A 277,256-nucleotide genomic window follows, 5' to 3' on the forward strand; every position below is an offset into this window, starting at 1 on the left:
ATGTTTCTATCATCTTCCATAGATTCAGAAGGTTTTGAGGGGGCTATGTTTGTATGCTTTCACTTTTTTTTTTTTTTTTTTTTTTTTTGTATTTCCAAATGTTAGGATATTTTTATCAATTGTCATGGTACATCTAGTGCCATGACCTGATCTTCCTCCTTTTTTTTATAATTTAAGCTGTTGATTTTTATTCTGTTAAGGAATTAGCTGGGCACTTTTAGCTCCTGATTTTAATACCTCTGATTTGCCGTCCAGTGACAACCTATCTTGAATGAAGTTTTTGAGTGTTATTTAGTCTCTCATCAAGAAGGAAGCATTGTTTGAAATTTTGTTGAATTTATGAATTTATGAATTGTTCTTCTTCAAACCTCCTTAGTTTGTTTCATTTTTTTTTTCTTAAATTTACACCTTAGTTAACCCTTTTACATAATCAGTTTTCTCTTAACTCTGAAGAAAAACCTGAGTTTTTTTCAACTCTCTTGAATATGTGAACTAATGCATTTGGTAAGAGGATTGGGTTTTACGTGGTGACACTTTGTACATTTAGTGTATTGAAAAGGAAGCCATATGAAAATTCTTCTTGTTGTGAACACAAAAAGGGATCTTTCTTCCAGACCCCTGGAAAGACAGAGGAAGAGAGCACTTATCTGAAGAAGAGAGGGAAAGAAAAGGAAAGGAAAATCCCTTTCACAGTTTTAAAAAGTTTTTAATCAATTTAGAAAAATATAGTGACCCTCAGGTACAGACTAACAGGTTCTGAATGCCACTAGAGAGTATGTTCTTTCCCTTACCTTTGTGGTCTTTTGACAGAACAGGGTAAGGCAGGAGCTGTGTGAGGGGATAAAGTTTTGCTTTGCTGTAGCAATACTCCAAGGGACACCTCTGCAGGCATCACCTGCTGAACTGAAATGAAAGAGGTGCCTGTCTTGGGAGGAGGAGGCAAAGAGGCAATTTCCTTTTTAAGACATAGCAGTCCATGGGGATCTATGTTGAATATCCTTTTTCAATGAGAAAAGGATGACTTGGAAGTTGCACCACCAAGATTATATGAGTGGTGATGGGGAGAGCTACCTGTTTTTCCTTTCTGGACTTCCTCTGTGCTGGTATTGGCCTGAATATGAGGGTCTTGAATCTAGGGGAATCATTTCTTTACAAGAAACAGCAGAAGATAGAGCAATATTATATGAGAAAGAACCAAACACTCTATGCTCATTCTTCTTTGATCCCTAGCATAGGTCTGAATCCTGTCCCAGTTCAGTGACATTTGTGCTTTGCTGGCCCACAAACTACCTCTGTGTCCTTTCCACAATCTTCTTCTTTTACGCTTCATTTGCTGTAAATGCTGATGCAACACAGCAGGCATCAGCATGGGCACTTCTGTGCCCAGCCTGGATTTAGGAGATGGTAATAAGGATATCCAAGTCCCTTGCATTCTTAATCAAGCAAATATTTAGTCAAAAGCCAAGCAAATCTTGGTGCTCTCTAGTCACACATGAGGACACACCTGTGCAGCCAAGTGCAGGCAGAGTCCTCAGCAGCATGCTGAGCTGGCTACTTGGTTTCCCAATCAAAATATCTCTCTCACCTGGCCTTATCAGAGAATCAGAATATCTGTTGTATTAACCTTGAGCTACTCACAATTTGAGGTCCTTCTGCTATAGGTTTTGGATTTCCTCTTCTAGCAGTTGTTGTTTTTATGGGCCCAGACATTCAGCTCAGGAAATTCTGTACAACCTTGCAATTCACTAATGTGCAGTGTGTTTTCTTACATTATAATTTCTAAAAGCAAATGCCACTGCTTTATTCCAAACAATAAATGTTTCAAAGGGTTTTGTACTAATGATTCATCTCATGGGCTCTTTTTTTGTGATACACAGTGTTGAACTCCTTTCACATTTAGAGACTAAGGTGATATTCTTAATACACTGTGTCTCAGAATATGTAAGAGAATTTAACTTTATTCAACCAGTTCAATAAAATTCAACCAATTAAATACTCTTGAAATGTTGAAACTTGTTCCTTGTTCATGGGGCAGTGTCTTGAAAGAAATCAATAATAATGCAGATATGCTGGACTTTAATCAAGTGAATTGATTTTTAACTTAAAAAATAGCAAGTAGTTCGACTTGTGTCTTCTGGAAACAGTGGAAAAACTAACAATAGTCCATGATCAATATCATACACATACACTAATTTTAGAACCTAAATGTGTTGAGTAAGGATTGTATCTGCTGCAAATATCTACATCTGTTGAAGGTGATAGGAAATGCCATCAGGTAGGAGCATCTACAGATATAATAAAGAGAGCAGACCTGTATGCAAACCTAAGAGTAATTGAAACCTTGACTATATGCAACTATTCATGTTTCCCTAATGAACTAAATTCTAAAAATTTCTATTAGCTGTAAGACATAGCTAAATCTTCATACATAAATACAATTATCAGCATCAACACCAATTTTCTAGTACAGAGAATAAGGAAAAGAAGAGCATGCCATTGTAAAACAGTTTTCCATTTTTCCTCATGACCTGTATCCTCAGGTAGTTATACTCCTTTTCCCTTTTAAAATAAACAATATTGAAAAGAATTAGCAAAAAAAGCAGGAGAGATGTGCACTAACAGTCTGGATTTTAAGGCAGAATCTGACTTTATGGCATGGAACATCCCTGTTAGGAGAGCACCAGCAGCAACTTGAACACAGCAGCTTTGCTCAGTCTGGGCTGAAGAGGCTGAAGCCTGTCTGATATCACCTGCTATTTTCAACCTTGATGAAGTTTGTCTATTTTCTACAGTCTAGGAGAAAAATAGTTTCATCAGTAGCAGCTGTAAACCCTCATGGTCCTAACTCAGGTAGTCTGGTTTTTGGTTTTTCTTTCTTTTTCCCTACTTCTAATGTAATTAAAGAGAAGACAAAGCAGATCTATTCCTCACAGGACTGCTGAATGAGAGCCCAGTGGGGTCACCTGCAGGGTATGCTGGCAAACAATACATGCTCATATTGTCCTGAACCAGCCTTGATTTTTTTTTTTCTCAGTTTTTTCATAGCTTTATGATTCTGAGAAATATTTGAATTAACATCACAGAAAGAATGAGGGAGTGAAGTCTCTTGCACCCAGGTTAAGACATGCTTGAATGAGGATACATTCAGTCAGTCAAAGGCTCCTCTGAAGACTCTTTTGAAGACACAGTCCACACAGACACTTCCTTGGAAACAGACAGGCTTTTCTCTGTTTTAAACAGAATGCTGTGCTAGATGGACCATGTGTCTCATCCACCATGGCAGTTTTTGTGCTCTTTTCTGCTCTGGGGATGCTTCAGTAACTATACTAGGAATCTGGAGCCAAATATGACAATGAATCCTAAAAAAAATGCTCTGCATAGATAAGTTACAGAATTTGCCTGTGGCCAGCAACACTGACCATGTTTCCTAACATAAGAAAAATGAACACTGGCAGTGTGTCAGGAAAAGAGGCTGATAGGGCTTGCAGAAGAAGCATCCTGAATAGAAGCAGCATGAGTGACATCTAAAGAGAATAAAAAAAAAAAAAAAAAAAAAAAACCAAACAAAAAACAAAAAAACAAGTAGAATGAGTCTGAGTAGAATTGAATTAATTATGGCAAAAGTTTAAATCTCTGTTCTTAAAAAGATGTTAAAACATCTGAATGCTTCATGCATTTCAGATCTTTCTAATCTATTTCCTTAGCTGGATTTTTATGTTTTAGATAACTTATGTTGCATCTGTTTGTAGAGGGGTGGTGAAGTCTTATATTCAAATCAAATTTTAAATTATTTTTGACTGGTAGCTGACTCCAAATACATATTATGCCTTCATGTGTGATAACCTTAGGCTAATATTCATAGCAACTAATAGTATTTAACCATTGAAAACAGCCTAGCCTGGTGCCATTTATGCAATCTGGTCTTTCCCACAATTTGGAAAATGGAATTTTTCTTCATGAAAATGAATCCAAAACATAGTTTTCACCTCTAAATCTCCCATGTTATACTTCAAGCCTGCCCCTTCACTTTTTAGATATAGCATGCCACAAGCAGAGGGAATCTCTGCCGTCACCCTTCCATTACTGTTCTTCATTAGGGATAAATATCCAGGTTCCAACACAGTAGCTTATATGCTGTTTAGTTTTGCCATTTTATTCAAGTGGGGTAAGCCAATGCTATTTGGAGTTACAGAAAAAGCCTCAGCTCCTGGATCCACTTCATTGTGCCTTAGCTGCCATTCAGGACTTGGAAAATATTCTCTTTCTCCTAGTCAGACAGCAAAGTTTCAAATTATGATTAATGTTTTTGGAAGTCAAAAGGATTCAATAAATATAATAGGCAGACAGTGTAGACCTCTTGGCATTTGAAGCAAGCTCATGTTTATGCATAATAAATATTAAATGATTTTTGTGTTTCAGACTGGTACTATATATATCCAAAGATTATAGACAGTTTGCTTCCTTTGCCTTTTTGTTCTGAACAATGTGACATCCCAGAATGTGTTACATACACGTTTTGGTCTCACTATGTACGCTTCACCTGATTGATGGTGCATGGAATGGTGAATTAATTTCCCCAAGCATCTTTTCACATGTGAGTGTCATGGGGGTAAAAAAATAATCTGCAAGACTTTATCTGTCAATGTGGCTTGACAGGACACAGTTCTGAAAAAGGGGATTTGCCCCTAACTGTCTTTGGTCCTACCACTGCCATGCACTAAGCAGCAGCTTCTTTGAAGAAAAAGACACTTGACAAAATTAGTATGTTCAAAATTTTATGTAGTAGCAGAGTACCACAGTAAACTGACCTCAATTACATTTATTGCTAATGAAACCCCTACAGAGCTACACAGTGGTAACAAATGTACAATATCTTGAATATGATTATAGGAGAAAACCCCCTTTTTTCACCTTACCATTTCCACGATCATTTGTTCTTCTACTTCAGTTATCTGAGATTCTCTCCTTGCATGTGATGAGGTGGCACCATGCCCAGAGATGTAGTAGCTCTTGTTTAGTCTTTTCCTTGCATGCCTTGGAATGAGTTCTCTGATGAAGCTTACTAATTTGCATTTTGATATTTTACCTTCCCCCATTCCCTTTCCCCTCTCTGTTCTTCTCCTACTTTTCTTCCCTACACCAAGAATTTCAAGATAGCTTTTCAGGGAGGATTGTTTTCCCTGCTTTCATCTCTACCTCCCTCAGCTGTGCTATTGTAGATGGCTTTGTTTTTCTTTAATGGATTTTCTTGTAGTGGTGAATAATTGTTTGGTTCACTGCTTCGTTTTTCATGCTTCATTTGCCTCATGTTCAAACTTTTGCACTCCCTTGAGCAATTTACTTTTGTTGCTCCTGCTTTGCTCTGCAGCCTGTGGCTAGGATGAGTGCTCAGCCAGGAGCTCAGGCTGAGGCTTCTCAAGGCAGCAGCTGTGCCTTGCTTTACTTCTGGTTTGCTGGTTTCTGTAGCATGAAAACATCATTTTCCTAGTGGTGTTTTGTACCGCTGGCTGGTGAGAAGGAACATGGAGCAGGTGGGTTGGCCTTTAGCAGCTCAGGGGATTGGCAGCTGGTGGCAGTAGAACAAGCAGAAATTTCTCGTCTTTGTGACAAAAGGCAGAGCATGAACTGAGAAAACAGGTAAGGACTATGTGCTGATTGGCTGTCTCTTTGGCTTGTCTTTGGATCCTACTTCTTTCAAGTGTTACTCAGTAATTGCAGATTCTGTCTAATATATATGAATTTAAGTAATATGTCACCATAGGCATTACCATACATGTGACTATTTCTACTTAAAAATGTGCTAGAACAGGAAAAAACCCTCTAAACTCATGCAGAAATAGGGATCCTGACTTTCTAGATGAATTGAAAGTTTGCGTCTAGTTGAAATGCTAGGACTGCATGCTCATTCTGGCCTTTTCAAAGTGACCTTGGTCCTGGGTGGAGTTTGTACCTCCAATTCCTTCCAGATCATTTTGCTGGGCACTTATTTACATGAAAACCAGGGCAGAGGAAAGGGTAAGAATTAGAACAAACCTATGCACTTTGTTCTAATTGAGAGGTAGGCTGGACCCCTGATGTCCACAGTTGCCTGGGCCTTGGAAGTGTTTTATTTCAGGTAAGGAGCATTAACCAAACATAGCATGTAGTGCCTTCTCTGAATTACAGTATTTTTCCATAAGGTCACTGTCTACTTGAAGAATTTGGTCAGGTACTACAAAAACAATTGCAGAATAATGACATTTCAACACCTACTTTTGCCCTTTTCTCCACAGTTTTTCTTGTAGCAGATGCCAGCTCCAGGGGGTATACATGGATGTCAAAATTTGAATTGCAGGCACACTGTGTATTTGCTTCTTTTCCAGGTGCCATAGTCTAAATAATGCAGTTTAATCACTCTGAAGGGAAACAAAATAAGAACAATAAGATTCCAGGCAAATTTAGGTTAAAAGATCCAGTTACCTGATTATAGTAATGTACATAATGTGCCTGTGCATCATTACAGCAAATGCGATCATATCACATTATATTATTGTATCTATTCACTGTAGAGCCCAGAGATCCATATTTTCATTTTGCAAGCAATACTTTTGTTTGACCATTTGCATGCAATGTATGTATGCAACTGAAAAATCCAGTATTATGGTGTTTGAAAAAAAATCCTCTCTAATAAAAAGGGATCTCTAATAAACCGAGCAGTTGATTTAGACTTCCTTGTGATAAATTCTACATTTCAAAGTGATGGTTTGGTTTGTTTTATTTCAGATAAAATATTAAAACAAATCCCTTTGCTAATGCTGCCCCAAGGAATATATCATTTTTTAAATCTTCCAGAAACAAATAAAGACAGCCTAGAGCTGGCCACAGCCTGGGTCCTACTGAACTCTTAGAGCCAGCGGAGAAGTGCAGATGGTGGAAAGATTGCTGGATATGAGTAAACTGCAGTCAACCTTGGGCTGCTAGTAGGTAGATGGAAAGAAGAAAAACTAAATAACTCTGGTATTTAAGGAATTATACTCCCCAATTTAATGTTCCCCACTAAGACTAACCATGTGCTGCTCACTCACTCCTTCCTTCCCAATCCCCACCGCCTGTAACGGAATGGAGAGGAGAAATGGAGGCACAAAATGTAAAGATCTTTAGTTAAGATAGGAACAATTTACTGGAAACAGCAATGAGATAAGAAAATGAACAGTAACAGCAAGAATGACAGAGGGTACAAGCCTCTGGAAAATGACATGAGGTGGTAGAGAATAACCTCCAGAATCTAGCCATGCTCTCTCCTGACTACTGCAAAACTTAACCCTGTCTTGGCCAGAACCAGGACATTATCTCTTCAACCCCCCCTTGTGAAATATATGGTTGACTAGATAGTAGTAACTTGGCCAGGTAGGATGAGCCTTAAAGCAACCTGGCCTAGTGGGTGTTATCCCTGCTTACTGCAGTGGGGTTGGAAGTAGATGATCTCTGAAGTCCCTTCCAACCCAAATCATTCTATGAGTCTTTGTTCACTGGATTTCCCATTCCCTTCCCCAGACGAGGTCCATATTAAGCTGAACAGCTCCAAGAGACTTCTTCTGACCCTGAAAGTAAGTGCACAGGTCATAATTATGTGGCTTCTTCCATCCTAAAAGTAAAACAGGAAAACCGCAGGGAATCTTTATCTGTATATAAATGTGGAGTATCCCATGGTGTGTGTCACCTTGTGAAGTATTTCAGCCCTGTACAGAGATCACAGCTCTCATGGGCCAAAGCCACATGTGGCAGGGAAAATGCAATTAAACAGTACAAGTTGTCATGGAAACAGCTTGAGCCTGGGCCCTGACTCTTTTTATTTCCTGGTACACACAAATCTATGCGTCACTGGCCAATTTAAGTGGGTGCTTCCAGTCAGGATCAAGGAAAGTCTGCAGCAGTCATCTCTGCCAGGGCATTGTACCTTTTAAGGGGCTTGGTGTGAGATGTAGCCTTCAGGAGAGTCCTCAGAGCTGGCAGTGAGACATTGGGTCTTCAGGAGGTTTTGCATGGAGCAGATGAACAAAGCCAAAGTTGATATAGGAGATGTTTAAGACAAAATGAAAAATAAAATAAACAAGCTAGGGTGAGATTAAAACAAACATCCAAATGAGGTTTATATAATTTTAAATAAGGACATAGGCACATGATTGACTTAGAATGGGATACCAGTTTACAGCCTGTTGCTTCAGCAGCCCACCTCAACAGCCACTACAGGTCCGCCAGTACACGCTCTCGCTGTAACTGAGCTATGTGTGTGTCTGAACTCTGAGCTGGCAGAAATGGGAACCCATGCATAACACCAACTGTCTTCAGGGCTGGCCTTCTTTGGGATGACCTTTATTTCCCCCAGGATATCATAATGCATAGAATCTAAGGCCATTGAAAGATTTCCTTTCAACTTTCCTCTCTTGGTTTTTTCAGTTTGGGTATGTGTTCTATGTTTTGCTGTTGAAAGTAGGAGATGAAAGGGAAGGGAAAGACAGAAGCAAGAAGGAAGTCACTCTTATGCTTCCCAGAGTAAAACAGCTGCAAATCTTCTTGACCTTCATGTGGACTGTACAAAAGAAAGACAAAATTGCTCCCTCAGCTCTGTGCCCTTTCAATATTGTCAAGGTGGTGGCCCAATTAATGCTGTGTGCTAGGCATGCAGAATGGCAGGGTTTTATTTAGACACAAACATCTTCATCTCTGCTGAATAAAAAGCAACTAATTCAGATTTCCTCAGACTGCACAACCAGTTCCTATTAACAGTAATTAGAATGAAGTATGTGCATTGAGGGAAAACAGATGTAAATGATGAAGAGATGCAAGCCTGGTCTCAATCCCTCCAAAGAGTTATCACCACCTTACAGCTTGAAGTGTCTGTCTGCAACATGTCTTCAGAAGGATTTGGAAATTGCCTTTGTGAGGTAAAAATTTTGCTATTGGTTCTATTTATGACAATGTTGTCTTACATGTCTGAAAGTGGAGGAAAATTATTTGTTACACAAAATATATATGATACCTGTGCAAATACAAATTTTAAGGAAGATATCAGTAAATTTCATTGGATTTTTCCCTGCTTCTCTTACCAAAAAGATTATATAAAAAACAGCAGTGTAAAAAAAAAAAACTTCCTTCCTTCCTGTAATCCTGTAACAGGATTAGCTTATTTCACAAGGGGTGAAAGTCTGTAAAAAGCAGAAGAAACTGAATTAAACAGTAAGTCTAGCGTTAACAAATTAAAAAAAAAAAAAAACCTCAGGTATTGTTTCATTTCAACAAATTATAATAAGGATAACCCCACCATCTAAGGTAAGGATGAGTGGATGGATAAATCACCCTCTGAACATGGTAATTCAGAATTCATGTTTAACTTTTAGTTGTTACCATTGCTTCAGACAAATCTCAGCTTAAGTTTTTAAAAGTTGGTACCAAATGACCCTCAGATGTTTGATTTTACCTTTGAAGTGCTTTTCACTTCAATTTTAGTTACCTTTCTGCATAGTCTTTGGAGAATGGAGCCTCCATCTGCTCTCTTACCCTGGAGGCCCCTAAGAAGGCAATCTGGCTGAAATATTAGTTGTGTTTTATCACAGGGATTCTTCTTGTCCTGCTGATGTAAATGATTGTGTCCATTAATATCAACAGGGTCAAGATTTCATCCTAATCCTCTACCATGCTGCACATTTTCAGGGTTAGCTTCTTGAAATCAAGAGGAGCTAGCTGGTTCAGAGCCCATTTCTTCCATGTCTCAAATCGAAGGGAACATAAACAGATGTGCTGGACAACTGCAGCAAAAGCAGTGGACAGTTTTGAAGCTCACTATCTTACCTTGGCTAATCATGTGAAATACTAGAGTGTCCTGTAATAAACTAACAATAAACCCTTTTATCAACATCTATTTTTATCCTAGTAAAGGAGGAGGTAACCTATAGACAAAATTTGCATTCACCTACCACCTGAATGAGAATACATATGACAAAATAAGACTGAGACCTGGTTTTGGAAAAAAAAAAAAAAAAAAAACCACAACAAAACACCGTTGAGCTTGTTCTTAGGTGTTGCTTTCTTCTCCCAAGTACTGTAATTGAACAATCTTTATTTTCACAAAACTGCTTCTCCACACAAGCTCTTAGTGCTTGAGAATCAATGGGAGATGTTGGAAGGTGAAATTTAGACTGACAGAGAAAAAAAGGGCTTTTGCAGCACATTCCATTATTTTTAAATAAATGACCTTAATGCATGCTTTAAGCAGGAGCTAGCCTTGAAGAATGGCAATGGTAAAAGCACTGCCAGCTGGACTGGAACATGGGCCCTTTGTTCCAAATATTATGTATTCATTCTGGATCTAAATGAATATAGGATTTTTTTCCCATGCTTTAATAATGAAATGAATGCCTGCCCTCCCCCAGGGAACCGACACTGACCAAGAGGCAAGCAGTTGTCAGACACTGCCTGCAGCAAAGCTTACAGCTGCTCCAGATCAAGCCGCACTGAAGAAAAGACTATTAGGTCTCTGGGGATGCAGATAATAGACAAAAATGATAATGTATGTGGACAAAAGTAGAGGACAGTAGTGCTTTCTGGGATTAAGAAGCAGCAAAAAATGGTTTTGTTATGCCCTGCAAAAAGATTGCTGACTCTCGTTTTAGGATGACCCCTGACCTAAGGGAAAATAATGGATGGCCCATCTGCTTGATACACAGGAATCCTCAGGCACCATTTTGTCCTATTATGTCAAAACTGGTGTTAGAATTATGAATGTGTTACCATTTGTCTTCCCTTTGTTACGTGAAACAAAGGTACCAGATACTTACCAAACCCCCCCCTGCAAGTACGGTTCCTCCTGCACAGGGATGAGATAGAAGCAGGTCTTCCCCATGCAGCCTTGCTCCTCACTCTGTTTTCATTACAGAGGAAGCCATCCATCTCAGCTTGGAGCAGGCGTTTCTCCAATGAACCACGGATGGCCTGGGAGCTGCTAATAGGATATGGAGGCTTTCATTACTGTGCTACTCATCTGAAGCTGGGCCAGCTGGGGAGAGACTGAAGGGCATTAGTGTTTATCAGCTGTGGGAAATAGATGAGGGAATCTATTCTGCTCTCTACTTCGTATCACCAACAACATTTCCAGCTCTCCCAGCATTTGAGCAAATATTTAATGAGAATCTGAGCTATTTTCCCCCGGTGGCAGCACTGTTCAGGCTGAGGTTGAACCATGCAGAACAAAGATGTTGTGCCTTAGTTCCTATGTTATAACACTCTTTTGCTATGTGCAATTCCATGGTCTTCAACCCTGGAGGATACACAAGATAGCAGAACCAAGATTTTAGAATTGGTGCTTATATTTGATATTTCTTTCACAAATTGGAGTAGGGTATCTACAATTCCCAGTAATTTTACCGATGCTCAAGCAGGGCGATTGGTTTATTTTCGAAGATGTGAAAAGAGGAGCATAGCAATAATGAAACCTTACTGCTTGGATCACAACATTCACACAAACAGGAAGCAGTTCTTGTGTCTGTGTGGGTTTCAGTGCATTTTTATTATTTCTTTCATCCACTGTAGAAAAGATCTTTCTCCTAGGCCTGATCCAGGACACCAGGAGGTGGCATTGCTCATAGAGAAGAGCACAGTGATCTTCACTTGCAGGCATCTAGTCACCATGAGCATTGCCTAAAGTGTCCCTGTGCTTGTGCTGTCTGCACAGTCTGTTCCTCATGGTGCTATTGCTGGGAGCATTTATTCTGATTATCTCTTGCATACAACCTTCATCCCATCCTTTTGCCTGCAGTAAGCTTGGGCAGATAGAAGTAAATTGGCTCCCAGCTGTAATACCAAGCCTTGTGTGTCTCCTCCTGGTTGCCCAAATGCCCCCTCCAGCATCATCCAGCACCTGTGAGGATGGAGGCAAAGATTTCTCTATAAGGAGAAAATTAACCTGTGTGGATCCAAAAGGCATGGCAGCAAGGTATAATCAAATCTGCCAAATCAAAGAGGATTATATTTCAATTCCATTTTTTTGTAATTGGGAGCAGACAAGTTGCAGGACACCTTTGTGTGATGTACACCAGTAAAATCAGCAGCACTCACATAATATCCCTCACTATTAAGGAACTGCATTGTCTACTGATAGGAAAGGGAAGATAGCACAGGAATCCAGCTTCTGGCCTGAATTCACCTGACATCCACGGCACTGCTTCATGCAATGCAGGGGAAATACCTTGTTTTGGTCTTTTATCAATGTGAAAACTGCGACTAGCCCAGTGACCTGGGAACTGTTTAGAGATGACCTGAGAGGGAGAATAAGAGAGACATGGGCAGAATAAACCCCAAACAATCATCTTAAGGGAACAGTGTACCATAATTCCAACTATACACCTGTGTAAGTATGCCAAGCTGTATCTGGGATACCAGAAAGCAACTCCAGAATTTCACTCACATAAATGTCCCTAGCTATGATGTTACTATATAATTACATTTATTTTATGTGGGGTGACAGCTAGAGGAATCTGACTCATTTGTCAGCTTCAAAACAAAGCTCAGTAATAACACTTTGCATTTCCATAAAGTTTTCATGTCTGGAACACAGAATGCACTTAATGATTCAGCAGCATCTTCATTTGGCAGATCCATTTTTCAGGTATGAGGAAATTTAAATGCATAGAAGTTAAATAACTTGTCTGAATTCACACAAGAGTTCTGACTCAGAGCCGAGAATATAATTTAGAATAACCAAGACCTCATCTTGGTTTTAACCACTAAGCAACAATCTGTTTTTAAATAGTTTTTTCTTTTGGATTAAAAGATAAAAAACTCAATGTAATTTGCAATACATAGCTAACTTGATTTCAATGTAAAATCCTCAATGCCATTCAATTTTTTCACTTCTTGGAATCAATAAAAAGCTAAATACATTCTCATAGTTTTAGTGATTTAGAGGAATATGAATCACTTGCATGAAAAAGGTGTAACATGCATGCTAGCATTTTAATACTACATTTCTCAGTAAATAACCAAATCCTATCCTCCAGATGTGTAAAACCAGTGACAAAAGCTGTGATGCCATTACAAAGCAGAGTTTTATTGTAACATCTGCCCTTAAACCATAGCACTTCTGCTCCCTTCTCTTATTGGGACACAAAAGAAGAACTTTTCTCTGAGACCCAGCTGGCCCTGGCTTGATACTGCAACACATGAGGATTCATAGTTCTTATTCCAAGGTCATCTCAGGCTGAGCTGCAGATGCTCCTCTTTTCAGGAATTTACTTCTCTATTTTCCTTCAGTGGAGTCCTGTGACAACAATTCACACAGGTTAATTGGTACAAAATGCAGTATTTGTGCTATTTTATGTCTGTTGCATTTCAGTAAGGATATTTCTCTTCCTTGTCATAATCTATAGGCTAAACTATGTTCAAATGCCTGTTTTTCATGTTTTGTTGTTTCATACACTCAGGACATTGCCACTCTCAGTTGTATCTTTCCCTTTAAATTTGTGTCTAGTCCTCCTCATAGCTTTAACCTTCACACTATCCTACCACAGACCTTTTCTGCATTTTCTAGGATCTTTTTCAGACTAAAGTCATCAGGGGATTATGATATTCACTATAAATCTGTGTTCATATGTTCTAAAAACTGTCACTAATTTTCTCAGGGCTTTGACATAACTGTATTAGTTGAACTAACTGTATTAACTGAAACTGAATTTCTCTGTTTTTATCCTATCTGATTATTTACTCTAATTTTCTACAGATTTCAAAATCCTTTGGAACTGTCTTTGTTAATTAACATAGTGACCAAGATTTGTTGGATTTCTCTTTCTGCATTCATTGATCCTCATTCTGCAGATGTTTAGCAATGAACTCACAGAACTGATTTACGCAGTGTCACAAATGAGCTCTGGATAAAAACTCATTATTGATTCTCATTCCAGTGCTTTGTAAGCTACAAGCAAACATATATTCCACCATTTCCAAAAGGGTGGAAATCTTTGAACTTCGAAGGTAGGTGCCTTAAATATCTGCTAGTATTCAGCCAGCTCTATCCAATAGCATACAAATGTAAAAGTATGAAAAAATAACAACATCTTTATGTGACTGCATGCATCTGTTCTTCAATGTGTTCAAGATGCAAGATTCACTCACTCAAAAATGAAACCTTTCTTCTATCTTTTCAAATCTTGGCACAATGTTCTTCCTGGGGATTATTGGCTGAGTGGGATAAGTGGCCTTTGCTTCAAGTATCAACTCTTCCCACTTCTCTATCAATTCACTGAACCTGTCCTGCACCTCTTGGGTTATTACTAAGTAGGAATGGTTCTTTTAAATGTTAATATAGACTGCTCATTTACAATGTACTAAATTTATGACATGAAGAATAGTCCAATTACTGTTTCTAATAACCTCACCATAAAAGTGATATTTCCCTAATAATTAATGAGAGAATAATTTCTATAATGAAAGATAAATTTTGGTGTTGTTCCATAAATTAATACATCTCCCTTTGTCTTTTAACATAAAGATTCTGCAAATAACCAATATGAGAAAACGAAACATCTTCACCTTTCAGTTGCCATTCACCGCAGATTTGTGATCTAGTGTAAAACTGGAACAATAGAGAAAGGAATTGACCTGAAGTATTCGGGTTCCTCTTTCCTCATGTGCTTCACACACACAATCACACAGAATCACTAGGCTGGAAGAGATCTCCAAGATCATCAAGTCCAACCCATGCCCCAACAACTCAACTAAACCATGGCACTGAGTGCCACATCCAACCTTTTTTTAAACACATCCAGGGATGGTGACTCCACCACCTCTCTGGGCAGACCATTCCAGTACTTTATCACTCTTTCTGTAAAAAAAAAAAATTCCTAATATTCAATCTATATTTCCCTTGGCACAGCTTAAGAATGTGTCCTCTTTTTCTGTCAGTTGCAGTCAGGAGAAAGAGACCAACCCCCACCTGACTTCAACCACCTTTTGCTTGCATCTGTTTTGTTTTGAAATTATTTCCATTATCCCAAAGAGCTCCCATAATGAAATTAATTTTGATTCATGCCTGCAAAAAATCAAATTCTAGTAAAGAAGTCTCATAGATAAGAAAACTGTTGTCTCTCAACATAAGCAGATTAAAGAATGTAAAGAAAATTTGTGTTTTAAACCCCATTTTTAAATCCAGTTCTTCTTGTATCTTTGGTACAAGGTACTGTGACCTAAGGGTTTGTACGTTCTCCTGTAGAGCTCTGTCCATAGCAGCCACTCTGAAAACCAGGGAACAGGGTGTTCACTTCTGTTAAAAGCAATTAGGCAGTTCTTTGGAGCAGTCTGTGGTAAATATTTTCTTTTCCCACCTGTCCCTGGTTGTAAGGCTACCAGTAATAACACACTGTGTTGAAAGCAGCCCGGCACAAGGGTATTTTAGCACAACATGCCAACACGTTCCTTATTGTAGCTGTTGAAAGATTGATAGTAATTTCTGTTTGGTTACATTTACAGTGACTGAGGAGTGACAAGCAGCATTTTAAGGGTTGTACTTTTATCTCAGCTTAAATGTGTCCACTGCTTTTAGTGTCTCAGCTGATGCCTGGCTCTGCGTGCAGTGCCATACACAACCCTGCTCAGTGCTCTGCTGGGGGCTGTGCAAGTTTATGCCATATTGATCTAGCAGCATATAACATGCCATACTGGCTGGTTATTTGACTATTTAGAAATGGCTATAACTGTGTGAAGATAGAGTTGTGACTATTATAGTCAGTTTAGTATTAATCAAAGTGGCAGCAAGCTGCTCGTGCTGGAATTTACTGATGACACTTAACATGGAAGAAAATGGAAAGAATAGGCCTAGAGCAGTTAGCAGGGTTCTAACATGTTTATATGTTTAATATAAGATAGAAATTTCTAGTCTGCTTCCTGAGACTTAACCTGTGGAATCAGTCAGAACTCCTTAGGTTTGATTTTCCTGTATTTAGGACAGAGGTAGAGTGGTTTCATCTAATAATTGTATTTATTTTTGTAGCTAGTGTGCATGCCTTTCCATCATGGTTTCACACAGGCTAAGGTGTATTTGTCTGAATATTCTGAATTCACATGGAGAATTACCTCATGCCTACAGCTAGGTTTTGCCAACCCAGCATTTGCCAACACAGCCATCTGAAATGCTTTCAACAATGATACATTGCAGACACAGGCAGATGCATCTGCTCTTTGGCTGCTGTGGATAAGGATGTTGGACAGGCATCATCAGGTGGGGAGCGGCACATTACCATGTGGTGTTTTCTGTCCTTAACAAAGAAAAGCTTTTTGTGGCAGACAATGCCAGGAAAGTCATGGGATGAAGCACATATTTTTGTCACAGAGGGAAGCAGCCTGGAGCAGGCTGCTTATCTGATCCATTTTTTTTCTGTGTTCATGTCCTACAGTTCATTTGATCAGAGGACATCGCACTACCTGGTGCTGTAGCTGTTTTTACAGTACCTCACAGGAGATTTCTGAGCTGAAAGCTTATTGCCTCATTTAATTTCAGAACCTGCTGTTTCCTTTGTGAATACACTGTCAAATCTTCCTCACATTTTTTTATATAGAGGCATGTTCTTCCAGGAATACATCTAGAGGCTGTATAAATCCATCCCTGCATGTCCCTCATTACACTGGATTTTAAGAGGCCTTAAAGGGTGTGTGTTAAATGATTCCCCAGATGTTTGAGAAATGCAGAATTCAGCCACTGTTTTTAATGTGAATTGTGAGGGCACATTGCTGAGCAATCCCCATCTGAAATCTCACATTTTCTCCATTCAGACTTCTAAAATAAGACAGTGCCTGCAGAGTGACCACCCAACTTTCAAATCCATCACTGCTTCTTAAGAGTCCATAAAATCTACAGCTGACTTCTGGTCTCCATTTTGGAGACCTAATTAAGCTGCTTTATTTATGTGAATTTATAATTTATAAGAAGCTTTATCTGCTGTACCAGGCACTACAGCAATAAAGTAAGATAATCCTGAGGCAAGATTCTAGCTCTATTGACACATGAACAAAAGGCTTGTTAGATAAATACAGGTAAGAGATTCAAATACACATAAGTGCAAGCCAAATGTCATCAGTGTAGAAAGACACTTAAGCTGAGCTAAGTTGAGCAGCAGCCTTTTGCAAGAACCTGTATAGCTGTACCTTAATTTTTCTTTCCCTTTCCTGGATAGAATAGAAAGGCATTTGTTATTGTTAAAGGTGTTTTTATTCATCACTACACTTTCCAATGGGTCAGACAGGAAGAGCAGATCCACTCGAAGAGATGTCTCCTAAAGATGTAGAGAGTAGTGATGCATCACATCATAAGAGAGCCCCTCGTTCTCGGGGTGTGAAGTTTAAGCCAAGAGGTTATATGGCATTGAATCCATGCCTTGAGATAGTCAACAGAGAGTCTTTATCAACCAATGAACCTCTTTTTGTTTTATTTTATTTTGTTTTCAGAAAAAAACCCTAGTTTTTATGCTGTGGTCTTTTCAAAGGTTTAGGGTTGGAGTGTTTTGGGTGGGAGGGGTTGTTTTGGGGTAGTTATAAATTAAGTTCTGTGGTACATTGCTTCAGATGAAATTCCTTGTTTTCCATGCTGGTAATGTTAGACTAACCAGATAATAAATGCTGAAGTCTTCAAGCCCCTTTCAAATATGAGGATTTGACCCAATATTCCTTCTGTCTTTTGTACACTACATTCTTCAAGTTGCTTGACCATTAGTGTGCTCAGGAAGATCCTCACCAGCTTCCACTTTATATTATCTGGGCTTCTTTAGCAGATTTCTTATCCTTCCTTGTCACAGATGTCCTTTATCCAGCATATCCTAAGGGAAGAAACATGTGCCTGCTTTATTCCAAATGTGGAAGAGAAATAGCTATCAAGCACTTCCCGTCTCTCTGAGTCAGTATTTATGATTCATTGAGGGCAAAAATAAGGTAGAAACTGAATGTGCTTGCCTGAAAGGAACACAGCCTACATTTGGGAAATCCAGTGATAATATTAGTTGTAAATGTCTATTATATAAGCTTTTTAACATTTTTTCAATCTTGGCAACAGTCTGACTGTCATAGTCTGAAGCACCCAACACTATGTTTCTGTGTTTTTTCTTTTCCCTTTTCCTCAGCTGCATCATTTGCTGTTTGGTGTTCAGTGTTGGTTTGGTATTCAGTGCTGCCACAACTTAGAGTTTGAGAAAAATTGCCACTAGCTCCATCAAAGCAGTTGGCCTGGAGTTCTCCAAAGCAATGGAGTCCCTTCCTGAAAGAATAGTTGTAAGCTTGATAACTGACTGGAGAGTCCCTCACCGCATTCTTCAGATATGTTGATGAGGTCCTACAACATCAGCAAAAACAATCTCTGCATTACCAAAATCTGTCATTAAGTTTTCAGAAAGAAAGTGGTATGGAGGGCTTTACTCAGAATTCTTACACAAGAAATACTGAAAGGGGACACTTCTGCTGGTTTTCCCTCTCATTATTTTTCCCATGCTCCAAAACATGTGTATCAGGCTGTAGTAAGTCCTCATCAAAAGTAAACTCTGTAGTTCTACAATTCCATTTGACTCCAAAAGAATAAACAGCATTATGGTATTTATTTTACTAAATACTTAACAGAGCATTTGAGCAAAATGCAGCAATGACAAATTGGTAAAGTACGCCTTAAGTGTCACATGACTGAAATAAAAGTGACACTTGGCCAATGCAGCCTTTTCACTCACCAAGAGATGTCAATCATGATGTCTTGCTCCCTGACAAACTGTCCATCTAGTGGAAATACTTAAGAAGATTTGGATCACTCTTTTCCCTGTGTTAACAGCATCAATAATGAGCTCTTTATCTAAGGGTCAGCAGGTCACTAGCCCGTCAGCTTGGATTACTCATTGTTTCACTCTGGGGTCCCACTTCCCTGACCAGGAGCACAGCATGCAGACTAGATTTGTCCTGGAATCTGTTCTGGATGGGAACAACTGAATATCTCTTAAACAAAACCCATGAGTGGGTTGATGTTTAGATCCATCAAAGGCAATTCCATCAGGCGTTGTGGCCAGGGCTGTGCATGTCTCTCTCACCTGCCCAGCAAGTACTCAATAAGATGGACCTTTTCACATGTTGCAATATCCTAGCCTGCTGTATCCAGTCCACCCTCTCAGCAGTCTGCTGGAAAGGTATAAATGTACTGCAGGGGTCTCATTTTCCATGTGTATTTTAAAAGAAATTATGAACCTTTCTTTGAATATTTTTAAAAAAAAAAAAAAAAAAAAAAGTAACAAACATCAAACAAGTAGTGAAGTGACCAGAATGAAAGAGAGCATATTAGAGCATTGACATGGCCCAGAGGATAACTCAGACTTTTGTACCAGAAGGACTTTAGTGATTCTATAAATAAGGGACTTGAAAGATTTCAGGGCAACTTGAGAAATTGAAGTATTGTACCAATTACAACCATAAATGCCCACAAATTGCACCTTGGGAGGTGAAGTTTAAGAGAAGAAAGAGGGCAATGTACTGCTGAAAGAGGTTGTACAGAGACTCTTCATTCTTGGATGTTTCAAAAACTGAGATAGACAAAGCTACAGATGATTTGACATGATCTTAACACTTTTAACAGGAGACTGGACTAGACTTCTCCAGAAGTCCTTCCCAGAAAATGCTTTTATGAGTCTGTGATATTCTGCTGCAGTGGTGTTCTCATGATTCAGCCACAGAGCCCTAGATTGTGACCTCTGGGATGCTTTGGTATATATTTAGAGCCACAAAGTGTCTTTTAAACATCTATTTTTTTGTAAAAAGGAATGTGGGTTTATGCTTTCCAGATGTCAGGGAGCAGCAAGGACAAGCTGCTCTGCAAGGGCAGGAGCAGAGGGTGGCAACAAGACAAGCAGGGTCTGTGACCTCCCCAACAAGAAGTCAGGAAGTTTAGCCAGGCAGGGTCAGGATCAGGTCCAGGGACAGTGATGAGGTTCAGCATTAGTCCAGTGACAGCCCTGCTAACCCACTATAGTTAGGTTGATCCAAGAGCCGGATGGGAAGTCTAGTCAGTCTGCCAGGATCAGGGCTGGGGTCAGGACAAAGGATGTATTTAGGCTGGACTCACAGAGCTGTAATGAAGAAGAGATGTGGCCAAACTAAAGAGCCCCAGCTCCCAAGGGAAAGCTTGGTGGGCAGAATATTCCTTCTAGCTTTCTTCATAATTTTTATTATGAGTGAGGGAGTTGACTTTGGAGTCAGTCAATTAGACTCCTTAACTTAGTCAGATTGCCTCCTGCAGGGAGGGGGGAATAGGCTCAGAACTCTGACTCCAGGGGAGGTTCTGCCCAGAGATCAGCAATCCAGAGCCAAAAGCTGGAGAGGAGAGCATCTCGGGCCTATAGGCGCCTAACCACATCTTGGTTGCGTAGTAAGAACAGTTCAGGTTAACAGGGTATGCTTTTCAGTGGGTGTTTTAGCAGATTTAATGTCTAAAATCCCTCAGACACATTCCACACTAGAAAAGTGGCATATCCACCCTATCTAGCCAGATTCTGTCATCTGTGACTGTTTCATCTTTCTGACAGATCAGCTGGCTTGATTATCTCCTCTTTTCACAATAAATGTAGCAGTTAAAAGCAGTTATCTCTGATATTGAAAGCGTTTTCTGAACTTACTTTCCCTCTTATTTTCAATCTCAAGCAGATTTTTGGGGTTGTGTCTAACTGAATTTCTTTTGTGCAGATGGGATGCCTTTCTCCTTGCTTTGAAACACACCACAGTTTATTTTTTGAAAGATATATTATCATTATTTAATACAGACTTGAATTGCTATACATGCTTAACAAAAATAACACCATGAAAAAAATTATCAGGTAGATTTAATAGGCTGCTTTAATGAAACAGCCTCCTCCCTCTTTTTTTTTTTTTTTTTTTTTTTTTTTTACAAGGAAAAGTGAGTACAGACAAGAAGAGGGAGTTGAAACTTAATGGTAGCTGTGGCACTGCTGTTACTGAAAGTGACTGATGAGATCTAGAAGAAAGGCTGTGCCTTGTACCATGTGGCATTGAACAATGCCTCAAAAGTGGAAGTAGGGAATGAAACCCTCACCCTAGCTGCATCCACAACAAAGAGGTATCCACAACAAGAAGGAAATACAGAAGCAGTGGTTATGTAAGGAACTGGTGCTGTTGGTTGTTTTAGAGCATTCACGCTTCCAATTAACACATGTTCAGTTGGCCAGTGATTGCTGGTTTTGTGTCTGTAGTCATGGATAATTGCACCATATGATGAACTAAAATATTCCCACAGAGTACAACTGTATTGATCCACAACCTAATTGAAGACATCATGAAAATACCTTTGAAGGGGCATCAAGGAGCAGCCTTGGTCTGAAGGAATTTTTATTTGGTTTGGCAGCTTTAGAAGTGTTTAAAAATCACTCACTGTGCTCATCTTGTTGTTGAAATTTGTTCGCCTAAGGAATGATACACTGAGCCTTCATGCATAGCTGGAGATTACTCACAAGAGCAGTCAGCAGGGTGTAGGGATATATAAGTCAAAGGATGATTGTTTTCTTGCAGAGTGGTTATTATTTTCCCAAAACCATATTCCTCCTAGTAGAGATATGGAACTCTCTGCCAGGGCCAGTAATTCAAGTAGACAAAAACCTCACTGGGACATGGGCTTGTAGGGACAGCTGATTTAGGAAAGATCACTGTTTGGTCAAGAAAACCTCATTTTGACTACACAAAGAATCAGACTATATGCAATACACTAGAATGAATAGACTATATTTCATCTTATAATTCTTGCTGCTTTATTTATTTAACCTTTATCCATTGCCCACCCACCACAAGCTCAATAGACTCAAACTGACATTCATCACTGTCCTCTCAGTGGAGCTTCAGCTTGAAAGATTAGTGTGCGACACCTTCTTCTGTGCTGCCAGGTGAGCAGGGATGATATAAGGCAGCAGAAACTTGTCAGATCCCATAGCTAAGTACAAGTCAGATTTCAAAGCCAGAAAAATCGACTCCTGAATAGCTGTCATGCTTCAAGGCTGAGAAATTCTTGTTCCAGTTTAAAGGAGTAGAAAATATCTTGGCTCTGTCTCAAACTGTTGTTTTGTAGTGTCACTTCTTACTATTATAAGACACAGAAGCATTTGCTTAAGAGAAACTGTTATTTAAGAATTAAAATACTGGCTTTCAAAAAAAAAAAAGTTATACAATGAATCCTCAAAATGTGTAGCTTATTTACCATTATAATATATTGACCTGTGAATATATTATACTTTTTTTAATGATTCAGAAATCACACTACCCCTGTTAAAGAATTAGGACCTTTATAATCTCCCTGCTCTAGGTTGGCACTGCTATTCCAAGTCTACAGAGAAGGAAATGTAAAGAAATCAGAGTAACAATTTTATTCACTGTCATTTAGCAGATCTGTGAGATAGACAGGAATAAGATACAGACCTCCCGAATCCCAAAACTGAGGTGTCAGTACTTCAGGATTATCCTTTTACTGTTATAAGCAGTAACAGCTGGCACTGAATTAACAGAAACTACACTGAGGACTGATGCCTTCCATCAGGCTATGGCAAGTTAGCAGGAATTTGGAATAACCAGTCAGTTGTGGGTTCTCAGAGCACTTCATCTATGAAGTGTTGCTCTTCCATTGAGCTTTAAAGTCAAAGGAAACAAGCTAAACTGGTGAGTATATTCATATCCTATATGTTAGGGTTTCTCTGCTGAGAGGTGGCAACTTTATATGTTCATGGCATATGTTCAGCCATCCCTCAGCGCCTTGAATATAAACCAGTGTTTTAATTTTGTTCCTTGAAACGTGTCATACAAATGGGTTCTCCCAGCACATTCCAAATGCTTGCATAGTAGCCTTTGTATGCAACATTCTCATACCCTGTGGTGATGTGCCAGTGTTAAATATCATAATACCAAGAGCAGCAAAGAAAAAAATGTTGGTTCTCAGGTAGACTTCACAAACCCCAGACATTCCAGTTTGAAGAGATTTTGTCTGATTTTAATGAGCCCACACTTCATACCATCCCACCTTTTCCCAGAAATTCTTGCTCACTCTGTCCCCCCCTGGAAGCCACTGATTGATGTATCCAGAGGGAACCAAGGGCAGCCCCAGCAGTTTCTGAGAGCTGGCAGGAGTTCATACACCTTTGTACTTCCAGCTGCATTACCGAGGTGCCACAAACCAGCAGTCTCACTGAGGACTATTAATAAAGGTGATGGAGAAAGTGCACTAGAAGTAACAGTGGAGGGAAAAACTGTATATCATTTGGAGTTGACAAATGAGTGTAATCCATGCTTGTTCTAAACAATAAAGCAGTAGGAGTACAAATGGATAAGAAAAACAAGGTTAGATCTTGCAAATCAAATGAAAATAATTGGTGAAAATCTCATCATGCAAATAAATAATGAAGTGAGTCCTCTGTGTAATGAGTACAGGCTAAATATGAAACATAATAATGATAGGACTCCAAATCCAGACTAATACTTTGCCTCATTTTTCAGTAAGAAATATGACACTGATGGGATGAATGCAGAGGGCAAATGACTAATAGGCAGGAATGCACAGAGATAGAGATGACCACATCTGGGTGTAAGAATGCTTAATATGCTCCTTTGAGAAACAAGGTGATTTACACACTGAAATGCAAAAGGAAAAAAAAGTGAATTTTTAATGGAGAATGGAGGAGCATCATCTGACTAGAAAACACCAAACACACTACCCATCTGTACAATAGGGAGAGGCAAATAATCCAGAATCAAGAATTTAATCTGAATTAGATGTAAGATTAGCACAGATATTGAAGTGATGAATATTTAAAAACAGGAAATTGAGTAGAAACCAGAACAACATATAATATGGGTTTAATAGTGGTAGTTTGATTAGATGATTATTTTACCTTTTGATACCAAAGATGACTAAATCTGTTTAAAATACAGGACAAAAATACATGAAAAAAACCACTAAATCAAAGACTAGATCTCATCTGCCTGATTTGTAGCTAGCTACCAATACCTAACACAAATATGAGTTCAGAATCAGCAAAAGAAAAGAAACAATAATTAGTCTGGAAAAAACTGCCACTAGTGGAAATCCTTAAACATTTGGGATTGATTTTTAACATCTTCATTAATGACCCTGATAAGAAGTTGGCATGTACTAATGAAGTTTGGTGATGACACAAAGCTCAACAGAGAGGGAGAATGTAATATTGTACAGGAAAAACTAAATGACCTTGAGAGTAGAGTATTAGAAATGGGATGAAATTTAATTGCATAATGTGCAAAGTCATACACTTAATGAGCTTATAACATGAACTTCTGCAAATTGGGAGTTTCATAGGAAAATGACAGAGAAGGAGGGAGACCCTGGGGCACTTGTTGATTACAGGAAGATTATGAGCCACCAGTATAGTGTGGTCATGAAAAAAGCAAGTGCCACAGCTGGAAAATTTCCTGGTATAGCATAATGTGCAGGACATTAATCAAAAACCGTGTGAAATATCACCTCTTTTCTTTATTTGAAAAGTTTCAAATGGGAAATGATGTCAAATCAGTTATTAGGATTTTCTTAGAGCTGGAGACAGGATTTTTTTTTCTCTGAGTGCAAAGAGAATTTGGCTACATAAATGTCCCTATCATGCCTATGGGTCTGGACTGATTCCCTGCACAGTGCTGTGCCCTGCTTGATGGATTTCTAGGCCCCAAACAGTACAAGTCCATGGTGCAACAGAGATGTGTCCTCCCTGAGATAGTTTTCTTGGCCTAAAAAAGTAAAATTAGCTGGAAAATTCATTGCTCTCTATAAAGAAACACTGGCATTTGTAGCTGTCCTGTCCCTTAGAAAAGCAATGTTAAGGAAAAAAAAGCAACAACAAACAGGGAGAAAATCAAATTAACATAGGGTGAGAAGAGAGCTTTGTAACCAACAGAAAAGAGAGATTTAACTGTGAACTTAAGAAGGAAAACAAATTTGCTTTAAAATTGAGTTCAAATTCCTTAGCATCCTCTATTAATATTCTTTTCCTAAATGGTCCCAGAAAAAGCCTTTAATCTTTGATTTATTCTGTAACATCAAATCACCAACTTATTGGTTTAAATCTACTACTTGTTAGGGAATGTACTAATTTTTGAGAAGTTGTCTCATTACCACATATTTAATTCAAGCTTTGTGTGACTGATTTTTTTAAAGAAAACTTGTCACAGAATTTTTGTCATAGAAAACAAGCTGAAATTACCGGACCTGTCTTGTAGTTTCTACATCCTTTACAGTGATCTGTAAAGGATTTTCCTTCTGTGCTCATCACTGGTGAGTCCACAGCTCAAGTGCTATTCCCAGTTCTGGGCCCTTCACCGCAAGAAAGACATTGAGACACAGGAGCAGCTCCAGAGAAGGGCAACAGAGCTGATGAAGGATCTGGAGCACAAGTCTCATGAAGAGCATCTGAGGGAGCTGGGATTGTTTACCCTGGACAAAAGGAGGCTCATGGGAAACCTCATCCCTCTCTACAAGTCCCTGAAAGGAGGCTGTAGCCAGGCGGGGTTCAGCCTCTTCTCCCAGGGATCCACTCCTGTCATCACAGGATAACAGGACATAGTCTCAAGCAGGGAGGTTCACATTGGACATCAGGAAAAATTTCTTCATAGAGAGTGACTAGACATTGGAATGGACTGCCCAGGGCAGTGGTGGAGTCACCGTCCCTGGAGATGTTTAAGGAAAGACTGGATGTGTCACTCAGTGCCATGATCTAGTTGATGTATTGGTGTTCGGTCACAGGTTGGATTCGATGATCTCAGAGGTCTTTTCCAACCTGATTGATTCTGTGAATCTCTGATCTGATTTTATGTGATGAACATTTGCCTATAGGAAGAAAAGTCAGCAAACATAACTGGGCAATCAGACATAGGGTGCTAATACCAAGTGCATGGAAATCTTTTGTCTGCAGAGAGTCTTTTTCACACTAAAGATGGTGCAAAAGAGACAAAATAATTTTTTGTGCTCACTACCACCAACTACTGATGCTTTCATCACTAGAACACCAATTATACTGACAAATGTTCTTCATGAGGTCTCCCTCGGGCTCGTTTTTTTTACCAGATCCCTCCCCTCAGTGGCTTAGAGTGGAGTGATTTCTTTGGAGATCTATAGTACCTTTCTTTCTTCTGATCTTGCTAGAGACAAGTTACTGTCTGGCAATGTACAAATCTGCTAGCAAAGTCCTCCCATCTTGAGTACCACTTTGGAAGACATTTAATTTCTTTTTTTCCTCTTAATGTTTTCCAGATCTCATAAGCTTATGTGATTAAGGGGATTTGTTTGGAATTCAAGGAGGGATTTTTTTTTTTAATATATTTTGAGTACTACATGCTTTTCCATTTTTTCCTCAGGTTTTACACTTGTCTATAGCTTTTCAGAGGTGCTGAAAAGCACATGGTTTTCAGCAAAATCTAAGACAAGTAGATACTTGCCACCTCTTCACATTTTACTGCAGTTCCCCAGGAAAAAAAAAAAAAACAAAAAAACATGTGAGAGGAGAGAGACTGCAACTGTGTCACACACAAATACCCATGCTGAGCCACTCCATCATATGGTTATTCACCCACCACCTGGTTATTCACCCATGCAGGGTATTTGACATGTCCTGAAGGCTGCTGGAGGTCTGTGGCACTTAACAATCAACAGCAGGACTTGGACAGTGTCTGCTCTGAAACGAGATGACCGGTACATGGAGAGAGCCAATTCAATTTAATGATGGTTTCTCGGCTTTTGTCCAGTGCAGGCACCACATCCTAGGAAGAGTGACAGACCAATAATTTAACCTTAGCATTAGTGTGGAGTAAACTGCTGCATGATTTCATGGGATTGATCGTAAGCCCTGTATCGAGGAGGGCCAGACACAGTTCCCTCTGGAAAACCACAGCCCACAGTTAAATCTTGACATTTTACTAAAGGAGAAGCATAGCTAACTGTGCCCAGCTAGTTAGGCAATAACTGGGCTTGAACACCTGATTAAAGAGTTTCTGGGATTTTATGCCTCTCCAGAGATGATCTGGCAGCCGTGATAGACTCCAACAATGCCTGACAGTGAGGGCTTCCTGCCAGAACCAGGTCTTTCCAGCACTTTTGCAAACAGTTACTGAAACCACGTTTCATGTACACATAGGAAAAAATAAGTTTTTGCAGCAGTGTGTGTGAGAGATGGAAGAGTGACAAGAGAATACATTTCCTCTCTCTTCTACATGTATACATGCACATACACAGACAGGCATGTCCCAGAGCCATTAAAATCTCGGCTGAAGGGAGGAGATTTTTCAGGCTGTGTGAAGTGACAGTCCTTGGCACTTCTCCAGCCTGCCCTCCTGCAGGTCCTTGCTGCATGAGAACAAACTGATTAATAGTTCTCCATACCCTGAAGCTAGGGGCTTAAGAGACTTAAGAGAAGAGGTTGTTCCTTTTGTCCTACAGCTGCAGAGAGGGTACCACATCGGAAAAGGAAATGAGGATTTTCTGATAGTCTCACCTTTCCCTTCCCAACTGCTTTTCTCATTCTTCCTTTGTCCCTCCCCCCTCTGTATTCAAGGTACTCGCCCATTAATGATTAAAAAAAAAAAAAAAAAAAAAAAAACCTAGCTGGTACACACAGAAGTGCAAAGCTGCTGCTGAACAGACTCCGTTTGCCTCAGGATCAGTTGCTGCATCTGCTTGTGAGGCTGCCAGTCAGGACTGCAGATGATTTAAGAGGCTTTCTTATTGGCAATTTAGTTAAACCTGCCGTGCACAGCTAGGTCTTGGGAGAAGGAAGATGAATGCACATTTTAATGACTGAATCAGCATATATTGGGAACCAGGATGACAGGAGCCTCACCTCCCTCGGGGCTCACCAGCTATGACAAGCAAAATACCTCCCTCCTGTTAAAAAGTACATGATTGCTGTATGCCCCACTGTTGGATATATATTCTAGGTGGATTGTGCCAGGGCTCCTCGATGACATTAAAACATACCCAGTGTTTGTAAGATGATATTGGTGCTGTTTACACCCTGATTACAGTGCTGAATCCCAGGAAGAATACAACTGTTCTGTGGAGTGGCTTCAGCAGATTGATACATCCTTTATGCTCCTGGTTGAAGTAATAATGTAAAACATCAAACTACTAATGGGTGTAACAGTTGTTTTATATACAGAGATTTACTCCTGTGCTGGCTAGTTAGCACACCTCCACCACAGTCAGCAAAATGGGGTTGATTTATATCTGCTGAGGATTGCAGCCATAATTCTTGTCTCTATTTTTGTACATGTATACAAATACACCACATTCTTCAGTTTTCAACAGACTTCAGCTATCCAGTGCAGCATTATGTCCTCCATCTGTTTATATCTCCAGCAAAAATTTATGCTTTTACTCAGTCACAAATGTGAGATTATTCTATATCCTCAGTGGCATTGAGATAATAGAATTTATATTGCACATATGCTTGTTTACACATGCAAGAACTTACAGTCATTATTACTGTTGCTGATTTATGTTATTGCCATCCAAAGCTGCATGCATTTATGTACACCATTCATTTAAAATCATTTCAGAAATAAATCATCACATAACAAACTAAGAAATCAGATGAGTATCCTGTTATTTGCCTCATCTCTAACTATTCCAATCCAACTACCAACCTTCAAATCATCTTTTATCACTTCACGTGTTCCATTCTCACACTTTGAGCTCAACTGTTAAAGCTACTTTGGCCAAATGCACAGGAGCAAGTTGCAATTATTATACAGAAAGGGAAATATACAACAGACTTTGGAACGCCTAGGAACCCTGAACACACTGGAGAATTGACATTAAACAGCTTACATATTTCAAGCTTTTAACAAATCATATATGAGATCAGTATGCTACAAATCAGACTGAAGTGTTGCTTATGTGCAAACTGATCCCAATGCAGCAAAGAAGCAGTTATCAGCCAGGTTTTTCCCAAGAGGACTTTTCTGAATCAATTCTTTAACAGTCATCCTAAACCTTGAGGAACTCATCTACTTTTTGGACTACTGACCTCCTTGTACACGTTTTTTTGCCCTACCAGCCTACCTTAGGCTGCCTTACCCCAGCATCAGGAAGAACATTATTTCTGATATTCATCTTAGACAGTATGGCAAAGTTTTGTTGTGCTATTCTTTAAAGGTCTTATAATTTAGGTAGTAGCTATGCAAAACCTGACAACTCACAAATTATTTCTCTCTGCAAAAGGGCACTTAGTTTTTTAGCAAGACACTGCCTTATTGTTTAGCCAGAGTAGCAGTAGCACTGACTTTTTAAGTAACTGAACTCAATAGAAGCAGGTCCCCAGGTGATTTAAATCACAGTTATCTCACTGAAGCCAGCACAAGCAGTGCTGCCAAGTTAAAACGACTGAAGACACGAGGCCAAATCTGCGCCTTACTTTAACAGCACATCTGGGCCTAAAGTCAACGTTTTCAACACCCAAATGTCAGAGAGATATCTGTAGTTTTTTCAATGCTGATTGATCTTTAGAACCAAGCTACTCAGCCTAGGTCTACACCATGAACCTTACAGTCCCAAAATAAGCCATCTGTTTCTAGAGCCACTGTCTCTAACCAGTTTAGACTGGTTCAGAGACAGAGAAGAGCTGAGGGGGAAAGTTCTGGATCAGAGTTCTGAGAGCTTGACTTCACCTGAATTCTGCTGCTGGCCTCCAGCTCTGTGTTGGATCTCATCACCAGCTCCTGTAATTCCCATGGAGCTGTGAACATTTAATCTTCACCCCTCTACATGCTCGAGGCCAAAGCTTTGCTCACGTCCCACTTACATGCTATTCTGAGTGTCAGAAATGGTGATTGCATGTGAACTCAGCAAAAGAGTGAATTCTCTACATCAAGACTAAAAATGGCAAAATTGGACCCTTCTCATTAAATAAATCATACGAACAATCAATTTACATACGTTTTGCGTTCTTGAGTATAAATTTTTAAATATTTTAAAGGTTCAGGAAACCTGGGAGGATTTAAAACATGAATCCCTCTGAACTGTGATCTAAGAGTTACTTTTCCCTTAAGAATAATGATTTACTGGGTCTAAGCAGTTTTAGCATTACTATTTTTTAGCCTACTGGGGCTTTAGTATGGTTACGTTCAAAGGAAATAAAACCAGATGGTAATTATAGATTAGAGAAAAAGAATGAACTCCCAATTAATTATTAAAATTGACTGTTAATTTTAGAAACTTGCAGCAAATTGTTTGCAAAAGAAAATTTAAAGCTACGAGAACATCCAATACTATATTATTTCTCAAATTCCCTGTTCAAAAGGGGTAAAAAACATTTTTAATATTGGAGAAATCACACAGAGAAAGTAAATGACACCAGGTATATCCTGAATTGCATCAAGGAAATCTATTCCCCTTCTTATATCAGAAAATCACAGAATGAATAAGGTTGGAAGAGACAACCTTAACAGTGGGGTTAATTGGTCCAAGCTTAAGGAATATACATGCACATACACTAAGGATATAAAATGCTGAAGTTCAATATGTGTCTGTGTTACAAAAATATATATCTCTGTTTCAGTCTTAAGGCAGAGTGAGACCAAATTTCCACTTATTTGGAATTTTTTTTAGGGTTAAAAAATTCATTCCTTATGGTGATGAATTAAAATGTTTCAATGCTTTTGGGTTTTGTATGAATGAGAGTAATATCAGAGATATAGAAATATTCAGACTAGCCCCTAGTTTCATGACACATCTTGGGAGTCAAAAATATTGCAAAAGAATGTGTATCTAGTCTAACTGAGTAAACACAAAATATTTTACTGTAAAGAAAGTAGAAACTATTTATCATGCCTAAAGTATGGAGCAATCAGCTACTCTGACCTTCCATGGCTTCCTTGATAGTTAAGGTACTTGGATCCTTTCAACTGGTGGTGAAAATATATATTTCCTTTTCAAGTTTGTTATCTCCCTGTTTTGTTTTGTTTTGTTTTGTTTTGTTTTTTAACAGAGTATCAGTAGGTGTGGCAGTAGGAAAGGTCAGTTTAGAGTAAATTTATTATCAAAGTCCTGTTTTACTTTTCTTTTACAAAAAATATCCTCCCCTTCAAAGTGACCTATTTCCTCCATGTGTGCAGTCAGTTCTGATGTCTTCAGTGGCAAACTGTGATAACCAGCACATTTTTCTCTCCTTATCGGTGTATATTCTACACTGTAAATGAGAAAGGCATCTTCAGTCTGTGCACACCAGCAAGGGAGTTCCTAATGTCCCAGACATACCTTTATGAAACTCAAACTTTTATATCTTCAACACTGTTTTTTTCTGAGATTGTAATGTCAGATGAAGTGTAATGATTGGGACAATGCAAAGAATGATATGACCTGGGGCATGGTCTCGGAGTACAGAGTAGATTTTGTACAAAGAAAGTGATAAAGAAGTGATAAAGTGGTGATGAGACACAAACCTAAGAATATTTGCACTGGGATCAATATAAGGCCCTGCTGTAATATATTTAGAGATCTGCTTCTATCATAGTATTGTGGTACATGTCAATCATCCAGGGCCTCAGCAGGCACTGGTCACTTAACAGCAACAGTAAGGGAGGAAAAAAATGCATCAATTAAACTGAATAAAAATATTAAATCCCCAAATATTAAGCATACATCCAATTTGGCAACTTATTTGACTGCCTAAGGCAGTTGGTTTATAGAGTCCTGTTCATTCCACTTAATATTATTAACAATTCCCAGGGAAGTACTGCGTAGTTACAGTAGCTAGTACATTAATCTTTATCATATGTGCAAGAGTGGAAGCTTGAAACAGGATTATGAAAACAGAGTGCTTATTCTTTTATCTCCAAACTGATCTCTATGCAGAAAATAATGATCTAATGAGACTACTTACTAAATGAGTATTAACTTCCCTGTGGCTAGAAATGCTTTTCCATCAAGTGCTGGGACAAATGCTCTTGTGAGACTTTTGAGCTCTTGGCCTTTGAACTTCTGCTTCTTCTCTTCCAGTCAATGTTGCTGGGTCATAGGATGCAAAACCCTCATATTCCAGTTTTACACATGCTGCGGGCTAAATTAATGGTTCTGCAGGAAATCATCCTAAAAACACAAGTCATCTTCCCCACAGATTGTTTTTGCCTTTGCTCATTAATATTGGTGTGTTTCCTCTAAAAAGCAAGTGAGTCTGGATGTATACTCTGGAAAAGAGCAAAACCACTGGATCTTCCCCTTTTAAGGGAAAGCAAAGCTGAAAGGAATCCAATTGTGTTCACATTCTCAAAGTCTACTTTGTATGTAAGAATATCAGAGAAGCCGGTACTGGGTCAGATCAAAGGTCCATCTAGCACAGTGTCTATCTCCAGCAGTGATCAGCACTGGATGGTTAAGGTGAAGAATAAGAGCAGGGCATATATATAATCATCCTTTCCCAAATATTACTCCAGCCTTCAGCAATTTGTGGAGCGGGGTCTTCTTGAACCAGAGGTTATGACTTCATGTTTAAAGGGTCTTAATAGATTTTTCTCCACAGATCTGTCCTACAATTTTCTGAAGTGTGAATTCCTGTGGAAATGAATTCCACAGATTCACTAAATATTTTGTGAAGAAGTATGTCCTTTTGTTTGAATCAAAGGTAGACCCTAGTTGGTTTCATTTTTCCTACTCCTAAAACTGGAAATGATACTGAGCTATTGTTCAGGTTCATCTTCTTCACACTGCTCTTTATTATCAAATACTATGAAGGATGAAAAAACCCCACACTGATATTTTATCTACACTTACTCCTCCCTTTTTTTTTTCCCGTGCTGAAGAATCCTACTCTATTTAGCCATTTCCTATGCAGAATTTGTTCTTTATCATTTACCACCTAGATCTTCACTACACAAGATCCTTCAGTAACTGACTCAGGAAACATGTCCAAAGCAAAGAGACCAAGAAAATCAGTTGACTTTAATCTGCCAATTCCCAGGAATTATGCTCCACAATGTACAGAGATAACAAAAGAAGAACGCACTTTGCTGGTACATTTAATTTGATTTACTGTATTGATAGGAGCAGATGAGTATGAATTTGGTCATTACATCACCCAAAGTCTTCCAAGTACAGTTTATTATAGGTCTTATGCGGCTTGTACAGAAAGTGATTTTCAGAACCTAATTAAATGACAGAAGTTTCCTTCCTGTTCTTTCCACACCACCAGCTAAAGCTTACACATCCCTCTAACAAAAGATAGTTTGTGAAGTAGTTAGATGGCCTAATCAAAGGGAATTATGGAAGGACATTTCAGAAATGTGTAAGTGTACTAGGAGACACTGTGAGAATTCAAGGAGGACAAATTCATCCTGAAAACTCAGTTACTATATTGCTGGGGAAATTCCTGAACCTGAAGTACTTGGAAGAGGGGCTAAGAGAGTTCAGGGGTGAAGCTTATCCTGTTTTTTACGTTCTTCACTAAACATTTGCCGTGGGTGCTGTTGATGACAGTCCCTGCAGTCTGATCCAGACAAACTTCTCTTCTAAACTCAGGCTGCCATGCTCATTAAGGCAGCCCATGGACAAGATCACCTTTCCATGGCTGCTGTAAATGCCGCAGAAGGCTGTGCTCTGCCCGACTTTTGCTGGGAAAGAGGCGATGCTAGAAAATAGGCGGTGAAGCCAATGCCGCTGGGTGGAAGCCCGCCGAGCTAAGCCCTCCCGGCCTCCAGCAGCCCCTTCCCACCCCTCCCGCGGCGGCGCGGAGCTCCCAGCCTGCATCCCGGGGGTGCCGGGAGCGCCAGGAGGCAGCCGGGCGGGCGGCAGGAGGGCTTAGGACCCAGGGGGACGGCAGTGGAAGGACCCAGGCTTTGGCGCACACGCCTCCTACCAAAAAAAAAAAAAAAAAAAAAAAAAAAAAAAAAAAAAAAAAAAAATCACAGCCCCGTGGAGCTGGCGCTCGCTCATTCAGTTTTCTAGAGAGATCTGAGCCGGAACCCGGGAGCCAGGAGATCTTTCTCGCCCACACAGCTCAGCAGGAAGGACATCTACAGGGGGAAAAAACCCACCCCACGCAGCCCCTCGCCGCCCCACGGCAGCTGCCGGCTCTGTGCAGGTATTTGGATTTGCCTTCTCTCGGGTTGCGCAGGGCGGCTCTCGGCTCTCCCGCGCCCCGCCGGGCCCGGGATGCGGCGTTTCAGCACCGCCGGGAGGACAGCTCCGGCCTCGGCCGCTCCCGCCCGGCCTCCTGCTCCCTTCCCGCTGCCCCTTCCTGCCTGCTCCCCCTTCCTGCCTGCCCTGCTCCCTGCCCGCTCCCTCCTGCCCCCTCCTGCCTGCCCTGCTCCCCCGCACCTGCTCTGCCTCTTCCCTGTCCTGGTGCCTGTCTCCTGCCAGCCCTATTCCCTCCGTCTCCTGCCTCCTTCCAGCCAAGCTCTCTGCCTGCTGCCTGCCCTGCTCCTTGCCTGCCCAGCCTGCTGCCTGTCCTGCTCCTCCTGTTCCCTGCCTCCTGCCAGCTCTGGCTGCTCACTCCTGCCTGCCCAGCTTCCTGACTGCCCTGCCTCCTGACTCCCAACATACTTCTCCTGTCTGCCAACCTATCTCTCCTGCATCTGTGTCCCTGCTACCTACCTGCTCTTTGCCCTGACTGCTTCTTTCTGCTTCTCACTGCCTTCCCTGTCTCTATGTTCCCTGCCTCCACTGCTTGCCTCATGCCTGCCCTGACTCCCTACTCTCTGCCTCCTCTGCCTCTTACTTGACCTGCTCCCTCCCTGTCTCCTTATCCTGTTCCCTGCCTCTCTTATTTTCCCTGCTGCCTCTACTTCCCTTACCTCCCCTCCCTCTTCTGCTTCACCTGTCTCCCTTGCCTCTCCTTGCCCTGCTTACTGCTTCCTGCCTCCTATATATCCTGCCTCATCTTCCTCCAATCGTCCTTGCCCCACTTCTCTGATTCTCTTCTCTTCTCTCTGCCGTCCTCCATTCTGCCTTCCCTGTCTGCTCTCCTCCCTGCCCTGCTCCCTTGACTCCTTTCCTCCCTGCCCCTGTTTCCCCACATTCCTCACTTTCCTGCCCTTTCTTCCCCTCCTGTCTTCTTTCTCCATCACCAGCCTCAATCCTTCCTGAAAGGGGGCATGGGACTGTAAAAATCAGCTCAGCAGCCAGCCCAGGTGCTGGGCAAGGAAGGAAAAGAGCACAAGTTGGAAGGGAAAGCTCCAGATCCAATTTGAGACCTGGGAGAGATGAGAGGTGTGCAGAGGAAAGGACTAAAACTGGGACCTAAGTTAATGAAGTAAAGGCTGCAGCCAAGAACTGACATACAGGAGCTTATCAAAGAGCAGCAGATACCTGTTTGCTCCTCAGCAAACTGATGCCTGTTTTGACCAGGTGCACTCATTCCAAAGGGAGATGTGTGATTAAAGAGAGGGGGGATGTGCCAGGTCAGTCGATTGTATTGCTTTCCTAGTGGTAAACAGTGATGGGTGCAGGGAAGAAGTGAGGTGAATCACATCTAGAGTGTGGGTCCTTTGCTGCAGGAAGTCAAGAATTAAGTTTTGGTCTCTGCAAGAAGTGAGGGTGCTCATACAGAAAATAAATGCAAAGCAAATAACAGCGGTAGAAACCCCATGCATGCTATTGGCCAGACTTTAATTTTGGTTTAATCCTGAGAGGGTGAGGAAGGTCAGAGGAGAAAGGGAGTTTCCCCTTTTCAAAATGCTGATTCCTCAATTTTAACAAGCTCTGTGAATAATTAAGTTAAGGAGCAGATGGCTACTCCTTGTCCATCACTAAATAGTGACAGGATTATATTTGGAAGAAAAAATTAAATTACAGAAAGTCTGCTTTCATGTGCTGTCTTAGTAATCAGATGATAACGTGGATTATCCCCAGTACTAAAAGTTAATACAATGCCAACATTTACATGAGATATTATGTAACAATATTATGCCATGCACTGCATAGCAAAGGTACGGGTTTAATTTTTCCTATAATAAGTCAGATTACCTTGTAGAGCTTTTCCTCCTTTGCAGTCTGTATCCCACCTTGAAGTTTACAGGGGCAGCTTGTGCTGTCATGTATCTGTGCTGATGATTATTTTAAGAATTCTGTTGACTCATCTACCTCTAAAAACTATTGAGTATTTTCTAAAAATTTGACTTTTGTAAGGCAAACACAAAACAATGAAAGATACTACAACCTTTTTTAAGAAAAACCTTCTTAATTTATTATATCATAATTTCTAACTTAAAATCTTTTGCAGAAATGGGATATTCTGAGCTGCAGTGAGTGTTACTGAGTCGTAGTGTAAGCAGTGCAACTGAATTCAGCAGTGGAGGAACTACAGAATCCACGCCACAGCACTGGGTCACAATTCCTTAAACTCTACATGCCTTGAACACAGACGTCATTTCACTGAAATATGTAACAGCAGCCTCCTCATTTTCCAAAAAAAGGCCCATGTCAGTTGAAATAGTAATGATCACCCTTACAAAATGATGGAGAATACTTCCTTCAAAAAGATGTAAACTCCTGCAGTTGTTCACTTAAGCATGCAATTCTTGAAGCAATTGTGCTATTGCTTGGCAAGTGAGTTTTATTTTCTCTCACAGCCTCATACTGTAGCATCTCTCTGGCATAGACACAAACAAGATGTGACAATTGGGTGCTACTAGTTAAACAAAACAAAACAAGAATAAAAAAGAAGCAACATTAGTCTCTTATAGAGTGGAAAAACTGAACAGAAGTTCACATGGTTTTCATCAGATGAGTTGTAATTCCTTTCGCTCTTGATCTAATGCTGCCCCATTGATTTAATTTGATAATTTCCAAACACTTTAGTGGAATTTTGGTTTGCTTAGTTTTATTTTCCCTCAGTAATATTTATAGAAATAAACTCCTTGAAGTCTGATACATTTCTCCACTGAGGAAACAAACCCACACAGTATTATAAAGTTATATTAAGCTTTATTTCTACAACTTTGAGAGAAGTTTCTATGTGCTTTGTGTTTGTGCTCAGGCTTCAGTAGAAATGAGAGAAAAAAACCAGGAGGACTACATTAATTCCTGGGGGAAGAAATCCTTTCCTCTTTCCTTTCTTCTTTCTTTTCTCTTTTCTCCTTTCTCCTTTCTCCTTTCTCCTTTCTCCTTTCCCCTTTCCCCTTTCCCCTTTCCCCTTTCCCTTCCCTTCCTTTCCCTTCCCTCCCAAAATGATATGCCACAGACACTTTTCTCTGGCATAACATTTAAAGAAGACAGAAGTCAACAGTAGTCACCATTCCATTTCATATTTTTTGAAAGAACATAATTTTCCAAAGCATGGAGTAAAAGAAGTGCAAAATTAGATAGACTTCATGTTATTGAACATGCAGTACTGAATATCTTGTTAATATGTTTTGTTCTTTCTTCTGTATATCTTTATGCAGATGTTGTAACACAACTCCTACAGCATTTAGGCATTTTTGAACATCAATGTTATGATTGTGTGCTGTCAGATTTCTACATATAGCTTCTTTATGAGGCTTGGGGGTCAGAATTCATGCTTTGCATGCTGCTAATTTCTGCTGCAAGATGTTTCTATATTATTGGAGGAACTGATCTCTGTCCCATAGCAGCCAGGGTGCTTTTACTTGGTGATGCTTGCACTATGGCTGACATGGAAGTTCCTCATAAACTGCTGCTTCTTTGGCATGCCACAGGTCAGGCAACATGCAAACCATAGGGGTTTGTAGATTATCTGTGATTGGTGAACATTTACAACTTAAAAACTATGATTTAAAGACAAATTTAACCAAACTCTTGAGGTTAAAGTTGTTTTGTTTAACTTTTTTATTTCTGTGTTGTATAAGTTCCCCTCCTTGGCATGTGGTCCAATTCCTTAATATTCAGGTAGTTAATAAGTTTTACACATTTTAGGTCAAAAGATAACAGGGCAGTTTTTAAATTTTACATTTGCTAGACAACCTTGTCTGTCTCTCCTCCTGACTGGCAGCTTGTAGGAATAGCAGAACAACTTCAGGTTGGTGCTGCAGACATGTCTGCCCTACATACTGTGCAGAGAGCAGTGAAGATCAGTTGAGTTTCTGCCGTGTTTTGTGCTGTGCAATGGCTAAATTGCCACCACTGGACATTTAGATCTAGCCTGAGGGCAACCTGTAACTAACTCAAACTAGCAAGAAGATTATAGAATGAATAGGAATGCATGATGTGTTGTTTTTACTGAACTGAAGGAAATGTTAGCTTTTGTACCTAAGCTGAGAGATTCTACCCTGGGAAAATGTGAGAAACCATCAAATTCCCCACACAGCTGTTACAGTCACAAACATTCACTATTTTCATAATGACAAGAAGCAACAAATCCCTAGTGAAGATTTACAGGAGTACCAGTACTTGGAGCAGAAATACTTACAATATTTAACTCATTTATGTTCACTGGGAGAATCTAGTCCCTTAGGAAAGACTACAGAGAAGTAGTGGTGAGGCCACAGTTGGAGTATTGGGTCCTCTTCTGGGCTCCTCAGTGCAAGGGAGACATGAATATATAAGAGAAAGTCTGACAAAGGGTCAAGGGGATGATGAGGAAAGATTCCCTGGATGTTAACATGTAGGCTTATGGCTCAGGAGAGATATGTTCTGTTCCCAGCTCTGGGAAATGTGTACTCTGGGATCTCAGGCAAATCACTCAGGGCTGTGCTTCTCCCCACAATCTGTGGAAGATGCCAGGGTCTCTCAGCCAAGGATGAAAGAGAGTTAGTTTTGCTCATTGCTCATTTGAAATTGGTTCATGGAACTTGGGTAGGTTCCCTTCTAGGTCTGACTACTCCACTTCTACTAAGGCACCACAAGGCCACAGAGGGCCATAGGAACCATTCCTATAGGTATAGGTACGGATTCATCCTCGCCTGACCTTATGGAGCAACCCCTGCTAAGCAGAACACAACCCTAAGAGATTTTCCAGAATTAACATCAAAATATTTTTCAAAAAGAAATTTAATGAGATGACACCCACACTCTGAGATAAAATCATTCTATATTACCATTTTCCCTCCTTCCCTGCCCACTCTCTTCCTCTCTGGCATGATTTCAGCAGCTAATATCCGTATAAATGCTAGGAGTTAGGAATTATATGATGAGCCAAACCTTAGCAGTGATGCCTCTTAATACCAGGTGAGAATGAAATGTTAGTACCTTCTCAGTTTGAAAATTGTGGTCATGAAATTTCATGTGGCAGATAGCTTTGGACTGGATGGAAAACATTTAGTAGATTAAGAGACAGCTAAAATCTTTCTGGAACTGAATTGGATGGGGAAGGGCCAAATGGACGTGAGGTGTTTAAAGAAGCAAGTGGTGTTGCAGGAACAAAATGATCCAGACAATTGCCATCATCATTGAAGGCAGGTTATGACCAATTTTCCAGGGCATGCAGTGCAAACAGGGATTGAATGCTGACCCAGAAGCTGTCTCTGAAGAGAGAGCAGTAAGGCATATTAAAATCTTTGAATGAAAAGTGCTTTGTATACTTTGGAAAAGTATTATTTTATTTTAGTTTGTATAGTAAATATTACTATCCCTTTATTATTAATATTTTCTTGAGGATTATGCAAAAAATATAAACTGCTTCTCTGAAAATTGTATCCCACTTGCAGTATGTTACCCATGCTGAACACTCACAGTCTCTCGCCATTCCGTTGCTGGGACTGAAAATGAATTAGCCAAAATTGTATGTGATACCACAATTTTGGTGAAAATTTCCCTCCTTGCTTTGATTTTAGTATGTTGTGTTTCAAAGCTATGTAATTTTTTTTTCATTTAAGGCTGAATTTTGTTCCTTTGGAGGGATGATTTATTATAAGTGGCTGTGAAAAGATGTTAGAAGAGCAAACAGTCCCTTGGGAACAAAGAGTCACAAGACAGAAAAACAGCTGTTGAGACTATAACCCACTCTAATGTGCCGATACACAGCAACAATATTCAAAATAGGAAAAGAAGGCCAGTATCTTCATTTGAAAGAAAAAACAACTCTGCACCAAACTGAACAAAGATGTAAACATCTAAAAAATTAGCAGATGGATCAGAGCTGTACACAACACTGGAAGAGAAGGAGAAATTGCCATGTGTGGGAGGAGGAGGTGAAAATGGAGATGAAGCTTCTGTTATATCTTGGGAATCAGAATAAATCAGAACCATTTGAGAAAGTGCAGCTACAGTTAAACTGGGTAGCTATGGAGCACTAAATTTATTGTCAAGGTTAGCAGTGGGAGAACCAAATCATTCACTGATGTATATCAGGCTCCTTGAAGGCAATGGTGCTAGTGTGGATTGCTAACTTCATGATTTCCCTAAAAGTCTGAGAGTGATACAATTGTTCATACATATTTTAGATTATTTTGCAATATATAACTTCACACCAATAAAGTATTTTAGTGCAGTCTGTTCCAGGTGATATAATCAGGATAATCTATAGATAACTGTAATCCATGGTTATAGCTCAGCTCACTATCAGAATACTCTGAAATGCATTTAAAAATGGATCTTCTGTTAGAATGACTATTTGCAAGTTGTTTTTTGGCAACAACATCTGACAAGAAAGGACTGGATCTCCTTCACCTTGGGATAATCCTGAGCATTTAAATTACTTAAAAACAGTAGGAAACTTTAATAAAAATAAGTAGAATAATTTTGACATTAAATAGTTGGCGAACCAATAAAAAAGTCCAGACTTTATTTCCTTGGTCAAATCTCATTTTCTTCTGGAGCAGACTGCATTTGACCTTTCAAGATTTTTTCTTATTGCCAATGAAGTATGTTGGTGGAGGTGGGAGACAGAAAAGTAGCAGAGGAAGGTACAGTTTTACTCACATAAACTCCTAGAAAATGGATGAACCACTGGGAACTGTGTGTGTGTCATTGTTGTCTCCTGCTAATCCTTGGATGCTTTAGAACAGATCCAGAGAAGGGCCACAAAAATGATCAGAGAGCTGGAGCACCTCTTTTGTGAAGACAGGTTGAGAGTTGGGGTGGTTCAGCCTGGAGAAGAGAAGGCTCCAGGGAGACCTTACAGCAGCTGTCCAGTACCTAAAGGGGGACTACAAGAAAGATGGCCACCAACTTTTTACTAGAGCCTGTAGTAAAAGGGCAAGGGCTAACATTTTTAAACTGAAAGATGATAGATTCAGATTGGATATAAACAAGAAAAAAAATTTTTATGATGAGGGTGGTGAATCTCTGAAATAAATTTCCCAAAGAAGTTGTAAATGCTCAGATATTGGAGGTGTTCAAGACCAGGTGGAAAGGGGCTTTGAAAAACTCGATACAGTGAAAGATGTGCCTGCCCACGACAGATGACCTTCAAAGATCCCCTCCAAATGAAAACATTTTGTGATTCCACAATTTTGTGATTCTAAGCCATAGGAATGCTAAAGGTGTTGTAATTCATACTAGGTCCTGAACTAGAGCTAATGCAGACCCCAGTAAGCTTCTTGCTTCCAGATCTTTGCTAAACACCCTTGGGACCAAAGGGCTTCCACACTCTACACTTGCTGTTAAAACTTGGGAGGGACCAGTCCTAGGACCACAGTCCCCTAATGACAGTGTCACCCTTAAATACCCCTAGGTCTCCTAACTAGCTCATGGAGGCAATTGTAACTAAACCCATGATTTATGCAAGAAAATGCTGATGTCACAATTAATTTGAGATTTCAGTCACAAAATATTAGCCTGGTCTCTCTATGGCCTACTGTAATTTTACATCAGTGGAATTCAGTTGATTGGAATTAGTCTGATTTGGTCTAAAAAAGGCAAGAGTAAAGAAAATAACTGTTGTTGTATTTTTATATAAGGAATCCACCTTTATTACAGCTCTAATTTATTTAAGAATGTAATGGCCTGCACTCATGGACTACCCCTCAAAACCTGGAGACTTGTTTTCTGGAATCATTTGCACTCTGTAGTGCCTTTTCAAAGCCCTCTTTTCTCCCAGCTCTGCCTTTCCTCGAGTTTTCCCAGGCTGATCAATCATCAGATACTCTGCTCTGCAGGTAGCTCTTTTCAACTCCAGCTCCACAGTGAATACAGAAAGAGGATGCTTAATAAACTTTCCTTTGTGTCACTCACAACAAAAAGTCCAATTCATATTGCTGTTAAATGAAAAGCTTATCTCCCACCACAAATGTCCTTTAAGCAAATACGCAGAAACACTCTGTATTTAAATTTTGCGATTTCATCCTGGGGCTGCAGCTGTGGCATCTAAAATGTAGTTTTTTTATCAAAAACATGCAAGGTCACAAAGCAGGGAACTGAGGCATCCCTTGAGCTCATTGACTTCCAGGTCCTGCGACATAACTTCGAGCAAATCCAGGACCGAGAAATGCTTTGGCTGCTTCTCTCCCTTTCTTTGATCTGAGAATGCTGAACTCAGGGGAGTAGCTGAATGAAATGGTTGTTTTTCTATAAATAATTCATAACTTTCCAAACAGCTTTCTTCAAATAGAAAAAGTATGTTTTTTACTGAGGGATTCCCTTTAAATTTTTAAAACCCATTTTTCTTTTTCAGAAATTAGAGAGATCAGTTAAGCTGGGGGTGGGGAGTGGTTTGCTTGTCTGTTTCTGTGATGGCTGAAAAGTTGTATGGATCTTGATCTTTCCTCACACACATATCACGTTGGAACAGACCTTGATCTTATCTCACACAAGTGTAGCTACGCAGACTTCGATGACAGTCTCTTGCTAATTATGTCACTGAAATGTAAGAGATTCACTGTACCATTTTGCTCGTACATAACAGCTTAAGCAGACTTTCTTCTAACACTTGTAAGAGCAAATTCTAGGTAAAGTACCAAAATCAAAATGAAATTCAGAACTAGGTATTCAGGAAAGCTACAATATGCTGAAAAAAGGAATTTTAAATAAAATACATCTCTTTTCAGCTAAAACACCAACCCTGCCAAACTGGATACATCAAGAACCTTATTTGTGGGAAGTTTCCCATGAAGACATATTGAGTCTTAACGGGAAATATTTCCAGTGAATTTCCAAAAAGTAGAAATTATCCCTGGTATTGATGCAGTTTTGGGTTTTTCAAAAATCAGTTTTACAGTCAGCTCAGAATCTTATTCAAAGAGAGCTACAAGCTGATAGTACAGGTGATAAAACCAAATCAAAGAGTTCTACTTAGTATGGTGAGGGTAAATCTGTCTACTTATGAAGCTGAAATGTTGGTCTCATTAATGGTGGAAAAAAAAGTACTATTATTTTTGCTGTTATCATCCTTGGCTTGAAGTTAGGGATACTGCAACTCCCACACTTCTGTAAGACAACTTTGAGAAGTGCATTCTAATAGCAAGTTGATACAGCTTAGTATTAATTGTCAATAAATCAAACTGCTTTTCTGAAAACCTGAAAACATACATTCAAGATGTTAGTGACTGCCTAATCTTAAATGCACCCATTCTGAAATTATGTGACTTGTATCCTCCTACACAAAGAAATTTTATGGCTAAATAAATTCAGAAATGCATTCCTACCAGCTTTATATACACATTTAATCTTTCTTTTATATTTTTTGTCTTTTAGTAAGTGGTGGAATAAACAACACTTTCCTTTGGATGGATTATAGTACATGTGAACTGCCTGTTACTCTGCAAGAATAAAAAAAGCCCTTTGCTTTTACTTGTTAAATATCAGCTTGATAGCAAAAAGCATCTGAATGGCTCACGCTCACAGCGGACCATCAGTTGAATGGGATCAGCACTTCTACTAAAATATCTGAAGTTAAGGATTTGGAAAAGAGGTTTTTGCAGAGATGACCCATTTACAAGCTGGACTTAGTCCAGAGACAATAGAGAAAGCCCGCCTGGAACTGAATGAAAACCCAGACATTTTGCACCAGGATATCCAGCAAGTCAGGGACATGATCATCACGAGGCCTGACATTGGGTTTTTACGTACAGATGATGCCTTCATCTTGAGATTTCTCCGAGCCAGAAAGTTTCACCAAACTGAGGCCTTCAGACTGCTGGCTCAGTACTTCCAATACCGCCAATTAAATCTGGATATGTTCAAAAACTTCAAGGCCGATGATCCAGGAATCAAACGGGCTCTGACAGATGGGTTTCCGGGAGTACTGGAAAATCGTGACCACTGTGGCAGGAAGATTCTTCTGCTTTTTGCAGCCAACTGGGATCAGAGTAGGTAAATGTAGATAGTGTCCTTATCTTTTTACACACATTCACACTCAACTTGTAATGGAATATTTGTGGCCATCTTTGAAGCAGAAAGGCCATTTTCAGCAAAATAATTTGCAATCATATCTCCATTGCACTATAACTTCCATCTCATTTATCACCTGTCAATCCTCATTCTTAGGACACAGGGCCATTGAGAGTTAAGGCTATATCAGTGTGTCATATAAGTAGCTCATGTCTGGGTTTTTTTAAAGAAACATTTCCAAATTTTAGCCAGATAATGTCTTTTTGCTATATGTACATTAATGTCTATCATACAATTACTTCAGCTGTATCATGGACCAGCCAAAGAGGTTGACAGAAAGCATCTCAAAACATATGGAGATTCTTGTAGCTCTCCTGGTGCAGAAGAAACTGACAGTATTTATTATCTTTTCAGACTTTCTGACAGATTGCTTGTTTGTTTGTTTGTTTGTCTGTTTGAACCACTTTGGGAATTGCAGCCTCTGCTCTATTTCCACAAACTGCACTGAGATTTCTACACAATCTAGTTGTTCTGTGTCGTTAGTCCGATGAATGGGAGATTCACACAAAGCATATTTTCTGTTCAGGCCATTTGTTTACAAAGTGGTATGAACAAAGATATCTCCTAGCCATTTTTGTAAAATAATGTCCTTAAATATTAATGTGATTAGCCAGCTTTCACTACCTATTTGAAGTGGTACAGAGAAAAGGGGCTAGTCCAGGAGTATCGTGTTCACATTGTCCTCATCTTTGTAAGTTATTCCATTCCATTTTCCCTGACTTCATGGTGAGATAGAGAAGTGTAATCAGCTGTAGGGTTACCACGTGTTCTGTTGAATCTTGATAAATACCATATGAAAGAACAAAATTCGGATTCAGGTTTTAAGTACCATCAGTTTGGATGATTTCCAGGTAGGATTTTGTCTTGTCATAGTCCAAAGTTTTTGATGACAAAGTCTTATCCTTAGGAGTCAATAGATTGGAGCTTTGATTTTACATCACAGAAATTATTAGAGAGCAATACCCATACACCTGCAATTTTTCATGTTATATGTTTTCTGGGAAAACTTTTCATCGCTATGTGAAAAGCAGAGTTTAGAAACATTTCTGATTTTCATTTGCATGTGAATAAATGTACAGAAAACAATACAGCAGTGTAACTTTGCATAATCAAACATGTTTGGTGAAATGGTGAACTGAGGGCAGTAATAAAAGTCCTATTAACTACAAACAGGCCAGCAGTTTAACTCCTGTCTCTCTGAACTGCAAGTTTGCCTTTCTTTCAACCACAAAACTCTTCTGTTAGCAATTGTCCTGAAAAGAAAGATGAATGCACAGGTATCTGGAATTAATAGAAAGCATCAGCTTTAGAGGACAGAAGCACAGTGGAACTGCTAGTTGCATTAAGGGATTTAGGTATTACATAGAGCCAGCTTTGGGTTTCTGATCCCTCAACAAAATGAATCTTTGTGATTAACCTTGTACATCAGGTCCTGCTCTTGGAGAGCTGAAAGTGCTGGTTTCTAAGGTTCCTGCAATGAAATTTTGACAGAATAATGACTCCTGTCAGATTTTGGCTCATATTTTCTGCAAGGCCTTTAATATGCATCTATGTGTGTGTGTGTGTATGCCTGTGTGTATGTCTGTATGTGCAAAAACCAAAGCAACCCTGCATATTTCTGAAAATATAATTTTAACTTTCAAAGAAGAAAAGCTGAAACAAATAGCATTGGATGTGCTTTCCTAAGAATCCCCAGTGACATTAAAAATCATGTGCAAATTTTACCTCAGTTCAGCTACTGAACCTCATATCTTCTATGGATTCAGATGACAAGTGTTTTTTCTGTGGGATTTTGTGGCACTCCGGATGTAACAGGGGTTTGGGACAGGATTTAGGCTGTAAGTAAATGGATGTTCTCATCCTTTTTTGCTGTTTAAAGACATTAAAAAGAGGAAAAGCTGTTAAGGAGAAGGAAATGGTGAACACAATGTCCTATTAAGTAGCATGGGAGCAGGTTATTAACCAGAAGAAACACAAATTTTACAGAGAAATTCAAAAGGCATTGTGCAGATCTTACATAAATGTATCTTGGGCAACCTTTCTGCAGACGTGTCTTCAGTAATGACAAGATGTTCAGAAGCTCACATTTCAGCTGAATGCTAATGGAATCGACCTTGATGCTGACATGCATGAGTAAGAACTCACCCTTCATCCTGCCCTTCCTAACTTTAATCTCATTTGCCACTGGTTGTGCCTTCTCTTTCCTTATGATCAAATTCTAATTTATGAGGGGTTGTTTATAAAGAAATAACAATTGTTAAAGGATCTGTTAAAATGAGAATAGCTATAGTCCATATATTGATTTTCAGTCCAGACATCCTTACCACTTATGCACCTGGGAGTATGGTTGCTGTTGGCACATGTCAAAGAGGCAGAAGAAACCTTGAAACTTTCTCTGCTTATAAATATATTTATTTTTAACAGGAAATATCATTATTTGTGTAATATCACTGCTTGGACAAATCAGATCCAAGATGTTTCTAAGGTATTTGCTGTATCAAAGTTAGAATTTCCATGTAAGCTTCTAGAAACACTTGTAATTTCAGCCACCAGAATGCAACTGATAAACCTGACATTTCTAGCAAACTAGGTTTTAATTTCCAGTCTCAATGTTTCCAGCTTCCGCTTCAAGCTGCTAGATCATGTTGGTCTAAATGTACCACAAAAACAGCTTCCCATGTTTGTACTTTTGTGTCCTGACCACGTCACATTTAACCTATTTTTGAGTTCACTGGGGAGGCGGCACTTTAGGGTAAGTCACTGTCAGGCAGCAAGAAGATACTGCATTAGTGACTCTGCAGCAGAGGTTCTTGTGTTCATCTTCAGCCATGGGGAAAGTAAAACAGCTAACATCCTTGTCCTCAAGGAAAAAAACAACTGTGTGTTGTCCACAAGGTAAAGAACACACCTCTGAGCAGCCAGCACAGCAAAGATAATGTTCTGCAAAGCAATCCACTAGCTTAGTGTATCATAATACATTTAAGATGTCCAAGCTTAAACAGTTTTAACTTCTTTACTCTCAGAACTGGGGAGATTTTCCAGGTTTAAAATACTCTTCATCATTTTTTTCTGGACTATTCCTGTCATTTTAGTATTGTTGTTAAGGTGCAGGTGGATGAAATGAATAAAAATTCTCACTAATAAATCATCGAGTGATAACCCTACCTCATCTGTTCAGTAGTTTCCTCCTTTTAGATACAAGATTGACACTCTGTTCTTAACTACTCTACCCCATTTTGAGCTCATGTTCAGCTCAAATTTGCTTTCAAGTCAGTTTCCTAAAATACAAATGCCACTGGTAAATGTGTCATACATTCTCATCTATAATGTGGGCACAGTCTCGCATGTGATTCACGCTCTTGTGCAGAGCTAAACATGTTCTGCTCCCCAGTTATCATTTCAAGGGTTTTGTGACATCTGCAAAGCTCATTGGCAAGGACTTTATTTTTGTTTCCACATAAAAAATATAATGGTGATTGTTTTGACCAAAACCTCTTTGATGACAGGGAAAAAAAACATAGGGGATGATAATTCTTATTGCCAAATCACTAGCTGAGATCTATCACGGTTCCAGAGTTAGAGCAATTTAGCATCTTCTGCATAGGTTTGTTTTCTTTCCATTGTTCAGGCAGATTTCTTAGAGATTATGTCATCACTTTTTCTCTAGGTCCTGCATAGTATATTTTGGATCTGTTAGTTAAAGTTAATCACATATTCAACACCTTCATTTTCACTTATTCAGTATTGAATAAATTAAAATGAGCAGATGAATAGAAAAGAAAGAGAACAGATAAGTTCCATGGCGAGGGAGAAAAAAAAAAACCTGTTAAGCTATATTATTGTACACTCGTACAGGGGAGGGACATTTTTCACTTAGATCAGAACTCAAGGTGTGAACCCACCTGCAACCCACAAAGACTTTATTTACACCACTGCTTGCAGAGCGCCTTATTTTGAATGCAAATTTGTGCAGCAATAAAGACACATAGGGATGTCAAACTGATCATGTAATGATTTTTTTTTTATTAAATAATTTACATGATAAAAAATTCCAGTTTGTAAAACGAACAAATGCATATACATAGTTTTGATGAGATTTTGCATAAAAAACAATGTTCCATGTGCTGGAATACATATACTCTTTCTCACACTTTTTCATTTCATCACTCTCACCAAATCTAAACCCTCACTCCTCTGATCCACCTGTAGTGAATCTGAAGCTTTTAAAGAAGTTAGGTAAGAGGGTCTTCTCAGCTGTTGGATTGAGGAAAGCCTTCAGTAACTTCCACAGCTGTTCCTATATATGCTACTGTCTTCTAATACAAGCTGCTTATACACCAAGGAGATGGAGCTTTGGGTGAACAAGTAATTCAGCAGGTGTTCATTAATCTTCCAAGCAAAAGTGATTCTTTCAAGGTTGTTCAGCTAATGTAAAATTTATTTTTGTGTAGAGAGCCAGAAGAAGGACTCCAATCACAATCCTCAGCAAATAGGGCTTGGAGTAGGGAGCAGAATATTTTTCATAGTTTTTTTTTCCAGTAAGATGGTAATTAATTTCTGTCTTCATGTCTGTGCCTTAGAAGCTGTCACATAGCTCCAAAAATTCTCTGAGTCAGACAAAGAAAACCTGCTGCTTTGTGTACAACATACAATCCCAACTCAACTGCTAGCCATAAACCATCTTTTATTACCCAGGGAATCTCAAATGCCAGATACTTACCATTCTGTAGGACAGTGTACTCAGGCTAAAGGGAAAGGAAATATTCTGACATAGAGGTAAACCAACAACTATAAATATTTTAAAGGATCATGATAAAACCCAAGTGTGTCCTTCCTGAGAATGCACAAAGTGGTGTAATTACAAGAATATTATCATCATCAGATCCTGTTGGTATAAAAGAATACATCTCAAGTGCTGATTGTTCTAATATATTTCAAGCATAGTTTCAGATGCTTAATAGAAAATGAGGGAATAAACATCTGTTGAGACTGATTTATACTGTGGCAATAACTCAGCCTCATGTCTGTTTATCATGAGAGATCACAGCTGAAGTGCAGCCAGCCCTAACACCATAATGAATTTTACACATCAAGTCTTTGGATTTGGTTAGGAGCTAGTGATTCTGTGCTGGGAGATGCTTACAGTAATGCAGACTGACATTGTGGTTCAAGCACTGTGTTGACCAATAAATAGCTTAGGAGCATGTTGCACCAAAAAAAAAAAAAAATTCCTCTTACATTACTGAGCTGGTCTGAAATGGTAACAGAATTCAGGATAGTAGGGGAAGGCAGCATAGCATAAGCATAATACTAATTTCAAAGAGTAACAGATGTGCAAATCAAATGTTGGACAAAGAAGAAAAAAAGAAGCTCTGTCTTGAAATGTTTTAATTTGCTTGCAGGCAGCAACTTAATTCAGTTAGTACGATTTATTACGGAAGCCATATTTGGGAAGGCAATTGTAGCCCATCTGAATGACAGCAGGATGACATACACAAATGAGAATCCTGTGTTGTGCTGTGAAGGGAATCCAAGAAGACAGAGAAAATGCCTGAAAAAAAGAGAAAGAAAAACAACAGCTGGGAAAGTTATGAAGCATATGTTGAAGAATGAGCAAAGCCTGATTGAAAAGAAAAAAAAAAAAAAACAACATGGAGAGGGACTGGCAATCAAACACATTTTGAGAGGGAAGAGGTGACTGGATGGTGTTGGGCTGAGGGTTGACTGAAGAGCTGTGAAGGACAGTGCCTGGGGCTGAGAAACACAGGAGTTTGCCTCCCAGGATAACAGAGGAAAATGTAGGGCAGACTGGAAAGTGGCTCTGTGTCACCTTGCTCCTCTGACAAAAAGAAACCAATCCAATTCCCATGCTTTATAAAGTGGAAAGAAGGACAGTTGATAAAGAAAAATATACAAACACATGTACACAGCAAACACATAGGCACACATACACATCCCCTGCTTTTCTTCCCAGACTCTCAAAAGATTCAGTTTTTGCATGAGAGTTTATGTCTGTGTGTCAGAAAAGAGAAACTGCATACAGTTGTGATAGCACTTGTCCCTAAAAGAATGACCCATAGTCCTACATGGGCTGTATATATCATCCTCACAGATGGGATCTGCAAAAGAGCTACATCCACAGAATAGTAGGAAGCCAAGCAATGTGACATCCCTTTTTAACTTTGGAAACCACTGGAAACCATGAATGAATGCTCTTATAAATAGCAGCTTTTCAAGGTAAAGCTTTGTAAGAAGAGACCAGAACCCTTTTTTTGTCACAGCACTCCTCAAATCAAGTTTTCTGAATATCTAATATTCCAATCAGTTTCTAACTTGCCAACCTAACTAAAAGCCAAGGCAAATTCAGACATTGCAGCAGGAACAGACTGAAAAGAGTCAGGAAAGGAAAAAAAGATTAATTCTCTGGCCAGCTATTTAATAAGCTACATGCAGTAGAAGCATCAGAAAAGAATGGAAATACTGAGCTGGAATCCTTAAATACATTTGAAATTTTAAAATTTTAATACTTCCTTGATATATTATTTCCCCAGGCCATGATTTATTTTAGACTCTTTCCTCTGAACTCTGAGCCCTGTATCAATTGCATTTTACATTGAAATATCTGTTTTTTTCACTCTGGCAAGTGCTGAGCATCCTCCAATTCCAGCACCCTCAGAACAACACAAGACATGTTTAGGTGATCCCACAGGAGTTACAGCAGCCAGGATGAGTTTGGTCAGGATGTGAATGTTGTGGTGGCTGCTCAATTCCATGGAATACCTGAACAGCACACTGGGGTAAATTCTACCCTGTCACCACAGTCACCCTGCTTCAGGGTATTTCTTTGCCACGATGAAGGTGGAAGATGAGGGAGACGTTGGTCCTGTGGTTGCACTGGTGAGAGTGCCACAACCATAGGAAGCTCTCAGTGATGTGGGAAATGAAGCAATACAAGCACCCAGCTGCCACATGCTCCTAAAAATTCAACCAACCAGATAGAATAGAGGGCAGGTGAAAGGATGGAGGAGTAAAGTCATTCCAATAAATCAGATAAAAATTGAATTGTTAAAGGTCTTCTTTATTTTGCCTCTTCTGTCATGGTTAAAACAATAAAAGAGTTGGAGCATCATAATTAATATATCATGGCTGGAGATTTGATTCCTAAAAATTAGTAAATGGAATAATTTCTCAAGAAAGAGGAAATTTTGGTCTTAAATTCTGATTGCACTCTCACCGTTTTTGTTTTTAATAAGTGCAGCAACCACAGAGGCAGCAAAAAGCAACTATCCCTTTTTCACAGACCATGATAATCTCAGCTCTGGAAACTTCCTGGAGGGTCCATTTGTTGCAGGGACAGAGGGCAAAGGAAGCTAGTTAGCCTCCTGCTGACACTATTTCCTATGTAACTGCTTATCCATGCTGAGCAAACTAAAGCTAGCAAAGATGCATTTTAAGGAGAAAGGTAATATGCAAATATGTTTTTCTTTTTAGAGAGATGGTATCTCTTTTTCACTATTGCACTGCAGAGGATGGCACTTGTCTGTGTATGCATTAATTCATGTGGTACCAGTTTTCTTTCACACGTGCAATATAAATCACAGCACGATGTAAAGTTATGATGCTAGAGGTTCAGTAACAACCTATTTGAAAAGGCCATATGAAGTATTTATGTAATATCCCATAATACATCTGTAGGGACCAAAATTGAGGATTTGATTGAAAGTGTAAGCAAGTGACTGCTGTATCAACATACATAAGACAAAATACTAGATTTTCAGTGTCAAATTAGTAGGGTCTCTATTTTAACCTTGCCAACCTGCTGTGTATCAAACCTCTTATTATTCCTGGCAGGAGAACTTTTGGTCTGATCCCATAGAACCACTCTCAAGTGTGCCTTAAAACACACATATTCTCACATACTGCACCAAGACCTGATGGTCTGAATTAATGAAGCAAGAAGACTTTTTTTTTAAACCTTTTTAAACCAATATGCTTTTCTTCATTGTGTTCCAGCTACAAGCTATCCCCACATCTTCCTCCTTCTTTCCTACAGACAGTCCTGTGCTCCTTTCTGCAAAGTTGCAATCTCAGCTCCTCTGGTTTTATAACATGTCAATAGAGGAACTGAATTCCATACATTCAGCCATGAGTGAAGTAACATAGGTGAAAAAAAAAGGGGTAACAACACAAGGCCACTGCTATGATGTGATCAGAAACGTTTGTTCCCCTTGCCAGGGCCAAATATTTCATTGTTTCCTTCCTCCTGACTGCCTTTCACAGCAAATCCAGGAGATGCCAGTCACGTATTTTAGATATGCACAGATCCATCTACAGAGTATGTGTGCTGCCTACACCACTTCAGAGTGCTAGGCTATGTGATAGCACACAGGATTGCTTTTGTATGCGTATTTCTAACCAGGAGAAACTACACCTAGGGGTGACAACCCTATCTAAGTCATCTTCATCCTCTCCTGTTATCTTGGAGCTGTGGTCCTCTAAGCTATTTCCACTTTGCAGGGCTTTTCCATAAGTCTGCATTGCCTTCCTTTTCCAGGGTTAACCCTACCTGTCTGTTGTATAGGTACAAAAGAAGAAATGTTATTTATAGTGAAAGAGACTGATGAAAAATCCTGCTTCCAAATCTACTGCAATATTCATTTGAAAACTAAGTAAAAAAAGGAGGAGGAATAAACTCCGACCTAGGGAGAGATGGTGGGAAACCTTTCAATTTCTTAGGTTCTCATTTACATGTAAGCCACTTCTAGCTGGCTCCTGCAAATTAAATTCACTTTTATTCTGATAAAGCCTTCAATTCTGTTTGAATAAAAGAGTTTTGCAAGTCTGGGGAAAATGGCAATTTATGTATGCTGTGCTGCCAATGAGTGCCTTTTCTTTCTCCAGAATCTTATTGTTATTCTCTGCTGAAATGTATACACAGGTACATGCACATTCACTTTCTTTCAGAGAACATTTTGTATTAATGATTTAAAAGTACTTCAGGATCATTTGAGATTTACTTCAGAAAGAGGCTTAGCAGATGTAGGCTCCATGTTAAAAGCCAAGAAGACTTGTGAGACACCAGACACACCTGCCATTATTGGTTTCATCCTGGCTGACAGGTTTGTCTCTACTGGGATTTTCTCACCTCTTGATTTCTTAAATCAGGTACCTTAAATGGATAACTAATATTGACTGGGCACAAAAGGATTTGAGGGTAAAGAATGGACTACAAATGAAATTATATGCGATAAAGTGATACCACTGGGGAAGCAAAGAGTCTGGGCTGTATTACAGGAATGCTGTCAGCAGGACAGCAAGAGTGACTCACCTTTACCCACCTCAACTGTCCTGCAACCTAAGTACAAGCACAAGAGACAAATCTGAGCTGAGTCAGAAAAATAGCTCAACAAGAAGTCAGAAAAATATGACAATGTCATACAAGTTGAAAATAATAAGAGGTGGGATTCAATTATTCCTATATATAACAGTTTATCTTAACAAAGTGTGGGAGTAAACAGTGGATATGCAGAATAAAAGCAAAATTATCCTCAATCCTAAACAGAATTAGATTTCCAAATATTAGAAAGCAGTTTGCAATGGCTAAGATACAGCTAAGTGTGGCATTCTGTGGGCTTGTCATCAGCAATGACACTACTGATATGCTTTGCTTCAGACATTTGCTTAAGTATCTTACGACTCAGTATACTTCTCATGCAGAAACGAAAGCACTACATTTACTTGGCCATTAAACACTGTTGCAAATTATTAACCAAAGCTAAGTCAGCCTAATGTAAGGGAATTGAGTGGTTAAGGGTTGTGCCAGATCAAGACGAAGAATCACAGAGTCTGAAATGTGGTTTTGTGGAGTGCAACTAACTGCAACGTAATTGGAATCATTTTGCAAAGACCAGATCACTTGTAGTTTTTCTTTGATACTGCATAAGACTTTTTTAGTAATCTTTTGGTGAAGTCAAAATATTGTCTAGAATGTAGAGAAGTATGCACTACAGTTACTTTTATGAAAATTAATTCTGCTGTTGTAACAAACTTGTCCTAAGGCTGTGCAGAGATCTATAAAATGGACTGACCCTACCTAATTTTCCCCTTTCAATATAGTCTAAACTGTGAGACAATAACATACCAATGTAGTATTAAGAAACATGGCAATGTTAACAAATCATCCCATGATACCATGAAAACACCTCTGATGGCATCTCCTGAAAAGCAGACTTTGCAACTTTTAAAAAGTTAAAAGTTTAAAGATTAAAAAAAGAATTAAAGATTTTCTGGTTTGTTTCTTTGGTTGGTTGGTTGTGGGTTTTTTTCTTTTGTTTTGTTTTCTTTTATGGAAAGGAAAAGATGAAAAAATTAGGTGATTCTTTGTGAAAACGCTAGTACAAGTGTGAACATGTAAATGCTTTCCACAAACAAGAGGAAGTAAAAATGAGGAGTGATTTATTTGTTCAAGATTTATGCATTTGCCCCTAATATCAAGTTTTTCTTCTGGAATCTTTCTCAAGGCAATGTAGCCATATTTGCTGTGGCAATTTCTGCTAATCCTTTTTCTGCCTCTTTCTGGCTGCCTTTTGACAAAACAGGGCCTCCCTGCTGTCTTGTATCTTTATTTCAGTGCTGGTGGTTGAAGTCCTGGTTGCTCCAGCTATCTTGTTCCAGAGCTGCTTTCTTCAAATACCAGCACAGAGTCTGGCAGGACATCACTGTGCATTGAGTCCAAAAGAACTGATTTTCTTCCTATTATGTTCTGTACTTAATTTTTACTTATGTTTCTTCATTAACAATTATTTATAATTGAATTAGCAGTACAGAATCATGACTTCAACTAATCACATTTCTTTAGTAATTCTCTGTATTGACTATATGAAAATTCTTACTAGAGGTGTGAAAAAAATATTTTGAATTAATTATTTTATCTTCATAATAAAAATAAATACAAACAGAAATAGAAGATTATTAATTATATTGTCATTTCACAGTTTCCAGTTGGTTAGAAACTTAAAATGCAACCCTTTCCCCCAGAAACAGCAAATCAAAAACAGCAGTTGCAAGAAAGAAGAAAGATACTAAATATCCACACATATAAATATATTCTATCATTTAGAGGTCAGAATAATTTAGGAGGTTGTTGATAACTTCTTTAATAAGAAATGAATGAAACTTTTGTTTCAGAATCCCTAGCATTGCAATTCATATGAAATTCTCTTTTCAGCTCAACTCACTTTAATAGTTTATGAACCACTTAGATTACTTTTGTCTGGAAATTCCTAAGAAAATTTGAAGTGTATTTGATATTATTAGCAATTTGATGTGATTTGAAATTATTAGTAATTTGATAACTAATTATATAATATTATTATTCAAGGCAAAGACTACACTGTGCCTGCAACCCTCATTTGTACCCTGCTGGGAATTGCTGGCATGTGCCATAAAACTGTACTGGCTTCAGGGGAATAAGGATATTGGGCTGGGCTTCTTTTCTCCATTACCATACACCCAATGCAAGGCTCCACAATTCTATTTCTGTTGCCTTTGGGATCTCAGCATAAGCAGTTACTGCCCACTATTGCTGTTAGCATGTTACACCAAGATCTCCCCTATCCCATTCAAGAAAAATTCTTCATGTCGCTAGAAATAGAATTAGAAATCTTAGTTAAAAGGCAGAGTTTTCAGAAACTTACATTTCAGCAATTTAAGGTTTCAAATCAAGATACTGAACTATAAGTAAAGTTTTGATTAATTTCTTCAGGTAGATTGACAGATCTTTTTCTCTTTTTTTTTTCTTTTTTTCTTTTTTTTTTTTTTTTAACAATGGAGAAATAATGTACTAAGCCTCTACATTCACATAAATTGAAGTACTCAAAAATTAGGAATAGTGGTCTTAGAGTTTTAAAATAAGTTTAATTTTCCCTTTTGTGATTATCTAGAATCATATTTCAAAAATTGATTCTAGCTTATTTTGTCCACTGATCCTGTGCAAAAGGCATTTTGAAAACAACTGCAACCCTGGCAATTTTTAATTTTCAATTTGCAGCCTGAATTTTAAGAATTTAGTTCCATAATTGTTTCATCTACTTTGAGAAGGCCAGTCTCAGCACGGTTTGAGCTGGGCCAGTATCATTAATTTGTTTAGGTTGCTGCTTTGGAAAAATTTCAGGGGAGTTATGCTAGGCTCACATCTTTTGCCTTTGTCCTTCAATTCTCTCAGAAAGCTGTAATTTGCAACTTGAAGGCCAACCAAACACCCCCAAAACCCCAACCCATTCCAAAGGACTATTTTTTCCAAAGGAACCTTGCACATCCCAGGAATACTCACATCCTCATTTTCACAGCATCAAGTGGTTGTAGCTATCTCCGTATCTCAACAATTTTTATTTCCTCAAACCCAACCATTTCTACTTAAGTGGTAGCAAAATCCACAAAAAAAGATTTTTAGCTTTCGTTAGGTTTTAGGTTTGCTCCATTGCTGCCATCCACACAATTCCCCTTCAAAAAGAGCAATTGCTGCCAGATCCCAACTCACCGGAGACGTTACAATGGTGGTCATTTGTGCTGCCTACAGAATTACACTCCTGAGGTTTCTACTGCAATGTTGTGTGGTTGAGACTGATGGTGTCATTCTATAATTTTCATTTTCTACCAGCTACTTATAAAATTCATTCAGTTGTCATATTTTGTTGATTGACATATTGGGGAGTCATGTGTCCCTGGAATCCAGATCTCCCACAGCAACTTCTGTCAGCTGTTGTCCACATAGAAGGTTGGATACCCAATGAAATCTGGGGCAAATGTGGAGAATGTAAGTAAAAAGACATACCTTTCTTTAAATTTCACTGGTGACATATCACCAACCTCTTCACTGCTGGTTTGATCACAACCTATTTTTATCTTGCTAAAGTTTCTGTAATGTCTGCAGTCTTCTACAGAAGTGGTTTATTTTCTCCTTCTGCAGAGAAAAAATAAATCTGCTTTTTAAGGGGGAATGGTTTTTGCTATTCATTCCTTCACTTTCTTCAATGAAGTTGTGTGAAATATGATCCACTCAAAAGTAGCTAGGGTGAAAATGCTCATTTTTCTTGAGCTTCCTGGCACTGTGTATGCTTTTCAGCATAACTGTGCAAAGTGGTTTCTTTGTGGCTGGCAACACCATGATTCTATACACTTTTATCAGTCTTTATTACATAAATCTACACAGTTTCATTTTTTTCCTGGTCCTTCTCTCCTGTTCACTCAAATCATGATAACAAGTTTTCAACATTGTTTCTGCAGAGACGTGCAGCAATTTTTTTTCTAGACTGCTGTCTTATGAATCTTTATTGCATCTGTTTGAGTTCCCCAGTGATTATTTCTACATCAATAATATCAAGTTCCCCCACCTTGTCAGCTATATCAAACTTGCTTATTGTTCCAGTGGGAAACGTCTATGATATATAATACTTGACACAATTTTTCATTTATTTATAAGAAATTATTAGAATATTTTCTTGTCTGTCTTTTATGTGCCCTGAAGGGCTCCAACTAAAACAAATTATAAACCTTATTGTGACTGACGTGAGTTTTGTACATATTTCTAATATCTGCTACTTTCACTGCCCAGATGTAAGTACAGGCATAAGCCAAGTATATGCTCTTTTCCTGATTTAACAGCCAGTTGAGGTGCTTACTAATATATATTTGCATTTCTACTTTCCGACATTTCTTCTCATGTCCCAATAACCTCTTACCCAATATCTCTCAAGAGATGCATTTTTGAGGCTTTCTGGGATGAGTAACCAGGTGCTCTTTGAATGTCCACAAACATTAATATGACTTTTGTCATTCTGAACACAGCACTCTCAAAATATGTGCATAGGTGAGCAATTATTTGATTTTAACTTTACTATTTGATCTAGTCATCATTGAAGTCTGCTGTAAGAGTGACTGTTTGCAAGCAAAGGGACAATTAGATAATTTTATTGGAATTCTTTAATGTAAAATGTGCAAATATGCCATTTGATTAGCTAATAAATGATCTTCCTGTGAACTTTTTATTAATTAAAAAAAAAAAAAATACAGCTGAAGTTGCGTTTTACAAATAAAAGGGGTCCTGATACTTTAGACAGAGAGTAGGATTTGCAAGTAGCAAAATTATGTTATCATAACACCCAGTAGTAATCTTTTGGCAGACAAGTGAGGTGAATGGTGATGTGACAAAAAATAAATGAAAAATCATATAGCATAGTGAGGAATAGCAAACATTGTGGAAAACTCTAGAATGACCTAGAAAAGCAGCATTATTGCGCAAAGAAGTCAAAGAAAATATTGGATTTTAATATGTGGCCACATCTGATATGGAGATCCTTTACCCTTTCTTAACTCTGTGCACTTTCATCTGGATTTTCAATTACTTTTAACCTTTTAAGAAAAGCATTGTGTTGTTATGGACACCATAATTAAGAAGTGTACTTACTGTGCAGTGGTGGTCAGAAAAGTTAACAGTTAGGCTGCATTAAGAATGAGATGGAGAACAAATAGGAAAAGATAATGAATTCTTTTATGCATGCTGATATTCCAAACTCACCTTGAATGTGAAATTCACTTTATACTGTATTATTTCAAAAAGAAGGGGATGTAAAAAATTACAACCATTTGACCAAAGAAAAGGCAATGAAAGGAATTAATTAGTGTTATAAACAAGTGAGGTGATTGCATCAGGAGAGAACAAAAAGTTCAGGGCTATTTCAGATGGGAAGGTGTTGAAGATGCAGAGGAGATATAACTAGATGGGACATAGTAGAATCACACAGAGAAAACATGATGCCAGGGAAACTGAATCTGTGGTGCCATTTGTACCTTCCAACAACAAAGCAAAGGAGCTGCATAATTGCTTTCAGCCATTAAGCAGTAGCTTCATAATGTTCAAAAGAAAAATCCCTTCCCTTTCTGTAATGAAAAATTAACTTGTGAAATGCAATGGTGCAAGAAATTGAGCAAATAGCTTAATGTGATGCAAGGATGCAAAAGGGAATAAGAAAAGGCTATGAAATCACACAGAGTAAAATAAACAACAGAGGCCATCAATCCTAATGATTCTGGCCATAGCCATTCATGTGCCAGCCATTTGTTTTGTTCATTATTACTACAGCTGTGCTTTGAGGAAACCATCACAACACTGGTGAGATCACCATAGGAGATTAAAAACTACCTCCCAAACAGGATCCTGATCTGTGTGTTACCACAGGTTATCTCCTAAATTCCTAGCAGTGGAGACCACTAACCTGAAACCACCCTGGCTCTGCTCATGCTGGAATGAACTCTTTGTCTCTCTTCCCCACTCTCCTTGCAGGGGACACTGCCTTTGGGAATAGCCAGGCAAATTACAGCAGTGGCTCTGTCAAACTGATTTATTGATTGCACTTAGGGGTTGTAGTATAGGGCATTTGATAATTTCCACAATATCATAACACGCTCCCTGTGATTGTCACTTATTCCTTCTCAACAGAGAAATTTACATAGTGTGCAAGCATGACATGGCCCTGGGTACTAAAAAGGTAAGAAAATCACGAATGTGTATCTCAGAAATACTTAATTCCTAAATGAATAAACCAAACCCACAGCCAGAGGAACATTTCTTTTGCACTTGAGATTGAATTCTGTCCTTTTCTGTCAGCAGCAGGCTGCTGAGCAGAGTTGTACATTGCTTATGGGATGCCAGCCAAGCCCTGTTGCATCCACAAGAACTCCTTAGGAGCAGTCAAAGAACTTGTGCTGTGATAGGTTGCAACCAGTTGCCTGCTTTGTTTGGGATCAAGTTTCTGGAGAGCTCTGTGAGGGATTTTTTTTTTAAGTCTTAGGAGTGTAAAAATTCTGTGCTTTATCTTGGAGTCATCTCCTGCTAAATGGTGTGACACTTCTGTGGGCTGAGGCAAAGGGAAGAACAGACACCAGCTTCCCTCAGATGGAAGCTGGTTCTATCATTTGTCTGAAGAGCCCCACCACCAGAAACCTTCCTCCCAAAAGCCAGGGTCTGTGAGGGTCCCTGTTTGTCAGCCAAATCACATGTAAGAAAGGGTCCTTGCTCAGTCACATTAACCTCAGGGACAAAGCACTCATTTGGTAAGGGTGCCTGCAACATGAATGAGTGCGTGTAGGAGGAGGTTCCTAGCGCAGACTTGAATGCAGAGTGTGCAATTCGTGGGCTATTGGTTGCTATGGAGTCCAACTGAAGTGGAAACTGAGAGCAAAAAAAAAAAAACTCATAATACTTTTATGTACAAGAACCTCTAGCAGAAACATAACAAGGGAAAAATTTTTATATCTTCAAGGAAGTCGCTGAGAGGCAATTTTTGCGTGATAATAAGAAAAAAAAAACAAACCTGCATTTTTTTTTTGCTCAGGCTTGTACATTTCCTCTTCACTGGCTGTGGCAGAGGCTTCCAGCTCATTCTAAGCAGGAATTCAAAGCCAGCCAGATATCTGTGTGTGAATGGCCTTCATTCAGTTATAAACTAAGCCATGCATTTCTAACATTAGAAATGTGAAATACAGTTCAGTTAGTCTGTGCTATTCTTTCCAACATCCAATGCATTGCTGGACTAAGCACTTCTGAAGAAAAAAACAGTACACCTATCTATCCAATCTGTTGTCATGGATGTAAAGTTACTTCTGAATTTTATTTATAGAATGACACAGATGCTGTGGGGAAAAACTTGCTATATTTTCATTACAAAATAGGGAAGATGCTTGTTTGAAGCTGACATACTGGAACAACCAAAGATAGCTACACTAGATGCGACAGAAGAATTAATTTGGAGCTCTGACATTAACTTAATGCAACCTGTGTGTTTTACTCAGTAGGAGTTTCCTGTGCATGTATTCTGTTTTGACAGAGAAATTAAAAAAAAAAAAAAAAAAAAAAAGGTAATTTAGCTTGGGCATGACAAAGAAGGGTTTAGTACCCCACAAAATAAGAAAATTGCCCTTATATTTTGTGTAACAATTTTTCCAGTTTGCATATCAGTGAATTATTCATATTTCTTGCAGCTAACAAGTTTATATGGCTTTGAATTATTCTGTGAAGAAAGTTGCCTACAGCAGGTCAAAATATTAATTGTGAACATTTGCTGCTAATGCAACCCATTTCCTTGAATTGCAGGCAAGGCTTGCTAATTCCTGCACATATATGTGCTATTCAGACCTCAGATAGAGGAGACAAGCCCTCTTCAGTGCATGTCTCAGCTGTGAGCTTCTCTGACATCATCTTCTCTAGTGCAGAATTAATCAAGTGAGCCACCATGTTCATTTGTGATTCTTCATTTTGAACACATTTTTCCTGATTATTCTTTAGCCAAGGGCTGCCCTGAATTGTGCATGGTTCATATGAGAGACCTTTCCTTACCAAAAGTGATTAACTGTGAAGATCAGGTCTTGCAGTACCTAGAGTGATTGGCATTTCCCTCTGATGCCAGAGAGGCAGGGTAGTTACCCAGGATCATTAATTTGAATCAAGACATGAATCCTCAAGGTCTGTGTGTTAATAATTTCTGGTACTGATTTCAGTAGGTGTAAGGTTTAATTTTCTAAAATAAATATGCACATTAAAAATACACAGATGTTTTCCAAGAATACAACAATGGAAGCTGGGGGCTCTCTTATCAATACTTTATGAGCAGAAATGAGAATTTAATCTGATGAAATAAATTATTTCGTATGACTTAGAAACACCTTTTCAAAGCCCACTGTTGACTGGATTCCAAGGGCTTTGTTTTACTCATATTTTTTGAGTAACATACCTCGGCTGTGTTTGAGAACAATTAAAAATGTGCCTTCCTGGGTTCTCCTGGTCCACCTGCATGGATCTGCTGTGTTGTTCATGTCTCCCTTTCTAAGCTTTTCATAGAATCATGGAATCATTTAGGCTGGAAAAGTCCTTTAAGATCATCAAGTCCAACTGTTGACCCAGCTCTGCCAAGTCCACCAAACCATGCCCCTTAGTGCCACGTCTACATGCCTCCTTTCAGTGAAAAAGCTCTTCCTAATTTCTAATGGAAACCTTTCCTGGAACAAATTAGGGTCTCTTGTACTGTCACATGTTACCTGAGAGAAGAGACTAATGCTCACCTTGACACCATTTCTCAGGTAGTTGTAGAGAGTGGTAAGATCTCCCATGAGCCTCCTTTTCTCCAGGCTAAACACCTTCAGCTCCCTCAGCCACTCCTCAGAAGACCTGTGGTCCAGACACTTCACCAGGGCCATTACCCTTCTATAGTCCTGCTCCACACCTCAGTGTCCTTCTTGTAGTGAGGGGCCCAAAACTAAACACAGGATTTGAGATGCAACCAGCTTCTTGAACTTGGTCTAGCTCAAATAATTTGGGGCAACGTAAAGATGTGCTTCTGGTCCTTCTTCCTGCTTCCGCTTCTGTGTTTTACTCTCACTGGGAATCCTCCTTGCAGGGCAGTGTCAGCTCTCCCCACTTAGAAGCCAAATACTCATTTTTGCTCTCTTGGTGACTTTTTGTGTATGGAGGGAACTAAGCAAGATGTGGTCTCTTACTTGATTTGTATCTATGCCACGTTTGCAGCTTGCCAAATGTAATGGAGCTTTGGCCACCTTTTTAGTATTAGAGGAGAGAGGCTCTTACTGCATATTAACTTAGGGGTATTAAGCTGAATTATCTGCAACTGCCAAGATAGCAGCACTGGTCCAAACTTTTTTAGTCTGCTGTCCTGTGGGACAGTCAGGATTTGTAGTGACAGTTTGTTTTTGCTTACTACCAGACAATCTTAATGGCTTCAGCTGCCAGTACTTCCGTACATTCATACTTTTAACTATCTGAATAATCCAATTAATTTCACTAGCATGCCTAAAACAGAGCCTGTGTTTAGTTTTTCAGAAGGAGTAATGTCAAAAGCCTTTACTGATACTGTCTTCTCCAAAATGTATCACTTTCTTTCAGTATGTCTTAGTTGACCCCTTATTTTCCAACGGTGCCTCAGCTTTGTTATCCATGGATCTCCTCAAAATGACTGGTGGCAGATACATGCAAATAGAGCATTTAATTTCCTTACAATGTCTTTATCCCCTTTAATTGTTCCCATTGCACCCTAGTACTCCACTGAGCCTTCTGGTTCTCTCACAGCCTGCTTACACCTCTTATAATTAAGTAATTTCTTCTTATTTATTTTCATGTTATGCCTTTGGCTAATCTCCCCACCAAATCCCTCAGCTAAACCATCTTCATTTTTTGTGTTACATTATTATTCCTCACTGCTAGCTTATGTTGGGCTAACTTCCCATTTTCCAAAGGGTATTTGAAGAGTCTCTTTTGTGGTACCTTTCCATTCAGCCAAGGCAGATAGGCACACTCTCTTCCTCCTCCTTTTTCTCTTTCTGGGGCTTGTGCAAATCTTTTGTAACTCATTAGTGGCTCCATGCTGAATCCTCACAGGACCTTACACATTTCCCTTTGTGTAACTGTAATTTATTTCACTTTTTTTTTTTGTGTGAGAGGGTTAAACTGGTGAGGAGGGGAGTTGGAGGAGGGGAAGGGAACATTAAGCAAAGGAACAAAAGTGATGGATTAATAAAAAGTGGTTCTGTGTTCATGCATAAAAAATTATTTGGATGCAAATCAGTCACACAGTTGAATGATTTGTCTCAAAGCCCCAAGACTAGGGAGCCGAGGGCTTAAAACTCAAGTGGCACTCTGTCTGATTTCTATCCAGGCTCTGCATTCACAGAACAGTGTGTCTGCAAACAACCCACCTGGAGGACTTATATGCTGCTTTCATGTCTCCCTCTACTCATCAGAAAAACATCTTTGTGTTCGCTCTAAGTTATTTCCTATACCATGTCTTGCAAAGACATAGAGAGAGGAGGGATGCAGGCAGGGACAGCCAGATTAATTGCAAACTGAGAAAATTGAGTGCCATATCTCCCAGGTAAATAATTTCTGCTGGAAGTACAGGAAAGTACAGGTGAGTAATTACTTGATAAATTGGCAATTTATGTAGACACTCAAACAAAGACTGGAATTCCTCAGCACAAAGTCCAAGGGGAAGAAATATTGCCATTGTCATTTAGAGTTTGAGTGGATTACAGAAGATGACTTGTATCCACTGTTTCCAGACAGTCCCACTGGAATTATTACACAGACTTTAAAATCATCTGTGCTATCAGGATCATGAATATTAGTTTGAATGTACTCTTAAGAAAATTTCTTCCCACAAATGAAGGATAAAATCTTCCTTTGTCACAATGTGCCCATGTTTTCACATCTTTGTTGATAAAAACCATCCAGTTCATTCTAGTTTTTGCAGCAGTGGGATTGGGGTCAAGATTATTCTATCTTCCCCAATGTAGCCAGACAATGATATAATTTTGAATTAATGCCAACAAGAGTGCAAAGAAGGCTGGCATGTATGTGAGGGCACTTTTGGAGGCACTGCACGTGCCTGGGAGCTTCCATGGGACAGTTCTTGTAGAAGGCTGACCACCCTGAAGGAGGATGCTGGGATATATTACATAGATATAGTCTAGGGATATGTCCTGCTTTAGGGCAAATTTGGGAAGAAACTTCCAAAGGTGTCTCTCTAGAAAGCTGATTCAAGTGGCCCCTCCCCCAACTTGTTCAGGAAAATATTTCCTCAGAGAAAAGTGGAAAAAAACCTGTTTATTTAACAAGCAAAGTATTAACACACAGAAAAAATGAATAATATTAAACAATAAAACCTCTTGCTGTTCTGAAGAGATGGCAAATTCAGAAAGTCCTTTCGTGGGCTCTAGCTCAGCTCACTCAGTCTCCATCAGTCCCTCCAGTGCTGGAAATGCCATGTCCCGGGCCCCCGTGGGCCACAGGTGAGAGCTCCCAGTGTTCTTCTGGGTTTCCAAACCAGAGTAGGCTTGAACAGTTCCAAGAAAAAGAAAAATCACAGTCCAGGGAACTTCTCTGCCTCAGCTAGACAAAAACTAACTAAAAAGCAAAGGAGAGCTCTCTCCCACTGTCCATCCGTGCTGCAGACAACACAGTCCAGGAGCAGGAATGTGGAGGAGTGAGTGCAGTTCAGAAAACAAACTGCGTGCTTCTTTCCCCCTCCCTTTGCTCTTGGAACCAGTCTTAAAGGTGCAGAACTTAATATCCAGCATAAAGAGAACAGATAATTGGGGATACAAGCATCATAAAGTCACACTAGGATAGGGTATATTTGTTTTTTTTCACCAAGTGGGGTCAGCTGGTGCTGCTGCTTGGAAGTCATCACCATTTCAGCTAAGCAGTAGGTAGTATATTACAATTTTTCACAATAAATTTAGAATTAAAGTACATACCAATTGCCAATCCAATCAGTATGCCTTCACCTGAATTTGCTAAGGAAATACTCCTTCTTTCAGCTGTTCAGCAGAGCTTCCCCATAGGATTTGAAAAGGTCAAGGTTGTCCTGTAACTGTAAATGACGGAGGGGTGACTTGGTATGCAGCAAGAACAATATTAGGCGTCTTTAAGCTATATAAGCTCAATTTATTGCCCCAATTATACTTCAGAGAAGCTTCTAATTTTTGCAGAAAGGCAGGGTGCAGAAGCTGCTTTTACAAGGGATCAGGTCTTCAGAGAAGGAACGTACATTTCCACTCAAAACCTATTGAAAGAAAAGAGAAAGAATCAGAGAACACTTCACCATTTACTTCTAATAGAAATTTAACATGTGTTGATTCCATTCAGGGGTAGAGGCTGATGGTAGAGAAATTTGTTTTGACTGCACATACATTTTTTTCTCTCAGGCAGAATTTGAAACAATGCTCTTCGAGGTTTGGGAAGATTTGTTTTAAATTGATGAAAACAGCAGAAAAGAACTAAATTAAAATCTCCATGGGAGAACATGGTATGAATCTTCCCTGTAAAGGACCTCAGGCCCAGGAAAACTTGAGAATTATGCTGAGGTAAAGCAGATTGCACTAGCAGTATATTACAATTTCATTTTACACAAGGTTAAGCTGTACTTTGTGAAGCTTTCCTTGCTTGTTGCTCTCTAATAGAATGTATTGTTTGTAAATCATCATAATGAGAAGGACAGATGAGGAGAGCACCTAATTCAGCTTACTTGAGTATAACTATGGACTAGTCATTAAAGTGTCCATGTCTTGCTTTTGTGAAATGGAAGTAGTGAGGAAATGGAAGTAGTGAGCGGCCCAGGCTTCCCAGAGCAGACTCTCACATTAAAGAAAACATTTCAGCACTTTCTTCTCTTTTACTTGTTATATGCTTCAGGCCCTCCAAGGTTTTTAATTCTTCTCCCAGAGTTGAGGGAAGCCTTGTGGCCAGCCTACTGTAGCTGATAATTAATAAAGAGCTCTCATTTTGAGCGTATGTAGCCATTTTTCATGTTGCATTTGGTTTGCAAAAATAAGGCAACTGTCAAACTATATTGTGTAAAGCCTTGGATCATTCCCTACACTCAAGCAGGAAGGCACAGAATGTAGTTGTATGATATCTTTTATATTAATATTGTACTGATTTATTTCCTGGTAAGGAAACAAAAATCTGGTAAGAAGAAGGGAGACAAACTGGTAAGGTATATCCAACTGAGCAAGGATTTAAATTGATAGCTTGAATTTGTTTCATTTCATCACAGACAAATAGTTTCCCAATGCAGCTTAGCTAAAATCCATTGTAAGGACTGCTAGCAAAATTGAGGAAATCCTTATCAGTGTTTATTTTATCCATCAGTGAGCAGGATTTATCACACCAAGGAGTTTTGGAGCAGAAGCTTTTTAAAGGCACCTCTGAAACAACTATTTTTTGGATAATTCTACCAGAATAAATCCCTGTCCCTCACTCATGCTCCACCCATAGCAAAACTGAATATCTTGAGGTTTGAAGACAACTGCAGCCATTGATTTTTTTTTCTGCTTTTGCTTTAGGAACTCCTTCATAGATATCCTTCGGGCTATTCTACTTTCTTTGGAAGTGCTCATTGAAGATCAGGAGCTTCAGATAAATGGCTTCATTCTAATTATAGACTGGAGCAACTTCTCCTTCAAGCAAGCCTCCAAGCTTACACCATCTATCCTCAAACTGGCCATTGAAGGGTTACAGGTAGGTGGAGGGTAACACATGTACCTGCAACTTTTATTGCTGCAGACAGTGATTTTGCTTCATCAGGCCCTGGGCAAAGTGAAGGGAGGAGAAAATAATCCAGAATGCTTTAATGTTCCACCCACTTGCTGCATAGATTGATTTTCAGACATCTCCTTTTGTCTGTCTTTCACTTTTATTTCAGCTGTAAATCAGTGTAGCCAGTACATGTGTTACTTACCACAGCATTAAGAAGGAGGTTTAAAGATTTGAGGTTTAATCCATGAGAGAATTCAGGGGGATTAGAATCCAGCAGTGTCTGCCTTCTGGAGTGTGCAGTCCACATGCAAGCACATGTGTATGCAGAGGGAGGGTAGCAGGAGATGAGAGCAGTTCCCTCAGCAGATGGAAGAGTGCTGCTGTGTTCACGGGGATGCGTCTGAGTAGGATGGAAATGAGGAAGAGGGAGGACAGCCTCCCTGTTGTGGCCTTATTCTGACTGCCTTCATTTGTCACACAGGATCCTGTTACTTTGTGGTTCAGACTGTTGAGGGGCTGCACGTCCACTTGGTGCTTGCAGATGAACAGGAGCAAGCTAAAACCATGTGCTGTTACAGGGTTAGGTAGGAGGTGAGGACAAAGCTGGAGTCTGATAGGCCAACCTGAGGATGGGGCAGCCTGAGGATGAGGATAAACTGTGGTGCTCAGAGAGGACTTCAGTCCCTTCCACTAAAGTCCAAGCACATCTCTGGTGTTAGACCTGAGAAGGAGTTTTTACATAACCTTACTATTTGAGGGCATTTGATAGAATCCAAGGGTATTTAAGCTGGAAGGAGAGCTGGTGTCTTCAATGAGCACTTTGTCTAACTCCCTGCTCAGAGCAGGGATGACTTATATCTTATACCAGCTTGCTTAAGGACCATACTTTCATGCTGCTACATATTTAAAAGAAGAGATAAGTAATTGCTTTTTTCTTGCTTAGTACTTACCAGATATCCTGTTGTCATAAAAACCTCAAGAAAAATTCTCTCTGGTGTGTTCATTTTTATTTTAACTTACATACCAGAAGGAACAATTTGTTCAACTAATTTTTTGACTAGCAAATTATCTACAAGTAGATCATGATTGTGTCTGCTTTGTTCTGTTATTCAAAAATGAGGTAGAAAAATCTGCCAGCAGTTTTAAGCCTGTGTTCCCCTTTGTGAGGAATTTTCATCTATTCTAACAAATTAGAAAGTCAAGCTGTGCAATTAGTCCTTAGGACAATACCTTATCTTCTCCTGCAGACACTATCATTTCATAGAGAGTGACATTCTGTGGTTAAAAAAAAAACTTCTAGTCAGAAGGAAGATAAAGCCAAATGACATTCATAAGTAAATCAAATTCTAGTAAATCATCTTTGTTCCTGTCCAAATTTAGCTTTTCCATCTATTCAGTACGAGGCCAGTCCAGCCTTCATCCCATCCGATTTCTGGCCATGGCACTGCCAGGTTGTCTGCCTCCAGTTTGTTTGCATTTGTCAGCAGAAAAACTGGAAGTACTGAAGCCTGGGAATACCAAAGTTGATCTTATAATTCTGTCATTAGCCTGACATCCTATGCTGTGCAATTGAAGGAGGCTGCCTTACCTGAGCATACATGTGCATTTTGTTTCCAATTTGAAGTTGAGTTATTGTTGTCTTCTCCAGGATTAGTAAAAATTACTCTCTCTGAAAGTACAAATTGGGATAACGTGTCCTAAACTTAGCTAACCACTGGCTTTGTGAGTAGTAGGAGTAGTAGGAGTTGTGAATGCTGCATTCCTTTTCACCAGTTTTAGAAGCAAGACATTAATGCTTATAAAGCACATATTTAGCATACAATGATGTTGGGGGCTGTTTAGATTGGGGGGTTTTTTTGGCTCTCACCATTGCTGTCAAAGTCCCTGCATTGAGACTTTTTTCTATTATTATTTTAAAAGAACTAGTGCCATCCTAATGTAAAATTTATGTGAAATATAGTTGAAATGCAGATGAGACCTACATACTTTAGAAAAAGAGTCACTGCATTGGTGGTCACTGAAAGTAAAAACGTCAGGTCCTGCTCCCATGAGATGATGATGTCCAAAAATAAAAGCAGATTGTTTCAGTTCCGTGTTTTTTTCTCATAGCTAAGGCACTCTGCAAGTGCAAATCCTCAGACAGGCAGATTACATGGCTATCTCAGTCCTCCTTTCTATGAAGAGATTTTGGGTTATATTAAGTCCTGTGTAAGTCTAATTAAGTGGATGGAAGGAAAATAATTCTCTCTTACAATTTCTTCTGGAGCTGAACCCATATGTTGCTATTTGTGCCAGGAACTTTCAGCCTCTCCCTATGTAATGGAATTTTAATGCCATAGTGGAAAAATTTTCCTATAGCTTTTTTAAACTGTCATTCAGTGTCTCAGACCATCACATTCTGACATATACAATTACTTTTAAAAAATAGTATTTAATAATTTATGCATTTGGGGTTTTTTCTTACATTCAAATTGTTTTCAGCTAATTAATCTTTTGGCAATTCAGTGGATTTTGCATTTGTCTTCAATTTATTTTTTCTCAAATCACTGCTACAATGCATTACCACTAAACTGCAGACAGCAAGCATTACACAGGTGCATATATTAATTCATCTTGAGTTGTAAAACAAGCACTAGTCAAATCAAGTGGACTTGGCTGCAGAAATAACCATATCGCTATCGTACAGGCTGCTCAGTTCCAAACACTGTAAAATCTGTAAATACTTAGAAAGATGAAGTAGGCATTACATCACCACATTGCTGAATGCACATTTTGCTCAATACTACTCCTTGTTATGTATGGATTTCTCTATAGATTGCATCACATAAGACAGTTCATTGTATCTCAGCTATGTTATTTAATGACCTAAAAATACCCTTATGCCTCCACTTCAAATAACAGTAGTTCAGATGTTAAATAAGTATTTGTACAGTATAGCAATTTTCATCATGTCACAGCAGTGTGGGGGCAAATGTCTTTGTCGTCCATAAGCCATCTCGGATTAACAAGCTCTGCTGTTTTAGCACAAGGCAATTGTCACTGTATGCTTTGAGCTCATGCTGTACTCCTTCCTAGACCTTACAGATGTCTTGAATTTTAACACATTAAACATAAGATTTTCATGTGGATGGAAAGGTGGAGAAAGAGATGTGTCAAAAATAAATCTATTTGGCCAATAACTTTGTGAGTTTTCACTTCTAATCTTCATTCTTTTAATGTGAACAGCTTTTCCCCTTCACAGCATGTTTTTTCTTCTGCTTTTTTTGTCTATCAAGTCACAGTTCTTTGCGTGTCATGCTGAGCTTACAATTATCTTATGATAGTAGACAAAATTTAATTGTGGCTAAAGTTAACCAGAGACTGATCTTTTGGCACTTTACATAACAGAGTAGAAGCATCAGAGTCCAACAGCAAAGATCAGAAACCCATGTAACAGTAGTGATGCAGGTGAAGCATGTAAGAAATGGTCACTTCTCAGTACACAGGATGTTTGCTACTGACCACTGCAGTCAAAGACTCTAATAATCCTGGAAACCAAGGCTGAGGTGTTACAGTGAACACAGCCTTCATGTCCAGTGAAGCCCAGACATTTTCTTAATTTAAGGCTGGTTGGTTTCTGCTCTGAGGATGTAGTTGATTGGTCCCCAGACAGGACTTTTGATTTTGTGGTATACCAATGATTATAAAAAAAACAGTCTCTGTTCCTGCCTTATCCAACACCAGAGCTATACTGCAGTTCGTGCATGCGCATGCACGTAGCAATTTAGGAATTCCCCCAGCCAGTACTCTGAATTGAAACACAATAACTTCTCAATAGCATCCAGAAATCTTCCAAAACCTTCAAAACAGCAGAAGGTTTGACCTTGCCTGCCATATCTTTGGTGAAAACCAAGACAAAAGGCCATGGTCTACCAAGACCAAGCTGAGTGCCTTATGACACAAATCACCAAATTGGGTTCAAAACTGACCTGAAGATCAGGTTTGCACTCCGGAGTACCTAGTACTGCCTTACCTAACAGATAACTTGCCTCAAGGTTGTCTCAAGGTAGCGAAACAAGAAATAGGGTGAATGGTTATTTCCTGGTTGTATTTTTTCTTTCTCTGATAGCTGTGTCACTCACAGCTGTACTCAAATGTGGTTACAGTGACTCCTAAGAAATAAACCATATTCCTACATTGTGACAATGATGAATAACTGCAGGAGTGATCTTTAGGGTTCAATATGGCTTTGATTCAAATTTCACAATCATTGCATTGAGCAGCAGCAACAAGATGGAACAACTGATATCTGCAAACAGGAATTAGACTCCAGAGTTTCATTTGCAATAACTTGACAGAAGATTTGACCAACAAAGGACATTAGGAGAACAATTAAATTTCTTTAAGTTATCTTCAGTTTATCATAATCCAGCAAAAATTTAAAGCTGGTATTTCTGTGAGAGGAGGAAAATGAACAGAAATCGATGCTTGACTTAAGAACACTTTGATGAGATACTAGTACATATAAAAATCTTCCAAAAAATCTTCAAATAAGGGAAAATTGTATAAGATTCTCTTAGAAAATTGTCAAAGGTACATTTGCTAATGCTACAGAATAGCACTAATGTTTAGATGAAATCAGAAAATCAAGCTAACAGGTTTGTTTAGATATTATTGGAGATTATTCCACTTCAAAATCTAGAATGAGATGCTAGATTATGAAAAACTCAGCCTGTTTAGAATTTTATGAGGCTTTTTGATCTTTAACATGAGCAATAGATTTTAAGTTTGTTTTTTTTTTTTTATTTCCTCCTACTGTAATTTTGTAGGATCAAGAAACCTAATGTCAGTTAAATTATAGAAGCAAATTACTTGTGTTTTGGCACTATCTTATACAATCAAATGTTTTTCATGTTGTGCTTGAGAAGGAAGACCTATAATATAAAAAAAAAAGCTCAAAAGTGAAGAGGGATGTAGATCTTGAAGAAAAAAATGCAGTCCAATATTATACCAAAGGTGTAATATTTTTATATGCTTTTTTTTTCTCATATCTTACTGAAAAAGATGAGTCTTTAGACCTGATAAAAGTTTTCAAGTCAAAACCATTTTTTTTCTGGAACTATGTTGTATTTTCAGAATAGCATTATTACAGTGGAATAGATTTCCAAAATTATCTGGAAGTATGTTTATTAACAATCTATTTCATTATGAGTGGTAAGAAGCATTTAATTTCTGCCTTGATTGCTAGTATTTCTTGCTTTTTGAAGTTTGAAATCAAGTGGAGGTAATGGAACAGTATTTCAGGGCAGCATGACCTGGCTTAATGGGCATAAATTAATATTTGTTATGGTCAAACTGGGCATCTGAACAGAATCCAGGCAGTCCTTCAACATTTGGAGACTTCACCAAGCCCTCTGACCTGAAAACTTGATGCCTCCTTCACCAGCCCAGACTGGGCTGGTGTCTCCAGACTGGAGAAAGGAACTGACTCTTCCTTCCTTGCTTAAATACATTTGTACTCTGAAACCCAAGGTAAATGTGATCTCTTTGTCTGAATAAGTACTTCCAGTGGAAATCTTTATGAGTCATGTGAAGGATGTAGGGTACACGATGCCTGGCATAGTGAGTATAAGACAAAATTCTTCTTTCGATAGAGTTTCTGAACAAAACATTGCTGCTGCTTGAACATTTAGAGTGAGTGAGAATTCTCATTGTAACAAGCTGAGGAACACTCAACCTTTCTGCAGAAATCTGCAGTGTAAGGTTAAGTCTGCTTGTGCTATAAATATCCTATGATGCTATTATGTCTCCATTGGTATTTATAACAGGTCATATTAATAGAAAGACAGAGCTCTGTCATTGCCTACTGAAGTCAGAACAGATAAAATCTCGGTGACAGGGGCTATGCAAAGAAAACCATTTACAGGCTCATGTATTCACTGGCTTGCACAAGGACAAGCCAAAAAAAAAAAAAAAAAAACTTAGCACCTCATATAAAAAACCCTAAGTGTAGATTTAACAGTTTATCTCTTGGAGACTGACTGCAGATTCAAAAGTTGCTCATTCAATTGTTTGGCTTCTCCTCAGTTTTTCATGTTGACAAAAGTGAGCAGAGAGCTGAGGCCAGTTGCTGGAACAGTGTAACTGGCTGTGGTTCTGTGCACATCTGCAGAGAAATGATGATCTGTGGCAGATGAGGTTCTGTCCCTCTTTCCCTTCCCCTGTTAGAAAGAAACCTACCTGAAGGCAGGTAGATTTTTTGCATATTTATGTCCAGAATTTAAAGACTAGTAAAAAATGAGGGAAATAATTAAATTTTGGATATTTGCAAAAGCCTTGTCATTATCTTCCCCAGGAGAGGGAAATTGAAGAAAGGGGGATATTCTAGGCTGGGTCCTTGAAGATGGATAACTGTACCTTTAGTAGTGTCCTACTAGAAGACAAGTGATTGCCTCAGAATATACAAGCAGGATGTTCCTGTGCTGTAATCACAGTGTGTTCATGTATCCAAAGGCATGTTGCAGCTTCCCAAGAAGAGTCCCTGTTAGTAACTCTAGAAAATCTGCTAGTAACTCAAGCTTATTTTCATAGGGGCAATATGAGCTATATAAACATGGGTTAACCTACAGAAGGAGACCTACAAATCTGGTCTGTGAAGGAAATAGAGACCTCCCCCGAGTAAGAATGACTGAGCTGTTCAAAACGAGACAGCTTCAAGTCCTAATGATCTTCAGCAACTGGAAAGTGCCTAAAGATCAGAATTTATCAGATGCTTTAAGATGCAATTGGATATTCTGTTTCCTAAACTTACGTAGCAAAAACCTTTCTTGGTTTTGAGTCCACTACTCATATGAGACATCAGACTGCATATATACACAAGTATTTGAATGAAATAACTTGCAATATGTACACATAAAAAGCATACAATATTTTTTCATTAAAGACTGCCTCAAAAGTTCCCAAATCTGTTTACCTTGTTACCTTGCCTTCATGTTAGAGACCTGTGTTGGAACACGAAGCCACAGCTAATGATGAGCATTTAGTGTCCATTGAAAGAAGGTCAGTTTGAATCATTCCAGAAATGTGCATGCTATCTGTCTCCAGCAGCTGTTGTGATATGTAGAGTGAGTACTCTCTGAGCTGCCAGTGAGGGAGCCTTTGAAATTAAAGGAGATGAGAAGACGGATTGACTCATTTTATATTAAAAACAGGTAGATAAACAGACTTTGCTCTCTCCAAGAGAAGGCCTATGTTCATTGTGTGTCTATCATCTCTAGGGAGTTGACTGGAACAAGGAAAAAGCAAAGGATAGCAGGCTGTAGACTCACATTTTTCACTTGAAAAATTGGAATTAACTGCTTAGTAGAATTGATCAGCCCTGCCATGTTTATCAGTTGGATGCTTTGAGGCTTTTGGCTGTAAGTAAAGGACAAGCTGCATATGTTAAATGGAAAGTCTTTTTTAATGCCAGTTATGACATTTTAATAAAGATCTCACCAAATTGCTGATAAGCATTATAAAGAAAGAAAATACTCTTTCAGTCCCAGCAAGGAAATGTGAAAGTTTATTGCAGTAAGTCTGCCTTGAAAGTAGCTGTTTCTTAGAGGTAGACAGTAAAGTAGCCTAGAACTAACACCAGTCATGCTCAGACCTTCCCACCAACATATGCATAGGTAGATGATGTTATATGTTGAATGTTTCTTTCTCTCATAAAATATGAACCTGGTCTAATGTACTTGATATAATTTACATTATCCCTGTCCTTCATAATTTCATAAAATTTTAGGAATGATGCATCTGTAATATGTTTAACTTTTTTTTACAATTCCAAAAGCTTTCTCCTTTTTAGCATGGGAAACGAGTGAATGCTTCCTGAAGACAGTATTTACTTACAGGTAATTTCTTGCTGTGACAAATATACACAATGATTATGCAAAAATATAAAAGAGATTGCATGTACAAGAGTAGATCATAAAGAGACAGGAACAGTGATAGTTCAGTGAGAGCTATGTGAAAACAGAGTTGAAATAGGTGCTATTTTGTTTGAGATTTGGGGTGGCAATGGAGGTACATGTGTATAGGGAGATGGAGGGAGTCAGAGCAGGAGGAGTCATCACTCTGATATGACTGTACACAGTGGCATAGATTATCCCCTGAACACATGTAGATAAGGACTTGGCTCTCTCTAGAAGACTCATGCTGGAGCCTTCACTAACAACTGCAGAACTGAAATTCATGTCTCCTGGGAAGACAGCTGTGGCAGTATAAGATCAGCTGTTCCTTTACACCTCTGGCGCACAGCCCTGTCTTTAGCACGTGCCTTCAAGGATGTGCTGCATCAGTGGAACTGGCTGTGGGTCCCTGGCTGCTGCTGTGGAAGACCCAGCAGCTCAGCTCGCACAAATGCAGGAGAGAGCTCTTGGCAGAACTCTGTGTTCATCCTGCTCCTCTAAGCAAGGTAATTTCTGGTGCAAGCTTCTAACAAAAAGCTGCTGTCAGAAATAGTTTAAAATTCTGCAGAAAGGCAATGATTTTTTGAAACATTTGCCTACTTGTTGCTTGACTTGATTATGTGCGGAAAACTAGGACTTTTCTGCACACACAACAATTTTGTTTAAAGCCTCATGTATTATTATCTTCTCCTCAACAAAGGAACTTATAAATTCCTCAAACCTTGTATGGTCATACATATTTTTATGGCCATACATATTTGTATGGCAAATATGTGTATGATCAACATGGTCAAAAGAGACTACAATGCTTTCAGTAAGTTTGAGATGAAGTCCCAGCTGATGCAAATGGAGCTTTTACCATTGTCTTGATGGAGGCTGTAATTCCATCCTTATTAAACCACAGCAGAAAGTGATTTTCCACTTCAAGAGAGATTTCTAGGCTTGCAAAAAATGTCCCTCAATGTCTGAGCACTTTTTGGAAATTCTGTACATCACTAAGAACATTTACCTAGTGATCTTGAAGAACTCCACTTTGTTCTCAAATATTTTTATGTCTCTTCTTAACATGTGGAACCTTACAATTAAACAAGCATTTCTGAATAGCAGGAGTTTCTTGATGCAAAAATGTCAACCTCAAACACCACAGTCTTCCAAGGAATGTTGAAAACACCAAGAGATATATTCAACCTATTTCCTTCTCCCCTCATCTCTGTCCCTTGTCCCCACTAAGCTTTGGTTTCAGCAAATGGACATTTTCTGAGAAAAAAAGCGTTTCAGTGGAAATTCATCCAGTAGTTCAACTTCCCTGTAATTCAGAACTTCCTATTATTAGTTCAGGATGTGTTTTTCATCCCTTTCTGGTAGACATATTAGACCATTAGACCATTTGAATGCACATTCTGATTTTCAGTCAGAGCACACTCCCACTGTTACAAACTCTTTGCAGTGGAATCACTTTAAAACAAGGCCAAAGGGTAATAAAAATAATTTCCATTTCAGAGGAGGCTTTCTGACCAACTCCAATCTACATGCAATAAAAATGCAGCAAAGAAACAACATAGCTAACACAAGTATAATTATAATGCAAATATTCTAAAAATAGCAGATACATTTAGAAGGTCATTAGATTGACAGTTTTGCAGAAAAAAGGCAGAAGTATGAATATATATGTGATGAGCAAAGTACTTGATGTCTGTGTAAGAATTACAGAGGAAAACAGAAATTTCAATGAACTGAAAATAGAATGCAAGCTTGCCCAGGCATATAGGGTAAGATAAATTTTATTCTTCTATTTTCCAAAAGAACTTAGAAACATCTTTGAATTAGTAAGTGTGCTCAGTAGCATATATGTTCAGTGTCTGGAAGAAATGGTTTCCTGTGGCTTGGTGGGAATGTTTATGTAAATGGACACCTGCAGTTGCTACAAAGGGTCCTAGTCCAACTTCTGTGTGAAGTTTCCTGAAGAGTCCCGCTAACAATCTTAACGTTGTTTGGTGCCCCTTAGAAATACAGAGAACCTGAATTGAATTCTGAGGAAACAACATGTCCTCAGTATAGCACAGACAGCATTAAACTCCTTGTGATGGTCCTTGCCTTTATCAATCTCATTGCTTAGTGCAAGGAAAGCTGCAAGGAGACAGTCGTGAAGAGATAAGGATTCCTGAATCTGCAGTGGAACTGAAATTAATTAATTAACAGATAAAGCTTCTGACTTAATTAATCACTGTAAATGGGCTTCCTGTTAACATTGGAGACAATATCTACCAATCATTCTTGCTAAAAAAAAAAATAAAATAAAATAAAAAAAATTAACTTTTGCATTCAAAACCAACCAGGCAAACTTCAGTTTCTGTTGCTGGCCACTGTCTTTGCTTTAACTGAGTCCATGATCACTGCAGCTTAAGGGACTGTAGTGATTTTCCACTGTGTGTGAAAGAGCTTCTGGGACAACTATTCACACAAAAATAAATAAATAAATAAATAAATAAGAGCTGTGCCTTATCAAAAGTGAGATCAACTTGGTTTCCCTGCAAGATTCTAGCTTGTGCTTATAGTGTATCACCCCACATATTGCTATTTGACCTGGATATGTGTGTTCAAAGGATTTTCTCATCATCTTACAATAGTTGTTGCTCATGGAAGAAGGACTGTGAATACTAGAGAAGTTCAACCACAGCCATCAAATCAGCTAGCCATTATCTACTTTTCCATTTTCCAACCTCCCGACTATTTCTCTACCTTTGACACTGCATTCTCCTCTAAATATTAAAAGAAAAATAAAGCTGTGAAGTAAACGAGGTGTGCAAGGTATGTATTCTGTGGTGCTGAGCTCTTATGGCTAACAGTGTTAGGTATTCAAACACACAAAATTTAATTAACTATTCAAGAAATTTCCCCCCTCCAATTTGTTATACATGCCTGAATGAATGTTAATGGGGTCACATAGCTCTTTGAACTGCTGCTGACAGAACAATAAAGAGTTCCTGTGGTTTTCAAGAAACAGCACAGTATAATTTTGCTTACTTTGCAAGGGCACTTCTTAATGATATCATTATACCCTCTAAACTCCTGGTCCACTCTCAGAAACTCACAACACTTCAAATGACAAGTTACCATCTCTTCTCCCTGGGAGAACTGAATCTCAATTATAATTTATAATGTGTTACTTACTCAGTGAATATTCCTTTCCTGTGCCTCTGAGAGGTGCCAGCTATGGTATTTTAATGAAGCACCCCTGTTTTATAGCCTCTCTACTCTGAAACTGGAACAACGGCATTTAAAGAGCTAGGGCTTTTACCCACTTTGTTGAGTAAGGAAGGCAAATACATTCCATTTGAACTGTCTTAAAAGACAATGAAAATAACTTAGATTTGTCTCTGTTCCAGAGATGTTACACCTGAACAGTGTTGCCTGAGAATGTATAAATAACTTTACCAGTAAATTCTGGCTGTCTGTGGTAAAATTATTTCAAATGTTTTAAGTATTTCATTTTGACTGCTTTCACTACTTTGAGCTCATTTATTTTGCAAAGATATTCTAGACAAATTAGCTCAAGAATGTTTGTTAAATTAACAAAATAAGTGAACATTGTTATTAGCTTGAGTAAATTTATCTGGTATCTACCTCTAAGGATTGCCCAGCTTTGTGTGTGCATACAGGAGGGAAAAAAAAGAAAAGAACAACCCTTTGTAGTAGTGCATTGCTTTTCTTTGAAGCCTGTGCAGAAAGTACAGGTGTAAGATGTCAGGTTTAGACAGAACGAAAGAAAAAGTCAGGAAATAAGCTTGCATGCTTATAGGAGATTTTGCAAATTAGTAATCTTTGATGATTTTTTTTAATTGGAAGTTTTACATAGTACAAATTCTGTAATAACATCAGAACATGATTTTCAGAAATTAGCTTTGAACAGCAGAGTGTTTCATTGGACACTCACATTGTTGAAAATAAATACATGAATTAAAGGCACTTCTGAGCAGCTTGTTGTCAGGCTGCAGTTTCCCCTCAGAGCAGTATCTCAGATCTGGGTCTACTCAAATTGCCCTGGACTGGTCAGTAAATATCCATGCCTCTGGCATAAACAGGGACAAGTAATCAAGGATTTCAGTGCAGTGAATGCTCAATTATGTCACCAGCAAAACAAACCTGATTGTGGTAACCACAGGCAAAAATCATTGTCTCCTTTGTTTTGTGTATCTGTATATTTGGGAGGTGGTGTCCAAGCCCAGAGAGCAGCTCCATGCCACCTCTCCCCAGAGACAGGAGGCTGTGTTTTCAAGGCAGGCCTCTTTGATCTGGGCTGGTTGGCACACTAAAAAAAGATGTGAAATAACTCTTGGCAGGAACATTTCACTAACAATGAAACATCTGTTGATTTCTGTGTAGATTACATCTTTTTGAGAAACATGCCACCTCAGTAGGCACAAATTTGGAAGATGTGACACCTTCTGATTCTTTGCCATTCAGCTGTTGTTGCATGTGAAGCAGATCTTGCATCCTTTAAAAGATTAAAAATGCTTTTTGAACATGCTAAATGCAGCAAACCATCAACTTGAAAATTATTTGCCATTTTCTTTTTATCTAACTTTTTGTACTTTCAGTCATGAGCTGGCTTTTCCCTTGTATTTCTCCAATCACTGAAGCACAGCAGAGCTTCACAAGCTGGAGTATTGTTACACTGCCATGATGGGACATTTTGTGAAGCAGAGCAGTTAATGCCATCTCTTCTTTTTTCGGTTGAGTTTTGGGTTTTTTTTTTTGGTTGGTTAGTTGGGTGGTTTTTTTTGTTCAGTGTGAGAATGATGTAAATTAGTTCCACAGCAACACATCAAACATAAGCTTCCTGTTGGGAAGTAGTTTATCAACTAACTGAAGATCTGATTCTGTTCAATATGGTTAAAATGAGCATACAAACAGCCACTATCTCTCCCTGATCTCCCCCAAAAGAGGGAAAAAACTAGTCCTGGAATGAAATAAAAATGTCTGAGCCAATGCTGTGCAAGCTAACAGGAAATCATTATTTATATACTGCCCACCCTCTCTAAACTACACATTTCATTTTGAAACAAATCTTTACTTGGAGAAATCAGTAATTATTTCTATTTATTTTCCATTTCAGCGATATGTAAAGCTGCAGTTTTGATATAGCTTGCCAAACGCCTCTGTTGATTTACATGAAAGGTTCACAGGAGGCAGAAATATTTGCCTGAAGGATAAAAATAAACATATTCAAGCAAACAAGATGCTAGGAAAAATGTAGTAAATTTTGAAATTCAGTGGAAAACTGACAGTGTTTCTCCCTGTGCTTATCTAAGCATAACCATAGCAGAGTTTGGTGGCTCAAAAGCATGGAGCATTCAGTCATCCCCTCTGCTCTATCACCTGCTCCTAAGAGGCACTGTCAACTCTTCTGCAGAGGACAGAGTGAAGGCCTCGTGCGTGGGGGCAGGAGCTGCTGAGCTGAAGGTCAATTTTTCCTTTTCTAATGCTGGAGTGAACACTGCTGATGGGAAGAGCAGGGAGAACCACAGAGCCTTTTTCTCCATTCTCCTGAGCAGCCTCACACACCCTCCTTGGTGTCCTGCTGTCGGGGAGACCAGTGACTGTGACCATGAGATGAAAGGTGGACTACAATACTGTTACTCCTGTGACCAAAAACCAGGAACAGCAAAAGACCCCTGAATTCCCCAGCTGTGCTCTGACAGAAAACCACACAGTCTTCCCCAGTGCTTTTCAACTTTGCAGGAGTTCTGCACAAACCACAGGAATCAAAGGGGACAGAGTTTCATCCAGACTCCTCCCTCTACTGCTGCCTTCTACCTGGCTTTCTTTGAGGAAAGCTCACAGCAGGTCCTCTCCTCCAGGTGGGCAAGAGACTGTCAGACAAGGCAGCAGCTTCGTAAGACACTGTCTCTCTCTGAAAACACCCAAAGACCCCACACTCCTCCTCTCTTTTATCTCCTTAGGCCCATTGATATATTTTTTTAACAGATATGGAAATGCAAACAAAAATTTTAAAACCCTTACTTTGCATTTGCAGTCTAGCTTTTGAGTCTTTGAGGTGCTTGCAGTTAATGTCTTCAAGACTTTGTTTGCTGCCATGAACACTGGAAAAAAATTCTCCCCATTGGAATAAAAGCCAAGATTCCATGCAATATCACAGGAACTTAATGCTCAGTCTTTAAGAGAATCTTTGAAAATCACGAAGTTCATTGGCAGTGCTGATTCTGTGTCTCCACATGTAGGTATGTATGTATGTTTTACATACATCCTGCCTCCCTTGCGAGGCACACCTGTGAGCTGGCTGCTGCTGCTGGCCTCACAGAAGGGACAGCTGTGTTGGATATGGTTGTGATGGCAATGGGGTGGTGGTTAGGTTGGACAGAGGAGGAGGAGAGATGGATGGCGAGGCACAGCCTCTCTCAGCCAAATAATACAAAGCATCCATTGCCCTAAGCAAGGTTTTGTGACCAGCTCCATCACTTCCCTCATCACCAAACTGACATCAGTGTCTTTTCTAATTGGAAATGCTGTTTATTTTCAGCTAAAGTAGCTCATTACAAAAGACATCCTCCTTTGGATGTAGTCAAAAGGACTCTCTTTGGTGTATAAAAAAGAGTAAGCATTGAGACCCTCAATGCTTACAATGAGGGGTGTTTTTTTCTCTCAGACTGAAAGGTTAATATTTAGGAAATCATTTTCTTCCTCTTTACATCAGAGGAACAGAAGAACATTACCTTGAGCATGAAGTGTTATGTTGCCATTTGTTCACACTGGCATTGAAGAACCAGACCAAAACAGCAAGCTTGATTGTACTGCCACTTGCACACCTTCTGAAATCCCATGAAATGGGGACAATGGAACAGGGAAGAGCCTCACATTATTGCTGATTTGCCTAGAAAAACAGCTCATCTTGTCCATTAAAAAATGGAAAAAGTTTGATTTGGAGACCATACACTCAGCAAATTGTTCTAGTGATATTAGAGCCCCTTTTCCTGTTGAAAGACCACTTCTGACCAGAAAAGAGTGATGTGTGCTATCAGCCACTACAGCATCTTATCTAGGAGTGCAGTAGATCCTCCACCACCTGAGCTATGCTAGTGAAGGCTTTCAGGCTTACTTGAAGTTGTGTGCTATCCTTAGCTGGATTTACTGGGCAGTTTGCAGCCACCACTTGCTGAAAAGTCAGTGACCTTTGCTGAACAATAGTCCAGACCAAGTTTCCATCTTGATTTATTCTAGCATTTAAAGCTCTACATGGCTGGAAAACAAAATCTCCTACTTGTTCCTTTCCACTCCATAGCTTTTCAAATGCACAATGTACTTCTACTGCTGTAAGCTCTGTTGTACCCTGGGCTTTTTGTTCAAGTTCTTAACACTGGCAGCAATGTGAGGCTAGGAGGAAAATTAACATGTTCAACTTACAAGGAAGCACACATGTTCCTGTACCAGAACAAGGAGTTTTTGAATAGGAAAAGGTCTAAATGAGGCACCTAGCAGGGTTTCGTTATCTGTGAGGTCCTTGTACCTCCTCACACAGCTATTTTATCACAAAAAACAAAAAAAAAAAAAAGGATTAGTAAGGTGTTGATCCATAACTGTATCTGCACAGGGTCTTAGTGTGCTATAAATGGAGGAGAATGAAATGTCTTTTTCAAAGGTGAAAACAGGTTTAATAAAGTGGTTAATTAAATAAGCTGCATTCTGATTGCAATGAGAGATCTCAATGGGAAGAAAAAAAATGGTTCAGTGAGAACTCTGCATCCTCCATGAGAAAGGGAGAATGGATAAGCAAGCATCACTGAGGTAGCATCCCTGGTGTAAGTGGAAAGGAAAAAAAAAGGCTTTAATTTGAAAAGCAACTGTATGCTATCAAGAGCTGGTAGTGAGTTTTTGTACTCTGCCTTGTATTCTACCCATCATGACTTTAAAGCCTCCTGCAAAACAAGAGAGATTTTTGCTGACACAGCAGTCTGTCAGCAGGCAGCTGGGCTTTGGGGCACTCAGTCAATGGCATGGCAATTATTTACAAAGAAGAACAAATAACCTCTAATTCTTTGGTTCTTAGTTCCCTTTCACCTCCCCCAAACACAGGACTAAAGAGAGGAAAATAAACCTAAAAATGGTCTCTGTTGTTAGAGGCAAGGGGTGGGGGGAAGGAAAAAATTACATGTGCATTTTCTCCAGTTTTATTTTCCAAATCCTATAAAAAAGGAAGTTCCAGATCTAATTGTAGAGTAAAAGTAAGGAAATACAGGGTCTAAATGCATCTGGTTTTCCTAAAATAGATATTACTTTTTGTCCTTTGCATAATTTTAAAGTATATTTCTGGGAACAGCAACCTGCATTTAGGCTCTCCCTGTGAGAGGCAGGAGTTGGGTCATTCCCTCTGGGGGAACGATAAAGGAGGAGCTGCTGTGGTGGAGGAAGGTGAGCTCAAAGTCCCCTGGAAGTTCATTGTAGTGGGTGTGGATGTTGGCAGATGGTTCAAGCAGAGATGAGGGATCCAAAGATGGAGAGCTAAGAAGCCATCACTGCCAGGAGACCAGCATTTGGGGTTCCTGACCATAGAGTGGTGAGGGATGGCAGTGGAGTGTCTGAGATGGAAGAGTAGGGAAGCTGAGGGTTTTAGGCAGAAGGAGGTTTGGAGCAGAAGGTTGGAAGAGCTGAGGAGACTCAGAGTTAGGTGGTGCTCTAGATAGTTTTTTGGGTCAAAGATGATGGGTCCAAGAAGTTTTGTGAAACTCTGATTCAAGATGGATATGTGGAATTAGAAAAAAACAGGAACTGGAACTTGGAGTGATAAGAGCTGTGGGCTGTGGTTCAGTGGAAGGGGTAAGGGGTCCTCAAGGTTGTTAGGCCAAAAGGGACAGACAGAGCTTAACAGGTTGTGTGGGATATCTATGGCACATGACTCAGGCATTTTTGCAGTGATCCTGGTTTGAAATGGGAAACACACATCACATCCTTTGGCAAAGGAACCTTCCTTTTTCCATACGACCGGGCCCATTAGGGCCTGTCAGGTGGTCTACTAGAAGCCTGCAAATACAACTAAGCATTTAGTCAGCTTCAGTATTTCATAATACTGCACAAAGTCCATATCTAGACCTTGCTGATAGCCCGAAATATGGAAAAAAGAGTTGTTTAAAACAGGAGTGGGGCTGTGGAGGTTCCCCTCCCTTTATTGCTCTCTCAATTATCATGTGGAGCCGGAAGGCTCTTAACACTACATCCAAAGGAAAATGCCATCAGTATTTTAAGTATTTTCAGCAGTATTTTCATCCTTATGAACAGTCGGGGGGGGGGTTCACTCCCCAGATCTTCTTCTGGCAACAGTGCTCAGCACCAGCTGGCCTCCATCTCTCCTAGGAGTGTGTCTTTCTAGTTCCAAAAGCTCACAAGACCATATTTCACTGAATCATCACTTTTTCTAGTACAGTTTGTGTGTATTCATACATAACAGTTCTTTGAAAAAAGGTCAGAGCTATGATTTTGAGTAAGCTAATTGGAGTTGAAAGCAGTGTCAGCTCCAGAACAAGTTCTGAGGACAGCTGTGAGTGTGCCTCTCTGCTGCAGTACCCTGCTCGCCACCAGTCAGACTCCTAGAGTTAAAAAGCCCACATATTCATAAGCCTCTTAACATAATGTAGGCACTAAGGAACTGATATTTCTTTGTATTTTATCTTTTGCTTACTAAGATTGGAAGGGTTTCTGCTTTGAAATCTCAAAATCCCTAATGGTTGGCTGCATATGCTTCTGTATTCCTAAATTATTTGTTATTTTTTCTCACCTCCTCATCTGGAGCCTTCTCCAGGTAACAAACAGATTAAAACTTTAATCTGCCATGTGTTTATTGTAGATACAGCCATAAAAATAGGAATGGTATACTTGTTCATAGTTTAATCAATACCCTTAGCTCTTTATCTACCTTTGGATTTATACATTTTATTGTCAATATTACGGTGCAAGTACATTTCTTAAAGCTCATCAGAAGATTTGAAGACATGTGAGTCTATTTTAATCTAGGCTTAGAAAATACTCCTTGTGTTACTCTATTTATTTTGCTCCTTCTGTCCTCCAGTTCAAACCGCTAAAGTCCCCCTCCCTCCCTCCAAGAAGTGCTTGGCTGCTGGGGTCTTTCACGGAGAGCAAGAAAGTTATTTTACACCATACACACATACCCCATACTGTAGAAAAAAGATGGTTGCCACATGGGCTTGTAAAACTTTTGACATGCCTTACAGCAAAGGAAAGCAATTACATTTTCTACCTTTTGGATTAAGAGTGTGAGGGGTGAAAAGCAAGATCCCTTTTGCAGTCATGGTCCTGGCTTCAGGAGCTCTTCACTGTAAATCTGGTATTAATCCCATGTGCCTTTCTAAACACTCCTACACAACTCATGAAATGGCACTGTTCAGCAGTAGCCACCTTCCTGACAGCAATAATTGAGTGTGTTCAGATATTTTTATAAATGCAAACATATATCCATACATATGCACATATGGTGGTGGTGGCTCGATGAAGGTCTCTTCCAGCACTGATGTTGTGCTGCAGCTCCAGTCAGCTCCACACAGACCTCTCTCTGTGTTTTTGGAATTGTTGCAGGACTGTCAGGAACATGGATCAGCCACCTCAGTCCATGTTCCCCAAGAGCCCAAAGGCGCTGTGGGATCTGCTGTCATCTCAAAGTGGCACATCCTCACAAGTACACTGGTGCATTCCTGTCACAGTAATAATTGCATAAATGTTATGAGAAAAATTGCACAAAGACAACTTTCCTGTGCAAGCAAGGTTTTACCCATGGCCATGCAGAGTTTCTGTTTGTCATCAACTGTATAACAAACTGTATAACTATTTTTTTCCCCGATTAATAAGTTTCTAATTTTGGAAAACACCTGTGGACTTCTACGTATGTATGTGTGTATCCTTTGTTTAGCAGAGGTCTTTAATAAGAACTGCAAGATTTTACATTCTGAAGAAGCAGCACAGTGGAAGTTTTACAGCTGACTTTACAATAAACTTATTCAAATATATCTCAGACACATTTCTTGCATAGCTGCCATTATTTTCATTGAATCACAGTTTTACAATTTTTAATTTATTGAGACTAAGAATAATAAGAATAACATGCACCTAATTTTCTTTAGGCCATATACAATTCATTCAGCCATTTACCAGCTATTTTAATTTTCAAAGTTGCAGGTATTTCACAGCATTTGACATTTTATGCAGTCCTTTTTTCCTTCTTTGAATATTGATAAGATACCCTACAGGGAAGGTGGTAGGATACTTTGATTCGTGAGTTATATTTTGCAATAGATGCAAAAATATGAAATAGAAACTTCCTTTTTCTTAAGTTCATAAAACCAAGAGTCATTTTCTCTGAGGCCATTTTGTCTTCCATCCACTAGCTTAAAGAATTTGTATCTATTTGAATTTTGCCAACAGCAAGAACTGACAAGTAAATGTAGTGTGTACACAAATTCCCAGAACTGACAACAAGGGCAAATCTTTTGCTGACTTCAGAACCAAAGATTTCAGCCTAGTAACTAATTTTGAATTATTTGCCATTCTCAGACTTCATAGTAAAGGGACTGGACACAAAAACGTGAATCCAGGAATCTGCTGGTACCATCTTTTTGAACTGCAGATATTCCTTTATAATTTCAATGGTTCATGTGTTTATTACAGGAAAGTGTGGTATTTCACATCACTGAAGTTCATGCATTTTTCCTCTGTTGGCTAATGTCTACCTTTCTTTCTAGCTGTGATTGACATTTACTGCAACTTGCAAATAGGTAAACAACTTCTGAAATAATATTATTGTTATTTCAGCAGCATATACAACTATTCAAAAAAGTGCACAAAAAAACCAAAACACATTAAAAAATTCCATACTTCTTTATGAACAGAGAGTGAGTAGCTGTAATTAAATAAATGCTCTTCCTGTTGCAATGATGCTTTGTTTCTCACCTCCTTACCTATTGATGCCCGGTCAGGGTAGAACAGCAGGACAGGAGATGGGCATGAGAGGCTAAAGTTGTACAGCTGATAGTGGTTCCAGATGTCATGGGATTTCTCTGTTTTCCCTATCCCTGGTAAGTCGTTCCACAGGAACTTGTACCTGTGTGAATTTATGGGAGGCAGACATTGTTTTATCAGAAGATTGTCTCCCAGGGAAGGAAGGTAGCTTGTTGCTTATGTTCAGTACCACAGATTATTTTGCACCTCTCTGTACTTAGGATAGGATATGAGATCCAAGGATTAAGAGGGTATTCCTGGGAGCACAGGTGTTATCAGTTCTGGGGTGGACAACAGAAGGAGCCCCTTCAGGGAGACCCTGAGGGAAGAGTCTAAGGGACTTCTTGAGAGACACTCATCCTTCTTGCTGCTCCTCTGAGCCATTCTCCTCCCTGTTTTCCAGTGCACTTGCTGCAATAACTGCCTCTCCTCGGAGGTCTGGAGGACATGATTAAAAAATGTAGCTCCCAAGAACACAGATGTTCTGCTTTCAGCATCCAGTCACTGGTATTTCTACCAAATGCTCTCTCATTTCCTGGGCAGATCTCAAGAGGGCTGAGTTCTGCTCATGTAGCCTTGTTTGTGTTCAGTGCTCCTCTTCAGCTGGGCAAAAATCCCTCATTTTTGCCTGAGGCTCATTAACCTGGGTTAATAAACTCTCATTATCCAAGGTTTCCTCAATCGACTGCTGAATTGATGATGAGCCTTCCAATACATGGCAACATCAGAGAGAGAGGTTTAACATCATGTAATTAAAATCCCCATTATTCTAGCATGAAGGTGACTGAACTGACAGAGAGCAAACTGTGCCTACAAATTCAGAAAATAATGATGCCGAGTGAAAGCACTCAGCACTTCTCCCATCAGGAGGTCTTCCTATGCCTGTGCAGGACACAGCCTAAGGAACTTCAGATGCTGGGACAGACAAACAAGTCATTTAAAACTGCAGACTGAGTCAGGAGAGGTACACAGTACATCTTATCTATACTGCAAGAGAAGGGGCAAAAGATAATCAACACCCAGTTTGTGAGCTAAATGAGATTGATGTGAAGGAAGTAGTGCTGCTTCAGGTGTGGTGTGGCACATCCACACAGCATCACGTAGAATTACTAAATTAGGCCATGTGTAGTCGAGGGATGCACGCTGTGATGAGGTGTAGGGATGACTTTGTTACTCTTAGACTTGTCTTGTTGACTCATTTCCTTCCCTTTTACAAGTCAAATTATTTTTTGAATATCAAGTATATGTTACTGTCCTGGGCATGTGTCATCCCTGTCCTAGCGAGGTTTGAAGAAAATCTTTGTCATTGAGTTGTCCTTGAGCATGCTGATTTATAAACTACATATCTTCAAATAATGTGCTTAGGTAGTACCTTTTGTATTTTCCCTTAGGATTTTTAGATCTTTGCCTCTTAAGTGAAATAGAGACTGTAAAATTATTCTGAATGTATTAAATGTCCCAGGCAAAATAGTTTCAAGCAAAACAGCCGTGACAAGAAAGAAAATGAAGATGCTTAAATATGTATTCATTATATCAGAAATTGAACTCAACAGGGGATTGTGTAATTTTCAAGTGATAATAACCAGCCTGATTAATTCAAAGTCGTGTGTTAATATTGTTACTAAAGCAAAACTTTATCCCTTATCTGTTCATGTCTGAGCAGGTGATTTCTGGTATCAACAGAGAATGATGGATTTTTAAGAGCAGATTTGAATTTATTTCCGATCAAGGTTATTTGCCAATGGGATTATGAGATTGCTCAAGCCAGTTCAACCAAGCAACTTTCCACATTTAAAAATTTAGACCAATTTAAGAATATCAGTACATTTCAAAGTTAGTTTGTCCAGATAACAAGTAAAGCTATGTTAAGACTACTGGATAATATAACAAAAGCATCCAATCAGGAGCAACTGCAACTTTAGACCAACCCATACTATAGTGCTCTGAGACAAATGAGGGAAACAGGAACAGGATTGCTTCTCAATTTCCAAGGTTTTCAGTCAGGCAAGTCTGCTTAGCACTAGAACTTAACAGTCTACAGCTCCTCTGTGTTAAATAACAGGAACAGCACTTACCTTTTAACATGTATTCAAGTCATATGCCTGAATTGTGCAGAGGGTTTCTGGTGTCTGGACAGATTTTGAATATATACCAACTGTAGAGTTGTGAATAATACCTGTATTTTCAGTATCATTACTAAAATCAGTAATTGAGAAAGATTATCACAGAATACCAGAAATACCAGACTAGATGGATTTGTGTCCAATCTAAGTGCCTCTGTGCTATTATGGAGAAGGTGATCTGGAAATCAAATTGTAATTTCGTGCTGTACATATCACCTTTTCCATGTAAAATATGTGTCATGAGTTTAATAATTAAACTATTCTGTCCTGTGCTTAATTAAAATTCATCCCCAGGGTGACAATAGGATACCTGCAACAGCTTAATATGGGAGACATCTACATAATGCAGCAAAATCACATGGCAGGATGATGCAGACATTTTTTTCCTGCTACACCTGGTTATACCTGTTTTTTACTCATTAGTTTAATGGACAGTTCAGCACAATCCAACAAATATTCCACTGGCGAAAAAGACATGTATATCATTAGACCACATTCCCAGACTGTTTTGTTCAGATTCTGCCATGAAGAAGTACTTATAATGCTCAATAAAAGTAAAATATTATCATGAATTTTGACAGTGATTCATGCTGAAGACAACTCACATGATCTGCACAACAAGGAGTATTATCGGATGTTCATGAGTTCACAGGCCAAAAACGTTAATGACGTTGAATAAGTTGTTTATTCATTGTAGCCACAAACCACACTGAATGCTTCATTACACACGTAATGACTAGAGATGAACAAATTGATTTTCTTAGTCTTTGTCCCAGTATTACAGTTGGAAAAGCATTTGTTGTGGGTCAAAACAAAGCAGAAAACATCCAGTTCATTCTTTGACTTGCAAAAGGCTTCATGTAATTTTTGAATGTTTCTTTCTCCCTTTTCATATCATACTGAAGCTACACATCAAAACAAAACTTGGAAATAATTAAGTTTGTGCATTTTCTTGATTTTCCCCTAATCCTTTTTTTTGGCAAGATGCTTCACCAGATAAATACAAGTAATTTCAGTCAATCTTTTGTTTCTTCAGTGAATAAACCACTATCTTAACAAATTTTGACCACATGGGTCTTGTCTCTACAGTCGAAGGAAACAGATGCTCTATCACCCCACTCGCTAGTACCAGTCTGAAAATTGGGTAATTCCTCTCTTGACAACCACCCAAGCTACCCCTCGAGCTGTGTATATATATGTTGTTTAAAATATGTTCTCATGTCGGTGTAGCTGTGTAGCTTTCCTGAACAACTTTTGACTCAGATAGCAAATGCTTGATGTTGTTAGAAACTATCCTCCAAAAGAAGTACATTTTTGTTGTTGTTGCCCAGCTGTTACTACCTGAAACAAATTGGTACCAAATTGTATCACCTTGCAGCGTGAAAAACTAGATAGGAGTGGGTGGAAGAGTAGATGTCCTTCACTGAGAAATGCAGAGTTTCAATTTGGTCATGTTGTCAGCAAAATAATCTCTTGTTTGCCTATCTAAAGGGTTAAATGGTCACGTAAGAATGCTTAAGTGTTATAAAGGGCTTCCTGTGGTTTCCCAGTCTGGAGATTGTTTACTTTGCAGAATAGATGGTATTGCCAGGGCCAAGGGAGAGGAGTATTTAAGTGCTCCCTGTGGATCAGGAAACAGAAGTCCTGAGACAGATGGTTGACCTACGGTGAGGATATTCATGTCTAATGAGGGAAGGTTGTGCATGTGCCCTATGTAAGCAGGGGAGACTCTAGCATGTTGCTTCTCTCAACCAAGCACTGCAACCCTCCAGCATTGTGAAAGGCTTCAGTGAATTGCTTCCACTAAGAGGCTGAATTAAGCTTTGTGGGTGTTGTAGGTTGATGATTTTTTCCCAAACCCAAAGGGTTTTATGGGTGAGACATTCTGTTTTACAAGAATTGATTTTTTTTTAACGACTACTTGTTTCTATCTTCGCCTGTTTTGAAACTGTACAGAAAGTGTGTTGAGTAGCTGTAAATGCAACAGTGGTTTTAGTGAAATTTTTAGAAAATACACTTTATTGCTTCCCCAGGAATAAAGACAGCTACAAAAATAAAGAGCACTGGAATAAGGGATGTATTTTACCTTCTAGAAATTACCGTAGTCCTCATGTTCTCTTCAAAGTCAATATTTCCTCTACCATTCTAGGTATATTAGTATAACAAATTGTAAGGAATTCTTAAATATGTTGTATTTTGGTAAACTGAGATAGTTTTAATACCCTTTTCAACCCTTTTACTTTACACTGAGTTCTTTCTAAACACTTGCCAATATCAGGAGGTGCAGAAGTACTGCTGCAGATTGTCACAGAATGGCAAGTGTTGAGATTTCAAATGGCAAGTACTTCCAGGTGAAGTGATATGCTGTTGTTTTCACTTTCCTTGCAAATTGTTTTTTTACAATTAAACATGAAAAAAGCTGAAAAAATCAGCTTTTGTTCAATCCCTTTTCACCTTAGAAAGCCCACATGCCTTAGGCTCAGAAGTGAATCTAAAAAGGAAATGTCAACCTAATGAAAAACAAGCAAGTGTTTTGAAAAGTCACAGTTTTTATTTGTAAATGTTCAACACCAGAGTGCTGAGACAGATCAGATTCTCAGGTAGTCCAAGGAGATCTGTTGCCATTGGGTCCTGAGATCATTGTCACACTATAAAATCTGCTGAGCAGCTCTCAGCTTCAAGGATGACTTGCAAAATTATCTACTATATATGCAAAATAACCAATGTGATCATAAAGATCCTGATTTTTTTAAAAGACATTTATATAACTTGTTGTTTAAGTACTGCATGGGAGTGCAGAACTCTTGCAAGACTCACTAGTGTCTGAGGAGTGCATGTAAAATTTTCCTGGCTAGCACTGAAATACTCCTTGAGCACACATGGTGTTACTCACAGGATGGTACCTGACTTGAGACATAAAGGAGGAGGAACTGAAAGAACTTCGTATTACAAAATTTGGGATCCTGATTCATGATCTCAGGACAGTAATAGGCTTGGCCACCTCCACAATAATGCTTTCTGTTATTTTTTTTTTCCAGTGGAAAATCTCCTACAAGATCCAAAGAGTCCCAAAAGAGTATTTCAGAGAAACAAGTGATTAGCTATTGGCTGTGGCAATACTAAAATATGCTGAAAAGGCAAAACCAGAGAAAAGGAAATCATATTAGTGTCCCCTTCCCTTTTTCATAACAAACCCAGGACAGCATTGCAGATGACTGGGCGGGTCCCTTCTGTTTTAGTAAGAAATGTTTTGATAGAGAAAGCTAAACCTTGCAATTTACTCCCAGAGAGGCTCTCTGGACTCCTAAGGTATAAAACATCTTCAAAGTTTCCATCACTTTAGTTTTTTGTTTTTTTTTTTTCATCCATAGATTGGAGAGTTATGACCTAATTGTCATTAGAGAAGAGACATCATTTGAGACAGAAAAAGATTTTTCAGGAAAAAAGCAAACACAGGAAGCCCTTAACTGAACACTGAGAGTACTCTGTGAATATACCAAATTTTATTGTTGTTTTGTATTACTTCTTTTAACCACTGCCAGAGACAGGGTGCTGAATTTGTTGGATTTGGCTCAGCAAGGACCTTCCTATTCTTTTATGAAAGTTTTTTTTTTTTTTCAAAAATTGCATTTGAGCAAGAAAATGTTGAGCTCCTGAGCATTTGTCCTGCTGTTAATTACTCAGAGGCAAATAAAAGGCAATCAGAGATCACACTGGTGTCAGCAGTCATTAACACAAACAAGTAAAGTCAAAGGATGGAAGAGAAAGAAGCAATGTTCAGATCTAGCTGTGTGACTTGGGAAATGCTCTTGTATTTCCTGCTTTCCCTGACAACAAAAAGACCAGGTAACATTCATGTACCAAACCCAAGGGCACCTGGGTCATTGATCACCTGTGCAGGCCCACCTTTAAATGTTGCCAGAGCCATATGTCCTTTGAAGAGCAAAGGAGGGAGCACAAAGGAAGAAGTTAGAAGGCAATGTTAGAGAGGAGGGTAGCCTGAGAAACTTCCCAGAACATGGCCTCAGGAGACCACTGAGACAATGGAGAGGGATTGCAAAGGTGGCAAGGCAGAGTTTTCAATGTACACTTTGATTTAATGAAAAGTAAAGCAGAAGGTGAGCAGATTCTCATGCAAATGTCCAAGGTATCAAGCCATCATGAGACTCTTCTGCCAGAGTGTTTGATCCCTTTCATTTTGCTTGATGAATATTCCCTCTGCTGTTCTCACATTAATGTGACCTGTCAGCTCTCCTCTGTGGGCATCTACCAGTGAACACAGTCCTTCAAGATATCACATGATCAGCATTCAGTGTTGGTTCCATTTAAATGTCAGATTATTTCATCATTCCAAAATCATGACAATGAAGATACCTTTAAAAATACACTGCCTTAATATTGCAGGCGTTTCCTCAAAGTCTAATACCACAAAGTATGAAAAGAAGGATCAGGTTCTTTAGAGGAGGGCACATGAAGCTCTTGCAGGCACAAGTACTGTAATACGTTTAAAATGCAAAGTCAAATCTGCCACCTCTCCAGCCCCCTGGCTCACCACTGAAACCCACCTGCTTGCTTGCCGTGTTTGACAGCATGTCTGGAGTCACAACACAATGCTGAACAGTATGGAAAAAACTCATGGCTCAAATCTTCCCTCCTGTTTTGTTGCTAGTTCCACCAAAACATACTTGACTTGCATTATATACTACTAAATAAGCAAAACAAATGTAAGGCTGAAGCAAAGCTTAATATGGAAAATCAGATGGAAAGTAGAATTAGATGGATAAATTCTTAATTCTGCCCACTGGAGCCAGAGCCTTGAGGCCAGAGTAATTCAGAACATTGTTGTTTTGACAAACAAATCTGTAACCTGAAGCCATTGGAGCTGGGACTGTACCTTGGAGCTACAGCTTATACTGACATTAAAATCTGTCATAAAGCCATGACACTCATCAGGTAGGAAAAAAAAAAAATACACAGCAAATTTCACTGTTTCATGCACTGACAAGTGTTATATTCAGGTCCTCTTCTAAATAGAGAATGCACTGTCCATACTTCTGTGTGTAAAATGAGCAAGTGCTAGGTATTAATATTTTACTCAGTTACCTGGCTTCTAAAATACTGAAGCACAAGAGAAGATATTTTCTTATAAACACTTTGAGTATAAACATGTGATTGAACAGATATAAATCCAAAATAATTTAGATGTTACCATGTTTTAATTGAGGGAGGTGAAAAATGATGGTGTAGCTATTTTTAACCCAGCACAGTTCTGCAAAGATTGATTTGAGGAACTCAAACCTCACAAATGTACATTTGGAGGAGTCCCAGGGATGGACACATATTAGTATGCACTCCTCATCTTGCAGTTTTGCACAGCTATGGATTATCCTCTTTGATGTCTCAGGCAGAAATATCAGGTGAAAGGACAATATGTAGTGTGATAGGGACCCTCAGAGGAAGAGGTTCCACAAGGAATAGTAACCAGCAGCTTCAAGGAGGTTATGAGCAGTGATGGGACAGTAACCTCTCCTGCTTTTTCAGAAATGCTTGTTTTTACATGTTGAACCTCACTTCACAGTAAATTTTCCCATGTCTGAGCAGAGGCAAGGCTTTACATTTTGTCTCTAGATTTACACAGAATTGCTGTGTGCAGGCAGGTGCTGTTTTCTTCAGCTTCCAGCTGGTGTGGATAGCTTTGTATTTTGCTAGGATGATCAGGCATGTCTGTGGTATGTGCTGTTTATTTAGAAGAATGCTTTATAAAGCAGTGGGGGCAATGAAGCTTTTGACCTGTAGCTCTAAAAACACATGTGAAGTCAATCAAATGAAATACAGAATGCAGACTGAAATATATCATCATGGATTTTGTTTCAACAAACTTAGCTGAACCAGAAGAGGACTATTAATGATAGGAAGTGTGAAGGAATGACAACAAGGTGTGGGGGGTGGGCGGGGGGAAAGGCACCAAAAAGACACGTGAACATTACTTATGGCAAGCTTTGGAGAATAGTAGAAACAAATACTCCTTATCTACTAGAGAGGAATTTTCTTGGAGGAGTAGGAAAAGGCAACAAAAAGCAGCGAAAAGAAACAAATGTCCCACCAACTGCACCTCTGCCTCCAGCTTGTCCACATTACACTGCCACCTCGGAGAGGAGACCAGAGGAGGCAAGAGGGAAGGTCAGAGAGAAAATTAAGGACTATGCATACAAGTGTATGCATCCATGAGCATAGGACAGATCCAGTCACACAGAGAGGAGCTGGCCCTGTGAACTTAGCTCACACAGGGCCATTAATTTGGACTGTAATAATCCAGACTGTAAATAAGTCCATAATTTGGACTGTATCCTGAAGAGGAGTTGGGTCTGCCACAGGGAGCTGAGTCCTGCATCCCTGTAAACACCAGTGCTGCGCATACCCTTGGTTGTCACTGGTGTTAAACATGGCTGATATTCCTATCGTAAAGAGTCTGTGCATGCTTTAAACTGTCTTTTGGGGTACTTGATACCATAATATTTTAACTGCAGTTGTGCTTTATTGTTACTGCAATTGCTGGTACTACTAGCTTTATACTTCTGTAGGATGCTTGATTATTTGTCTCACTATGCTTTTTAGAAGAATTATCAGATTAAACCATGAAAACAATGTCTAAATGTTTCTTTGAAGAGTGTAGAAACAGGATTAAAAATGAAAACCTCCTTACTAGAATAAAAGAAACCCTGCAGAGCTGTGATGTGACAGGATGACTAAGCCAAATATCCTTTCTTGAAGTGTCCTCTTTCCACAAGCAGATGGTTTGCTGTTATGATCAGGAGATCTGAAGCCAGAGAAATTATCCTGTTGTGAAAATGCCATTGGGGAGAACACATTTACTACCTCCTTCTTGTATTCTTTTCCTTACTTTTTCTTCCTACTGATGTGGTTTCTGTAAGCAGTTGTGGGAGACCTTATCCTATCCCCTGCAAAGGAAAAGAGGCTGTTCCTGCCACCTTTAAAGGAAATGCAAAGAACGTGCTGTTTCACATTTCCACTCCAAATTGTGAGCACAGCAACAGAGGGGGTTATAAAGTGAACATGACTGGATTGATGGAAGTAGGAAAGGAACCAGTAATCATTTATTGCCATGTATCTATTTTAAGGTCCTCCTGCAAATTTGCTGTTTTCCCCCAACTCCCCTTTCTAGCCACACCATCACTGATTTCTAATGTAATTCAGAATCTCAAAGACCATCAGCTATCAATGTTCAATTAACTCCTAAGGTGTGCTGTAGCGTCACACACCCTTGGATCTCAGTTTTAACATCCATTTCTGCCACAGCCAAGTCCTTCAGTTCCTGCTGTCCCAGGTCCTTGAGCTCAGCTGTCTCAGATGAGAAAACCTATTCCACCTCTGCTTGTGTCCATCTGGTGCAGCAGTGTCGCTGGCGCCCGGGACGAGTTCACTGCACATTGGCATGACTGCTTCCCACCTCTATCACATTCCACAAACCATACTGGACTTGCTGCTTTGCTCTATCTGTCTCAAGATACCTGTGCAACCAGAGTGACTCTGACAGACGCCTGACAAGCACAGGCACCTTGTCTTCAGAGTTCATGTGACCTCCAGTGCATCATTGGTGCCATGGTAATTTCACAACATTAAATTCAGACCAGATTGTGACCTACCCTTCTTGTGTGTGTCTTAGAAGCTCTCTCAAGCTGCTCCTGCAGGCAGCTTGATAGGTGCAAATTTCCTTATGGCTCCTCATGTGAGGAGTCTGCTGGGGGAGACATTCCAGAGTTCTACTGGAATATATCTTTACATCTTAATTTGTTTAGTTTATGTTAGAATTTCTGAGTTACTTGAGGCCTCTAGATGGGATTTTTTACACTTTCCCCCCATAATTTGTGTGTAACTTAGTACTGTTTACACTGTCAAATATTTTGTATTTCCAAGAAAAAGCCTTGTGGCTCCAAGAGCAAGACAATGGCATTCCAAGGAAATAATTTAATGAAAAGATTATGATCATGCATATATGGATGCCTCAGTTTCATAAGGTCACCTCCCAGAATGTTACTGCCTTTTCAGTTTCGCATTAGAGACATTGTGATAGCTGCCATTTTCAGGTCATTTGTATGCAAATGAAATATTGCAATGTTTTGCTTGCTTTCTACATGATTTGTAAGCACAATGCATTTACTTCTTCTTCATTATACTTTTCTCCCTAGAGCAATAGGCTTCTCTTATTGTAGCCCAAATTATGGCAAGAGAAACTTTCCTGGGTACATGAGCAATGGGCCATCTTGACCCTTTCATCTCTATTTCGTACTCTGTTGAGCGTTCCTTTATTTCCCAGAAACATCCTCAGGTTCCTTTTTAGTTGCTGCCAAAAATTGTCTGTCCATTGCATGAATTCAATCTCTGAGATCCAGAACTGGCATCTTTTTAGCTCAATAATAAACATTTTTTTACTTCTGGTACCATTAGAAATTTTTATTTTTCCATAAATTTTAATATTATTCCTTGTCCAAACGCTTACTGGCACAAACTTGTTATATAATAAAAGTTTACCTCTATATGACCAGAGTTTCACTCCTACCAAAAGTGAATTGTCTCTTCTAATACTGATGTCTTTGGTGCACCAAAATATCACGGAAAATCAGTTGTGTTCTGTAAACCTTCAGGTGGACGGGGAAGAGGAGGGAAAGGCACTGATCTCTTCTCTGTGGTAGCCAGTGACAGGATCCAAGGGAATGGCCTGCAGGTGTGTCCAGGGAGGTTAAAGCTGGATATAAGGAAAAGGCTTCTTTTTTCCAGAGGGGGTTGGGCACTGGAACAGGCTCCCCAGGGAAGTGGTCACAGCCCCAAGCCTGAAAGAGTTCAAGAAGCATTTGAACAGTGCTCTCAGTCACACTCCCTAGTGTGACTCTTGGGGATGGTCCTGTGCAGGGCCAGCAGTTGGATTTTGATGATCTTTGTGGGTCCCTTCCAACTCAGCATATTCTGTGATTCTATGATGCTATGCTGATTTCTTTGGCTGCCATGAAGAAGTGTGTTCCTTCCTCTACAGATCTATGCTGATGCTTTTAAATGCCTGTGAGATGTTGTGATGCTTTTACAAACTGCAGATTTTATCTTGCATGGGTTGTTTGTCCACCCTGCGTTTCTCCATCGCGGGTTCTGTGAATTCTCACACTGCCGGTGTTATGCTTTCCTGCCTCTGTCTCATTTGTAGAAAAATTGCGGGTGTATTTTCACGTCCACAACATCAAAACAGCATTTAACCTTCTCAAATTTCAGGCACGTCCTTCAAATGCTTTAAGTGGATTCTGGGTATTTCAGTATGTACTTCCTTGAATAATTTTTCCCAGATCTGTGATATTATCACAAACTGAATTCCAAAATCATTAAACTTTTTACCTTTCTATAAATCACAGCCAAATTTTTATTTTTACCATATTGAATTGTTTGTTTGAAAACAAACAATTCACGTTTCCCTTTATCTTGACTGTAGTGCTTAAATTGCTTTTATAATCTTTCATAATCAACCTTCTTTTCCCAAAATAATTTCAACAATCAAGGTGCTTCACATCTCTGTCAGAAACTGAGCTGCCTTAAAACTGGCACTTCTGTTTTATGGATACAGACTGAAGTACTGGGCAAACTACTTCAACTACCTTCTGTGGCCTGAAAGAGCTTTGATTTTGACAAATCGTTTAACTTCTCTGTTTCTCTGTTAGGAGATTTTCTTGCTGTTTACTATTGAGAAAATCAATTGTTCAATAATCATCTTGAGTGAGAAATTTGCTGTATGCAGTGGTGGATTTCACACTGAGCAGACTTTGTCTGAACCCATTCACAACTCAATCAGTTCAAATAGCAGAACCTATTTAAGAGATCTCTCAGGCTGTACAACACAGTGCATCTAAGATGCAACTAAAGAATTGAAACAGCATAGAACCTACAGGAGACAATTTGGGAAAAAATTAGTTTGTCAACTTTTTATTCCTAAAATTTTGAACCTGATGGTATCAGTTACCAAAAAGTGGTGAACTGATTTTCCCAAACAGATCCTGACAGAAATAGGGAAATTAATGTGACCTCTACATTGTAAGTGTATTGTCAGTGGACCTTATCTTAAATTTTTTGTGCAAAGATGTACTGTACATGCAGATTACAATATATATATGATAAAAGCGTGTCATTGCCAAAAGTAAAAAAAAGCAAAAACAAAACCAAAACACCCAGATGAAGCATCTGCAAAGCATCCAGTAATACTATTAGCTTCTCACTAACACTTGCAGACAATCATTGGCCTTGGTTGTAGTCTCCAAATGTTTTTTTTAAATTTCTGGATATTCAGCCAAAATATTTTACTTCTTTCCAGAAATAACCTAGCAGTACTGGAGAGCTGTCTAGTGAACAGCATAAATGAACACTCTTTACTAAGCTTGGTTACCTTGCTGTCCCAGTTATAGATTTCAATAATGGGGAGGTTTTAATTGAGTTAGTGGACATAAGTGGGATTAATATGCATTGCACATGTGCAACACTCTATAGGGAATGCAGCTTTTCTGATAACTTGTCTTCACCTGGCACATTCCTAATAACAAGGAAATCTTTCATTCTTGGAGCAACCGTTCAATGCAGGGAGTTAGTGATATAGATTTTCTTCTGGTCTGAACAGGTTATTTTCTATTGTTTATTGCTGTCATTTATGCTCATAATATGGGTTTTGCAGCAAAGCAGATAATAAATAAGCCTTACCTTCCTGCCCATTTCTATAATAAATTCTGTGGCATATTATAAAGATGATAAAAACTTCAGCTTTAAATGGAAGCTGTAACCCGAAGCCCTGAGTAACCACTGATCAGTCAACAGTAAGTGTGGAACATGACAGGGCAGGAGCAGTCTGACAACTTGAGAAGCACGTGTACCTTAACAGATGAAATACCACAGAATCATGGAGTAAGTAAGTTTGGAAGATCAGATCCCATTCATAGCTTAAAGCGGGGAAAACTTTGAAATTAGAACTAAGCACTACCACTCCAAACAAAATCTCTGCAATTTGCTAGAGGGACAATACATGCCACTGTGCTGAAAGTCTTGCAAAAATGAAGGTTAATGACACCAAGCAAATTTGCAAATTTGCACTGGTACCCAGTGCTTGGAGTTTAATAAGGACAATATGCTGCTGCCTGCAATTAGATGGGAAGAGTTCTTGATGGGAAGCCTTTAAGGAAGAAGGTACAGACAGACTGTCCTGTACCTAACTAGCAAATTTAATGATGTCCAGCGATATGACAGAGGATACTCCAGTCTCTGGGTGGAAAAAAACTCATTCATTTAAGATTTCATGTAGCCGTACTTAATGTGTACTTTAACCCAATACGAAAAGAAAGAGGAGAATGAAAATTTGTATGGCTTTTTAATCTGAGGTGGCTGAGAAATGGGGTCACACCTTCCTGTGAACTGCAGCCTTAGCAAATTCAGAGAAATTTTTTCCCTGCTCTTGGCTCTGAAAAAAATAATCAGAGCAAATTTTTAAGGAGTAGAACCACAGAATGAAGGAATCACGAGCTTGCATGATGCTGTGGTGCCTGAAAACACAATTTAGAATAAGCTTTTGGAGAAGGCAATGCAAGCACTACTCAGGCAGTAAACTTTACTGGTGACTCTCAGACTCCTCTTGCTAGGGTCTGTAGTGGGAACAGATGATAATATACAGGATGCCAAAGGGCTGAAGAGTGATCTGGTACCATGTCCGCAGTCTGATATCCATGCTTGGCTAATGATACTGGAAGGACTGAGGAACTGCACTTGTTAATGCTCTGCTTTGCTTACACCTACACAGACATCAGAAACCATTTTTCTACTGCTGTCTTTTAAAGCTGTTTTGTAGTCAGAGGTAAGGTGGCAGTAAAGCCAGGTAGTGAGGAATAAAAAGTGTGAACTGAAGAGAGGATGTGTTGTGCAAATGAGAGAGCTGTTACAGAGAGTATAAGCATGCATTTCGTGTAGCAAAGAGTACAAAGTTTAGGTGACATTTAATGCTGCCAAACTGACAAAAGCCCTGCTTCTGAGTGATTATGCAACGAGCAGCACTGACTGCTGCCTAGCATTGCTTTAGGTGGTGAACACAGCACAAAGAGAACATTGAAATGGCAAAGTCACGCACTTAGGAAAGGAAAAATCTGAGTATCAAAGTACAGCTTCAGGGGCCCCTGACTACACCAGTGTTTCATGACATCTCTGGGAGAAACCACTGCAGAGAGAGCTCTACCTCCCACCTGTGGGTTGGGGCTGCAGCCTCATTCTGTTGGGAGAACATAGCTAATGAACTACAAGAATTCTGACTGATCATAGATTTTAAGGCAAGAGGGTGACTGGTCAGCTTATGAAACAGCCTCCACACTTCCTTGGATGAATTTGGACACACACATACACAGAGTTGCAAATTCGCTCTGTGTCATTAAAGCCACGTGTCCCAGGAAAACCTTTTGTGAAAGGTTGGGTCCATGCTCCAAAAGCTCTGTGATTTAAATTTCCACCCTCCAATAATCATAGAAATATTTTGAAGTGCAGAAAACAATATTTTTCTCTCCAAGCCCATGGAGAAACTGTCACCCCACCCCCAGCCTCCAACACTGTTCCCATAAAAATATGTCTGGCTCCCTGTTGAAATTTTTGGGCGCAAAATGTGTAACTACAACAAAGTTGCAACAAGTCAGACAATCAGAGACAATCAGACAATCTTAGCTATTGGTGGTGCTATTAGCAATGCCTGCTTTTATAACCACAAGGGAAAAACATCAGTGAAAAACATCAGTTCTTTGTACTGCATAGTACAAGGCTCTAAGAAAATGGTCTTCATGACTTGTTTCTTAAATGCATGTTGTTGAAAATCTCATGAAACTTGAATTGCAATCTGATATTGTAAAAATAGCTTTCCTAAAAATATATTTTCCACAATATATCTTTAAATCTTTCTGTGTGTATTTTTAACATCACTCATTTTTTTTTTTTTATTATCAAAACTTATTCCAAGGACATTAAATTATGGTCAGGTTTCTCATTATCAAGGCACTACTCTGTTATTAAAAAAAAATATGGAGAGAAAGAGATCACAAAAGGGCAGACACAAAGAGATTATATTTTATTGCAGACCTGACACATTGGTCTGCTCTTGTTAAATCAGTCTGGTGACTATGTGGGACTTTGTGAAATACAAATACACAAAACAATTTTCCCTTCAGCATGAAAGGATAAGACAGCAAAGCAATCTCACTTGGAGCCTGGAACAAGGACAGAGACTGAATCACACAAAAAATAAGAGGGTGGGGAGGTTTTTTTCCCTTAGGCTTTTATTGGTCTGGAGAATAAGAGGCTGTATATGAGGCAAAGGTGATGCTGCTATTAGGTGTTTATCTGATGCAGTGTGAGCTGCCTCATATTGCACCCACCAAGAGCTGGGTTTCCCCCATTGCACAGGCATTTGGCATTTTGAATCCTTTTAAAACAAAGTAGCTCATGGGGTTTGCTTTCACACACATACCCACATATTCACACACTCCTGTTGAAAGAGAATAAAAAATTGAAAAAATATCTTCACCATGGGACACTTATCACCATGGGATATCGAAGCTGACAGAGACCAAAAATTGTTTTAAAAAGAGGTTGTACAAGAGCTAAGTGAAGGGAAACCTTGAATTTTAAAATGAGGTTTCAGTCTCAAACAAATTAGAGTAAAATACAAAATTCTTAGTGTAATGAGACAGGAATCTAGCTCTTGTTTAACAGATAGCTCTGAGAAAATGAGTGCTAAGAGCCTGTGATACCTACAAGGACTTGTCCAGAGGAGTCAATACACAGGATTATTTTAACTTACTGCTAGATGCAAAGATATTTAATGGAAAAGGAATAATTCCATCAAATATTTTGTTTTAGTCAGTCAACAACTGCCAATAAAAAAAATTGTTTCATCATTTTCTTCTGACCATGCTAGGTTATAATCTCATCACAATGATGGTTTATAATCTCCTTTCCATGCTGCTTTTAAGATGATTCCACACATTGTTCAAGCCAGGCTAGATCAGACTTCTGTTCAGCACCAAATAGGTTGCCTAGCACTATAAATAACAAAATCTCCTTTTCTCCATCATCAGCTTTCAATCACAACACAAGTGTAATGCGACTTTAGGAATTCTGTTTAATACCTTGGTACTTCCATGGGCAAAGATGAAAAGCTTCTCTGCAAAGTCAATAGGTCTCCTGAGAAGCAATGCAAGTGCCACAAGACCTTTTTAATTGCTTTTCTTTGGCTGACTTTAACTGATGCTGTGGGCATTTGTTCTCACCACAGCAGTTTGGCCTTCACTGCCCTTTGCTCACACACAGCTATTTCAGTAGAGAGCAAGTGTATATACAGATGTGTGTGTGTGTGTGTGTGTGTGTGTGTGTGTGTGTATACATGTATATATGTACATGTATATATATATATGCAAGTGGCAGTGTGAAAAAAAATAGAATAAATATTTTACATAGACAATGTAGAGAATCTCAGCATAACAATTCATATCTAGAGACAGTCTCTGTATAGGGCTTTTTGTTTAAAATCTCAGTGCTGGACAAGAAGTAAGACATAAATGCTGTATATTATGCTTTTCATTACTTTGCATTCACTCAATTCATTCCTTTCAAGAGCCTTTTAAATGCTATTGAATTTGCCTCAGTGCCATCTTCTTTGCCCTAATTCCTTCGCTCCCTGTGCTTTCAATCACAGTGTCCTGCAGGTCTACTGCCCTTCAGGATCAGTGCAAGGCCTGTCTATGGAAATAGAAATAGCTAGGAGAGAGATTCAAATAAGATCAGCTAAAGAAAACAGTGATGTTCTTTACTACAGTGGTTAATGGTACTAATTAATTTTTTTAAAGCTTAACTTTAAAAAATTACTTTCAAAAAAATCCCTATTCTCTCTATTCTTTTTCAAAAAGTATATATTAAAAATAGAATGGTTTTGGGCTCGAGTTTTTAATGCCAAACTATCAACCCCAGTGCTCCTCAGTAGTTTCTTTTAAAGGTGCTAGGGAATTAGGGTGCTTCTTTGTTAAAACTGTCTTAATGCTGACTGTTACTTTCTTTGGTGGAAGTGCTCATTCTGCTGGGCATTTTACTTCAGAATGCCCTGCATTAAAATCTGCCTACAAAAGACACCTACTTATTTACCACATCCCCAAACCTGAGAGCAGCTCACACCCACAAACACCCACCAACAGCTCAAGTGGAGATAAAACACACCACTTTATCTTCTGGTGTCAGGGAGAAAGGACTGGAGGGAGGTCACTTCTTTCAGTAACCTAAATCTTGCGTAGGGACTTTATTGCCATGATGATTTCGAATGAGCAACCAAAGCTCACGGGTCATGCTTGGCCCAGGGCTTGGTGTGTGACACATCCCTGCTGAACTGTGTTCACCCAGCAGGTCTCCAGGCCAGGCTTGCTCTGTGCCCAGCACGTTTTGCCATTTCTAATTAAACCCAAAACTGCTTTCAGCTTTGATGATCTTCCTGCTGCTTTTTCCTTCCCCCACAACTAATTTCAGACGTTCACATTCAGTGAGATACAGGAATAGAAGCAACTCAGCTTGCAGTCGCCCTGCAAGGAAAGCTGAATATAAACAGGTTTCTGAGCTACAGTTTACACCAAAAATCAGAACACTGGAGACAATGTAGCCTGGTTTGTTGGAACTGGCTGCAAAGATCATACCAACTTCCTAAACTAACTCTGAAAAATAGCCTCCAGCTAATTCATGTCCCTTCCTAAGCTGCCTGTGACCCAAACTACCCCTCCTTAGTGGGGTGACTGTCACTCTTCTTGCTCCACCCGAAGCATCATGATCTGGCCTTACCTAATATGACCTAATCTAGAGCAAACTGCAGCCCCCTAGTTGCACACATGCATGGCCTTCCAAATTAGTGCCTCAGTGCTCTCGGTTTTACTTAATCACATTTTGAATTCCTCTGTTCTCTGTGAACCTCCTCAACCTGCTTGAATGAACCTGCTGTTTCTCTATCAATATAATTTATTAATCTGTTTTGTTGTTGTTGTTTCTGGAGGGAGCCTTACTCTCTGCCTTTAGTGTATAAAAGAGGGGTACATGCCAAGCAAAAAAGTAGCACCAGGACATGGTGTCAATCTAACAGAGTTACTGCTTCTGGGAAATTTTCTGTTCCTAAATTATTCTGAGCTAGTTCAGAAAAGAGTTTCTTGTAAGAAGGTAGTTAAGAAATTCCCCTTTTGCCCCAAGGTTACAACTTATTTTGTTAGACCAGATGACATGACAGCATGATTCTATCAGGACAAATCAAAGTTTACTGAGCAGATCTGTGTTCTATAACCTGATTTATTGGTGCCATCTGCCAATACCCATGAACAGATGCTATGTAGGACCTCACTAGTGTGCAATAATGACTGGGAGAAACCCACTGCAAATGACTGAATTTTTAAAGTTACTGAGTGTAGCAGGAGAGATAATGAACATAATGAAAAAAAAAGTCTAGGAGAATGTATCCCATTGTTCATTTTTCAGTTCTGATTCTCTGACAGAAGTACTTCAGAGCATCTTCATCTACATATGTGGGTATGAGATGTAAAAATAAACCAAGAACTCACAATTTCCTGTGATTTTGCTCCAGTCTTTGCTATTATGTGCTTCAAAGAAAAGAGAGCATTTTGGTGTGAACAGTTACAGTCACAGCTTATCCAAAATCAATGAATTCTTCATGATTGCAAGAGTTCTTTTTATGGTCGTATTCAAGCAGGTCAGGATTGCCATACTGCTAGCACTAATGTCTTTCTTTTTACTGTTTTTCCCCTGCTCTGCAGCTATGTTCAAGCCCCGTGTACTCTGAGGGCATGCCAAGGTAGAAGCAAATGATTTGCAATTATTGCCACCAGCAACATTAATTTTGCATTCCCATCTCTTCAAAAACACAAGGGAGCAAAAAGAGATAACCAAAAGACAAGCAGCTTGTTGGGGTGGAGATTGGAAGTGTGCCTGGTATCAGTGGAGGCACTGCAGAAGTTGAGGCAGAGCAGCCCCAGCTCCTGCAGCCCCAGGGAACACTTGTAGAGGTGCAGGAGCAGCCCAGTCCCAGTGTCCTCATGGCCCTAGTCCGGCCTCCCACTGCCTCCTGCCAAACTAAACATCCATCTCTTAGGAGCTGCATTAAAATTATAAGCTGAAGTTGTAGTCATGGAAGGACACTTTGCCTTCTTGCCTAGCGTGCCCTATTCAACAGCCCACTCTGACCATACCTAGGGCATCACATGGAATTCATTCAAACATGCTCAGGAGCAGGTTGTTAATGGACACAGCCTATCCAATATCTGACAAAGCTGTAAAATCAGGGAACAAAACTTTCAAGAACTGTCACTCTTTCAAAGGCTGAATTTGGAACTAAAGCTGAAGAGCCGAAGAGTAGAAATCCTCTCTCCCTTATTGTGCCAATTCATTAAAATCACACACTCATGGAAATTCTCCATAGAGAAATTATCACTGAACTATTAATACAATCTTTCTGAACTATTAATATGATCTCTGGGAGCTTTGATCCACCTTGGGAACTGATTATGTAAGTGCACAGGCCTGAAGATGCTGTTTTTATCCTCAGTTTACATGACATTTCACTTTAAACAGTTTGTTTATGACTGATATCTTCCTGAATCTGGGGGCAATTATTTTCTTTCCAGGGGAATTGTATTTGTATTTGGACAGTAGTAAACTATCAAGCATGGTTGAGATAGAAGTTCATTGGGATGTGTGCTTGGTTTTCTGATTAGAAAGGGTAAAGGTTATGAAAGCATTTTAAAAATGCTTATTTCTCAAAATTCAGATGTTCTGTAACCTAGAAATGTGCTGTAATATGGATTTTGAGCTCAGGTCTTTGGTCTATGATGTCAATTCATGTAGATTGAAAGGAATGACCCTGAACATCATGTTGGATTCATTCCTGTTTTTCATATTCCAAAGATGGCTTTGCATTCCTGACACACTTGGGTGTGAGGAGATGCTGGAAAATCATGTTGATTTTTAGCTTCCAGGCAGTTCCAAACAACACCATAGTAAAAAGTTTCTGATGCATACTTATGCCAAAAGAATTAGGCGTTGTCAAGGCAAGAACAGGCAGAAAGAAAGAACAATTGTTTCTAATTGACCTCATAGCTTCCAAACAGCCCTCCTAAGCTATTTAATGGAATATTGTGTACCAAAGGTTTTCAGTTCCAGGCTCAGTTCAAAAATTTTTCTGCACAGGAGGTCTGAGCAGTGACAGGAAACTATGATTGCCATAACATTGTGCCCTGACCTGCAAGCTTGGAGATACTTCTATCTGAAATGAAAGATGTATTGAGGCCTGCATGGATTTGGGGGGGGGGGGTCTGCTGCAGCTCCACTGTGTTCATTACTTTCTTTTTAGGCATGATAAAGAGGAGAATAACTGAAAACAATGAAGAAACAAATATATAAAGCAAAACAAAGACAATTCAGGCAAAAGAATAGGCCCATCAATGGCCCCAGTTTCATTAAATCAACTCAAACTCTATGTTTGGATGATTTTCTCTCTCTCAATTTGCCTATACTTCTCTGGGAAGGTGCCACTGCAGCATTGCTAGATACATTCCTTATTTTAGATCAATTTAAGTCCCAGTGAAACAGGCATGGTATGACTGGAGTGAGCCAGCTGTCCAAGAAGATATCTGAAGTTCTTTCACTGAAGTGTGGATTGGATGAGTGTACAGTGAGGTGGATTGAGAACTGGCTCAAAGGCAGGTCCCAGAGGGCCATAATTAGTATCACAGGGTCAAGTTGGGGTCCTGTCACTGGTGGTGTCCCACAGGGTTCAGTTTAACTTATTCATCAATGACTTTAATGAAGGGGCAGATGGTTCCTCAGCAAGTTCAATAGGGCAAGAGGGAATGGGTAAAAACTGATGCATGGGAAGCTCCACCTAAACATGAGGAAGAACTTCTTTACTCCAGGGTTAGCACAGGAACAGATTCCCCAGAGGGGTTGTGGAGCCTCCCTCACTGGAGACACTCAAGAATCTTCTGAACTCAGTCCTGTGCCATGTGCTCTAGGATGACCCTGCTTGAGCAGGGAGTTTGGACCTGATGGCTGCAGCCCCTTCCAGCCCAATCCATTCTGTGATTCTGTGATTCCCTGCTATTGCTAAGGAGCAGGTTAGCTTGATTAGGATTGGATTGGATGTGTTTATTTACTCTGCAGTTTCATTGCTGAGCAATGTTCTAATGTGTCCAGCCTTGTTTTCAGAAGAGAAGACAGTAAAAAATAATTAGACCAATTCATGTGTACTATATTTCATTTATAACATTGGAATAAAACCTAAGTATATCCTCAGGATTGGGTATTTTTGACAAGGAATCAGGTTAAGAAAAGGCTCCGTGATCCCAGAGTCTATTTCACAGTAGACTCCAAAAAATGTACCTCATTATAAAATACACCTTCCCAAGGAATCACAAGACATGAGAAATCAAAAGAGAATTCCTAAAAGCAAAAGCTCTCCAGCAGAAAATCAATTTCAGCCACTTTCACTTTGCCCCAGGGAAAGCAGCAGAGGCACTAAGTGGGGTGTGGGAAATGTCTCATACATCTTCCTGGAGCTGCATAAGGCAGACCTCCAGACAGGAGCTTTTCTTTCCAAGACAGCTCTGCTCTAATTAGGGACTTCTACAAAATTAGTATGTTGCCGTTCTAAACAGTGTCTGGATGATTCCCATATCAAATTTCTTTGGGATTTTTTTTTGGTTTTTTTTTTAAAGTCTTTGTCCTTGTTCAAATTGACAGCCTTACAAAAGCAGGTGGACTGAGGGATGAAGGTCAAATTGAACTTAATGTGCTTAATAAGGCAAGGAACAAAGTTTAGAAGAAAGTTACACACACAAAAAATGTTCTTTGGTTGTTTTGGTTTTTTTCTGACTGTCATGCTTCCTTTTCAAGAGTCTTTGTGCACTTTTGGGTGCACCTTCAAAATTAAAATAAAGCAATTGCCTTTAAATAAAATTGTTATATTAAGGACTTTCCTATAAGACAGATGTGTGAGATAGAATATAGTTTATAGACTCAACAATCTATGTTGGGTGAACATAAGATTAATTTTCTATATAGGAAAGTGCATCCTGCTCCTTTTTTTCCTAGAGGTGGAAACCAACCTCTGACTGGTTCCTATAATTCTCAGTATTTGGGCCTTTCTCGATATTCTTAAAGCTGGTCAACATGTTCTAAAAAATATATGTTCCCCCTTGAAAATGAAGACTGACTGATGTTTCCCACTAAAAATTATGATTAATATAATTTGTGCATTCCAGCAGGAAGGCAAAACAATTTTTCTTTTTCAGGTCAATATAAATCTCTGTGTCTTAAAATTATTCCCCCACTTCCAATCTTTCATTTCTTCACTTTCCTGTTCTTCAGACTCAGATTGGATTTTCTACACTGACATTATCTGCTACAGTACAGCCTCGGAAAAACTGTAACAATTTACTTCCAAAGTGCAAAGGAGTCAGAAACTTCTTCCTTATAGATACAGCTTGTGGGATGGCAGCCAGCTTGACAAATATAGAATTAATAATAAATAAATAAAGAAATAAATGTAAATATGGAACCTTCCAGTTTGTCTTAGATTTGGTGGGGGGTTTTTTGTGGGTTTTTTGGGTTGGTTTTTTTGTTTTGTTTTGTTTTTTGCTTTATTTTTTTTTTTTTGGTAAAATAATCTGTGAAAAGCTCCAAATCTTAAAATCTTCATTCCCATGTGTGAGGAAGGCAACTGAATTTGTGAATTTTGCATGAGATCGGCATTTTATGGCTCTGGTCTGCAATAAACCACAATTTTAGGTTATCACATGGTAGAAAATCACTTTGGGCTTCACACTTCTGTCAGTCCATGTGTTTTGTTAGGTGGGCTCAGACTCTCTGCAGCAGTTTCTCAGCAGCCAGTTGAAGTCACTGCAATGTGCAGCACTGCAGTACTTTATCTCAGTCAGATCTGCATCCTAAACTCCCATGAAAAGCAGTGGAAATACACTCTTCTTTATTGAAAATGAACACCCCAACAGGACATATGTCATCCTTGAAGAGAATTATAGAATCATAGAATCACTGAACAGAATCATAGGGTTGGAAAGGATCTTAAAAGTCATCTAGTTCCAATCCCTCTGCCATGGCAGGGATGCCACTCATTAAATCAGGTTGCTCAGGACCCCATTAAACCTGGCCTTGACCACTTTCAGGGATAGGACATCCACAGTTTCTCTGTTCCAGTTCCTCTGGAAGTGGAAGGGTGCTGTGTTCCAGCAGCCTCTAAGAAAAGAATGTCTTCCTAACCTCTAATCTAAACCAGCCTTCTTTTTGTTTAAAACCTTGTTCTGTCACTCTCTGCCCAGATAAGAAGTCCTTCTCCCTCCTTTTTATAAGCTTCCCTAAGGTACTGGAAGGCTGCAATGAGGTGTCCCTGGAGCCTTCCCTTCCCTAGGCTGAACAACCCCCACCCTCACAGCCTGTTTTTGAAGGAAAGGTGCTCTATTCCTCTGATCATCTTTTTGGCTCCTCTGAACTCACTCTAACAGGATGACATCTTTCTTGGGCTAAGGACCCCAGATTTGGGGGGGCGGGGGGGCAGGTGTCTCAAAAGCTCAATTCATCAATTTATTTAAATGGAATTTAAAATGGGATCACCTGTGATGTTACACTGCTTGTCCTCCTGTGTGCTGGCCTGATTCGCCAATAGTCCTTCACAGTATATCCAATATGCAGATTTGTAATGACTTCAGATCAACTGGCCTGTCTGAGGTGGAAGTGGCTTATTTCACTGTATAGCAAAAGTAAAAGTTATCACTTAATGCCTGTGGCTGCTCACAAACATTACTCTGGTATGGTTTTAGATGATGGCCAGGGCAATCCATGGCTAAAGAGTATGGAGAGTCCTGATGATATGCCATGGTTACAGGAGGAAGTGTATGCATACATATTGCTAAATCTGGGGGAAAAAATGACCTTGAAGCAACACAGAAGCTCTGCAGAGCAGGCATATAAGGGGATTTTTTCGAATCATCTCACAAATCCACCCCGTATTCTCACCAGCTGTGCTCAATCTCTGATGCTCAGGAGGAAGGCGAGAGAAAGCCCCAGGACACCCTGTGCTAATTGTGGGGGGAAGGAACCTGCCTGGGTCCCAGAGCCAAAACCCTGAAGGAAGAGACCTGATTACAACTCTGCTTTTCGTGCTGAGCTGTAGAGGTTAGGAGAACACACAGGGTGAGGACGGCTTCATCAGAATCTCCCTTCACAGCAGAGAGACAGGCTCCTCTCCTCCCCTTGGAAGCGTATTTGCACACAGGAGCAGCGGTCGTCTCATTATTTATGCCACGGGGAAAAAAAAAAATCCTAGGCTATTCCTTGACTGGCGTTTGTTAGATAAGATCGTAGGTACAAAATACCCTTCACAATGTACAATAACCTGGAAAAACAGGCCAGCCACCACCTCCTCTTCTCTTAGGCGCGCCGGGCTGGCAGAGCAGGGTAGGATGCCGTGGTGAGCACCTCGCCAGCGGGACACTACCTGCATGTTAATGCCCTGCGTGTTTGTGCTGAGCCTGGCAGCGGCAGCGAGCGCGGCTCCCGCAGTTTCCATGGTGCTGTCATGGTGCACTCTCCCCACACCTTCACTTATCAGCATTTCCCACCCATCCTCCTCCCTGTAATATGCTGCTTGCTCACCCTGAAAGGTCAGCCATTGTAATGATGATTTTAGCAGGGGGAGGCAGGGAGGCCGAAGGGTGAAAAGGTGAGCTCTGAGCAGCGCTGTGCGTGGGAACCGGGGGTTTGCCTTGCGCTGTACAATGAGAAATTAGAAAGCTTTCCCTCGAGGGAGCGGTGCTCATCAACCCCCTCTCACTTCCCAGGCCGGCCGAGTCAGATGCCCTGACGGAGTTAAAAAATGTTCATGAGAAGTGGCTGGAGACCCGACTTTAAATCTTCAGCATCTCCTCGGCAATTGATGTGTCAGTGTGTGGAGGGGCGAAGGGACTGCCTCTGTCCACAGAGGAAACTGATACAAACGCTTACAGGCATCTTTTTTGTTTTTCCATTTTCCTCCTGCTCCCTCCCAGTGCTCGTTTGCAGATGGAAAGAGACAGATTTTCCCTCCGACTTTCATCTTATTGACTGCCGGAGTAAAGCGCCGCATCTCTTAACTGCTTTCCTTTCTTTCTTTCTATAGGACAGCTTTCCTGCACGTTTTGGAGGAGTCCATTTTGTCAATCAGCCCTGGTACATCCATGCCCTGTACACGCTAATCAAACCATTCCTCAAAGACAAGACAAGGAAAAGGGTAACTAGAAGGGTGAGGGGTGGGGGTGGAGAGGAACCTGCAGACCTGGATTTTCCAGGTAGCTGTGCATTTTCTTTTCTAGTTTTTTGTCTCATTTTTCCATATGGTATAAGAGAATCGCTGCTGTTATCAAAAATTAGAGTTTGGAATGGTCTGGACTGAATCAATAACTCAGCCAGGGACCAGAAATTTGCTATCACTAACAAAGCATGGATACATTTTACTGGGACATGCTCAGGGATAGAGAGAATTTGCAATGTGGAAGGATTATCAGGCCTGGCTGAAGTAACTTGCAAGCAAGGGAAACTTCAGCTCAACTCTTTTTGTGGGAGTAAAAATTCATATTTCATTCCTTCAGCAGGGTAACTGTTTTCACATGATGGTAACCCACTTGCGTCCACCAACAGTACCCATGCCTGAAGGCTGTTTGCTCACACTGCAGAAGAGGTAGATCTTCTCCACTGAAACCCAAGTGAATTGGTGGTTCTGCAGTCATCTTAGCCATTTGTTCTCTGCAGTCTGTCAAACAACAGCTGAATAATCCCTCAGGAGACCTCAGAGCCCACCTGAGCTGGGTCGGACTAGGCAGGAAAAGGGTAGGACCCACCTGAAAGCAGAGGGATTAGAGAAACATGTGTTGCTGAAGCAGCACTGAGTGGTGACACAGCCTGATACATCCCTGGAAATGTCTGTCCTGGGGTGCAGGGCTAGTGGCCCTCTCAGAGGCTGAAGTCCTACTCTCTGCCTGCTTTCAGTAAGCTCCACTGTCACTCTTTTCATCTCATTGCTCTTCATGTAAGCCTCTATCCTCTTACAGTAGCTATAATCAGTCATAATTCCTGACTTCTGCATCTCCTGATCTGGTATTTAAGAGACTGAAATTGTCAAGTGCCAAAAGCAAGCAAGTCGGAGTTTACAGAAGTGTTAGTAGTGCCAGCCTAATTCTTCAGCTGCCCACCCCGAAGTTAATCCCCCCTCTTCTGCCAATTGAGTAAGTCCTGAGAGCTTTTGAAATTCCCACCTGAAACTGCAGTGTCAACTAATGACACTTCACACCTCATTAGCGCTGCTATAATTGTACTTAATGAAGTAAGGAGTCGGTGATGACTTTGAACTTTCTTTTTTTTTTTCGTTAAAGATCTTTCTTCATGGTAACAACCTGAACAGCCTTCACCAGCTAATACACCCTGAATGCCTGCCCTCTGAATTTGGAGGGACTCTGCCTCCCTATGACATGGGAACATGGGCTCGAACGCTCCTGGGTCCCGACTACAGCGATGAGAACGAGTACACCCACACCTCCTACAACGCCATGCACGTGAAGCACGCCTCCTCCAACCTGGAGCGGGAGGCCTCGCCCAAACCCATGAAAAGGTTGGTACTGCCTTCGAAATCAGCTCTTTTTTGGCTCTCTGAACAGGTTCGGCATAAATCTCACAGGAAGGGCTCATCTGGTTCGAAGAGAGGCTGCAATTTGGCAAACGTTGATGGTGAGGAGCACTTCACTCTGGGCTGTGCTTGTGGTGTGGTGGGAGAAAGGAAGCCTCTTGGTGGAACCGTAATTACTTGTCTGATTACTGTGCATGAAAATGAGGGGAAATTAATGAGCCCTTGCACAGAGCATTACAGAAAGTAGATCAGGGCGAGATGCTGTCCTGCACGGCGCAGCGCACTCAGCGGCACCACTTCAGCACTGGTCCTTATTCCTTGCCGCTGCTCTGCTGCTGCTGACCCGGCTGTTATCGATGAGGGATTTACCTCCTTGAAAAAGCAGCTTTTGTACGGTGAACACCACTGCCCTCTAAAGGCAAAAGGAGTTGGTCTTCTCCCTCTGCTTCTGCTCCCACTTGCTCTGCAAAGCCCTGCAAAGGCAGTTGTAGAGCTGTTTTTTTAAATGCTCTGATTTTAGTTCTAGTGATTGCATTCAGCTCCGAATGCTCCAAATGACACCTCTGGAGAGTGTTACCCTCAGTAGCCTGGACTGATTGTGGGGATGGGGTCAGGAAGTCGGATACCTGGCACAGAGCTGTGGGTGGTATGGCTCAGCCAACACCAGCTGCAGTGAGCCATGGCCGTGTAGGCTCCCCTGTGTGAGTGTAACATCTGCACTTGCCTCACCCTTGGCATCCCACTCAACAAAACTGCTTTCCGTGCAGATCACAGTGGTGCTTTCCTCGCTGCTGCCACTTGATGAGTGCAGTGCTCACAGGCACAGCGTCACTCTTGGTGACAGGGAGCGGCCATCATTTTGTCACAGCAAAATCAAAGCTGACAACACAGACAGGCCATAATGTCCTGCAATTAATTTTGAAAGTCTTTCATCTTCAGAGGAAAAAGAAATGCATTCTTGATTCACAGCTCCCTTCCAAGTCAGAGGGATGCCATGCAGCTGTGTCTGCAAAGTGAGGCCTCGTGCTGGAAACACTAACACTTATGACTGACTTCAAGAGCTCACAGGGCTACAAGACTTTCAGGTTATGAGCTTGCAGCCTTGCCATGAAGAGGGGTGGCTGCCTGCATTGTCAGCAGTTCTGACTCCTGACCACCAACTGAGGCTGGGAGCCAGAGTGAGTTTACAAAGCCTGCCCCAGAGAGTTGAGTTTAAACCAATTTATTTTTTATAAATACTGTCAGTGAAACACACTGAATTAGTATTAGAAAAATACTACATATTTCATTATTCATAAACTATATCCCCATTTACGTAGCTTTATAGAAAGAAATCTGCAGTTTTTTTTAAAATCCAAGTATTTGAGAGCTGTTCCCAGGTAAATCTTTGCTGAGGATCTGATCCTTGGCTGCAAAGCAGGGAGGGTCTTATTGTGCCCTCAGGGGAGAATCTCAGCTTGAAAATTAGTTCAGTGCCAGGAAACCATGCCTTCAGGCAAAGCCTTCTTTTATAATCTGTTCACTAATAAAAAAGTGCACTAATACAAATACGGGGAGGGGATGAATCTAATTTGTCATGCTGCCTCTGGGCAGACTAGATCTAACTTTTAGTCTAATTTCCTTACTCGGCAGTTAAGTCAACCATCTGATCCTGCACCCCGTGGTCACTACTTGCTGTTAAAGGTGAAAAGTTCACAGCTTCAACAGATTTTCTCCTATGAGTATTTGCTTTGATTCTTCTTCTCCTGAAATTATGGTTTGGCCCGATCACAGGTAAAAGCCTATGTTTAGAAAGCATGATTGTGTGCTTTATTAGATTTTTTTTAACCAGAGTTATATCTAAGGCATCTAGAAAGGTCTCCAGACTTCTACCAGCATTACCTGCCTTTATATATCTCCCCTCCTTGCCTCTTTAGGTTCATATATCTCTAACACAATGTGAAACTCAGGCTATGACTGATATTTCTGGATACTCCAGAGAGGTTTGCACTAGGCATAGGTGATCTTCTAACATTATTCTTCATCTTAAATATAACTCCCTCACAATTGTTCTATCATTTCTTTCCCTTATTAAAACAATTTCTAGTTTTATTGAAAAGATCTCCTCTGCTCCTCCTTTTGTGGCATACATTCTTAGGTAACATGTTAATTTTGTGGTTTTCTGATTAAATTATTAGTTTAACAAAAAATAAAGGTCAAGGTCACTGACTTTTTCTTTAGCAGTCATGTTCCACTGAAAGGGGCAAATATGCAAAGACTGAGGCTTCTTAGGTTTCTGCAATTTAAGGCTGAAAAGCCTAACCAGTTATGGGACCTTTCCTCTCTGACTTCCCAGACATCACTGCAGGTTTACCTGCCCAATAACCAGCTGCAGGGAAGGGCAGTGCTTATGGGACTTGGATTTACCCAGGAGGCTGAAATTGCAGTGGTTGTTCCCAGCTGTGGCACTGTCCTGCTGTGTAACAAGGTGCAGAGCTGCAGCCCCTCCTGGCTCTGTGGCCACTTGCTATAAAGCCACACAAGCCCATCCTTGCTAAAGCTGCCACTGGATCAGAGGAATGTTAAAGCATCTGGAATCTTTGAGCTCAGCGCTGCTGTAACAGCTGAGACTCTTGCACTGTGACCACGGAGAAGTGCACCTGTGAAATGAAATGCCACCATTCTCTGCACCTGGAGAGAAGCTCGCCCTTGACGCCTACTCCAAAAATAGTGTCTCACAATTTTAGTGGCAGAGAGGCTGAGAAATCAAGATGTGAATTATATATCTGGAAGAAAAATGACAGGAAATGGAATCAGAGAATAACTGACCAAAATACTGTAGTAGCCATGTAACCTATATTAGCAAATGAATGCAGAGGGGGGAAAGGAGGCCTTTTTCAAGATGTGCCTGAGACCAAACTGAGAACTAAAATAAATCTCCAAATGCAGGCCAGGAAAAAATGAGGCACTAAGCAGCAGTGAGAGGGGCTGAAGCTGGAGCAGGTACCTGCCTGTAGGTCGGCTTTAGGACTGGCAGCAGTGCTTTGGCTCCTGTCACCACGGCAGGAGCATGTAAATTGAAACAAGCTCACCTGAGAACTCTGGGGAGGATGAGGAAAGCAGAGAGCATATTTTTCCAACAAGAAGCTATAGAAGACAGTGGTTTGTTTAGCTTCAGAGAGCAAAAGTTGAAATGGATTTGAAGGGAATAAAATCTGGGGAGACAGAACAAATATTTGAGAAAAAGGACAATTTAGACATTAAGCATGAGATCAAATGGGTATAAATTGATCAAGGTATACCTTGGCTGCAAATCAGAGTTGTTTTGATAGCCATCAGAGGCCAGAAACAACGTGCCAGTATGACAATCTAACTGATACAGGAGTGAAAGACTAATGTGAAGGGGCTACAGGAGATTAAACTTGCATAGCCAAGTCTCATTACATTCCAATTTCTGCTCCATTTAACAGCAATGGAACCAGAACATTATTTTCTTCCTAGTCACAGGCAGGGGTGGTTTTCCCTGTGACTGGCACGAGATTTGTTCTCAAGAAAGAGTCCTTGTTGACTTCAGAGAATGGAAGTGTTGTAGATGGGGAAAGGATTAAAAATCCTCTTAGAGAAAGACTGCACTGACTCTAGTCAGTGATATCATCTTGAAAATGTTGAGAATTTGACAAGTGTTATAAATTGGAAAATCTTTAATCAAAACCATTGCAATTTTTCCACCAGTGGCCACATGAAGTCCCACTGGAGCAAAACCAAACTAGTGGAAATGGCATTCCCATCTGCAGTATTATCTGGGATCCCAAGTACTGTATGAACAGATGGGAAACAAAGCAAAACAGCTGATGACTCCACATAATGAGTCTTAATTACCGGGGGGAGGAGAAGCAACAATAATAAAAATCCATTCAGAATGTATGTTTATTAGGATTCAGCTCAGTGAAGTCTGAAATGTGCAAGGTAGTAAACATGTAAACCAGCATTAATACAGCAAACTTAGTTTAATCTGAGAGCCTGGCTGCATCTATTAGACAGTCCTGGGAGCAGCAATGGCAACAGGCCCTTCCCCTATCTTGGGCCACCTCTTCTGAGGGGTCTGCATCCATCCAGGAATCCTGTCACTTAAGAGCTTTAGGATTTCAGAACATGTAAATAGTGCAAAAATTTGGAGCACGGGGAAGAACACCTCCCTTTCAGCTGTGGCCAAGTCTTCTGTGATCTCTGATGGTCAGAAAGGGGCCTTTAGTCAACAGGGAGCTCACACAAAAGCAAATCATTTGCCTGAGGCATTCATGCTGGCTTTTGTTGATGAAGTGTTGTTTTAGGAGCAGCTGGAGGTTTTATCCGGGTGTGCAGTTTAACAAATAGTTATGGTGGATGGTTAAGCCTAGCAGTTAAAGAGTCAGAGACTGCTCTCAGCATATCATTGTGCCAATAGGGCACAATTTTTTCGCCCCATTTTCCCCACAGTAAAAGATCCATGTCTGTAGCTATTTGGGTACCTCAAAGTGGTGGGTGAGCATCTCCAGGTGAAGGCATGGATTCAGTGACTGGTGAAGATGTGAAAGAGCTCTGTTCTTTGAAATTTCCTTTTTTCTCCAGTGTCATCCTTGGTCTTACACTCAGGTCCAGCAGCAACAAGTAAGCTGCAGCAGCATGTTCCCTCTCTGTGACTCACTTCTCTTTACAAGAACTGCCCTTCTTCAGCTGCATCTGGGTCACTTCTTGATATCTGAACTTGCTCTTCGGTCCAAGTGACGAAGACTGTTCTCTGGCTTTGCTTGTTCCCTGCACAGGCACCAAACACAGCCTGGGAGCTGAATGTTCCTTTTCTGCCCTCCCAGGCATCAAAAGAGCACTGGCTTTTAACCTGCTGCCGGTGCAAACAGCTTTGAAAATTTAGAATTGCCTTGAAGAGAAAGAAAATTTTACCTAACAACTGCATATATATTCTGGCTAAACAATCTGGGTTGTTTAATCAAACTTATTTAATCAAAAGAGAATTAATGACAAATTTATTCAAATTTAGGATTAAAAATTATTCTTAGGATAACATGGGTTGCAAGAGCATTACTAGCACAGAGTCAAGGTTATCAAGATTCTGTAAATTCTGAGTTAGGGTAAAACTTTTAAAGTAGGGCCAAGCACACTAATTATGAACATGTACAATCTGTGCATTAAGACACCATAATGTTTTTATGCTATAAAATAAAAACTTAAAGAATCATAGAACTGTAGAATAATTTAGGTTGGGAAAAAAATTTAAGATCATCAAGTCCAAGTTAATCCAATTCTACCACTAAATCTTGTGCCTAAGCACCACATCCACACATCTTTTAAATACCTCCAAGGAATGGTGTCTCCACCACTTCCCTGGGAAGCCTATTCCAATGTTTACAATCCCTTCAGTAAAGAAATTATTTCCTAAAATCTAATTTATACCTCTCCTGGCACTACCTGAGGCTGTTTCCTTAAGGACTTGAGCACCCAAAGGCTCAGTGGCCTGACCTGCCATCAAAAGACCCCATATTATGCATTTTGAAAATGCAGTGGAAAAAGCCTGTTTGAATGCATTGCCCCATTACCTCATGATGCTGAGTTAGAGCATGTGGGTTTTTATGTACCAGATTAGAGTGAAAGGATTTTAAACTACAGAGGAGGGTTTAGCCAGTATTGCCTCCTGATGTGTGTGTTTCCAAAAGCCCTGATATTCAAATGAACTCACTGCTGAAATTAATTGCTGTTTCTCAGAAATGGGATCCTGCTTCCAGAAAGAAGGATATTACAACTGGTCTGCACTAATGCCAACTGGAACAGTTTTAGAACCAAAAGGGGCCATTCATGGGGGTGACTTATGTAAGGTTTTTATTTATTCAGACTTGTTTCTCCATATGCCCAGCTGGGCTGTGCAAGGCAGACCTTTCTAGTTGTTATCCTTAGTGTGACCTTAATGTTCCTTCACCATATGTTTCTGCTTTTATGGGTCATGTTTTATGCTGGTTCACAGTCAGCACCAATTTACTGCAGAAGTAGTAAAACACCAGCAAATAAAAATCAGTATGAAAATGTGTGAACACTTCCCACTGCCCATGGATGGCACCTGGGTTGCTCTGCTTGTAGTTGGGGTGCATTTCTACTTGTTTTGGGGGAAAAGGGAAAAACTTAAAATAACTCCATAATATGCAAGACCTACAACATAAGGCTTACATTCACTATTTTATTATAAAATATTTCAAACAAAGGAGAATTTCTCAATGTTTCTGCAGAAGTGCTTCCCCCATACACACATGATGAATGAGACATATTGGTAGTAAAGAATGTGTCCCAGGGACATGCATATCATGTAATGTATGCATTATCTAGTAATATAGAGTTTAAAGTTATATATTCTGTTTAAAGTTTATAACTTTTAAACAGAATCCAGTGAATACATCAGAAAGAAATGGAAGGCAGCTGGTGGATCGGGCACATTAGCAGGTCCTAGGGAGGCTACAGGGGAGATGTTGCAGAATATTCTCAGGAACCTGTAGCAAGAGAAGCCAAGTGACTCGCAAAGCCACAGCTGAACCAAGGACAGGAGAGGTGGGTAGCTTGGTACTGGGAATGCCCTGGGACGAGGCAGGAAATCAGTTGCTCTCTGGGGGCATTGACAGTGTGGGCTTCATTTCATCTGTTTGCAGCACTCAATCCCCAGTGCATGGGTGCACAAACACAGCCTAGAGGTGAGAATGGCAGAACCAGTGCTGTTCAGGCTGCCTAAAGTATTGTGTTGTAAATTATGTCCTCAACTGGCTATAAATTTGCCAAAAGTTTAGTAGTTTAGATTAGAGACATGACACTTAATAAAACAAATGGTTTTACGCTGGTTATGTCTTTTGCCATCCTGTGAAAAATCCGCCTGCATCTGGCTGAGTTACAAGCCTTTGAAAGGGCAATTCACACATGCCCTGTAGAAACATATTTAATTTTAGCATTTAATGGCCCCACAGATTGCCTCATGCTCTAGCTTGGCCTCTCAACATAAATAAACTTGTTCAGCTTGTGTTGATGGTTCAATGCCCACAATGTGCATCTCCTGCCTAAGCTGTGGGGTGTAGAGGGCTTTTGTAATTACAACTTTTACTTGTGATCACAGTTGTCTCTGCACTAGGCCAATCTATGGCAAGACATGGAGCCAGGATTTGGAAGACTGACACCTTAAGCTTGCAGGGCTTCATCCTCCCTGCTGGCAGGAGAATTGGAGAGAAGAGAATTTAGTGGTGAACCCATCTGTGTTCTGGAGACTTGGTCACTGGGATGGGAGCCACAAGGCAGACTGAAAGATGAGGTGGGCACAAAGGACTGGAAGCAGATGGACTAGGACACACACACCTGGTGGACAAGCAAATGACTAATGGAGACCAGGTTCAGTCTTCTGAGTGCAACCCTTGAAAAGCAGATCCTGCTCTCCCTTTCCCCCTGAGCCCCTGTGTCAGCCCGGCAAGTAGCTTAAACCAAACTTCACACAGACAGATTGCACATTGCTCATTTTCAGCATGTCCTTTTTCAGCTATAGACTGTGGGGCCTAATTTCCAGAAATACTCAGTCCTTTCCTGCAACAGTAATCCATGGGACATGTGCTTTGAACACACAGGCTGCCACTTAAGGCTGAGGGTTCTGCAAAATCAGACCTTCAGCACTGGGCACCCCATTGGAGGCATACTTGTACCCTAATCTCACTGTGTTTCAGCTCTCCACATGCAAAATGAGAATCAAAAGAAAACTAACTCTAACAGTCATGCTACGGCAGTAAATGAATGAGCATTTAGGAGGCACACAAGTACTGCATTGATAAACTCCAAAGAAAAGCTCAGGAAGGAATGAAAAAAGGCTATCTTCAGAGCAGGCTTGGGACTAATATGCAGCAAATGTGTCAGAGCCACATGCTGAATCACCACAAGAAAGCAAAATAAAAAGCCACTTACTAGCACAGCACTGTGTAGGGAGGAGTGCTGAGCACTGAGGGAGGAAAGAGCCCTCTGAGAAAGAAAAGAGTGTGCTCCTGGGGCCAGGGCGCAATGCACGGGTCTCAACACCCACACACACCTGCCCAAGTGACTGCTGCTCCCACAACCTACATTTTAGCTTTTCATGCTATGATGGTTCTTGACTTTCCACTCTAAATAGTACATCTGCAGGGATGCTTTCATGCTGTAGTGCTGTTCTTCTGAAGGTCAAGAAACTTTTGATGTATGATGGGGAAGTATAAAGACTGATCCCCTTTGCTCTCAGCGCTCTGTCCCCTGTGTTATTGCCACACAGCAGTGGAGATACTATGACTCAGTGGCAGATCTTGTTGAGATGCTGAGAACTGGAGTCACAGGAATGGGAGCTAAAAAAGGCAGACTGAAAGACAAGGCAGGAGTAAAGCACTGGATTGCCTGGAAAAGGAAGCCATTGGGCTTGACAGAGAGTTTGGTGGGCAAGGAAACGGGGATAAGCAGGAAAAGCATGAGTGGTCATGACAAGTGCATGTGTGTTCATGTGTGAATATTCATCAAGTGTGAAAAGAATTTTTTTTCATTATTTTCATTACCTGGCCTGAATTTCTTTTTTTAGATATCAAATTCTGCATACTTCGTAATAGCTCTGCTGAATCTGATGTAAATTGGTGTTTGCTGCTGCAGCGTTGTCTTTGTTTGATCCTATAACTAGGCTTACCATGTGATAGGTGACATATTGGATTCCAGAGGACTAAGGGTCTTCCAGGAAATCCTAGCTGAAGCAGGTGCTCCTATTCCTTCTATGAGAAAAAAAGTATGTGGAAAACTCAGTGTATAGCAAAGAAAGGAAATGGACAGGAAAACTCCCACCCATGCCATTCCCCTGACCTGGACTGAGGCAAGATCTTGACACAGAAGCCCAGAACACTTAGGAGAAGGAGATATTGGGCAAATCCACACTGATGAAAAAAGACTGAGATGTGCACCCTAATTCCAAGGCTGATGGAAGACAGACCAACTCCTGTCCTCATTTCTCAGGGACAGGGCCTGCCAAAGGAGTCTGGCTGCGTTTGTCCTGCATATGCTCTGGTTCCATCTGGGTCTCAGTGGCCTGAAGGCATGAGACTGTGTGTGCTGTGTCACATACTTAAGCATTTCTGTATGTTTATACAATTCAGAGTGTCTGCAATAAGCTGATAACTCCTCATAGCCCAGCAGAAACCTGTTTTTACAGCAAGTGCCAAAGGATACACACTGCATCCTTGGAGAGTAGTGTGGGCTAAGGAACAGGTCAGGACTGGGTGCTCACACAGCCAGGCCATGGTTAGAGTCAAATGTGGTGCAGTGTCATCCCCATCCCTCTTTGTGCACACCCTGCAGTGAGCTGTGCTCAGAGCTTGTGTAGAGAGAAGCAGCTGTGGCTCAGGTACAAAGGGGCATGGCAAGAACTTGTGGGTGCAGGGAGGGTCAGGGGTCTTGTGCTGGGGTTCACTCTGCAGCAGTTGCCTCTTTAATGAGCCAGCTACTTCAAGACCTCTCACTAAGGCGTGCTCACCACCAGGGAGAAGGATGGCCACTGCTGCCAGAGTGGCCATAAAGTCAGCTTCCATTTGGGAAATGCAGCAGCTTGGCACCACTGTCCTGAGGGCTGAGCCTTGGCAGCAAGATGATGCCAGAGTTTTCATACTGCTCTTTCCCCTGACTCATCATGCTAGTGCATCACTCCCAGCCCACCTGGGCCCCTAGACATTGGTGCTTCTGCATCTCTTTGCAGCGCTGTGGTTGGTGTACCAAAGCTGCCCCTCCGGGCAGGTCTCTGTGGCACAATACTCTGCTGTCTTAATGTGGAGCTGTGAGCCAACACCAATGCAGAAGCTGTAAAATTGCTTTGGCAAGAGATTTGAGCAGGGCTTGTGAGCCTGGGCAGAGAACCACACACCATGGCTGCTGGCCTGGGATTGTGCACTGCTGTGCAGGGCTTGCTTCATCTGCCCACACCACCTGGGGAGCATTTCCTTTCCAAGCACTTTCAATAACAAAAGGGTACCTTTTTCCACAATTACTTCACACCTGTATATCTGCACTGTTTTTGTGATACCAAGGAGAAAGCCTTGTTTTTTCCACCTGGTGCAGCCATACACTTGAGTGAGGTGTGTTGCAGAGAACACTCTGAGGTGCTGCACCCACCTCTACAGTCTGATGGAGGGAGAAAGACAAAGAAAGAAATGTCCCTCAGACTTTATCAGCACAAACATTCATGAGTGTGATTTAAAATAATACTTACAATGTTCTGTAAAGGGAATGAATAATTGGGAGATGAACAGCCATAAGGTACTGGTGAAATCTGAATGGAATTTAAGGGAAATGAGCAGATGGGAGGCAAGAGGTAGAAAACAGAGTCACTCAATGTGATTGGCAGCATCTCGCTCTGAGAGCTTGAGGCCTCCAGAATTTAGGGAAGAAAACATGCCACCCTCCTCTTTCCTTCACAAACCCCCTGAAAGGAAGCCCAGCACAAAAATGTCCTCACTCCTGTGGGCTGCAGCACATCAGCATTCTTGTGAAGAGGAGCACAAAATGAGGGATCTGAGAATTGAAGTATGTCTCTAAAGACAAACATGCTGTGATACACTGGCACTTCCTGTTAGCTCAGCCCAGGATTTTGTACTGTATTTTTTTATGGGAAACAAAACTGACACCCAACAAACAGCAGTTCCTGTGAGCTGATTGACTGTAGCTGTACTCTGAGAAGAGCCCTCTGAAAACAGCAGAGCTAGGAGTCTGCATCCAGTCTTCTTACATGGTTTTTGACTGAATTGGAGAGAGTTGCATAAAAGTGGCCACACACATAAAGCCATCTGTTCTCTTAGACATTGATGTACATACCTATGCAGTGCTGTCATTTGAAATATATGGCCAGCCTGCTGGAGAAACAGCTGGGTATTGTTGATTTTCCAGACTTCCAAATATTCTTGCTGAACAGTAAAACAGCCATGGGGGGTTTGATTGACACTTTAAATGGACCACACTCAAATGGTTCCTAGGGTTCAGAAGTGAGACTGAGAATTCATTCCTCTTTGCATTTTCATTTTGTTCTCCTAAGAAAGGTTACCTAGCCTTGGAATCTAGATTAGTAAAATCTATGGACATTAACTTGTCATTTAATTACTTCAGATTTAGCTCCTAGTCCACAGTGATCATGTACTCTTACAGGAGCTAAGTCTCCCACAGGGATCATGTTAAAGAAAGACAGGCACAATGTCTGCCAGCTGAGGGCAGTGACCTATCTGTGTGATACAAACAATTGTCTACTTGTGTTAAAATTTAAGTCAACCAGATTCTCCACAGACAAGTATCTTTCAAACTGGTTACTAAGAATTTTTAGCTGAGAAAGGAAGGAAACCAAAAGGTTTTGAATTCACCTATAATCACTTATAATTGCACAGTTGCAGAACACATAGGACAAGTGTCACGTTTCTGGTGAGTACTGAAGGTAATATAGTGGAGGTTGATATTTAAAGTGTGAGGCAGTTGTGGCTATGATATGTAGGAAACATTGCCTCATAAGTCATGAAATCTGTTCTTTCTGGTTTTAACAGATGAGAACGCATCAGAGCAGGGACTCGAATGTAGGTAACCCATGAATCATATGTTTATACCATATGTTTAGAACAAGTCAGATGAATAGCACCCTGAGAATGTTTATTTCTCTGCCATTTATAGCACAGAGTGACCAGAGATATCTGATGATGAGATGAATCAAAACACAAGTGACTAAAATGTATTGACAGGAGTAGGTCAGTGCTATTTCTGTTTCCTGCTTAGATGATTAGTTCATATCTGGCTCAGGTCAAAACGACTTGGACATTTCTTGAACATGATAAAGTAGCTGCATTCACCCTGCAAGTATAATTAAATGGTTTTAGGCACAATGATGGCCTCTTGGCCTCCATCTGTTACTCCAGGAGGACATGAGTCCTCTAAAGTCTTTTATAAAACCAAGAGCCATAACCTTCAGTTATCTAATCAGTTGTTTTGGATACCCTACGGTGCCTTAAATGGCCATAGATATCTATGTTTAGCAGCAGAATGTCATCCACTCTGTGAAGGCTGACACCCCAAAGGCATAATTGACTTGTAAAGAAAATAGTTTCCCTGTCAGGATAGAGAGAGATGAATTGGTATGGTTGGTATTTCTGTGGGCACAGAATCACAAAAAGGTTGAGGAAGAAACCTCTGGAGATCTTCTACCCAATCCCCTGATCAGTGCAGGGTCAGCTATTGCAGGTTGTCCAGGATTGTGTCCATCTGGATTTTGAATATCTCTAAGCATGAAGACTCCACAGCCTCTCTGAGCAATTTGTTTCAGTGTTTAAATATTCACCAGTAAAAAATAGAAATTCCTGTATTTTCTTCTATGTCTGTTGCCTTTTCTGTCACTGAGTATCACTGAGATTATTCTTTTATGTTCTACTACTCCACCCCATCAGAACATATTGATATGGAAAGACAGCAGAACAGAAATGCTTTTGTCTGGTGCCATGAAAAACTTCTGCTGGCCATGGGATACCACCAGAACAGTGTCCACTGCATTGAAAGGGCCAAAGCTTAACCCCTGCCTGCCAAACAAGGGAAGTTTTGTACTGCTCATTCACCACTTTAAATCAAAATGGCTTAGATTGTTGTGCAAGAGGGTACTTTGAATGCAAAGATGGTTGCAATTTACAAAGACTAATCAGGGCAAAGGTCCTTTGGTGTCTTACTGCAATTTTTTTTCAATAAGTTAAGGCACAATTAGATACACACACACCTTTTCAAGAACCATGAGCAGGTGGTATTAAAAATGTGAAATGTGGTTGTGAAGTCCTCTGAATAAAATGTTAATGCAGCTAAAACAGGTAGCAGTACTTTTAAAATAAGAACTAGTCTTAGTCCTAGGCTCTGTGTTAGAGCCAGCATACAAAGCCCCCTAAAAATGTGTAAACTTGCACATTCCTAGAATGTGACTGCTTTCCTTGAACTAAACATATGTGCTAGATACACAAAAACCAGATTAAACCAACAGATAGGGTGCTTCTTCCAAATAGTATTTGTCTTATATTAATTTCCACAACCAAAAAATACAGAGGATCTCAGTGCCCAGAGCTGAAGGACCATAACTGTGAGAATGATCAACTCCCAGCTGACCCTGAACTTGTGCAGGATCTGCTGCTCTGGCTGGATCCCTGCTAATCCATGGGGCCTGATGGGATTCATCTGAGAATCCTCAAAGAGTTATCTGATGTCACTGCAATGCCTCTCTAGATGATTTTTGAGTGGTCTTGGTGATCTGGAGAAGTCCCAGCTGACTGAAAGCTGGCAAATGTCCCAGGTTTCAAGGAGGGCAAGAAGAAGGAAATTATAGGCCTGTTAGTCTCCCTTCAGTGCCCAGTAGAATCATGGAAAAAAAATTATTCTGGGTGGTCCTGAAAACCACCTGGCGGATAATGCAGTCATTGGTCACATTCAGTGTGGTGATGAGGAGAAAGTCTTGCTGGTCAAACAAGATTTCCTTCTACCACAGAGTAACCCACCCAGCTGATCTAGGAAAGCCAGTTAATGAGATCTTTTTGGAATTCAGCAAAGCTTTTGATACTGTCTATCACAGTGTCCTTCTCGACAAAATATCCGATGCTCAGCTGGATAAATACACCATGTGCTCGGTGAGCAACTGGCTCATGGGTCAGGCACAAAGAGTTACAGTGAATGGGGTGACATCAGACTGGCAACCTGTCACTAGTGGGGTTCTGCAGGGCTCCATCTTCTGCCCTGTGCTCTTCAACAGCTTCATTAATGATGTGGATGCAGGACTGGAAGGAATACTTACAACAATAAATGGGAAGAACTGTTGACTCCCTTGAAGGCAGGGTGGCCCTGCAGAGAGACGTCGACAAATTAAGAGAGACGGGCAATCACCAACCCTATGGAGTTTAACAAGGATTCTGCACCTGGCATGGGGTAACCCTGGTTGTGTGTACCGTGTGGGGAACAAGAGCTTGGAGACAAGTGCTGTGGAAAGGGACCTGGGGGTCCTGGTTGATGGCAAGCTGAACATGAGTCAGCAGTGAATCAGGCATGAATCAGGCAGCCAGGAGGGCCAAGCGTGTCCTGGGTGCATCAGGCACAGCATCACAGCCAGGCAAGGGAGGGGATTGTCCTGCTCTGCTCTGCTCTGCACTGGGGCAGCCTCACCTTCAGTGCTGTGTGCAGTTTTGGGTACCATAATATAAAGCTATTAAGCAATTAATGAGTGTCCAAAGGAGGAATGAGGATGGTGAAGGGACAGGAGAGGAAGCCACATGAGGACCAGCTGAGGTCACTTGGTTTTTCAGCCTGGAGGAGATGGGAGACCTCATTGTGGTCTGCAGCATCCTTATGAGGAGAAGTGGAAGGGCAGGTACTGATATCTTTACTCTCCTAACCAGTGACAGGACTGAGGAAATGGCATGCAGTTGAGTCAGGGGAGGTTTATTTTGGATATCAGGAAAAGATTTTTCACCCAGAGTGTGTTTGGCACTGGAACAGGCTCCCCAGGGAAGTGGTCACAGCACCAACCAGACAGAGTTCAAGAAGCATTTGGACAATGCTCTCAGGCACATGGTGTGACTCTTGGGGATGGTGCTGTGCAGGGCCAGGAGCTGGACTCGATGATCCTGATGGGCCCCTTCCAACTCAGCACATTCTGTGATTCTGTGATTCTACAGTTACTGGTCAGTTGAAAACGCTTTCTGCACAGTGGCCTACTGCAAATAATCTTTTCTCTGTCATTAAATATAGTTATAGAATGCATTCAGAATGTTTTAGGCCAGTGAAATATATATCTTATGCAAAGTTATTACATTAGATTGTGAGCTGCATTGACTCATATCATCAACATCCTTACCTGACCATCTACATTTTTAATATCTACCATAACTAAAGAATATGAAAAAAAATTCTTTTTTAATCTTTTTCAGAATTGACTGATTTTTTTTTTCTACATAAGAAAAGTAAGTTAAAAACAAAAATGAAAACACTTTTCAGCAAAGAAACCCCTGATGTATTTGGAAAATGGAAATCCAAACACAAATCTATTTTTGTGGTATCTTAGAAAATAGCAATGATTGTTCAAATCATGACTGTGCCCCTACAGATAGATATCAGAATTGCTTATTCTAGGAGAGTAATCTAAGCAGCTTTTAGCAGAAACAGAAAAGAAATTGTTGCTGCAGAGCTTGGTAGATACAAAATCTCGGTTGGATCCCTCTCCACATTACTCAGAAGGGCTGGGCATAGCATTTGAATCATTTGGCTTTTGGAATTCGGAGGTCAGGTGGGTTACAACACATTTACTCAGAGCCCTGGATGTTTTGTGACTGTGTAAAAAGAAACAGCATAGTACCTGAACACAGAATTTAGGATTATGTTGCTCCCAAGGTGGTGTGCATCTAAGTACAGTATGGTGGAGAATCTGGTGTCTTGCTGTTACAGAATGCAAGAATTTTTGAGTGTGTAATAAGATGAGAGCAGAGATAATCAGCAGTGATCACAAAAGGAAAAATTTTCAGATTTTTCACAGTTGACTTAGAGCAGAATCTTTCAGCTGTGTGCTGGGAAATGCTGCAAAGGATACACAACTTTTTATATCCATTGAAGGGCAGTGGGTCAGACAGAAACAATACACTGGTGATGAGTATTAATCAGGTACTATTAATTAATAATTTAATCTGGTAGCCAAAAAGAAAATATAAACCTGGTGATGTTGCGATTTCAATCCATTCTGTTACTGTTTGAAAGCCACATTATTATTTTTTGCTGCCTCATTCCAGAAATATTGACATTTAGCATAATCTCCCAAATCAGTTGCTTTTCTAAAATAAAATGCAATCATAAATCACTATTCATATCACATATCTGTAAAAAATACGCAGTGAAAATTTTTGGGCAAACATAATTTCTTTGAAAATTATGGCATAAAGTCTTCCCATTGAGCATCCAGTTTTTGTTATCTTTCTTTGGAGATTTTTTTTTAATGAAAATTTTTTATTATGTTTTAATGAAAGCTCCAGCATAAGAATAGGAATAATTATCATACAAGTTATTCACAGTCACGGTATTCAGTCCTGCAGTACCAAAGGATGTAATTTATTAAGGATTCTTATCAAAAGAGAAGTGACATCTAATCTCACAAAATAGCTAAAGCATAAATGAACAATTGGGAATTACAAATGCATCATGTATGAAATGACAGCTACTCCTAGTTCTAAAAGCTAACTATGAGAAAGCTGTCTCTTTATAACAGTACTATGCACTATGTGAATGCCTGGTCTGGATGACTCTATCCCCACTTACGAAGAAGTTCCCCTTCTAAAATTTCCAAATTCACTCAGAGATCTTGCTCTGAAGCTCATTGTCTCCTCCAAACTGGGAGGCAACTCCTAGCCCAAAACAGAGAAAATGGAGGATAACAAATCTCTGTAACAATAAATTCATCAGATCCTCCTTCCATAGCTCAGCAAGCAAACATTACAGCACACAGACCTCAGAAAATTAAATAGTCTTGAATTTTCCCACAATTTTGATCCCATTCAGCTTTTGTTACTGCAAGAAATCTTGAGGCTCCTCTTCCTCTAATGTTTACTCATTTTTCCCATGTTGGAATTTTTAAAATCCATTAACAACGAAGTATAAACTATGCTTCCCACCTGGAAGACAGAAATGAATTTTAAATGGGCTTAACCCTGAGTAAAGTTATCCTTCAAGAGTGTAGACAGGGAGATAAACTGCAGGACTGGGCACACCAGAAGCTCCCTCATTATCACATTAACTCTGTCTTCTTTATTGGTCTTGGGTACCCCATGGAAGCTCTGCCCCGTAAAGCCCTACATCATGAAAACGTGATTTACTTGTATTTCTCAAGACTTGGAACAAGACCTGCAAGCGCCTGTGCAAATGACTTTGCTTTCCAGTGAGCAGCTGTACGTGTAGCTCTGCCTAGGAAGACACTGAACACCAACAGACCTCATGGTATTGCAGGCCCAGGTCTTTAAGTTGCTGAGCACGTTCAGCACTAGGGATAGTAGGTAAGCATTAAATATTTTGAAAGCATTTGAGATCTTCAACGACTCCCTTCCCTGCTTGTATTTAAAGGAGTGTTTCCCAAATTCCTTTTGCTTTCCATAGAAAAGAATTAAAAAGCCATAAAGATGAAAATGGACTAAAGCAAAGATCACAAAAAGAAGCACGGGGACCCCAGCGAGGTGAGTGCTTCTACAGCAGTCATTGCTATCATGTGTGTTTTTCTGCATTCAGGTCCCAGTCTGTGGTGGAAGCTGGCACGCTGAAACACGAAGACCAGGGGGAAAGTGAGAACACCCAGCCACTGCTGGCTCTGGACTGAGCTCTCACGAGCCCCGTGGCGATCCATGAACAGACCTTCATCAGAGCAGAACCCCACGGAGCACAGCACACACAGACACACGCACACACACGCGCGTTTCGCTTGACAAGTCCTTCGTGTTTCCTGACCAAGTAACAACTGTCACCAGCCATCTGTCCCCGCGGCCAGCGCTGAACAAGAACTGAGAAACATCTACTGACACAGCAGTCTGTCCATATACAAAGAACTGGATTTCTTTTTTTTTTCCTCTTTGACTTGTGACATTAAAATATTGGAAATGGTGGGACTGCATTCTCTGTTTAAAGAAAGCAGGGTGTGTTAATAGTGTTCCTGAAGACTCCATCAGGGATGTTCATTTTGTAGAAGTGAAGGTTGTAAGAGATTTAAAGAAAGCATCTCAAATTTAAACTTTGTGTTGTAATCAGCAAGTGTAATCTGGGTTAGAGGGCAGAATCATCAGCATCTATAAAGTACTTGAGTTTTACAGAAGGATTTTGCATTTAAAAAAGAACCCCAGTGCCAGCATAATGCCATTCAACATGACACTTTGTGACTGCCTCATCCATGCAGCTTATATGGGGGTCACATTTCAGTATCTATCAAAAATTGTTCTTAACTTTTGAAGCCCTTCTAAAACTGCCAGCTAAGTGGAATGAACTGTGTGAGCAGCAGACACACACAATTTGAAATGCAATTATTTGATTTTAATAACGATTAAAGTTTCCAAAGGCTACTTAGGAGCCTATAAGACATGTGCGTGTGCATATGTGTGCACATGTGAAGGGGGTGGTTCCAGGGAGATACAATGGACAAATTCAGCAGTGATTAATGGTTCAATCCACATTGTTTCCTTTAGGTCACAACAGCAAATGAAAGCTCTGCAGAGCCATTTACCCCCTTCCCTCCTGCAGTCAGGGAAAAGTGTAGCCAGAAAGGTGTGCTGATTGCAGATGTTGGCCATGGTTAAAATGAAAAAGGAAAACTTAGAATTAATTATTCAGTTCAAATTTCTGCTAGAAGGAAATATTGAAGAATAGAAGAACTGAAATGCCAAAGATCAGTTTGTTCTATCTCTGTTTGCTCTAGCAAAGAGAGTACCATCCCTTCATTGAAACAGAAACCAGATTAAAGAAATAAAAGAACAATCATTATCAAATTGCATGTGCAGTGACTTTATTTCCTAAAACAGTTACAATCACTGTAAACACTTTAAATCTTCAATTAAATTGCCATACAGTGACAATTTACTAGAACAAGCGGTTGGCAACAATATATCAAAGGTAGCAGTGTAAACCATCCATACAAAATGAGATGATAATGGGCACAAGGGTTTTTAATGTGCACTGGAACACCCACTGAATTCTCAAGTGTTAGGCTGAAGTGATGATATCGTTCAAGTGGACATGGCCAGCCCTAACAGATGGAAATACTGCCTTTATCTACAGCAACATTTTATGCCTGCATAGGGCAGAAAGGACATCCTGCCAGATCCTATCAACACACCTGTGATTTACCCACTAGTTTTTGTACAGAATAACCTCACTCAGACTAACCTCTTACTGCAGCAACATGTCATTGATATAAAGCCTGGCCTCCAGGATAGAGAGCCAGCCTTTAAGGCTGTGGATGGTCCCAGCAAGGCAACACAGGAGTCAGAAAAAGAAGCAGAAGCTTGCAGGAACATTAGAAAAACAAGATGACTGAGCCCTTTTATCTTTGGGGTTTCTTCCATCCTCCCCCACATGACAACATCATCACCTATTACAGGAAACAAGGATGTCAAGGTCTGGTAGCAGCTCCTTTCTCTTCCCTGGACTCACAGAGACTAAAGCAGAAAGTAAAAACCCAAAGAGACAAAGAAAGACAGACATTTGCTATTATATGGCAGCACTGAGGAAGAAATACTTTGGTTTGTGATTTTTCTCTGTTAATACTCTTATCCCCACTGCCATTGAATCTTTGTGATGATCTGTTACAATCACTGTTCATTAAAGTGGGTCTTGTCCTGCCCAAGAAGTGCAAATTCCACTGAAATCTAGTCCTTGAGGATCAAACCTCGCAAAGGATACATGACTTTCTTTAACTGTGATATGAATAAATGCATATGATGCCTTGTATATAACTGTATGAAGCCTGCATTTAACCATAGGCTCTTACATGGATTCTGTGCAAGCCAGGTAACAACAGGCAGGGAGGAACATGGTGATGAGTACATACTGTGTTACAAACTATATTGCCCTTGTCTGCCATTTTCTTCTGTAAATAAATCTAAAAAAAAAAAACGTAAATGGCAATGGATCTCCATTGAAAAAAACACTTCCCTTCACTTCTTCCCTTGGCCTTTCCAATATTGAAAAGCTTTTCCAAGACAGAATACTACTTGGCAAACAGGAACACCTAAAACAATATGCCAGTAATTCCATGCAGAATTTCTGCTCTATGTATCCTCCCGATGTACAGAGCTAATCCAGTAACTGTACCTAACAAAATTATCCACTCTTTGCTCCCTGACAGGTGGACATAGAATAGATTCCCTTCAGTGTTGCAGGAACACCTTGTCTTATTTGAGGCACTTAAGATTTTTAAATGGCCAATGTATCACTACACAATCTAATAAACAGCGCTGCTCTGGCACACGCACATCTTGGGGAGATTACTTTTATCTATTTGCCAATTTTATCTATTCGTCAATTGCAATTGGACAAGATAAAGTATGAGCCTAAAATAGGAACAATGAAATAATCTGAAGGACGGCATGGATTTTCATAAATAAAGCTCCAAAGCTTTTACCACTCCTTTAGCATTTACTCCGAGCTATAGAAACTAAAATGCAACATTAATAAAAATATTCCTAAACCATCAATTTTTGTTTAAAAAGTTCTTGATTTTTTATTTACACCCACTGTCTTTATTTTAGAGAATTACCTTATAATTTGTACTGCTTGATCACTTCAAAAAGATATAAAATATAGGCTTTAACTTGACAGCTAACAGGATATTTAAAAAACATTTTTACTCTTTTACTCCCCACAATAAGTACCTTATTTCCAGTTTTGCATGATTCTCCAAATGATCTCCAAAAGTAAGTTTATATTATGCAAAACTTATAAATCTTTACAGATTTTCATTATTATTAACTGAGAACTGTTACTTTCTTGTACATTGTGTATAGTTTCATGATTATCTTTGATATGGACAACATGTTAAAATCTAATTATCTTAGCTGTCTAAAAGTGGCTCTTGATAAGAGAGGGTTTATCAGTTTAATATTCAAAAAAGGAAATTAAAGTGCACACTTCCAGAAACTGTTTACCCTAATTTATGGTGCAGTCACCATGTGTTATATGGCATTACAAGATTTAATGACCTTGTAAAATACAAGGATCTGAAAAGCATTCCATTTATGGGAATGCAAAGCTCTTATCTGCAGTTTGCTTCAGCAAATGTGACATTCAGGTCACGATACTCCAATGCCATGATGTAGACTCTGCAGTAATAAACCACTGAGTACTACACAAATAAAAACTGTTCTGTGTCTTTTGGACAAGAAAGTCAAAGCTACAGAGAATAAGTAATCTCAGTGCCTCCTTGCTTAGTGTTTGTCACTCACAACCCTCAGTAATGATGCCCAGAGCATCCTAGCACACCTGTCCACACCCAGCTGGTGCTGCGGGTGAGGAGATAACAGCCAGCCAAAAACATCAGCAGCGCAATCTCTGCTCTCTCTCTCCTGTTAGTGTTCTTAGAAGTTAAAAGTAGAGGGTCCTGCACACTCCATCTCTCATTAAACAGTACAGACCCAAAAGATCTGCCAACTCCTTAAACACCAAATTAGTTTTCTTTCTTGAAAATAGGCCTTTCTATCATATAGTAAATTCTGTATGGCAAATACACTGTACACTGTAAACAGTACTGGGATCAGACTACTTCAGCATTATGTCACACATTTCAAGACAAGGAAAACACCATTAAGTCAATTAGAGGCTCATTCTAGCACTCTGTAGGATGCTGGCAGTGGAACTTAATACAAGGTAATAACTTGAAGGTCTTCATCTGCTCTGCATTCTGGCAGGAAGCCAAGTTAGACCTTGTCCGTCTGCCCAAAGCACAAGGAATTCTTCATATACGTTTTTTTCTGCTGAATGATCACCCAAGGATAGCCAAGGAGGAGCCCCAGACCCTCGGTGGGTAGAGAAAGGATATTACACCAGAAGCTTTTGTAATGATAGGAGAAACAGCAGCTCACCATATAATCCTAAGAATGGTTAAGTACTGCAAGACCTGAGCCTAAAAATGTCAGATTTGCTCAACATTTTCCAAAATCACATTATCAAACTGAAGGTCACCTGCTGACTAAGAGAATGATTCTGTTTTAGAAGAACAAAGCTTCACTAGGCAGCTATTATGCAAGTTTCTGTTTACATTTCCAGGAAGGCAAAAGAAGGCCACACTTGGTACACTTGGCAAAAATGAAATTTGTTCATATATTGTGTTTTCCTTCTGCTGATAGCTAGAGATGCACTTGTATATATATCACCTTTTTTAAAAATAGTGGTTAATTAAAGATTTGTTCATAATTAAGCTAGAAAAATACAGTTAATCAGGTAGAAAAAGTACAAAAAACACATAACTCATTCACATTATCTACAGTGATAACATAGGGACGTGTTCTATGCCTAAAGCAGCTAACATTACACCTGCATACTGATTTTCAAAGTCGATTGTGTGCATACATTTGCAAATATCTTACATGTTGCTTCCCAGACAGAAAGCCAGGAAGTATTCCCTAGATGTAAAATTATAAATCATGTGCCTGAATATAGTCAAGCATGTGACTGACTGAATGGTTTTGTAAAGAAAATACAGGCATGGCAAAAACATCTGCATATTCCTCAGTTTGAAACTCTATTGCTTTTTGGCTGACAAGACTTGTGTTTTTAGAATTGCAGCCAGAAAAACAATACACATCAGTGCTGTATCAGTATGAAACAAAACATGGCTTCTTTTTGCTTTTAAACCAAGTCCACTCTGATTGTAGAATGTCATCCATATCTTTTCTTACCCTTAAAATGCTTGTATATTTTGTATGCTGGATAAATTAATCCTATTTTCATCCTCCAAAGGATCTAATACTCCTCTGCTCCACACATCAGAGGAAACCCCCTAAATAGCAGGAAGGGTACGTCTCTGTTGAGCTGTTAACTCAGGGTGCCACACATCCACAATGAATATCAGGCGATAACTTTCAGCATCCTGCCATACTTCATGTTCGAAAGAGTCATCAAAAATAAGGACTTTCCCTTCTTCCCAGTCTCTGTAAAACAAAAAAGAACATACTTTAGTGTAGTATTTGAAGTGCCATGGAGCGGGTAAGCTACAGATCAGCTCTGAAGATGCTCTTTGACATATGAGAAAGATTTAAACAGTACAGATTGCATAGTCAAGATTTCACTGCCAAATCCAAAGAGACGGGAGCTTTAAAGAAACTACAGAAAAATCAGTCTAAAGGACCTTCATATTACTAAGAGACCCTTCCTCCTCATTCTGCACAGTTATGCTCACAAACACATTCAGACATTTGTGGTGTATGTTATTTATTATACTTTTAATTACTTGAGTGAGTATAGTACTGGTGTGATAATCCACTTCACTTCTAATCAGATACATCAGTGATGTACATTAGTGATGGAAACTGAGGGAATGACTAGTAACATGGTCATACGGTTCAAAAAGAAATTACTTTAAATCAATTTGCTTTTTCTAAAAATCAGAACAATGCCTTTGGAAGGTCCAAGCCTCTGCTCATAGAAGGACTCACTGCAAAGTTAAATTCAACTTTGAGGTTAGATGAAATATTGAAAACCCACTAGTGAAGAGTCTGAGCTATCTGCAACCATGGGCACCCTACCATCTTACTATGAAAACTCCCTTTTACCTAGATGAAAGTTCCTTCACTGGCACTTGTGTTCATTACCTCTCATTTGACAACTGCACCTCTCTGAAAAGAGTCTGGCTCTGTCTTCCTAACAGTCACCCATCAGTAGTTAAGAGAGTAAGTAGGCTACTCTATATCCTTCTGGTTTCTAGACTCCAGAATAGTTTGTTGAGTTTCTTCTCCTAATCATCTTATCACTGGAGTCCCTCTAGTTTATCAGTGACTATTTTTTGTACTAAAGTATCCCAAACTGGACACAGAGGCAGTGTCTTGAATGCAGAAGAGAGAGGAAAAAATTGTACTGCTCAAACTGTTTCCTACAAATTTACTAACACAGCTTCATCAATAAAAAAGATAATTATAAATCATGTTCAACTTGGCCCCTATGGTCTTTAAGCCCTTTTCTGCAAAGCTGTTTTCTAGGCAGTCATCACCCAGCCACTACAGCTGCAAGGTGTTTATCTGTTTTCAGCTGCAGGGCTTTGCTTCTGCATTTGTTGAACTTCATCACGTTTCAGCTGGCAGCTTCTCCAGCCTGCTGAGACCTGGATTCATAATTTTGAAGAGAAGTTTAACACCTGATTCTACACCTCCAGGTGAGACTGGTTGAATAACAGTCAAGGTAACAATGGTCAAAGAAACATTCCTTCCTAAAGCCACTCTACCATGAACACACACGCAATTTTTTTAACAGGATCCCTCAGGAGCTGAAGCAATCCAAGAGGATGGATGCCCTCAAAGGGAAGTAAGCACTGTGAACAGTAACAATGGTAAAGAAACAAAGGCCTTGCCTTCAAAGATCGAAATGCATTGCTTAAGCTCATTCAGCTATATTCATTTACAGAGAAAACAATTTTCTTTTTTCAAAAACGTGGTGAAAACTAGGTTCGTACTTCCAATTCATCTCCATATTTTTAATTCAGCAAGAGGAAAAAGTAACCATCAACATTTATGGGGTTGTGCTGTAAGGTTCTGAAGAGAAATTGAAATAGGATCAATTGAAATCAGCTAAACATAATGAAAAAAAAAAGCATAACATAGTAAAAAAATTCACACTGACTTGCACATGCCTTAAAGGCCTAGATAAACAGCCTTTTGCAGGTTTTAAATATGATCATGTGGGGTTTTTTGTTACCACATCAGTTATCTGGTAACGAAAATGTTTTATGTTACACAGACCCTGAGTTACTGGTACTGCACTAAAGTTACATTGGTTTTATTAAAGTCTATGGGAGTAAACCACTTGCAATGCTATAATGTGGTAAAAAAATTCAAGCAGACTTTGGGTTGTATAATTAGTTTGGTTTAGTTTTTTGGGGTTGGTTTATTTTTGGCGGGTTTTTCCTGGGTTTTTTTGGGGGATTGATTTTGGGTGGGTTTGAGTAGGTTTTTTTGGGGGAGGTGGTGCCAGGGGTGTTTGGTGAGGAGGCTTGGAGGATTTGGGTTTACTTTGTCTGGAGCAATTGAGATCTAGTGTTGTTTTTTTTGTTTGGGGAAGTAGCTGGGTTTTCTGTTGGTTTGGGGTTTTTTTGAGGCTTTTTTTTTTTTTTTTTTTTTTTTTTTAATTAAATCAAGCCTGAAAAGAACTGCTCTAAACAGCCTGAAAGTGCAACTCAGTTAAGGACAATAAAAACCCAGGCACCCAGATGAAGTAGCTTCAGAGGTTAAAACCCCACTCTATCATTTGCATCATAATGGGATCGGCTGTTTTGCACAACAAAGAAAAAGTCATAAAGCTGACGGGGACTATTAGCCCCTTTTGAAAAGGCTACAAACCCCACTATTAGCATGCAAATAAATATTTTCTAGAAGCCTGATGGTGTGAGAAACACTTCTCAGTAGTAACACAGGGACCATATTGTTCTGGTCTGGTGCTGAGCCACTTTGGGGTAGTTTCCAGATAATTTTCCATATCAGCTCTATGTCACCTGTTAAGGGTGAGATCCCAGACTGGCTTCTGCATAATGGCTCTAGTTTCACCTTCATTTCAACATAAGGTTACCTTCCTTGATAGCGATGTTGGATTATGATAACTAGATATTATTTACCTACCACTTCTGTGCATTATACCCTGCACTTTACAGAGCTGGGACTTCAAAATGGCCAAGTGACCTAAAATTATCAATGCTATACAGAACAAGAAACATAGAATCATAATCGTTTGGGTTGAAAGAACCTTTAAAGGCAAAACATGCAATGAGCAGAGACATCTTCAACTCAAATCAGGTTGCTGAAACCCCTGTCCAGCCTGACCTTGAACATTTCCAGGGGTGGATATAGTCCCTGTGGGTGACTTGTTCCACTGTCTCACCACTCTCTCTATAAAACACTTCTCCCATCTAAACTGACCCTCTTTTAGTTTAAAAGCATTACCCCTTCTCCTGCTGCAACCTATCTGATACAAACTGTCCCAATCTTTCTTAAAAGCTCCCTTCAAGTACTTAAAGGCTATTATGAGGTCTCTCTGGACCCTTTTCTTCTCAAAGTCAAACAACCCCAACTCTCTCAGCCTTTCCTCATAGCAGAGGTGTTTCAGCCCTCTGATCATCTTTGTGGCCCTCAACCACGAGGTACACCAACTCCAAACAGCTGCAAAAAGCTCTTTTGCAAATGAGGAGTAAACCACAGCACTAGACAGTGCTGATTTGCCTGTCCATCAAATGATGAGTTGCACTGTAACCCTCTAAACAACCAGGTTGGGTGGCATGGAGGTAACCAAGCATTGTTTCTGTTGGCTCTTTCATGCACACAGCAGTGGCACAGGAGGCCAGAAAAGGCTTGATTCTAACCTTCCTCTTCCAGCCAGCTCTCCTATTGGAAACCACCAGTTTACCACTGCTCTGGACCACCAGGAGGAAAGGAATGGAAATTGATCAAGCTAAATCTTCCTCCTGGCACCATTCCCTTTGCCAGTAATTCACACACCTCCTCTGCCATAGGGGAAGGATATATAAAAGCCCTTTCACTGCCAGCACTAGACACACTTTGAGTGCTTCCAGGGAAAACCTCGCCCTTGTTTCTGAATGTACAGCTCTTGCTGTAAGCAACTGATCTTAACACATTTCAGCAGAAGTTGTTGTCAGCTCTTGAGTGTTTTACATGTGAAATGAATATGTCTGATGCATAAGACTGAACCAGGTTCTGGAATCTGGACACTGATATGCTCTACGTTCTGTCTGCAGCAACAGGCATTTTTCTGCTCTTGACTTTGAGGGAGTGTTGCTACCAAGGAGGTAGTTAAGTTCATTCTCCATAGGATTATCCCTTCTGTACAGGGGAAGACAAAGAAGGGTGCCAGCCTTATAACAGGGGGTGAGCTGAGGACACCTGCTCTCTTGGCAGCAGAGCAAAACCACTATTTTGTTCACACTAGCTACTAAACAGCCACCTAATGGTAATGCCATGCAATCACCACCAATCTGAACTCACATTAATGTCCTAAAGTGAAAAGACTCAACGCCTCTATATCAGTCCTCTAAGGCAATTAGCTACCTCTCCCTCCACCCAACTTGTTTTGGATATTGGATTGGAATGCTGGAAAAAAACGTCCATCACTTCCTAGATGTAGGCAGTGTAGGTTGTAACACTGACTAGAAGCTACATGTTGGCAGGAGAGTATAGTAACAACACTTTTGGTTATTAACAGCTGGATAATTCTATCCTCAAAAATTCCAAAGATTTCCAGTTGTGGTTGTTTTCAAATGTTATCAAAAAAAAACCCTCATTTGCAGTCATGCAGACAGGAGTAGCATTTCATTTCTCAATATCAAATTAATTACATTTATACCATTAATTACATTATTACATTGAAAAGAATTCAAAATTAGCACTTGTTGCCCTCAGAAGCTGCAGAAGCTTTCAAAATATATGTACAGATATTAAGCATCATGAGAACTTTACTTAAGTCCAGTAAATTTAGCCTGTAAGCAATAAGCAATATAGTTAACACTACATTTTTCTTTCTCTGTTTAATAATATAATACAAAAAACTTAGCACATTTTCCCATCTTTCTAAGGGGAGTATATGCCCTGATTGTAAATGTATAAGCTATTGCATTTAATTTCATTTTGGACTGAGCAAACAGAGATAAGACTGACTTGAAATTCAGTACAATTTTTCATGGGTAAGAAACTTCCCTTAAAGCACACTTTAAAATAAAATTTCCACCTGAGTAATTCATTGGGCCTAAAACTTCAGAGATGTCTTCATCGTGAGATCAAATTCAACTGGAATATTTTAACTAAATTATAACAAATAATATAGCTGAAAAGGAGGCTTCTGCTGGAAATACCATGGTATTCTGTCACAGCAGTGAAAATGTAGGTATATCTTAGTCAGCTTCTGCCAAAGCAGCAACAAATTCTATGTCTCTCCAAAATCAAAATAAATACAGGAACTCTGCTGGCAACAATATTAGGCTGGCATTGTAAAAGTAAACAGAAACCCCATTGACCAAACCCACTGTTATTTCCATGCCATAGCAGAGAAGAGCAGGTTTGTCTCAAAAGGTTCTCCTGGTACTGTTTCAGAACTGATATTTTTAAGTTTGTACCATGAGTCAAAATGCAAATTGCTTGTTTAATGAAACATGATGATAATGAAAATGATGACCTCCTGGTCATCAAAACAATCTCTTTTTTTCTTTTTTTAACTACATGCTGTCCCATTCCCTTTTTCAGTCTTGAGGAAAGTGGGGAAAAAAAAAAAAAACCCAAAAAACAATCAAGCAAGCAAGCAACCCCCTTCCCCCCAAAAACAGTAAAAAAAAACCCCAATATTGCAACCATACCTGTTCTCTTGGGCACACCGTATTCTGCAGCCTTCCTTAGGGATCACCAAGCCCAAATGCATCCTCAGCCGACAATTGGTGGGCCCTGTGTGGGGCCACACATGAGTCCCTGGGTGCATTATAGAATATTTGATCTGCAAGAAGAGAAAGGCACATTTTTCAACACATTCTGTTTCACAACCATGCTGCTGGGAGTTACGACTTCATTTAGTCTCAGCCTTGGTGATGGGTGAAAAGTGTAATGCCATCTTTTGTTTGAGTTTCAGCAGCAATTCTCACTCATATCCTAAAGGCATTTAATACTACAAAACATATGTCTTGTGGTGTGTGAAACCAGGGGTGTGTTTATGAGTGAAAGTACATAGTTTTAATTTTACTTAAAATAACCAGTATTCACATTTCAGGCTGAAAATAATTATCTTCTGTCTACAGTCAGAAAAAACACCTTCTTTCCTATGGAAAGATTTAAAAGGATGGACAATAGGAGACATAAGGCTTGTGTTCATCAGACTGGCCAGCCCCTCTCAGATGACATGTCTTTGGAGGTCACTGTCAGCCTTGGGTGTAGCGACCATGAGAAGGTAGAGTTCAAGGTCATGAAAGGATGGAGAAAGTAAAAAAGCATAATTAGTACCCACAGCTTCAGGAGAGAATATTTGGTCTCACTCAGGGATCTGCTGAGAAAAATCCCATGAGAGAATAGGGGTCTAGGACAGCTGGTTGATTTTTAAGTAGCACCTTGTCCAAACTCAATAATTCCTCTGTGCAGGAAGCAAGGCAACCCAGAAAAAAATGAAACACAAAAAGGAAGCATACAGGAGGTGGAAGCAGGGTCAGGTCACCCAGGAAGACTGTAGAGACACTCTCTGCATGGGCAGGGATAAGGTTAGGAAAGTCAAAGCTCTCCTGGCACTGAATCTGGAGATAGAATTGAAGGGTAACAGGAGAGATTGCCACAAATATCTCAGCAATAAAAGGAAGTCTAGGGAAAACATGCCCAGCTACTAAACATGACAGAATAGCTGATGAAAAAGGACAAAGGCTGAGGCACTACATGTCTTCTTTGTCTCAGTTGTTACTGGTATGACTGACTCTAAGCAGTGCCAGGCACCTGAGACCAGTGAAATAGACTGGAGCACTGGTGACTGATCTTCTGTGGATCAGGTTAGGGAACATTCAAACAAACTCAACAGCCTGGTTCATGGGTCCTGATGGGATGCACCCATGAAGCCTGAGGGAAATGTCTGCTGTGAATCCATACATAGCCCACACAATCTTTGAAAGGTCACTGTCACCAGCAGAGGTCCCCTGGTAGAAAGGAAACGTTCCTATCCTCAAGAAGGGCAAGTAGGATGGTCTGAGGAGCTACTGTCTAGTCAGCCTCACCTCAGCCCTTGGAAAGGTTATGGAGCAAGTAATCCTGGAAACAATTTTCAAACACATGAAGGAAAAGAATGTATGTGGGTGTAGCCAGGATGGGTTTATAAAGGGGATTCTGTACTATAACAGCTCTTTATGGTGAGGTTTCTAGCTTGGTGGATATTGTTCATCTCTATGTTAAGTCTTTGAAAAGTCTGCCATAAACATCCTAGTCAACAAAGTGAGGAAATAGAATCTAGGTAAGTTCCCGGTGAAGAGGACTGAAGCCTGGCATTTAAGCCAGGCTCAACAAGTTATGATCAGAGACACAAAATGCAGCTGAAGGCCACTCATCAGAGGTGCATCCCAGGGCTCAGTACTGGGTCCAGCACTGTTTAAGAGCTTCACAGTGACTCAGAAGATGGGACAGAGTGCATCCCCCTCATCAAGTTTGCAGATGATAGAAAATTGAATAGGAATGGCCAATACACTACTTTTTTTTTTTTTTTTTTTTGATGCCTTTCATAAAGACCTTGGCAGGATGGAGAAAGGACGAAACACAAATCTTAACATACTTGACTAAAAGAAGCATAAAATTCTGCGCTGGGGAGGCATGCACCAATACAGGCTGATGGACAACTGTCTGGAAAGCAATTTTCTATAAAGAGACTGTGGGGTCCTCACAGGGGGACCCTCAAAAGGTCCTCACAGTGCCCAAATTAAACAGGAGCCAGCACTGCAGCAAAGCCACCAACAGCTTCCAGGGCTGCATTATGGAGAGCTCTGGCAGCCTGTTGAGGGATGTTATCCTTCCCCTCAGAGTTGGTGAGGCATTCTTAAATGTTGGACCCAGTTCTGTGCTACCTACTGTGAGAGAGATGTGGGCACACTGGAGCAGGTGAAGGGGTGTAAAGGAGATTAAGGGATGGGAGAATCTAACATACAAGGGGAAGCTGAGGTAGTTGGGACTGTTCAGCCTGGAGAACGTAAGGTTCAAGAAAGGATCTTATCAATGCATATAAATACCTGATGAGAGGAGTGGAGAAGGCAGAGGCAGGCTCTTCTCAATGGCATCCAGGGAAAGAGGCAATGGACACAGATTGAAACACAGGAAATGCCATTTAAGCATAAGGAAACACTCTTTTTTACTGTACACAGGAACAGGTTGCCCAGAGAGGGGGTAAAGTCTCTATCCTCAGAGGCATTCAAAACCTGGCTGGACACAGCAACCTGCTCTAATTCATCAACTTTGAGCAAGGGGTTGGACTAAATAATCCCCAGATACCCCTTCTCACCTCAGCCTTTTTGATTCATTCTAAAACTCAGAGAACAGGAAGTGTGAATAATGCATGACAGTGATGAGAAGCACCTTTTCAACTGAGAAATGTGCACATTTGGCCGGGACAGAGTAGTTTTGATAAATCTTACAGATTAAGGTGTTGCATGCTCTTCAAGCATTAAAAAAACCAGCAGAAGACAGCGTGTGCCTCTTGTCTGAGGTTTTTTTTGTGCCTCTTAGCTGAGGTTTCAGCTTACTGGCAGTTTCTTATGACAGCAAGTGATGAGCTCCAATGGCTCTGGTGAACACAGATCCTCCCACCCAACTCTGCTACACCATGATGTGTTAGACCCTAACACAATGCAAACAACTGGTGATGCAGGATACTTACTAATATCTGAGCTAAACAATTTTTGTCATGCTAATATGCCAGCATTGAAGATTGATTGCTGTCGTGTACATTATCTGCCCATGCAGATCAATCTGGATATGTCTGTGAATTATATCTGCCTGCTGTGCTCAAGTGCTATAGGTAAATTGCTCTAAACTACCAATGAGTTGTACTATGGCTGCAATGTAAGAGATGTCCAGAATTAAAACTAGCTGTGATACTTTTAGTTTACTGCTATTTTTAAGAAGAATGCTATAATTTTGATCATTTCCTATTGCTCTATACAGTGTCTCAGCAGCACTGAGCAGGTAGTTGATTATTTTACATTCCATTTATCTTCGACACTACATGAGGTGACCAAAGCATCCAAATCATCTATCCACCACAGAATTCCTTATTTCCTGATTGTGTTTGCTCCCATTGCTTATCAGTGCTTCTATACATGAATAGGGATCAGCTGATATTTTAAGTTTATTTTAGCAGTAACATCTGAGTCATGGCTAGCATAAAACTAAAATTTTCCTAGGCCTCTCATAATAGTGGATGTAAAACTTTAGACTTCTAGAGCATGACTTTTCAGATTATTTTACATTTATATGTTCAAAACATGTGACTACAGCTACAGCTGTAAATATACAACATCTCTGCAAACCATATTGTGGTGATAACATATAGGGCACCAAGAAATTAAGAACAAAACAGTAGCTCTCAAAGAGAATCTGCTCTCAGGGACAGATGCACTTTGGCTCTGGAATCAACTGAGAGCAGTTTTCTTATAGCCACATTGAGGGTGATGACTCCTCATCAGTTATATTCACTACAACCTGTCTTTGCAACCAATCCATGGAACAACAGCTTTGTTCATTCCCACAGCAGTAGCCACCCAGTGTATTTCTGCACATCAAAAGCAAGGGACTGGTCAAAAAGATGAACACATACACTCAAGGGTCTGAATTAGGGCAACATTAGCACCGTGCTTTTCAACTTTTGCATCCTTAATTTTGCCATGTGAATATTCTCACGTAGTCATTGTAGACAAAATATAATAACTTGGAAAAAATGAAAACTTATGTCCTACAGAGCATGTGTATTGACCCATACAGGTCTACTGCATGATTAAGTGAGGTTAACTGATAGCTGAATAGTCATCACAGGCACTTGAAACAAATTTTGTTGGGCTCACACTCATGGATATAAAATTTCTCTCCTTCACCTTCACGAAAGAAGCATGTGGCAGCACTATTTGGCTTCCACAAGGTGATTCTCCCTCTGTCTAATGCAGCCAGGCTGGGGTAGACAGGTGAAGTTTGTCACAGTGAGAATCTGGCTCACCAAATTAGTCATGTGAAGTTGGGTTCAGATCAGAAAAAAAAAGAAAAGCTCAGGTTAGAAAGGACATAATCCAACCTCCTGCTGAAAGCAGAGTTAGGCTATGAGTCAGATCAGGTCACTTCAGGCTGAGGTTTAGTAAGGCATTACTTACTGGTTGACCCATGGTAAAGAACTACTTACCTACCTACCTACCATGAGCTCCCAGGAAACACAAGGTAAAATGGCTCAACTCAAGAGTCCATAGAAAGGCTTCAGCTAACATATTTCACCTGGTATTTGCTGACAGTTTAAATAGGGCATATTTTTATTGTTAAGTTTATCGTGTGCTTGAGGCATCATTAAATACACCAAAATTGTGCATTCCTCTGTCCATGTGCCTCTATTCCTCAGAATCACCTGCTCCCAGCATTATGAATTTGCAAATATGAAGAAGTTTGCCAGGTACCTGCCCTCTTCTGCAGCCAGTAGCTTCTGGGAATCTTTCCAATAAAGCACATGTTTTCGGAACACTTTTACAAGCATTCTCATTTTTTCTCCCTAGTGAAAATAATGGATAGAGCATTGGTAAGAGCAATGAACAAATATTTCCATTTTCTGCTTTGCAGAAGACCAACAAAGCTGCCAAAGATCTGACAATGAGAGACAGGTAAATATTACTATTTCCATTTTACAGACTGTGCAACCTAAGTACTTCCATGTTGTAATATCATAGCAGCCTACATATTTTACTTTTACATTATTTGTGAACACCAGGCTTTCTACCATTTAAAAAGTGTTATTTTAAATGTATAATCATTAATGTCGATGCATAGGAAAAAAAAAGATCTAAAGTGCCCCCAGTATCATAAAATTTCAACACTAGATTATATTTTTATATAAATTTGCTTTTAATATTTTATTTTACAGTACTCTTTCATATGTGGAGTTTTATAAGAATTTAAGGTCATTCCAAGAGTTGGGCCTTGCAGTGCATAGCTCAGGGGCAGGGCAGCAGGCATATTAAAGTCATATTGTTTTGCTCATACCGTTTCTGAATGACAGATCTCCCCTAGCTGGCAACACAGAATTGAGGATGTGCCTTCTCCCAAGTCCTCATCTTCCCTCAGGCTCATCTGTACTATGTATTACCAGGTAAAGAGTTGGCAGTCTTGCCAGAAGAGGAGTACACTCATTGAACAGTTACCATACTCAAGGGACCCTTAGAAGTATTTGAGGACAACATAGTTTAGAATGAAGAACTCCTGTTCATTGTCACAGGAGTCCCAAACACTGTTTTATCAGTTCCCTTCCTCTGTACATATTGATTACAAAAACAGTTCTAGAAAAATCTGTGTTGGTACCCCTTATTACACTATGTTAATCTGAGATAATGAAATTGAGGTAAGAGAAGAAATACAGAATGTTTTACCTTGTTGCCATAAGGTAAACTGGCTCCAGTCTCCTTTTTCCCGTAGGTTCTCATCTTCAGGCAGGAAGAGGCTTCGTTTTTTATCCATCACAGCAAGACCTTCATCCCGAATGAGCTTCCAGTTTTTCTCTAAGGACTGTTGTGAGAGCCATGTTACTGCACTGAGAAATTACTGTGTTTGGCTTTAGTACCATTTGTATTTTTTTCCTGCTGTTATTAGCTTTTTTTTTTAATATTTAAAAACTATAAAAGACAGTGTTCATTGTTATTATCAAGTTGCTTTAAATTCTATTCCCTTCTGACATGTTAAGGCAGGAAAAATAACTTTCACACCACTCTTCAGATTCAATTGCATTGGGATTGTAAGATTTCAACAACAGCCAGCCTCTTTACAGATGAGGCCTCACTTTAACTTGCATTTTGATGAGCCTAAGGGCTCTTTAAGTATTTTTTGTATTGCAAGCTAAATGTATTGAGCTTCCTAAATGCTGTGCATGCAACCTGGAATCATTCCTGTAACTGGAAAACCACTCATATAACCTGCAACTCCAGGTGTTGGTCAAAGAGGCCAAATTTAAACACACCACTTGAGTAGAAATTTATGATTTAAACCTTCAAAAAGGCTTGCTGAGATTCACTTGCATGTGTTGATGCCATTGCAAAAATCATATACAACTTGAAATGCCAGGTGATCATTTATGGACACAATGATTGAGAACATGTGAGCTGCCTTACACTTCATACATACAAACCCACAAAACAGCAGAACTAAAATTTCTCTTCTCTGCTGCCTTAGGACATCATATTTGGAGAAATCAGATAGCTTAGAAAACCTTTAATTCTACCAATAATAAGTCACTTTAATGTTATAGCAATATAAAAGGAAAATCCACAGTATAACAAGGGATCTGGATAAAAGTAACTTCAATTTCCCAGCAGCTTACTTTTCTCACTAAACCTTATTTTGGGTGAATAGTTTTCATTTTTCCTTTGTGCTCTTGAACAATGCATTTCTGTATTGACACCTTCAATCCATTTCACACTGAAATAAGCTATGGTATGTTCCCTCACTTCCTGCCTATATGATGAGTAAAAGGTGATATAGGTGCTAGGTGATATAAGTGCCCCCTTTTAGTCTTAAAACTTCATATGATTATTAGCCATCCTCATGTAAATTAAACAGTTGCATGTTCCACTTGAGTTTTTTTTACTTAAAGGAAAAGTTGATCTGACAAAATAGGTTTAAATTGCTAGATAATAAAAGGCTCAACAAAGCAAACTTGAGCTAGAACACGTTGTCTATAATACAGCTACTTTCTCCCACTAGAACAATTTTAGCTAGGCTAAAATGTATGAAAATATGGATTTCACTTCTGTTATTATAGTAATCTCTATCATAACAAATTGGTTTTTTCTCTCATCTATCAAAAAACAGGGAAGAACACTTATTTTTCCTAGTGTATTCACATTATTCTCCTATTGATGGTTTCTATAACACTAATTTACACTCATTTCTATTACACTCATTTCTATAATACTCATTTAACAGCTAGCATTAAGTAAAATTGCAAAGAGTTGTTTTGGAGTTCGTTTTTTTTTAGAATATCTTTGGAAAACTGACTTTTCCAAAATGTAAGGTACAAAAAAAAAAAAAAAGATTGAAAATTTCCACCTAATCAGAGATGTATATGAGAACAGTGCTGCTAGTTATTCAGCACTACCCTATCCACAAAAGGAAATGCCAGCTTGAGTACCTGGTTTTGCACTGGCTGGAGAAGAGAACGAAGAAAATAACCTACACTCACACCAGCCTCAATTTAAAGCGATATAGAGCAACAAAACTGGAAACATTTAAAAGATATTCCACGTTGTTCTGTGCTTCCTCAAACTCCTCCTACTTCCTCAGCTGAAAAAAGGTAAGAGGGAGCATTCACCCATGCAGACAAGATGACACATGAAGAGCACTGGTGGTCCAAGGCATTGTAGGCAACAGCTGCTCTGTCACCTCCACTCTCTCAAATGCCACAGGTTGAAGGTTAACCTATACAGGTGAGTTTTGTCCTCGTGTTTAAAGGCTCCCTCCCCAGTGTGTTAGATACAAATTTCTTTGAATACATCTCATGGAATTTGAGCTAAATCCTCAATGGTTTTAGACATAAATTGTTCAGAAATCAATAGGGTTTCTGTCCTGAAAACACAGACCCCCACCTGTAAAACACACTGATGACCAACAGACAGCTACTAGGGAGAAATAAAGTGGGGAGTTCAAACACCACCCAGCCTTGGTCTCTCTGATACTACAGACTCTCAGGGATACCTTGAATAGTAAGAACACAAAAAATATTCAACCATAACGACTAAGTCCAGGACTTGGGCTTACAGCTTCTGATCCAAGAATTGGTGTCTGCAGGAAAAAAGTTAAATATACTTATGGCTCTGTGATATGTAAGGATTCAAGCTCCAGGTTAGAGCAAAAAATTCCTATTATATTTGGTGCAGTATCCTGATTACAAGTGAAAAATCAGGAGGCAACCAGCACTGGGAGCATATGTACTTGTTTGCTAGCAGCTGATTCCCATAAAACTCCATATGGCTTTTTAAATACAGTTCCTAATAACAACTGAAGTTTACAGTTGCTGTACATCTGGCAATAATGTAGATTTTATTTAAATAGGGATTTTTTTAATATTGGAGGTTTTTATGTGAGACTATTACATTGAAAGTATCCTTACTCTGTGCTGTCAAACCCATTCAATGCGTGGCTATAAATGACACAGGAAGAGATTAAGAGGTTGCTACCCTTCATGTGAGGCATAACAACTGACCACACACCCATTTTAATCCACTGAACTACAAAATGAAATCGTGGTGAAGAGTTTAATGTAATTCACTTTGTTATTGAAACAGAATAGGAAAGCATTGACAATCAGTTACCACATCTCCACTGGGTAATGCTGATAACCTCCAAGCAAGGAGCAGTGTTTTAAACCATTCAAAATAGATTCCTTGTACCCATTCAATGACTCACAGAGCTTAAACATCAGCACTTGTATGCATCATCTTTGCTCTTTTCAACACAAGTCTTCCCTTAAAGCATCCAACCACACTTTAAATACACATTTCAATTTAATTTCTCCTTCGACTATGAATGTTTAGTGATCATTACCTCAACCATTAAGGCCCAGCTGTCAACCTATGGAAAAATATAAAGATATGTGCTGCTGCCAATACTTTCATTGTCTTTCTGCACTTTTCTTGATGTACTTGAAAATTTATATAATAAAATCTAAGCCATCAGAGAAAAGCAACAATACAAGTTCTACTTAAAATCAATCACCTATTCACTGTAGTAAATTTTTGGCAAAGCATCATCTGGGTCCTTTCCAAAAGTCAAAGGACACAACATGCAGAAAGGACAAAGTTATTTAAGTCATTGCCTACATATTAATTTCAGACCAGTTGAAAGTCTCTAGGATCCAACACCATTGTAACTCTTTTATTATTTTTTAAATGAGCACCAGAATAGAATAATGCTATAAATGGGGTTCTACAGAAGGTACTGGAGAAAGATGCAATGACTCAGTAAGACTGGCTGAGGAAAGCTAATCATCCCAAGGGAAAAGGATGGGTTTTTAAAGATGAAAGTAAGTTTTCCTTTCAGCTGAGATAAAAAAAGGAAGACAGTTTCTTGAATTCCCAGATCCAAAGGTCTAAAATGTCTGTAAATCAGAAACATTAGCAGAACATCTCTACATAAATCTCTCACCACACCCTTCCTAATATAAAGGTTTATATTTTCTTCTCCCTGAGAAATCAGGTGCCTCTCCCTATTCTTTCAAGGAAAAACATTAAGCCTCAGTGAGCTGCAGAGAGATTCAAAACTCCACTCCTCTTCAGCACAGTTCCACTAATTAAGATCTACAATGTCCTGATAAGTTTTACTGAGATATTCTCAGTCTTCCCCACCTCCCCCCACCAAAAAAAAAAGCCCAACCCAAAACCCTCTTTCTTAAGACATCCAGGCAAGCAGGTAAAAAAAAGAGATAAAGTATGAGATTGTCTTATTTTAACCTTATTTTAGCCCATCAGGAAGTTAAGCATCAGGACCCATTTTTTAAGTAAAGCAGTAGAACAGCTAACACCAGAAAAGGAGACATGCCATGCTTACACAGTTATTCATCATCATAAAAATGAATCATCCTATGGAAATAACACTTTCTTTCACTTGCAAACAATGCCACTAGCACGGGCAGTTTGTCTCACATCTATATGATTACAGCTAGTTAAGTTGAATGCCCCTCAGAAGGAAGTTATTAAACTGAGAATACTGAAAAAAGACAATTTTCTTTTTAGGATTTCTGTGGAAGAAGCAAGGCAGTGTCAAAATTCACATCTCCATCTCTAGGCCCAAGAAACGAGATGACCTTTTATAAGAAAATCAAGCCAGATCTGTGCTATAAGATGTCACCGACCACAGCTGTGCTGGTTAATGGAACGAACCAAAGAGAGTTCAGCTTTACTACTGCCCCAGCCCCAAATAAATGCTCAGTTAGCATTATTAAGATACCAAGTTATTGGTATAAAAATAGTCCCTTTCCACTTAACAAGCAGTGAAACTCAGAGAGAGGGTCAGGGCCTCCAGTGCTGTGTGCAGTATATATCCATACTGAATGCTACCACGGTGATTTGGAAGCATTTCCCACACAGAAATAAGAGAAATGTAATGAAATGAAGCAGTATGAACTAACTGTTGATTGGGTTTTGCTCTGTGAGAAGAAGAAATATTTTTTTTTAACTAAACCATGTACAGAAGTTGGAGTACTTCAGAAATTAGAAAACTAACGTCATCAATAATTTTTTGCTGCTTCCTGAAGAATACTACTTCTAGTCTTGCTTGCAGCATTGTATGTAATTAGAATTGAACCTGCTTTCTTTCAAAACTTCAAGTAGTTTCTTGAATTACAAAAAAAACCAACAATACAAATATTTGTCCTGATGCATATAGCTACATTTTGGCTTTATACTTTAAACTGTGAGTGTTGTCTTAAAGATCTTATTGTTCCAAAATTATTATACCTGTGCAAGTAAATTACTAGTCACAATTAAATCTAGACTCACTGACATATTGCTAATAAACATGTACCACAAAATGGCTGGAATGAAAAGGTATTACTGAATTCCAGAGAGGCAGTTGTACTGTGGAGGTCAGGGTGAATTTTTATCCTTGCTGGTTTTCTGAGCAGCTCTTCTAGGAGCCACTCAAAATGCTGATCCAAACCAAGGCCTCCATATACAGCCTGATTCATCTGAAAAAAAAAACCTTCAAGGTGAAGCTCTGGCCATTTTGTAATATCAACTGAATTCTTTCACCCTTCAAAGCTGACTCAAGCCAAGGGTGAATGGATCATTACCTTCGGTGACATAGGAATTTGAAAGGTTTACATGTAAGGAACTGTAAAACAACACTGCATGTAGCTCTAAAATACCAATATGTATATTTCCTTTTTGTTTGACAGAAACATAATAAGAAGTTCCCAGTTTCTCCATATCTTTTATGGCAAGAAGCATCCATTCCCCACATACCTCAAGAATTAGTTCAATATGAACACATTTCATTTGCTAGTCCATAAAGCTCACTGCTTTATGGTGTGGCTGAGATTACATTGGAGAATCACACTTTAATCTAAATTTCTGGCTTTTTGTTGCCATCAAAACCATAACAAAGAGCAATCTTCCTTTTTAAACTACTTTTATTTTTTTAAAATAACCATCATTCCATAGTGTTTTTTAAAATATGCTATGTAACTAAGTATAAAGAAACAATCACTCTGAAGGAATTTGTTCCTTACAAATATACTTTTCTGGGTTTAAATTATTTATCCATAATAGTTTCTCTAAACAACACACCAATAACTGAAACATACAGGAAAAAAGGTTCCTCCTAATTTTTTAGGAATTATTATTAGCATTATAATAAATTAATAAAAAACAATGCAATTTTGGAAATAAAAGCTATTGTTATGAACAATAACCACACTACTTGCCTTGCATTAAATAAATAAATAAACCTTTTAAAGAATTTAAATTCTGCATTATTATTTTTTGTTAAATCCATCACTGGGAATCTACACTTGTTTCTCTCATGCAATTAAAAGCTTCCAAAGTCACTAAATATTACACAAGGGCTCAAAAGCACAGCCTTTCCTGACAAATTAAAAATTCACAGTGGGTATTCCAGACATTACCAAATGCTGTCATTTTCCACTTGAGATGTTACATTTGTCTACCATGCAAATTTTGTATTTATTAATTTCAGCCATCCTGTCCCTATTCTGAAATTTGAAAATGTCTAAGCTTATTTTATAGTATCTTACTTAAATCTTGTGCTCAGTCTGACAGTGGTGTCTGGAATTCGCAGTCAGTAGTTCTGACCTTATTGATTAGCATTTTCTCTGCTTAATAACTGAAATTATACCTGCAATTTTAACAAAAATAAAAGTGTAATGAAGCCTTACCTTCACCAGTTCTGTATACCCAGTTTCCTTTGCTGTCCACCAAGGCTGAGCTTTCAGTCCCTTGACATTGTAGAGGGAGCGCTGCCAAACTGATGCAAAGTGACCTCTTTGGTATCCAAGTTCGTACCACTTGTATGCCTAAAACATTGTAGTTGTAAATAACCAAGTTCATATCAGACAAGCTCCTACAGGAAAAAAGTAACACTTCCTGGCAAGGTAGCAGACTGTCTCTTTGGATGTTGGGGTTATTCTTTTAATAAAATATACTAATGAATACTTTAAGGAAAAAATCCACAAACAAACAAAAAATCCCAAATATCAAAATAGATCAGTTGGCTAAGAGAGTCCAGTCCAACATTAACAAAACAGGACAATCTTCTCACAACCATTCACATCAAATATGGGCCAGTAATTCACGCCCTGTCCTTGGACTTGGAATATCCAATTGTTTCTCATCTTGGTCAATTTCATTTTCTCTGTTTCAATCCTCTACCTACAAATTAAAGATGTCTGTCTTCTGCTGCCAGTGGAGATGCTGTGATGATGAAAACAACGATGACTTTGTGGATCTAAAGTGTTAATTATCTAATACTTAAATGCACTTGAGTTTCTTCAAATATTTTTCGCCACACCAAAATTGATCACATGACAGAAACTTGCTGAAGTTAATACTGGACCTTTGCTTGTCTTTACTCTCCCTTTACACAACTTGTTTTACTCCTGCATAGCAGCAAAAAAAAGCAAAGAAAGAAAATGAGATGCATGGAAAGAAAAGATCCAGCATTTGTAGTACTGTGACAAACCATATGCAGAGAAGTTTATACAGAGCTGCCTCCTTCCTGCCCAGCATTGCTGCCAGAGCTGCAATATTTCAGACAACTTAATTTTAAAAAAATCCCCAAATAATCAAACAACATTTGCCCACAAAACACCATGAACTAAAAAAAACCAAGACAGCTAAGTAGGGAAATATGAGAACAATAATTCCAGAGCGGAGGGACTGAGGCAGGCAGCAATCCCTGCCTTGAACAGAAACTGGCCAAAGTCCTTGTTGAGAGTCTGTAAACTTTCTTCAGGTTTTTGAAAAATGTGGAACTCTGATCTTTATAACTCTCCCAAAGTATGGAGCAAAGTCCGCAATACATTGTTGCCCTACAGTATTTATTTGAAGTACACAAAAGTAGTGTGGATGAACAGAATAACAGCAGATCATATATAAACTTCATCTTTTTCTCCCTAGAGAAGCTCAGTAAAATTGTGGATGGGTCAAAAAAATAATAAGGTAATACACAGTATATCTTTAAATGTTGATGTTATCTTGGTTAACTGTCTGAAATGGAAGCATTAGGATTTATAACACTGGTTCCTCAAAGTTAAAATACCAGTGAGATGTCAATAGATGGTTCATGCTGACTGCCTACACACAATTGCAATGTCTGGAGTTAGCCCAAATGATAACCAGAATGAATTATTTGTTTCAGCCCCTGAGTGATGAGTATGAATGTTGCTGCTCTTTAAGATATATCAGCTATTATTACCATGTATAATACAATTAATTTTTATTTATTAGAAGAATTGTGCTATGGAAATTGCCTTTACCAAGATGGAATAGGGTGAGGTGCCTCACTCATCCTTTCCATTCTCAAGACTCTCTGAGAACCAGTCCTTTTTTTCTCATGAAGGTCTTGGCAGTGGAACATGGACAGCTACAACAGTGTAGCTCTCCTTTCCAGGACAGAAATTGTTTGAGATGCACTCAGTTTATACATTCTGTGTGAAGAGTGCTTTGTTCTGTAACAACTTCCACGGTTTTAAATTCTCTTCTCTTTTCTTAAGCCAATATGGCATTTTATCAAATTATAGTTGGAGAAGGCATACTCAATGCTGTTCCCCTAACATTTCCCAAGGCCACATTCATAACTCCTAATTTAGCTCTAATAGATTAATATCTCCCTTCAACAAACCTTCAATGATAGCAATTTCACATCTAACTTAAATATTGATCTGCTTCCCTGATTAAATCTTGAAATTCAGCAAGTCTAGCAAGGTCAGTGAGAAAAATTTAGCTGAACAATGGACTTTCCACTGATAAATTTAGAAGTCTTCTCTATCACAAGAAGCTCATTTGTCATTAATTAAATTTTTTCTTCAGCAGATTTGACCATTAACTCCATAAACATTAACACATAATTATCCTGGGGTTAGAGATGCTGTACATTAATTACATCTCTGTGATGTCTTTATTCAAACATGTCATTGGGATGTTCTAGGCTCAGCAACTCAACTCAGAATGTCCCATGGAAATGTACAGAGAGGAGACAGAGTTAGATAGAGTGTGAAAGCAGACTCTGTGTGCACGTGTTTCTAAGTAAAATGAGGTAAACTAATTCTCACTTAAAAATGAACAATTTAAAAAAATCTCATTAGAAGAATATTGCTGAGAAGGCAATTTAACTTAAAATTTGGGTATTGCATTCTAGATCTACTGCATGTATAAAGTATTGTAATAAAAGTTCCATGAATTATTAAAAAAAAAGGAACCTGATGAACTTGACTTGAGAAAGATCACATACAGAGGCTTCATCACAGCCCAGTGATGAAGTCTACAGTTCATACTGGAGAACCACCTACTGACTTGGCCACAGCACAAAAGGGGTCAGCATTTTTTACAGTTTTTTAGGTATTAATATTGCACACACGATTAGGTAAATAACTAAAAATCAGTGATTATCGTGGCTATTTCTACTCTGATTTTTAATGCTTATTCTCTTCATATTTTTCACCTAGGAACTGGCTTTTTTTTTTTTTTTTTTTGCTGTTGTTTATAAATTCATGCCCATATGAAAGCACATGACTAACCAGAGTCTTCAAAAAAGCTCCTTTGCTCCCCTACCATAGACCGTAGTGGAAATTCATACATTTAAATTTTGCTTTTAAGTATAATTTGATTTCAAATAAACAAAAGAGAAACTCTTATGGCTTCCAGCATCATATGTTTGTTTTCGTTGGCCACTCAACAGATACATAGTACGAATTTCTGATTGATTTGCTAATTTAGTTATTGAAAAAATTTCATAACTCAGCCCACACATTCAGTCCTCTCATGATCCTCTTTTATCTCATACTCACTGGTGCTTTTTCCTTGGAAAGAAAGGAAGATTTACAAAACAGTGTTATACAAGAACTTCTGTACAGTAATATACATGTAACTGATTCTTTTAACTCTCATTAAAATCTGTGTTGTAAGTGATATAAGCAGAAAACAGGTTCTAGAAATATTTAAAATTTTTGTAAATTTTTCATTCCTTGTTTCAAGCTGCCCTATGCCAGCTTCAACATTTTAAGTTAAATCTAAAGCAAGGGATGCTAAGAGATTATATTGTAATGCTAATTGTAATTGTTGATCTTGACTTGTACACACACATGCTGCATTGTTGTTGCAATCAAACTACTCTTGTTTTCAACATTAAGCCCATCATTAAATGCTTTTCTGGCTTCTGCCACCGCTCAGAGATTTAGATTTTAAAGCAAGAACATGTTAAATGTGTACCTCTTTGTTTCCCATTCTCTGTAACGCATCACCCAGATGAAAATAAAAACGTCCATCATCTGTGCCAGGGTCACCAGACTCCAGTCCTTCCTAAAAATTACATAAATAAATAAATAAAAATGAAAGGTATACGAAAACGTCAATAGGACTTCTAAAATACACCATTTGACTTCTGTAAATAGTCTGTCAATCCTATGCAAGAGACAGACTATGAAATTAGGTAAAAAATGTAACCACCATGGTAACCTGGAACTTAAGCTGAATGAATACAGTCAGTAGAAAGTCATTGAGAAATGTTACCAGTTTTCCAAATCCCACAGCCTCTCCCCTCAATCCCTCCAAGACAGAGGCATATTCAGAGATGGATACTTTCCCCTGACCCCATAAACATATATACAAGCATTTCATAAAGCTGGATCAAGATTTTATTCTGTAGTATTTCTTCCCAAACACTCAGAAGTATACACAAGACTTCTCTGGATCTTTCAAGAACCTTAGGTTTGCAGCATACTACCAACCTCAAAAAAATTTGAGGCTCAGAGCTCTTTCTTCAGGTTAACCATTAATAAAACAAAAACTTGACGTTTAAGAATTGATGATTTTCAATGTACAAATTTGTTCCAGTTCATAAGCAGTGATACACCAGTATAAGTCCAACAAATAACTTAAGCAGTGATTTGTAATTAGTACACTTCTAATCTGATATATTTTATACATTCAAATTCTACTGTTTGCTGGTAAAACATTTCCTGTGGTTGAAAAAGTACCTGTAGATAAGGTATGCTCTCTGCTATCTTGTTTTCTGCCTTCAGGATGAAGCCATAATGTACTTTGGCAAAGCCATCATTTGGAGCCAGACTTAGAACCTGTTTGAGAGAAAATGAATTAAATACACCTTCATGAATCTATGCAAATTAACAAACCTGTGCACATAATTCTATTTAGTAATGCAATGGTATTGTCTTCCATTACTGATTCTCAGGTAAACCCTTGGCTTGTCTGTGCTTTCTTTTCCTCATTCACTTTTGTACTTTCTCCAGATAAGCCAAACTTTGAAGTCTCAGAAGTAAAATTATTTCAACAGAAATTACTTTATTTTTCACTTGTCTGTCCTTTTCTACACGTCTCTCTTGAGTTATAGCATGCTACATTACAGAATTAAACCCACTATTAATACTTAAGTTACCTATTCCAGGTTGGACTGATAAGAAAGAAAGCATCTACTCTTGAAACACAGCAGCAGAAACATACCTGAAATAGTTTAGAATTATATACATTAACTGGTTTTTGCAAGAGAAAATACATGAAGCATAATGACTACAATTTAGAAAGAAGCTGTACTGTAATGCCAGCATTGTGAAATGGGGATGTGCAAACCCTGGAACTCCAAGGGCACTGTCAGCACAGTGGTGAACTGCAGCACTCTCTGGAACAGTGTGCACTTCTCTGGCCATGAGAAAGAAGGTAATAAAAAGTCAAGTGCAGTAGTGACTCAATGTGCTTTTCCACTAGAAGGTGATGGAAAAATTATTCTTGTGTAGTTTTGCGCTCGTTGACCAAGACTAAGCATGTTAAATTCAGCTAAAAGATATGGTACCCTCATCAAGATTCAGATCATATCTGAGTTACAAACTGGCTTAATATTGCAGAAAAGGGAAACTCATGGGCAAATGTCCAGAGATGGATATTTCATGGGGACTGTGGAAGACAAGGATTTGTGAGTACAGGGGCAGCTGTAGTAAAGGATCAGTGTATGGGGCAGTGTTTCAGGGGAAGGAGGTGAAAAGCTGGCAACCTGAATTCTGAAACATGCACCCCCAACACCAGTCAGATAATTTAAGCGCAATTGGTCTGCCTCGGCCAAGGGCAAAAATTAGAGAGAATGTCTTGACCTACTTTTCAACTCTGCATTTCTATGATGTGCATATTCAATAGAATTTGTAGCTCTATGCAATACCAATTACATGGTTAAGTTAATCTGTTTTTACACCTCTTCTCTCCTTAAAATAAGTGTGGACAGTCTTATCAGGATAGAGCCTCAGTCTATGAGGATCATCACAGGAGCCTGGCAGGCAGTGGAATTACAGAGGCTGATATCCACCAAATGTCTAGACAGCTGCTAAATACAAAACAACAGACAGATGAGCAATTTCTCTTGCCTAAATCCATTTTTGAAGCTACTAAACTTATACCATGGATAAAATGCCTGCATTCATTATAGTTATTTCCCTGTGCCTTTTCCAGTCACTGTCTGATATCACTTTTCAATCAAAATAATTACAAGCAAAATCATAAGAAGTTTTCTGGACCAATTTCTCTCTTTTCTCAGATCTTAAACACACCAACTACATCCAAGCAAAACCAAAAATCACAGCCATGAAGGTACAAAATGTTATGAGTTAAAAATAGCAGCATTTCATTTCTTTTCACAGAAAATACTTATTATGAAGGAACAAACAATTTGAGAATCTATTTGAAGTCCATAGTATGAGACATTATTAGGAAAAAGTACCACAGTAAGGATGAGCTTGACCTCTAGTATAAGACTACACTACCACCTTCTGCATGTTGCGCCTTTTGACTACAGCATTCTGTGTGTAATTATTTTGATCCAAGAATCTGTACCTGCAGGGTGAAATGAAATGACTGACAGAAATATTTATTAGCCACATAATTTCGTTACAGTTTCTTTAACTATAGGATAAAGCTATCTGATTAATTAAGACAGAATAAAATTTTCTGTATTATGGTTCATTTAAACTATGCCGAGTTGCATTAAGGAATGATCTACATTCAGAGCCCCTAAAGAGAAGCAAAGAGATACAATCAGCAGAAATTACACTGGAAGTATTTAATGTAAATTGTATTACTCTGTTGCTGTTGCTGCGTGCAATATTAATTATGTTTAGAAATAAGTTTTACTAAACTGCTCATAGCCCATTAAATATTAATCATGAATATAGAAATTAACCTCTGGGGCTATCAGAGACTAATTAGCCATGGCAGAGTACTGTGTTAATGTGGATATTCTGGTTTTGGTACCTGAGATAGCTCAATCAGAGCTGGCTTATGTGTGTCTCTATAATGCTGCACTGAATCATGCACACATGTCCTCAGCATGGAGGCAGAAAAAGAGTTATTAGCTGAGTAACCACTCTTACAAAGTTCTCTTTCACTGTATTTTTTTATAATCTGTGTATCTTTGAACCAAGAATAGTTCTAATTCTACCAGGACTACTTTTAAAGTTATGGGTTTTTTTTGAAAATACAAATAACTCTGAATTCTACTAGGATTACCCTTAACATTATGTTTCCATGTCCCTAAGTGCAATATTCAAAGGAAAACGATTTAATATTAGAGGCAAAACCGAAATCCTCTCCAGCTGGACACCATTTTCCATCTGTGGTTCAGTAAAAAATTCTGGCAAACACAAACTAGAAAAGTGTATTTTGGGCAAGTTATACTATACCACACTACAGTTGGAAGCAAAAAACTCTCTTGGTCGGAAGTTCAATGTTTATACACATTGCTTCTGTAGCTAAAAGAAGAAACACATACTAAAGACTTTTAAAATAAGCTGCTAAGATGTAACAAATTTGGAAGGAAAAATAAGAATTGACTGGCAAATAAGTAAACTGGCTATTAAATGTAAAGCATAGCAGAGTGTTTTCATCTACTAGGATTCCCTGGGCTTCTATTCAATTCCTTGGAGATGATGCAAGCTCGAGTTAGTCTGTTCTGAAATGGAATGTACTGTGACCCCATGTAGAGAACAGTGCCTGCGCAGGGTTCATCTAGTTGCATGCTTAACACAGATCAGTAACATTGAATGGAGATTGAAATGTTACAGCAGGAAGTAAAGATTTTGCCATGAATCTAGCAGCTTCCAAGGAAATGGGAAATTTGGAGTTTTAGATCCTCTGCAGAGAAGAGTTTAACTATTTGGGAATTTTCCTGAGCAGCAGAAACAAGTACCACATACACAGGAATTTAGACAACCATGAATAAGAGAAGGAAATCAACAAAAAGCTGAGACTTTAGGTTGAATGAGGGGTATGCTCTCCTGAGGATGTGTACTGAAGTCTAAGATTCCTGTGCTTTCTGCATTAAAGAACACTTGAATAAAATGTATGAACATCCTTACAGTGGGAAACAAGATTTATAAATATTGGAGGTATCTACTTTGCAGCACTGAGTTCATGCTCTTGTTTGTGCTCTCTTAACATTTTTGTATCAAAAGATTACACAAGTGAGAAGGACTTAGTCACACTTTAGCAGTTTCTCAGTTTTTTCAAAAATCATGGGAAGAGCAAGATGTCTCCTTGAGGCCCTCAGAACCACTATTCATTTTGCCCCTTTCTCTACCATGCAGAGAACGTGAGCACCTATGGTAGGAGCTCAAAACCAAGCACTTTCTAAATATGCATTGCAACAGCTGAGCAAAGCACTCCAGAGCAAGCTACGTAGCCCCTAAGCAATCTGCCCAAAATCATCCAAGAAGCCTTCAGTGGAACCAAGAACCAAAGCAGGTACACATGAAATTCTCCCTGTTTCTTTGGGTATTCTTTCTTAAAATCCTTAATGCAAATTTATCCTGAATTACAACAACAAAAAAAATTACATTATTGTGTTGGAATTCAGCCTGTGTAACACCTAAAATATGGACAAACCCACTATGACTTTCAAAAAAATTAATCCAAATCTTTAAAAAAAATGTATTTGTCCTCCTTTTACAATGACAGAATATCACATGCCCTATTCTATTTCAGTGTTAGTGAACTGCAAAACAGAGTAATTACACTGGATAAAGAAGAATGGAAAACAATATGTTAAAAGCACACCAGTTGCATATCTGTTCTTCATCAAAGCCCTATATATTTCTTCTGAAATATATAAAACTCAATATCAAAGTAATTATAGAGCAAATTCATGACCTTCCTCCATGTATAAAAATCCCTGTGATTATTGAGAAATTCTAACAATTATGTTGTTTGCAACAAAACACTGAATAATTGCATGGGAAAGTCTTGCCCAAAAGGAGTATGTTTCTGTTTTCTCAAATTCCTTGCAGCTTGAGTAGTAGGCTTGTTTAATAAATTCTATCTTTAAAAGCCAAGATTTCCAATCCTCTGAGAAATTTTGACAGCAAGCCAAAAATTATTGGACAGAAGTGTTTTACGGAAGGACCTAAAAAGTAGCCAAGGTAGCAAAGCAAACATTATTCTGGCAACATCTGAGACTACCAGAGGAGCTTGAGGAAAAAAAATGGTATTCCTAGTGTTTGGCTTCTGCTTTTAACCATGTGGTTGAACATCCTCCTTATCTTTGAGAAGCTATCTCAGATGAGAATCTCTTCAGCCTCCCAGATGTGGGGGATGGAAAATTGGGCCTTTACTCTCAGGAGGTGGCACTAATCCTGCTGATCCCTTTCCAGCCTCCACAACCAGACAATTAGCAAGCCTGTCCTACACAAGCATGAGTGTGCCAACATCAACAGGTCCATTCCTAGTCAGGTGTGATGATTTGTGCTCTACCAATGATGTCAGACTCCACATCTGTCAGACAGTTTCCAGATGTTAACAGGGTTTCTAGATCACAGGAGCAGAGTGGCCTTTCCTGACAGTAAATTTTCCCCAACCAGTTAACCAGAGTATAAGTCAGAAATATAAATTCAATTAATTGTCCACACTACAAACATCATGAAAGAAAAACAGATTTTAAGCTGCTTATAAAAAGATGAAAAAAACCTAAGGTTAAATAGCTTTGTGAGTACTGATCTACTTGATTGGTTAGAGATGCTGTTCCTGTAAAGAAACTTACTTCTGCTTTCCTTGTCTTGAAGATTGGTTATCTTTTTTTTTAGTATGCATTACATGTTACATACATCACACCTAGATGTGTTGTCAATATATCCCAAACCTGACTACCAGAAGGTAGAAGATTGCTTATTATTAAGCATATGGAAATAATCTGCATTCCTCTGTCAATGAGGAAAAACTTAGCATGACAGTATCAGAAAATATAAATTAAAATTAGAAGACAACTGCACTAGAAAAAAACTGCATCTGTATTAACCCTTCAAAATCTCACATGTGACATATTTAACATCTAAAAAAGTTAAAATCAATCAACCTTTCAAATGAACATATGAATGTAAATAATAATTTTCCTTGGCTGGAATGGAAACTCACCTCTTCATATACTTTCTTAGCATTGCTGTTATCTCCTATCAAGAGGTAACCAACACCAAGGTCATTCTTGAATGAAGTCTCACTGGGAAACAGCTGAACTAATTTCTGTAGAGTAACCAGGGAACCCCTCATGCGACCTAATTTGATTGAACAAGACTTAATTACAAGTGCAGATATAAGAAACGTAGCAAGACGTTTACACAACATCTAAAGAAATCCAAATCAGAGGCAAGTGGTCCACTTTCACTGACAATCAAGAAGGAAAACCTGGAAAAACTTGTGCAAACAGGAGCACATTCAGCTGCCTGGCTGTCAGTATGGGTGTACCAGGAATAGCTCAGAGAATCACTGAGATATTGCAATCATGCAGTGTTATGGCAGCCTCTTGTGGAGAACCCTTCACAGTGCAGAAATAACATTATTTAAGCTTTAGTTGCTCTATCATACACAGATAGCAAAGCACTGGACAATACTAAGTAAACATATATTAATAAACTTCACCTTAATTAAGTAAATTCAATTAATTTCTAGTGTTAAGTAATAGTTCTACTCTACCTCCATCACAAAGTCTATCATGCTTTGTGTGCTTAAAATTCAGTATGTTTCTTGACTTCCTAAATGAGGTCTTGCTAAGGAAAAGCAAGATCACAACAACCTGATATTAAAAATCCAACCCATGGGAACAGAACTCTTGATTTTGCCTCTTTTCTAATCATCGCTTCTCATACATCACATAATTGAGATCTAAAACTAGAATCTACAGCAAAATCTTGGGGCTGTTCTCCTTGTGTTTAATTCCATTCTTCTCTATGTTTACTGAAAGTTTATTCTGAGGATGTTTACTCTTCTTATGCCAGTAATTTCCTCTTGATTTTCTTCAGCTTCAGTAGAAAAAGAAAAGTTTCTTTTTTGTCTGTCAATAAAAATTTTTGACCACCTATCATCATAGCTACTCATATCATCTGCTGCAGCTTTCTACAGGCACTATTATCCTAAATTATAGACACCAGTTCACTAGAAAAAAAATAAGTAATGTAAAAATGGTTTTCATTTAAGATACCAGGAAGACAAGTCCAACCAAAAAATCAGTGGAATTGTCACCTTAAAATCCTTAGTGATATCTTGAAATCCTTGCTCAGACAACTTCTGTAATTTTTATACCATCCTCAAAACTTACCAAGGAACTGCTGCCTGTCTGCTTCTCGCTTCAAGCTCAGTTTTATCAGGTCTGAAGGGACGTTTGGCAGACTAACCACCTCATCATAGGTTTTGATAGCTTGTTGCAGCATCTCATTGCTTCTCATTTTCTCAGCTAAGTCATCTTCAGACTAGAAAGAATAACAAAACCATTATTAGAACACCTAATAATCCATTAGTCTTAAAACCAACTATTTTCATACCAGGCAAACGATGCAATTGTTAGGGGCTATGGGTTGTACTTTATGGGAAAGCAAACTAGAATTACCATTAAATCCTTTTACCTACAAACTATTAAAAAGGAAAAATATGAGAAAATTTGCACCAAAAACATATATTAACACAGATTTTTGCTTAGTATTTGTAGAATTCATAATTCCTGCTTTCAAAAGCAGATGAAACAATCTGTTTTAATAACACAGAAGAAATGCAAAATTTTGCCTATGGACTATTTGTATACTAAGCCTCACTCTGGAAGCAATACACAGATCAAAACACACTAACAGATAGTTTAATAGTTTAATCTGTTCTGACACACTTATTTACACTCTGTATTGCAAAATTAATTAGGAATTGCCTTTTGCCTTGCATACGTTAATAAAATATGTACCATACAACTCCTTCAAAACTTAAATTTGTTCATCAAATTCAGAAGCAGACCAGAGGATCTATGAACTCTCTGCAGTGAAATTACTGCTGCAGTGAATCTAACAGAAGCTATGACTGATCTCACCTGCGGTAAGGCATGTTCATACTTAGCTTCCAGAGCTGAAAAAGACTATGTCTCAAATGCAGAAATTTTAAAGGCTTACTTTGAATTGTTTATATAAATGCATGCATTTCCACGTATTTAATGCATTCTTCTCAAATACTTCTATATTTATTGGCTTATGTTCTTTCTTAAGAGCCATGGCAGATGTAACACAAGCATGACGGTGCAGAAGCTGTTGTTGGTCTATTTAAATTCACTGTTGCATCAAAGACACACATTAAATGAAATTGCTTCAACTGTGTTATCTGTATATGTTATAGTAAGTATCTGAAATATTTTTGCATTTCTCTCCTTTAATTTTTTCCTTGAGTTGCTTTAAAACTTAGAATTGGAAATACCAAAAAATATGGTTGCTCAGCCAAACAGTTCATCAAGCAGCTTTCAGAGACAACTTCAGAAATCAGTTTTAAGCAATAACTTGTTTTTTCTGATGTACATTCCCTAGGAAATTTATTTCTCCTTTTTTCAAAGGAATTGCAGGGCAAAGATTGTCAGCATAAAATCTGCATAACTCCACCAGGATAAATCATATAAGAAGGTTAAAAAGCTATCCATTGTTCTTTTCAGTTGTAAACATGTTAATTCTGTACAGTATTATTTTACCTGGCTCAAATGTAATTCAGACAGCAAATAAATAATTGTGCATATTTCTGAAAAACACACCAACACTGAAATATTTTACTTTTTTTTTGGGAAAACAGTTGCCTTTTAAAGCCATTAAAATATCCAGGAAAAAATCACTCCTCATGTCTTATTAAAAATCAAATCTACAAAATTAGCATGTAATGTTGGTTCATGCTTCAAAGAAAAGGAGAAGTACACTTCTGTGGTGAATTCTTGACCTTCTTTACCTTTAACCTTCAAGGCCTTTAACCTTACCCTTTGCAGTTTTCCTTCTAGATAGTGATGAGAAATAGCAAATTTAAATGAATTTTGTTGGTATGAATACCCATTTAAAAATAATACTGTGTTACAATGCAAATCTTAAGAATAATTCATCTGTCTGAAGCTCATGGTTTTCCTATTCCTTCAAACAGCTTGAACTTACACAAACTGGGTTCAATAAAATGACCGTTGATAACATTAATATGACTGTTCAGTAAAATGAGTAGTATGAACCTTCAAAGGCAACAGAAAATGAATTTATTATTGTTTTTACACACTCACAGAAAATGCACCTAATTATTTCTTCAGATCTTGGTCTGCATTGACCTTTCATGAATTACTAAAGTAGTAGTAGGCCAGTATAAATTGCTGTAAATGGACAAATGAAGTTGGGTCACTGAGATGGGAATTCTGAATGAGAATAAATTTCACAACTAGCTACAGTGATCTGCCCTTCTCCCTAAAGCCATTGAGGAGGCAGGAAGCATATTCTAGTAGATATAATAAGTAGATTTGTATAAACTGGTAAATACTAAAAGTGTAACTTAACAGAGGTAAGTTCAAGTGTATGAACAAAGTGGTCTCCTACTGTAAAGAGGCAAAGAGTTCAGCAAACTGTCACCACAAAGAGCAGGGAAGCATTTGGTCTGCTGTATATCAAGTGCTTGTGTGATAGATTTTTGGATAATCACAGCTTTGGTTTTAGCATGACCATTTTAATTATTAACCAAGTGGAAATTGTGACTCCAAGGTCCTCATCAATTGTCTAACAGCACCATTCCTTTCTGCAGTGAGGGCTTCACTTTGTTATCCTGATTAACATCAGTTCAAGGAGTCTTTTATTACTCCTAGTGCAGCAGGATTATCCTACTATTATTCCCTTTTGAGACATCACAACACAGCCTAAAAGTATTATAAATGCAGAGATTATTTTCTGATGCCTTCTGGGTTTTGGTTGGTTTATTTAGTATTTTTTTTTTTTGAAGGGAAACACCTGAAACATAACTCACTCTACAAGTAAAGCTAATTAAGCCTCACTGCCTGAGAACTTGTGTTCTTTATCCTTTAACTCTTTCTCTCTAAAAACTCCAAATCCTCTTCTTTATTCCCACTAGAGCAAAAAGCAGAATTTATCCCAGGCCGACAGACGTGTTGATTTCCCAGCTACAGCAAATAGTATGTAACAGGTAGGTTCTGCCTGTTGTTCCTGCAGTGGGTATTAGTTGGTATTTATCTCTTGCCATTCACCTGACAGTTCTCCTGAGATCTACAGGATGTACCTTATTTTTTTTTGTTATTTACAGTACTTCCCACTGAAGTTCCACAAAAGCTGCCAAAGCAACTGGGGAAGGACAGTTGACTGAAGAGATACATATGAAAGATCACATGATTCTTTTTTCACCTAGAAAACCAGCATAAATTTATAAATTAGTTCCAACTGGTGTTTATATCTCTATTGGTAAAGCAAAATGTTTATGTTAGCTTTTTTCAACACCTATCACTTTTTTTTCTAAGTACCTGTGCTTTCCCGTATCTTGCTCGAGGACTTTGTGGATATTGATTCACTAATGCTTCAAAGGCCCTTAGAGCTTCTTCAACTTTTCCCTGAAAAGCAGAGATATTTATTAGCAATTCTATCTCATAAAAATGCTGAAGGATGCAGGACCTAATAACACATTAGTTTTTCAATTAAAGAACAAACAAAAAACAATGCAGACCCAATCAACAGCTTTCGCTCATACACTCAGCTTTCCCATACTTGTTGGGATTGCCTTTTTAAGAGGAATTGTCATTATTTATGAAACAATATAATCTAATTCTCATGGTAAAAATTAATAACTTGGTTTTTCATACTTTACTCACTTTCCCTTGAACACTGGATAAAATGCTGAGATGAAAATAACCTGACTGTATAGAAAAGTAAAGACCCTACTGCTAATAACAAATTCCAGACCAGAAATAATAGAGAACAGGAAGAAAATTCTGGGGACAGATGGAAATTTTCCCTCTGCATACCTCTCATGATGAACACTATCATAACTACAGTTCTTCTAAGGGAAATACTGTAGACTTAACCACAGTGTATGGCTTTTTCCAAGTTGTTTGCATGACAATGACATCTCACACAAGTCTAAATGTAACTGTGGTATTCTCCTGATGGATGTTGATCCCATGATGGACATTGACTAGCAAGTACAGATGGAAGTTGAGAGGAACCAGCCTCACTGTCAAACAGGTGCTAAGCACTGCTTGGCAACATCTGGCAATAGACCTTGCTGCCACTTCCACCTCATTACAGCTTTATAAATATGAGTTATATGTGTATAAATTATATACAACTGCATTGCTATCTTCAAATATTATACACATCTGATTTGCTCCTAAATTTATCCTGATTCCTACATGACCTGTAACTTATCAAGAAATACAGCAGGGAAAGAGAGTCAACAAGCTGATGCTACAGATTCATCAAATGTGTCTATTACACCTCTTTCTGATTAACCAATTGCTTAAGTAACAAGAAGCACGAAAAGTTTTGGTTTTGTATTCTAACACGTAAAGAAGGCTTCTAGTGAGGAACAGCAGCAGTGACAGCCAGAGGTTAGTGCTCCCTATGCAAGAGCCCTCCAGTCCCATCACAGACCCACCAGAACTCTGGGGCTGCACAGATGGCAAGATAAAGTCAAAACTGCACAGTATGTCCTGAAAATCAAGAATAAACCTGCACCTGCAATGACCAAATTGGTTTTTATTTTACTGTACTGAAAATATTACATCTCACTGCTCATCCACCTCAAATCTAGGGTACAGCAAAGACCTGCAGTTGTTCTTTATGTGCTAGGACTGTCTGTCATATCAGAGTTTCAACATGAAATACATTCAAAGGACTTGAAGTCCCTCATTTTTAACAGCCACAATTTTGCTTCACTACTTAATCTCATATCTGGAAAAGGGATATCTCTGCAAACATATTATTTTCTGAAATATTCAAATGAAAGTATAAAATTGGAAGCGATAAGGGGAGATGACTGAAGAGCTTGGGGAGGTTTCTGTTTCTTTTTCATGGTCAAATTATTAAATTCAGAACTACCCAAACTGAATGATTGATTTTAAGGTCATGCTGCCCCTGGTGAGAAGCAGGAACATCTGTTTCATCCTTTAAGCAGCTGTACAACAGCCTAGGCACTCCTAGGACACAGAATCTCAACAGAAACAACACCTACTTCAGTGATCTGCACCTAAAGCTCACGAGGCATCAGAACACTCACTGAGAGACCCCTGCACACAGAGTTATCTGGTAGCACTTGACTTCAGTAGTCAACTGGACAAGAGTGATAGGACAGAACTAACCCTGTTTGATGTGATCCATTTAAGCAGAAATTCAGTGAATAAGCTTCATATCTTCAAGGTTAACAAACACATAAGAACAGACATATACTTACAGCTTTAAAATATTTAAGACAAACTATCCAGCAGAAATGAAACATGAAGGACAAATACGCACTGACTATTTCAAAAATTTAATTTCACAAAAAGTAATCTAAAATGCATTCTCCCTTTTTACAAGTATTTAATTTATTGATTTTTGTCCACTGTGTACAATCCTGAGTTAAACATTCAAAACTTACTTTTTTACGTAGTTTTTCTGCAGCATCTAGTTCAGCTTTAATGGTCTTATCAAACTTGTTTAAGAGCTTTGGCTTCTTCTTCTTTTTAGCTAGAAGATTCAACAAACAGTTCATTACTTCTTTCGTATTTCAATTGTCTGGAGTAACACTTAGCTAGGGACTGTGCTGGCAAAGTGCATCATTTTCAAGTAAGGCAGTTTCAAATTACACTGAAAAGAAGCTGGTTTATTACTTATTACAATCACTAACGCCTATATGAAAAAGCAAACTTCAGTCATTCAAATTGAGTAACTTGGCAGTTAAGTTTAGAATAAAGCATTTTTCATCACATTACAGTCAAGGATTTTTTTTTTTTTTCAAATGGTTCAACTGACGTGGAAGAACAAAGGGAACTTATTTTTCCACATTAATATGGTATCATAAAAAATATGATCAGGGCACACTAGTCATTTCTAAAAGTTGTGACTATATGCTTTGCTTAGAGCAATTACTGAGACTGTCTCTGGAGTGCTGTGTGCAGTTCTGGGCTCCTCAGGACAAGAGAGACATGGAGCTCCTGGAGCAGGTCCAGTGGAGGGCAATAAGGATGGATGATTAAAGGAACTGGAGCATCTCTCTTATGAGGAAAGGCTGATGGAGTTGGGCCTGTTCAGCCTCAAGAAGAGACGACTGAGAGGAGACCTCATCAATGTGTATGATATCTTAAAAGTAGGTGACAGGAGGACAGAGTCAGGCTCTTCTCAGCGCTGCCAAGCAATGGGACAAGAGGCAACAGGCAGAAACTAATGCATGGGAAGCTCGAACTGAACATAGGAAGAACTTTACTGTGCAGATCACCAAGCTTACCAATCTGTTGCTGATGTCAGTCTTTTTCTGTCTTATTTATTATCCTCCATTTCATATGAAAGTAATGTCTTTACTGCCTCCTCATGAATTTAATGATAATAATGGTTAAGGAGCACAGCACTGGCTCTCTTCCAAGTGTTCACACCCCCTGAATCCAGTAAAATTCACATGAACAGCTCTTATTTCAAGTGTGAGGATCCCTCCACTCCAAACCTTCAGTCCACAGTGACTGACAGGTGTGGTGAGAAGTTTCTCACATAATGTCATTGGGCCTGAAAAGAACAACCCATAACATGCAAAAGGTTTGTTGGGTTTTGTGGGTTTTTTTTTTCTTTTTAAAAAATATGCCAGCTCAATTTTTCAAGAAATCATTGCTATTTCTAAGGCCTGGCTTGCTTAACAGCAGGAGTGGAAGAACCCAGAAACATCAACCCAAGGAACCAATGAAAGCAAGTAACCTTGAGGACTTTTTAGGTTCATTTTGCTCTTAGCTGCCATGTGAAACTGTCCTTTGCTGTTAGCAAGAAAACTGGGGCATGTCAGTTCCTCTGTCAGTATCTGGGGAGCTTCCAATGGGATATTGCCACCAAACACTTGGTTTAGTTTCTTTTCTCTAAGTAACATAAACTGCAACTAAAATGTGAATTCTCAGTTCTTACGGCATGAATGAAAATCTTTATTTAAGGTCGGCCAGCTACACAGGAACTGCATGTCAGTGAGACAGGACAGCTATTTGTCAGCTTTTTAGCTTTGAGCATTCATGCAAAGACAGAGTCATTTGGTCCTTCTCAAACTCTGTAAGCATGGCAACAGTGAGGCTCCTTTGAGGCAAAGGAAAACAGCTCTCCCACCCATCAAGAAAATCCCACTGCCTGTGGGACACTCTCTGCAGTTCACTTAAGTTTACAAGTATATGAGAAACAGCTCAGAAAAAAAAAAGTAAATTAAAAAAAGTAAATTCAAATCTTACATGTCTGTGGCACAAAGATACAATAGCTTCATATCCAACTTGGGTGATGTGCTGGAAGAACCTATTTACTACCCTCCATTACAGAAAAAAATACTATCTTCCTATTTTCTGTACAATTATATATCAGCCCTAGACCAGCAGGAGATCAATATAAAAAGCTGGAAAAGAGTTGTTAACATAAATATTGTTCATCTGCTAGGCACCAATATATACACAGTAAACATTATATAACGAGCAATCATTTCCATCTCCCATTCTATTCCTATGTTAAAGGATTCACCAGGGAGCTTTCAGTGGAACCATCAAGCATTCCTCTATATTAACCAGATAGCCTGCTATCTCCCTGCAGGGGTATTTTAATAAATTATCCATTGCTTCCTTCTAGTGCAATAATCCTTTAGCAGATGTGACCCAATATATTAAATTCAATGATAGAAAGAAGTTAACTTATCTGTTTCAGAGGAAAATAAATGTAATTTTTCTTCAATGACAAATTTCACTACGTCACTGAAGTCGTGCATGATCACACAACTGCTTGGTCAGTTTGTGGTCCAAATCAGGTTGAGCATTAAAATGGTAATAATCCTTTTACATATTGTACTGTGGACTTTCAAGAATACTACTGAGGATTTTCAATAATAACCTTGGAGAATAGGCATTCTATCTAGGACTGCTGTCATAGGATTCCTGAAGTCTTTCTTAGAGAAAAGTTTCCACTGAAAAAGCAGCAAGCTAGGAAGAAGTCTTACAAAAAACTCTATGCTAGTTCTTGTGCTGGATACAAAACAATTACCAGTGATGACAAGCAATCTCGTATCTCACTTACCAAGATACAGAATTAAAAAAAAAAAATCAAAGTAGCAATGTATTACAATAAATGTACAGTAAACTTAATAGCCTGTCATATCATCCAATTAAATTTGATAAAATATTTCATATAACCGTTTTGGCATATGAAAACTAAAATACCAGGCATATTTTGGTTTTATGTTGGAAAGCACCTTGTCATCACTAAAAACAGTGACAGTCTTACTTCTACAAGGGACAGAGAAATTATTTTTGAATAATAATCAAGACACTGCTGGATACTCTTCAGACCACAAGAGAATCACATCAAAATTAAGGAAAAGTAACCAAATTAATAAACATAATTGAATCACTCTTGAAGACTGGTTTAAAAACATGTTGCCTTTAATTGGCATGGGAAGGGGAGCAACAATAAGTAAGAACAAAGGGTAAAAAGGCAGTAATAAAGAGTTTGCCATGGGAAGATGGGTACACACTACTCTGTAAAAGATAGCTACAGAGATGAAAAGAATAAATTCTTTTCCATATCATCATAGTTAGGATAAGGAAGAGAAGGCTTGAAATGGCTATAACAGAAAATTTGTCTTGAACATCTGGAACTACTATCTCTGAACAAGCACAGTAGAACAGGTTGCTGAGGGCAATTGTGGAATTCTAATTATTGAAAATTTTGTTTATTTGAGATAACAAGATGTGTAAGCATCTGTCAAGAACAATGCACACAGCTGATAAGGCCTTCAGTCAACTAAAGAGACAAAATAAGCTTTAGCATCCCACTTAGTCATATGCTCTACAATTTCTGTAATATACTATTATATGTCAATGTGCTTTAGTGCCAACACTGTATTTACACAAGTAGCTTTCACTCTCTCATTTGACAACCAAGGAAATCCTCACAGGATCTCACTGTGCCAGTCATCACAGTAGCTGAGATTCCTCCTAGCCCAATGCTGGCAATAGAATATTGAAGCTCCAAAAATTTTCCCAATGCAAAATTTCACCTCAGTACTATAATTCCAGAAAAGCCATAAGTGATTAAAAACTGTCTTGTGATAAAAAGCAGTCTCAATTACCACTGCTCTTATTAGCTTGTTCTGTAAAAATAAAATACTAATAACATTCAAAGAATCAAGTTCTGTAAATCTTCATCTGAAACAGATTGTTCTACCTTAAGAAACCATCCGAACAGCATCAGAAAAGCAATTTTGCCAACTGTTGATTTATTCACAGAATTATATTTCTTGATACTTGATAACTTTTAATGTGAAAAGCTGCCTGAAGATATAATAATCAAGGAATTAAAACTTCCTAGAATTTCTAGACAAATGTCCTCACATGATCAAATGTCTGCCAATTCTCATGTAACTGAGCAGAACCCACGGCTGGAAATTGGTACAAAACACCAAGTAGACAAGGAGCCTAGGAAAATTTGTGGGGTGGGAAGGCAGGTTTACCTCCAGTGCTGGAACTGACATTTTGAACCTGGTCTGTTCACTGAGAGCAATGAGTGACAGCCTGGCTGGTCTGACTTGGAGTTTTGAGGGAAAGGTTGCCTTTCACACACAATAAATGGTCTTGCTTCAGTCTTTGGAAACTAATGCTATAAGATTTATAGTCAATTGAGAGGGGCCTGCTCTGTGATTATGAGAGTCCATATTACATATTAACATAAGTATTTCTTGTTAAACTTGTCTTTAATGAAATTTCTAGTTCCTCAGAAACAGTGAGACAATAAGATTATAATCCCTCTGTGGACTTGGGAGAGAAAACATGAGGATGGAAAGACACTACTCCCTATCTAACAAACCACCTTGTAAATGTGGTTTGGATCTGGTAATTAGATTTTTTTATTCACTTATTGATTCATTCATATTGTCATTATGATGTTAAGGGAGCATTCCTGGTGGCTTCCTTGATATTGCATCTGTTATTACTCGCATGCAAAACAGAGAGGAGTTAGGACTCTAGTTTTAATTACTCTATAAGTGATTCAAGATAAAGGCTGGTCTTTACAGCTACCTTGAGGATGCATGGTCCCCAGTTTCTGATTTGACAAGTACACTGACTGTATCTTGTGCTTACTGCTAGCCAGAAAATTGAATGACCTCAATGCAGGGGTTGGACAAAATGGCCTTTAAAGGTCCTTTGCAACCCAAATTGTTCTATAATTTTATGACTTGAGTCTTAAATGAAGTTTTAATAGAAGTTATAATTATTTAATTGTAGAGGCTATAACTATACAGTTATGTCTCCTTATGTTATGCCATCCCTAAAGTTAATCTGAAATAAAAACCCCTTCATGTGATGCAGTCTCATAAGTCATTTGCAGCAAAGGCTCCTCCTGTCAGTTCTCTGTCTTAAACTTTCAAAAACTAAGGAAGCAATTTCCAGGGGGGGGGGGGGTCATAGGCTTTGTTTTCTAAACACCCTTCCATCCCTGCTGTGATACAAATTTAATAATAATGCTCTTGGCAACTTGTGAATGGCAACTTCTGAATGTGGGACAATGATTATGATGGTCTGTAGTTGTTTTCCAACTAATTTTGTGACCTTTTGTTTTACTAATTCCCTTTGCCACCCACTAACAATACTACATCTTCCCAATACAAAGTTTCAGTTATATTCTGAAGAACATACATATATCAGTAGACTTTGACTTGGAATTCAAAATTTGTTCAAATAATTGTCCTCCCTCCTGATACTAGCCCAATATCAATACTCAAAATAGTTTTGGAAACTGTGCTGCATCTCAGTGGACACTTGAATGAGAATTTGATGATGATGAAAAACTCCTGTCATTGTCCTGTTGTTTGGGAAGCTCATTAGGTGAGATACAGAGAGTCATCTACTTGTTTTATGGGCTTCTATAAATGATAACTTAGAAGGTATAAAACCAAGTAAACTGCATCTACACAATTTAAAGCCAGAAGCACTAGAATAATTAAAAGATCTTTCTAAACTGTATTGGTAGAACAGGCAAAACCACTATAATCAACTTATCTGGGGAAGTAATCAGACAATAAAAACAGAGGCATTTTAGGGACTAATAAAGCTGGAATCTAATTACTATAATAAATCTTTAACTGCAGTTATTCCAGAACAATTTCCCTTGCAGTAAAAAGTATTCTACAGGGCATTCTGTATGAAATTATTGTTGGTTGCTTGGTTAGATGTTGATCATAAGAAACAACAACAGGATGATAATTTTGGTTTTGGCATGTATTTCCATCATTCACCTCTCTTTCACCATTAAGACTTTTGGATTCGCTCAAAGGCTAGACTCGAGCAATCCTCTGACAAAACCAGAAAGAAATTTCTGCATTGACTTTCTCTTAAAAAATACACTGTAATATACTAATGCCCTATATATTCAGTTCAGAATGGTGTCATGAAGCAGTTTTGGATTTTGACAACTACACTTCTGTGTTGGTCCTTCTGCACACAGCCCACAGATATTTAATTGTAACCTGTATCAAATCTGCAAATCAATAGGTACTATGCATACTGTCATAAGCAGAGCTTGCAAGGGTGCAACTCAGCCCACCTAACCCAAGGAGACAATGCTGGAGGTGAGCTAACCGTGTAAGCTCTTTCTGCAGACAACAGAGCTCTGTCCCCAGTGGAATTTAGGGCATAACTGATCTTACCCTGCAGCAAACCCCTACATTCAGTCAGAAGAACAGCACTTTAATGTCCTCAGACTAGATCTCTACTGGTATCACAGTGGAATCCTACATATCTGCAAAAGTAAACACCCAGAGTAAAGAGTGGTGAATGCTGACCTGTTATCAAAATGACACCAAGTGGCAGGGCCACGTCTGGAATGACATTGTCCTAAGCCTGGCTTACCTGTACTTCTGTTCCTAATGCAATGCAGCTGAGTGTTCCAGCCAAAGAGCACTCCTTTTTACTGTCATGCTTTATCAGCTTTGAAAAGGGAAAATTATTATTTATAATAATAGCACCTATGCTGAAGTTCACTGTATGAAACAAACATATTAATAGCTGAAAATTATTTTTATATCTGTTCACCAATATAAATAAATGATTAATATATGTCCTATATAAATCAAAGTAGAAAAATTAGGTTTCTTACTTAAAATTATTTATTTTTTAGTCTATGTGATCAAAAAAAACCCTAAAATCACCTTAGATGGAAAGACAGCTTACAGATGTGGCATGTATGTCCTGCATTGCACTACCTATGAAACCTTTTAAAGAATTAGTTCTCATATTCAACTGGAATATCCATTCCATTTCAATTACTTGTTTAAATATAAAGTCTGATTGCATGCTTATGGATAAGATGGAGAATCCACCCCAATTAAATATAACAGAGAAACCTTAAAGCAACTGCATGTTAGAAAAAAGTTTATTTTAATTTTTATTTCTTTAGAGAAATTTCCAGACGGGGATTTTGTTAATATCAAATAATTTTCAGTGAGACTTTTAATAAACTTGATGAAATACTGTTGAATACTAAAATTTACATAATTATTAGGACACTTTGCTAACCAAGTACTATGAAGGCTGCAGCAGGAAAAAATATTTATGTTGTAAGAGCTACTCAAAGCTATAAATACTTTCTGCACAGAAGGCTCTTTGGAGCTTGTATGTCCAAATACCACAAAACAAATGTGGACTTGCACATGAGAATGTACTCTCAGAATCAGAAGCAAACCCTAAACCCAAGCCAAACATGAAGTTTCAAATTCCCAACTCCTTAGATTTCCATGTTTCCTACATATATCAGTCACAGTACAGTATATTTTATAATACATCTCTCATCAATGTATTGCTGCATCTTATTAGCGTAATTTAAAAGAAACAAATTCAATAGTACCTTATACCACTTTCTGTGACTAAGACATCTATAGCTAACCACTTTTATTGAAAGTGGAAACTTAAAACAGTTCAAACTATGAAAAAAAGTTCAACAAAATTCAGCTTGTATGAAAATCACACAAGCAGTGTACCCATAAACAAAGTTTATTAAAATGCAGGGTTGTTTTTCCTGGTAGGATGAAAAATTTTATCAATTTAACCTTGAAAGCAAAACTATTCCTTTTTCCACCTTATAGAAATTCTGTAATCTGCAGTGACATTTATTTAGTTGCTGTTTAAAAAGAAACAACCCCAAAGCACCTAGGGTAGAAAAGGAAAGTAGCTCCACTTTGTCATACTTTCATATCCTAAAGTTCTTGTACAGACTCTGATGAGTAATGTTTCATAATAGTAAGTTTCTTACAGAAGCTGGCATTTTTGCCTATGAGGCATATTTTTGCCATATGGGATGGCTCTTGTACATAATTTTATTATACTGTTCTAACAGGTCTGTAAAAGCAGCACATAACAGTGAGTTTTTTCCTACTATCAAGTAGGTAGGAAATAGATTCATTGCAGTAAGATATTCCCTGCCAATAAATGGAAATGTAGGCATAATTGCCAAGCTTTCCAAGTTGTTTTGGTTGTGTTTTTTACTTTTTATATGTAATGCTTACATGTGACATATTCAATACTTAAATAAAACGTCTGAAGTTTACCAGTCCTAGAAACTTATGTTTAAACCACTAATATACAAATCCAAACTAAATAAACCATACCAAAATAATGGAAAAGCAGTATTTCTAAATACTCAAATATAAAATAACAGCCACACAGAAAATGGAAACAGAATGACAAAGGAGTAGAGCTACTGAATCCCTTGGCACAGGCCCTGAGGTTTCTGGGCATGTCAGCAACTAGCCATGACCCCAGTGAAGGAGGTTTTGCAAGTGAGTGCTGGTTGACAGCAGCTGATGAGCCAGCCTGTTCCCAGGTGGCCAAGAAGGCCAATGGCATCCTGGCTTCTATCAGCATTAGTGTGGCCAGCAGGACCAGGGCAGTGGTTGTCCCCCTGTACTCAGCACTGGTGAGGTTGCACCCAAATCCTGCGTTCAGTTTTGGGCCCTTCACTACAAGAAAGACATTGAGGTCCTGGAATGTGTCCAGAGAAAGGCAACGGAGCTGATGAAGGGACGAATCAGGCAGCTGGGAGTGTTTGGGGGTGTTTAACCTGGAGAAAAGGAGGCTCAGGAAGGACCTTATTGTTCTCTACAGCATCCTGAAAGGAGATTGTAGTGAGTGTAGAGAGATGGAGGTTGGTCTCTTTCCTCAGGTAACAGGGGACAGAACAAGAGGCCATGGCCTCAAGTTGCTCCTGGACAGGTTTAGATTGGACATTAGGAAAACTTTTATCACTGAAAAGGTTGCCAGGCTGTCCTTGTGGCATTTAAAAGACGTGTTACTTAGGGACATGGTTCAGTGTTAGGTTATGAGTTGGACTCGACCTTAAAGGTCTTTTCCAACCTAAACAATTCTATCATTCCATTCTGTAACCAGGTAAGATTGATTGGCGCACATTTATGCCAGCCTTGGAAACAACCAAGTGTTTACCTTTAGAAGTACATGCTCTCTAGATGTTTATTCAACTGCAATTTATGTACATGAGATTACAGGAGCAAAACTTCACTAGTCTTTAGTCTAATTTAAATAAATCCTCCCAGAAAGCATGGTTTTGAATTTCAGAACAGAATGTTACTTTCAGACTTACCTTTTTCTGTTTTGTCTTGTTCCGTTTCTTTTTCACTTTTCCCTAGAACATTAAAAATATAATTTCATTGAAATAAATTTATGTTAACATTTTACAATAAGAAAGAGATACAAGAAAATTACAATTTATACTCAAAACATAATTGAGTCAACAAGACTCTTTGTTTCATTTTTATTTTTTAAAATAACCATAGATTATTTTCTGAACTATATAGTTACCTAAAAGGTCTTTCCCTGCAGATGCTTCAAATATTACAATATTGCTTCCATCACAAAACATTTCACAGAATTTCTCCTCTAGATATTTAATATATTTTTTTGATATACACCTACAATGCAAGCTATTTTGCAAGAAAGAAAATCTGTTCACTAATTAAAAGATATTGGAAACACTGGCTTAATACATACATTTGTTTAAAATGTGAAAAAGCCAAAATCAATTGGAACTTAAGTATCATTTTTGGAAGTGACATGGGCACTTGGAAGATTTTGTCTTTTTTCAACTTTTAAAACAATGTAACAGGTGTTTTGCAAACATCTGACTGCAGAGGTAGCTGTTAAGTAAGCATTAAGACAGTCTGTAGCAAAGGCAAACTAAATCCTGGACAAAAAGCATGTATGTGTATTTCACGAAGGTGGTAGATACATAAAGATCTTTTCCCCCCTCTAAACACTTTTTGATCCTGCCCTACTCTATAATAAACAAAGCGTCTTGCCTCACAATTCTAACACTATTATTCTATTTCCATTTCCATTTTTTTCCCAATAAGCTTCCAATATTTCCTCCTAATAAACTTAGAGAACACTAAATAGGGAGGTCTGTTGCCTTTTTAGCTAGTTACTGTCCTCTTTAACATACACTGTTTAATTTGAGGTATTCTTACATATATAAAAAACATTTTCTTTCATTTCCAAGTAATTTACAGACACCTTATCTGAATACTCAGTCTTTACTGTTTTTTAAGCTGACTGATCAGAAGCATTATAGTACAAATACGACATTTAAAAATGCAGAAACACATTGCATTTTTTTAATAAAGAAACTGGATTATGCACACATATGAAATCAAATGTTTTAACACTCTAATTTCACCCTTTACTATAGGCTGACAACTGCTATTCCTGAATGTATGGACACTATAACTCTAATTTATATTCAGTACAAGGCAGAATGAGCATTAACTTGATTATATGGTAAATTAAATAAATATGATCACACTGAAAGTTATTCACCTCTTCAATTACATCATGGGATCTAGATTGTCAATTAAATTGTAAGAAATGACAAAAGATCTATAGAGTCAATTACGTACTAGGAACAATTATTACTGTAGCAGTATATTAATGAAAGCATTGTGCAGTATTTCCCAAAACCCTGGCTTCTTTATTTTTTTGCATATATCCCACAATCAATAAAATGATCATATGTCATCCAAAACATTACATTTTTAAAAGAGCAATAATGCAGTCCCAGATGAAATAATAGTTTATTTTTACAGTTTTCACACAAACCAGTTCATATACTCATATTTCTACTTTTACCACCTCCCATTACCATGACACATCATGCTAGTTCGCCACCCACTTTCCACGGATCCTCTCCTTTATTAGCAACACTTGAGATTCTCACTTGGCCTCTTCTCTCTGCTTCATTCTAGGTCACTGGATAACCCACCTCCACACATCTTGGACATTCATGTTACTTCTGCAACTTCTTTGCCATTACAGGAAGAACAATGTATATGACCTCCTTACTCTAAAGCCCCCTCCTATCTCCTGTTTCTTGTCTGGCTTCACATTTCTTTATTCCTAAGACTCATGCAACATACAACCTACAGCTCTCTAACTCTCTATTTATGCACTAGAATTAGTTCTCCAATCTCTCAGACTATTTTCAGCCTGTATTCTGCTAAATTAGTTGCAAGTGACTTCACCAAAGCCTCTCCAATGATCTTTAAATACTCCCACTTCTCCTCCTATGTAGCTGCTTTTGAAATTCATCACAACTTGATCTTGTTAGCTCTGAAGCTAAGAATTCACACTTCACTAAGAATTCACTTCAGCATCATATTCAGCACATATTGCTTTGTTCCTTCCACATTGATCCCTAGCATATTTCAATGGTGCAAAAGGTTTTAATTATGCTATTTCTGACAAAGGCTTGAAAATGTGTGCTCTCAAAGTCAGGGATATGATAATAAATCTTGAGACTATTTTTTCATCAACTTAAACCAATTGTAGCTCAAGCAAACAAATAAAAAAACCTTAGCTCTTCCAACCACTCTCATCCTTTACTTAATGGCTTCATTTCTAGCAAAATAATTCAAGATGAAAATCACTAACAAAAGAGCTTTAGCTAATCTCTATAGGCTAGGAGTGCTATCACTATATAACAAAGGCACCAGGGATTCCCAGGAAGGTTTCTACCAGGAAGAATAAATTTATTTTTCATATTACGATACAACTAAATGCTTGATGGCATATGAGAATGACCCAAGTCACAATTAAAAATGTGTTTCAGACCTTGTAGATTTTACATTAATCTCAATCAACACTATAAATGCACAGTATAACTTATTTACAGATACATAATTTTTGAAACATGTAAAATTACAAATTATGTTCAGTAAAATCATTACATTTTTCAGCATCTTTCCTATACCAAATCTTAGCCATTTATTTTACTTCTTAGAAAGAAGTGTCATGATATGGTACCTTTTCAATTACACAGAATGTTAGAAAGTCACTTAAATTGTAGCAAACTGGCAGTATTAAAATACAACTTTAGTATTCTACTCTGCTTAGTGGTATTTCTTCCTGTGATTTCCAAAAAAAGCAACTGAAGCCAAGATTTCATAGATTCACTGAATCTATGACATATAACAAGACATATAACAAGAGGCTATGTAGCAATGTGAAAATATTAAGAAAAAGGTAATCTTCTGACTTTTTTTTTTACCTATTAATCACTAATACCACATCATTAACGCTTTGGAGGTGTTTGAAAACTGAAAAGTCCAAGGAAGATTTTTGCTTTCACAGAAGTGCATGGACCTTATTAGATTTCTGATTTAAACTATGGACCATAACCATAATATTCTGTATGCAAAACAGATATACCACTTTCCCCAGACATTAGTGTTTGTTAAGAAGTGCTATCTCATCCATTATAAATTACAAACAGAAATGATGTTTCATGAAAAAAATTCAGGCCTATTTGGTTGCAGAATGTTAATACTCCAAAAGGACAATCATGACACGATTATAGAAGACACAGACCTTAGTATACTGCCCATTTCCTTCACATAACAGCAGCCAGAAAGAAAATTAATTTATTTTACTTGCTACTTGCTCCTTGTAAACAATACTTTCAAATATATTTTTAATATTCAAATTCACAATTAAAAAATAATATTACTTAGTGGCTGACTCAAATATTTATCCCTATAGCTAGTATTTAATACATTTAGGAATAAATAATGACACTAGAAAGACAAAGATATTCTTCTGTGTTTTATTGCAGCCAAACATTAAAATGGATTAAATATACATATTTTTAATAGTCCACTTGACCTTGCTCAGCTTGGCATATTTTTGTAAACATGAAGCACATAAAATCACATACCCAATTACAAAATACTTAGAATTCAATCACAGCGCAATATACTCTCAAAGTCCCATAATTCTACAAATAGGCTGCCACTGTTATATAAAAAGTCCTCCATTCACCATTCTAAAATAATTCCCAAGATACCTCACAAAATATGGCTTTGTAAAAATTATTGCTCTGCAATTCACAATCACAGGTAATTTTACTAGAATATCCCATCCCAAAACACATCACAGTCTAAGAGTATTATTGCTTTCCTGAAAAGTCTAAAGATATCGCTTTGGGACATCTGTATTTGTTGATAAGATCTAACATGTGGAGTCTTACTGACATCCCAAACCCAAAAAAAGGGCAAGCATATATGATGCCCTTTTCACTACAAATGTAAGCATCTAAAACCCTGATTTCAAAACAGTGTTACAGAAATTGAAAGTCTTCCTGTAAACCAAAAGGCAACCAACTGTTAGGGTTACCAAATTGGTTTTTCTTTTTATAAATTCATCTTACTTTATTTCTCCTAAGCTCCTGTAACAGGCTTGGCAAATTCCTAAAATCACAGCAATTATTCCTGAGCCAAAAAGGAACACATGCAAAATATCAAAGAATAAAATATGTCTTCGTAATTGTGGAACAGCAGCACAGAACAGGTAAAAAGCACACCTGTTATATTAAAATTCTAAATCACTCACAGTACCTAAATTTCAGATGTACCATTTTTAAGATCATTCATAACTGTAGGTCTTAAATTCTGACATAATATTTTTCTTAAGGTTGAATTTCCAAAGTACTTTTTCCAAATCAAGTGTTTATGCAAATTTGACTTTTAAAATAATTTACTGAACATAAAGCTTATTAAAGCCAGCTTTGAGATCATTATATTAGTAGGCAAACCAAAATGGAATAATTTTACTGAATTCAACCTGATTCTAACAACTCAGTCTTGCTGCAATCTCCACTGACTCTCTGTCAGGCTAGCATCTAGTCTCTACACATTTTTGCCTGAAAAATCAGATGAGCATAAATAAAAAGTGCTAATTCATACATAACGGGTTTTTGAAAATTGTAATTTTTTAATTTGGCCTTTTACTAGTGTGAATTAAACACACATTTTATACCTTGTTAGGTATTTTAAAAATCACCTGAAATTCATGTAGTTAACTGTTGACATAACATCAGTGCAAAGAGATATAAGTCAAACTTCACAGCATAGTGTGTGCCTGATTAGTGCTTTTTAATAAAATGTAATTAGGCTGTATTCTATATCAGCAGTTATGAAACATTTAAAAGTTCATAACATCATATGTTTCATTCGACCAAACTGCTCTGTACATACTGTATGAATCCACAACAAAAGATATATATTAAAATCTGAAAAAATGTACTTGCTGCTATGTTATAAATAGAATATTAACAGTTGCTTAAACAGTACATGAAATGCAGCTCTAAGCTGTAACTCTGTCACAAACACAGAAGAAAAATAATGAATTCACTAAACTTGACCAAGGGAAAAAAATATCAGACAGGAATGTAAACTAAACATCCAAGTGTTAAAAATGCTTACTAAAATGACAGTTGGCTAAAACCCATTTACAATGTCTTAGTGTTCATTCCCCAAACCCTGAACTGCTTGGTAATTACATCATAAGGTCTATTTCAACCATCTGCTCCCCTTTTGTAGCGTTTGGTTGGGACTGGTCCTCCTCATGTAGGGACTTTTCTTTTGAAGCTTTAAGTATCTGAAAAAATAAGGGGAAATCTATATTAAAGGACCAACCAAAACACAACTTCCTCTAAAACAACAACAAAAAAATCTTAAATGCTAAAAAATGCAACTTTGTAGCAAACTAGTTAATATGAAAAAGCTATAATTTCTAGGAGCTACCTTAATGAATATACACAAAGTTGCTGTATAAGGTGGGAAACAAACTTTTAAGTATTCATCCAGGCAGTAAATTTTTTATTACCATATGGCACTTTATTTACCTTGTAAAGAATATCTAGGCCATGCTACAAATTCATTTAAACATTTTGATTTTGATTTTGGTTTTGGTTTGGTTTTTAGTTTGATTTTGGGTTTTATTTGTTAAAGTCAAAGGCAACCGGAAAAGAGGAGCCAGGGAATGAGGAAGGGTCAAAGTTCTAAAGTGGAAACTTCTCTACACATAAGGGGTTTCAGCAGTTGGTAAAATAAATGTAGAGTTATAAAAGTGTCAAGGATACAAGGCAAAGGGGAGGAGTGGAGCAACTTGTAGATATTTTAAATCTAAACACATACAAGCAAATTCAGAGAGTAACAGTATCCCCTAAACCCACAATGTCTCCCTAAAGTATGTGTCCAACAAGTACCACTTTATCACAACCACTGCCATTTATGTGCCAGTGTAAGGCAGGATTAGCCAGGAAATCTGAATCAGTACTATTTCAAGCTAGTTTATCAAACCATTTGTTTTATAAAAGTGTAGATTATAACAGCAGCTAAAGTATCCTACATCTGGAAAAGAATGCTGGCAATGATTTCAGAAGTAAACTCAGCGAATTGGAAAACAGGACTTACAGATACCTAAGGATGTACTTGACTAGTATGAACTTTGTGATGTGCCCTGAAGTCAGCAAAAAACTTTTGACTTGCACTCCAGCATATTCAAATCCCACACCCAGTGTCTTCCCTGGTAATATGAGAATGTTCCTAACAGCTGAATTCAATCTCTGAACTCTCCTGTTTTCTTTCCAAAAAACTAAGTTCCTATGTTTTAGCTAAAAACCAAACAACTGCTCTAAACCTGATACAAACTGGTGCCATCATGCTTCAAATGCAATTGTATAATTTAAACTACCAAAGAATACAGAACATATAGTAACATTTCTGAATTTCTTTTACACTGCCTGATGTTATGTTTGTGACTGCTTAAAGAAAAGGAAATATTAGCTTTGAACAACTGATGTAATAAAATCCCAAACAAAGAAGAAAGACTCCTGACAACAAAATATCCAATACTGAATCCTCCATCACAAAGAAGATATAAAAGAAACCCAGGAAACATGGATGTCATAATCTAAGAGAAAAATTTGAGAATGTTGCTTTCAAACTGAAATATTCACATTAAAAAAAGACAGGTAAATATACTTAATAGCAGAAGAACTAATAATTTAATAAAATTTTATTCATTGTCAGTAAAACTACTGACATAAACATGTCCTATGTTTCTTTTGTCAGTTTCCCAAGATGCTACTTGAATTTTATGTGCTGAAACAGTAAGATTTTTAGAAAAAATTATAAATACTGGTTCTTCTACCTTCAGAGTGGTTCCCACATAACTAGACAAATTATAAGAATTCTTAAGTTAGTGCAGTGCACAGATTTTGTGCTGATCAAATTATTTTCATTTTCTACTTCCTAAACAAAGGATCATGAACATTGTACTACATCTAATAATTACTTGTATCTTTAATAACTGTCTTTAAAACACATTTTGATTGATTCTCTCACTTTTTCCCTATGAAGGAAAGAAGAAAATAATTAATTCCCTCGAATACTGCTGCTATTATGTGTTTCCAAAAGCTATGCCAGGATAGATGTTGAGGTAATTTTGTGATTTAAATGGTGTATTGCACTAATTTTGAAAACAACCACAGGTAAAAAAAAAAAGAATAAATCTAAAAAATTTATTCAGAAATACCTACAATTTCAAAGTAGAACAAGCTATTTCTCATTCTAGCAGTGTTTGAAAATGGCAAGGAGTCTCTCAGTATCACAATACAATAAAAGGAGAGTGGATAACTAGGTTCAGTTCCACCATACTATTTGCAAGTACCTCTGCAATTAGAGGAGTGATCACTGCCCTCCACTCGGCACTGGTGAGGCTGTATCTCAAATTCTGTGTTCAGTTTTGGGCCCCTCACTGCAAGAAGGACACTGAGGTGCTGCAGTGAGTCTAGAGAAGGACAGAGCTGGGGGTGGGTCTGCAGCATAAGTCTCATAAAGAGCAGCTGAGGGACCTGGGGTTGTTTAGTCTGGAGTCAAGAAGGCTCAGGAAGAACCTTACTGCTCTCCATACATGTCTGAAAGGAGGCTGTAGCCAAGTGAGGGTCAGTCTCTTTTGCCAAGTAGCAAGAGATTGAGAAAACAGCACTGAGTTGCACCAGGAGAGGTTTAGATTGGGTGTGAGGAAAAATTTCTTCCCCCAAGGGGTGGTCAAACATTGGAATGGGCTGCCCAAGGAAGAGGTGGAGTCTCCAGCCTGAAGGTATTTAAAAGATGTGTAGATATGACACTTGGGGACATGGTTTAGTGGTGGACTTGCCAGTGTTTGGTCAAAAGCTGGACTTGAATTTAAGGGTCTTTTCCAATCTAAATGATGCTATGATTCAAAATGGTGTATTTCGAAATCCATCACTACTATATAAAACACCTAAGTTTTTTTTGTGAAGGTAGAAAAATTAATTTACAGCTGCATCACTGAGCCATAAATTACAACACAAAAACTGATAGAAATATGGCCCAAAACTCCAATATTTCAAGTTGGCACTTCTATTCTGAATTTAATTTTGAAATAGTATCTGTAAGTCAAGAAATCATCTCAATATCCTCAACTGACATTGTGCAGTGGAATTATCTACTGCTGAAATTTTGTAATAGTTCTGTAAGGGCCTTTTTGTTATTTTAACTTTAAACAGCAACCTTTTCTGAGACAAAACATCTTTTCCTCTTCTCCAGTTCCAACTTAATGCATAACAAATTGAGTGAAGACTACCTTTGCTGAACTTCTTGCCCATACTGTCAAAGATAACTACTGTTTGTTTCTACACTGATTATAAGCTTTAGTTAAGAATACTTCATTATGAAATGAAACACTTTCAGTTAATGCATCTATTAAATAATAGCTATGGCTTCAAACTTTCCAACACACCACATGGCTGTTGTGATAAACAACTTGGAAAGACCTCGCAGACAACACAATATGAATACACCAATATGAGCATTTCAAACCACCGCAGTTAAGGTTCAGCATACAAACTCAAACATGAACTAAATCATGCCTCCAATCTGTACTGGACAACCACAAAAGGCCTACTGTGTTTTCTTCACTTCTCTGGCTACTTTTGGCATGACTAAGAACCAAATACAAATACTGTAAGGAAAAAAACAACGCAGAACTCTCCGGGCACCACATCTTGTAAGAGCTCCTGCATAGATTACAGAGATTAACTAACCCAGAAAGGGGGTCAGGCTAACCAACACAAAACAAAAACAGAGGTTAGAAGTCTTGCATTGCAGCTTCTCTGATGTACTACCCTGTGATACAACTCTGTGTTCCACTCAACACAACTAGTTTGGTACAACAAGCAAATTAGCTAATTGCAATAGTTAACTCCAAGAAATGTAACAATATGCAGTTCTTGAATTTAGAAGCCACTTATCTATACTAAAAATGGTTTTGGTAAAATCCATGTCTACTACTGTCAGGCAACAGATGAAAGAACTGGAAGTGCTCTTGTTCTTAAAATCAGTTATGCCAAGAAAAATGTGATGGCATAACAAAACAGTCTCTGTTTCCAGATCTGTGCCCAAAGAATGTGCCACAGTCAGATTCCAATAGATCCGACTGACACACACAGAAGTAACATTACCATTGTCCATGACAATTGCTCTGGACAGGAAGTATATGCATATCAAGACCTGAAATTGTACTTCCCTTTCAAAAGTATTCAGCTCTATCTTTATCATTAAAAATAATTAAAAAAAAATTCTAAATTAAAACTACTTAGTTTATTTGGAATGCTTTCATATAACCCAATAACTATCATTGGCATTTATCAAGTATAACAGAAAAATTATCGCTTCTAAACCAAGAAGCAACTTTGACAATACTGATATCCCTTCACAAAGTAATTTGATTACTCATTTCCATGTAGCTATAGCTTCACTTTTTTAGGAAAAAAACCAAGCATCCAAGATTGACTTACCCACTTGAACATCATCTGAATAATCTTCAGCTTTAACAGGTTTTTCTGTAAATAAAAAATGTAAATATAATTCAAACTCAACCACTTCCCAAATATTTACAAAAAGCCCCCTTTTTTTTTTTCCACAGTGACCTATTAAGACTGCTCTGTAATACTGCTTTTGCAGAAGTGGGATGCAAACTTCTTCCTTGGCTAAATTTTTCCAAGGGACTTAAGTAGGCCAATGAATCTATTGTAGGACTGCACAGTTTCAAAAATGATACTTCAAATTTCTGAAACTGTACTATCCAAAGCACACGTATCCCAGTTTCACATGTTACTACAGTATGGGCTTAGAAAACATCCATATATACCTACTATGTTTCTAGCTGTAACTGTGAAATACTTGACTTCAAAATTCAGTTACTTTTATTTCTATAGGTATGTTTAAATTAGACATGTCACACATCACCTAGTGCTACCACTGCTAATAGACTGAAGTCTGCACACATGTGTGGAAGGAGTCAGGCTCCCCAGAAAAAGCTTCACAATAGGCAGGATGCTGGCTGTAAATAATAGGAAGGATTGAAGAGGGGAAATACATTCTCTTATTTGAGAGGCCCATAAATAAAGAGCTCAAAGCTTAGGGGACATTCCACTTTACTCCTTACATATACCATCTTTCCTTAGTATGCACTCCTGACTGGCTGGTGGAAAACAAAGCATGGAAAAGAAATTTTCCATTCCATCATATAACCAAATACTGTAATTTTTAGCAATACAAGTTTTTCTGTAAAAAAGCACTCTTGACTTCTAAAACTGAAGAGTGCTTCCTAAGCCATTAAATATGTCATTAAATATGCCCAAGATGCTAGATTCCAAAAACACAGATATGTTTGTCCTTGAAAGAAAACAGTTGTAGAAAAAGTTACAAATATATTTTTATTGCAGCATAGAATCCTATTCCATAGTATTTATCATCCCCAATTATAAAATTTTTAAAGTAGCAAATGCATGGAAAACACAATACACAAACCTGATTCCTCTGGTTCAATGGCCACGTCATCTTCTATTTGCTTATTTTCTATTCCTAGATAGAAAAGTGTTGAAAGTTATTCACACTACATTCATAATTTTGTTTTTATTTCCCAGCAGCCACACAACTGAATTAGTTTTAAACAAAAAGGAAGACTTAATTTACAAACTAACAAGTTCAGTTAACTGAAGAGTAGGAAAAATGGTACTAAATACATTTCACATCCAAAAGTTTGCCCACTAGAAGCAGGACTTCTACTGCACACACCGGAAGGATTTTAGTTACAATTGTTGTTTGAGTGAAACAATGTATGTTATCCCTTTTAATCATACAAGAATGCATTTTTAAAATAGAAAACCTAAATAAATATAGCATCAAATTCTACACACAGTGCTCAGGCTAAACTACTTAGACTGCTTTGCTCTAGCTGACTCATTCAAAAACATATTTGAGAAAAACTTCTTTAACAAAAATTTTAACTTCTTAGAGCAGATCTTTAAATTAGATTTAACACAGTACTCATTTAAAATTCTTCAAGAACAACACAACAAACAAAAATTTACAACATAACCTTTCTGAGTAGCAATGTGGGAAATTACCACAGAGCTCCAGTTTAAGCAATGGAATAGGCACTTCATAAGAATGTCATGTAGTTCAACAAGGCCAGGTACAAGGTCCTGCACCAGGGTCAGGGCAACCACCAGTATCAATAAACACTGGGGGAAGAAGAGATTGAGAGCATCCCTGTGGAGATTGACTTGGATATTCTGATGGATAAAACACTGGACATGAGCCAAAAGTGCACTCCCAGCCCAGAAGGCCAACTGCATCTGTGGATGCCTCTAAAGAGGAGTCTCTCAACAGACCCCCCATGGAGTGCTGCATCCAGCTCCGAAGTTTTTAGTACAGACATGGACCTGTTAGAACAGGTTCAGATGAGGTCCATGAAGATGATCAGAGGGCTGGAGCACCTCTCCTAAGAAGGCAGGCTGACAGGTTGTGACAGTTCAGCTTGGACAAAGGAAGATTACAGTGAGGCCTTATCACAGCCTTTCAGTAAGGAATCTTGTAAAAGAGATGGAGAGAGATTTTTAACTCACGCCTGTAGCAACAAGACAACGGATTTTGAAGTGAAAAAGAGCATAAAGATTGGACATAAGGAGATGTTGTATGATGAGTGTGGTGAGACAATGGACCAGGCTGACCAGCACAGTAGTGGATGCTCCATCCCTGGAAGAGTTTAAAGTCAGGCTGGACAGAGCTTTGAGCAAGCTGACTAAGAATAAGATATCCCTAGATATGGCAGGGAGATTGAACTAGAGGATCTTTAAATACCTCTTTTAATCTAAATTGTTCCACGATTCTATTCTCTGCTGTGTTTTTCTTTTGTTTTTTTAAATTATATTAATAAATATAAATGGAAAAATAAAGTTTTTACAAGCTATAAAATTTCATACCTGAGAGGTCTTTAGCCATACCAAAATCTTCATTAATTTCCTCTATAAGTATAAAAAGGAATAAAGTGTATAATCAGCTTGCCTTTTTTTAAAACATCTGTTTTTCAAACATATATATTTAATCAAAACACTAAGTTCACAATTATAAAATATATACCTGGCCCTGTGGCTTCATTCACCCTCTTTGGAAGGTCCTCAATAGCTAAGAAAACATTCAATTCAAAGCAATAATGAAGTCAAGCCCTCAAGTGATGGAACTTACACAGTACACAAAAGAACACAGGTAGCACATAGACATGTTTACCTGATATTAACAAGCAGACACTTTGATGAATTCCAGGGAAAAAAAATACACCTTAAATATTCTTTCCCGTTTCAGTAAATAGCTCCTCTATTCATCAACTAGTTATTTCAAAATTGTACCTTTTCAACAATTGTTTAGATTATGATACAAAAACTGAAATTTTAAAACAAATTAATCTTTCTAAATACATTAAAGTACTTCCACGTTCTTTTGCAGCATCAACTCCATCTCCTAGACATAGTGAAAGCCAGGTAAAAAAACTGCATACCTATGAACTTTAAAAGTCTTATTTGGATAAACATGCAATTCATTTGTGAGTCCTAATTTCCTTCTTGAAGTACAACAAAGAAATTCTATGACTTAATGGATTCTACAGAAATAATATTTTTTTTTCCTCTAAATATGGCACTTTTTAAATTCCTTTAACTGTCCTCTTTAGATTATGATAACAGAGGTGACAAAACCGATACTTACAATTTATTTACACTAGAGAAATTATTGACTTCCTTCTAAACTAAATGATTGGGGGGTTTTTCAGTCAACTGTCTGAGATGATTCTCAAAAGACCTGGCATTTCAAGACAAAAAAGTATAGAGAACCCAGAGGGAATACTGCAGACAAATAATTTGTAATTGCTTCTACTAATTAGACAAATGCATCAACAAGAGGTCTGCATCAAAGCAGAGCTAGCACTGAGAGCCTGTACATTTTGAATAATCCTACACACTGGTTGGTTGCAGGGTTATGAGGAGGGCTCATTACAAGCAGTGTCTGCGATGAACTACTGTGGTCCAGCTGCCCACTAAAAGCCTCAGACACTCCACTCTGTGTCAGCTGAGACCTTAAAGATGAATCCTCAAGGATGGCATATTAGAACTAAGTTTCTCAGTTCACAGTCAAAAATCTAACTTCATAACAATACAGACTGTAATGAACCTTTGCCATAACTGGCAATGGCATGACTGAAGGTCACACAGATTACAGATTGTGTACTTCAATATATATAAACAGCAAGATTAAGTTTATTATCTTTATGCTAATTTGCCTAAAATATTTTTTATATAGATATATATCAGTATATACCTGTATCTTGAATCTCAGTCTGCTTTTCATGTTTTGGTTCTGAAAGGAAAATAAAGTTCCTGGGTACTTGATATGCATAAAGTATTCTAAAAATTTGGTTAAATATTCAGTTATTCTGTTGACGACAAAAGCAAGGGCCTTAAAAAAAATTTCCCCTGGTTTGGGGTCCTGAATAGATATATGAAGCCTTTCTGGAGCTTGTAGTAGAAATTCTACATTAAAAACCCCAAACCATATGTGTACATATTGCTGAAATTTCTAGACTTTCTATCACACAGATGAAATGCTGAAAACAATTAAAAAAATACAATTACAAATCTATCAATCAGTATAGTTGTTACAATTCTCCTACATTCTTAATCTTTGCATAGTCACTCTAATTTTTGTAATTCTGAAGAAGAAATAGGTCAATAATTCATTATTTAATTTTAGATAATGTCTGAAAATAGAAAAAATGCTATTGTCTGAATTTTCAATATGTACTTAGTGTGAATTTTAGACTGAAAAAGTTCATTCAGTTTGGATAATTTAATCATCTAGCAGGTACTTATCCTCATCTGAAAAAGGTTATTCACATAACATAGAATTATGTTATGTAAACTATGTTTAACTATGTTTAAAAACATAGAATATCCTTAGAAAAACATCCAGAACTCTTTCTTTCTAATGCAAATCTCAAACTTGCTTTCTTTCTCTAGTTTCTTGGCTAGAAAATGTAGGAAACTTTTCATAAAACTGGAAGTGAGTTATTGTATTCCAAATTCTATGATCAATCATTTACACACTCCACTCTGGGCACTTATTTCCACTAAAGAATTCTTAGCATTGGCAATAACCTCAGATGTGATTACAGTGATCCTATTTGAGCAGTTTCTGATCTGAATTAAGAACCAGGCCTCACAAAGCCAGAGTCACAAAAGAAATTGGGCTCTCTGCCCAGCAACCATCTTGCACTGTCTTTAGCTTTGAGAACTCTACAAAGCAGCAGGATTGGAGAAAATATTTCACCAGAAGGTTATGCCAGAAGTGGGGAAACACATGATAGAAATGGAGAACATAAATTGACTCAAAGCTATACTTCTTTTGATTTCACAGACAATTGCATATGAAGGCTTTAATGTTAATCTTCTGGTGGGGTTCAACTGAAGTTTTGGATCCCATGCCAAAACCACAAGCTTCACATTTGAGTGGAAGGATTTCAGATCTCCAAAATGGTCTCCAAGCATTCTTTCACTTCAGAAAAATGGAGCCAAAATTGCTCTTCTCCAAAAATAAAGTAAATCTGTTTCACTTTCAATTCAACCAAAACCTTTCTTGTACCAAAAGGTACAAGAAAGATGTGCGTAGAGACAAAAGGGATGAAAAACAGGTGCAACTGCTAAAATGGTGTCTAGCACATGAACATGCCCTGAAACTCCATGGACTGAACTCAGACTGAACTGAGAAGGAAAAAAATGGTGACAGAAAGGCAGCCTCAACCCACTGGTCTTTTTCTTCTACACTGCTCCAGGCTGGAGCTCTGAAATGAAATTCCTCTAAAAAGTACAAAGGACGCACTGTGCTTTCTCTCACAACCAGAATGCCTTCAAGGTGGAACTTGAAAGCAAGGTAAAATTATGTTGTGAAAAGGCAAATTTTATCAAGAGGAGAGCAGTTTTCTATGGATTATGTTGAACTGTGGGAATAATTTACTACATAAAGAAGTCTGACAATTTAATAGTCAAGAATAATAGGTTTTTTGACAGTCACATGATACCTTAGAATTTCCTTTTGAGAAAAAGAATGGAAGTTCCTATTCTCCTTATTGTCCTAATCAGAGGACTGGCAAGAATAAAGAAAGTGTAGGGGGATTCATCTGATACTATTTAAAACTCTCACTGCAGTACAGAGAGGCACCGCTGCTTCCTGAAGTAAATGAATCACTGTATTTTCTGACTCACAAAATACAGTGATTCACTGTTATTGTGCTGGGGTGCCAGAAGAGACTGCAGAATATTAAATGCTTTTGGAACTGATGATGCAATTTACTTTGTAACCTCCTTGATCAACTTCGTCAAAAAGCAGATATAGATGTCTCTTCACAAGGGCATGGAAGCATTTTCTGTTTGTGTTACCATTACATATGAAAGAGCATGAAAAGTAAAGATTAGAAGTTGCACTTCATATCTAGGTGTGAGAAGCAAGAGAAGTGATTCTTTATTAGGAACTGATCATAAAATAACTATGCCCTGGAAAGGCAAGTAAAAAAAAAGCCCTGAGAAAAACCGAGAGTCACTTGCTTTTCTATCCTATTACTGCTGAGACATTTTGTCAAGGGCACTATAACTGAGGCAAATAATTATTTTCTGCAGACTGGGAAAGGCACAGGCTAAGGGCTAAGTACACCTTTGGGCCACTGAAAGTATTTCAGTGGAGTTTTGACTTCTATCCCAAAGAAGGTTGTTGGAATTTACCTCCTGATAACAAAGAATGAACCTCAAGGTTTTCTGTTGCAAATATTTTGAAGAAACCCTGTCCTTTGCTCAGGTTACATAAACATGGGAAATAAACAAGAGTAAAGATATGTTTAACTATCCTGAAGCGTGGTAGTCTCCAGAAGGGTATCACAGCAGGAATCACAACCACACAGCTTTATTTCAAGGCTGAGACTACTATTCTTCTCGTTTACTTTTTGATTTGGTCTCAGCAATCATTAGCAAATCATCAACTGAATCAAACTAGAACAGTAATTCCCAAAGAACTGACAGCAGCAGACAAGATGAAAAGGTGATACTGAGCTGAAGAGATTCAATAAACCACATCTGACCTGGCCAGGGTTTCAAGGAAAAAGGCATGGCAAAGCCTTCAACATTCTTTTTCCACTTATGCACAAACTATGGCATTAGGACCAGTATGGGAATATAATCAGTATGCATACTCTACACTTGGACCAGTGTTAAAAGACTGATTGACTGATTACAAACACAGGGAGTTTGAACAGACAACCCAAAACCTTAGCTGAGAACTTGCAAAGTAATGTGGCAGCATAGGAAATCTTTAAACAAAGTAATTCCACTTGCATATTAACGAAATATTTTGATACTTTAATTTCACTAAATATAGCAGCCATCATACCTTGGTCTTCACTATAATCTTCATGCACTCTATCCTCTGTTTAAAGAAAAAGAAAAATGAGCAGGAAAATTCATGGAATTTTAAGACACTAAAGACACACAAATAATACAATACAGTGTCAAGTTTATTCAGATTAAAAGAAAAGCATTTGAAATTATAGTAGTTCATACTATAATAAAGTTTGTAAGAGTGCAAAGGTGAAGAATTCTAACAGATCCTGTGAGAAGAACTGATTGATTTTCTGGCATCAAAAGATAAGACTTAAAAAAGAAAACAATATCAGCAGGCTTTCTTATACAATTCACAAATATTCATATATATTTTGAATGTGAATTATTTATAAATCATTTATACATACAGCTAGCTTCTACAGAGCAGTTTTGGCATCTACTTGTTATGGCTTACTTGCTTTTAAAAAAACTTAGAGATACTACTTTATTCTTGACATCACACTAACAGCAACATCTCTGGCATATTTAAATTATTTTTTATCCACAGAAACACTTCTATACAATTTAAAATACCAATATCTATTCTCCTGGAAATTCAACCCTCAAAATATTATTCTGCCCATTTGGCTAACATTACAGAGAAGTAGTACTCATGCAGGTTTTAGCATCATTTCCTTAGGAAGTTATTATGTCTACATTTTAAATTTACATTCTGAAAAAATATTACCTAGGAGCTCCAAAGTCTTGTGTGTTGTTGTGGTTTGTTTTGTTTGTTTGGTGGGGTTTTTTTTGTGTTGTGTGATTGTCTTGGTTTGGGGCCAAAATTCAGTGAATCTTCAATAAAAAGAAAGAAGACTTTGGACTGTACCTGCATAATGTTCCATCGGATCTTCTGGCATTATCTCAGAGTCACCTTAAATAGAAATATTTAATATTTCATATACCAATTGAATTTTCATGCAACAGCTAAATAACACAAGAGAGCTTAAAAAGGTCGCATATTTAACTCAAAAATGAAAGAAACAATCATACTGACTTAATACTACAATATCTTATTTGAAAGTGAGAGCTGAATTATAAAATGCAGCCAGGAACTACACCATAAAACAACAAGTTTATGCATATTTGTATTTAGGCTTAAAGTTAGGAATATAAATAGGTGTTGGATAATCAATCCTTTGATTAGACTAGGAAACTCCTGACAGAACAAAATACTTATGTAAGTATTTGCAGATTGGATTCATGGAGTGTTATGGTCACGTAATGATAACATAGTGGCATAAAAAATTGTCCTATTTAAAACTATCTAAAAACCATTTGAAAATAAAACTGTGAAGAAACAGTCAATATGACACATCACATTGCAGCACATTTAAAAAAGTGTGATTATATTATCATTTGAAGTAATGAAAATTTACAAACCTGGAGTGTCTGGATCACTTACTCTCTCTTCCAAATCTGCAACATAATCATCTAAGGCTGTAAATTAAATATGAACAAATAAATATCTTGAAATTAAAAATATTAAATATGTTTAATATTTCATTGTTTTAACTTTTATCCATAATGAGTCCATCAATGGCTAAATGCAGCTCCTTAGCTGAAAACTGAAAAATTAAAACTTTATATACTGACATTTGCAACTTGACACATGGCAATCTAATGGAAGGTGTTGGGCCATGCTCTCTTCTAGCCTTCTGCTATACTCTCTGTAGGAAAACTAGAGCAACGAGAGCCATTGGTCTCCATCAATATTTTTTAATATTTATATGAATAAAAAATGCAAACATCCTCTATCTTCAAAATTGCAAAGTATCTTCTTTACTAATGTGCAGGAGGCTCACTTGGTGATGGATCTATAGAAGACAAGATATGAATCAGAAACTGACCTTGCAAAATACATACTTTATTTCTGGCATCTCAGATTTAGAGCAATTTACTTCTTTCATTACCTAGCTAAATTTGGGGGTTATTTTCCTCTATAGCTACAATTCTTTTCAATATTCTCTTCAATTCTATTCTATTTCAATTATTTTCAAATTCTTTTCAAAAACTTACTATGACACGTGAGAAAACACAATAGTGAAGGTAGAGTAGCTTATCCTTTTACTTTGGCAGTATAATAGCTTGGATTCTAAACCAGTTATCCCCCACATAGTTTGGAATAAACAGTTTTAGCTGTATCAAACAAATAAAACTATTTTTCTGTCACATCTGTGACACCAAACACAACTGCAAAGTCTAGCACTAACAGTAAGTCAAACATAAGAAGCCTAGTACAAACGGAAATCAATGACTAATGTAAATGCAAGAGTCTGTCCATACTGTAAAGAAACATTGTTAGAATCCTGAAGAAAATACTTATCAGACAGTTGGAAAATTGCAATATCCATTTAATGCTTCTTCATAATAGGAAAGATGAGCTAATGCCATTGTACATGGTATCAAGCATAACATGAAGATGACTATGAGGTAATCAGATTAGTCCAAGCCAAATTTCAAAAAGCTTTCAAGATTAAGATGTGCGGAAAGACAGAACAAGTTCAGAATTACATCCTTGGTATTGACTCACTCTCTGATAGCAGAGTCAGCCACAAAGGACAAACAGTACTGCAGGAAATGTAAAAAAACTGCATGTTCCTAATGCCAAGAAAAATAGTCCTTAGAACCTTAGTAATACAGATTGTATGAAGACAATATAAGCAATAAATCTCATTTTCTCTTTTTTTAGACTGTACAGCCACAGATCTCTTGCCTACCCAGTCCTCAATAACACAATGGCCAGAAACACATAGTAAATAAAAAGTTTTTGCACCAATGAAAGCTAAGTTTCCATACCTGTTACCTGTTATTTGTAATAAAGATTTTCAATAGCAAGTATGATGCAGTCATCCCTAAGTAAAATTCTCCAAGACAATAACAACTAGTTATTGAGAGGAAAAAAAAACAAATTCAAAATTTATCTATTTCTAAACCAGTCTAACCTTTTCTATTTTTCTTTCTCATAAAATTTGTTATATTGAGGCAGAAAACCATTATTACTGAGCAGGGAAAAACAAAAAAATACCTGGAATTTCATATGATTCAGACTCCACTGCTCCAGCATCATCCACCATAGGATCAGCATCTGAGAAATAAATACATTTGCACAAATTTTAACATTTTAAATCAACAAACAATAACACAAATCCTCTAACAGATATTATGTAAGAACAGTAATATTTCTAAGCTGAAATTCTAAGCAAATTTCTTCTAATGGCAGCAGGATAAGTATATATAGACTGAAAAAAAGTTACTATTTTATTTATATACAATATTGAGAATGTGTATATATGAATAAACTCTATACACATTTCCTTAAAAAAAGAGGACTCTCCACAGAAATTTCTGAATAAATTGGGGGAAAGAAGAATATGTTCACTTTGACTTCTTAATTGCAAAGATATAAAGTAAATGGAATTTGAATTTCTCCTCTAGTCTTCTACTTTGACTTGCGCTGTGGATGAGTAAGAGAGATACAGAAACAAGGAGGTTTAACAGACTGAAGAGTTACTTTGGTTGTGAAGAAAGAATCTCAGTGCACTTCCAGCAATCAAAACTTTTAGATTACATCGATTACATGGGTTTTATCAAAAGTTATCAGGAGATATTAAAAATAGGTAAAATTTTCAGCAGTACAAATAAAAAGCATTCAGAAAAATTTTCCCCCTAGTTGGATTTAGATGATATGACTCTGCTTTAATATTTTGACTTCAATTTTCATCATCCAGTCAATGCCCCAAGGTGACAAGATATGAGCATCTTCCTTATATGATGTCTTCATCTCTGCAGGACTTAAATAGAATTAATGCTCTTAGGGAGCCATATTTGAATGAAAGAAGAATGAGAATAAAGTATAGAAAAAACTGTGTTAATAAACTTTAAAATTTAGTTCAATAAACCAAAAAGTCCAGAAGCAGACTCCATACAGGCTTTACTGATGGGGAATGAAAAGATTGAGAGCAACCACACCAAGAAGCACTTGGGCGTGCTGGTAGATGAAAGACTGGACATGGAACACCTCTCCAAAGGTGTGAGAAAAGTGAGAACTGGGGTTCAGCCTGGAGGAAAAAACATTCTAGGGAGACCTAATTGAAGTCTTTCAGTATCTTAAGGGGACAAAGAAGCTGAAGAGGGACTTTTTACAAGGGTATGTATTGATAGGAAAGGGATTTTGGCTTTAAACTAAAAGGGGGCAGGTTTAGATTGGATATAAAGTAAAAATTCTTCACTGTGCGGGTGAGGAAGCACTGGAACGGTACTTCAGAAAACAGTTGCCCAGAGAAGCTGTGAATGCCTCATTCCTGGAAAAGTTCAAGGCCAGGCTAGATGGGGCTTGGAATAATCTGGTCTAGTGAAAGGTGTCCTTTGTGGCAGAAGGGTTAGAACTAGGCGATCTTTAAAGCCCCTTTCAACCAAAACAATACTATATGATTATATTCATGCCACTGTTGGGGAAAGATATGCATATCTGGAGCACAGATTAATATTGTTGAAAGCTCATAGAGTAGCAATTAATAATATATGGTTACCTGGGTTCAAAAACACATAGCATTAAAATATCCCATTTTGACTTAAAATATATGCATTTGCTAAATAATGCTGTGGTTGACTCTTGCTAAGGCTCTGTTTTAAGCAGAAATTACAAGTTTTAATGAGACATACTTTCAACATAGTTCAGTTTTCTTTTGTAAATTTAAATGTATTTAGTCATTCATATACCTTTCTGAACTGAGTCTGGTGTCTCATATGCTTCTGGAATTTCAGTCTCAAATTCTCTGAGCATGTCATCTGCAGGAGCTTCAAAAGTTTCTCCATGTATTTCTTCCTTTACTTGCCACTGGTCACTTACACTTTCATCTACATCTTCATGTCTCTCTCCTAATAAACAATGCAGACTGTTAGTGAATAAATTTTCTTTGGTATATTCTATTACCAGCAAATATTCAGTCTTCAGTACACCCTTCGTGTTTTCCAGCTAGTCTCCAAAGGGAATGGGGAGTGACAGAAAACTTATCTGCACAGTCCAGCATTATAAACCCAACTTGCTGGGACTTTCTTTGCTCACAGTAAAGGCCAACTCTGCTCTGTCCACTCTTGCCCTCTACACAGTGTTTTGAGGAAGCTTCTGTTAAAATGACTGATTTGAGCTATTAGTGACAAACAAGTCTGGGTAAGAAGACACAGTTTTAAGATTTGGTGACTGAACTTTCTGAATTTTTTTGAAAATGCCAAACAAGTTGATTTGAATGTTTTATGCAGGCAAAAGTACTTTAAGTGCATACCAAAAACAGACTCTGAAATTCATCTAGCCTATGGCAGTATTTATAAACTCTTCAGTGGTTTCTAAGTGTAAATGCATTACCAGGCTGGGAATGGAGAGCTTCATGAAGAACAGATTGAATTTCCTCTTCCAATTCTATGTCAGCAGTCTTGTGCTCTAAAAGGATTATAAATTGCAGTGAAGGTAAGCACAAAAAGCAAAATCTAAACATTAACTCAATGCTTACAGCTTTTAGTAGGCTCCATAATGTTCTTAATCCCTTTCACAAAGTTCCCTAGAGACTGACCTGGTGAACCTCTGCAACTCATACAATTAGAAAAACAATTTTGTCTTGCTTATTCTCCAATATAGAAAGTATGCAACTATCACATCAGATTCATCCATCTGAAGATGAATTGGAAGAATTTATCTACACTGCATTTCTTGCACATGTATTTTTCTAGGGGTAGTAACAAAGTCAGGTAACTATTCAAACCAAGAACTCTCTTCTAAGGAATTAATTTACTAACACTTTCATCCATTATCTTCCTACAATTTAGGCAGCAGCACTAGCAAGTCATATTTGACAACAAAATGTGAGTTGAAGAAGTAGGGTCCTGTCAACTTCATAAACAGGGAAAATAGATACATTACAGTATCAAGATCTTGTTCTGCTACGAACTGCCAGGAGAAATCACAAACTGGTTTCATGGACAAGTGATTAAAATCCAACACACCAGCCCAGGACATAATAGGAATTTGTATGAAGTGTTGTCTTCATATAAATGTCCTGAAATTAACATTGGGAAACCCTACAATGACACATCTGACGAAAAAGCTTTAAACCAGGTGAACAGCTGCATTTTCAAATAAGGATCCAAAATGGCACCAGTTAGGAAAAATGGTCCCACAAAAACAAAAACCACACACTCACAAAAAAAAACACCTAACCAGGAAATCAAAATCATATCTTGATACATTTTATAATTGATATGCTAAGAAAAGTAATGCAAATCTTTTGAAACAAAATCTATATTCCATAGATTCCACTGGCCATATGCTCTGTATTTGTATGTATGTATTAGGTTCACATAAACACCACATATGATAAGCCTCTTCAATGAACAGGAAGAAATATGTATTCTCTGAGTAACACTAATGCAAATCACATATGTGAAATGTGACATGTAAAACATTTTTTTATTGAATCCCTCTTAATTCTAATACATTCTACTAATAGTATAGGGCTTTAAAAATATTTAGATTATTTTTTAACAGTGGGAACCCCATTTATTGTATTTATTATATACTAGTAGTTTTAGCAGAAAAGTGAATACTTTATTACCTTACTAAGTTGGTTGTTGAGAGGGTTTTGTTTCTTTTTTAAGGTGAAGAATCTGCTGTTATTCTGGTTGGATATACAGTTTGAAATCAATCTAAACCACAACTACACATCATCAGAAAGTTATTCTGATGTGATAACCTACAGTGGTAACCATGAAATGTTACAATTTTCATGGTCAGTGATTTATACAAAGTTATAAACAATTATTCCTGTTAAATAAGCCAACAAGGAAACTATAAAAGAGTCTGCATGTTAATGACACAGAATTATAGTTCAAATGAAGCATCATGTCTTTTGTTTCGCCTATGATTCAAAAAAGGGCTTACCTGACTCGACATATGACTTTTCAGCAGGCTGGACATTCTCTTCAGATTCTGGTGATGTTGGCTGTGCTGGGACAGATCTTTCTTTAAGGCCTGCATTTTTCAGTTATAAAGTTAACTTTATGCCCTTTTTGAACTGATTCAGTTATAAAATAAGAAAGTTCTTTCAATTAAATTAACTGATGTTACACTCTCCAAAAATGCATTCAAACAATTACAGGGCTGTCATAATATACAGTGATTTATAAAAAGACTAAAGCATATCCAGATAGTAAACAAAGATGTTTGGAAGACAAACATACAATGAAGAGGTAAAAAGGGACAGAAATTTAAGCACTTGCTTTAGTTCGAAGTAACTGAACAAATGACTATACTATTCTCAACATCTATTCAGTAGCCAGTAAAAAATAGGTAGCAAATTTTTCTCTGTTTTCAATTAGGGCAAAAAATGCTTCATATGATCCATTTTATAGGTTCTATGAAGAACTAATTTGAACTTTACAAAAAGCTGCACAGAATAGGAATTACTTTAAATTCATGTGTTACACCTTAGAAGACCTGATCAAGATTAGTTTGACAACCGACTATAGAAAAAGTGTGACTGATGGAATTTTACCACTAAGATCGTGACTATCTATACCACAGCCTCTTTCTAGATCAAAACACAATGAAAAGAAAGCAATCAATAAATGTAATGATCAACACCACCATCATGGCAGGAGATAAAGATACAGCTGCAATAGATCATGCCACATCTTAAGACACCATATGGTCAAGAATGTGTTAGTATTCTACTAATTCTCCTCTCAACTCTCCTTTAGTATGGTTCAAGCAAGACTTATACATGAGGTTCAGACTGGGCATAAGAAAAAAACCACAGACCCACAACCCCCCACCACTATGAGAGCAATGAAATCAGTGGAAAAGACTGCACAGAGAGGCTATGCATTCCTATCCTCGGAGGTCTGAAAGACCACACTGGGAAATGGCCAGAGCAACCTGGTCATTCCTCTGAAAGGACCCTGTTTTGAGCAGGATGTTGGAATAAGGATCTCCCAAAGTCCCTTCCAAATGGCAGCTGCTGATAATCCTACATCCAAGGTCAATTAAGATAAGACTCCCTTCTCAACAAACATCACTGCACAAGGCAAACTAGTTTTTCAACAGCTGCATACACGGAAATCAGTGGAAAAGACAGAATACTGAACACTCCTGTAGTACTAGAAATCTTGTAAAAGCAACTCTTAAGTGGATAAATATTACATTTCAAGTAAGTACAATTTAAAAAATAGTAATTACCACATTTCTATTACAGTCAAACATATCTCAATCTAAATTGAACTAGTATGTCTCAAACCAAATTTGTGTAGACTAGAGAGAGATTATTTTATGCATTGTGAGAAAAACATGTATTTATTTCAAGTAATGGTTACAGGATAAGAGAATTAAGTTTATCTTTTTATATTATTTAAATTTAAATTATTTGAAGCTAGTTAGGTAGACTGTATCCAAAAGTAGTGTAACTAAGAGTGCACCACTTTGGAGTCAAAATAAGAAGCTAAAGAAAAATGCCAAATTTACATTTGGTTTTTGGCCAATTTTCTTCTGTCATTAAAAAAACACCTACTTAGAATATGAAAAAACATTATCAAATATTAAATATTATTATTAAATGACAATATTTAAACAATTATTTAATAATATTTAATATTATTTAATAATATTTAATATTATTAAAATATTACCATCTTCTATATTATTAGTATTCAAATTAAATATCATTAATTTATAATAATAAAATAGTATTGTTAATATATAAGATTATTATATTATTATAAAATATATCTTTTCCTGCAGGACTGTTAATGGCTACAAGAGTAAGAAGTTACTTCCTTCTACAATCATCTTAGGATGGAGACAAAACCAGTAAGTCATATCAACCACTCTCACACTTCAGAATCCATAAGCATGGAAACAGCCACCTTGCTTTCACAAACACAGTTCAGTTACTTTACACATACACTGCTTTAAATAAGTCTTCGTATCCTCAATAACCCACCCCCATGTTCAGATCCAGACAACCACACACTCTGCTTCATGAACAATAAAAGAATTCAAAGAATTTCAAAAGACAGCCAATATCCCACACCAAACAAGCACTATGACTACTTAACAGGAAAGAAGGAACCAAGAAGAGTGTCTTTGTTTCACTTGCACATTTCTAAACTTAACCTTCAAGCTTTTGTACATGTCTATTGTGCTTAACACTGATTTCAATTCAATCTTGTCAAGCATGTAATATACTAAATCATTTACTTTTTTTAAATATATTATTTTCTCTCTTCTGTTTATTAAAATTGCATTTAGCTTTTACTTATCTGGTGCATTTTTTTGAGCTTATGTGGTGACTTGTTGCATTAAGTTTAATGACAATATTTCATAAAGATATACAACAACACAACAGATCTCTGGGGCAAAAATACTTTATTTTGTGGCTGTCTGTATAGCCTGGAGTGCTGCTCAAATAAAAATTTCCTTGGAAAGGAAAAAAATAAAACAACCCAACCTTTCCAGAACGCCATAAACTTTGGGTCATAGATACAATATGTTAATCAGAACAGCAATTCATGTGAAATTTCACTCCCACACAGTTACAAGTTCTGGCACAGGACAGGAGAAAATAAAAAGTGATGTGCACTATACCATTGTGCCGCCATCCTTGAGAAGTGTGATTTGAATGCTTCTCTGGTCAAATATGCATTTTAACACTTACCAGAGCAAGGCTATCATCACCAAAACCTAACAGAGAATGTTCATTATGGAAGTGGATTTACTAAATCTTCATTCTCTCGTATTTTTTGTAAAGGCACTGTAATGTTCACAATGCACATCTCTTCCCTCCCTCTTCATGAATTTATAAATATTTAGAAAATACCTCAGAGTAGATAATCTCTATTAATTATCTCTATTAATCTCTATTAATTATTATTTTCTACAGCTTTAATTTGAACTATTTTTCACAACTATTTGAATATTTCATTTTCTCTTAGAAAAAAAAAAAAAAACAATCATTTTTAACCTTATTATCACATATCTCTAGGGATCAAAGCATGATGAAGACATATGTATGGAACAGCTGAGCTAAGTGTATTGACAAGTTTTATATACAAAATTTTAGCAAAACTATAAACAGAATTAACCTTCAGGACTTCAATCTTAAATTACCATCCACATGCATATATATACTCATTCTCAATTTCACTCCTTAGTTTTGTTTTCTTGAAACTAATGCTGTGGTACACCAAGAATCAGTATTAAACTTCCACTACAAATTTTGTTCTGAATTCTGTGTAATTATATTGCGTAGTTCCATACAATATACTTGCTTTCAAATTTATTTGGAAAATATTAATTTCTAGATAAAATTAAGAGCAACCATAGATTCAATAATATTCTGAAATCTCTCTATTATCTCTGCATAAATGTTTTTGCAACTTTATTCATTCTAATGAGACTGCTGGATAAATCCTTCCTTGATGCTGAAAATACAGAAGCTGTAAGAACAAACTAACACAAGACTTTGCTTATAGAAGCATCCTGCACTTCAAAGTGTTGAAGTAGATAATAGCTGCAAAATATATAAGCTATTCTCTAAACAAGTTCAACCAGAATAGAGTAGTACTAGCATATCACATCTTAAATGTAATTGGAATACAACAGTACTTATCAATGATGAAATAGATGGCCTAATTTTCATCAGTACTCCCTTACCAAAAGGTTGGCAAACTTGAAAAAAATATCAGGACACCGTTAAATAAAAAGTGATAATGAATCTAGCTTTCCAACACAAATATAGAGAAATAAAATAATTAAGTAAATAGGGAATGGAAGAAAAGCAGAAACACATTGTCATGGGATCAAAAGATAAAAATGTAGAAACATTTTGATTGAGTATACCCTGGGGTCTCATGATAAAGTGCAACTGTCAAGTTGGTTTGACTATTTGCATGCAAAATATTTTTGTCAGGAAAAAATACAGTTTCCTTAGGGAAAAAATTTGGCAGAAAATAAGTTACATTTATTTGTTTAGTTCTTACAACACTACAGTCCATTAATGCTCCTCTTGGTTATTTCTGTGAAATAGAAATATTTAATGAGTTTCTACTATGCGTGTCCAGATAAACCTGTTAATATTGCTTTTAAATTTGCATTTCATATAGAACATTAGACTTTCATCTCCACATCAAGCAAATACAAGTAAACAAGGAAGGGAAGAAACCAGTCACAAAAACCCAAACCCATATTTAGAGTAGCCTTGAAGTAACTGGCATCAATTTGACATATTGATGTCTTCAATACACATTGGTAGCCAGGCACATTAACATATGTACATACTTGAGTTTCACATCAGATGTTTCTGCATTATGTTTACAATACCAGTACACACTGAACAGTTTTAAAAAAATATTATATATAGCCTTTGATCACACTTATTTCCAGAAAACATTATTTTCTTATTGCCATATTTACCACATTCACATAAATATTGACCTTTACATTCTTGAGGTCTATTCCTCATTAGCAGAACAGGAACTCTTGTTTATTTCTTTTCTTTCTTGTCTTCCTTGGATTGGCTTTTAACTATTTTTTTTGTTTCTTTGTCTTTTCCCGCCTGAACAGCACCATCCTTTTCACTGGCTGACCTTTTTGTAGTCTCCTTGGATTTTATACTTTTGTCTAGGCCTTTTTCCTTTCCTCTGTCTCTTTTAGTCTTGTCAGAATCTTTCTTTAATTTATTCACATCAACAGCTTTCTTGTCCTTTCGATCAGTAGCATCTTTTCCTTTCCTGGTTTTCTTTTTTTCTTCTTCATTTTCCTCTTTCTTGGATTCCTGCTTCTCCCTTAATTTCTTGAGTGATTCTTTAATAGCTTCTTTTACTTTTTAGTTTTTAATTTAAAAAAGAGGAAATGTTCAATAAGAGAACCATTCTTAGGCCAAAAAACATCTTATGAACAACCATGTACAAGCTTCAATCAAATTATTATTTAATGTTTGTTAGATTTAAACTTGTATAATTAACTCCTATGCTTTAAGCAATTTAAACAAATTAGTTTTGACTTTTAGGAAGATCTCACACCATGCAGCCAGCAAATAACCTTGGCGTATACTGCAGCTGCATCCAAATCAAGTGTTAATCTAGAGAAAATCATGCCTCTATTATCTTACTGCTGACTTCTGCAGAATGCTAAAACCACTTTTGCCTGTGAGCATGAAAATCACAATAAATTTTGAACCTTTGACAACAGTGTAACAGTTATAAACGTTATTACACAAATTGATCATACAATGTTTTACTGATATTGCTACCTCGTATTAAGCAAAGACTTAAGAAAGGTAACTGTAGTATGTATTGAGAAGAACAAGTAAGAAGAAACATCAATGCCCTGATTACTTACATCCAAAAAAGTTAGCTGGGTTAGACTAAACTCAGCAAAATCAAAGCAATAATTGTAAATCGGTTCTTACAACTTTGCTTTTCAGCTACCAGTAAGATTTTTTACTTTGTTTTACTTTTGGAGTTGTGTCACTTGTGCATCTTTTCTCTACTTCAATTCACATTTAGCTTTGACAGGGTATACAGATAATATGTCATAAAAACAACCAGAACAGAATCCTTCAAATTTGTGTTTAATGTTCAATATTTACATCCGTTTTGCCATAGTTTTGAAAATATTTGTCAGTACCAGTAGAATTCTCCAGAAGAAGGAACTTTTAAGTCAATAAAATTCAGAGATTTTTCTATTAAATCTGTATGCAATATTCGCACTTAATTTTGAAATAAATACTCCCACATTATTAAGAAAGTGATAATAACTTTTACGTATAAACAGCTCTGTTTTTATCCAGACTTTTGAGAAACTGTAGTCTGTAGAGGCAAAAAAGCAGGTCTGCCTCTAGGTTCTGTGTAACATTTCTGTGGAGTGAACAATTTGATGAAATAGCTCAGTCTAAAAGGAATGGCATCATATTTCCTTCCAAATTGTTTTTTACATAAAACATTTGAAATATGCCATTTCTTTATTCTTATATCAAACATTGAAAAATAATGCAAAACTCAGGAAAGAATTGCTAAGTTACATTTACTACATTCTTTGAAACATGCAGTTTGCAACCATTTATACCAAGCACAATGTGGAACAAATGCTAAAAATTTCAACTTAATGCAAGATGCTGAGAAAAGCCACACTGAAATGAGCAGCAAACTTTCCTTAGCAGATACATTTTTTTCCTCGGGAAGGTTTGTATGGTGAATAGCATGCATTTTTCACATACTGCTAGGAAAAAACACCTTACAGTCTATATGTGGTTAATATAACACAGAGACTGTTTCCATATGCTGCCCAGAGATAACCGAGCAGATATAAAAAGCTACACACCTGAAGTACACCTGGTACCTTGGTGTTTGCTGAGGCTAATTTACTTTTTTTGTCTTCACCACTATGACCTGTTCATACAGCAATGTAATTATAAATAAATATATGGCATAAATTGGTTGCAAGCTCTCCCACGCTAAGCTTTTAGAAAATGTTGCAATCAATCCCACAAATAATATTAAAGGGGAACTTATTGAACTTTGCCTAAATTTCAATTCTCACAGCAAAAAAAAACCAGATGAAACTATTAAAGTACAGCCTTAGAAGAATTAAGGCACTGAAGCCCAATTACAATATATTAATGGTACCATGAATTCATGGAAGATAACAAAGAGGATTTCACATGGAGCAAAATCTTACTTAAAAACATGCAGAATATCAGGTCATCATCAAGTACAATCCAAACAAGATATCTGTTGTAGGAAAATCCACACAAACTAAATATAATCTCTAGTTAGGAAAGCACTTGCGTTGCTACTGGATTTCAATCGGTAGTAAAAGAAAATACTGAGAAATTATAAGAACAATAGTTTGCTGCACCATTAGAAAATATTTAGCCAACATCGCTAGTATTAGTAAACATTATAACCCACAGTTGGTGTTTGTAATGCACATGCATTTCATACATCATTATCTGCAGAAAGTTTGCATTTAAAAAAAACATCAAAAATACCTTTGAGTTTAGTTTTTTTCTTGGCTACCCCTCCTGGCTCCTCACCTAATTAGTTGCAAAATGGAAATAGGTTATGAACGTATTTGTGATGGTTAATAAACTTGACATGAAATTTCCCAACCTATCATGTTATGTAAAAAGTTCACTTTGTATAGCACACTACAATGCTATGGAAAACTACAAAATACTAACTTGTTAAAAATAAAGCAACTTCAGTTGCAGGACCATCACAAGTACTGATACGAAAGACTAACTAATCAAAGAAAAGTACCACATTACCAGATGCTACTTGTGAAACATCTTAACTTGGAGATTGCTCAGCTCTCTCCAGACAAGTGCTGCCACATAAGAATAATTGACACCCCCTCTGATTTCTCTGCAAAGTATTTGTCAGTTCTCTCTCAAACACACTAATTTATGTTTATATAAAATTTTATAAATATTTTATAAACATGTTAAATCAAAAGGCCTTCAAGTACACAGGTATTGCAGAGTATATAAACTGACTGTTTTCTTACACTAAATTACAACATGACTATTTATCCAAAGTAAAATAAATGTTTTGGCAAAGGTTTTGCTCAGATCCAAAAAACAGTTACCAGTTCATTAGAGTTAAAATACTTAACTGCATTACTTCAGACTCCTTTCCCATTATAGCTAACAAACTGAGGGCAGTCAGCCTCTTGATTGTACTTCACAGCTAGTACCACAAGAGGCATAAAGGCAAAAGCCTTTCCAAAAATACAAATAATATTTAGCTTCATCTTTTTAATACCATTAAAAGAGACTGGATCATCACTATCATGATGCTGTGGATTAAGACTTAAATCCCACAAACACAGCAATTTTAACCACAAAAATCATGTAAGTTGCTACCTAAAAGCCAACTAGAAAGTAAAGAAAAGCTGAAAAGATATAGTAAGTATTACAGTAAAGTAAGTATGTATTTTTAAACTGATACATAATCTTATTAAACAAGAAGAGATATTCCCACATCTCAACACTAGGTTTCTCATTCAGACATGCAACACACCTACATTGAACATCTGCACCATGAGCTTAGGCTTCCAGAAAACAGTATCTATCTAAACTGTGTCATATATCAACACTAAATCTGAAAAAACAAACAATACTCTGATAGCCTATACTAAAAAAATGAAGCAATACAGTCAAAGAATTTAATGTAAAGTCTTTGTAGTCACCTTGCATCTAACTTCTACACTACACGTTTTCAAAAAATCAAGCGTTGACATTATGGACAAAATACTTTTAAAAAGGGTTAGTCAAGTAAAAATACAGGCGTTAGATTAATTTCCTTACACATTCATACCTGAGATATGAGTATTTCAAGCTCTTCCCTCATAGATTACCACCATTGCTGAAGTCCAGACCTCTTAACTTGACTAAAATCTTTATTTGGTCTTACTATTTCTAAGCAGTTCGTGGAAGAATAAGTCAACTTTTTTTTATATAAAAGGAAAAACAGACTAGAACTTTCATTTACATCTCAATGAAAATATAAACAATACTCAGTACAGTACTCAGAAAAGTTGCACACAGCCATATTTAAATTTACAGCTCCTCCCCTCTTTTCATATTAAAATGAAACATTACTGGATATTTTAAGATACTCTTAAAAGCATGTGTTGACAAAAAACCTATAAAATTTTACAAGTATCAGTATACACAAAAAATACCATACAGATATTTCAAATTATTTTAAAATAAATATATATGCACTATGTTGAAAGATTACAAAACACCTTATTACTGATAATTGTTATTTCACTTGTTAAATATTCACACAAGTAGCAATTTTTCAATCTGATCAGTTTCAATCTGATTTATGCAATGTATAACGCTAAAATTCTCAGCAAACTTTCATTTCATGACATAACTACACAAATCATGTAAACTTTAACATATTAATAGACCTGTTCACAAGAGAGGTATGTAAAATAATGTATTTTAAAACATTAATATTATGCCATAATCACAAGACTGAAATCCTGCTGCATCTTCATTTCTACCTGAACATGATCCCTACAAGGGGAAATCCCTACAGCACAGGAAAGTCTTACTTGTCAGCCCCAATTATGCTGAAGCAAGACAGGTACAAACCACCTGGTTTTCCAAGATAGCAATGTCCAGAGAATGTGACAAAATCTGGCATCTAAGGGAATTCATCCAAGACTTAGACTCTTACAGCACAGGGGCACAAAAACAAATGTCCAGAATTCTATAAATCATGTAAAATATATAAATTGAACTTATGGACTCTAATTCTAAAGTCCAATTCAAGTGGCTTCACACTTGTTTTGAGCTAGTTTTAAAGTTCCTTCTTTTTTTCCATTCAATCCCACATTATAAATGTCCAATGCTGGCAATGCAAGAAGAAAATATAAAATTTATAACATCAAATGTGGTATCATGGAAGGTCAGAAATGGCTACTATTAGAGTTAGTTAATTAAAAAGTTGAGTTCAAAGTTAACATAGGTGGATAGGTTTACAATATTTTTTAAATAACTCCTTCAAATAGTCATTATAAAAATTAAATACTCCTCTCAAAGTGGTCATTTTCATACAGTGCTTAAAGGTGGTCAGCTTGCTATCTTAACTGACTTGAAGCTCAGGAATATTACAAAGCATTCTTATTCTGCAACAAAGTCCAGTTGTTTCCTCTATTTTTCCCCATAAAAACCTTCAAGAACATTATCCACAAACAACCCCCAAGTGAGAAGAGAGGTTTAGAACTTGAACATCAGAAGAAAAATACATAAATACTATTTCTATTTACAACGATAATCATTGCAAAACAAAAATAATAGGGAAAAAGCTCTCCGTTTTTGAGCAGTTTCCCAGATGCTGACAAATAACATTCTCATATTTAACAATATATTGAGCAGCCTAGCATGTTCAAATACTATTTTAGTCACTTAATAATCCTGAAAACCTCAATAGCCTTGCTGGACAAAAGGCTTTGCCATGTGAAAAATTTCCTCTAAGTCAATTTCTCCACAACCTCTACCTGCACAAACACTTTTAACCTGCAGCACCAGGAAACAAATGTAAGCTAATTAAGGTGGTTTATCCATTTAGATGGGAAAAAGGGAGAGGCTACTTTGCATTTACTGCAGAAAGCACATGGGCCAGGTTAGCACTAAGAAGCTGACAGGCAGCACTTGTTACCCTTCTGTAATTTATGCAAAGCCTGGATAACAGGATATAAAGTGTCCAGTTTTAAAACACTAGGGTTGGTGTTCAGACTCTTGCCTTAATTTATGACATTCCATCAAGAACCTCCTTAGCCACACAAAAAATTAGTGAAAGATGTTAAAATTGCAGTACCAAAAGAGGAAATACACATCTGTAAGCCAAAATAATTATTAACATTTTTTTCTCTCCTTTTTATTTTCCTTTTCCAGATGAACTGCAAGTCAGAAAAAATCATGATTGTTCGTATATCCCTCTGCACATAATTACTACTATGATTGTGCATTTATAATATGCTATGTATTTAGATATACAAGGTCATCTGCTAAACAAAATTAGTTTACTGACAGAAAGCTAACACCCACTTACCTTTAAGTGAGCTCAGAGTGCTTGTCTTACCAAAGCCTGTAACTCTCCAAGTGTAAGAGTTTTCATTCATACAATTAGCATAAAAACCCCTCAAACAACAAAACACCAAACTTCAGTATATTCTCCACACATTGCTTTAATATCTCTTGCTTATTTAACTGCATAATGTCAGAAGAAAAATCCAGATCAGATACACTTGGTAGGAAGCATTTTCGTTCCCTGTAAGTCACAGATGTTTATGCTGCATCTTGTCTGAGCAGATATAAGAAACCAACAAGTAAATCTTGACTTTATTAGCCTCATCTTGAGACATACATCCTGACCATGAGAAAGATGACACTTAATGTATTTCATGCTACTGTGACATCATTATGATAGCTGCTTATCTGATGGAAACCAAACAGGGAACACAATAACACATCTCTCCAAAATGACTGATCTGTACACAACAGCTTTCCCCAGCTCCCAAATTACATTTACAACACAGGTAGGTTTTACCTCTTCCATCTGACCATGAAATGAAATAAAAATCTTTCTCATGCTTCAATATATTCTTCTTCTGTGCTGCCATCTAAATGCAACCTATACCAATAACAGTTATGAAAATTTGATTTTCTTCTATAGCCAGTCAATTAAGGCTAACTAATAATGAAAATTTTTTAAAGGGGGCATGGGGGAAATACTGGCAAAAATTTTTGCAATAAAAATTTTAATAGATATGCAAACAATCTCTGTATTCCTTATTCACTTCAATTCAAAGTTATTCTATACATTATGAGCATTGTGATTTCTCTCTGCCATATAACACTTTTACCTTCAAATTAAATACTGCTGAAGGTGGTCACAGAAATCTGGGGTTCAAAGCTTCTGAAAGTTTTCAGCCATTTCAGATGTATGGGTGTTAAGGGGTTTTACCCCTATAAATTTATTTTGATTAGTATCACAAGAAAGCAAGCAAAAGCTTTACTACGAAGGTTAATGCAGTATTTTGTTTGAAGACTGGCAATTAAAATATCAAACATTTACCAACAAATGACAAAGTAAAACAGCCCACAGATTTCTAAAAACGCTAGACAAACTGGAACACTACAGTTTTAGTCACAGGTATTTATTTCTGGCATTCTGAAAACTTAATATAAATTAACTGTAAGGAATGTGAGGGTATCTAATGAAACCTGCATATTCAATTTAATATAAAATCAGTAAAGTTTCATTCCTTGCTAGGTATAAACCCCAGCAAGTACCTATCACTTAAACAACATATTTTCCACACAAAAAAACATTGTTTGCTACTCATTTTCTCCTGTTTTAAATTCTCAAACCAGAAAATGCAGGAGAAAGTGGCAGCCTTGTTCTCTGAAATAATTATTCTAACATAATAGAAGGCAAAATGCCACAGCTTTCAACTCACACTTTAAAAATACTTTAAAACAATTTAATGACTGTATTTTTATAGTCATGAACAATCAAACTAAAAATCAGATTTTCAAGTTCCTCAACTAATTTCAAACTATGTGAAGACTCACAAGCAAATTGGGATACTGTTCAGTTTTCTTTGCTTATCTGCACATCATACTCAGCTTAACGTTTTTTGCTTTTAAATGCCTTTTTAAAAACAAATTAATAAACAAACAAAAAAGCCTGCCATGCTGATATAACTGAAGATTCAACTAAATCTTATTATCACTCTTACTAGCCAAGTTCTGCTTGTAATTACAACAATTAATAGAATACATGAAAACCAAACTCCTCTATCCCAAACTTCTGGAGAGAACCACGGGTGAGAGTTCAATTGTTAACAGAAACAACCCCAGACAAGACTGAACACTTCTGAGAAGACTATTTTCCAGAAATGAAGTACCCTACAAAGATACTTACTTAGGTCTTTGCATTCACCCCTTCTCCCCTGACAAATTCTTCATTCCCACTAGAATTATTTTCGAGCCGATGTCTACACACTTAATAAAACCAAACAGGAAGTTGCATGATACCAAATCAGAACTCTGTTAGCCTGCCTTTCATATCTGCAGCCCATGTTAAACGAATTCACTGGTTAATGATCACCTATCTCAGTGCCTGTAGCTTTCTCGTGGTTCAAGCAATCCACCTCAATTTCACTTGAAAATTTTCCAGTTTATCAATTCCTTTTTTAACAATTTTGTATAAAATTCATTATATAGAATTCTTATAGCAGATGTTTCCCCTCTCTTTTTGGCTATCTAGTTCCATTACTGAAGCATCTACAATAGAATTCAATGTTCCATGACAATTTTTTTAATTCCCGTTGAGAGGTTTTATTAGCCCAAAACAGTGATGAAATTCTTATTTCCAATTCAAATCTTCTTCAAAAATTGAATTTAAAAAATTCTCAACCAAAACAAAACAACCCAAGCTTACTTATTTCCTACGTCTCAGACACTGCAAGTTTCTTGCACTTGCTAACAAACTGCTGAGTAATATTCTAGATCTACTAGCATTTATTTTTATAATGTTTAGGGGTTTGTTTATTTTCTTTGCCTTACACTTCATGTATCTTATTTTAAAAACCATTAAATTTATATATTGTTAGCTTTCTTATATCCTAATCCCCAAATATTTGGAAGAAAATGTGACCAATGCTCTCATGGCTCTATTTAATTCGTAAACCTTGAGTAGCAGTATTAGCCCATCACAGCATTTCACTTGCTTAACACCAGCACATTTTTATTACTTTTAAAAGATTATATAGTAACCTGAATTGGATGATCTAGAGGAAGATTTTTCAAACAGGCATGTTAAATTGCTTTAAAAATGGCATGCCAAAGTAAGTGGAATTTTATTTATTTTAAAAAGATGTTAAAATTTCAGCCTGCAACTACTAGTGTTTAAACTTGGGTATCAACTTCATATAGGAAACCAATACAAACTTAAGCAAAGCAGGCATTACAAAAAACAATTTTATACATTTTTAATAGTAATTTGTTTGAGTACATTATTCATGTTTTAAAAGGACAGCTCCATTTCAGCTTTTGATACCTGATACAAACTGCAGGACACAATTATAAACTGTCCTTTCTCTACCAGTAACTTCATGATAGCAGACAGAATTCACATACACGGAAAGTATTTTTGGAACAACTGTCATAAAACAGTTTAACAAGAAAAAGATTCAAATCTGCAAAACTACATTAAATACTTAAATTTCTCAAGGAATAGAAGACATTAAATTCTAATTTTCAATTAGTCTTTAATATATTCAGTATTACATTAGAAATACATAATCATAGCTTCCCAATTCCACAGAAGGCCCACCTTAAAAACTAAAAGAAATTTGGAACAGCCCTTGTGATGTGATTGTCATATTAAAGAAATGACTGAAGATTTAGTTTGAAAATAGACAAATCAGTGGGAATAAAACATATGACAGTGTAGCTTCTGAATACATTATGTTAGCTAACTTAGAAATAAATATTTCTGTAGAATTTTCAAGCACTTATAAATTAGTGCTTTTCTTTGAACAAGAAAAAAGAACCTATCTGAGGAATCAGTGAATCACAAAATAAGTTATTTATTAAAATTATATTTCACAAGAGAATTATCATTGTCATGACTATATCAAGGATTAACATAAAAATATGTATTTACAAAATGCAGTCATGCTAGAATACATTCAAGGCTGTTACAAAATGCGTCAGTTAATGTTTGCTAGAAAGACAAATGTTATAGTGTTAACAGTAGAGATTATTACACTTAAGCTTTGTAAGTTTTGTGCACAAAATGCACAAATTGAAGCACATACAGAAACCAACTACACAACCACAGATACACATTTTATTCTACATATTTACACACCTGTGTAATACTTGCCATCCTGTCACAAAAATGGAAAAATTATTGACAGGCTTTCAACTACTGAAACAGTATTGCATGGCTAACTTTAGTTCAATCTTTAGAGTGTCCATTTGGGAGGTTCCCCTCAATGCCATAAATTCTTGCTATATTAAGGTTGATGATTTCATGGACATTCTCGAAAGCCAATCAAATTAGTCTTTCAGTCACTGGTTCTGTAAATCCAAAATAACACAAGTCTTTTTTCCCTGAACCCCTTCATTCTGTGACGTACCATCAACATCATCTGCAGCTTCGCTCTCTTCTTCTTCTAGTATCTCAAAAGGAGTCAATACATCATAGAGAAATGAGAGAAAGCCATAAAACCAATCAGAGCTTTCCTCTGCTAAAATATTAAGGACTTCCTCAAGGGAATCAATATTTTCATTAGTGCCATCTTTGGTCAGGCCTATACAAGAATAGAGGAAAGAGAGAGAGAGGGAAGGGGAAAAAAGAGACAGCAGTTAGGTGGAAAGAGGAAACTGTAAAAGAAGGATCTGTGAAAGACATCTCTTGTCACAGACAGAAGTCTTTACAGGAATGCTAACTAGGAAATAGAAGGATGTTAAGAAAGTTGAATCTTTCCAATACAGACTATAATTTGGGCAATAAACATGCAAAATGTTATGCCAGAATCTTACTAAAAAAAAAAAAAAAAAGAGAAAAAAAGGCAGTAGCTTCGCTTTCCCTTCTTCCTAGTCCTAAATCCATTTATATTCAGGTTTTCTGCCACAGCATTCACCTTAAGACAATTTTTTAATCAGTAATCTTCTACTACTTCAAAATCACTGAATTTGTTTTCTTTATTTTTTAAACCATTACATTCAATTTTGAGAGCTTGCAACTGATGGCCAAGAATAACATTTAAATGAGTATATAAACAATCTTGTCACAGACACACTGCTAAGGATAACATTCTTATCCATGCAGAATTTTGATTTTGCTTAGAAGTGAGGATTCTAATTGCTGGGTATGCAGTTTGTTTGCTTCTTTGGGTTTTTTAAGATGTTTCTCAAACATTTTTTTCTATGATAGATTTCTATATGATGCACTTGATCCTCAGGAATTATTTCCACACCTGAAGATATACAGAACACCAGATAAAAATGAGTAGGTAGCCAATACAGCGTATAAGTTTTGTTATATAGAAAATCTGAAGCAAGGTAAAGAGCTAAAGTAGAGAAGGCCAGAACAGCAAAGAGTGACCTCATCACTGCTAAAGACCCTAATATTAGAAGTTACTATTTTATGTTACAAGACCCACTGATCTAAATGGCATTTGTAAAGTGCAAATAAGCCATGGCTTATGCTTTTTCCCCCTCCTGTTTTTGGGGAGGTCTTGCCTAGGTTTGTTCGGTTTTTTTTTAATTAAAATCACTGTTTTACAGTTTTTTCTAAATAACATTTCAAATTTTCCATTCTAGGAAAAGCACAAGAGAATGACCAGGCAACAACAAACAATTACTGGTATGCTTTAAAGCTGCAGAGGGAGGAATTTCCCCCAATTCTAACCAGAACAAACCTTCATTTGTTTTGAAAAGACAAGAAGAAAAGTGAGCTAAAGGTGAAGACAGATTGTTGAAACACAAAATTAAGTGAACGTGTTGCACATGCAGATTACAAAGCAATATTAGATGCAGGTTAATGAAACAATCAAGATAGAGAAAATCATGGCAGAGACATTTAGCACATTTCAACATGTTTTTCTTACAGCACATAGTGAAATTATCAATGATAATTCTGAAGAAGTTTCCAAGCCCATGATATTCCACATCCTTGTACCTGGATGTCCAGAACCTCTACTTGAGTGACCAGCCATTCTCTTTAACTTTTCATTGGATAGCCCAAAGGTTTAAAAATGACAGATTGAATCCAGGAGGCAATCAAGGTATTATAAATATCCCTCTCCAACTTCTTCCATGGCTTAGTTCTATAAAAATTAAATTTTATAAACAACTTTATGCACAGTACTCAATTATTGTAATTTGTTTTCAAAATTTGGGTAATACAAGATATAAAAACATAAACTGAAGTAAGGATATTTACTGAAGAACAAAATCTCAATATAAGAATGGAAACTTGAATCTAAAAATCCTAAAAGTACAATCTAAGTAATAAATACAGAATTAATGCTTGTGTCATTCTAGTCTGTCAGAAGCTCGTATAAAAACATAATGGGGAAAAACCCAAAAAAAATCCAACAAAAGAAAAAAACCAACACACTCCTCGTAAAAGTCCTCAAGAAGTCATTTTTGTAGACATGTACAGAATCCTATAGAGGCTCCTGTTATTGTACAAAGTCAAGAATAAGACTTTCAGGCAATTATATTTACAAAACGAAGTACAGCAGCATTATTTTCTTTGAAAATAATAGGACTCCAAAGGGAACCACAGAAATAGGAAAAATATGTCTTACAGTCTTTGTCAAAAAAAAAACAAAAACAAAAAAAAACCCAAAGAAAAACAAAAAAAAAACACCCCATCAAAACCCTAAACCTTTTCTTTACAATTCTTTGCAAAAATTATCCAAGATGAAGATAATGGCCTTTGACAAAATAAACCCAAGAACAAAACAAAAAAAAAACCCTCAGGAGGCAACAATTCAGCCTGAGTTAAATGAAAAAAACACAGGATTTCATATGTTTATCTTGCTTTCTAAGAAAGAGTATAGAAAAACCACCAACTCATTAATACTCTGTTTTTCATATTCATTCACCCCATAATCAAGAAGAAATGTTTTACAAAGTAATAACTGATAAGCTCACAAAAGCTCATAACAAGTATCTGAAAATGGTGACAAAAGCAGAGCAGTCATACCCTACTAAAGCAGGAACTCAAAAGATATAGCTACTTTATTTCAAGAGAAGTCTTAACATGACAATTTAAATCCAAGTGAAGAAAGGAGTCAAAATATTTGTCTGTTCAATAGTTACTACAAGCAGTAGGGCACTGGACTTCCCTACATGCATTTAACAAGACAAAGCCTTTCTTCTCCTGTGAACACTTCTTCTTATGAAAATGAGCACAAGCCAATCTTTAATAGTTGAAAGTGCTACAGTAGAACACAAGAAAAATAGGGGAGAGAATGAAATTTATCCTAAACAGCTGAACTGTGCAAAAGCATTTTTTTTTAACCTATGATCTCACTACAGATTTTTTGAATGTGCAATCTCAGTGTGACTGCCTGCAAACATATTTTTCTACTGTAGCTGAACCAGAGGAAACTAAGATTTTTTACTTGGATTCTACTGCTTATTACCATTTGACTGCTGATACATGAGGATGGGGTTTTGCCATTTTCTGCATAGCTGTACTACTCTGAACTAAATGCACAAGAACAATAAAGGGATTGTTTTCTGTAGCTGCAGTTCCAAAACTGTACTAACTACTGCAAGCATTTAAGGAGAATTTCTCAGGATATTGTTGCTTGTTAAAAGGGAGATAAGTACAAAAGAAACAGCTTAGCTCCAAAGTGACTATTACAACAGACACTGGTACCCCTATACACGCCACTTTTTTGGTAATACAACTAAAGCCACTGCTTTGCTGTACTGATATAAAGCAAGGTCAGATGTGTAGCACTCTCCCTAAGAAAAACACCATTCCAAGAACAATTGGAGTGGACAAAAACTGGGAAGCAAAGTACTGCAAACAGCAGCCCCTAAAAGAGCAGAGTACAGAGCCTCTCTTCCCATTACCAGAAGGAAGTCTGTAAACAGAACCTCAGAAATAGCTATGAAAAAGACAAAATCTGCAAGATAATGGCAGATTAGCTTCAACAAGTTTGCATTTCCACCACAGGTAATTTTTAAATAAATGCTACAATACTCCATAATTACTTGGGGTTGGTTGACTGGAGGGGGTGTAGGTGGTTTGGTATTTTGGGTTTTTTTTCCTTCTCTTACACAGGGAGTGGGGGAAGAGGGGAAGAACAAACTTCTTGCACATCCTTTTGAAAATTACATAAATCCCTCAATAGAACCAAATCATGAAACCCACTTTGATTCCAACAAATAATAAAGAACAGATCCTATCATACCTTATACAAACAAGAAATAAAATACTAAATTTTAATTATTCTATTCTGCCAAGTAGTACAGAAAATTATTAAACTATCAGCTACTAAACCACTATTTGAAATACAAAATAAACTCATGCTCGTAGAAGCATTTCTCAAAATGTTAATTAAATTAATTTAAACTTAAAAGATATTTAATTTTTTAATTAATATGAAATTCAATCTTGAAATTTGTAGTGAAAACTAAAGGTTATGGAAATGGACAACATTAAACCACTGTACATATCACAACTTCAATACACAATACTAGTGCTGTAATAGCTAAAGAACAGAAGAGGAAAAAAGCATACGAATCTCTATCATTAAACACCAAACTACAGCAACTCCTTTTGTACCAGAGAAACCACTTGCTGTTATGGCAGTCTGACCCAGAAAAAAAATCCCAGAAAGTAATAAGCCTTCCTAACAAAATCCTCACAAATAAAAGGAGCTTTGCACTCAATATTCAGAAAGTAGGCTTACTATTCAATTTCCTTTACTACAGCGACTTAATTCTGGAAGACAAATTCCTCAAGACAGAATTCAGTCTTCCTGTTTCTGCATCAATGAAAAAAATTCAGTCTGCATTGTGGTACTGATTTTTTATTTCGTATTAAATTTTAAATGTAAACAAGCACAGTAACTTACAAGAAAGTTCAGTTAATAATATAACATGCTTGTTATTGGCAAAAATATTTTTTTATATTCATAATTTTCTCAGTGTCACAAAACTTTAGAATTTATTATTTCTTTCATCCTGCAAAAATTATTCTCAAATTTAAATTATATTAAATCCTATTTCTAAGTAACTTTTCAAAAATAATAAAAATAAACTTTGATCTGTGACCTTTTAAGGTCACATTTGAAGTACAAGGTTTAAATGTATGATAAGACAAGCTTAGAATAGAAACACTTTCATGTACTGGCAGAACTCCCAGCTATATCAGGCTGCATAAAACAGAGATGGAACAAAGCAGCATAACGGATATCCAGTTTCCATACACTACATAATAGACAGAGAAAGATTAGGATTGTAACTATAACAAGTATTATCTTAGTCACCAATTATAATTAACACCCAATCTGTAGCTCTGTAGCCAATAAGAGTGCTGGAGATTCTTTGGAGTGACTCTCACATTCACACCACTGCAAACTGGTTCAGTTGATTATATGGGTTTTCTATAAACCGTGAAGGGATTAAACAAATGAACACACATCCTCCCAAAGACTTGCTTACTTCTCCAGATAAAAGTAGGAAAAATAAAATTATGATAAGCTGATTTTTATGGAGTATGAATTAGAAATAGCAAATGAATAGCAAACCATAACATCCTAATGTACTACTGGTAACTTTGACTAGTTTGATACATTCTATTTTGTCCTCTGCTCAAGCTGCTAGTTACTATGCTGGGGGGTTCGTTGCTTTGTTAATTTGTTTAATTTTACAGGTCTGTGTGCTCAGCTGAGGTTTAAAGTTGAACAAACTAACTAAAGAAAATCTAAAGAAAAGTAAACTTAAGTAAAATTTCTACCATCAGGTAGGCAAGAAGTATCTATCCAAGGCTTGACTGAAGCTGAAGAAGGCAGTGCTTTAAAAGATGCAAGTAAACAACACTATCATAAAGCATGTCTCGAGATTGAAATTTCCCTTTGAAGATACACAGTGAGCAGAAAGACATTCTCACAAATTACAAGGAACAGAAGCCTAAACCCAGTGTTTCAATGCCAGAGAAGAAAAATTCATGTAATGTACTGTTTCTGAAGGGCAAAAAAAATGAACAGACTTGTGGAGAATTCAGAACAGAGGAAAGACAATACGAAAAATACACTACACAAATAGTCATCTAAGAAGTACGAAGGCACATTTAAAGTCATTTTAAAATAGACCTGGCTTAACATGTTAACATAAACAATGTTTTCACTCTAGAAGCATCTTAGTTCCTACATCTGATAAATTTATTGATAATCACAACCATCCTTTAACATTCAACACAGTAGCATCAACCACCTAATTTAAAAATCATCCTGTAAGATTAAATGCTTTCTGCTAACATTGCTATATTAGAAGAAAAAGAACAAAAATTACCTACAACTTGCATTAAGGAAAAACTCATCACAATGAAATCAACTTAAGTTTTCAAACTAGGAAAAAAGAAACAAACAAACCAGAAATATTGTTTTGACTTAAAAACAAAAAAGCAAAACTTGAATATGCCAACTAAATTATATAGACTGTTCCACCTGTATTTGTACTTGCCTAGCAATACTTTAGCATCTTCCACATCAAAATCTCCATCTCCATCAGCATCATATATCCCAAGCTTGCCTAGAAGTGCAAAGAGAGGAAGAAAAGACAATTAGGGATTTGGCTATTTGTGTCCAGTACTGTGTTCAATGTGCAATGGTTGACTGCCAATGCTAGGTTGTTACTATATGCTTTTTAACAATCTAGCTGTAATATTCTTAACCACATTTTTTATTTCCTGGTAAATACTCAAATATTTCAAGTTTCTTTCTGTATTTCCTGCACTTCAGACCAAAAGTTTGTCTTTTTCCTGCATTGATTTTGCAGCCTGTAGATTTAAAACAAGTCTATAGTTATGTACTTGACATGGACATGCTTTGCTTAGAATAAAATTAAAGTTCATGAGAAACATTCAACATGTTTGAGGAAAAATAATAAAAAATTGTAAAATAATAGCCATTCGTTTTCTGATTACATGTTTTCTGCAATTCTAAATTCTCAGAAAATAGATAGCTATATAGGTATATAGTTTTTTGTGCCAAGTTAACAGAAAGTAAGCAGCCTATTTCTCAGACAAAGGAACACCATTCACAAATGTTACCAACAATTCTATAATCTTCCACGCTGACAAAAAAATTGTCCATCCTTTCATGTAAGACTAACAAATCAGTTTTCTCACTTTTTGTTTTTGAAACTGCAACTCAACCAGACCTAAGTATATGCAAAAGGAGAACTCAGTTCCTATTAAAAGAGAATTTTCAGCATAAAAGCATGGTATCTAGGATTTGAAGGGTCCTGGGACCACCAAACTAAGCAGAGAGTTATCTAATTATAGGCTTGATAAAATTCAGACACAACTTTTAACAGGATGAAACCCTGCAGAGCTTGCAGAACTTTGTGTCCTTATAGTCTGACAATTTTCTACACTTGTCATTCTTTAAATGGAGGTAGAACTTTCTTGCTATCAAAATAAATGACATACAGTTCTTAACATGGTACTTAAAAAATTAGAAAACAGTTTTGTGGAAGAAAAAAATTAGACTTGGGTCTAGAATAGAAAAATATGTTCATCACCATTTTATGGAAGCAACCCATTAGAAAGGAGTCATATCTGTTTATGGATAAACACAGCAGACTGGTGCAAAAATATAAGTCTCTAGAAATAAGAATGATATCATCTTCAAAACCATGAAGAATGAGACAGATGAGAAATGGCTGAGCTTCATTTCATTGCAGAAGAAAAGTAATTCTTAAAAAAAATTAAAACCATAATAAAATAAAACAAAACTTTCAGTCAAGGGACTGTAAAGCAAGCTTATTTCTCTAATATCCTACCTTGTAGGACCTCTGACAAGTTATAACGGAAATCCTTTGCTTTGGCTGCATGCATGGTAAAAATACAAAAAACATTATTTGCATCACTAGACCCAGTTAAGTTTCAAACCAGAAGATTTTTTTCTGAAAAAAAATCAGTCCAGATCAAAAAAAAGCATGTACCAACAGATTTGTAAATTTTGCAAAGCCATCTGTGCAAAAGTGCATATTGAATCCTACAACATCAGGGAAAATGGCTGTTCCTATGGACAAACATCTTGAAACTCGAGATATTAATTTGTAACCTCAAATATCATATTAACAGTACTGTCTTAAAATTGTCATATTGAGATAAAATTATCACCACTATAAGCTTAAAAGTGAGGTCATTCAACATCTCACTCCTGAGGGGATGACTGATCAGCTATACTGACCCTACAGGCATGACAGTCCATCAGAGCAGAGCTAACATTAGCTGCCTACTTTCAACCACTGCTGAGAGTTTCTGAGAGCTTCAATTCAAACTGCATATTTAGCTGACCTCTCAAATTAACTACAGTATATATGTTACAAAGACAGCCTACAGGATGTTAATACCCTTTTATGAGAACCCCATTTTAACATCATAATAGTGCTCAGCATTAAAACATACATTTTTAACCACACTGCCTATTCTTATCATGTAGATAATTTGCAAACACTACAGTAGACAAGTCATCTATCTAAAGACATAAAATGGCATTCACTTAATGCATATCATAACATTATTAGAAAAATCTTAAGACTTAGAATTCTTACCTAGAACTTCTTCATAATCTACAAGTTCAAACCAGACAACTGCTACTGACGTCCAAACTCCCAGCAAAGCAATTACCATAAACCAGGTGAAAAATGAGCTTCCAGAGAGGCCTTCTTTCTTTCCATTCTTGCTTCCTCCATGCTTAGTCTCTGTTAAAATAAAAGAAGAAAAAATGGATGTAAGAGTTAGAAATTTATTATTGAGGATACAATTATAAAACTGGGTGTTTATGATTACACGGAATACTAGACATTTGAGCAACAATGGTATGTTTTGTTGTTGTGGAGTTTTTTGGTTGGTTGGGTTTTTTTAAACTTTACCTTTACTTGCTTTCCATTTCACTGTAAATTACTGTGAGAAGCTTGATGATTATCTAAGCAAAAGCCTCATAAGCAACCAAACACCAGAAGCTCATCTAATTTGTCTTACAAGTTAGCTGAAAATTCTGCCTTGCTCCCCTCTGATGTCTGTTTACACAGAGCTTCACATTTTTGAAATGCTTTGCATTTGTTCCCCGCAGTTCCCAGACTGCCACCAGAGGCCAGTATGGCCAGCAGAAAAGATTTGCAAGAGAAGCATTTCTCCTAAATCAAGTTTCAAAACTAGTCAAAATAGCTCACATAACCAACGTGACAATTCACACAGCCTAAGAAAACTCTAAAACCTGAACTATGTTAAAGGTAAGACTTCAAATTCAGAACACTTTGCCAACTAAACCATCTTCCCTGATGCTTAGAATTAAGCAGAGATTCACTCCATACTACACAACTCTAGAACTTCAGTCCTATGGAACATACAAGTAAAAGGATGACACGGAGACATTACACAAATCATGGTTTCACTTATAACTGCACATACGGAAAGTAAATATATATAAAAAATTACACATAATTGTAAACAAATAACAGTGAAAGACCCAGCATATGTGTAGCAAGTTTCAAATGGGCATCATCACTAGAGAAGATATAAATTGCTTAGTCTGTTGTTTTAGGATTGCTTTAGTGAAAGAGGGATATGCATATACATATATATATATAAAAAATTAAATAAATATGTAACCAGAAAGATGCCTGCCTGTGGCCTTCCTCCAAAGCTCAATGTCTGCTCTTCTGCCCCCTGACATTACTGCTGCAAGGGTGGTACTTGGCTGCAGTTTCAAGTTCATTAGTCTATTCCACTTCATTCCATTCTAAAAATCAACTTTTGCCTGCTCAGCTACATGCAGGCCCAGTTATCCAAGCAAAACTATTTCTTATATGATTTACAGAATGCTGCAAGAAACTTTGTCATGAATATTGTGATAAGCTAAGGAGTTATCTTTATACTAATTGAAAGAAATGTTAGATGTATTTATCAACACTGATCATAGAAAAAGACAAAAATACTCTTAGAAGCTAAATATCAACACAATTGTTTTTTTAAATAAAATGGTATATCTGAAAGATAAGTAATGAGATGGGTGACTGACTTGTTTTTGTAACAGGAACTATATGTAAGTCCTCACTGACCCTGCTTGCCAGCAGGTTTACAGCTGTAATAAAATACTCTTTTATTACATACATTGTACTTTATACCAAGTTCAGACCAATATAAAAACCACTGACCCACGTCAACTCTCACTCAGCTCAGCCTTTTACTGAAAAAAGAAATTATTTTATTAACACTACTCCCTTTAAAGATCAAACACCAACTATTTAGTTTCTTTTCTACATTAAACACAAATGCTATTCAGAGAGAAAATGAGGCAACTTATCCTCACATCAGGTATATATAATTTGCTACTGCACAGTCCTCTAATTATGTATGTGCAGGGTCCATATACACAGCTCACTGTAACATCGCTCTTGTGGGAAATGTATGGGTAGCCTAAAAATTGAGGGACAGAAAAGCAGCATCTGCATTCAGAAATATGCTCAACTGTATGAAAATTACTTACAGTACTCTTGAACTGGTAATGTTAATACTATAAATAAACAATTATAGTATGTAACAGCATGGCTTCCCCTGTATAGCAAGGCAGTCAATGAAAGCTTTGCATATACTTAAAATTAAATCCTTACACTAAAAACAGTTTAAATGATTCCAGATTGCAACTTGGTTCTGGAGCAAACAGGAAAGATGATCTTACTGCATTTCACGCTTATTTGCCTTACTGTTTTCGACCACTTACTGCTATTTGCCTTCCAAGAAAGAAGCTTTACTTATCAGAAGAACAGGAAAACGAAATAAAATACAACTTATTTATGTAATGAAGCAGAACTATTCATATTTTTTGCAGTATAAGAGATTGTTTCATGCAAATTCCTCCAAAATAGATTTTGCTATAAAAATGTAGTTTACAATAGTCACAAAGACATATTTTTATGCTGGGGCTTTCTACCTTATAGCAAAATTATTTACAAAACTCTTGAATAACAACTCAAGCACAGCAGCTTGATCACACAACACTTTTATATAAATGGAAGTTACATAACAAAAAATTTATCTACAATCTGCACAAATAATGCTACACGCAGAGTCAGAACAAAACACTACAAGGACTGAAGCTGGCTCACAGCTCATTCCAAACAGTTAATTCTCAACTCAAGCCCTTTCCCTGCACATGCTGCCAGCCATGCCAGAAGTAGGTCACTTGCCATATCTGGTAAGCCTGTGCTTACACCAACAGATGTCTTTATGCAGACATCAGAAAGTCTTAAAGCACAGTCTACCGCTCAACAGCAAATCTATAAAATCCTATACCTCACCCACCCCCCATAAGTCACATCCACCTTTTTACTTGTATGAAAACCTTTTTACTTTAGCTTACCTTCAAGACACCTACCAATTTTACATACTCTAAAAATAATTCTGAAGTCAAATATTTGAAGACAAAACAGTATTTCTCAAGTAAATTTATGCTCTATTAGGCAAAAAATTATTTACAATTAACCACCAGCCATAAACTCATGGAATACCTCTAGTCCAGATAACATGTAATCAGAGAGAACAGAGGCAGCCTGTAACACAGACTAGACAGCAAACTAGCAAGAAAACATACAACAGCAAGCCAGTTATTTTGCTGATTATAAAATCAGACATAACTGGTATTTCCAAGTACACATTTTCCATTTGCTCACCACAAAAAGGTTAGGATTATACCTGTGTCGTCAGCCATAACATTAGTGCTCGATTTCCACCAACAGAGCGAGCGTGTCAGGATATCCAAAAATTAATGCTGAAGGCAGAATAAGAAATATCCTCACTGTTATCCTCCTATTTGCAACAGGAGCAAACAGGTTTCCTAAAGCCAGCTCAGCTGGAACCTGAAACTGGACCCAAGAGAAACCTCTCCTCCAAATCTATTTTTAGAGCAGTTATCCTCAGGAGCCAAACGCTGTTCAGAACTCATATGGCAATCTAGTTCTGACGACAATGAAATTCACTTACTCCTCCAAACACAGCATCCTGGGTAGCTGATCCTTTCCCCTCCCCTTAATCCTCCAACATCAAAAACAACAGCGAATGAAACCAAGCACACTGTACTATAGTACTTCTGCTGCAATTTATGCCACAGTGCCTGATCTCTAAGGACATTAAATCCATTCGTATAAGCTGAAACACAAGTCTGGACACAAAGCTTGCCTGCTTGCATTTGTTACATTGGCCCTCATCCAAGAAACTTTCTCCATGTTGGCACTCCCCTACCAGACTCTGAGTATCCCTGCAGAGACTGCTCATTTAAAACTTGCTAACTACTTCAAGAAAAAAGAGACAACTCCTTTCTATAATGTACTTTTGTGTCTTCTAACAGAATTACTTGAAACCATCCTCATGCATTCTTGCCAAGGAATTTTCAGAAGTGTACATACTGTATTTACTTCTGGCAGACCCTTTCCAGAAAGGGTTAACACTAAATTATCTCACTTACCCCTCCCTTAAATTCTGACAAAATGCATACTGCTTGTACAATTTAGAGCTAATATAAATTAAATCACCAATACCTCCTCTTCTTAAGGACCAGAAAAAGAGCAAAAACCCATTAATATACTTTTCAACTTTTTTTCCATCTTAAATTTTAGCAAACTATTCTTTTCCCATTACTTATCAAACAAAAGCCAGCTCCTTTTAGGTGGAAGTCAAAAACAAACTAATTTCTCATTCACTACAACTGTAAAAAAAGCTTTAGGATCTACCACTCTGCCCTACTATCCTCATGCTGCTTTAAATAACACAACTACCAGGTAGATGGACGAACAGAAGAATGTTACAGCTACTTTGAAAAACAACACATATCTCCTGTGGTTTTAACATCCAGCAAATGCAATTCTCAAGAGTTCAAGGGAGAAAAATTGTGAAACAGCACTAGAGCTAAAGACTTTTCATATGGATGAAAAGGAACTACAGGCAGTTGATTCTATAACTAGTGTATCATTTAGCTATCTTTAAAGCCACTTGAATACATTAAATGGATCAGATGCTTTAAGAAAGACCTCCTGACTAGTACATTTCAGTAACATAACTGATGCACAAGCAATTAAGAACAAAATGGGAAGAAATTTACACAGAGTGAAAGTAACCGAACATGGAGAAATAAAAAAAAAAAGATATTCAAAATCATTTTACATGCAATGATATGTATTCTATTGTATATAAACAACAGAGTGTTTTGATAGGCATCAGATTAGGCAATTTATAGCAAATTCACTTCAGGTGCACCTGCATTTGCAGACACCGGATCTTACCACAAGTACACTCATAGAGTATTTAACTGATGCTGGGAACTGCCCTGTCCATTGATATGTATTTTGGGGGGATCAGTCTGAGATGTTACCTGGCAGAACGCCCATAATGATTTCAGCACACCTTTTAGCACCTTTCACTCAGACCTAAGTGAGCAAATTCCATTCAGGTACAACAAGCACAAGGCTTATAAGGAAAGTGAGTTGAGAGAATCAATAAATTAATTTCAAATGTACACTCCAAATCTGAACTAACACATGTATGTCGACCTCTAGCCGAGTACCCAGAGTTTTAATCTTGTGCCCTTTAAAAATTAATTGATTGCAAGAATGACAAACATCTTCCTTCCTGAAAGCGGACATTACAGCTAAAATTGGGAAATTCTTCAAACTCATCAAAAGGAAAAAGGACCAAGAGCAAGATGGATCAAGGTTAGCTCAAAATACTGCACGATATTACTTTTGTTAGTTTTATGAAAGACAAAGGTTAAGTTGAATATGTATCTACTTACAATGCAATTTGACATTGGGACAGCAAAGTCAACAGTGTAGACTTCTTACAATGTCTCATCTCTACTGTGTTCAGATGTTGTGACTGCTGCTTCTTTTTGAAGTAATTCCAATTGCTTCCCTAACACTCAAAGTAATTATTCTTCACCTGATTTATATAACCGTTCCAAAATTTTAAAACTATCTTCAAGTTAGTTGTATTACAACTATGCAGCCATGTGTTTTAACTAATTTTACAGAAGTATAATTGACAATTCAGACTAGTAGCATTAGTTACACCTCTATATCACAACCAAAGTGCAAGCAAAGAAATTTAGAGAGGAAAAATAGTCAATTATGAACACAAAATGTCAGACTTCAAATCATCAAACTAAGCTTTTCCACAAAGGTGATTAGGAAGTTATATGGAAGAAATTATGATTTATCACTTGGAGATAAGGGTGCACAAAAGCAAGCAGTCACTAGAAACTAGAAATACACACTAAAAGAAAAAGCAATAAAACACTAACCTCAAAGAAACAACTAAAATTCACATTTCAGAAGTAAAACCTATCAATCGGCTAGATTAAAGGGAGACTTTAGAACATGTGCTTTTAAGAAGAAAATACAGTGTGATAAAAAGCAGATACGGGAGACAATTAAAAAGCTAAAATAAGGTACAAAAGAACCATTTTATCACCAACAGAGCAGAACCAGTAGCAGTGCAAAGACAGAAAACAACCTCTGTTTTATAAGCATGGCCTACTACTGCTTGAAATTTTTGGCAAATTATCTTGTCCAGTATGATTAATGATAAAGCAACTGCTGCAAGCCCCTTCCACTAATAGATCTGCAGGTAATTATTTTAAACTGATTTTATAGAGGGGTTTATTGGGTTGGGTCTGTAACAAGTATTTTGTCTCAGGAAATTCAGAGCCTTCTCTGTTGATATTCCCCTATCTATTTTCCCCTTTATATCAAAATACAAGGGTTTTTTTTCACTCTCACTACTGAGAGACAGGTCATGTGAGTGTATACACACACACACAGACTTTTTGTAATACATATTTTATAATTGACTCAATAAGCACATATTGAACTGTTGCATTCCAAGAAGACCCTACACCATAATGATTCCAAGTGCTAATCTGAAATCAAAATTATTTTCATATTTTAATTTTACTCTGCATTACTCTACATCAAGGGTAGAATAATACACTTTCAATGGACAAATCTGTGCTTTTATGAACTCTATTTTATTTTTTAAAGGGAGACAGAGTTACTATTTTCTCTGTGTTTACAGATGGAACAGAGATTGTTACTAAAATACTTATGATATCATTTACGAAATATTCCAACCTTAAATTTTCACTAATATCCATACTCAGAAAGTTTTGTTTGTTTTATGGCAGCAGGGTCTCTAGAGGTAAGATCCAAAGTTTAAGGTAAAGGTACACTTTCAATAAATTAAACAAAAAATCTTTGCAATACAAAATTGATTCTTCCTTTTAGTTTCTAAGAAATTTTCTTCAGCACTACAACCTTAAGGGAAATTAGAAGGGGGAAAAAATATTTTTTAATTAAAACTATTTTCTCATTAAAAACTAGATCTCTGATCTGAATTTTGTATAATCTAGATTATATGGTTATAAAGATACCTTGGCATCCTGCCAAAAGACTTTAATAATCTATATCAGAAACTTACTGATTAGGAATGGGGAAACTGATGGAGCAGAAAAAGCACTAACTTCAAAGGAAATACAAAGACCAGAACATAAATTTGAAATAAAAATTAACTAACTGAAATGCAATTTTTCACAGTAAAATTAAAGACTTCTCATAGTAAAATAACCCACTATACAAACAATCTAAATACATAAATACTGAAAGCAAGAGAAAAGTCATAAATTCAGGATTAGACAACAAAGCAGGCTGATTGTGGAGATGCTGGGAATGGCCAACTACAGGGGAAAAAAAACAGTTGGCAAAAAAAAAGGGATGCATCACAAAATATGTAAAAAACCTCTAGGATCATAAGCATCCTGCTGAACTTCCCTACTGAAAGGAAGCTACTCCCTTCAAGAGACAAAGTGATTCCATTGAAACATCTCCTAGAATTCCTCACTTAGTCAGGATGTGAAAGATCAGACTCAGTTCTCTCCTCCAGGGAACACTGTTTGAACTTCTTTGTAGGTCTACAAGACATTTTTAAGTATACCCAAAGGTATAAGATCAAAGCCATCTTAGTCCCTCAAGAATCAGATCTAAGATCCTATTATCTGCAAATATGCTTCATGCGCAAGAGACATGTATAGGTTTTTAGCTGTTTTATATTCAGTTTCTAAAGAGATGGTCAATAAGTACATTTGTGAATATAAGCTGCTATATTTTACATTTATTTATTATTCTTCAGTAGTTACATTTTTTTGACTATAAACAAATCCTATTGCTTTCCATTTACATGATTCCTCTAAGACATACACAATAAAAATAGTAAAATTTATTCCCAAGAAATCTACTCAGAAAACCCATCACAATAATGACTAGCTTCAGGGTCATTGGTTGTTTGGGTTGTTTTTAAACCCTAAGGATTTGTCTCTATGAGAAAAACAGTCACAAATGAAAGAAAAGGAGAAATTTAGTGAGAAATTCTGTCCTAGGAGGTTGCACAGTTTCAAGAGACTTTTGTTCAAAAGCACTTCATCTAAATACAGCACAGCAGTGGACTCTACTTGCAGTGCTGGCTTCCACACTTCTCAGTGAGATTTGGAGAGACCAGCCATTTGCCCCATAAGAGCTGCTGCTGTTAGCAACTTTCTTCTCAAGTCTTATTTATCTAAGCATAACTACTCAAGTCAGAGAAGGAGAAAAGAAGACAGAGATGTATATTCATAAGAGAAAATCCTGAATCTGTATTTGCTTCTTTTCTAAATGCGACAGAAAGATGATCACATCCAAAACCTAGTCAAATTTTGTGCAAGCCATGTTTTGGCTTTTTATTTTAGTTTTTGATTATTTGGATGACAATTTTTTGGGTAGCTCCTCAAGAAGGATTTATTACAAGGAAGAAATACACACAGATGTGCACACAACTTAACTAAAAAGGACATTGCTTACAACTTGAGTTTTATAATTAATACTATCAACAGCAATATATTTAAATCAATATTTAAGGCATCTATCACTATCAGAATACTTTGGATTACTTTTAAAACTTTTCTCCACAAACTTAAAGATAGTACAACAACAGGCTTAGACAATAAGCACTGAAGAAAAAAAAAACCAAAAAAACAGGAGTCCTGTAAAGACAGAATAAAAATATTTTGTTATACATTTACCTAATCTAAATAGATTTGTATAGAAAAGTCCGTATTTTTTTCCCAAACACTTATGTCAATTTTCTCTAGTTTTGTTTTTATGTTTATAGAATCACAAAACAGAATTTAAGTCCAAAACAATGTAAAATGTGCCTCCTGTAAACTTACTTGACTCAAACATCAAGCCAAGAGGTTCAAGGTTAAGACAACATGCTTAAAAAGAAATTTTAGTTTGCCTCCTGCTGCAGGAACAATATCTCTGTAACACCACTCTATACAAATTATTTAAGATTTTTAATAGCTGCTATTTTGCTTAACCAGCTCTCTCCCACAGAACATTTGGAAATAAGATCTAAAATTACACAATCTACCTTTCTTGCTCTTGAATGATTTAATGTAGCCAACAGTGCTACATAATTACTAGGTTAATTAAATAGATGGTTGTATTTAGGACGGAGCAAAGTTCAGGGAAGGTAAATGTGAAGAGGAAATACAAGAAATACTTGGGCCTAGAACATGCAAATTTTGCTGGTGGTGACCTTTAAAAAAGATTCTATTACATAAGGTTGAAAATCCTCATCACTGTACATAACATGCTGGCATTAATTTAAGGGTATTTTTTTCCTTGTTCCACTTTCCTATCCTGTAATGTGGGTCACATCAATTTGTTTTAGTAACAAGTCCTAATTAAGCCACAAAATAAAGAAAACAGACTATGTTGGTTTAGTTTTTTAAATTTTTCTCATGCTTTGAGGAGTTCAAATAGAAAAACTCCAGTTGTCATGCAGGCACCTACAACTCTGCTTTTCACAGGTTTCTGCTCATGGAAAGAAAGAACACTTCAAAATGCTTAAAATGCTAAAAACTTATCAGAGTTCCAAGTCCGATACTAAGCCAATTTAATTAGGTATTTGTCCACAGGGTGCTATGCATCTGCCACTCTTAAGGAGTACAAAACAGGTTTTAGATGTCTCATATGTTACTAAAATATGTTTTTAGGAGATCTCAGTTGCAGAGAAATTGCTGTTTACAGAACCTTCTGGCTTCAAAAGATATGTCTGTGTCTTCTAGTTACTATGTGTCCTCTAGCTGCTATAGAAAGAAATGCGACTACAGTTACAAACTGCTATGTGAACTTTCTTTAAGAATTTTTAAATTTAAAAAACACCTGTGTGAGGAATGAGTAAGTGAGATATGTTGCATTAGTAATTAATTGTCAGTTAACAAATAGAACCTCAGGAAATAAAACTGCAAAACCAGGAAACCACTACTGAGTAGTTACAACTCCCCCTAGCTATTAGATGTTTTGTAAAGAAAGTCTTCAAGCAAACAACTTGGTCACGTTTGTTACATGAGGTTAAGTACATGCATAGTAAGAGTGCAACTCCATATGAAGAAAACTACAAGTGGTTAAATCTTTGAAATTCTAACAAAGTTGAACCACGCATACTGCAGTATGTTCCAACTCACTACATAGTTATCTGCACACTTAATTTCCAACATATTTCAAGACACATAATATTATGAGTTTCACTTCAAAGCATAGCTCAAAACTTTTCCATGCAAAGAGCTTTCCCATAGATGCAGTTAGGGAAAAGATTGCTGCAAGCTATCACACAGATTACCAGATTGTGATCTTCATCGGGAAAGAACCGCTTGGGGCAAATCAGAACTTCACTGCTCAAGTTCTCTACAATGAAGAATTCAACATACAAATTAGCACAGGAATTCTTATTATATGTTTCAAAGTGATTCCAGCTGAAAATGAACCCTTTCTTTTCATATAGGTGATCGGCCAAGAGCTTTTCCATTTAAAGAGACGGCATTATTCAAATGTGACCTCTCTATGCACTCCATAATTAGAAATAATCTTGACATATAGGCCTTCCCCTGCTAGTAAATTTTGTTATCTTTACGATAGCCCTTATATATCCACCTATTACATTAGCATAGCCAACCAAACCAGTCACCTTTCGGTGTTCACACCATGGCTCCACAATTACATGATCAAACATAAAACTCTGGATTTAATCTCACCCTCCCCTTATTCCCACACACTCATTGTCATCTCTTCCCTCCTCCCCAGATGACCTTCCATAAAGTCATGCATTGAGCCAGTCTAGGGGGGGGGGAAATAAAAAAAATCAGCTTTCTGCTTCAGTTCCCTGTGTGGTTAACCTCACACCTGCACAGCCAATAATTCAGGTACAGGGAAGGGGTATTGAAAAGAGCAAGACTGCAGAGCTGTCTCAAACTAGATTAAGCTGACTGCAGACCTGCAGCTTAAACTATTAAAAAAATTTAACTTCTTAATCCTTCAATATGATATACATCCTTGGTGACTGAACACTGAGTAGCTATGACCCCTGATGGGGAATCCTCATGTGCACTCTTAGAGTAATTGCCAAAATGTGAGAAAACATACTCCAACTTCCTGTCTCCCTGATACCAGAGATACTTCAGATTTTCCACCTAGCATTTTAAACAAGCCCTGTCCTCAGAAGGCTATTGAAAAGGTTATCATTTAAACACTTAACAAAATGCTCAAAAAGTATATTGAAGCAAACATCCTTGCAGATGTGAAGTGCAACCTTCCTCCATATTTGAAGCACTGTGAATAATTTCTTTTAGCCCACAGTGACTTCCTGCATACAGGTAAGATCCATTAGAAAACACAGAGCAGGCCCAAGATTTCAGCCCACATGGGATCAAAAGGGGCATGAGAACTTCAGTGTCTTTGTCAAGTGGTAGCATCTCTGGAAGTTTGGAGAGGACTCTCACAGTGCTTCAGAATCCTTCAGGAGGAAAACAACTGAGGGGAATGTATCAGGTTCTTTGTATTTATGTCCATCCTGCTACACTAAGTATCAATCTTAAAACCCAAAATAATACATCCTTGAGAAAAAGTAAAGGAAGGAAATACAAATACCTGGCAACATGGGAAAACCATAAAGGCATATACTGTGCTCAAAGTGAATGTTTCTACCTCCAGAGTAACTTTGGCAATCAGCTACTGCACCTGTCAACAGTTAATGGTGTAGATAAAGTCTCACTCAGCTAAACCTTAAGGGCTGTCTTTCTAGAGCTCTTTTGACTCTAGAACTAGACAAATGAACCAAGAATCTATTGAGGATTTACTATTTCAATGCAAATCTGCTCAAGTGAGCTGAGAAATACCTATGTTAACCATTTTAAATTTTTTTTATATCACATTCATTGAATCAAAGCTAGAAAACTGACTTGTTTGAAGAGTTACTGCCTCCAGTTTTGTACAGGACATTTAAAAAATAAAGTAAAAAAAGAAAAAAAAAAAGAAAAGAATGGTGGAGAATCAGCAAATGTAGTCATTTCACCAGTGCCACTGCTGCAATGTACCATGCAAATTAGTGATATTTGGACCATTACTGTTGCTACAATTTTTAATCTGGCAGACTATTTTACAATATTTTAAAATGTCTTCCAGAAAGGCCACCCTGAATAAGACCCATGGCAGACAGATGAATTATAAAGAGCTGTCTACATTTCCATGGTTTTGCTATTTGTATTAGCATCTGGCATTAATGGTAAAAATACAGGCTCTTAAAAGCTGTAAGCAACTAAACTAGGCAATAGGATAAACTTCCAAAAGAAATCACTGCAGAATTTCTTAAACAGTATACAAAGTTTCCACCAGTGAGACACAAAGTATTTCTCATTTTTTCACAATAGACCTACTGAAACTCTAACACAGTAATAATAATTCGCTGTATATTTCTGAAGACCAATAATGTTACAAGAAAACACTTTAACAATGAATTTGAAAAGCCAAATCAAGACTTTGAGCAACACACTAACTGAATCATGAGAATCATTTTTGGTTCAGCAAACACTTGGACTTTGGTCATTTTTGGTCAGCAAACAGTTTGATCAGTTAAAATATTTGTTAAGCCCCACAGAGCATCCCAAATTTACATCTCATTTATGACCTCCAACACCTTAACACCCTTCTTCCTAAGGGTTTCAATAAAAAAAGAGAATAATGGAGAGATTGTAATACAAGAAATCAGATGACACACTACACAACTGTAAAGAGCATAAACAAGCACACTGGACAGCAGCTGAAGTCAGAAACTAGAGAGACCAAATTTTTATATAGATATTTAGACAGAATCCACAGTGCAAGAAAATGAGATGTTATACCGTAGCACAGGTGGGTAGCTGAGAGACACCACAGAATGGATGGGTAATCCCACTTCAAGCACTGATGTGAAGTTCAGTGTTCCCAACAAAAGAACTTCAGTAGCAAAACGTGACCTGTCCAGTTGATGAATTTTCTCTGCCCTTTGGGTAAACTAGAAAGCTAATGGAGATCCTCACCCACACTCTAAAGCACACTCTAAAGTAGTCTTTAAAACAGAGATGAGATAAAAAGTGGAAATTCTTGCAAATTAACAGGCACCACTCCTTTCTAGAAGTGATACACTGAACTAAAAATGTTGTCATGATAACACAAAATTACATTTGGATAAATACATTGGGTCACCTTGAATGCATACCAAAACAAGCCCCAAACAAATCTGAAGAAAGTTGAAACACCAAAAATGAATCAAATAATTACAGCAAGGGGCACTAGAGGGTCCAAAGGACGAGTTTAAAAAAATGACAATACATTTGCACATGTAAGAAAACCACATGGTTAAAACAGCAAAATGAGAAAATTACCATCTCCTGGGATCTTGCAGAGAAGAGCAGAGGATGCCAGAAGATTCTCAGTCATTATTGTAGAGATTAAAGAAAATTTACCAAAGCAATGTTAGAGTTCTTTGTCATCACAGAGACTGAAGGCAACACAGCCTCAGAACTGAGACAGGACTATGGGGTTTTTAATATAAAATACAGTTCTCTGTAGATACAGACGATGCTTTACATTGGAAATGTGTGGTTTCTATGGTGCCTAGCCTAATGAAGAACTCTCCCACTTAACATCAGAGATGCAAAGAAAACAATTATTGCACAACTTATATTCAATAAAAATTATGTTTAAGTCTTCTGTTACATACTGTAAGACACAATATACCCACACAGCAGCATAATGATAGTTGTCTTATAATCTGAACTTCTATAGGTAAGCATAGTTGACAAAGTAAACCATCATTTTTCAGCCATCCGTATTTCAAAAGTTCGCTGGGATGCTGATCCTCGGTCTTGCTGGAAGGCTTCTCTATAGGCACCTGCCAATGCCCAAGACATTTCCACATTTCACATCTCATGAAATCTGAGGGAGCTGATTCATGACCAGGTGTTATGCATTTGTTTCTGTAACAAAACTGTTCTTCATCTAATGATGCTTCAAGTAACAATGCAGCAAGTATCTATTACTTGGTCCAGTCTTTAAAATTGATATTCTTCCTTTTGAGAGGCCACATCTTTACAATGGGTTCTGCAGGCTAGTAACAAGCAGCCAAACTTTCCAGTAAAGATAATAGCAAACACATGTTTCTCTAAGTAGCCCCAAACTGTCAACTTTTTCCCTGGTTTTCACTTCTGTACTCTAAATAAAATTATTGGTGTTGTCATAAAATTCTGTAAATCTAATTTTCAAAGAATAAGTAACACTACAAAGCTAAAATAAAGATTTTTTTTTTAAATTAGGACTGATTTGACAGCTTCTAGTATATGACTTCTGAAAGTAAAAGCTAGAGTTCTATTTCTAAACTATTTTTAGTTCCACTTCTGACAATACAGTGTACCTGAAAACACCTATACAAACTACAGACAGAACTTAATCTATTTGTAGTTTACTGTAAATATTTTCTGAGAGTGAAACCTAAAAGCAGATTACTGATGCTGGCATTGTCTTGAGTGCACAGATTTTGAAATAAGCTGTTAGCCTCAGTGGCTTGAGCTGTGAGAAAGGCCTTGGCAAGAAGCCACATCCTCTCTCAAGAACTGCTGTGAAAGTGAATACTTCTATCAAGCAAAAAGTGTCTCAGATTTGAGGTTTTCATACTTCCCTGTCTCAATTAATTGCCATCTCAAAATCATTTCCTCATCTCACTTTCACATCCCTTGACTGTGGAAAGCTTACTGGCTGCTGGGAGCACTCTGCTCCTCCAACTGTTCCTTTATTTGCACAGGAGTTGCCATCCCTCACCTCTCTCTGCAGCTGCAACTGTGAAAACAGCATCACCTTCATGCTGTAATTGCTACAGTTGTCTAAGGGATTCTAACTAGAAGTGTTGTATATTAAGAAATTTAAGAGGTTACATGTCAGTAGAGTGCCTAACACATTACCCATACTGCTTCATCCCCTCAAAGACATTTTTTAATATAAAGAGAGAAAATATTACTCAGAATACAAATAAAAACCCATGGAATGCTTTCTTTATTCAGTCAGAGATTCAGTTTACCAATAAATTTATTTTTCAAATATTGACAAACATGTAAAGCGATATTTAAAATATTAACTACCATATTCAAAATAACAACAGGGCCATATGTTTTTAAGGCATTAAAATTGAAAATCTGCATTTAGCATGCTTAGTACTGGGTGATCATCATAGCGTGTCCAGTCTAAGCAAAAACTGTAATTAACATAGACTAACAGCATAGGTCAGCAATTGAAAAAAAGGATTTTTAAATAAAATAAAAAAAAACACTTCTAAAAACATTGCAATATTATCTCTAAACTCTTTTAAGCTTAAGTATATTTGAAATCTTTCCCTCTTCATTCATCATGTGGTAGGTAAACTAATCCTATATGGTTCAGCCTTTAATAAACCTTGTTCACACTATTTTTGCTATATTCCAAGAGGGACAACAGATATTATTTCTGTGTCATCACCACATTTTATCACTGGAGCTCTGTGCACACCAAGCTCAAATTCAAATAAGCTACGACACGTAGTACCACTCACTGTGTGGTAAAAAACCCTTCTTTCTCCAGTACAGTGCACATGGCTGCAGAGTGACTCCAGAAGTACAGACACTTTTCTCCCCTCTTTCAGGCGCGTACTGCTATGCTGAGAAATGCCAATGAACACAAACTGTCCGCACACAGCGGTCTGTGAGCAGCCAGAATTGTCAAGGGATTCTTTATTGGTCAGGTGGGGGATCACTGCCTCAAAAAACCCTCCTGCTTGCATTTTTCTGGGACTCTTCCTCCTTGCCCCGAGAGTTACAGAAACCATCAGCTTAGGTGCTCCACCTACAACTGATCTAATAATTTTGACCTAACCAGGTCAGTCTGAAGAGATATTCCACATCCAAGTTTGGATACGAGAATATGAAAGACTTGAGATTGGGGCATCCCGGTTCCACCTCATCTTCCGGAGGAAGAGGTCTCGGGGCTACCCACAGATGCTGAGGCCTGCCCGGCGCTCATCTCATCCCTTCTAGGGAGCTTTCGAGGGGAGTCCCCGCCGCCCAGGCCCGACAACTTTCTCCTCCACGTGAACTCCCTGGATAGGGAACGGCGGGAACGCGAGGGACACATCCCGGCTATCTACCCCTGCGTCCGCCTCCCCAGCTCCCGCAGCGCGGGAGGAACCAGAGGGGCCGGCAGGAGGGGAGGGAAGAGAAGGGCAGTAGCGGCAGGGAGAAGGCGCAGCATCCCAGCGCTTTGCCTGGCGGCTGCCCCGCATCGCGGGGAGGGCCCTTCCCTCCCTCCGGCTCCGGCCCCCTTCCCCGCAGAGCTACTGCCTCGCTCTCGCAGCAGCGCCGCTCACCTCTCCTGGAGCCGGGGCTGGGGCTGCCGCCGGTGGCTCTGGAGCTCTTGCGGGAAGCCATCGCACCTCCCGTCGGGCAGCGCAGGGGGCGGAGCGGGAGCGCGTCGGGAGCCGCCGCCGCCACCCGAGCCCTGTGTGCGGCGGGAGCGCGCTTAGGCCCCGGCAGCGCGACCCCGAGCGCTCCGCGGTCCCGCCCCCGCGCCGGCCGCCAGCCAATCGCGCCAGCGAGGCGTGGCGCTGCTCGCCTCCGATTGGCGGCGGCGCAGCGAGGAGGCGGGGCGGCGGCCCGCCGGTTGCGCGCGCCCGCCGCGCTCCCCCGCCGCCGCCGGCCCGTTTGAACGTGGCACAGGCGGGCGCGAGCGGCGGCCTCTCGCGAGGGTTCGGGCGCGCCCCCGGCGCTGAGGGAGGGAGGCTGGGGAGGTGAGGGGGGGGTGGGGGGGGAGAGGCGACAGGGCAGCATTTATATGGCGAATCCGCCTAAAGCATCCTGCCCTGTGCCTTAAACCGCGCTCCGCATCCAGTTAAACGCCCGGGTTGTGGGAAACACCGTCGATGTGTATAAATGTCTAACGGTCTGAGAGGATGGAGCAAGGCTCTTTTTGACGGTGCCAAATAAGAGGACAAGAGGCAATGGAGAGAAACTGGTGTACATGAGGAAGAACTTCTTTATTCTGTGGGTGACCAAGCACTGGAGCAGATTGCCTAGAGAGGCTGTGGAATCTCCATCACTGGAGATATTCCAGAACCGTCCGGACACAATCCTGTGCCGTGTTCACTGGGCTGACCCTGCTTGAGCAGGAGGTTGGACCAGATGAGCCGCTCTGGTCCCTTCCAACCTGACCCATTCTGTGACAGATTCTACGGAACTGCATGTCAAACCTTCCAGAGAGCGCCTTTGCAATCAACAGAGTGAAAGGGTTTGAAGTTTGTCGCGTCAGACGATGAGTTCCCCATGAGGCTTTAAAAATATTTTTAATTGACTCTGATAAAATAAACCTGGGATTTTGCAGGAGTTCTGGATGCCTCTTGGTAGTGATATTCAGTTTGACACTGCGTTAAATACCAGTTTGGCATGACACTAAAAGTCTGAAAGAAAAAAGCAAAACCCAGCTTTGAGTCCTGACCATAAATACAGTGTTTTGAGTCAAAACAGAGAGCTTTGCAAGTGGACATGTGGAGGAGGAAGCCTTTGCTCAAATCAAGGGTTAGCACTGTGTTTTGAATAGTAATGCCATGAAGCTAACCAGAAACAATAATTTTCTGGAGAGCATTAATCAGTATTTTTAAATGAGATTTGCACTTAAATGCTGAGTCAAGTAACAGGATATCAGTACAGACAATAGAAGTAAAAGCAACTAGTTTTGGGAACATCAAAGTAGTGATGCCTTCTTCTTGGTATCTCTCATGTGAGTTAATTTGTCTCTAGTGCAGTTGAGTATCTGAACTTTTCATTTGGTTATGGCACTCTACCAGAGTCTTATTTTCACATGATGTGTTAGTATTTAATATTTTTTGAGATGCTTCTCTTTTGTTTGGTGAGACTAAAGCTGCTAGACAAGTTTAAAAGCTGCTAGGGAGGAGTAGATGTACTCGTGACTATGTAGAATTTATCACAGAAAAGCAAACAGGATGAATTATTAACATTTCAGCAAATTGGAAAGCACAATGCAAGGAATAAATTGTCCTAAGAAAAGCACAAAAGAAAATTGTAATCTGGTACTGAGATTACTGAAAATACAGTAAGTAGTAAAAAAATGGATGTGTGACTATATTCTTGCGTGTAGCAATTACTGTTGATTGAGACAACAGCTGTTTGTGGTTAATGTGGGACACAGTTTTCTGAAGATACACTACTGGAAATTGTACTTTGGTAAGAAAAGAGATACTGAGAACATTGAAGCTACTGGACAGGCAGGGACACTTGGAAGGATACTGCTATTGTTTTACTGTTGATGCCTTTTGAAGGCTGACCTAGAACAGAGGCTAGACAGAGCTAAAGAATAAAGTATTTATTAAGAGGCCTCAAATAGATCCACCTTGGGCAGCAGAAACCAAAATGGCCATAAAAATGGACAACAGGTCACGGGGTCTCACACTTTTATAAGTTCTGGTCCATTAGCATATTGGAGCTAATTGTCCAATTACAGCTTTAGCCCATGAAGTCCCATCCTTCTTGTTTTCTCTCTTCAGTCCACTGTTGTTTAAGCTGTTGGGCCTGAGATCTGGATCGGCTGTCCTCGGGTCCCCAGCTAGAGAAGATATTGTTTTGTCTTCCTATTCTGTGGAGAAAGCTTACTATTGCCTATTATGAAGCCTAGACTTAAACACTAAAGTAGAATACAATCTGAAAAATATAAAAGCTAAAACCTGAGGCATCACTGTGAATGAATCTTTTGGCTTTAAATGGACTGTGAAATTCCTTACTTCTGTTTACTTAGGTACACAGCTGCCAGCACTTTGTAATTGGTGTATTTTGGTACCTGCTTGTACATTCTTCTGCCCAAGAAGTCTCCCTTGCAAGATTAAAATATACTCCCAGAGGTACAAATGCTTATACAGTATTGTATGTTTATGCTGATCACCATCCTTCTGCATGATCTTGTCATTTGGAGGTTTCTGTTGATCTCTTACAGCATCAGGACTTTTTCCTCCCAGTCCGCAGGCAACTGCAAGCTCAAGAGGAATGTTAGATAAGAGGGACGGTTGTCTTCTACTGATCAGAGAACGTTTTTCTTTTATTTCTGCCTGATATCTCTGATCATACATTTAAATCTGATCCTGTCATATGGTTTTAGATGAAGCAGATGTTCAGCTTAATTTGCAGAAAGCAGCAGACCTGATTTTCCTACTGGGATCACCTGAGCACAATTCATGTACAGGCTATGGGATCCGTTTTGTGCTATTGAAGAAGCTTAGGACAGCTTGATATCAGTTCTTATAGAGAAAGGAACACCTAATTTGAATTAAATTTGCTAGGGTGACTGTTGCTACAAATGGTTGACAGTGCCTTCTGATCTGAAATGTAATGTAAATTGAAGTGAATATCTAAAATGTCATTTCTGGGAAAGATGACAAAGAGAAAAGCTGACAATGTGGTTAGGTGTAAGTGCATGTGAATGGCTCACTTTTTAACAATAGTTAGTTAACTAGTTGTTTTAGAGCTACACATTTGGTACATTGTAAGGGTATGCAGGAAACCACAATAAAATAAAGATCAGCTTTGTAGGAGGAAAAGAAACAGGGCAGAAAAAGAATGTAACAACTGGTTGGTAAGGCAAGTTGGTAAGACAAAGGAAGAAGAAATTAACGCCATAAAAACCGGAGTTATAAATAAAGGCAAGGGCTATGAGACAGACCACAAAACGATCAGTTGGAACCTTTCTGCTTAGATCAGGCTTTTAAAAAAAGAAAATAAAAAATCCTTTCTCACTGTCCTAATTGACTCCTTGTTGAGACTACAGCTAAACTAAATTTAAATTATATTGCATATCATAAATCATTGTATTAAAGAATGCCACCAATTAATGAGCCCCTCTTGGAAAACAAATGCATGTTTTTACTATGCATTTTTGTTTCCATAAATACCTTTGCATTAGTGCAGTCACAGCTGTTTTGCTGTCCTGATTCATTCAAGCACAGTGACTCTGCTGTTTGACAGAAAGAAACACGTCCAAGGTGATAAGCAGAAGCAGCAATGAAATAATTACAGAAGAGAATTGTGTCCAATGTTCTAATTTCTAAAAGAACTGCAAATATATGACCTGCCTATAACAGTTAAATGGGATGCTGAGTGAAAAGTATTATTATTAAAGAATGAGTGACATCTCCTTAAAGGATCGATTAAATTAGGCCTATATTTTTCACTTCCTGTATCATAGCTGAATAAGACATTTTAAATTCCCCTTCACCTGTGCCAAAATCAGAGCTATAGTTTTCTGAGTTTATTTCCATTCACAGTTTTTCTCTGAATTTGTCATGAAGGCATCTGTTATACTGCTAATAGGTTGTGACATTTATTGTATTAAAAAGTATAATAATTGAAGGCTTAAAGGGTTTATCCTCATTCTGTTGGTGTCCGTTATTCATGTTGATCACTGTGACATACAGCTTTCCATTCAACTATATATTTCTCATTAATAAATGAGTTTCAATTGATTATTAAGCAAAAGCCCATTCTCCAACAAGAGAGGAAAAATTATTTTGTGTCTTAATACACTTCATTGAAAAGAGGTGGAGAATTCTCAGGATGGCAATAAAAATACCATGTTAAAAACTCCAAGAAAGTGTAAGATTTTTGATTGAAAACTTAGGCATTTAGGATTTTAAAGTTTTTATTGCTTTGATAATATTTTTTTTATGCATGGTGAGTGAACTATGCACCTTGCTAGCTACTTGGAAAAGGTGCTCCCACAAGGCTGTGTTCAAAAATGTGCCTTGGGTAAATATAGGGCAAAGAGGGTAATGAACAGGTTTTACTGTTTGTTTTCTGGATTATCAAGTTGACACTTGAACTTCTGATCATTTTTCTGGTTACAGGCAGTTCAAAGAATCACCCTCCAGATATTTGCATTTATCAGCCAAATTTCTGAATAGCACTTGTGGAGAAACAGATCAAATGTTTTGGGAAGAGGAGGAGAGAAGAGAAGGTGAAGAGTGTCTCACTTATCCAAAAATAAACAACTGCATTGTCTGTGTTGGTGTTCCACTTATAACTAGTTGAATCTGCAGTAAAGTAAGGTGTAGTTGAGTTGTTTATTCTTAATAAGGAAATGTCTATTTTATTTATTTATTAATTTATTTATTCTAACAGTGCTTCTATGACAGTAGACACCTGTTACTATAATTGTGTATTCTTATATAATCTTAGAACAATTTCTAAATAGTTGGTGTTACTGACATATAGAAGGCAGCCATTTGTTTGAGAAGCATTCAGAATATCAGACTATCAGACACAAATTATCCAGAATATCAGACACAAAGAACTTGAGCTAGGTAAAGCTGGTTCAGGCATAGCTAAAGCTGAAGTAAAGTTTGGTTTTAAATTGCAAGGTAAAATGTAGGTCAAAAGCTTGTTCTCATTGCTCTCAGCTGATTTGATCAACCACACTGAGGAGTAACTCAAATAGCATTTGGCCTTTGGGTCAGTGGTGTGGCCTAGTAGTCTGGGATTTGTTACAGCATTGCTTGGATTCTGGAGGTCTTAGTGCAGATTTTCCCAGGTCTGATTCAGGTAAATTGATCCCTGTGAGTGTAATCAAAGCTGAGAATGCAGCAAACTTCTCAGAGCAAGATTTTTTCATCTGGTGATTAGATTTTGCATAAACTGTGAAGATATTTAGAATTTAAGTGATGCCTTTTGTCATGTCCCTGTGCACCAACACAGTAAAGTATGGATTTGTTTCCTACAGCATGAGATGCCCAGAAGAAAAGAGAAAAAATTTATTTGTGCACCTGTAACAGTTATAATGTGTATTCTTGGAAGACCATGAGAAATAAGCCTTGAAAGGTATTTAAACTGGAAGTCATACCTTCCAGGAGAGCTCAAATAGTACTACACTACAGATGAAGACTACAACAAACCAGGATCAGTATTATTTCAATTATCTTAGGTACAAATTCCTCATTAGAGTGGCAACAAGAGAATGAGGTTTAGTCAGCCATTCCCAGCATGTGCCATCATACGTGCCACTGAAATTAGCAGGAAAAATAAGGAGAAGGTGCTTTGCTGCCAATGTACTGCCTGCTCTTTTCAAGATATCTGAATTGTTTAGCAAAAGCAGGAAAGAATCAAAAAGGTCTGTAGCCTACAATTGCATTTGGTAAAACCATGGGAGCAAAGTATTGCTCCAGTGATATTTAAAGAGCTATCTGAATAGCAGAAATTTCTAGTCAGAAGCTCCTGAGTTTTGTTTATTTAAAAAACAAAACCCTCTATTGGCCATAAATTAGAATTCTTAAGCTTGAAGAATAGATGAACAGAATTAGCAATGGATTTAATAAATTGTCCTGATGAATGGTACATTTCCTGTGAGTGACTTGGCAGCTTTCCAAAATCAACCTGGAATATTCTTATGAAATCAGCCATCACTGATGCTTACCCCAGATGGCATGTCTGAACTAGTCTTGTTAGTTCACACTGCCTAATAAAATAATTTTGTGAATTTTCCACATTAGGAAAGAAAACAATTTGTCCAAGGAGCAGCAGGATATACTGTGCCTAAATTCCTGGAGATTTGTTTCATTTATCTCCCTAAACTCTCTCCCACCTCTGCTTCAGTAGCCTTTCATCTTCCACTCCGAATTGTGATCATCCCTGTGGATTCAGATGGTGTGTACTGTCTGGTTAGTGCATAGCTGAATGGCTGCCATGCTCTGCCCAGCACATACTTGCTGATTAGTCATCCTGTTGGCAAATTAAAAAACTGAGTCCTCTCTAGTAAACTTTGTATCTTCAGCTATAAATAAATAACGCTCAAGTGTATTTAACATATGAAAGATTCTATGGCCTTGAGAGGCTTTTACATATTCTGTCATTCCAGAAAAAAGAATGGAGAGACTTCACTCAGCTGTATTTAGAAGAATTTAAAAACTGAAAGCACCTGCAAAAATAGGTAAACAATAGCTAGTATTCTTTTTAAAAAGAACTGTAATTGATAGAGCTTGCCCTGTAGGAAGCTTTTTCAGTCCAGGCCTCTTGCTTAGGGATCCCCCCAGCTAGTGTCAGTCTGGCTGTAGTAAAGGGACAAGGCAGCAAATAAGATTATAGTGTTCACTTCAGAATTACACATTTCAGTAAACTAGAACTGATAAAATGCTAGAACTCTGCTGTGTTCTTTTTTTGCAAGTAATTCTGAGAGGGATAACCTGTAGCATGAGATCTCACACCTGGGAGTTTTTCCCAGCCTCTGGAAACTACTTCTGCCTAGGGTAAGCACACCCACATGCCCCAAAACCCACAAGAAATGGGACTTCTTAGTCTAGAGACAAAGTCTTAGTTACCAGTTAGTGCTAACATTTCTAAACCCTCACCTGGTCCTTCATTTTATAAGGTGAAAGAGTAAAGCTTAAGGTTGCTGTTTTCATGACACAAACTATTTCTATTTCTCTCTAAGTCTATTTCACTTTTCAGTGAAGAAATGTAACTTAATCATAGAATCTTGGCACACTCAATATCCTGCATTCATTGGGCAAGTGACTTTTAGTAATAAAATGTTCTGTGTTTTATTCATTAATCTTTGGAGCTTGATGATGTGAGTAGGATGTGGACAGATCTGAGAGGAGTTGGTCTAAAATTCACTGTATTTCTTGACTCTCTTGAGATAATGAAATTTCTTTGTATTTTTTATCTGGTTTACTGCATATTGTAAATAATGTATTTGAATACTTCTTTTTTTTTTTTTTAATTGTGCATTTTTAAATTATTCTGCAATGAGCATTTTCTGCCAGCTGTAATGCGTCTATTAGATCTGCTTCAGTTTTCCACAGGTATGTCTTTCCCTCCTACGGGGGCAGAACACTTTCAAGAGTGGTTCATTTTGCTGTTTGTTTACATAGACCCTGGGGTTTTTGTTTGGGTTTTTTTGGGTTTTTTTTTTTTCCTCTGTATTTCACTATAATAGTTTCAGAAATTTCTATTAAAAATTACTGGACTAGTAAGGTTTATTCATGATTGCACCTAATGTCAAGTAAAAACCAATTTTTTGCTAAACTTTTCAAACTGAAAAACAATTACTTCATTTATTTATAGTAGTTAGGCATGCTAACTCTTGTTTAGGTGTAGCTTAACTTAAGAAAATACTTGGCAGTACTGAACATTCAGGGCAGCAGTATACGTGCTTGCTGTGCTATTAATCTTGTCCTCCTTCAGTGAGAGGATGGGGATATGTATTTGGTAATCAAAAGAATAAAGTCTGTGACACAGAAATATGTGACTTCTTTTGTTTGACATGACACAGCCAAAGCAGGTCTGTTTGCAAGCAAACTGGAAGAAATGTCTTTGATTAAATACAGGTAATTAATATTTACTGTGATAAAATATGTAAAGAATAAAAAGTGTGTGTGTGTGTGTCTGTGTGTGTATGAAGCAGTCTGAACCAGACAAGAACAAAGGCTAAGTCCAGGAGCCAACCAAGGTGGGGAGTGGGAGTCAGTGGTGTTAGATTTAAATGGAGTGGGAACGGGAAGCCAGAATATCAATTTGTTAAGAGCCTATTTACATAAAGTCTCTGTGGTGCATTGAATTGCCAGCTGCCAGTTCCATCTGTCCATAAGCTAGTGTTTTCCTCTGGTAGTAGTAATTCACCTTACAATTTGGGTATCTTGTAGATGTGGTGGTCATGATAATGTATCCTGTATGTTATGGGGAGAGACTACTTTGCCATGGAAGTGCACTGTCATTCCAATGGAAAGTTTTCTGGTTTGTGGCTATGGAAGATCAGTTACATTGAAGGGTTATCATTCATTCTTAATAATTCAGATGACTGTGAACTTCGAAACTGCTCCTATTTTTATCTGATTAGTCAAGCTAGGTGAATTTAAGGCTAAGTCCAAGAAAGCTAACATTCAAAATAGCAAATTTAAAAAAAGCTAAAAAGATCTTCAGGCAGAATCTTTTAACATTACACATGCAAAAGTTCCTGCATTTTTGAGGGCCTTCAGCTTTCATTCCCTTACTTTGTGTGGAATGGAGGCAGGGTGCCAAGTTCTGTATATTATAGAGTCACAAATAGCAGACTGTCATTCAGAGCATGAGTGGGTCCCAGCTCCACAAGCTGACAGATACCTGTCATTTGTGTGACATCTGACTTTCCATATCAGGATTAAAGTTACTGTTTCTCAGCAGTTAAGATGCTGACTTCATTTGCCCATATGATGCATTTTATAATAAGCACTGGTATACTTCCTTCTATGTTCTTTCTTCTTCACATGCCACCTTAAAACTCTTGGCCACAAAAAAAAAAAGTAGCCCATGGTGAGGACTGGTGCACTGTAATCAATAGCATGGTACCATTTCCTAGTACTCCTTGGCTGTCCATTTGTGGTCCTCTATGCTGACTTTTAGGATGTGTTCCTTTGCAGAAAGAAGGAGTCTGTCTTTTATTGTGATGGTCAAGTTCTTCTGATCTTAGGTGCAACAGCAGTGTGAGTGAGAAACAGCTGAATGGAGCAATGCCAGCAAGAGAATCTGCCCTTTGTTTCTTTTTTGTTTCCCATGTGAAATTCATAAGCACAGCTCTTATACTGGCTCCAGGATAGTGTTGAATGGCACATAGAGCTGGATCATACCAACTGTAATTCTCTTGGTTTCAGTAAACTTTACTGATTTACCACTGTAAATTCTCTGCCATAGGCTTGTAGCCCTCAAATTATGTTATGTGGTTGGAACGTACTTGCCTGGGGAGTCTAAGATCAAACTACCATTAAATCTTCATCTTGGTTAAAGACTTCAAATCCTGATGCTCTTTTCTCAAACTTCTTGCTATCTATTTTTCTAATGCAAATTCAAATTCATTTTTTAGTGGTAAAATTTCCACTGACTTCCATTTACAAAGTCATTATTTATCTTTCTGAATTTATCAGGCTAGGACGTTCTTTGTAGTAAGGTGTTTTACAAACTGTGCCATCATCCATTGTCAGTAGGAGGAAGTTGATGTTGTGAAGGTACAATTACACTGCACTGTGAGACTTCACTGCAGATGTAAAGGAAGATAGTAATATGAAACTACAACACCTATCACAACACATTAACTGAAGTAATGAACTGTTCAGCCTAACGTTGTAAAGAAGATATCTTATTTCTTCTGTTTGCTTTACTCATGACTGGCTAATAAAATGGCATTAATGTTAATTTAGAAAAACAGCCTGTGAACCTTTTGTATGCTGGTACATTTGGAACAAAATGTTTTAGTAATGAGAAGGTATTTGGACTTTGGGATGGAGCTGAGAAGGGTGGGGATGCAGGAAAGGGACAAGTAAGAAGTGGCAAGTACAATTAGGGAATTTTATGTTCTCAGGTGGGTAAGCACAACCCCAAAAAAGTTTTAGTTGTTTAAACCCAAATGTACTTAACTAAATTGAATCAACTGTCTTTAATTACATTTTTATAAAATCTAACTTTAAGCCATAATGTGGGCGTTGAGTGGATATTACCAGAAGAATACAAAGTAGCAGAGAGTTCCTGTCACTGAGAGCTTGCTCTCCATGGGGAGGACATGTCCTAAGAACTAAGAAAAGGAGTAGAAAAATACCCCTACCTGACATCAATATAATGCTGGCAAACATGGTGTGTCCAACATGATCTTGGGGAAGAGATGGTTGTTGTTTAAAAGGGAAAAATACTGAGACATTAAGGGGAGTGTGGAAGCCAAAGAAATGGCATTTGAGAAGTTCACGTGCAGTGGAGCTGAGAAGAAAAGTTGACTGATGGCACTATGCTTGGTTAATCCCATCAAAAGTATTAATAAGCAGCTAATTACTCTAAGGATTTGGACTTTGATGATCTTTGTGGGTCCCTCCCAACTCAGGATATTCTATGATTCTATCAATTAATATTCCATTAGACCAATAGACCCATCAGTGGTCATCAGTGATGTGGCTGGAGGATATTGCTATAACAAAAAGGCAAGACAGGTAGTCACGTGCCTACTCCAGAAGTCCATGGTGTTTCTCAGCATAATTTCATATCACAAGTGAGAGCAGCCTACAGGTAATTGGTTATCCCCACAAGAGAACTGAGTGTGTATATTGAATCCCTAATTGTGTAGCTCCTCCACTTGTAGTATCCAAATATAGACCAGCTAAGTCTGTTTCTCTTCTTCATAGTGGGCTGCCACTTCCATTTGCATTAATGAAGAAGAAGAGAATAGAGCTGCCCTACTGTAATGCAGTGACAGAAATGGGCTGAGGGACCCTATCAGGGGAGATGTAGGATCTTGCTCTCTGTGAAAGTGGGTGAGGGTCTGAAGTTTTATTTCTGTGAGAGGGGAAATGATGTTTGGATCTCTACTGGAAGACCATTCTTGCCCCCTGGGGAAAACCTGCACAGAGATCAAGTCAAACAAAAAACTCCTTTGCATACTTGGAGTGTCATTCTTAAGGCGGTTCTGTCCACTTTTATCTTTGCTTTATCCCAGGATCCTGTAGAGAAAGAGGTGTACCTCAGGACATAATGAGCAAAGCAAATGTCTTTGCTGTCACCTTCACATCTTCTTTCAATGCAGATCTCTTTTCCAAAGGCAGGAAATCATCCCAAAGGATATAAATACCACCTTTTTGTTTGTACAGTATATAATAGCTCAGGTTGAAACACAGTTTGTATGCAATCCTAATGTATGAGTTTGTATGTGGTGGTTTTGTGTGTGAGCTTAAATATACGTATACATATCTGTTTATTAAAGCCTTACTGTAAACAGGCTATTGGTAAAAATTTTCTCATAGAGCGTCACAAATTTTAAAAATAATGCTAAAGAGTTTATTTTGACCTACATATGCCAAGGTGTGTCTTGGAATGTTTTTCATCCCATGCTAATCTATACTGCCAAAGGAGAAACTTGTCTTCAATCATAATTAGAATAAGAAGAGAAAGTGGCAGGTGAAGTATTTCTTTTTTTTTTTTTTTTTTTTTTTTTTTTTTTTTTTTTTTTTTTTTTTTTCCCTTTCCTTTCTAATATCTATAAAATATCTGAGCTTCCTGGACTGACTGCAAAGCTGGCCCTTCGGCTCACCCCCGTGACTGTGAGTAGTTGGATTTTCATTGGGGGTTGCCAATGGCAATATGGAGGCTCTGGGGAGCAGGAGGATCTATTTACTTTATGTTGTTACTGAATTACGTGATTTGGTCTGAGGAGTGGTTATTATCTTGTTTATGTATTACTGAAACCTTTAAAATATTGTCAGTGATGCCTACAGCATTGAAGGGTGGTTTTAAAATCATGTTATCTAGTAAGTATAATTAATTAAATAGTGTAAAAATACATCCTTGCAAGTTAAAATCAAGGAAGTTTTCCATATTTTTTAGAAATTTGAATAACTTTATGATGTTGAGTTTATTTGCTTGCATGTAAAGCTATGCATTTTTATTTTGTATAACATTCTCATTTCCAGTGCCTGGTGGACCATGAAAATAAATTGGAAGTAAAATATTTAATGTAAATGAAATTACCTTGGAAGTCATCTGCATATTGAAATATAATATATGATAGGACTTTGTTCTTTTTCACCAAAGAATCCTGTAACAGTTAAAAGATAAGAGAACAAGATTTAGTAGACATAATCAGTTCTGTTGTGCACCTAGTCTAGAAACAGTAATAAGCTTCTGCTCAAGGAAAAGGTTAAAAAACAAGTATCAAGATCTATGCTACAGAGAGCCAGCTACTCAGGACTGCACATGTGAGGAACATTCCTTTCTAATCTTTGTAGGTGATCGGGTTATGCCCTGGCATGGGACCATGGAGTGCTCATATAACCTTCAGCTGGCTCAGCAAATGACTATTCTTGAGTTGCTGACAAATCACCCAGCCCCTTAAAAAATCTTGCAATCTGTATGTACTGTATTCATGTCATAGGGAATGTAATGGTACTAATATAAATCCATTTTATGTTAAATGGCATGTCCTTTAGTTAGAAAAGTAATTAATTACTTCTAATTTCACAAAACAGAAATCTGTTTTTATTAAGAACTTCACAATTCTCTGGAAATACAACTTTTCTTTCCCTAAACAGAGATATTCTTCTATTCATTATATTTTACTCTATGACAATCTTGATATTCCACTGTCTTTATTTTTGGTCTTTGCTTCTGTCAAGCATTTACTTATTTTAAATTAACATAATCAAAAGAACACTAAGTGTTTTCAAGAGATTTGTAAATCAATATGTTAAATTTTTCTGGGCATTAGAAGCACCAGAGCTGGGGGGGAAGATTAACTGTTTGGCACCAAAGGCAAAGGGGAACAACCTACTGTGTCTAACAAAATTTACATAAATCATTTTGTTATTTATCCTAGTTCTACACAGTAATGTTCTCTTCCTGCTTTAGATCTTCCTGCTAAGTTAATATTTTGTAATAATGACTGTACAAATACAAATTTTGTAATTTGTTTCAGTGTTAAGAGCCATCCTGACATAATAGGCAGGGAATTATGAATTGAGAATGGCATTTAAGTTTGGCACTATAACCTTCAAAGTTCTCTTCCAGCCAAAGTTTTTGTGTTATTTTGAGGGAGGCATCAGTAGTTCTGTCCAAAAAACTAGAAAAGGCTCTCTGAATAAACAAGAGCAAGTCTAGCATTCTTGTTCCAAATCCTTCATTTTGAGGACATGGGAAAAGATGTGGTTTGTGAGATCCTATAGGCTTGGAGTGGTGTGGGGCCAGGCTGAAATAGTGGCAGTTACTGCAGCAGAGGAGGGACTTTCCTTGGCTGGCTCAGGAAGAAGAGTTGTAGTTGCCTGATGGTAATGCCCAGCTGATTTACAGGAAGAGTCCTCTCAATTGCAGCTGTGCTGCAGTTCAGAGAGTTCATGCTTTCTCTTACCCAAACAGGCAGCACAAACATGAATGCCACAAATCTGAACACGACAAACCTGGCAGCAATGGCAGAGTTTGTGTCACAGAAATTAATCAAGGTAAAGCCCTCTGAAGCAGAACTGTGTGATACATGTGTTGCTTCACTGAAACAGATGTGAAAAAAGAGGCGATTTGAGCTAATGACTCAGTGGACCCATGGGCACAATTCTTTTGTTGCTAAATTGTATGTCAGTAAACCTGGTAGTGTTGGGAATAATGGTATGAACATACTTCTGTTACATGGTAGATTTTGCTCCTTTTATTGAGTGTATTGCTCATAAATGTGTACATTTAATAGAAATACAATTGTGTGTCTTCTTTCCTCACTCCTCTTTTTCATACTTACTATCAGATCTCAGTTTTTCAGGGGTTGGATATGCAGAAACCTAGTAAATGTAACTAATGAACAAGCAAATCCAGCAAACTGCAATGCAAAATATGACTGGAAAAAGGAGAAAGCTTCATTGGCCATGGAAACCACAGAACTGAAGCTGAGCCAAACTGGTAGGTGTGGATACTGAAGGTGTGGCTTTACTGCTTTCAGAACATGGCTGGCCTGCATGAGGCAGTTCAGATGACTCTGCCTCCAATAATGTGGTTGAGCCACCTCCTAGATAACATAAGTCACCAGAGGTGTTCTGAACAGTTGGCTATCAAACAAATATGTGGCTCCCTGTTCACAAAGCTTCACTGGATTTGAGAATAAATGGAGGGTGGACAGGGACATGGTTTAGCTTCTCAAATCCAGAAGCATAGGCCTGATCACCTGGCTGGCCTGTATGTGTCTAGAGGTGCAAAGCAGATTTGACACAGTAGTGTTACAGAGAAGATTCAATCCCAATAGGATTGGAATAGTATAGACCTTCTTAAGTGTTATTTAACCATAGCACCTGTATTAACAAAGTGTAGCTCCAGGAACTCAGTTGCAGTAGCATGAAGATTTGGGGCTGCTCAGAACTCTGTGAGCAATACTCAGAAGGCTGTCATAAATGGGAACAATCTGTAGCTCACTGTTGGTAGAGCTAAGCACCAAAGAGTGATTTCTGCTTTTGTGCCAAAATAAAGCAGATACAGTCAGGTCACTCAAGGGAATGTGAAAGATCTATAAAAGACAGCACATAAGATTTGCACAATAATACCTGCACATATCTCTGCTGAGTCAGACTTTGTATTTAAAATGCCTCATCTCTTGTGAGACACTGCACTTCAGTCCGAGTCTTTTTTGAGAGACTATTTTGAATACCCATACTGACCCCCTACAAAAAAAGACTAATTGTAGTCATATGTTTTGTATTAGTAGAAAGGTTTTAAGTGGGCCTGTTGCATGCAAAGGGATAAAAGGCCAGGATTTTTTTTCTGAGGTATAGCTGTGTATGTGATGTTTAGATTCTAGAGTCAATTTGCACTGCCTCAGACCATGGCTGAGGTGAGAGAAGAATCTTCTTGCTGAGAAGTGGCACAAAGTGCAGAGATGCAGTTTTACCTAGTAGGTTCACAAATACAGTTCAGCATTTCACAGACTTAGCAGCTCAGTTTTGAAGACACTGTGTGTATAAATGAGCTTAGCACAGTTCCTGAGCTAATGAGCTCTGACTCTTGCTACTGCACGATAACTGGGGCACAGAGCTGCACTAATACAGATTTGTTGCTCTGTGGCCTGGAGCTGGCTCACTGTTCTTAGATTCCTGTGAGAATGCTGGGCCCACGCCATGCTCAGCACAGTCAGAGCCTGTTGAGGTCTGTCTGCACCCATCATTGCAGAGTGATTTGGGAGCTTGTTTCCAGTGTCCTTTGAATGAGTCTCAGATGAGTCTTATTTTTCTGGTCTTTAGAAGTCCTCTAGTTCCAAACTACTTTTTGGACACTAAGTAGAGTGTTTTTTAAGCTTCTGATTTACCACCATTTGCTGAAGAAGAAAATTACTTTATTCTAGATAAATGTGAGTTCAAAACACCATAATGGATTCTGAGACAGTGACAAAAACTGCTATAAATAGCTGGCAATAATTTGGGGATTTGTTTGAGTTTTGGTTTTGGGTGGGTTTTTTTTTACATGGCTTTTTTGTGGTTTTTTTGTTTGTTTGTTTGTTTGTTTTTTTAGTCTTTCAATTCTATTATCAGATGTATGAATGTGGCATTTTGGCAAGGTGTCATTTTCCAGTTCATTGCTTTGGAATGTCATGTGAGAAATGTGCATTCGCATTACAAGTCACTTTAATGGGTAATTGGATAAATGCGATTTAATGAGAGAAATGAATTTTTTAAATCAATGTTTATGTAATTCATCTGTCAAGAAATTACCCTTATGCTATTACATTAAGAGAGACAAATAAAATAATGAGATTAATAAATTATCACATACTGAACACTTGTGTTAGATATGCTCTCTCCTCTTTTCAGTTATGTCTGTTAGTAAGGCTTTTGCAAGAAAAGAAAATCATGATGGGGCAAGTGAAGGTTTAACAGAGATTTCCAGTTTGCTTCAGTCCAAATTTAGACAGTGGCCTTTGTGCTAGAAGTCTCCAGGCTGTCTCCTGTCTGAGACTCAGAATTCTGATGCAGATGCCCAAGTCCTGGTGTACACAAATTTCCCCACAGCAGAGTGTCCCAAAGACTTCCGTGTTTGCTAAAGATGTTATGCTGACACATTCAGGTTTCTCTTAAGAATGACTTCTATAGTTCTCTTAAGAAACTCCCTTAGGACTACATTGGGATTAGATAAAGGAGGAGGTTTGAATTTATTTTACATTATGTTGGTGATCTGGGCTGCTTACAGTCAAAGATCAGAAAGAGGTTTGTCAGAATGCAGAAAGTTTTATCTGGGATGGAGATGAGCATAGACCATGGACTGACAATGGGGACACTGTGGTAGAGGAAAGTATTTGTCAATCTCTATGATCATTTTGGCTCTCAAAGTGAAAGTCTTACATTTTGTTGTCTCTGAAGAATGTTCTGACACTGCTGTCAGTTAAACATTAACTCACCTCTTTACCAGATTTATTTCTGTTTTGTATAATGGCAGTGCCTTTTTGGGATTTTACTAGGGACTGCTAAATGGGATTGTAAACTGAAAAGCCAGTTTTCATACCTTGGAAATTGAAATAGATTTGTATCTTTTACAGGCTGAGAAGAGAGAGGGTTTTGCAACCCCAGCTTCTCTAGAGACTTATATACTACCCCACTATATAGGAGGCCATTGACAGTGCTCAGGTTGTACCCCATAACTTTGTCCTGGGGTAAAATTCTCATTTATATGATTTCTGGTTGCAATTCCCAAAACTAGTATCATGAGTTACAGCAGATGTAAGTTACAAAGGCCTTTAACAGACAGTGGGTATTCTTCATGGGGCAGGCACTGAAATCCCTAAGTTGTGTTTGCATTCACAGGTACATTCTATGCTCTTCTTACATAATATAAGAAAGTGTTTAATCTGTCACCTGGGTTTTCTTTTTCCTCCAAGGAAGTTTGCATCTCACCTACTCTCAAGTTCTTACTGAGACCTGAGACACTACCCAGGGAGTTAGTCTTTTGCCTCTATGGCAACAAATAAGTCCTATTTATTCTAGCTGAGCATGCGGTTACTCTTTAGGACACCTATGTAGTGCTGCTTACTCTTTTGTAAGAGTATGATTTAAATTTTATTTATTTTGGAAAAAAAGTATCTTGCTCAAGACTATTAATCAAGAGCTTTTTTGATATATTAATATGAATACTTTTAGGATTCATTAGCATAAAATATTTAGCTTTACTGCTGACAAAGTGTGGAGCTTTGGAGAAATACATAAAAACTTTATAGTGCTATTAAACAGTCTCTAAATACAAAAGGAGAATTAACTTTTGTTTTTCATGGTCTATTTAGAAAATTGGGAAAACACTAATGCAGGTTACATCTTTCTCATATATAACACAGCTGTTATTTGTAGTATGGGCAGAATTATTTTTTTTGTCATTTTCAAAAGTATATGAGAAGTTATTATCCTCTTTGTACCCTAATCATAAGATATTTTGCACATAGCCAACACTTCTTTTGAGTTATTTTTTTTCAGTTTTTGCTGAAGTTTTTGACAGTAATTACAACCATGCTGGTTTTCTGCTGTGACTATGTGTTTTGTCTCAAAGGAATTAAAAAATATATTTCAAATTTTAAAGGTTGTGCATTTGCAATTATTATTCCATAAACCCGCTCATTTGTTTTCTAGCTGAACTAATCCAGGGCAGGGGTTAGAAAACTTTCTGAAGTTTTTTTGCAGAGATTTCTACCCAACAGCAATACTCAGTTTGAGGCTGAGGAAAAGTGTGATTCTCTCTTTGCCAGTTTAAGCTCCTGCTAAGTGCAACAAGGTTGCAGACTTGGTGGCTTCTGAAGCTCTTCCTACTGTGACTCAGTTCCTGCCCAGATTCTGTGGATAAGTAAGAGCCTACCACCACCTTGGGGTGAAGAAAACACTTGAGTGAAGTGTTGGTGAAGCCTTGCTGTTGAAGTACAGAGACCATAACACAATGGCCATAGCAGTAGTGTACTGCTGCAGTCCTGCAGTGCAACACTGCGGCATTAATTGGAAAGCATTCATTTCAGTGATATTTCTGAAAAAAATCTCTGTCCACGCCTTTCTATGCTTCCTAAACAGGGAGCACCAATGGAAAAGAGTGCTCTGAGCTCCTGCTGAGTGATTCAGCACTTTTCAGCGCCTGTCTGGGTGCTGTGTACACAGAGAGCTCGTTAATATGTGTCTTTTTGGAGTGTTGTTTGCCCTTTTCCCAGTGGTACAAGTAACGTTCCCATGACTTTTACCAATTCCCAATCTGTGCATAAGTTTAAAAGTGCTTACAGCCTCCTTAGCAGAGGGAAATTATTATGTGGTGACATAGAGAATTTAGAGCTCAATAGCACTTCTGGAATAATACCCTGTTATGACTGCTTACTCCAAAATACAATGGCATGCAGAGCCCCATTGAGGCTGTTGCAAAATGGCTTTTAGTGCAGCATCTGGTTTTGGTCAAGCTTGTTGTGTGTTGCAGGGCCAAAGGGACTGTGGCTGCAGCCCTCTGGGAGATAGTGCAACTTTACCCTCCTTTCACAGTATTTTCTGTGGGAGTTTACAGCACACAACTGACCCTGTCATTCGCTTGTGCTGGTATTCCCCTGTTTCTTCTTAAAAAAAGCTTCTTGTTCTAGTAATTATCGCCAGACTATTTTGAGTAATATAATGTCCTCCTTTGATTTTTTTTTTTAATGACAGTTGAAACTGTTAAAACTTCCAATTTTTTAAAAAATTATTATTTTATCTTAAATCCTGTAAATGTTATTAGTGTCAGCAATTTAGAAAATGCCTTGTAGCAATTTTCAGGTATACTGTATTCTTCCTGGGAGTTGCATTGCTCAGTCACTAGAAATAGAAATTCCGTGTTGGACTAAAAACACTACAGCTAGTGAAATTCTCCTGGATCCCTAGATAAAAACATGTGGGAGTCCTAGACAAATTCCCACAATTAGACAACACTGTCAGTCCCTGGATATTTGAAGTTGTTTAGGACATGGAAACATTTCTGCTTTATTTTTACCCTTACATGGAGGCTTTTTTAGTATCATGTAAAGATAGTTGTATAGTGCAAAAATATGATAACTTTAAAAGATTGAAGATGGAAGTACTGTAATTACTATAATTGTAAGAGCTGTTAAACCTAGGCTTTCTTACCAGACTGTCAAATTATATAATATCAACTAAGTTGTGAACTAGGAGGAGGGGTAAACAGAACATTAATGCAATTGACAGGCATTTAATATAAATACTAAAATAAAGATACGTTAACCATCTGAACTCTATAAAAGACTTTCAAAGTCTTACATCGTTTTCAATGTCATGTGTTGGACACAGTACACAGTATTCCTCAGGAGTAAAATTCCTGGCCAGTCAAGCACATACCAAGAGGGAGATGTGTGACACTATTTCAGTGGTGTGATATTTTTACAATATACAATAAACTGCTTCTCAAAATACTCGGATTTCACTGTATTCACGTGGGTTTTGCAAACCTGATTTTAGGAGCACTCTGGACTTTGAGTATCATGTACCATGTTTGCAGATTTGTTTTAATATGCTAGTATCTTGGATATTTTAATAACTTACCGTGGTTAAAAATATAATTTCCTGGTTGTATAACATATCTCTCTGAAAAGCAGCTTTTTAGGAAACATAGGACAGGAATCCAACCCACCAATTCTTGTGAGCATTCCTGCTTACTCGGAGAGGATGGACCCGTATTAGGGAGTATATTTCTTCTCCGTAAAGGACTAAGAATTTCAGTTTCCTTACTGCTCATTAGAGGTCAGTAGTGAAGCATGATGGAAAGAAGAGTTCAGCAAGCATTTAAAGAGCTCAGTCAGTCTCTTCTGTTCAGGATTTTAGACAGGAAAAAGAATCTGATTTCCAGATGTAGAATTTAATTATAGTCTCTTAAAAGACATTTTGTGTTAAAATGAATGAGGGTATGGTTTATGAACACTGGATAAAACATAAAAGTAATTAAGTCCTTGGTAATTTTTATGTTCTAGTAGAGTATCCAGGAATTGAATGCATGCTAAATGATTTTGTAGGCAAACCCAACAGATTTAAATTACAAACTAAATGTGTAATAAATATCTCAGTATTCCTCCCAAAAGAGATACATTACATGAGAGAAAGCCACATTGCTGCCTTAAGGACAGTGACTGTCATCTTCATTTCTGACTAATCAGTGTTATTAGAATATGGTGAGTACCATCTTAAAGTCTCAGTTTTTATGACCTCTCTTGTATTTTAATGTGGATGTCAAATCACAAATACATACGATGTAACTCTCACTTGGTCACTGGTGTCCTGAAGTGACATCTGATCTTGCAGTTTCAAAATGTACCATTAAGACCCATCTCCCCTCTCCTCTAAGGCCCATTAGGGCTCCAACCCAAGTTACCACTGTTAAGACTCGATTACTTCCTTTGATTGAAAAGTTGATTGCCTCAACTTTTTAGTCAGCACCTTAAAATAGTAGACCCCAAGGGACTAACAGTTCATACTGGTAAAAAGGGTGAAGCAGTTTAACAGTTTAAAACCAGTGCTTTTAAAAATTCTTGAGTAATTTACATAATCTGAAAAAAAAAATCCTCTGCAGTCATCTTATTTCAGAGTGAAGAATCACTGTGATTTTCATTTTGGTCTTAGAATTATTAGTGTACTAAATCAAGTAAATTGCATATCATGCACAGGTAGGTTATTTTCTGGATTTAATAATGCAAAATCAATAGAAGCATTTACTGCATTCTGGTGCTTTCTGAACATGGTCTGAGACAGTTTTTCAAAAAACAGTTTTTCAGCACTTGATCTACTGTGAACTCCTGCCAAGGCAGTCCCTCATAAACTGCTCCCACCAATCTCTGAATTTAATATCTTCCTTCCTCATCCCCTCTTCAGGTTTTGCTCAAAGCTTCATGTCAGCATTTCAGCCTTTATATATAAGAATAAAAATCACAGTCAGTCAGCTCAAACATGTGCATCTCTCTTATGGAAGTTTTAGGTTTTGACGTAAAGATAAAAAGAGGGCCTTTAAGAATCCAAAAACTTCACTCCTTGTCTTCTCCATCCCATGGTATCACCTTGGCAAGGAGCTGGGCTTTTTCCTACTGAAATCAAGCAAATAGTTATTGATGGCTTTTTCTGGAAGTTACAATTACCTTTAAAAAAGAGAATATTCCTTCCATCAGTATCAGAGATATATACCCATCTCCATCCACTGCCCTTTCCAAGCTATCTGGTTGCAATAACATTAATCTCAGGAGTGAAACCAATGGAATCGTTCTTTCTGTTTGCAATATGACTTGTGTTAAACGTAGTACATGAAAATCCCTAAAGAAAGCAGACACTCAAAACTGAATCTTTCTCTGATAGACAGCACAGAGTTACCTGTTCAGACTGAAGTACCAGGAAACCCATTCGCATTTTTTGCTGACCATTCTCTTAGGACATAGTTATTCCCAGGAACATAAATATTTTTAAAGTGAGGTGGTAAAGTCAATGTGGGTAGTAAAGTTCAACTGCATTTTCGAAAGAATCTCAGGGACTGTATGTATATTCAGCTTCTGAAATTGGTCCTGTTCAGTGGAAGACTGCCTAAGATGAAAGTTTAAACTTGTGGAAGTTTCCTAGCAGGGAACTAGTAAATAAAATATAAATGTTTGATTGAGACCCAATAGATGGGCCTCAAAGGTAAGATGTAACCATACTTGTTTTTACGGAAGTAGAGATGCACCCTCCCCAGGAAAAAAATTATATAAAATTATTTCATTTTCTACTGCATGTTGCAATTATAATGTGTGTTGTGAGTCAATGAGAAAATAAATCCCTGAGATTGTCATGTAATTCTGTCTTCCTCTCATTTCTCTTCCTTTCTATTGGGTAATGGCACAGTTGTGAGACTTTGCAGACTTTGCCTAAGCAAAGAGTGCTCTTAGATGCTGAAAGGACCCAATGTTTAAATACCTGGTTGTCCCTGGCATGTCTTCAAGTTCATGGGCAAAACCTCTGGGTACTGTTTAGTGAGGAATGATGGGGCATTGTGTTCTGAGTCCTGGCTGCTTGAGCTATGCAGTGTTTCTAGGTTAATTCAGCAAGTAAAAGGCCAGTTTTTCTGCTCCATTAGGTGTGACCTGTATAGCCAGCTAGACTTAAATTGATTTGAATTGGCATTTTGATTCCCCTAGTCCAGGGCTACTTGGAGGAAGAGAACAGCAGGTATAGCAGAGGAGGTGTTTTGTTCTGCTCATCAGTCTCCTCATATGTTTTTGGTTTTTTTGGGTTTTTTTTTTTGTTTTTGTTTTTGTTGTTTTTTGTTTGTTTGTTTGTTTGTTTTTTTTTTTTTTTTTTCTTCTCATGAGGACTTAGAGAAAGGAGCAAAAAGGCACAAAGATAGTTTAACATCATTCCACTATCTTTTTCGTGTCATGCTTCTATTGCACATGCAAAAGAAGTAACTACAGAGTAGTGTAGAGATTTCCCATATTGCTTTAATGTAGCAAAGGAGAACAGTCCTAGCCCTTGGCCATGGCAGCATGGAGCTGCATTTGTTTAAATCATAGAGGATGTATGTTCTCTATTTACTTTTATTTCCTAGATTGAAGCATGGGGGGAAATTTTTTCTATGCTAGATTTCAACTTCCAGAGTATTGTAACATATTTTGATCTTTTATCCTTATTTCTCATTCAGTGAAACAGCAGGGAAGACATGCTGTACTGACAGAGAATTGTAACTTCCAGGTACTGCTAAAGTTGCACTAAAAACTGCTCTCATTTCCCAGCCAGTCTGTGCTTGGTTCAGTGCAATTGTACTGGTCTTTTCTCCAGGAAATGTTCCAGAGCAATGGTCTAACACAGCAAGTATGCTGTGGACCTAACCTTCTAATTTGCTGGCACTTTGATCTATGTAATTTGGTGTTATAGGTGCTAAAGTGTTGAAAATCCTGATCTGAGAACACTCTGCACTAACAAAAGTTATTTTTTTCCTCCATGATTTCACAATGTAAGAGCCAACCCAGAGGCAAAACAAATCTCATTCAGAAAACCAGAAAGGATATTTCTTTGGGTATCTTCCTATTTGCATGATTATGTAACTGTCTATGGCAAAATAAGATGCCTAAATAGAAGACCATTGAACATATTTTCTATTTTACTTTTTTATATGAAATTTTTTTTCCTGTGTCACTTATGGGTTACTTAACATGAAAGTAACATTTCCCTTGTGTATATAATCAGACTACACTCAGACTTAATATCAGCAATTGCATTTTGGAAAATGAGACATTTTTCCCAAAGTACACTGGAATTTATTCCACTAACAATTTCAGTAATTAAAAAGAAAAACCAGTAATTTTATATCAAAATATGCCAACTTCACACCATTATATGACATTCATCTATACTGTAGCCCTGCAAAGTTTTGTTCAGATATCTGTTATGTTGTCTATGAAGCAAAGTATTTATCTTGGTAATCTGTACCATCAGCATCTTGCACCATAGGAATTAACAAATTATTGTACCTTCGACTTAGACCAAATTTCATGGTTCCCTAAATCTCTGAAAAGAAGCTCTACTCTTGAAGTATTTACTCGAGCATTTGAGGACAAAGACTTTTTGAAAATGTAACTTGGGTATTGAGAACCCACACACTGGACAGAAATATAGGGCAGTGAGAAGTAATAGGCAAATTATTAGGCCTAGTAATAGGTAAATTAGGCAATTTGGTTCAAAATACTTTGCTAAAAATAAACAAGGGCACTTTAGAAGCACAATATAATGACTTGGAAATTTAATAGCCTTGCAGGTTTTATTTGTAACCTTTACGTTTCTAAGTAGCAGCAAAGGGGTTTGAGACATAGTTGTTTTGTGTAACAAGTCCATGGTGCAACTCTTTTGTTACAATAGCCTTTTTTTTTTCTGAATGAGGATTGTCAAATCAGCCGTGGTTTCAGGTAACTACAATGCTAAATCTAAGTCCTGAGAAGCTGTTAAGTGATTATTTGAATTTCAAGTAGCCAAGGAGATTCTAAGTGTCCTTTAATGCCTTACAGAAGTAGTAATAACCCCCCGCCCCGCAGTTTCAGAACTGCTCATAATTTTAATTTGTTATTTCAGTCAAAAGAGATTAATTGAAGAAAGACCAGAAACCTTATTCTCAGTCATCTGACTAGTTTCTGCAAAGCCAAAGCAGCTGGAGCACTATTACCATGTAAGTCATCCAGAGGGGTCATTACCATTAGTCAAATTAATGTCTGATCGCAACATTAGCTTAGGCGAACTCTCAATCAACAGCCATTTAATTTTTCTTTCATGAATAATTGTTTCTGTGAAGGACAGGTGGCTGGCTCTAGCCTTGACAGGAATCTGAGGGGGATGCTCCTTCCCCATTTAAGTTTCTGGTGCAGGATTAAAGACATTTTGCATATTCTGGTCTGTGGTAAAGACAGATTTGTATAAAAGAGGGCAAAAATTAAATAATATCTTGACAATCTCAAATAACCAATAGTATGTCATTGTGGGCTAAACTCTGGATAGCCTTTTCACAGACCTGTACCATGTAGAGAGTCTTCTTTTATGGCTGTTGTGTGACCTTCTCTGAAAGCTCAAAAAGTACATCTTTGCCCATAATAAAGAAGCTGTAAAAAAGATGGAAAGGACAAAGTACTGTGCAGAATTCATTGACAGGCCATGCTGCAAAAGTCACGTGGCATTTTGGTGAGCAGAGCAAAGGCTACTGCCTATATAGCAATGCACATGCATCAGAAACATTATCCTGGGACTAATTCTGAAGCAGAACAGTTCTGACTGAATTCTTCCCCAGATCAAAAATTGACATCTACATCTGTATCTTTAAAAGTATCTTGGTTTACACAATCAAAGTGTAAACCAGCAAGCCCTATGGGCAGTTTCTGATCTGTCCTGGAGGAATGTAATTGTTGGGTGATTTGTTGCTGGATTCTGCACTTGGGATGGGGTAACCCTGATTGTGTGAATAGTGTGAGGAACAAGAGCTTGGAGACAAATGCTGCAGAAGGGGATCTGGGGTCCTTCTTGATGGCAAGCTGAATGTGAGGCAGCAGTGCTCTGGCAGCCAGGAGGGCCAAGTGTGTCCTGGAGTGCATCAGGCACAGCATCTCCAGCCAGGAAAGGGAGGGGATTGTCCAGCTCTGCTCTGCTCTGCACTGGGGCAGCCTTGCCTCAAGTGCTGTGTGCAGTTTTGAGCACCACAATATAAAAAAGACATTAGGCTGTTATAGAGTGTCCAAAGGAGGGCCATGAGGATGCTGACAAGTCTGAAGGGAAAACCTAATGACGAGTGGCTGAGGTCATGTGGTTTGTACAGCCTGGAGAAGAGAAGACTGAGGGGAGACCTCATTGTGATCTTTAACATCCTCAAGAAGGGAAGCAGAAGTGAAGGTATTGATCTCTTCACTCTTGTGACCAGTGACAGAACTGGAGAAAATGGCAAGAAGCTGGGTCAGGGAAGGTTTAGATTAGATATCAGGAAAAGATTTTTCACCCAGAGGTGGCTGAGCACTGGAACAAGCTGCTCAGGGACGTGGTCACAGCACCAAGCCTAACAGAGTTCAAGAAGTATTTGGACAACATTCTCAGGCACATGGTTTGGCTCTTAGGGTGTCCTGAACACGTCCAGGAGATGGTTTTGATGACCCCAGTGGATTCCTTCCAACTCAACCTATTCTGTGATGCTATGATTTCATAACTTCAACAGTGCAAAAAGGACATGGCATTTGACTCACCAAGCAGGGATAGACTAAAACCATATTGCTACCAAACTATGATAAACAGCCCAGATGCACTAGAACATCCAGCAACAAGGACCCATATCTGAAATGCAACAGTTGGAAGTACTTTCAAGTCTTCCTCTTGAAATATTGCTTAATTATGTGTAGGACAGTGGTAGGCTGTATGACCCCATGAGTTTGAGAAAGCAAAAAATCAAAGAATGCTAATATTCTTGTCCATTTCCATTTAAGATGACCCTTCTAGTCTCAAGGATTCACAGAGTTTCTAGAAAAAGGTTTTTGTGGCATTGAAGAACAAGGAAGTAGTGCTCACAGAGGAGCGTTTCACAAATACAAAATTCCTCCCTTCAAAAGGAAAGCATGTAGGATTGTGCACGGTTACAGTGTCCCAGGAGCATAAGTAGGAAGTAAGATCATATCACAGCAATATTAAAGTAACTAATACTATCAAGTCAACAAGGTCTTTTTATTAGGATATTAGTCACCCTTATGCCAAATTTCTGCAGTGTTACCGACAAAGCTGTAGTTCTTAGGTCTGCTTTGTAATTTTCTGCTCCTGTGTTTAATCTTTTCTGAAAAAATCTCTGTATTTTGAAAAGTCAAATTGGAGCCAATTTAAAACACCAGTAGAAGTGGATAACTTAAAATACCAGTAGAAGTGGATAACTTTTCATTTGACATAAATTTAACTGAAAAATGCTGTTTGGGAAGGGGAAAAATTGTTCATGATCAATGTCAAGTTTGGGGAAGAGGAATATTTGGAAAAAATGATGAAAATATTTGAAGAAGTTGAAAAGTTTAATTTTGAAAAGTACAGAAGTTTTATACTATTTCTCAAAATCGTATTTTTGAATAAACAATTTTATTAAGTTCCATATGAAAAAGTAAAAAATATATTCTATTCTTTCTGGCAATATTTATGCCAAGAAAAATGTCAGGAATATTTATTTATGTTTGTATGAGCTGAACACTTTACCCACCCTGTGGATTCTAAAGAACACTTAATTAGATTTAAACACACTCTTAGAGGTAGTCATACATTTTAGGGACATGATGGAGCATATTTACTCAGTTAGAACTAGAACACTGATTTTAATGAGTGATTCTAAAAAAATTAAGAAAATATTTCAGCCTGCATTCAACTGAAATAGGAGCTTCAATGTGTGTCATACATACAAAGCACTGGAAGTGGTTACTCACTATTAATGCATGTATGATTTCTAAAAAACATGTTCCTTCACATCTGTCATTCCTGTTACTGAAGCCTTTCCTTTGGGAATTTCTCCTTTTCACTAGGAAGAAGACCTCTCAAAAGAAATGTTCTGTACTGAAGTACTATCTGTCTGCTGAAAAGTAGATTTGAGCTGTTTCTTTGTGTGGGCTCTACATTTGCATCCAAACATTTAAAAACTACATTGGCTATACTTTCTATTAGAAGATACCTATGGAAATATTTAAAAAAGAGAAATATTTCAAGTCAGAATTAATTTACCTTTCACAATCTTTAAAGTGAACTTATACAGAAAATACAAACCCTTTTGTGATCTTATTTTTCTTCTCTATGATTTCATTACTAGTCATAGAAATATTTCAAATGCATGAAGATAACAGATGATTGATTACTCAATGATGCAGCACAATAAATCTGTTGTAACCATAATTAAAGAGTAAATATTCCACACTACCTATGCAGTGGGCATTATACGTGTTACACGGAAGAAGCAGACACCTTATTGACAACCCATGGCCCTGTAATAAATTGAGATAATTAATTTCTGCTGAACATCTTGCATACAGATGTAAGTTTAAGCTTACCAAAAATAATTTTAGAGTTCTGTCTTTTTTGAAGTCACATACAATTAAAGCTGAGGAAAAAAAAAAAAATTTCTCAACTGAATATCTGTATTTCTCTTACAGCTAAATAAGAGGTTTTGGCTGGCATCAAGGATTAATGAAATAAGACCTATGAGGAACAACCAGTAAAAATAGATCTATTTATGGCCTGCTTTACATGTTGCGTAACCTCTTTAACACTTAAGTGATGAATACACTGAAGGACACAAAAGTTCTCATACCCCCATTTGTCATAGCGATGGAAAGCTCTGTCAGTACCGGGGGATCAGCAATATGTGTGAGGATACCCAATAACCCTCCCAGCATCTGGTGAGCCTTCCAGCCCTGGGAATTAGAGTCCTGCAATATCCTACATCCATGGCTTGCCTAACCCATGTGATTCCTGCAGAAGGAAAGCACAATTTCATGCAAAGGTAAACCCAAAAGACATAGATTCTGGGTCTATTTTGTTGTTTTGGTGGACACCTCACAGGCTGGTCGCAGTGGATGGTGTGGATACTTTTCATTCTGACTTTGCTTTGCTTTTTGTAGCTGTGGAAAACCAGATCCGTGAGGAGGATCTTGTATCACACATAAAAAAAGGACCTTGGTGAGAAGGGAACAATGACCATGTAGTCTGTCTACCTTAGTACAAGAGAAATTAACTCAGTGCAATTCAGGATATGAGATTTTATTTTACTCTCATCGTTTTTAATATTGTCATTGTAAAATATTTTGCAGATAGATTTTATGTCCACAGATTCCTTTGCACAAATACATTTAATAACAGCCTTGATTTCCATGTCTAGAGTAGCTTCCTTGAACTTATTCTTCCTTGTCTTTTAAAATCACAATCCCTACAGGAATTTAGCAAGCTAACCAGGAAATAATGGCCTGACATTGAAGCAGTTAAAATAAAATATCCACTTTCATATTTATTTATTTATGTATGTATTTATTTATTTATTTAATGTGTATAACTTTTAAATTTGACATGTTTTGTTTCTTTCTTTTTATAGAATGCTTGTAGAAATATTGTAGGGGTTGCTGCTTTTGCTGCATTGCAATTACATTTGTTCATAGAATGAAATGGTCAGATCAATATAATCATGGCAATGAGCTTCTGTACAGGTGCCTTTATCAACAGAACTTTTTGGAATGGGTGTAAGTCTCTGTTGTAAGAGCTTTCTGTATAGTTGTTCAGAAATTGAGCAGATATGTGTAAGTACTCAAGGATTTGCCATTGCAGTCATCTTCTGTGGAAAAGTGTATTCTATAAAAATGAAAACTTTGTTTAGGAAAATTTCTGTTTTGGGAAGAGGTTTTGGGTTTGAAAGAGAGCCAACATTAATTCAGTGATTTGTTTGTGGTTTTAACACGTTGCTAAGTCCTTGACATTGCTCTGAATGCTTCCTGTATGAGTACTTCAGAGGCAATTCCAGAAGATGGCAGTGAATGTCACTGTGCCTGCTCAAAACATAATTCCTCTTTGCTAAATCAAGAAATCCAGCCATATATCTGTCTCCAGAGTCCTGACTGCCAGATTAGCCTTCAGCTTGCAAAAACGTGGCACCAAATCTATGTTTCCCTTTGTGCTTAGCCTGCATTTACAAAAATATTGGTCAAAAGATGCCATCAGTTATGAAGTCCACTTTCCAACAGAGTTATCCTCTGAGTTTAAACATATCTCAGCCTAAAAGTGCCAGATCTTAATCAATTGTAATTACTATTTAGAATTAATCACTGCCCTGAATTGCTGAATTGAAAATTATTTGGAGACATTTCCCCTCACCTTTCTTAAGCTGCTATTAACTAATTCTTGTATTATCTTTACTTTCTTTTTCAATTTGTTTCATGAGGACCTGAAAACATACAAACCCAACAATAGCTCAAGTCAATAGCTCAAGTCAAGCTCTAAAGTCTGCTTCCCCATAGTTTCCTTTTTCCCTTTGAAATCAGGTTTACACCCCACAACGACTCCTCCTTTATGAAATACTTCCATAAAACTGGACTGTGGTAATTGCTGTGGTGAAAGCAGAGTCCAGAGAACAAAATATACTGAGCTGACCAAAGAAGTAATAAGTCAGAGTTGGGTTTGAGTACAGAGGATGACCAGTATGTATTTTAATGGATTTATTTATCAAAAAACCCCTTTTATTCTCAGAATTTTCTGTGGTTTAGATGTTAGTTCATGTTTATGATATTTTGTTGTAATTTTTGTTGCTTGAGTTTTCAGTTCTGTTAACGTAGCTATTTCCTTGTACTGTTGTGTCTGCATCTATAAGGTGTTTGTTCCTGACACTAGGTGTCACACTAAGAATGTTTCTGTTTCTGGAGAGAAACTAAGTCCAAGTAAAGGCGAATACGTACTTCCCAGAATGTCTGCTCAGTCCAAGCGCTTGAGGTCACTAGGAGGTTTTGCATTGATATTGGTGCAGCAGAGTTTGTGCCGATGGTGCTTGATTCATTCCTTATAGAACTGCAAGATTTGGACACAAACTGCCAATCTGGCAGTCACTTGGAAGTAGTGTCCCCATTCAGTGTCCAAGAGCCAGCTAAGTGAAATGTCATTTGCCTTCAAATGTTGCACAGTCTTTTCTAAGACTTGAATATAGAGTTCATTTGATTTTCCAATACAGTATTCTAGCATAAATAAAAGTACAAAGAAGTGGTTCTCAAAATAAAATTCAGCAGGAGGGAGGGTGACCATATTTGCATGACCTAAGACCCAAAGTCAATGAACTGGTTCCTGTGCTGTGGCTGGAGAATATGCATTATTCCATACTTCATGCTGAGCCCTCAACTCACCTGTGAACCTACAGTCAGTGACTTTCCTTTGGAATGAGTTTCATGGAGACACTTCTATGGCCCATGTATACATTAGGAGGGTAGTGAGAGAGGTGGAAGAAGTAGCCTGGTGGTAGCAGAAAGGATCATTGTGCAATAATAGTGCAAAGTTTAGCAAGTCAAAGTTTCCTAATATTTTGCCAGGAGCTTTCCTGCATAAGCTATTTATATATGGCCTAATCTGAAGCTTGTTGAAGTACAGAAGCTTGTGCATCATTAGTGGTGCACTTTGGATTAGGCCTTTAGTGCAGATATGAAAAGATGGGTCCATGCCTGAAGTGTTTCCAATTATGAACAAACTGTGGGTGGAGAGCAGATGCAACAGAGAACTTTAAAACTCTGTATTAATTTTGCTTTTGTACTTTTGTACAAAAGTACTTTTCTCATTTGAGTGAGCAATTTGTTCACCAGGTGTCTCATGCCAGCTCATACTGACAGACGCAAGAATTTTGTTTTGGAAGGTTCTGAAAGCTTTTAGAGAAAGCCTTTAGAGATAAAGCCCTCGTTCTTCCAGCCTGATGTTCTGAGAAAAGGGTTTAAATCCTAAATACTTGCAATCCTTCTACAACACAGAATGGAGCCAAGTTGAAAGCACTATAAAACTTGTTTACAAGGACTCAGAGAGTGAAAAATTGTTTCATTTAAAATGTTGCAGGGGAAGTAGTGTCTGACAGCTCAAGAACGTGACCTTTTTCCTGCCTCACAGCAGGGGTAATGCATGGACCTTGGAAAGCCCTTACATCATCTATGCATGCGTGGGCCAGATAACAAGAGGGATACAGTGGACAAAATAATTTCCATTCCATTCACCTGTTTCTTCACAAGTTTTCAATAGCACAAGGGAAGGTCTGCTCTAGTTTTTTGCTCATCACTGTTTTGATGGGAAAAGCAATGGTGGGACAGACAGAGCTGGTTCCCATATTTCTCTTTCTAACGGAAGAGATGTTGCAAAGGATACAGACAGACATCATAGGCCTGTTAATATTGTAGGGTGCTGAAACCTGTTTCCTTTGTCTTGTACTTCTCCGATACAAAGAAAAAACTGAAAGAGCTGTTGACAATGAAAATTTTTCAATGTCAGGTTAAAAAGATTTGACATTCTTGGTGCTTGTTTCACCCTACTGTTGTTTGGCATGAATTTGGTCTGTGTTTGCACTAGCAAAGATTAGATAGACAGGTCCTGTGGAGCAAAGCCTTCCCAGTAACAAGTACAATGTAGTTTCAGTTCTCATATTCTGGGATTGCTGTTATGCCCATTAGACAAAACTCTAGTTTTATGTATAATAAAAAGATAATGTTGTGCAGAAATGGTCAAGCTGGACCATGGACAGGTTCTAGACCTGTCTCATGTATTAGTATGCATTAGCTATTCTGTCAGTTTCTTACACTGAGACCTAGACAGAACACTGGTTTACAGTATTCTGCATCCCAAACATTGAAAGATAATACCTAAGAGTGAGAGTCACTGTCTTGCAAATAAGAAAGCAAAAAAAAAAACTTTCACTGTCCACTTTTATCCTTCTCTATGCAAGACACATAATGAATATATGCAACAGGCTTATCTTCATGCTTGCAGATAATGTAAACTGTAGCATGTTCAACATATTCTGCTTCAGATCATGTAGGAGATATGCAGGAAGCTGCACAAAACAGAACAGCAGGCAGAAGTGAGGAAGGAGGAGGTGGTCCTGTGAGAGCCTGAGGGCAGCATTAGTACAGCTTTTACTGGCTGTTGATGTCAGTCATAGGCTTCTCATTGCCTGTGGGCTGGGGATGAGGGTTGCTTTTTTAACTCCCTGGCGCAGAATCATCCTGTAAGATGAGAAACAGAAAAATCATGTGGGTTTTTTTTTCTCCTCAGCAAACAACATTACCCTTGCTAGGTGAAGACAGCAATTCTGCAGACCATCAGTCTCAGACCAGGGTTCAGCTGGAGGAAATTGTGGCAAAATTGCCAGGGCAAAATATGAAGTGGGATGTCTGATGCCTGGTAGTTTTCTTACCTTATACTGTTTTCTAGTCTCAATGAAAAACAAAAAAAATAAATGCGTATAATAGAATTGTGCGTTTAAGTTCTGGCTCTGTACCTTCAATAACTGGACAGACCATAAAGTACTTTAAGATATGTCAGATGTGTTCTTATCTCAAAGAATCATAGAATCATCAAGGTTGGAAGAGACCTCCAAGATGACCTAGTCCAACCATAAGTGTGGTGGTTGTGCTGGTGACTCCACCACCTCCCTGAGGAAGTTATTCCAATGCCTAACCATTCTTAAACTGAAGAGCTTTTTTCTGATATCTAATCTGAACTTCCCCTGCTGCAATTTAAGACCATTCCCTCTTGTCCATTCACTTGAGACTTGGCAGACGAAACCAACCCACACCTGACTACAGCCTCCTTTCAGGGAATGTAGAGAGCAATGAAGTCCTCCTAAGCCTCCTCTTCTCCAAGTTAAACACCTCCAGCTCCCTCAGCTGCTCCTCATAAGACTTGTTCTCCAGACCCCTCACGAGTTCCATTGCCCTTCTCTGGACACGCCCCAGCCTCTCAATGTTCTTGTAGTGAGGGGCCTAAAACTGAACACAGGATTTGTGGTGTAGCCTCACCAGTGCTAAGTACAGGGGAACAATCACTGCCCTGGTCCTGCTGGCCACACTGTTCTTTATATAAGCCAAGATTCCATTCCAAGATTCCATTCTTGGCCACCTGGGCTCATATCCAATCAAAGGTCAACAAAAGCCCCCAAGCCCCTTTCCACTGAGCTCTCAAATCACTCTTCCCCAAGCCTGTAGAGCTGCTTGGGGTTGCTGTGACCCAGGAGCAGGATCTGGCCATTCACCTTGTTAAACACAATGTGGTTTACCTCAATTCATTGATCCAGCCTGTCCAGATATCTCTGCAGAGCCTTTCTACTCTCCAGCAGAACCATACTCCCACCCAGCTTGGTATCATCTGTGAACTTACTGAGGGTACACTGCATCCCCCTGTCCAGATCATTGATAAAGATGTTAAACTGGACCATGCCCAATACTGAGCCCTGGAGAACATCATTGCTGACCAGGCACCAAACTCTAATATGCCTGTTGTGCCTACTATGATTTTGCTGACCATCAAAATTATTTATATTGTCCCAGGTTTCTAATCCTCTGAAATCCACTGAAGCTCTACTGTGGGGAGAACCACTATTACACACTTGCCTTTGGAAAAAGAGGAGCCTCCTTAAAAAAAAAATTTTTTTTGCATGTGTCCAAGATCTTGTTGCCTTGTTCAGTCTGTTTCTTTCATATGTATGAGCACCATCTACCCCCAGGCAGCTGCACAAAATTCATCACAGACTAGTTTCTTTTTGATGATTTGGTTTCCTTTTAATAGCTGTCTAGAGGCAAATGCTTCTCAAACCATTGAGTCTGAACAAAAACCCTACAACATTTGGAGCAATTTGGATACAAAATGTTTGGCTTGGATCCATTTCTGTATTTCACTCTAGAGCCCTTCTTCTTAACTACTAGGACACTAGATATAATATTTTCCTTGTGCTGCTTATGGTACCTACTCTCACCTGTACAAAAGCACTAAAAAATTGAATGATACTCTGAGCACCACTGCTGTCCCCAGTGAAAAATGGAAAGACAAACTGAGCCAATCAGCTTCTTTCTGCTGATCCATTCTGACCACTTTTAGACTGTTTTCTGAGGCGTTAAATTCTCCTGACATTAAAAATGCAGGAAAATTAAATGTTATCTAAGGAGCAATGTCTGGGACCAACTCTGATTTCTGAAAACAATGTTTACCAACAATTTAAATCATCAGTGCATCACATGAGAGTTAACATGGTATTGCTCTCATGTGGTTCTCAGCAAAGCTGACTCAACTCTTGTTTCTCTTGGTGTTATTCTACCAATACAACTGTGTTGGTAGATTAAGTGTCAGTGATGCAGATAAGGCTGTTGCATACATTCATTATGTGTCTTGCATGGAG

The 277,256-nt window shown here is 38.0% G+C and overlaps 2 protein-coding genes across 2 annotated transcripts; one reads left to right on the plus strand and one right to left on the minus strand.

Moving 5' to 3' along the window:
- Positions 1 to 34,030: 34,030 nt before the first annotated feature.
- Positions 34,031 to 132,472, plus strand: CLVS1 (clavesin 1). The gene is made up of 6 exons (XM_053962928.1): positions 34,031 to 34,121; positions 43,568 to 44,185; positions 67,175 to 67,349; positions 112,712 to 112,822; positions 113,961 to 114,196; positions 131,510 to 132,472. Exons 2-6 carry the CDS (start codon positions 43,797 to 43,799, stop codon positions 131,595 to 131,597), a joined length of 999 nt encoding a protein of 332 aa, XP_053818903.1. The 5' UTR covers positions 34,031 to 34,121; positions 43,568 to 43,796; the 3' UTR covers positions 131,598 to 132,472.
- Positions 132,473 to 132,745: 273 nt separating this feature from the next.
- On the minus strand, positions 132,746 to 242,890 carry ASPH (aspartate beta-hydroxylase). The gene is made up of 26 exons (XM_053963052.1): positions 242,720 to 242,890; positions 226,486 to 226,635; positions 224,386 to 224,454; positions 203,517 to 203,606; positions 201,948 to 202,022; positions 201,305 to 201,463; positions 199,611 to 199,670; positions 197,966 to 198,022; positions 197,412 to 197,456; positions 196,593 to 196,628; positions 193,479 to 193,517; positions 192,092 to 192,133; positions 190,635 to 190,688; positions 189,620 to 189,664; positions 180,047 to 180,088; positions 170,832 to 170,920; positions 168,721 to 168,807; positions 165,526 to 165,676; positions 164,349 to 164,485; positions 158,924 to 159,022; positions 158,157 to 158,246; positions 154,607 to 154,744; positions 148,092 to 148,227; positions 147,129 to 147,220; positions 142,323 to 142,456; positions 132,746 to 136,911 (listed from the first exon to the last, which is right to left on the minus strand). Exons 1-26 carry the CDS (start codon positions 242,778 to 242,780, stop codon positions 136,761 to 136,763), a joined length of 2,328 nt encoding a protein of 775 aa, XP_053819027.1. The 5' UTR covers positions 242,781 to 242,890; the 3' UTR covers positions 132,746 to 136,760.
- Between the last annotated feature and the right edge of the window lie 34,366 nt (positions 242,891 to 277,256).

Source organism: Vidua chalybeata, chromosome 1 (genome assembly GCF_026979565.1).
Source record: "Vidua chalybeata isolate OUT-0048 chromosome 1, bVidCha1 merged haplotype, whole genome shotgun sequence".
NCBI classification, from domain to species: Eukaryota; Metazoa; Chordata; class Aves; order Passeriformes; family Viduidae; genus Vidua; species Vidua chalybeata.

Bases quoted from the DNA above. Each gene is read 5' to 3' on its own strand.
- CLVS1 (XM_053962928.1), top strand. From the start codon at position 43,797: ATGACCCATTTACAAGCTGGACTTAGTCCAGAGACAATAGAGAAAGCC. The intron at 44,186-67,174 runs GTAAATGTAGAT...CTTTTGCTTTAG, and splicing joins GCCAACTGGGATCAGAGTAG to GAACTCCTTCATAGATATCC. The intron at 114,197-131,509 runs GTTGGTACTGCC...TTCTGCATTCAG, and splicing joins TCGCCCAAACCCATGAAAAG to GTCCCAGTCTGTGGTGGAAG.
- ASPH (XM_053963052.1), bottom strand. From the start codon at position 242,780: ATGGCTTCCCGCAAGAGCTCCAGAGCCACCGGCGGCAGCCCCAGCCCC. The intron at 226,636-242,719 runs GTGAGCGGCGCT...TTATTTTAACAG, and splicing joins CAGCCCCGGCTCCAGGAGAG to AGACTAAGCATGGAGGAAGC. The intron at 180,089-189,619 runs GTAAGTCAATCT...TTAATGTTCTAG, and splicing joins TTCAGATGATGTTCAAGTGG to GGAAAAGTGAAAAAGAAACG.